At 42.7% G+C, this 259,423-nt stretch overlaps 3 protein-coding genes across 11 annotated transcripts; 1 reads left to right on the top strand and 2 right to left on the bottom strand.

The window, feature by feature from the left end:
- Positions 1 to 42,724: 42,724 nt before the first annotated feature.
- Positions 42,725 to 133,789, top strand: CDC42BPB (CDC42 binding protein kinase beta). Of its 6 annotated transcripts, none has more exons than XM_059473630.1 (37): positions 42,725 to 43,146; positions 71,151 to 71,242; positions 83,576 to 83,659; positions 87,240 to 87,335; positions 91,661 to 91,809; positions 93,740 to 93,833; positions 95,127 to 95,327; positions 96,191 to 96,439; positions 97,399 to 97,478; positions 98,442 to 98,608; positions 98,697 to 98,816; positions 100,646 to 100,779; positions 102,436 to 102,678; positions 104,233 to 104,343; positions 104,797 to 105,041; positions 105,206 to 105,311; positions 105,826 to 105,950; positions 106,711 to 106,816; positions 108,396 to 108,544; positions 109,186 to 109,280; positions 109,368 to 109,447; positions 111,995 to 112,084; positions 112,521 to 112,595; positions 112,997 to 113,102; positions 115,469 to 115,605; positions 116,170 to 116,309; positions 117,858 to 117,939; positions 121,488 to 121,704; positions 122,092 to 122,154; positions 124,410 to 125,006; positions 127,953 to 128,050; positions 128,162 to 128,246; positions 128,395 to 128,512; positions 128,614 to 128,731; positions 129,829 to 129,937; positions 130,027 to 130,097; positions 132,073 to 133,789. In XM_059473630.1, the coding sequence occupies exons 1-37, from the start codon at positions 42,969 to 42,971 to the stop codon at positions 132,202 to 132,204; spliced, it is 5,142 nt and encodes a 1,713-aa protein (XP_059329613.1). In that variant the 5' UTR covers positions 42,725 to 42,968; the 3' UTR covers positions 132,205 to 133,789. The 6 variants fall into 6 exon arrangements, with proteins under 6 accessions (XP_059329613.1, XP_059329612.1, XP_059329611.1 ...); XM_059473629.1 differs by having other exon boundaries at positions 128,392 to 128,512; XM_059473628.1 differs by having other exon boundaries at positions 112,506 to 112,595.
- Positions 133,790 to 139,514: 5,725 nt separating this feature from the next.
- Positions 139,515 to 160,663, bottom strand: AMN (amnion associated transmembrane protein). Its single transcript, XM_059474914.1, has 12 exons — positions 160,351 to 160,663; positions 158,519 to 158,637; positions 158,361 to 158,405; positions 149,121 to 149,208; positions 147,413 to 147,648; positions 145,758 to 145,895; positions 145,570 to 145,678; positions 144,445 to 144,527; positions 143,395 to 143,581; positions 142,401 to 142,575; positions 140,051 to 140,153; positions 139,515 to 139,799 (listed from the first exon to the last, which is right to left on the bottom strand). Exons 1-12 carry the CDS (start codon positions 160,661 to 160,663, stop codon positions 139,704 to 139,706), a joined length of 1,692 nt encoding a protein of 563 aa, XP_059330897.1. The 3' UTR covers positions 139,515 to 139,703.
- A 5,632-nt stretch (positions 160,664 to 166,295) lies between these two features.
- TRAF3 (TNF receptor associated factor 3) lies at positions 166,296 to 236,513 on the bottom strand. 4 transcript variants are annotated; one of them, XM_059473685.1, is made up of 16 exons: positions 236,397 to 236,513; positions 236,029 to 236,163; positions 235,372 to 235,427; positions 221,784 to 221,922; positions 216,290 to 216,527; positions 215,314 to 215,457; positions 200,334 to 200,590; positions 197,120 to 197,171; positions 194,810 to 194,914; positions 193,760 to 193,927; positions 189,432 to 189,512; positions 186,704 to 186,778; positions 184,840 to 184,932; positions 180,300 to 180,440; positions 175,259 to 175,433; positions 166,296 to 174,074 (listed from the first exon to the last, which is right to left on the bottom strand). In XM_059473685.1, the coding sequence occupies exons 7-16, from the start codon at positions 200,573 to 200,575 to the stop codon at positions 173,503 to 173,505; spliced, it is 1,704 nt and encodes a 567-aa protein (XP_059329668.1). In that variant the 5' UTR covers positions 200,576 to 200,590; positions 215,314 to 215,457; positions 216,290 to 216,527; positions 221,784 to 221,922; positions 235,372 to 235,427; positions 236,029 to 236,163; positions 236,397 to 236,513; the 3' UTR covers positions 166,296 to 173,502. The 4 variants fall into 4 exon arrangements, with proteins under 4 accessions (XP_059329668.1, XP_059329669.1, XP_059329671.1 ...); XM_059473686.1 differs by lacking the exons at positions 216,290 to 216,527; positions 221,784 to 221,922; XM_059473688.1 differs by lacking the exons at positions 215,314 to 215,457; positions 216,290 to 216,527; positions 221,784 to 221,922.
- Between the last annotated feature and the right edge of the window lie 22,910 nt (positions 236,514 to 259,423).

Here is a 259,423-nt window from a genome sequence, read left to right as displayed (position 1 = left end):
ATTTTTATGCTAAATGTTGGCTATCATAATGAGCTACTATGTATTACAGCACTGGCTTAATTTCCTTCTCTGAATTTGGTCCCTTCTGGTGTCGGAGCAAGGTTTTATCTGTCTGAATCACTGCATCATCATCATATGGGGTCTACAGGCACCAGACTGTCCTCCAACAGCCCATCTCCTCACCTGGAGGCTGTAGTTAGGGGTATGGTTGCCATGGTGGTGGCAAGACAATTAAAATGGCTTTATAATCAGCTGAAGGTACTGACTGTTTCCAGGATACTATATATCCTAATCAATCTCAGCTCCAACAGACCTTGGAGCAAAGCCAGATCCAATGACAGCAGTTGGTGGCATTAATTTTTTTCTTTCTCCTCCAGCCCCCTAGGGTTAGCCTTCCTGCAGGCATTTGTAGCTGCAGTTCAAGGTGAAAAAAAAACCTCCATCATTTCTGGCTGTGGTATCCTTTGTCCTGCAGCCTTTGACTTGGGCCATGCAGCACACAAAATGTGTGAAGTTACCACCACTCCTCTGATCTCCTGACCTGCCAGAAGCTGAACTGGCTGCCTGGCACGGCCTGATGTGGGTGCTGCCTTTGTGATGAGTGCAGGGAATGAGAGATCTCTTTGTGGAAGGCTCCTCCTAGCAGGCTGTGCTTCCACCCTTGCCAGGCCATTCCCCGTGGGTGGTGGGGGCTGGAAGCAATATGTTGGAAGTCACACTGTATTCCAACAGCTTGGGATTCAGAGCTGTCAAGCAGTGGCTCATTGTTAGTACAACTTCTTTCAGAATGCCAGAAAAAGAAAAGGAGACTTGAAACTTTTTATGACCTGCTGACACATGAGTCTGGTAGGAAACTGACTGTGAATCTGGAGAAGTAGTGGAGGGGTTTGGAAATCTGCTGCTGCTGTTCATTACAGGGTTGTTTTTTCCTACAGGTAGCAATGGGAGCCAGAGGGCTCCTCCAATTTACATCTGGTTGTTCCAGCTGGCTTACATGGATCAATTTTGTGGTGTAGGTGCTGCCCTGTGCTTGGTCAGCACTTCTTGGGAGTGTACAGTATTTTTGTGAGGGCTTTCTGTATTTTTTCCATGATTCAAGAACAGTTGAATTCCCATTTTAGAGAGTTTCTGACCTACATGAGCCCTGAGGAGACTGTATGGTTCCAGGTAGGAGGTTGAGCCAGCTGTGTCCTGAAAGTCTGGATGAGTTTGCAATGTGAGACTACAGGATGGCACAAAATGCCACTCCTGACTGCTGCTACTAAGAAAACTTAGCCCAGGACTGCTCTGTGTGGCACTGGTCACTGCCCCCAGTGCAGGTGCTACAGTGGGTTTCAATTTCAGAGCTATTCTGCACTTTGTGGTGACACTGTCTAGCTCACTGTTCTTAACTTTTTCTTGTATCCTCACATACATACCAAACACTTAAAGCCTTAACAGCTATCAGCATTAAAATAAAATTAACTTGAATCTAACTTAGGTTTATGGCCCTGCTTAAACCTTCTAGAGTTGTGATCCCTCTTTTGGAAGCTGTGATGTCTTTGCAATCAATCAATCAATCAATCAATCAATCCCATGCTATCAATGACTGCAATGCATTTGCTTTAGATAGTCAGACTCTGCACAAATCTCCTGAATTTCTAGCGTGCCCATAGATTTGCTAGCTCTGCACTCTGTTGGGATTTACCTGACCCTTCCAGCTGGAAGAGTCTGCCAACAGCCTGCACTTCACAGAGGGGACCCTCCACCCAGGCCACCGCTCCTGGCATCTGCTGAAACAACACATTTGTAGGCATTGGCCTGCTCCATTGGTCTCCAGGTCAGAGGGTCAGTGAAAGTCTCCAGGATATACCAAAATCCTTGTCTGGAGACTCCCTCTCCCTTAAGGAGCCTGTTACCTTCTACACTTACACATTGACCAAAGACAATAGCTTGGAACACCCCTAATTTCCAAAGATAAGCAATGTAGCTACATAAATGAAAAGTTGCAGGTTTCCTTAAAGGCTCTGAACATATTTTTTCCATGACTCCCCTTCACACCATTAGATCTTTCTGGCAGCTCATTTTGGATGATTTTGTTTCAAAATATGTTTAGAAGCTTAGGTTCTAACAAAGGATAATAATTACCCAAGTAACAATGAACTTAACCAACCACCCAAGGAGCTGGAATGATTTACAGCTTTCAAAGGAGCTGATGCTAGCTTGCCTTTTGTCTTACTACTTAATGCCTCTCTAATATTCTTCTCTGGACACAATGCCTTTATGAACTGTTTTATTCTTCATCTTTTTTTCTTCAATAGATTGCCAAGTCCCTCCACCACCTAATTCTCTGCATACAAAAGAAGATTTAATATCCTCTAAATGACTATAAAGAACAAACCTACCAGATGGCAGACTTCATTGCTCAAGGGGGATGCAGGCTGCTTCTCTTGGAGAAGCATTTCAATGTGGTTTCAAAAGACAGAGCCATTAGATGTATTTGTATTTTCCTTAATGGGATGCTGTGATGTAACTCAGGAAAGGTGTAAGAAGAGGGAAATACATTTTGTGATCCAACAGAGGAAACAAATGGAGCTACATGAGATGCCTTTTTACTAATTTCTTGAATCTCTCTGAGAAACATGTTGACTGTGACCTTGAGCATCTCTGCAAAACTTTTGAGATGTAGTATCTTGATGCTATGTATGATTTTACAAACTCAAAGAAAGGTTTAAGAATGCTACTAGCATTCAAAGACTGCTTCTCCAGATTTAAAACAAGGATGTTGCTGACATATAATCAATGCTCCTCAAGAAGAAACTGTTCTGCTTCATTCTCTTTCCATTTTTCCTATGCCAGAAGCTGACAAGATTAGTTGATTAAAAGGACTTCTTTAAGAACAAATGTTTGCATCTCAGTTATTTTCCAAGTATTTGGCTGAATAATTCATCTGATACATAGCTAAATCATTTATCTTTGTAGATTATCCGAGAAGAGATCACAATATTTATGTATGGACCTATTGCTCAGACTTATTTGCTAAATAATTTATTGGAATAATCTGTGCTTTGTGTCTCATTTGTGTCCAGTTCTTTGGAAGATGTTGGTATTCTGATGATGTGATGTGTTTCTGTTCCCAAGTGGGTGAGTGTAACTTTCTGGAATTATTTTGTGATGTAAGTGGCTGTTATTATGAGTCTGAAATGTGTTTTCATGCTAAATTCACACTTGGTGAGTATTCCTTCCAGAAAATGTGTTCCCTAGGATAACTGTGGAAAGCAAACACAAAAAAAGGAAGGAAAACAGTCAAAGCAAATCCATAAAAAGATTCAGATGCACAGAAATGTGTTTGCAGGACACACTTATCTCTGCTGTGTAGCAATGTGATAAAGGAGACCTCAGATTTACAAGGCAGAGATGGTTATATGCCAACCAGCTACATATCTGTCCTGTGTGGACAGCTTGAATGATGATCTGCAGCCAGGCCTGCCACCAAACAAATGTGACCCACAGTCACTTGTGCTCTCCTTGGGATGTAGGTTCCACAGCAAAGTACCAAGCACAGCAAAGTGTAGCATTACATATCAAATGAAAGAGAAAAGATAAAAAGGGCATATTAATGGGGAGGCAACAATCCTGGTATTAAGGACGAAGAAAATAGGGTGTTTTATGTGTCTCCAAACTGACACAGTAGCCTGTTGTAGCAGCCACTACCTGATACCTTGAAAGCAAGAGAAAAATTTCCATCATGATTTAGTGATCAGCTTTCACACTGAATTTGGAGATCTGATCTCCTTATCTTTGCAAGTGCTACTGGGAGACCTGCTTGGTAACAAGAAAAGAATTCAACCTAACAACAGCCCATTCATCCTAGTGCTGTGTCAGGCAAAACCCAAGCCTTTATCTAGAATATTAATTCTCTACAGACCTTTGCTTCAAGTCGTATTTGCTGTGCACAGGAATGTATTTTAACATGGCTAAAGAGAGGCCTTACTGTCACAGAAACTCAGTTGAACTGGGTTTCCCCCCACCACGAAAAAGTAGATTCAAATAATATTCTTGTCACAATATAGTCACATAGCTCCATGGGGAAAATCAACTCTTCTGGATTTAATCCCAGCTACTAATCGGGAAGACAGCTTGCAGTTTTCTCCCCCTCTGGTACCCACATATATTTCTAGATTTTAATGATGTCTTTGGGCCATCTATAGAAAAGACATTAACTGCTTTAGATCTTTGGCCATGTCTATACAGGGATGGTATTTTTCAGTATATAAATATGTACACTTTATGTCAAACTCCCTGGTGCACCCTGCTTATTTATCACAGTCTAATGTGCTTCTCTTGACAACCCTTGTGCATATGTTGTTTTCTCAGTACTTGGGAGATATCCTGAGGTTCAGTGGTCCCTTCCTCTATTCTGTACTCCACAAATTTACTGGCAGTAATTTGTGGGATGCCTTTCCAAAACTACAGGAGTACTGCTCTGGAGGCGTAAGCGTATTAAACCGCCGAACTCCCGTGATTCACATCCTTTCCTGACACCCATTAATGTTCCTGGCACCATTTTCAAATTACTCTTTGGCAGATGGAGGACATGCTGCTAAGTGCTATGATTATGAGATTCATTAATATGGACAGAATTATGCACATGCATTTGTATTTGGGCAGGCAGAATTTACATCTGAGGTTTCCAAAGACACTGGATACTGAGGTGATACACTGCAGGAAATGATATCAGAGGAAGATGAGATAAAAATTTGTGGAGAAATTACACGAAGCTGTTTTGCTTGATGAAATTTTTGTTTTGGGGCTCACCTAGGCAGCAGCAACTGGTGAGAACAGGCAGTGGTTCAGAACTGGATGGTCACTGCCAGTGGCAAAGCTTTTGGATGACAAGGACCAGTTAGATCTGTGAGCAGAGCCCAGAGCTACAGGAGAGGAGTGGGAATGTGCCCATCCAAGTGGGCAGCCACACCACCATCACCCCTGGCATCTCACTGCTGATCAGGAGCTCACCAGCCAGGCTTGGGAGATCAGCTACACAAATGTCACAGGGATTTGAAATGGAGAGATTTCTGCTCTGTCATGTCAAAAGCCTGGAAATGTGCAAGAGTTTGAGCTGGCTTTAAGGATTGTAAATGACAGACACACATACCTGGTCTTTTCCAGCAGGACCAAGTATTTTCCATGGATTTTCAGAGGCTGACTGATCACTATGAAATATTCTCTGAGAGTAATGGGAAGTGGAAAGGTCTGTGATGCTGTGTTGTTGCAAAAAGAGGTCTGGGTGCTGGAATGGAGAGGGACTATTTGCTTCTAGAGATATGAACCTCATAACTCTTCTTGTTATGGGCATCTGGATTCAGTGTATGCTCTGTTTCCCTGGCCAGGGAGGCTCTTTGTTGGTGGTTTCAGCACGAAGGAAGAATTATTTAGCTTTGTGCAGAGTGGTTGCAGATGATCACTGGCATGTACTTCAGGAAGATGGATAGGAGGGAGGTGGTACTTCATGGGAAGGGTGGGTGTTTCTCATCATGATGTGCTTCATGTGATAAGTGCCTGCAGTTTTTTGCACATCCATAAGAAGATTTCCTGAAGGAAATATTGGAGGAGGAATGTGAGTGGGAGCAGGAGGAAGAAATTTAATGTTTTAGGCAGATGGGGAAAGCAAAATGACCAAAATAATCATGACCACAAGATAGTGGATGTTTGGTGTGCTGAGGACAGAGAGTGATTTTTGGCCTATGAATGCACTGTAACCAGGGAAATGTCTTGCTCTTTGGAGTATTGATAGTGTGTGGGCATGATCTGTCACTTAGGGGTTGAGCTGGATCTACGTGACCTTTTCCAGTCAAATGCACCAAAATTATTTTGAGTGATGAAAGTAATACATGATGTGTTGAATAAAACCTCAAAGAGTGCAGTGAGGCACACAAACAGAACAGCTGTGAGTGAGATGCCTGGCTGGACTAAGGACATACAGGATCACAGAAAGGTGCCAAAGTGGGGCTGGCAGTAATGAGAGCCCAAGGGTGGCACATGCCCTGGAGTTCCATGGGATTCTCCATGCCAAATCCTGTCTTCCCAGGTGTTTGTGTGCTCTGCCCATCCTTCCAGGGTACCTCATTCCCATTCTTTGGCAGCACCTCAGGAAGTGCCATCTCCCTGCTGTCTCTGTAGCCCCTCTGATGGGATGCATTCTGCTGGGATGCCCTGGCACAGATTCTCCAACTTATTTTTCCCATTCAGGTACCTGTCAGCCTCCCTGTACAGGATAATGATTCTTTTCACACAGGTTGCATGCTACAAGTGCTAAGGGACATGATAAAACATCTAAGGGCTTATTGTCCATTCCCAGTTTCCATGGCAACCATGATAAAACATTTCTTTTCCCACGTTTCAGGAATGCCATTCACCTCCTTTCTTCCCACTCCTCAGTTCCCTTCAGGAGGAGGCAATGCTCCCTCTGCTTCCTCAAGGACAGACAGCTGTGGCAAAGGCTCAGTGCTGCCCACACCTCCAGCACAGATGTGACAGGGCATGGGGCAGCACTGGGTGCCTGGAACATCAACTTGTCCCAAACTCCCAAGACTCAAACAGGTCTTGTCTGAAGATGCAATGATCGCTCCAGGGCCACACCAGGAGCCAGCTTAGCCCTCCTTGTGCCTGCAGGTGTGGAAAGTGGAAGCCAGCTCTCTCACAGAGGAGCATCTTTGCCTTGCTGGGGTATGCTGTGCTCTCTGGGCTTTGATTTCCCCTACACAGGACCTAGAGAGCATCACAAGTGCACTGCAAATTAACTGAGTTTCCTAAGCACTCCACAGCACCCTAAAATCTGCCTGCACCTTGGTCAGCCTTGGGAGCTCTGTTGCAGGATCTCAGTGCTGACAGCTCATCTTAATCAGCTGAGTGAAATAATGAGTTGGAGAGCCTTTCCTAGAGAGTTTTTCTGCCTGGGATGTGTTACTGTTACACACATACTGGGTTCACAGTGTGCTTAACTGTTCAATCAATGTGTTGCTGGTCACTGAACCCTGCATTGTGTGAGCTGCTGCAGGTGTGCTGAGCTGAGCAAACTGCTGGCCACGTGGGAATGGGATGTGAGGGCAGCAAGCCTGGATAACAGCTGCAGGGTGGTGGTGGTGGTGGGAGGCAGAAAACCTGCAAGTCTTGGCTGACTTCATTTTGAGTTGTGCAATGCATTTGGCATCTTCTCTCAGTTAACAAGTGAAAGGACAAGAGAAAATGGCCTTAAGTTGCACCAGGAAGAGACTTAGATTGGATATTAGGAAACATTTCTCACTGAAAGGGTGGTCAAGCACTGGAAAGTGGTGGAGTCACCATCCTTGGAAGTGTTCAAAAACCATGGGATCTGGTACTTGGAGACATGGCTTAGTGAACACAGTGGTGATGGGTTAATGGAGGGACTCGATCTTACAGGTCTTTTCCAAACTTAATGTTTTTGGGATTCTATTTGTATGAGGAAAGAGGGTTGAATGTGAAATGAATGAAATAAGAGCCAATACCTGGAGATTATATATATAATATTATATAATATTATTATATTATAACATATAAAGGTGTGTATATATATATACACCTTTATATATTATCCTAGTATTCGAACACATATTATATAGTTTACATGTATTTATACTTATCTGCTACTGGAGGCTGTCTCTGCACCACATTTGATGAAGCTCTTCTCAAGGCATTTGAGTGCATTGCTCAAATCTGGTAGGGATGGTCTCTGCCCATCACTGGCTTCCTCTGCTAATGTCCACCTTGGCAGAGCCTGGGGCACTTCTGAGGTGAAAAAAAAATAAGATGCTGGAGGTAAATTTTGTCTTGTTCCTCACTGGCAACAGGGAAAGAGTCTGTCCCAGCACTGTCCTTGATTTGTTCAGCACCCTGATAATGTCAGGGAAAATACCTGCAGAAATACAGTCCAGCCCCTCATAAACTGAACAAAGAGTGGGACCACTGCCTGCCTGCCTGCCAGAGAGGTCTTGCCTTCCTGCAGCACTGCACTGGCTCCAGCAGTGCCACCCCTTCCCGGCTCTCCTTGTGCTCCTCTCCAGATGGAGACTGAATGCAGCCTCCTCAGGCCCCTGCAGGGTGCTCAGGGTGGCTGTGCAGTGCTGCTAAACCAACATGTTGCTCTCAGGCCCTGGGCAGTGACAGCACCAGAGAGCTGGCACCTAGGCAAGGTGTCACTGGAGCTGTGCTGTGCCCACATGGTACCAAGGAGGTCAGTCTGATAAGGAGCAATCACTTGGCTAACATGCTTGGAAACATGGCATAGATGGCAATGTTGGTACCAGAGCTGGCTGAAGAATTCTGGTTCACCAAAAGGAACATTTTTCTTCCTTCCCCCTCCCTCTGAGTTTCAGGAAACTGGGGCCAGACCCTTAACCTCAAGGCTTCTTAGCCCAGGAAAAGACTCCCAATACATCTTTCTGATTGCCCAGTTTGCAGCACCCCCAGCCCAGGGATGTTAGGGGTCCAGAGGAAAGCACCCCAGAGCCTTGGCTGAACATAACTCATGCTATACAAGACCTTCAAGTCCTGCAGAAAGAGGCTGTTTGCATGGAACTTTGCTGGAAAGTTTCCAGCTAACTGGAATGAGTTGAAATGAGCCTTCAGGAGGCCTAGACACCAAATGGCTTCACTGGGAAGTCAACCAGCACCTGTTCATGGAGGTTTCTTATGGCTTCTTTGGCATGAGCAAACAAAAGGCCCCAGGTGCTGGCCATCATTTATGCTCTTTAGTCATTGCTTTCCTCCCTGTCCTGGTGCCAGCCAGTGCCTGGCATGGCATGGAGGGCTGTATGCACTGGGGACTGTTCCCAAATACGAAGCAGGGGGGAATAGACTGCACCAGTTTCAGCACTATTCACCCCACACAGTGCCATACTTTTTCCATAGCCCTGTTTTCACAGAAATAAAATATCATCTTGCTCAACTGCAATACTATTTCAGACACTTAGAAGTGGGGGAAAAAACTAAATAAAAAGATAATTCTAAGAATACTGTATTAAGGCCATAGGGAAAGCACAGGGGTCAGCTGAGACCCAGAATCAGATGTACTATGGGCTGGATATGGGTAATCTGTGCTACTTGGCTTCAAAGGCATAGAAAGGTCCCTGTTTTGATTTCATATTTATTTCAAACCTAGACCAGTCAGCAAATTTGGTATGGAAGTGAACAGCATGAGAACATCAGGCACTTTTATGCAAACTAATTTAGTCCCTCTGGTGTAACATCTCCCTAATAAAGATTTTGTGGAAGCAACAGGAGGTACAGAGGTGTTGTTTTGCTTACATAACAAGTTCATAAGGGTGCTCAGGATGAAGTATGCTACATTAGAGGTTCTTCAAATTGCCAAGATGACCAAAAGCCTGAGAGCTGCACAGCTCTTCTGTACATATTGGTGGTCATTTCAGTGATGCTGTTATAGACAGTCCATAATTCACCTGCTTCCTCACTGTGAGACATTTACTACATGGATTTATCCCCTAGATGTTCAGTGTACAGAGTGGGGAGTGGGTGTGATCCAAGGTTGGAGGATATTGGCCAAAAGAGGCCAAAACTAAGCTCACAGATGCTGCAGAAGTAGGGGGAAAAGTCAAGGAGGAAGACACAACTTGGAAATGAAATTTCATTTCCTTTCGGGAAGAGAAACAGAATCCTGTGACCCCGAAAAGAAAGGCTTACAAACACTCTGGAATTTTCTCTCCTCTAGTTGACAAGTAATTCATTGGAAATGAGCCTGAGATCCTGAGGTTTTTTGCAGGAAAGGTATTAGAAAAAGGATTTTAAGAAAAAGGGTTTTAAGAAAAAGGGTTTTAAGAAAAAGGCCAAAGAAGGGGTTGGTTACACAACTAATTCCACATCATAGCCATGACCAACTAATCTATCTCCCAGCCATTCCTATTACATCTAAATAGACCTGTTGTAATGAAGCATTGAGAGGTGAAAGGGGGGGTTAATGTACCGCTCTGTCACTGCTGAAGGTGTGACTTACAGTTTGATGAGGTCACACAGGAAAACAAGCATGGTTGTCTCAGTTGATTCTTCAGGGTATGTCCAATGCTGAATTTTCCTGAAATCTGCAGATTTTGTATTTGTTAATAATCTGCATAAATGATGTTGAGAGAGGAGATTATAATGAACCTGTTATGCAGGCAAAACAACACATTTGTACTTCTTGCTTTTATTTAACACTGGACCCTTTTTACCTGGGGTTTACCTTTCTGGTGTGATCTGTTTTCCCCCTCTCAGATAAAGCAAAGTAATAGCTACCCAGGGGCCAGTGAAATGTATGAATGGGGCTGAGTTGGAAAGGGCAGCCCTACAGGTATGCTGGACTGGGCCAATGAGCAAGGTGAGCAGATTAGGCTATATAAATATTTAAAGAACTATAATTAGGACTAACATGGCCTCGCTCCCAAGGTTCATTATTATACATGCACATGGCAGAAAAGCAACTAATCATGATCTTGCTCCACTTGCTTTTTCCTATGTTTTTGACAGAGTGTTTTTCACTCCCTAAGGTGTTCCTGGCTGGCACTGCCTCCCTAGGAGGGGACAGGAGATTTGTCATTTTTCTGTGTGACCAAAATAAATCCCAGAAAACTTCCAAAGCAGGGAGGAAATGTTTTCTCCCACCCAGCATCACCCTGTGCTGCTGGGATCTGGGGCAAGGAAGCAGAGGTTTCCCTGCATGGTGAAAGCCCTCATCCAAAGCCCAGCAGCACTTGAGGAGCCCTTGCTGAGGACACCCTGTGTCCCAAGATCACAGTAACAAAAATACCCTCCTCCTGTTGGGATGACTCCAGCCCATCCTTGGCCTCAAGACTATGTATCTGCAGCTCCAGGGCTCAGCTGTCACACCTGTCCTCGAGGCATGCAGTCTCCCAAGCTGCAAACACTGCAGTTGATACAAAGCACAATATCCTCTTTGCTTAGCAACACACATTTCCATGAACACCTTACACCAGGAGGCTCACTGCTGTCCCAATGCTCTTTAGCTGAGCCTGATGCCAGGTCCCCTCCTGGGATGGAGGCAACAGCGACACAAGGGCCAGTGGGACAGCCCATGGGCTGGGCCACCAGGGCAGCCATCCTGGGCTTTATGGTCCTTGCAGTGCGGCTGGAGCTCACCAGTTTGGTGCCAGCAGCTCTAGGCAGGGAGAGCACAGCAGGCCAGTCACTGAAGGAGAGTGATTCTCCTCCAGGAGAGCACCGAGCTGTCTTCTCCAGAAGAAGAGGATCAATGAGTGTCAGAGGTTTCTTCCACATTGACCATGAACAGACCCTGATGCTGGGTGGGGAACACACCAATAAACTCTGTCTGCAGCATCCATCCATCCCATGTGAGGTTGCTCTTGGTGGGGACCAGGCCTCTGCAGGGTTTGTGGTGTGGGTCAGGGCTCAAGGCATACACACACACACCACATTTTTAGACCTGCAGCTTTTCCAGACATAGCATTTTATTTATCTGTTTGTGCCCCTTCCCACCATGCACACAGCTCAGTTAGGATGACATTTCCATTGAGAAAGACTTACTGGTCATCTGACTCAAGAGAAAAACAGAAAGAAGGAGGTGGAGTGGAAGGGAATGTGTTCCCAGAGAGTTGGGAAGCTGATGAGCACATCTGGGTTGCACTGGCCAGCAGCTTGCACCCAGGTACACTTCTCTGGAATCAGCCACAGAACAACAAAATTCACATACAAGCACAGGAGAGGAAAAAAAAAAACGGGAAAAAAAAAAAGAAAAAAGGAAAACAAGAAAGGAAAAAAGGTTGTTTGCTGCCCTACTCTTCCCTGTGGCTAAATTAATTGGGTCTTACTCCTGCCGTCTGTATGCCGGCAGTACTCCCACAGCACTGACTTTAATAGGAGTGCAGATTGCAGGATCAGGCCCACGGTGTCTTGGAAAAGATGAATAATAATCACTACGTGGAGAAATACTGCAGTTTGCAACTCAAAGAACACTTTAAATCTGCTTAGCAATTTGTAACGCCCACAGTAGCACACTGTGTAAAGCTGCAGTTATGAGACAAATCACTTTTCCATTAAGCACGGCTCCAGGATGTGCCTTATGGCAGCACACAGGGAGAGATGGAGGGGAGGGGAACGCTGTGCATGAGGTGGTGCAAGAAGCCAAGAGGTTTTTGCTTTTTCCAGCAGCAGCTGTGTTATCCCTTTACGGTTATTTTCTGGGCTCGCAGCAATTAATCCCCACACAGCCTGATTCCAATGTCCATCCATCTGCAGACCCTTGTGCTGCCTCTCACATCTAACCATCTCTCAGTACTGATGACTTTCCTCCAACAGCAAGCCTGGAAACAGCAAATTATATGAATTTTTTCAAATTACAGTATTTTTCTCGGTTCCAGATCTCAGTGTTGTTTGATGAAGTCTGACCTGGCCACCCAATGTTCTGCCAGAAGTTATCTGACCTCACCTCTGCCTGAAACATCACTCTGCCAAGCCAAAACAGCTATGAAATGAGCTATGAAAGCTCATTTTAAGGGCCTTCCTCTTTCTTAAGCCTTTGAAATCCTGCTGATCTTCTGGAGGCAGAGAGCATCTCCAGATGCAATGTGTCCTCATTTGACTCCGGGCTGTTTCACACTAGCAGGAGGCACTGAGCTGCTTGGGGTGGGAGTAAGTGGCAGGTCCCAGTCTTGGCCACCACAAACTGGTTTAACTAGTAGATATAACCCACCCTTGCCAGCTCTGACCCTTTTGTCCCCAAACTCCCCCACACTGTCCAGTTATAGTTCAATTAGTACCAGATGATGACAAAAAGCACCAGCAAAGACAGTACCTGAACCACAACCATCAGTGGCAGGAGCCCAGTTGCAACAAATCCTTCACCAAAGGCTTGGTCAGGGCTGGCTCTGAAGTGCCATGAGAGCAGAGCAGCCTGCTGAGCACAGATCTCTACTGAGAAAAAAGACCTTGGACACGCTGGAAATAAAAGAGTGGTTTGAAATACATGGAGAAGGAGGACAATGAGCTATCTTGGAGCATCTACACAAAAGTACAATGACATTTGAGCCTGTCTAGGCCAGTGAGGAGATCCAGGCAGACTGGGGAATTAGACAAAACAGCCAGAGTCTCAGTGCAAGCTTTTATCTCATTCTTAGAGAAGGTGTTTGGAGACCTTGAATGAGAAAAAAGGGTAGCAAGATAAACAGAGCAGGCAGCTGAATCCCTCAAGATTTTAAAACAATGATCAAAGGAAAATGCAAATGAGGAACCTGCCCCCAGAAAGTCAGAGGAAAACGATTCTCAGCTCAGTGGTGGGAATCAGGTGTTAGAAGAGGTATTTCAGCTCCTCCAGGGAATCCAGCCTGTCCCACACCCAGAAAGCATGTTTGTGCTGTAGGGAGAACATGGGCAAGCCTTAACAGATAGGCCAAGTTTCCTTCTGCCTGGATTATGGGAAATCCCAAGTGGTGGATCTAGAATGGCATAGAAGATACATGAAAAGTAAGATATTATATGTAAAGGAAAAATTATTCTTGGCAAGGATGGTTAAATGATGAAACAGAAGACAAACTTCCCCAGTTTTCCCTCAGACTGGGGTCTGTGCTGCCACTGTGAATGTGAGGGATTCCACCAGGCACTGAGCAATGCATCTCCACTTCTAACAGAGCAAAAGAACCTCTCTACTTCTTGTAAGCAGTCAGATATTTTTACTTTATATCCCAGCTGAAGACAAGTTTTACTGCTGGGTTTGGGTAGTGATGGGGAGAAGCAAGAAGGTTTCATACACTCGAGGTCTCTTTGCAGACCTCATCCTGCCAGCCTCAGGAGTGTTTGGCCATAATGTGTTTCAAGAGTAAGCCCTAGGTCATGAACCCTGTAGCCCTGAGCCAGAGCAGAAGCTAGGGAAATAAAAATTAAAATAAACCCAAAAAAATAAAAGTAGGGGGGAAAAAAATCACACAGAGATTCACAGAATGACCAGGTTGGAAGAGACTTTTAAGATCATCAAGTCCAACCCAACTCTAACACCTCAACTAAGCCATGGCACTGAGTGCCACATCCAGGGGTTTTTTTTAACACATCCAGGGGTAGTGATTTCACCACCTCCCTGGGCAGACAATTCCAGCACTAATTCCATCAATCCCATGACACAGGCTAGTCCTCAGTGACACCAGTGGCAACATCTGATTTCAAACTGGTCATGCCTTGGTTACTGAAACATGGCCAGAGTGCCTTACCTTGCAGCTGTCAGTCACCCACCAAACACATCACACCTGATCATTATTTCTTCAGAAGTACCTTGAGGTTTCCCTATAGGACAAAGAGTCTACAGAACTGAATACCATATACACAAAATACATCACCCCCCTCCATCATCATAGTGAAATTTCCCATCTCTTTTCCCCCTTGATCCACATTTTTGTAGCAGAGCGAGTGCTTTTAAATGAAGGAAACAAAATGAGGAGCAGCTGTTTGATGGCTGCTGAACGGCCTGGGATGGCAACAGCAGCCTGAGCTGAGAAGGATTAATGGGCAACACGCGCATGAGGAGGTCAGAGGTGGCAAATAAATGCCATTTATCAGAGAGTTACAGAAATAAAGGAATGAATCACATTGCTCGCATCACTATAGATGAGGTATAAATAGAGTTAATCAGCACTGAAAGCATATTAACTCAAGGAGAATTATTCATGCACTGCAGGTGTTTTCCCAGTCTCTGTCCATGGAAGTAATAAGTGGGAGAAGTAATTGGTGTCCAGCCCATCTCTAGCCAGCAGCTATTGCCCCTTCTGGACTGAATTAATCTTCCAAATTGCTATGCTGCTTTACAACACATATTTCAACATAATGATCTTTTACTTATTATTATTTTTGGTAGCTTGTGTGTTCTAGAGATTGATAGCATCCTTTGCAAAAGAAATAATGAACCCAAAGGGAACTGATAATTCATTGAACTTTTGAACTGCCTCCGAGTCACCTCTCTGGGACTTGGAAATTATGATGTATTATTTATTCAGCCCTGACTGTGCCTCTCTCAGTGTGTTAGGAAGCTTTGGGAGAGTAATAACATCACAGGCCTGTACACTTTCCCTCAACACTTGCTAGACAGAGCCGGCTACTAATTTGCCTTTTAATAGAGGCTGTATTTTACCTTTGTAGCCACTTTTTAAAACGACAATTTCTGTGTGTCGGTTTCAGTGCAGACTCAAGAGTCTCCCTGACTCTGGCCAGCCGAGCTGCTGCTCCCCAGCTGTGGCACAGGAGGTGTTTGAGAGCCCTCACAGGGAGGTTCACAGCACTGCTGACCCCCTGCTCCCACACCACTGCTTCCTGCAGACTTCAGAAATACAAGAATAGATCCCCAAATAAGTGGAGATACCTCCTCTGGGTCCAGATCTCCCCTGAAAGGTGCTCAGCTCTGTAACCAGACTCAGCAAAGGGCTTAAATAAAGGCTTAACACAAGCATGTACTCACCTTCCTTGGGAGCTTAGAGCTCAAAGGATCATCCCTGGGCAATCCCAAGCCCACTTTATTTCCCAGTGAAGTTATGAGGTGAAGACTTCAGCGGGTGCTGAGAAAGCAGCTTTCATCCACACCATCACTGCTGAGTTTTCTTGCCCTCTCCTCCTCATCCTCCCTCCATAGTGTCAGGGAAGATGCCAGCTTTAGGAAGGCTGACGGGACCATCCCCAACCCTTTGGGCCCTGCGCTAAAAATGTGTTCATGTTCCCAGCTCTCGGGGTCTCTAGTTGGTCAGAGTGACCCCGAGGTAAGTTAGAAAGTATCTTTTCCCAGCCCGGTGGTCAAAGAAGGAGTCAGAGCTCTTTATTTCTCGGTCTCAAGGTTGTTTATTGTATCTTATCTATAATTTTTTTTCTCCTGTCCAGTCGAGGTCCACTCAGCACGACAGTCAGAGGTACTAAAAACATGGCCCCACTCTGCCATGGCAAAGGCCCCACTCTGCCATGGCAAAGGCCCGTTTCTCTGAACACTTGGAGCACAGCCGCAGGAGGAAGAGGGGCGAGCACCAGAGGCATCCACCTGTGCCCCTTATGTCAGGTTTAGCCTTTGATGGCAAAGGTTACTCTCCCTGGGGCCTTCACGTGTGAATAAAGGTGTTGTTACCCCTTGGAGGGCCAGCCCAGCGCTGCAGGCCGCGGCGGGCGCGGTGCGGTGGGGCCGCGGGCTGCGAGGGCTCGGATCCCCCGCGGAGCCTCCGCGCACCCTCCCCGGGCGGGCTCGGGGCTCGGCGGCGGAGGAACCGCCTTTACTTTTCTCCTGGCTCCCTCTCGTGGCCTTGCCTAGCAGCGCAGCTCCGCCAGCCTCGCAGCGCCCGCCTCGGGAGCGGCCCGGGCCGCGCTGCCCTCCCGGCCGGCCTGCAGCCCCGGGTGCGGGGGTACACAAGCGGGGCTTGGGCTGCGGCCCCCGGCTGCCAGGGAAAAGGCAGCAGTTTGGGTTTTTGTTCACTTCACAGCTGTGTTCATGTTCCCATGTTCATGTTCCCAGCAAGAGGGGTCTCTAGTTGATCAGAGTGGCCTCGAGATAAGTTAGAAAGTCTCTTTTCCCAGCCCGGTGGTCGAAGAAGGAGTCAGACTCTTCATTTCTAGGTCTCAAGGTTATTTATTGTATTTTATCTATAATTTTTTTTTTCTCCTGTCCAGCTGAGGTCCGCTTAGCACGACAGTCAGAGGCACTCTGGCCACCTCCGGGCAGTGTTATACTTTTTATACTAAAAACTCCGTGTGCAATATTTACAATTACTTTTCAATACCAATCACTTATGTTAGTGATCTTCTAAACCAATCTGTAAGTGCCAACATCACAGCAGAAGATGGAGGCCAAGAAGAAGAAGGAGAAAAGCTGGACATGCCCAGATTCTTCCATCTTGCTCCCTGAACCCCCATTCTAAAAACTTCAAAAATCTATTTTTCACTCCATGATAAATTCACTATCATTCTACTTAAACTTTCGTGGCTTGTAATTCTTCATATAAGGTTGGTAATTGTTTTTTCCAGGGGCTAAATCTGAGCCCCCTGGGCAGGGGCTCAAGTCCTCCAGGGCAGCCAGAGGAATTTCCTGGGTTCTGACACCCAGCAAGAGGGGTTTAATGCTCCTGCCTTCATGACTTAGCACCAGTTTTAGGGATAGATGTGCTTTCTCCCAAGCAAAAAGATCATTCATAGTCATCAATTCTCTGCCCTTTGCTGAACTTCCTCAAGCTGAATTCTGCAGTAGCTGTATTGCTGCATGTGTTGCTGCAATTCCTTTTGCTGCTGCTACCCATGGGCTTGAGCCTGCTTGTCCCTGTGGTATTCTCCTTCTACCATGAACCTGGTTTAAATCTTCATCTAAGTCTTCAGCTTGCAGCACTTTCAGAGAGCTGTCACCTTCCTCCTTGTTTCCAGCCTGTCTGCAAGCTCCTCTGGCCCTTCTTCACTGCAGCTTTCACCTTTCTTTTCACCAAGCCATGACCCTACGCCTGCTTGGCAGCCCTTTCCCCTCTCTTGCTTCTCTCTAGACACCTTCCAAACTGTTCTCTGCCAGGCACTGTCAGCACTGCTGTCTGCTTCTGCCAGCTGACCTCTGCCTTTCATCCCTGTGAAGCCAAAACACCTGAAAATGTGCTCATTGTCATTGCCTCCTCTCTTTTATTCTTTCCCCTCATGTTTTCATGTTTCAGTCCCAGCTGTATCCCTTACTCAATAGCTCATTCTGAGACACAAAGAGTGACAAGCCATGCCACCTAAAGCATGGGTGAGGATCAGGATGTCCCTGCAGCTCCAGGGCTGTGAATTAGGGTCTGATGCTCTGCTGCTTGATCTCAGGCAGGTAACTGAACCTTCCCATGGCTTTCTTTCCCCCTTTCATCTGTTCTCTGTATTTCAAACATAAGCTGCCCAGTGCAGGACAATTTCTTCATCTCTTGGTGGTAAGGTGTCAGATTCAAACAAGTCCTGGTTTTGTAAAATTGAAATCTAAGGCCTGATAAAATTTGAACCTAAGGCCTGATAACAACACGAATAATAATACAGCATATAGCACTTCTGACAGAGTTCTTTGCCAAATGGATATTGTGGAATTGAAGTGATGCTTTCTAGTCTTTTAAACATTAAGCACCCACAAGCCTGCAGCTGCCTCCAGGCCAATTTATTTCAATTCCACCTCATTTTCCTGTGAGATACTCCATGAAATTTAGTGGCAGTATGTGACAAAGGAGCTAGAAAAACGTTTTGGTGCAGAACAGCCACTGGGCCATCCAATATGCTTGATGTGCTTTATTCAGAGATATGTCATTAGGTATTGAAAATTTATGGAGAATTATACCATTTTGTGATGTGTCTGCCTTTCCCTTCTCACTGGTTGGGTTCCTTTGGGCTTACTGGAGCATTTAGCAAGGAGGAGCTTGCCCTGCCAATCGATCCAAGAGCTCCTCTGCCTCATGGTACAAGGAGTGTTAAGTGAGGTGGAAAGCACATGTTCTTTCTCTGTGAGGATCACTGTTTACTTGTCACTTTCTCAGAAAATTTTGCAAGGATTGCATGTGTTAGAAATGTCTGAAGGCTTTGGAAAACAAAGCAAAGCTATTTTGAAATGCTATCATTTAGACTGGAGGGTTTCTCCATAGTGATGGAACTTCACTACTAGATAGCAAGGTAGTTCACAGCTGACAGAGAAAATAAAGTTTAGAGTCCCTTTGGTATGTGGTCGTCCAGGTCTCAGTAACATCAACTGCACATGAGTTGTCCTGGTATCATTCAATATTTTGGGCTGGGACTGTTAAAGGTTATCTAGTCCTAGCCCCTGCAATGAGCAGGGACATCTTCAAGTAGATCAGGCTGCTCAGAGCCCTGTCCAACCTGACCTGGAATGTTTCCAGGGATGGAGCATCTACCACCTCCCTGGGCAACCTGTTCCATTGTTTCACCAACCTCACTGTAAAAAAGGAGACAATACAAGGTGCTGGACAGAGGGCAGCATAAGCATGCCTTTCCAACCACTGAACAGTCAAAGAAGTGCAGGAGGTAAGAGAGGTTAACAGAAGGACTCAGCTTTCTTTCACAGTCCCTTGATGCTAGGCCTTTTTCTCCAGCAGATCCTTCCAAAGCACCACTGGCACCACAGAGGAGAGCTGACCTCAGGCAGCACCAGCCACTGCCATGTGCAAACCCTTTCCACTCGAAGCAGAGCTGGGATGCCTCCCCTCTCTCATGAGATGCCATCATGAGGTGGGACAGAAGACCCTGTTCCTGCTGTCAGTGCCACCTGTGTGAGGCATGTTCTCAGTGCTGATGCCATGGGGTCCAGCACAGAGCTGGCCGTGTCAGGGGGCTCAGGCTACCACCTTAAAGCAACAGCTTGGCTCCCATGGAGTCCAGCTGCCAGATTCCCACTGCAGTCTGCAGACACTGGCTTTGACCCTTCCTGGAGCAAATGCACTGAGGCACAGCCCCTTGCAAGGCCAGCAGCTGCCAAACCCCTTTCCTTGTCCTTGCTCCCAATGCTGACCATTCCCTCTCAGAGCCCTGTGTGGCTCAGACACAACACAAGGTATGTGACATTTGTTTGCCAGCGTTTTCCAGAGACAGCAGCCACTCATGTGGCTGCCACCTCCATCCTGGCAGCCTGCAAGCCCCTTCCTGACACATTCTTTCATCAGAAGGTTAAATGCTGGTCAGTGCAGTTAAAATCTGGGATGTGCTGCTAAAAGAAGCAGCATTTGCTCTCTGTCTGCCACTCCCCATCTCCTTTGTCTTCAGTAGGAATTGTTTAATGCCCAGGAGCAGCAATGAGGGGCTGGGTGTTGGTCTCACAGCTGGAGAAAGGCCGCTGCCTAGGCTGAGCTCTGCCTTTTGATTCCCTTGCTGTTGGATCTATTTTTATTCCAGATGAGCAAATAGTCTCTTGATGTATAATAGAAATGAGTGAAGACATAGTTCTTACCCTAGGATCAGTCTCTGAATTCAGGTTTTTGATCAGCACATGAAGGGGCAGACAGGAGGTGAAGAAGGGGACATCACAGGACCATAAGGGTCCTGAGGAAGCCCACCCATCTTTGTGCTGGTTCCATCAGTACAGGAAGGGCAGGGATTTTGACTCTGCTCATCAAAGGTGAAGGCAAGTAAATTAAATTCATTCATTTATAATTTGGGCAGTAATTTTACTCATTCCCCACCAGGAGCCTGGAGCCCCAGGCAGGGTAAAGTGCTCACTTTTATTCACCATTCTAGCACTGATCCTGGTTCAAAGACAGCTTACTTTTAGGTTTTTTCTCTTCATTTTTCAACTTAATATTACAGAAAATGGCTCGACAAAGTCCTGTCTAGCCAGTACCCTGGAGATGAAACCAGCTGTACTTCAGGGAGACACAAGCTCATGCTTTCCTTGCCCCACAGCTGTGGGACTTTGTGGCTGTGCACTGAGACCCCCTTGGTGGCACCTCTGAACCTCCTGGGTGTGCATGCCCCCTTCACTGCACCTTGGGGGCTCCTTGGGGGGTCATGGGGGGAAGTGCTGTGCAAACACTCCCCAAGGGACAGTCCCCTCCCACCCCAGGTGCTTCGGGACAGCGGACTGCAATATGCAACAAAGCAGAAGGCGGCAGCAAAACCATCTCCTTTGCTGCACAGGGTTAAACTCCTCTCCATTTGTCCTCTTCACCATAAAACCTCTGTTAGAAAATTTTGAAGGTGACTTAAGAGAGACCTCTGCATTCAATAGGCAGATTTGGGCAGAGATTCCTGGTAGCTGCTGAGGGAGGAAAAGAAAAGTGTAACCACAAGCAGCAGGAGACCACAAATCAATATTGCCTACCCAGGGGAAGCAAAGTGGCCGGGGGGACAAGGCAGGGTGAATGACTTCAAGACAGAGCCTGGGGTCTGGTTGGAGGAAGGTTTCTGAACCGAGAGGGAAAGTGGCACAATCTTGGTGTTATGCCAATCTTATGATGCAACACAAAAGTTACCTTTCCTTCCTTTTGAAACTTACTTTTTCTTAATTATTTGCAAGGAGAAAGGTAGGGAAAGTAGACTGTTTTGGCCTACATCTGGCAAGCTGCAAAGCTGAACCATTAAATCTATAAATGCAGATTGCTTAGGGGAGCTGGTGGCTGCAAGCTCGGTGCCCTGCTCATCCCTGCACAAGCCAGGCTTGTGCTCACACGTCAGCTTGCACGAAACCAGGAGTGGCATGGTGACTTGGTCTGCAGCAAACCTGAGTGCTGGAAGCTCTGACACTCCCCAGGGGCTCAGGGCTGCTGACTTAGAGGAGCATTTCTGTTTGTCAGATTGGAGAAGTCCAGTCACAGGCAGCAATGTGGCATCTTATTGCTCAATTAATTCATCTTATTTGTTAACTCTTACAGAAGGAGACAGATCCTGGAAGGACATAGGCTCTGACAGGCAGGGAGCAGCCAGAAGCCCTGCCATCACAGTTCCTGATGCTGCAGTTACAGCACAGGGCTGTGGTTAACATCCCCATCACGGTTAGAGGGCATGGTTATGGTCTTCTGCTGCAGCAAGCAGGATCTTCAGCACTAAATTTGGATTCAAGGGAGGGGAAAATGGCACTGTGGAAAGAGGGCTCTGGCGGGAAATGATGGAGAAATACTAGCACAAGCTCCTGTCCCCTCCCTGGGCTGCTGCTGCTGCTGGGGTGATTTATGAGCTGGTTTATGGACTGAGACATGCAGGAGTGATTGCCTGTTCCTCTGCAGTGCAACACAGGCTGCAGCCAGCAGCAGATAAAGAACTGCTGTGCAGTCCCCATGGCTGGAAAGAGACAGACCCCCACTCCTGACCCCCAAGAGACCCACCCTGGGGTCCTCCTCCAGGATAACATCCAGCAGGCACAGCAGTCATACCCTGGCTTCTCACAGCTAGTCAGGGCTTGAAAAACCATATTCACAAGGCATCTGCAATATTCAAGGGTCAGAACTGCTCCTTTATAAATCAAGTGCAGCGACTAGCTGCATCTGCCCAATCAGAGTTCCCAAGGAAAAAAAAGTCTTTTTGTCTGGAATTAATGTTTGAGAGTTTGCTTTATAGTTCTAAGTCAATATCTTTAAATGCTTTGCAAAAGAGCAATGGAAGAGAAAAGCTCTGCAAACTGGCCATGCATATTAAAAGCCTCATCCTTCAGCAGTCTAAAGCCAAGTAATAATCCACTCAGCTCTCACTTATTTCAAGCTTCCATTGCTTTTAAAACAAAATCATCAGAATATTTGGAAGCATTAGACAGTCCAGTATCTCTGACTGAACAGGTCACAACCTGCAAACTTTCCTAAAGCCCCGTGTGTGGCTGATGTGAACATTCCCCACCTCCTGTCGCTGTTCAGGGCTGTGTGCTGGGATTGGAGTCTGTGTCAGCCAAGGACAGCTTTTGGGATCAGATCAGTGGCATTTTGTTCTGGTCTTGCTTTGCCACAATAAACACAATCATTACAATCAGCATTATCACCCTAGCTATTTATTAATGTTATTTGATTTACAATGATAATTTGCATTATTGCATGAGTGCTTCTTTCCATTCCAAGCAGCCACATTGGATCAGGAAGATCTATTGGCAATCAGGCTGCCCATTTGAACCGACTCCCTCTTGCTAGCAATGGCAGTGCCAGTCCAGCTGCCTGCCTGCTGGAGACACCAGCAATTTCCTCAGCTGTGTGTTTCCTCACTTCACTTATCCAGTAAATGGATTTTCACCAGGAAGCCAAGGAACAGGTGGGCTCCCACCTGAGCCTGCTGCAGTTGCACAAATGTGAATGGACAGACACAGCAAAGCCACGACAAAAAGCAGGGAGTGTCTGGGACAGGTACAGTCCCAGGCAGGGGAGAGCTGGAGGAATGCGGATTTCTTCACCCTGGCTGTGTGCAGGGCTGAAAGGAGGGAGGGACAGGAGAGAAGCCTGGCTCTGGGCAGTGGGATTTGGCTCAGAGGCAAGGGGAGTAGGCTGAGGTAAGATGTCACCATCCCTTTGCTTACCTCATTTCTTTGAAAGGGCAGCTGATGATAGAACTGCAAGGAACATTTGTCTGTAACTCTATCACTGGTTTCCATGGAAAATATTGTGTCACAGGGGAGTTTATGAATTCAAGGCAGGAAAAAGCTGAAGAACCAGAGAACCTGGGTAACAGGACTGGAAAAGGCAGGTCAGGGACTGTGCCTGTGCCTTTACCAGCGGGCTGTGCACATGATCAGTGTGATTGTACACTCCTACCCCAGCTGCACGGTTGCACAGACAAACAGCGTTTCCAGCAGGCTACAACGACAAGGCCACGAATTCTTTTCATAAATCCTCACCCTTGCGAAGGTCTGTGCCCAGATCAGCCCGTGGGCTCCCGGCACCTCCCTGAGGCAGCCCGGCGCCCCAGAAGCCGGCACGGCTCCGGGCCCGCGGCACTAGAGGGCACTCGGGTTATTTTCTCCACCGAGCCTTGACTTAATATTCACAACATGCGCCGCGCTCTAGGGGCGGGTTGGCAATATTCTCTTACGGCAGCAGAGGGTTTTTTTCAGCTGTTTTGCAGGGAGCGGGAGCGATCACAAAGGCAGCTGCTGTTTTCTGAGGGGATGCCACAGGGGCTGCCGGCAGCGCCGGGAGCGGGGCGTGCGCGGCGTGGGCTGCTGCGGCCCCAGGGGTGGGAGCGCGTCCTGCCTCAGCTCCGGGTGGTGCTGGGGAGAGATGGGTCCTGGACCTCATCCTGTTGCACCTCCAGGGTGTGCTGGGGGAGAGATGGGTCCTGATCCCGCATCCCGCCTCACCTCCAGGTGGTGCTGGCCTAGAGATGGGTCCTGGGACCTCATCCTGCCGCACCTCCAGGTGGTGCTGGCCTAGAGATGGGTCCTGGGACCTCATCCTGCCGCACCTCCAGGTGGTGCTGGCCTAGAGATGGGTCCTGGGACCTCATCCTGCCGCAGCTCCAGGTGGTGCTGGGAAGAGATAGGTGCTGGACTTCATCCTGCCGCACCTCCAGGTGGTGCTGGGCAAGAGATGGGTCCTGGGACCTCATCCTGCTGCACTTTCAGGCGGTGCTGGGGAGAGATGGGTCCTGGGACCTCATCCTGCTGCACCTCCAGGGTGTGCTGGGGGAGAGATGGGTCCTGACCCTGCATCCTGCCTCACCTCCAGGTGGTGCTGGGAAGAGATGGCCCCACAGGGTGTTCCGTGAAGTGTGCACTCCCAACCTTCCAGAGATCCAAATAAAATAAGAGCACTGACACATCTGAAGCTAGATGCCCAGTGAAGGATGAACTGGCATCGTGGGGTTTTGTTTTCAGCCTCTGCAGCAGATTGCTAATGCAGCAGGGAATACACTTCTGTAGGGGCCTAGAAAGGATCCTGCAGAAAGAGATGTGAGTGGTGATCTGCATAGACCAAGGGGCTGCACTTGGTGCCTTGTTTGGATGGGCTTTTTTCCTCTATTTTGACCTGACACTAAGGCTCCTGATGTCCTGTCCTGCCACTGCCCACACGCATGGGGCACAGCTCCAGGGATCAAGGCTGCGAGAGAGGGCCATGGAGGGTCACAGCTCCAGCTGATCAGATCCTCCCTGACTCAGGGATACACAACCTGTGGCAAATTCCCTGGTGCCTCCTCCACCCAGGGCTGGAAACAAAGCTTTTGCCTTCCCCCCAGGTGCTGGAGCTGGCACACTGCTGTCACAGGAGGGAGGGTCTCACTGTGACCCTGAGCCTTCCCCAGCAGCAAAGCACATGCCTCGCCTCTGCTGAGGTACATTTCTCTCTCACAAACCACATCTCATTAACAGTAATTCTTTCTAAGCTGTAACTGCCATTCAAATGGAAGTATTTTGCCTTATTTACTGCCACTTTATTTGAGCTAGAGTAGCAGCTAGAGGCTCTGATTGGGACCCCCTCGTGCAAGACATAATGAAAAGATGGTCCCTGCCCCAAAGAGCTTCCGGTTTAATTACAGAATGAGCGACAACAGATGGATGCCCCATACAGACAGGGAGGAGCACAAGGTAACAGGGAGACAATTATGATTAGCTTAACAACCCACGGTCACAGTACAGCAGCTGCCTGCCATTGTCACTAATTGTCACTCCAATTGTTACGAAACAACTCTTGCAGTTTAATCTCAAATTGTTCTCTGTCTCTCAGGGGGACAAAACCCAGATATTTTCCAACAACTTGTGCCTCACCTCTCTACAAAACCATCTCACCAACCCTGAAAATGCAGGACACGTTGCTCCAGCAATGGTGCTTTTAAAGGTCCTTCCCTGCTCCTCTTTGCTTCCCACATGGCCCTGAGACATGACAGCTGTTTCTGTCCCCTCCACTCCTATCCCTGCCTGGTGTTACCATAAAGTGGGTGGAGGAGCTACAGAGAACAGCACCAGCAGGAGTGCAGACAGAGCACCATGCACCCAGCTCACACAGGAGCAAGCAGCAGGAGGAAATCTTGCTGCTGGAGGTCTGGCATGTCCAACCACAGCCTGAGAGTCTAGCCCACCTTTCTTTTTTTCTCTGCTTTTCTCACCACTGTGACTCAGCTACACGTAAGTCCTCACTCCCAGCATCTCTCCTGTGCTCTAACACTGTGACTATTGCAGTGCAAGACCAAATTGTGATTGAAGTAATCATCACAATTTAAGTGGTATTTAATTGAAAACTAGTCCTCTCTGTATCTCTCTTGACTAGGTATTTTCTATGTATTTCTGTATATTTTCTCCTATGTGTTTTTGTGTCTACTTCCAGATTTTGACTGGATTCATGTTCAAAATATTTCCAGGAATCTGGCTTGTCCATGTCAGACACAAATAGACATGCACATATTGCAGGACTTCTCCATGCCCAATGAAAAGAATTAGGGGGTACATCTGGCCACCGAGACTGGATTTCTGCTCTGACTGAGCCCTAGTCAAGCAGAGAGAGTCTCAGGAGACTGAGGCTGCTTCTAAGCCCAGGCCCCACCAGGCACAGCTGCCCTGCCTCCCCCATTTCTACAGCCACCAACCATCATCCCTTCATGCGCACAGGCATGAATCCTTGCAAGGTGAGCTGGCCATGAGGTGACTTGGATCATCCCATCTCCCTTCTCCACACCTGCACATCTTACCTCAGACCAGAAAAAGCAGCCTACAGTGCCTACTGAGTTACACCCTGGCCCTCAAGGATCTCCACTGGAGTGGGGTCATGAGCTCATGTGGCCATGCCAGCTCTCAGTAGTGTCTCCTAGGGAGGAGCAGACCTGTGAGCATTGCCTTTGCTGGGTGCAGTGGTCACTGTGTTACAGGGATCTCAACCCACTCTCTCTCCCTTCCAGGGTTTGCTTTGAGCTTTGGTTTCCTTTGCAGCTCCTCAGGCTGAAGTAGAAGACACCTGTGTAGAAAGCATGGCCCTGGGAGGGAGCATGCACTGGTCTGCACCACAGAAGGCATGGCCCCGAGCTCTCCAGGGCTCAGGGGATTCCTGCAGCACCAAACTGGCTGCTGCAGAGTGGCAAAGTGACAGCCAGCAGTGAGGAACAGAGGCTGGGCTGGCATCTCCTGCTTGTGCTCAAAGACTTCTCCAAAACAGGACCATGAGGCTCTTGCAGCCAACAGAGCCCATGGGGAGCCAGGAGAGGCTCTGGTGGCTGGGCCAGTCTGGGCTTGGCAGTGAGCAGTGGGCTGCAGCCCACCCCCATGTGCCACACACACCAAAACTGCTGGCTGCCAGCACTCTGCTGTGGCTTGCTGTGCCTGGAGATAAGGGGGCTGACAATTTACCAGTATGATGGAGTCTGGGCAGCTGTGAGGGAACTAAATGGGAGCACTTGCACTAAAGCAAAGGTTAAGCTCATGAGTGCTGTGGGCAGCTGCTGGGCAGGCCTGGCTGTGTCCTGCCTGTAAAAGCCATTTCAGGGTACTCCATCCACGCTGCAGTGTTCTAAAAGCAAGAAATAAGTTGCTTGAGCCTTCCAGTGACTCAGATCACTCTGCATCCTTGGATTCTCACATCAGGTCAAGCGTGAATAAATTGTACTTGCTGCTTGCCTAGATATATTGCTCTTGTTGGAACAGCAAACTGCCAGGTTTACTAGCAAGCTGAAGAAAATCTCTGAGATTTTGTTTATATTTTTATCCTGAGCATTAATAACTTGTTATTTATTCCACTATTATTAAAAATTATTAAAGTATGCGAAGATTTTATGGCAGCTCCTGCTGAGTCATTTCAAAGTGGAAAAACTCCTTCACTAAAAATTAGCCCATGACATTTGTTAGCTAGGTTATCTGGGGTTGCATTCCTTTCCTTTTCCTACCTGGTAACTATTGACATGACAAGTACAAGCAAGGTACAAGATAAAGGGTAAATGTAAATTTAAAATAAAGCCTTCTGTGTTGAAAGGTGGGAACTGTGTTCCAATCAATCTGCTGCTACTGTTTTCCTTCTGTTGAAGTGGATATAAGTCAGGGAAAAGGAAGATGCCACAGAATGTGGTGATGTGCTTGCTGCAGCCCAGGCTGCTGAATGAGGTACCTCAGGGCCTTAAAGACCATGAGAGTTGGAAATGATTTGCTGGCTCACATTTTGCACCATATGTCCCCACACTTGAAGCACATACAAAGTGTGCTTGAGCAATTATATGCTTCCAGGATGAAGGCTGGTGTTCCTCAGCCTTTCAGCAACTCTGCTGAGGGAAATGATGACAGAACTTGCAGAATCTGTTGGTTTTTCCTTGTGTTGGGAATGCTGGTTGAACTTGCCAGCCGGCCCAGCAAAAAAGGTAAAAGGCATCAGAGGCAAATAAAGGCAAGTCAGTGTAGAACTTTCAGAGTTCAAAAATACCTGAACAAATCCTGTCAGTGAGACAATATTCCATAAATTGCAGTTAAAAAAAAATGCAGTCAAATAGAGCTGAGGGGGGGAAACCCAACATAAACATGTATTAGGAAGAAAATACTGTTATTTCTGAAGGATGCAGTAATCTGTTTGAGACAGGTCTTGTTAAATCAGTGCTTCAGTGCCTTATTTGCTATGATGAGACAGATGATGTGAAATGATAAGAAGTCTTGCATAACTAATTCACTGCAATATTTCAGAGCTGTTAGTGGGATGATAGCAAGAGAAAATAGAGAAGACATTTTGTGCCAAGATTTTTAAAAGCACTTCATAAAGAGAAAAGTTAAAGATTAATTGACTTCTGGCTGTGGTATAATAATGCAGTAAAGTATTGAGTTAGATAGGCTTAAAAGCAGCTTATGATGGGAGGCTAGGACGTGAGCACCAGCAAGCATTTGATTTTAAGACTTTAATTATCTGTAATGTCTTGTATTTTTAAATGGCTAGGTTGGGATACTGAAATATTAGTTACAAAATTTGCAGGTTAAGACAACAGTCGGATTTAATAAACAGGAAGGGAGCTGGTATGTGTGCAACACAGCTCTGCTCTGAAAGGTGACTGTGAAAATTACAGACTGGAATTTTTTTAACATGGTTCTATTTCATGGAAAAGCAAATGATAGTTTCATAACCACCTGCTCTGCAAACTGAACGGGAGATCCTTGAACGTCAGTGGGAATATTTGCAGAGTTGGGTGCTTCTCAAAGTGAATCAGGGCATCAGGCTCTGACCTGAAGCCAATAAAGGGGAGATGGGTTTTAAAGTTGATGACTAATGTGAAACAATACATCAGGGAGAAGTGCCAAGTTGCAAACAGCACTGTCATGCAATACACTGCCAAGTATTTCTGAGTCCTATTCAGAAAAGTTTTGAGCTCATCAGCGCTGTATGTCACTGCAATAAAGCTGGGAGAAATAATGCTGTTGCTGGGGGTACAGAATGCAGAATCTCTGCCATATGGCCTGTGGTAGGTGCATTCTGCTGAGACTACAGCACAAACCAAATGCAGTAGTTCCACAAATGCTGGTTTAGGACTTGTGTTAAATTGCATGAGCCATGGTAGGTTTCAATTCTGCTTTTCCATTTAAGGAATCTTTAGGATGAAGTAAACATACGTTTCATATAGGGGAGGCTGCTCAAGAATTCAGCTGTTCTGAGTAGTGTGGTTTTTGTCTGGGTGGTGTTTGAGGCTGAGTGACAAGTGTTGAGAGACAGACAAGAAACTCACAGGCCATCCAGATACAGACACAAAAAGTTGCATTAATGGCATAGCCTCAGCAGTCAGGAAGAGAGTACCTGCCTTGTGTGTCCCTGTGTCTGTCCAGCCTGAATCCAGAGAGCTGCTCATTTGGATCAGGGCACTGACTGACATCCCTTCAGGGATGTCAGCAGCAACACTGACTTGGACTATTTTGAGTCCTGTGTTTGGGAAGACCTGGCTAGCTCCCTGGCATGAGGGCTCTGACTCTCTTGAGCATCACAGTTACATTTTACAAGCCTTAAAGAGCAGCTTCTGATGTTCCCACACTCTTGTTTTCCTCCCTTCTCCAAACTGGGCATGCAATTCAGGTCAGTCAACCCTTCTATTATTGTTTCAATCCCCCAAGCCAGTAAAAATAGCTTGTAAAGGCTTTCATGTTATCTCTACCACCCATTTTTTAGTAATTCTGCAGGAACACTGCGCCCTTCTCCCTTGTTGAGCCTGAGCCTTCCAAGTAAGTGTCTTTTGCATCTTTTCTCTCTTTTTTTTTTTTTTAAGCCTGCTGCAAACAGCTCAGCTATCTGGAAAATGTCCACTTACTCTTCACCTTTGCCCACTTCTCTGTTAAGAACCTCATTAAAGTGTTCCTCTGCCTTCCTGCACTTGAATTCTTTAGAACTAAAAGCTTCCATTTTTCTTCTTTATCAGACTCACTCCCACTTCCTATCTTCCCTTCACTGCCACTTTTGTAAAATGCTCACATGCTGTTAGGACTCCTACTCTGCCCCATCATGTCCAGAAAGCCACAAAAGAAATATCTTTTGCTTCATCCTGTCAGCTTTTTGTACCCACTTTCAGCAATATCATATGGCTCTGCAAGAGCTTGAGCTGGATCTTGAATGCAAACAATCAGTCACACAGCACATTAATCCTCAGATGCTTTTGTGTCATCCTCCCCATGTTGGGTGGATCTTGTAGATACCAGGATCTTTCACAACTCTCATACAGCACTCTATCAAGCCCTCAGATTCTTAGCATTTCTGTGATGGCCCTTTCTAGATTTGTGTTTCTCAAAGCCTCTGGGGTATTTCTGTGGCTGCTCTGCATCTACTTCTTCATCATGCAGGTATTTATGCTATCAGCAATGACAGTCAGAGCTCCTCAGGAGCCTGGTGTTCCAGGTTTCTGATTTCCTTAGCAACTGTCTCCTGGTTCTGTGTCTGGTGCTCTCCCTGCACCAGTACCTATGGAATCTGATTTCTACCAAATTTGGCAAAAGCATAAAAATGGCAAAGATATTGTCATCCTGCAAGTTCTGTGTAAATGGGTGATTTAACAGAGGAGAAGCTGCACTTTTACCCTCCCAGAGAGAAAGGCAAGACTGCCTCCAGTCCTTACCTAGTGGGTCTGGCAACCAGCACAGCCAGGACCCTTGTGGCACTCTGTTGAGAACCCACAGGAGGTAGGTGGGAAACAGAAAGGGAGCTGGAAATACTGACATGAATCAGAAGGAATTGGTAAACTTTGGCATACTACAGGGCTGGAGGCTGTGGGAAACACGGGTGGGAAAGGCAGGTACAGGTCTGAGTGCTGGACACAGCAGTTCTGTGGGGTGTCTGGGGGTGCTGCTATGGAAACAACACAGAGAATGAGGAGAAGAATGATGGTTAGTGCACAGGGCACAGATCCACTGGGAAAAGGTTCCTTAGTTCTGCAGCCCATGAACACTCTCCATCCTGGGTCACTACAGGCAAGATAAACAGTGACTTGATCTCTAGAGTTCTGCATCATATCTCTAGGTGTGGCACTCTTAGCAGATCTCATCCCTTGTAACTATTCACAGCCCCAGGACTCTTTCAACATGTGATTGGTTTCTTCCTCTATTTTAGCACTTAGTTCTCTTGCTCATTTCTTATGACAACTTGAGAAAACCACCATGTATCTGGGCAGTTCTTCATGGACTGTTCCTGTTTTTTCATCATTCACTTCTGCAGTGACTACTGACAAAGCAGATACCACACTCCCTTTTTTATCCTGAAACAGCAAATTTATTCACTGAGGGCTTCGAAACTGGTGACTGCTAATAGCCCAGGCTCATCATAATACATGCTCACACTGCATATCCAGCTGGCTTGCTTCTGCTACAAAACAGTGGCTTTGTTCATTTTTAAATGAGAGTGTTCCAGCTTTCTCAACTTTTGCATGGCTGTGATACTCCTCTGGTTGCAATGATGTATTTTTGGGGATGGCCTAACTGCATAGGATCAAAACATTCCACATTCCAAGATCCATTTGAATGTATTGTTGTTAGGTGATTTCCCAATGTGTATTTGAGTTTCACACAAATCAGGGTTTTTATAGGAGAAATGTTCAGCATATGCCCAGCCTGCAGTCTAAAGAACCAGGCTTCTTCACCTGACCACTCTCATTGGTGATGAGGAAAGGAGCCTGCAAACAAAAGCTACTGAAGGATTAGCTGTGTGCCCATGGGAATACTAAAGTCCTTCTGCAGGGTCATACACTAGCTAGAAAGGGCCATTAAAACACCATTAGAGCTCATACTTTGTGCTGAATGATGCCCACAGCCCTGCCTCGGGGTAGTGAAAATGAAGCAAACCTCCACTGGAGCCTCAGGAGTTTTCTCAAGGGGAAAGGCAGCAGGCAGAAGGAGGTGCAGGCAGAACAGGACAAGCTGTAAACTTGCAGTGCATCTGGGTCTAACCTGAGCTGCAGCCTGGTGGCTGCATGCCAACTGCATTAAAATCATAGAAGGATTTAGGCTAGAAAAGATCCTTCAGTTCATCAAGTGCAGATGTAAACCCAAGTCCAAGGTTTGAACTTAGGCTAAACTTGGTGGACCAAGTGCACCAGCAATGCCATGGCCTGTCCCACACAGACAGGACAGCTACTCTCAGCTAGGAGGGACATGGCCACTCTGACCAAGCTGTGTCCCACCAGCCAGGCACCTCAGATACACACCTCAGAGCCTGCCCAAATGCATCAGGGACAAAATCCTGGAATAGCTGTGCAGCCAGGGCTCAGACTGGCTCAGACCTTGGGTTGCCTCATGCTTTGGTAGGGGTCCAGCAGGACCCCACAATAGGAGCTGCACACCACCTTGCTCAGTGGTGGCTGCTCCTGGAGAAGGCTTTTGCAGCAGTAACACGCCAGATGGTTTTGGGGCAAGATGGATGGGTGGACATGACTAGTGAGGACCTGGAAAGGTAAATCCATCAGTTAGCTTAGTGCATTCTTTGTCACATTCAGAGGAGAGACCTGTCAGCCCTGCTGAGCAGTGTCTCTGAAGGTTCCCTAACTGTGAGGCCTGGCTGATATCACCTCCCTTCGGCACAAAGCCCATCCGCCCCAGAAAAAAAGGCAATTACATAAATCAGCAGTGCTTCCCTGTGGCACAGCAGGCTGAAGGTATCCTGGGCTGTGTTGGGAGGAATGTTGCCAGCAGGGAGTGGGAGGTGATCCCCACTGCTCAGCCCTGGTGAGCCCCAGCTGAGCATTGTGTCTAGCTCTGGGCTTCCCAGCACAAGGCAGACATGGACACAGTGGGAAGAGTACAGGGAGGGAACACCAGGATGATTAAGAGACTGGACCATCTCTCTGATGAGGAAAGGCTGAGAGCTGTTCAACCTGGAAAAGAGAATGCTCAAGGGGATCTTACCAATGTGCAATAAAATAAATACCTGAAGTGAGAGTGTAAAGAGAATGGAGCCAGACTGTTTTCAGTGGTGTCCACTGACAGGACAGGAGGCAGTGGGCAGTGGGAAACCTGTGACTTTCCATCTGAATATCCAGAAACACTTTTCTCCCTGCAGGTGACTGAGAACTGGCACAGGTTGCCCATGGGATTAAGGAGTCTCCATCCCTGGAAATACACTCTCACCCCTAGAGATTCTGCCCTGGGGCTCTAGGTAGCCCTGCCTGAGCAGGAAGAGTGGGATCTGATGACCTCCAGAGGTCCCTTCCAACCCCAAGGGTTACTCTGTGATTCTGTAACAGAAACAGTGAAGAGCATGTGTAACACCTGGACTTTTAAAAAAGGCGACTTCAACTTTCTACTATGACAATGAGTGATTACATTTGGAAACTGTCCCTGAGATTCTGCTTGAGCTGAAGCCTGCTGTGAGTACTTTGCATTTACTGGGTAGAAACTACACCCAGGTGGATGGTTCAGAGAACAAATGTATTTAAATTAGGCATGTGGATTTGCATCTTAATCATGTTATCATGATTAAGTAGTACCTCAGCGTTACCTGAGGCAACCATAGACTACACACCTAAAGGAAACCTGAAACAGTCAAAGCCCTTCTGCTTTACATATGTCAGTGCAGATTTTCACATCTGCAGGGCAAATCATAGATTGGCAAGCAGCATTTTAATGATTGAAAGAGACAGCCTTGTCCAGGACAGACCCCAATTAACTTCAGTAACGATGAATGCTTTGAAATAATGTATCCTGTTCCTGGACCATCACAAAATTAAATTTAGGCCTTGCCCTACTCCTAACATAATCAATAACAAAACCTCAGGATCAGATAGATGTCAGTAGATTTCCATGAAGTTATGACCAATTCTATGAGCCCTGGGGAGTTTAGTTATTGACAGAGTGAGTCTGTGCAATTTGCTGTTGACTCCAATGAAGTCATGGCAATTTACTGTAGCTGAGGATCTACCACCCACCACCTCCTGCTTAATAGCAAGAACAAAAGCAGTATCCATTTAGAATGGAATGGAATGGAATGGAATGGAATGGAATAGAATAGAATAGAATAGAATAGAATAGAATAGAATAGAATAGAATAGAATAGAATAGAATAGAATAGTTTCAGTCTGTTAGGAAGGGACCTATAGTGATCATGCAGTCCAAGCCCTTTCCAGCGTTTGACCACACTCTCAGTAAAGAAATGCTTCCTAATGTCCAGTCTAAACCTCCCTGATGTAGCTTTGAACCATGTGTTATGTGACTGGATCTCAAAGGGAAGAGACCAGCATCTTCCTCTCCACTTCCCCTTCTCAGGAAGCTGTGGAAAGCAATGAGATCACCCCACAGCCTCCTTTTCTCCAAAGTTCTTAGCCACTCCTCAAGCACATTTTTTCCAGTCCTTTCACCAGCTTTGTTGCCCTCCTCTGGATGCATTCAAGGTCCTCACACCTTTCTTAAATTGTGGGGACCAGAATGGCACACAATATTCAAGATGATCCTCTCAGAAAGAGAGATCACAACTTAATGCTCTTCTGCATTGCCTAGCCTGAGCCCCTCAGCCTGTGACAATGGCCACTTCAATATTAGAAAAGTCCCCATTTCTCCATCAGAGCTGACTCAGAACAAGTGATAACCACAGCAGCTGCCTCCTCATACACCATACACCACACGTCTGCTCTCATATCTCATGTCAGGGAAGCAGCTCTTGAACCCCAGGCTCCTTGGGGAATCCTTCCTTGCTGCTTCTCCCATGGTGTTTGCTGGTCAGAAGACCTCCTCACATGGGACTATGGACTTCTAGCACCATGCGGTAATCACTGCCTGGTCTTTTACCTCAGAAAACAGGGCTTTGATAAGACATTTGTGATGCCATAAAATAGATTTTTGACACTGTCACACACTCTAGCAGACACAGCCTCTACCCCCACGTTAGTGGGAATTGCACCCATACCTGCAACATGGTGTTTGGTCTTGTCTGAGAAGCTGAAATCCCAACTGAAGCAGCTCATCACAGATTGAGTTTTCAGAACTTCAGGTTGCTCTAAGATGTGGAGAACATTTCAACACTATATGGAGAAAGCTAAAAAGAGAACAAGATTAAAGATCTGGGGCTGCAGATAACTTTATATTGCCAGGAATGGTTGAGGGCTGGCAATTACAGAGCTGGCTGGAGACCTGTGTGGGACCAGCAGATGTCCTCTCCTTCTTCACTGAAGCTGCAGAGCCAGCCTTGCTGCTACTCCTTCTGAAGTCAGGTGAATGCCCTACTGGGGGCATTGCCAGTCAACCCCCATCCCCAAATTAGCTGATGCATGCCCGGCTCTTCAGGATCCTCTGTGGCTTTTTGTATCCCCTTCTCCTTGACTCCTCCACAGATTTCTGAAATGTCTAGGTGTGTGCCACTGGAAGATGAGTAACTCATCACTCTTCTCAAAAAGAAGACGATGGCAGAGAGCCAGCCCTCAGCAGAGAGGTGGGAAGTGGGTAAATCAAATATTTCTGGTGGGTGGTGGACTGTCAGTGTCTGGGAGCAGGGGAGCCAGGCAGGGGTAGCACTCACCTTTGCCTGCAGGTTTCTCCTGAAGTGCTGTCAGTGTTGTTACAAATCTTTGTAATTGCTAACATGTGAGAGGAGACAGGGGCCTTTGGCACAGCTCCGTGCTGTGGAGGGGTAACTCTGCAGATCCACACTGAGTGCCTCTGGATGTGCAATGGTGCAGTCAAGATCAGCCTGAAGCTTGGCTGAAATCTTTATTCAGAGCAAATGAAGAGGAGCAAAATGTCTTCTTTGCACATTGTCAGAAAAATCACTTTGGTTTTGGAAGAGGTTTTATCAAACAGAAAAGTGGGAATTATCAGGAGCAGTCTTTCAGGATATTTGATGCTGATGCTGGTACAGTTATTTTTTCACTGTCCCAGGATACTATGAATTGAAGCCATTTTGGTCCCACCTATGCCCTTCTGAACAGTGCTCAGAAATTTATAATAGAGAACCATCAGCTGGGAATGATTTGCCAGGTCATCATTACTGAAGAAGTAAAAGCATTTTTCTGCACAGTGTCTCCTGCTGCTTTTAGGGCAGTGTACAACTGCATTTCTCCTGCATGCTATTTAGGTTCTGCTTGTATCTTAGAAAGAGATTGGAATATTTTCTGATTTCAGCTTCTCATTACCACAAAATTATTATCTATGGATTGTCCATTGTGGAGAGGGAACCAGGGAAGAGAGTACAATAGAACTTGCTCTTTAGTTTGATTACACATTTTCTGAAAAATCAAAGAGCACTTTGTCAGAGAAGAATGAAGTATGCATTAAAGTAACATTACTTAAAATGCAAAAATATTTCATTCAAAGCAGATTAGTTCTATTCCTTTTAGAGAGATTTAGTTGTGTTTATCTCCATGGGAACACTACTATTAAAGTCACTGACAGATTTTTAAAGGTTCAAGAGAGAAGACGGGAGAAGTTTTCTTTTTCATCTCCTATCATTTCTCTCAAGACATAAAAAAATTAATAAAATGCAGTATTAATTTAAAATGTGGTATGAATAGCACTGCTACTCTCAACAGCCCAGGAGAACTAATCCTACAGATTAGCTAAGAAAAAGGAACATATTTCCTATATATTTATTGCACACATCCCCTCAAACTCCCCTTTTTCTCTACAACGAACAGTGCAACTGTCAGTTTGGTTGAACCATGGTGCCAGAGCATCTAGCAAAAAACAAAAAAGCCCACAAAACAAAATCAGATAATCTTAGTCTAGCGTCAACCCAAGCGCAAAAAATCGCCTGCAGCAATGATGCTTTTCACACTTTGTACAAAGATTGATCTGACCAAGTCTGGCAGATGTGAAGTTGCAGTAACAAACACTATTAAATGACAAAATGGCAGATGTACAGAGAGCAAGACATGGTGCTGTGACTTGCAAAACATCATAATTGTTGAGAAGTATTAGGGGGTTTTAACATCACCTCTGTGCCACTGCTTCCACCTTCTTGGGAGATCCATGAAGAACTGTGAGCCTAAGGAGGGTTGTTTTATTTTGTCACTCTTTCAACACTGCCATGTGCCCAAACAGATTGGATCATTGAGCCAGTGTTTTCCTTAGGATGCTGTGGACTTGAAATCAGAACTGAAATAAAAATGAGCTGTTGTGTTGCCTAAACGTGGTGATGACATTCTGTTCCAGATGTCCACGACAATGACCTCATCTAAACCCACAGTTCTCTACACTTCAGTCTTTTTCAGACAAATACTGGGAGGGGGAAAAAAACAAGAAAGAAAAGAACAAGTGATCTCATAATGATTTTGATGAAAGCAGCTGCCCACTTCAGCTAATGCTGCACTCAAAGCGTGAATGGAATGGGAAGGTTTTTAATTTAATGGGATCCATTTCAGGCTCCTCAAGTTAAACTGCCTGTAAGGAGGAAATGTAGATCAGTCCAATGGCTTCCTGAAACTCCAGCAGACAGGCAAGATCCCTTCTTTTAGGGGAACTTATATGGGCATAAATTATTGAGTAAGACAACTGTATGAGCATGAAAAAATAGATAAAATGATGTGTTTGGGAACCTCCTGCAGCTAGACTGGGGGAAGTGAAGGGTTACCATGGTTCCTTTGCTTATTAAGGCACTCTGCTCCCTAAGTCCTGTAAATCAAACCAGTCAGCAGTGACAGTATCCCTAAAAGTCTCTACTAATACACCTAATAAATTTTCCCTTCTTTGTTTCTTGTTCTCTTTAAGGAAGCATGCAGCAAGTACAAAATCTTTTCACATTCTAGTTTGCTTCACCTTCAGTCAAAATGTTGGGTTATACCATCACTAAAATCTAGATGCTTACAAGAGCAAAACAGAAGCACTGCCAAGAAATGCACCCAATGGCAGAGCACACTTAACAGGAGGTAACTAGCCAAGCAGTTTTGATGGTCTCCTTTTTTTTTTTTTTTTAATTTCTCTCTAATTTATGTTATGGGAAAGCCTTTTAGTGAGAATTGGAAATGACCAGACTCTCAGCCTTTCCCAGCACTTTCCAGTGAACAACTGCCCGTTCCTTCCTCCCACTTCACTCATCATCATGTGCAAAGGGAAGAGCATTAGTGAAACTCAGATATTGCATTACCAGAGAGCTGAAGCAGACAGAGCTCCCTGCAAGCTGAAGCACAGTTCTAGCATTCACCAACAAAGGAGCAGAGGCTTTGTCTTCTTTGAGAAATTTCCTATGTACTTGCCATCATGGCAAACAAACCAGTGGTGACTTTGCTGTTGTTTTTAATATTGACTGCATTAGCTCAATGCTCAGGCTTACATGGTGCAATGTCATCAAAGACAGCTCCCACTGATGGATTATTTTTGGCTCCCAGTATAGATGACAGCTGTATATTTACACTGTGTTTGGCAAGAAGGGATTTTTTAGAATATTGCCAAATACAAACAGAGCTGGAAATGTGACAGTTTCCTAAAAAATAATTCCAGGAAGGAAAGTCCATGATAACAACAAGATACAAAGCAGTTGTGTGACTTTTAGACATGCTTAACTCTTTTTATATTTTACCTTTGGAACTCATTACTGTGAGCTTTCTCTGATTTCAGTTTAATTATGTTTTGCATTCTGGATCCTTAGAAAACTTCTCCCTTACTGCGCATTAGTCATCTTCTCTCTGATTTAAAAATTTTATCTAATTTCCTTAATGAATAGAATATATTTAGGTCTTCTAGCTATGTTTTCTAGCTATTTAGCCTCCCCTTTGTTTATTACTATAAAATCAATTTAGGCAAAAACCAAATAAAACATTGCAACTTGATGCTTTTTTCTCTTTTTCTATAATTATCTGTCTGAATGTAACAAAGGAGATAGTTGCAACTTCTTCACTTTTTATTTTTAGCATGGTGTTTCCCTTGTTAATGAGCTATGCTTGCAATTTCTGTCCATACTCTCTATTTCTTCATTTTCCTTAATTCCAAAATGGTCTGTGGGTGGATTTTCCTGAAGTCATAAAGCAGTGACACAGCTATTTCCTGTTGCCATCAAAATTCTGTAACAGAATTTCTCTCTCTACAAGTTACTTGGAGTACAGCCACCAAAAAAAAAAAAAAAAAAAAAAAAAAGAGAGAGAGAGAGAGAGAGAGAGAGAAATACCTAAGTTAATTGGATTCATAAAAACTTTTCAGTAGCCACATAGACTTTGTGCCTTCAGTTCTGCAGATCTACAATGATTCCAGATAAGTGAGTAAACTGAGAACCTGTTCACTTGCCAAAACAAACAAACAAAAACCTAAACAAACAAACAAACCCCTGAGAAATTTAAAATCAGATCTGTTCCAGAAAAAGGGGCTGTATTTTTCCACTTAAATATGCCATAGGAAAAAGGAACTGGTAAGATGGATCATTTAGTCCATTTTAGCCAGATCACATTTATTTTTAGCCTATGGAATTGGCACAGATGAGTAACAGAAGCAGAATACCTTCAGCTACGTTTCCAAATTTACATACAATTCCTAGTAGGAATACCAAATGTCACCTTTTAGCTCAGCAGAGTTTTTTGTAGCTGAAACCCTTGCTGTGAAAACCCAGAATTATTTACAATGCACACGGCTTTTAACCCTTTGCAAGGGTTTTTTAAAAACAAAATTTCACCTAATTCTGGAATACCTACAGCACCGCTCATAAATAATCCTGCACGTGCTGCTCTGATGTGCTAAAGCCTCCATAGCTGTTAAAGCCGGATTCAGCATCATCTGTCACCCATCTGTGCTGCTCCCAGCGCCGGACCCGGCTCTTCCCTGCTTCTGGGGCAGGTCAGGAGCAGCTCCCGAAACCCCTGGATTCTGCCAATGCAAACCAGACTGAGGGGACTGGAAACAACAGAGCAGAGCCATTGGGAGGTGGAGATGGCTCTTTCTTCACCCAGCCGCAATCTCCTTTATCTCTCTTCCTTGCTGAAGGAGGTGATGGTAATCACCACCTGCAGGAACAGATAAGAAGGACAAGATATTGTAACAGGATCTTTAAAACTCTGTTCTCGCTGGCCATTACTCTGATCAACTGCGCGAAAATTACTCTCCAAAGTGGTAATAAGCTGAAAATGTTAGGCTGTCCTTTTAAATAAAGCAACAGCACCACAAGAACAATTGTGATTGTTAAAATACCAAGGCTCCTCTAAATGAATGTATCTGTGATATGACACAGTATGAGGTCAGATGAAGCAACTGTAACCAAGGAGGAACACCTCGAGAGAACAATGAAAACTTCTAGATCTGCTGCAAAATACTTTTTTTTTTTCAAGTGGATGTTTGCAGAAGGAAGTACAAAGAGATAGAAGTTATTCAGGAAAAACAAAACTATTTTAATCTACTGCGGGTTTTCTTTGTTTTAAAATTATAGGTTCTCTGTGTGATTCATAGGATCTTCTATAAGCTTGCATTTTTTAGAATTAACAGGTCCCAACACGCCTGTATCTTCTTGACCCAGGTACTAGGTCCAAACGCACAGGATGGCATTATTATGAGCTGAGTAGCTTTCAAATGTTACAGATATCTGCTGTCAAAGAGATATCAAACATTCCTGAGGGCCAAGGGATCCTAGAAACAGGTATTTCTGTAATCAGCTGCTGGCCCTCTCTGTCACAGGGTCTGTTCCACAATAAATATCCCATTGCTTTGCCTGGCTGTGCTCCCGACCCTTGGGAAAGGGCAGCTCCCGTGTGAGCTCTGCTTGGGTTTGGCCTCGCCTTTGGCCCTGGAGGTGACAGATGGCACCGCTCAGGTCTTTGGGCAGGGACTGCCCTGTCACGTCTGACCCTGAACAAAGCCCAGACCGGCTCCTGCTGCCCGGGGCAGGGTGTTCCCAGCCCAGACACAGCCAGGGCTCACCGGCCGCCTCCTTTCCGGTGCGCTGGTTGTGAACGCACAACGCTCCAGCTACCTGCCGGGGGAGACAGGCAAGGAAACGGCATCCCTGCCAGCTCGGCTTTGCATCAGGACCTGACCGGCTGCATTCCTGCAGAAGTAAACTCCCATCCCAAGCTACTCAGCATCTTGCCTTGAGGTGCTGCAGCTTCCAGAGAGAACAATTCTCAGAATAAGCTGTGATGAGAAAAAAAGCAGTGCTGAGGAAAGGTTCGAGTGCCCTACACCCAGCTCCCTGCTCCTTCAAGGGACCAAGGGCAGCAGCTGTGAGCACGCAGGGCTCCTTTTGCCCAGGCTAACTGATGCTGAGAAATAAAGTCCTGTCACCAGGGAGGTTCCAAAAGGCATAAAAAGCCACAGCTTCCAGACACCATGTCCTGCTGCAAAGCCATGCCTACCCTGCCAGCCCCATTGAGGCAGGGAATATGACCAGGGCTGGGAAAGAGAAGGTCCCACTCCAGGTGTGGTCAGAGAATTCTCCCAGTGGCCACAGCATCCCATGAAGTCCTGTGGGGATGGTGGCCCTGGGGTCACCACATCCTCCATGGGAACCCCTGGTCTGGCATGGCCAGGTGTGGGGCTGGGGGCTCGGGCAGGACCTGGGGGCTCAGGAAGGAGCTGGGGGCTCAGGCAGGAGCTGGGTGGCTCAGGCAGGAGCTGGGGGCTCAGGCAGGTGCTGGGGGCTCAGGCAGGTGCTGGGGGCTCAGGCAGGGGCTGGGGACTCAGGCAGGAGCTGGGGGCTCAGGCAGGCTGCCCGGTCCCCAGGGCTGACCAGTGGGGACAGGAACTCTGCCCTGCAGCCCTGTCAGGATGGCACAGGCCAGGGCACACACACTGGACCCACATGTTGTCCATGAAATGGGAATCATGATCTGGTGTGCAACACACCAAGAATTGCACACTCAAGAGAGATATTGAAGATTTATTTCAGGGTTGTGCAAGCTTGGGTGCTCTGTGTTATTGAATGAATCAAGCACAAGCCACCAGAGTTTCTGCACCATTATTCATAAACAGAAATTCAGAGTTAGCAACTTCCCAAGCTCAGCTTCTTTACTAGTATTGGTTAGTTATTTCCATACAAGTTACATAACCCCAGCTAACACTGAGATAACATGCTCAGAGGAAGGGTCTTCATCTGGGCAGGGATCTTTCTGACCTGTAGGTATGATCTTTAGTATTACACTTAAGATGGTTCAGCAAAAGGATACTTGGACCTAGAGTATTTTAGGAATGGAGCCTCTGGAGCAGGTCCAGTGGAAAACAGGAAGGATACCTGGGGGACTGGAGCATCTCTCTTATGAGGAAAGGCTGAGGGAGCAGGTCCTGTACAGCCTCGAGAAAACCCAAGTGAGAGGGGACCCCATCAACGTCTACAAGTATCTGAAAGGAGGGTGGCAAGAGGATGGAGGAGGGTCCTTCTTGGTGGTGCTGAGTGATAGAACAAGAGGCAATGGGCAGAAACTGATGCACAGGAACTGATGCACAGGAAGCTCCACCTGAATACGAGGAAGAACTTCACTGTGCAGTGACCACACACTGGAACAGGTTGCCTGGAGAGGCTGTGGAGTCTCCCTCACTGGAGACATCCAAAGCCATCAGGATGCCATCCTGTGCCATGTGCTCCGGGGTGACCCTGCTCGTTGTGGTCCCAGACCCATTCCGAGATCCTGTGATTCTGTGCACACAGACAGACACTAACACCGCCATGTGCTGCATGGTTGAAGCTCCTTAGCACCAGCAGGTCCGTGAGGGAGGGATCAGGGAGGGATGCTGCCTGTCCCACTGACTAGGGCTCCTTTGTCGTGCTTGAAGGCAGATACACCAAAGAACCTCCTGACTGGGGATAACACACACACAGACACAGGCACAGACAGCCACACACACACGAAAGTGCCGACGCGGACGCGCAGCCCACGCCGCCCCTCACGCTCTCCGCGGCGAATCTGCCGCTACGGGGCGCCGCCCGGCCCAACTTTCCTGCGCGCGGCCCTGCCCACGTCGGAGCGCGCGGGCGCCGCGCGGTGGGCGTGGCCGGAGGCGCTCCGAGGGACGCGCCGGGCCCGGGGAGGAGGAGCGGGATCGGCAGCGGGATCGGCCCTTCCCCGCCGCCGGGGCGAGGCCGCAGCGGAGCGGGGCGGGGGGTGGCCGGGTCCGGCCCATGGACCATCCGTGCTCGACGCGGAGCCCGTGGAAGGAGCCGCTCGGCCGCGGGAGGCGGCGCGGGGCGGCTGAGAGCGGCTGAGCCCCGGGGCCTTCGCTTCGCCCCGTCCCGTGCGCGCCCCGCGCCCGCCGCCCGAGCGGCACCATGTCGGCCAAGGTGCGGCTGAAGCGGCTGGAGCAGCTGGTGCTGGACGGGCCGCAGCGGCACGACAGCGTGCTGAGCGTGGAGACCCTGCTCGACCTCCTGGTCGGCGTCTACGCCGAGTGCAGCCGCGACTCGCCGCTCCGCCGCGACCGATACGTGTCCGACTTCCTCGAGTGGGGTGAGCCCGGCGGGGGCCGCGGGGCGGGGGCTGCGCGCGGTGCCCGTGCGGGGCGGCGGGAGGCCGGGGGCGGCCCGGCCCCGCCGTGCGCTCCCACCGCCGCTCCCGGCAGCGGCCGGAGACGCCGCCCCTGGATGCGGCGCCTCCCTGGGGAACACCCCCGCCGCCAGCCGGGCCTTGACCCTCCCGGTCTCCTCCCTCGGTCCCAGGCGAACCGCTTGGCAGCCGGCAGCGGCGGAGTGTCCTTGGCCTGAAACCGTGCTCGGCTTAGCCCCAAACGTCAGGCTAATCCCGTGCTCCTCGGAGGGTTTCCTACCTGGGGGAGGGGAGCAGGGCAGAGCACCGGGCTCAGGCTTTGAAATGTTGCTCTGGTGCCGGCTCCTTGCTTTAGAGAGGGCGTGTGTGTGTGCGTGTGGCTCGAAGAAACAACAGTTCCCGTTCATCATGCTGTCTTTCTTAATTTGGGCATGCCCCCCAAGGACAGAGTACTTCTAGGCAGCCTTTCTAAGAGCTTTGTTTAATGGTTCCCTACTGTTAAGCAGCCTGATAACGAGAGACCTCCAATAGTCCGGAGCATGCTGACAAAAGAAGATGTGGATACTTTTGATGGCGCTTAGGATAAAAGTTTTCCATCCAGTGTTGGTTAGTTAGACTAGAGGTATGTGGAGAGCAGGGTTCCTGCTGCATGTCTAAATGAATTTATGTTAAAAAGGCCATGGTGGCTGACTGGTTTATTCAGCTGAGTAAGTTATGAATAATAATGTGTGACGAAGGTGACTTAACTTCTCCATGGAATAAGAATTGGAGGGGAGGGAGGAGTGATCATTGCTCACGAGAACGTTGCCCCGTTTATCAGCTGTTCCATGCATGTACAGTTAATTAGGCTTTAAAAGAGCACTCTTAAAAAATCAAAAAACAACAAAAAATCCCCCCAACCAACAAAACAAAGGATTTCCTAAGGGAGAGGGAGGGGCAGATTTACTTCAGTAAATGCAAATGTGTGTCTTTAGCACTAGAGACCAGAGCACTAACGTGAAGGGACAGCTGGTTCTCCTTAATTTCTGTGGGGACCACCACTCTTTGTCATACACTAACAAACTAAGAGGATTCACTTCCTGGACTCTCCTATTGACGTCAGTAATGCGATTGCCAACTGAATAATTAACCACTTTATCACATCTGCCCCGCAAGGCTGCAGCCTGGGGAACATTGATTATTTGTTTTGTCATGGGAGCTTTGTATGTCTTCTGCAAAGAGCATTCAGGGCCTTTTGTTTTCAAGCTGATGGCTTGGAGGAGTGAGCACCAGCAAATTGTTAAGTGTGATAGATCAGACTGCAGCATACTTTGAAAACTGAAGTTGGAAGGATTTGGGGCAGGCCAGAGAATGATATGCTTTTTCAATAGCACTGCTGGTGGTTGTGTCTTACTGATTGATCCCAGCGTTGTCATTTTTTGTGTGATGGAGAGGCCCATTATCCAATTGTTTATAAAATCGCTTCTTTTAATTCTATTTATTGTGCTCACTGAATGTGAAAAGGTTACTGACTTGATGAAAAGTATAGCTCGCAATAAAAACAGTGTGTAGGTTTTACTGCAGTGTGGGATTACCCTGCTATAACAAAGTGCCTATTCAATAAATAATTGAAATGTATGTGAGCTACCATCTGGTGCTGCAGAGTAGGGATAAAAGTTTGTAATCCAGGCTCTTGATGGTAAAGGGGTGGACCTAAGTCTGGACTGGATATTTGTGTTCCATCAACAAGGGATACCCTTAAAACCAATTACAGTTGATACTGTGTGTTCCTTCCTTTCCTTCAAGCTGTTAAAAACAAGTAAGTGCCAGCAATGAGACACCTTTTATCTGTGTCCTAATGCCCTCACAGTGTGTTTCCACTGACAAGGAACTTGTTTCTGCCTCCAGCTAATAAGGAAAATATCATGCCAAACATGCTAATCTTCCTTATGTCATGATGTGTCTTAATTACAGCCTGATTTGCTGTTAGAAGATATTCTGGATTAATGTGCACAAGTTTTCTGTGCTGTTATGTGTCTGTAGAAGCATCAGAGTGTAGTTAAATATTTGGGATATACTTTGAAGATCAGTGTTTCTTTATCAACTGGAGACAGAAGGAATTTCCTTTTGACAAAATGGAGACTTACCACTGACAATGGAAATAAGCTGCATAGGTATTAAATTTGAATTAAGAGGAGCTATGTAACAAACATTTTTTTTACAATTGTGATTTTAAAACTGGGTGTGAGGTATCACACCTGTGAAATTCCCTGGAAATGATTCAGCGTGGCTAATGGACTTGCTTGCCTTCCTAATTGGCCAGAGAAAATGGAGTTCAGGCGTGGTAGGGGAGGCAGGGTTATTTGGCTGTGGGGTGCAGAGGAGATTGTGAGCTGTGTGGTGTAGTTGCTGGACATGGATATCTCTGCTTTCTGACAGAGCATGGTGCTGCTCATACTCTGTAGCTGGTGGATGCTGGAGAAATGGGGAGTCCACAAAATTAAGTCCCATGTTCATCTTGTGAGACTTAGGCCACCTCCTCTCTATTCAACATCTGTGGAAGCTTTGCACCTTACCTGTGGAGGCTGATAAACTCCAAATGGTGCATCCCATTGCTTCTGTCCTATTAATTCCTCTGTTGCTTCCTGGTAGTTCTGCCACAGGCTTAAATCCTCTTCCTATTTGCTAACCATAGAAGAGCTCAGGGTGTGGTCCCTTGCCTTGAGGCAGCTTGTGGCTTCCATTGCTTTACAAATCTTGTAAGTATCTGCCATTTTAACCTTGTCAATTATAGCTTTCCCATGGTGAATGGAGCTTTCAAACAGACTGTTCTTTCCCTACACTGGATGTATAATACACATATCTTTATGCCAAGTGTCTTTGGAGAAGAGCTAGCTGAACTGCAAGTGAGGAGTCCAAAGTCCTTTTCTTCTAGTTATTTTTATTTATAACTTCTGTTGAATAAGCTCGCACCCAGTTGGTTATCACTGTTATATTGCTTCTATAAAAGATATTGAAATAATGCTCAGTATTCTTAATGGGAATTGAATCCAAGTCTGTTAGCTAACAGACCCGTGTCTACATGCTCAGAAAGAACTTCCCAAATCTGTGCTTAGTGTCTTTTAAACTGTAAGAGCTGCATCTGCTGCTCCTAGAGTGAGATATAGCAAAGAGTCCTGTTTATTCCAGTTGGCTTTGCTCATTCCTGTCTGAAAGTGGGACTGCCTGGAGCTGTCAGCAGGCACTGAGGAGGCTGCATGGACTTTGGATTTACCTGATGGACCGTGGGTGCTGCAGTGTGTGTTGTCCCTGCACTGCAGAGGGATGTCCCAAGAGACTTTTCCTGCAGAAAATGCTGTCCCTTGTTTACCCTGACAAGGACAGAAGCACAAGAGTGCTAGAGCAGCACAGTCACAGCTCAGGTGTCTGCACCACCTGTCCTCCAGCTTTCAGGTACAGCATGTTCCTCCCCACGGAGCCTCTCGTTCTCTCACACTGAGCCATCTGAGTCTTGCATAACCCTGTGCTGGAGTGGCTGCTTGCAGGGCACCTTGCTGGCTGGCATCACTTCTGTGCTGCTTGACATCACCTTGTTTTTCAGGAGTTATCTTAGCAGGCTGTGGCTGGTGCTCGCTGCCCCTTCCTTCCAGTCACCAGGGACTGGCACAACCGGCTGCTCTGATTTTGGACAGCTGCTTGTCACAATTGCAGCCAGCAGTCAAACACCTTCAGAGGAGTCTCAGGAATGGGCTCTATTTGTATTCAAAATGATCTTGGTGCTGCACAGCCTCTCTTGCTTCAGCCTTTGTTTCCTCTGACTCTGTTTGATACTGCTGGCCTGCTGCAGAGGGCAAGGTGGCACGTGTCCCCAAACACTTAATGCAGTGTTGTCTCACTCCCAGACTCTGTCCTGGCTGGTTCTCTCTGTGGCAGCACCTCAAAACCCATGTCAGAGTAGTTTAGTAGTTTGTTGGTTTTGTTTGATGCAGAGTCACAAAACACTTCTGTGGAATGTTTCTCCTCATTTGTTATGACCTGTCAGTTTGAATGCTGACTTACCTTCTGTGTTCCCAGCTAGAGTGGTGTTCTGCTTTTGGATGGTGGTGGTGGAGTTTTTTGTCTCTGTGTTTCTTTTTATTTTTTCGTGAGAGGAACTCTGAGGATGCTGAAGCTGTGGGGAACATGAAGAAGATGCAGATGATTAGCACAAGTAGGCCAGCTTGGCACTTGCTGCTGAGCTCTTGAAGACAGTCTGGCATAATAGTGGAAGCTGTTGTAGTAACATCAATATATTCCCAGTGTGGACTAGAAGAGAGAAAAAATGTACACACAGAGTGCTCAAAGCAACCTCTAGCCTGGCCCTGAATTGCCACTTTTGGATATATATTTGTTCACTTGAGTCTGGACCATAGATGGAAAAAATCATGCACAGAGCATTGACTGGGAAGGGCTGCTGTGCTGGTGCTGTGATCACAACTCTAGGTCACTGTTGGGACTGGTGCTTCAAGTTTGGATCTTCCACTTGGAGGGGCTCTGTGAGCTCTGCAAGTTGACTCCAAGGCCTAGTCTATATTCCTTTCAGTTCTGCTTAAAGAGACACCTTAACCTTTCAGATAAAAAAATACCTAATTAGGGGAGGGATAACCTTGCAGGGAGGCCTTTCTGTCAGAGCAGTGCAGAGCCTGTTCTGTCAGCCTGAGAGCAGTGGTGTTCAGAACTGTACATGTGAGCCTGAGAAAGGTTCCATCCTGCACTAGAGCATCTTCTAAACCAGCTGCAGGGCTGACCTGCTCCTGTGCCACAAGTACTGCTGTACTGGAAAAAGCACTGGCTAAGGGCAGGGGCACAGTGTGTGACAAGTGTGCTGCTAGCATGGAAGGCAGAACTGTCCTGAAGTGTTTTTGAGATGACCTCAGAGCTCATGGACTTTTAGGGTTGCTTATGAGGATCTGTTGGTCTTTCGGGGTTACACCAGGAAAAACTGTCACTTGATAACATGTCATATCTCTTGACTTGAGGGCTTCAATTCCTTTACTCCTTCCCTTTGGCACTCCTCTCCTTCCCCTGCTTGCAGAAATACACATAAAAATTCAGGAAGGGGCCTCAGGCTCTGCCAGCTCATATAATGTCCTTCTCTGTGCAGGCAGAAGCTGTGCAGTGAGTGATAAGCCTGTTGGGCACGTGTGTGAAGTGACAGTGGTTGGATAATGAAGACAGCTGATGAACAAGAAAACTGAATTTCAGGTTTTGGCTAAGTCCCCTCTACATCATCCTCTATCCACCAAAGCCTGCTATGATCCCTTATACCAGAGCCAGTGGCAGGAGGGTGTGCACTGGGGGCCACTGGGGCAGGGTACAGCTGCAGGTGCCTTGCACATGTCCTGCAGAGGTGAGTGATGGTGGTGACCACGGGGCTTTTTGTGCAGTGTGGATGCAGCTGGAGCTCTTCCCTGGTGGGGCACCATAGCTTGGACCACCTTCTGTAACGAGGTCACAATGGTCATCTGGCAGAATAGTGTGAGCCTGGCTGCTGAATCCCAGTTTCCTGCATTCTCTGCTTTGATGAAACTGGTTTTGTTCTTTCCAAAGATGTATGTTTGGTCTACTTCAACATGAATTAATCCTAACTGCCAGGTTAGCTTTGACAGCATTGTAGTCAGAGCTAGTGACACGAGGGCACGTGGTTAAAATCCTGCTGCTGTGTGATGCTGGACTCTTTACAGGACAACTGTTTTAATCTGTTATTTTTAGAATGAGACAGAATCTTTTAATGACTTTTTCTGTAAAACTTCATGCTGTGAAGCACTGGGACTGGATGTTGCAGTCATGTTTTAGTAGTGGCAAAGTAACAGGGTCTGGGGGATGAGAGGCCCACTGGCATGTGCTGGTAAAGTGACAGATGGCCTGGGTGGGTGAACATTGTCTTTTGTCCCAAAGAAGGAAGTCACTATTGCTTTTCTCCTGTGCATGAGGGTGCTAATAAATAGCACCAGTCTTTAGTTAGGGCTTGAGGAATTATGTGGTGTATTGAAGGAAGGCAGGGATCTATAGTTTGCATTTAAATTTTGTTTATCTATGAAAACTCAGAAGGGGGTAAATAAGCTACTGATAAGTTTCTCTTCATACAGGAAAATATGTGTGCAGCTAGTAGTTTCTAGATGGTGCATGATAAAGTGTAAGATTGTAATGCAGATTTCATAAGCATCCATAAATCTAACTTTTTTTTCTGTCTTGTTTCACTTGCAAATCTAAATTATTTTCATATTGAGTTTTTACAGATAATATTAAGATAAAATATTTTGCAAAAAAATAACTCAGTTTGCATCCTTAAAACTTGCATGGTTGTCAGAGTTAAACACCGTCAGTGGAAATGTCTTGAAAGTCAATTTAATCAACAGATCTAGTACAATGAACTTTTTTATCAAATTAAGTTGAACTAATCTATTTTTGCAAACAATTAATGTGTGGCATGGAGTCAGTTTCTTCCACACCTACTAAAATAAATTACTTTAATTGTGTGAATCAGAACTGAAAATACTTGTTTCATTGGCTGTTTTTAGCAAGTTACTTCTACTTTATGGTTGAATATTAATATTTTAGGTTTTAGGAATGTTGATCTGAGATTAGCTGGGAATGTTAAACTACAGATTCTTTAAATTTATAAAAAGTTACACTTTTTCCCTTGCATGTAATTTGAGGCAATTCATACAAGCTGTTTTAAGATGGGTGTTACAGAAAGGAAGAATTATAAAACTTAGCAATTGCAAATTTGTCTGTGCCATTAACAGAATGCAGTGCCTAGGATTATGAGAAATTTTATGGGTTCATCTTTTTCATTACCAAAGTCTGAAAAAATCAGTAGGACAATGGACCACAAATAAATTGTTTAGAAAACTAGAAGGACTTGTTCAAGCTTTTTAATGTATTTTTGCTTTTGATAATACTTTAAATAGAATTGACATTTGTTTCCTAAGTCTCATAAGGTACACTTGGGAGTTCCAATGTATTCTTGATTTACCAAAGGGCTTGTATCATGCTCACTGTTATGTCCCACTGAAGTGCTAGGGGGTTTGCATTTTATTTTTTATATATATTTTTTATATATTTTTTAAGGGATTTAATTTAAAATATTCTCCAGGTCTGAAAATTTTTATGTACATTTGCTCTGTGGTTCAATGTGATCTGTGCATTTTTTAGCTGTCTCCTAACACTAAAAGCTTCCAGCCCATTTTTCTCATCAGCATATGCAGATTGCCAGAATGCAGGCTTTCATTTCTAAAGATCTTGTTCACTATAATGAATGTAACTTTCTTCAGTAGGAAACTACACACTGTTTTCTTAAGCCCTGATTTTGCATAGACCTCAGTAATCATGTCTGGAGATATACTTAGAGTGCATTCAGATTAAGTGTGTGCATCCATCATTTCCAGCTGAGGCCTTAGGCATCCTCAAGTGCCTGAGATCTTAATTTCTATCATTCATGTCATCAGGGTCTTAACACTGAAACGTGTTATTACTTAACCATGGCCTAAAGCTTCAAATGTGATTAGTTTCTCTGCATAGCTTTAGAAATATCTTTACCAAATATTAAATCATTGAAACTGTGTGGAATTTATTAATCAGATATGCATTAGTGAAGTCTGAGGTATAGTTCTTAATTTAAGTGCAGTGCCATTGAGGGGTAAATATGTTTAGGTGCCTTTCCCCAAAAGGCTGAGAAGAGGTTAGAAGCAGCACCAATTTCGAATATATCCCAAATTCTTTTCATAATTTATAATTGTTCTCCAACAGAAAAAAAACCAAATTATCCATGTTTATAAAAATAAACATGGATAATTTGTGCAGTCCTGCTTGGAATGTTTATGCCAGTTTAGTGAGATGGTCATGCTCAGAGTTTTGGGAAAGTCAATACAAAATTCTGTCTGGAGTTTTATAACATAACAACTGAGTTATGTTGTTCTAATTGTCACCAAAAGATTTGGTGAAAGGTTAAGTAACAGTAAAATGACACCTGTTTTAAACTAGTTTGAGTAGGTATATGGAAGTCAGACTTAAAGAAGTGTTGCAGCAATTCTGGCAATATTGTACTTTATTTGGGACTGTGTAGTTTGTGGGATGTGGATTCATTCTTTTTATAGGAGGTATGACTTTACCCAAAGCACAGCAACCACTATAGAGCTATAGGGGTTGTATATTATGATTTCTCTGCCAGTAATGGTCCCTTAGCCTAAGAACTAAACTGTGTGCCTTTGAAATCTCTGTCCTCATCTGAGGAAGGACAAGGTTTCTTGTAATTGCATGGTAATACTCATGGAACATCTGGAACCTTATCCCCACTCTTGAGGAACTCCTCTGTCCCTGGTTCCCCCCACTACTACTTACAGAGATTTGATGTGTACCTTGGGACTGGATGGGGATTGTCTCCATTGCCTTGCACACCTTAGGATTGCTGATGTTATATAACATGGTTTCTGTGATCTATTTTGCACATCCTTCCTCAAAAGTTGGCTTCTTCATGGAGCTTTTCTGCCAGCCTCACTGCTGCCCATGTGACTTGGATTATCAATACAGGGAGCTGGAGTGTTCGGAGTGCCTTTTATTTTACTGTAATTAAGGCAGAGTAGGAACAGCAGGAGGGTGACTCCAGGCATGAAGATCCTATTATATCATTTTGAAATATGTTCCCAAAGGTTTGCTTTTTAAGATGCATGTTTAGTCTTTAGATTTAGCTCTTTTTCTGATAGGATTAGTTAGGTTGTCATGTGTCACCCCCATTTCTGTGTGTCATGACTGCATGGCTGTGGTCTGTCCCTTATGAGCCCTGAGAGATGGTCACCCAGTGTGCAAGCTCTGCAGGCTTCTAGTTTTTGGACTCTGGATCCAAAGGACAAAAAACAAATTTTTCCTATTGTTAGGAGTTTTTCCTAGAGTCAGGTGTACTTGAGTCAGATGTTTGTACTGAAATTTTTAAATTAAGGATGTAGGTTTTTGTGTCTAGTCTGTGATTGCTTTCACTATGTGAGCATGAAATGGGAATGTAATATCTGACCACATTTTCTTTCTTTTTAGTTTGTATGCTCTTTAAGCTGAGGAGGGAATCTCATTCTGTTCTCCCTATCAGAGCTACTTTTAGGGTTGCATCGTTGCCCTGGAATGCTCTCAAGTTACACATTTTGAAGGAAAATACATTTTTGTGATTCAGCACCATGGGAGGCTGTGAGAAGGAAAGTTTTACATGTACAAGAGGCTAAAAGTGATCTAGACCTCACAGTGGAGTAACTGGTAGATGTTGGGTTGTAAGTGCAGAGTGAAGGCTGGAGCCTGTGGTATTTAATATTTCTGCCTTTAATGGGTAATAGGTATTTTTCCTAAACTCACAGCACTTCATCTGTCAGAGCAGACTGAGAAGTTGCAGGTCAGCTGTGTCACAGGGAGGAAGCACACACATTTTCCTCCCAGAGCAGCTTTAACTAGTTGTAGTAAAATGCCTTAGGCCATGTGGCATCATATCACTGCATAGAGTTAAATTTGACTGTGTTAACTTACTCTGGTGTGTAATTTAAGATTTCCATTACCAGTTAGTTCAGCCTTTGGTTTCCTGGACAGTTGATATTTAAGTTGGGAATAATGTCAGTACACACAGAGCTGTTTTTAAACTGTGGTACTTCTGGCCTGGTACTCCAGATAACCTGGGACAACACAGTGTGGGGATGCCTCACTGGAGGCTGTATCAGAGCCACAGATTGTCTTTATCTTCCCCTAGAAGTATTAACTGGTTATTAAGGCAACTGAACTCTGGTTATCAGGGTGTGTTTACTACTGTGGGCCAGCAGGATTTACTGGATTGGATGTAGGGCTGTACTGGGCAGGCTTGACCCTGGCAGGCATGACCTAGTCAGGTTTACATCTGTGGCTAGAAATAATCAATCCTTGTGCATCTTGAAGTTGACCCTGATGTGAATTGTGAAGATAAAAGCCCTAACATTTTGTGAAGGAGGGAAGTGGGAGATTTTTAATTAAGAAAATTAGAAGCTATTTGGGAAGAAGCTTTTACTGCCCTTAGGAAAGGGCTTTGCAGTAATTTTCATCCGTGTTGAAGGTATGCATGTGTTTGAATGGCTCAGACCAGGAGAAGTTGCCCTGGTTTATCCTGACAGAACCAAAGCTGTATGTAGGTTATCTAGGTATAGACTTCCTGTTCTTGTGGGTAGTGTTAAACTTCATAAAGATTGTGTTTAATGTTTCAGGCATGTTTTGAGGGTGGGGATAGCAGATACTACATTCCATCCTCTACCTTTTGTATATAGCATTATACTTCCCTCACACTGTGAAACATGACAAAATTCAGCACGACAAATGCAAAGTCTTGCTATGTGCAGCTGTAAAAGTTGGGGAATGACCATCTAGACAGCAGCCTTTCAAAAAAGGGTTTGTGGATCCTGGTAAACATTAGTTGAAAAAGTCAGTGGTGCATCATTGTAGAAATGGAAGCTGCCTGTGTACAGGACTGCATCTGGAGAGTGTCGCCAGCAGGCTGAGGGAAGTGGTTGTTATTCTCTTTACACCACTCTTCCAAGGCCACTTCTCTTGTACTGTGTCTAGTTCAGGGCTTCCCAGTACAGAAGAACCACTGGGAAGCTGAAGTGAGTCTAGGAATAAAGCACTGATGTAGCTCAGGGCCTAAAGAACGTGAAATGCAGCAAAAGCCTGGGATGCCTGGAGAAGGGAAATCTCATTGTTACCTTCCACTGCCACACGTGTGGTTAGGGAGAACAGAGAGGCAGGTGCTTCCTGGGTGCACTGCCAAGAAGGACCAACAGTGGACACAGGCTATGGCAAGGAGGATTCTGACTCTTTGTGAGAGAAAAATAAAACTGCTCCTCATGAGGATGGTCTTGCAATGGAAGAGTCACCCAGAAAGATGAAAGGCTCTTTATCCTGGCAACAAACCTCAGCTGGACAAGCCCTTTGTCACCTGATTGAACTTTGATGTTATCTCAGCTTTGAGTAATTTGGGTGGATTCTGATTTCCAGAAGTCCCTTCCAACCTAAGTTTACTCTGAGGTTCAGTATATTTTTTTTTGAGTTAACAAATGTATTTAACATCATGGCTGCTCTAATAGTAAATAGTTGTTCTTCATACTTCCCAGAATGAAAAGCACTAAGTGAAATAGCATCTTCTTCTTGCTGTAGATAAAGTAACTAACACAACTTGTTTTTTTGATAGTCTCAGGTGGTCACCTTGGTTGGCTGGCATTTTACTACAGTCTGAACATAAGTATTGACAAGCTTTTAACTAGGCTTGTTAAATGAAGGGAAACTAAATTTTGTTCATGTTTTTCTTCCATGTATTTAAAGAAAGCACCAGTTTCCTTGTTCCTGGCAGTGAATTTGCCAGAACAGGTTTTAAGAACTTTGAACCTATATTTTATGTTTAGTGCTGTCTCTCAAGTGTGGTTTCCTTATGTCTAGTTAGCCTTGATAGCACTTGGATATTTTAAAGCATTCCTCTGTGGAGCTGTCAGAAGAGCCTGCCCTCCCTGCATGACTGTGAGCCTGAATCATCCTTTATGAAAAGTACAGGTTTAGTTGTTGTACTAGATATGTTCTCATATCACAAAGGATCTCTATCTAGTAGGGCTCCTAATATGCTTATATCTGACACTACAAGGAGTCTGGCTAAGCAGTTGCTAACAACAGGGTGAAACAAATGTTCCTCATAAGAAGATGTAATGGGAGGTACCAGCTGGGTTTTTTTGTTTTCTCTGTAAACTGAGAACTCATATGACTTACATGAAGTTGGACTTGCAACATGGTTTTAGTGCTGATATTCTTGATTGATGATAGTAGACTCAGCTAACCAAAATGCACAACAAATTCAGTGTTTCAAAATCATATTGGTATATGGAAGTGCTATCAGTAATGAGGATAACATTATTATATGTACACATGGGACAAAACCTAAGAAATGAATCCTTTAGTGCTGTTTTGTACTTAAAAGATATCAAAGTGGCACTTGACTTTCCATACAATGAATTTATATCTGTGTCTTTGAGTATTTTGCTTACAGCAAAACCCTTGCAAAATAATAACATTCTTCAAAATTCCTACATTCCTAAATGCCTGGAAGTCTGGTAGATACCCTTCTCAGAGAACATACATTGTCAGCTGTGTCATGAAGGCATTCATTGAGAGCTCTATATAATGTAATGGTCCACTGCCCTTCTGGGGCAAGGGCTGTGTCTGTCTGTGTCTGAGCAGTTTATAATGTGTGTTCATTTTTCAGAAGAAACTTTTCTCACAGTGTTGTGTAGTTGTTTCAGATGCTCTGGTGTTTGCACACTGTGGAGGTACCTTAGAGGAAAAAGAAGACAGTGAAATAATGGCAGTAACTTCTTTTGTGGACTGAGTCTTGCTGCTTAAAACTACTGAGAAAACCATTCTCCACCTCTTATGCCCAAATTTCCTCTTTCATTTAATTGTTCAGACTCATCACTTTTCATTTCTTACTCATTCTATACTCTCTTATTTAGAGAAGGCACTTTGAAGTGATGTCTTCAAAACAGCAGTGCACACTTTGCACACATGGCAGCAGTGATCTTTTGTGTCACTGGCTGTAATATGTCATTGTGCACATTGGTAATGATAGCTCTTTCTTCAAGGATATGCTTGATAACTGCAGAATAAATAATCCAGACCTCACTGGAAGATGTGCTCCAGTAATTCACCTTCAGAGCTCTGTGGGTGACAGCTGGTGAAAGATAATGGATTATCTTTCTGCAGGAGGAAAGCATGGGCAAGACCTACTTCTTACATCAATCTCCTTGCCCTCATCTCTTCCTCCCCCCTCATGTCCCATATAACACTTAAGAATCTGTCCTCTCCATTTTCTGAGGGACTTGGGTGGAGATTGCTTGTTATCACTTTTGTGTTCAAAAATTTTGAAAAAAAAATATTGGCAAGGAAATAAATTTAGCTGTGCATAACAATTCCTGGAAGAGGAAATCAACATTGTCTGTTTGTAATCTTTTAACACATATCCAGAAATAGATTTTTGGAGAGTCACAGTATTTGTTTTAAAATTTATAATATTGGAATAAAAAATAAGCAGATCTGTGAATTAGAAAGGAGTGGAAAAAACATTATTTAAAGTCCAGAATATTGGTCAATATACTACAAACATTAGTCAAGCCAGATGTCTTTACCTGTTGCTTCTGGAAGTTCATGTACTTTAAAGTAAACTTTAGGTTGAGATTTTTTTTTACTAAAATGTCTGTTAAGAAAAACTTTGAAGGAGAGATGGAATTGATGATACTCAATGAAAAACTTCTCACGTGAGATAACAAAGATTCTTATTAGACTTGGGGTTTTGAGTTGTTCAAGTATGTTCACATAAGAAAGGTGAGATTCCAAAGTGACTTCTGAAAAATGCATTCCTTAAAGAATGGCTCTTCAGAAGAGTAATTCCTTAAATTTTGATTTAATGTAATATAGTTGTAAGTGCTCTTGTTTTCTTTCCTTCCTTTAAAGTACAGCTGAATAGTCAGTCAGGAGTGAGTTTTTGCCAACAACTGCATAAGCTGCTCTGCTATTGTAAAATTTTTTTAAACAATTAGGAACATTTCTGTTCCTGTGTAAGAGTAATGACTGGTGCAGTCTGAGCATAGTAACAGACATGGTGACAAAGTGACCCTTGCTGCTCATGCAGATAATGCAGTGCAGTAGTTTAACACATGACTGTTCCTTCTTTTTTATCATGACTGAAACTTGTTTTGAAAGATTTTATGGACCTAGGTTTTTGTTGGTTTGTCTTTGTTTTTTTAATGATGATTTTGTGGTCTTGTTTTAAAATTCAAATTATAAAGGAAACAAGAGTTAAACATCAAGAAATAATTTAAAAAGTGAAATTTTGGGGCTGTTGAAGTATAAACAGTAGGACAGTTGCTACAAGTATAGTCTTCAAGGTTTTTAACTCCTGTCCAGACAATTTGATGAAAAAAAATGCAACTTTTATAAGCAGTCATCTTTCCCCCAGTGCTGTAGGGTATTTGTGTCCTGCAGTCCATTGCCATAGACCTGCACTGTGTGTGTACCTGCTCTTCAGAACCAGAGTGCAGCTGTATGTTAAAGCCATGAAACTACCAAGAGATTTCTGATAAATGTCATGTCCTTGCTTGATTCACAGTGGCAGTCCAAAGATGGAATAATGTATTACTGAGAACATTTTTCATGAGACTGAAAAAAAAAAGCCCTAAGTGACGTATATATTGAGTATCTTATGTAAAGAAAAAAAAATAAATAGCTCTCCCAGACTTTTACATGAGAGAATTGCAAAGAAGCTTGTGGAAGAAAAGGATTACATAGCCTCAGCTCCACAATACTCATATCAAAAATGAACCTACCTTGTCTGAACTACAGTGTCAATGATGAAGAGTTTGACAGTCTTTATAAGATTGTGGTTTGGGACTGAATGTGCTTTTAAAGTGAGTTGATGCAAGTGGAAAATATTACTGAAGAGCTAAAACAATAATGAAATGGGTAAGGTACCCAAGGTTTACTTAGATGACACTGGAGACAAATTAGTAAAGGAAAATATTAAATTCTATAAGGAAAAAGAAAAAGGAATGGGGTATAACTAAAATGATGTGTAAGAAAGTAGAAGGGCAACGATTTGGCTCTTATCTGTGTAAATATTGGCACAATGTCTGTAGTAGTTTGCAGTTGCATTGAAGTAGATTAAACCATTTTGTAGATTGACTAAAATTCCTTGGTTTTCTGTTTGTGGTCACTTCTTCTGCTTGTGGTCTCCTCAGAGGCTGAGTGCTACGTTGGAAGATTTCTGGAAAGAAGTTAATGCATCTTTACTGGTTCCTGCTCTGGAAATGGGAACTTGTAAAAGCACATCTACACCAGTAGGGTTTTCAGCTGCATCTCTACTGGCATGCAGGTGCTCACCCTGGTGTTGCATAGGAGCTTCCAAATGTTTGGTTGTTATTTCTAAGTATGAGGAAAGAAAAAGGTTGGAAGCCAACAGAATGGAGCCTGAGGTATAGATGAAGATTTGAGATTGCCAGCCTACTACCAGCTTGTTCTGAATGTCTTAGTACTTGATTTTCTGTTTTGAAATCAACACACCTGCCTAGGTGGACTATAAATGAGGAAGAAAAAAAAGGAATTCTCTGCTCAAATGTGTGGAAATAAATCTTAAAGCCAAAGGATCATGGATGTAGTGTTTATTAAACATAAATGGCATGTGGATAATGTTACACCTTAAGGAGGCATGTACAAAACTGAAAACATATGTTTAAAACAACAAGCTTAAAAGCAGAATGTTTTAAGATACTGCACCTGATATAAAAACTTTCTGGGATGTTCCTCACTTGATATGCCTATCTTGAAAAGCTGAGGAACAAGACATAGAGGTGAGATGTGGTCTTTGCAATTGTGAGTGCAGTGATTAAACAGGTTTTTGTTCCCTACCAGCTTTAGGAATATATAAGAAACAGGGAAGCAGCTAGAGCCCAGGGATCTTGGCCTGCTGCTGATCATGTGTGCAGTAACAGGAGGTATGATCTGGAGTGGAATTGAGGATATAAGATTCCAGGAGCCTACAAGAGGTTTGGGAATGCCTAGAAGCATGTCCATTAAACAGCAAGTCATGTGAACTGGCAGTCTGTTGAGAGCTTTCCTAGAATCATGATCCAGAAGGCTGGATTTAAGAATTTCTGAAAGATACCATGGTGAAGATGTTAAGAAAAGATGGGCTATAAATACTAAACAAAACCAAAACTGTTCTTTGATACACAAAATACTGTGCTAAGGGGAAAGAGCTTATTCAGTTTACTGTACATAAATTACCAAAAATTTGGATAGGAAAGCATGATAAAAATACAGAATGAGGGGGAGAGAAGAAGGAAGAACTTCATCCTGCCTGTACTAGAGAAAGCTGAATTTATAATGCTTGGAGAGTTGGAAATGTCTCTAGGAAGAGGCTTGGGGTTCTATTTTTAGTTTCTTGTTCCTTATGCTTTGCATACACATGTGATGTTAAAGCTCTTTAGTCATGTTCTAATTCAGTTAAATTTTAAAAATTCACTCTTAACTGTTCCAAGATTTGCTTCCCCTAACAATGACTTTTTGATTTGAAGAAGAGTTTAAAAATTTGAACCTGTATCAACTGTCCTATGTCTAAAATTCTAGATTATCATTTATCCAGAATGTTTTGTTTCATGGATATTCACTGTGTGTTAAAAAATCAAACCCTGTTTTAAATGCATTTTTTAAAAATTTATTTAATAGCAGATGTAATGGTCCTGGGCAATTTGAAACTTCAGAATAATTAGCTGATGCTAGCAAGCTAATAACTGATAGCTGGAAAATGGGCAGTATTCTAAAACAGAATTCTGCAGGCTTCTTGGTTTATTTAATTGGTAATTAAATTTATTTTTTTTTAAGCCATAAGCTGTTAAAATCTGTATTGCTAATGATCTGTTATCATACAGTTTGACTCCATTTTTTGAAAGCTCCTTCTAAAGCCAGGGGTAGGATTTTTTCAACTTTCCAGATCCTCCCCACGCTTAGTTAAAATTTAGACTTTTCTTATCCATTTAAAATTTTAACTGTGTTATGTGGAAAGCCTGGGAATATATATAGACAAATTTTAAAATATGCTGAGGCGGTGTCAGACATTAAGGAAAAGTTGCACAGTGAAATTAGAAGCATGTTACCTTATCTGGGTGATGTTTTTATCACGCATTGGAAGGCTGAGAGATGTGTTTCTCTTTCCTTTCGACTTTTTTTCCGTCCTGAGCAAGTAATTTGTCAAGAAACATCCTGATGTGCCCTCTAGAGATGTGCTTACCTTCTGAGTACCCCAAACCCCAGTGATTTTTCACAGCTGCAGGCACCTGGCCATGCTCCTGATGCCCTGCTTGCCCTGAGTTTTGTGGGTAGTGACCTTTGGCACTTGAAGTCAGTGAAAATATAACAGTGCTGCTGTGAAAATAGTGCTGCTGTGAGTGGCCTTCTTGCTTGTTGCTAGCTGGTGGTATGGGAATAAGTAGTGCAGGACAGAATAGCTTTGGCTATACATTCCTGGTCTAGAGGGGGAAGTGAACAAGAGTTATAAATCCTGAGAGTATTTATAATAATAAAGAAGCCACTCTGAGCTGTCCAGTATAATATGTAGCAAATCCTAGCATGGGACTTGTTAGTGTTCTCTGCAGATTTAAAGACAGTTCTTCTCCTCTGTGCTTCTGAGTAGCTTGAGCTACTCCAGAGATTCTTGTACCTGGTTACAGTAATTGCTTGTCGCATGTCTTTGTGGCCTTTTCCTACGGCTAAGATCTGACTTTCAGTGACCTTTTAATTAGATCTCAAGCTCCAGGCGAGTTTTGAAACAGGGTGAGTAATGTCTGAGAAAATGTCCTCCTGCCCGCTGCCATTTAGAAGGAAGTGAAGAGAAAGATGTGCCACACCTGTTCTTAAAGTAGCTGTTGCTACCTGAACTCTTAAAATTGAAAACAGCTCAGGGTAAAACAAAGTCAGGTGCAGTTCTGTAGCACTGTAAGCTCACCTAATTGTCCCATCTCCTTAGCCTTGCATTTCCTAGTTGATGGTGTTGATCTGGTTGGGAACTGAAGTGTCAGGCAAGAGGTAATTGTCATTTGGCTGTGCTTCCTTACCCAGCTTTCCGTGGGGCTCTCTGTGAGCAGCAGGGCAGTGCAGCTCTGCCACAGCTGGACATGCTGTGGGCAGCTCATCACAGCCCGGGCCCTGAGGACAGCAGCTTCAGAAGAAACGCTCCACTCCGTCACCCTCCGTGCTTCTGCTGGCACAGCAGCCTCTCCCGACCCTTGATGATTCAATTTCCTTAACCACAGGGTGATAGATGTGTTATGTGTCCTGGTAGCTTGGGTTCCTGCTGGTTTAGTGAGCAGAATCAGGTCAGTGAGGTGAGGCCAGCTGGGTTTGTTGGAGCTGATGGGAGAGAGCAGATCCATGGAACTGCTGCTCTGGTCACAGCGATCCACTAAGTTGAACTGCTTGTGTCATTGAACTGCTTTATGCTTTACTCTAAATTTATAAGCAGAGAAAAGGGATGCATCATAAGGTGAATTTCACTCCTGTTACTGTAAGTGCATTTGTGTAGGGTGCTTTGGCAAGAAGAATTTACTGGAAACCTCTAAGCTCTATAAATAAAGGAGGTGGCATGTGGTAAATACAACACCAGTGTAAAGTGTAAATTGTTCTATTACATAATGCACATATTGTGTTTATAGTAACTTGAGAGGAAAAGTTTGTGTATATCTGGAGAAAAAAATCCCATGCATTTACACTAAGTGATTGATAAAACAGCTATACTGCTTTCCTGTTAAGTTTTACTTCTCAATAAAGCATGCAGTCAGAACTCTCCTCATACATTGATGATGTAAGTGGTGGCTTAATTAATGTAAGTGTATGTATGCTTATATCAGCACAATGTGGTCATCAGATTGGAATTGTTTTATTTCTTAGGATGTGCAAGAGGTGCTGGGTCTGATGCAATGTAGTTTCATCCTATGTTATTGAAATTTGGGTGAGCTCAAATTTGAGATTTTCTTAATCTCTTCTTTGAAACCATCTGAAAAATACATTTTTTTTTCTGAGCAGTTGTAATTCTCAGGCAATTCTACAAAAATTTTCTAACTATGCTGTTGAGATTGTTCATCATGCAGTAAAATAAGTGGATTTTAGCAATATTTACAGTGTTGTTATGGAATAAAAAGAAATGGAATCATTGAAATTTTACTGTTTGGAACTAGTGATTCATGTAAACCCCCTGAAACAACTTTTCCATTACTGATGTGCTTCACTATCTGATTGCCCTTTGCTGTGGCTTAAATGGCCTCTCCAACACCTGCAAAATCTGGCCCTGAACTACAGAAAAACTGAGGCACAAATAAAGCTAAATTAAACAGATACTGCATTCTGTGGTGTTTCTTACAAAGTTTACCATGTGTTTTGAGAAGCCTGTCCTAATGTGGTGCAGGCTGTGGTACAGCCACTTCCATGGTTGCTGTGCTCCACACCACATTCACCTCAGTTCTGAAAGCCATTGTGCCCTTCTGCAGCCTCACCCTGCTCCCTGCCCTGGGCTGGGGCTCCAGGTCACAGCTCTGTGGGAGTCCCATTGGGTGAACGGTGTGCTGGGAGGGGGTGGAATGGGATAAACAAACTAGCTTTTGCCTGGAAAAGTTCCTTGTCTGACAGCACGTGAAGGCTGATGGATCCAAACAATGGGCTGGAGCATGGTGAGAAGGAGCAAGGAGGAGCTCCTTCAGGAGTAGAATGAATTTCCTGGATTGAAGTTGTCATGTAACTCCTTATTCAGTTGTCTCAAATGTCTGTGATGTCAGACAGTCCCAAGGAAAATCTGTATGTGGCTTGATGTACGTATGTCTTCCATGCTGGGTACTATCATCTCAAGGAAGATAAAAGGACTGAAGATGAAGCTTATGAAGGCATTGGATATCGACACTTATATAAAAGCAGAAAAGTTGCTTTATTGTGGAAAAGTAATCTTTTCTTTGCAGATTTTTAGCAAGACTTAAGAGGAAGGAAAGTACCATCTTTGAAAACCTTGCAAAATTTGAGTAGAAGCAAGATCCATTTGTTTTGGTTTCTGCAGAAAATGCCAGCTTGCAGATATTGTTGGACTTCTGCTCAGTATTTTAGTCTAAGTGATGGTTCTAAGGCTGAAGAGGCTGATGGACCATCAGAGAACCCATGGCTGGTATGTAGTCTGATGAAAGAGCTGGGAATCTTAGGGAAAACCTTAGGAAAAGGTTAGAGAAGCATGGCTTTTCCTGTCCCAAACAAATGTGACAAGTTGGAAAGAATATGAAAAACTGGACTACCAAGTGCAGTCAGGAGCACTGTTTCTCTAAAGGCTTTCTTCATTCTCCCATGAGAGTCAGGCTAGAATTTATTCTCAAATTGCTGGGTGTTTGCTGAAATGCCTTTATGAGTACTTATAAAGGTGCCGTTCTTCTTGTCTAGTCTCTCTTCCTGCTTAAAAAAGTGTATGTCCTGACAGTGGTATCCTGAAATATTACATTTTGTGAAGCTTCACCGGGTTTGTGTGCACAGTAATTCACTTTGGGCTTTCACAAAGTCATTGCTGCTTACAATCATATTCTTCTTCAACCTTAGTACCAACAGTTTCATCTTTCAAGATCAACTTCATAAAAAAATAAGACAAGCCCTGCTTGAATTTGTTCTAGAGATCAAGGAGTAACTCCCTAAATTCAGATCATTCTGTGACAGTACCATGCACAAAATGAGAAATTGAGCAGTGAGCTTCACCTCTGATATTGATGCAAGCATCCTCTCCTTGTACTTGCATCCCTTGTAGTACTAGCACACGCCATGGTCTGATTGGCATGTGGTTTTTATTTTACCTATTATTTTTCCTTTGGCAAAGAAAGGTCTTGCATATGTGTGAGTACAGCAGATAGTCATTTGGTGTGTTTCTTTGGATGTGTGAGCCAACCCTTACTTCCTCTCACCTGCTAGAACTCTGTTTCTGTTTAGTTCTCAAAGACACACAGTGGCCTTGGCAGGAGTTAAATTGTTTTGTCACTTGGACTACTGGAAACCATCTGTGTGTTCCTCAGTGCCTGTCTGTACAAACCTTGAGTATCATCCTTTCATTGTAAGCACAGAAAGCAGTGAATGGGCTGGGCAGGCAGATAGCCAGCTATGAAGTGTTTGTGGTAACATTCATCACTGAGCTGGCATATTGCTGCTGATTGAGTCCTTGTGTGGCACTTGCTTTTGGGGCTTGCCACACAAAAAGAATAACAGTGAACACAGATGATGTTTCGAGGTAAATGCCATGCTCTTCTGCTGGCAAATTTAGCAACACTAATAGGATCAACATCAGAACTACTACTTGATATTTTTCTTGAAAGCATTTCCCAATGCCATTAGCCTTTAGCTTGGTGATAAATGTTTCATGCAGTTATCACAGAGTAGTGTACAAATGCCAAATGCCAGAATCAGTTCTTCTGTAACTGATAAAGCTGGTTATGGAGCAAGATGCAGAAGCTACAAACACTCGGTTTATGCCTAAAATTAATGTTTTTATCCTTTTAAACTTTTGAGGGGTTTTGCATGTAATTATTGAATCCAAATATTACCAAATTCAGAGTTCTGTTAGTGTCAGCAGTACCTGATTGAAGGTGCTCAGATGCTCTTTTATGTTTGTCAAAAAACTTTCATAAAATGAATCAAAATCCATAACTGGCTGCAAATGGATACCTCTGTGCAACAGTTCTTCAGAAAGCTTGAAGGCTTTTTAAGCATTTATATACCAAATAAAGACTAACAGTTTGACATTTAACTTTATAATTGGTTTCCATCTTCTGTCTTGAAAAACCAAGAATACTCAGACATTCTTGCTATTGTGTTCATGTATGTGTTTCTACTGGCATTTTAGTAAATTTTAGTAAATGCCAGTGATACTGTTATAAGAGAACAGTGCCAGCCACTGTAAGACTGGCTGACTTTGTTCAGGGAATGAAGAGGATTTTGACAGTGTGTGGAGCAGTGTTGTAGCAACAGGCTGTTCTGCAAGGTCTGCAGGCCCTGTAAGAGGTATCCAGGTTGTCTTCTCTGGTTTTAAAGCCAGTGGAGTTTGTGTCATTGTGATAACCAAGAGTCTTGAACTGCATTGGTCCAGTGGATGTTGATGGGCAATGAAGGATTGGAACATTGGGCAAGAGGCAGAGTAACTGAAATGTGTGTATGTACTTTGTAAAAACAGGAGGGGAGGGCATGGCAGAAGCCAAAGGCCCAGCAGCAAATGTGTCAGAGAACACAGAATGTGTCACCTTGACATGTAAACAGCAGAACTTTGGTGAAATTTGTCTTCCTGTAGATTTGTATTTATCAACTTCACTGGGCTCAGTGGAATAACCACCTGCCCTTCCCACAGTATGAGCTTCTCTTTTCTGCTGCACACTTCCTTTATTCCCTCTTCTGTGCAGCATTGTCCCACTGTCCCTGCATGGCTGTGGCCAGTGAGGAATGTCTGCCTTGCACCTGGGTGTGTGCTGGCTGCCAGCTGAGCAGGTGCCTGCTTTATTCCTGCTGCTGCCTTTCCCTTGGCAGAAGTGATACCATGGGTGTCTCCTATTCGCTGCCATTTTAAAAATAAAACTTGTAGCAACTTTGTGTCTTTGGACAACTTCAGAGAAATTTGGTAAAGGGGGTATGAAGGGACTTTATTGGGATCAAAAGGTACTGGGAGAGAGGAATGGCTTCAGAATGCCCAACAGTGTGATCACTCATACCTTATTTCCTTAGGAAACCAGACTGAAAAAAAGCATTCACAGAGGTAGACAGTAAGAGGAAACAGGTCAGCACAGGAAAAGAGAAGCAAGGATCTATATTTGGAAAAATTAAAACTGGAGTCAGCATAGAATGGAAGAATAAAAAAAATTTGCATTTCTAAAATGCAGGGGAAATTTCACAATCTGATACAAGAGGATTGTACTTCTTTAAAACTCAAGTGTGGGTTGTAACAGGTATTTATCACCTTAGTAAGCAGGTTGAGGCTATCTGGGTGTGGGTATCTCCCAAGACATGTATACAAGCACTGACTTGTTAAACCTGCCAGCCTGCTGTTTTAGTAGCAATATCATAGGAGTGCTGTTTCTTTGAAAAGGGTGCACAAAGGGCACACAAGTTACTTGATTTCTAGAATATAAGTTGAGGGATGGCTGAGGGAAATGGTAAAATTTGCTGCTCATTTATGTTCTTCCTCCAAAGAAAACATCTTAAAATACTGGATCTGCCTGGTAGGAGTGTGGCTCCACTGACAGTTATCTGCGTCATTTTGTTTTTCCCTGACATTAATATTTTGCAATTCACATAGTTTCCTACCACAATGTTTTGTAGAGGGAATGAGGAGATAAAGGGAGCATGGTGGCAGATGAACTTGTGTCTGACCAGACAGTTTGGACATACCTTCAGGGTAGATCCACCTGAATGTTGTTATCATGTTATATAACGACTTAAACCCCAAATCACTTACAACATCAACTGTGAAACTGTCTGGTGTAGGCAGTCTGTTATATAAATAGGTTGTCCACAGAGCCCATGGAGTCTCCATCCTTGGAAGTTTTTGAAACCTGACCAGACAGAACCATGAGTAACCTGGTCTGAAATCAGTCTTGACTGTGATTTGGGCAGGAGATTGGATTAGAGACCAGCTAGTCCCTTTCAACATGAATTGTGAGTCCCTATTATTTTCTTTCCATGGTCACATTTGTTTAAAACTTGGAGCTGCCAGTGATACAAAACATCAGGTGTTCTTGAATATTTGGCAGCTTCAGCTAAGCGATTTTTGTGAATTTCTGGAAATTTGTACTGGCCAACAAAATTTGGATGAGTCCTCAAATAAGAATCCTGGGGTAACTCCACCACCGAAGCAGCAGGGATCATAATCCATTGGGTTGTCTTTTGCCCATTGCAGTGTAAGGGTGTTAGTTTTTGTGATTCCAGATGGTAAATTATTGACATAAATCCAGTGATCCAGAGTATGAACAGAAAGCTGAAATTCAAAACATACCTTGACACTTCTCATTTTTAACCACATTGCAGGTGGGAAGAGTTGACCTGTTACTTTTTGAGGGTGATGTTGACAACACTGGCATCCTTCCCTGACCTGCTTTCAGAAATGAGAGGAAATGTGACATATGAGGCCAGCATGCACCCATTCCTGGGTTAGCAGTGCAGAGAGCCCAGTCTGCTGTGTCAGATCATCTCTGCTGGCATTTCCTGCAGCTTTCAGTCATTCTGAAACTGCCTCCAAGTATTTTCTATTAGGTGGCATAATACACTCTGACTGCAGTGTAGATGCACCAGCTCTCAAACCTATATCACAAACCTATTTACCTGTGAGTAAAACATTTAAATTATATTTTCAACTTATTAAAATTTATATTTTCTTTTTGTGTAAACAAAACATCCATCTATCAGTTGAAGAGGAGAATATGATCAGAATAGAATTGGTGTGTGGAGAATTATGTCTTTCACATGTACCCTGGTTTTCAATGAGGAAATAAATGCTGGCATTTCACTTCTCATTATGAATCAAAACATCAACTGTTACTGTTTTGTATTATTTTCTTCAGAGCATACATTACTTGGCTTCTGAAAATTGGTTGTTTGGGTTTGGTTTTTTTCCTTGCCTGGCGTTACAGAAAACACCCTTCTTCCAAACAACATCAAGTACAATAATGCAAAATCAGCTTGAGAGAAAAGGCAATGGTGCATACAAAGATACTGCTCATGGAATTTCTATCCCAAATTCTTCTTACATCCTCACAGTCATGAATAAACAAACTCTTACAATTACTTGCAGCTAATGTTACCCTGACAACAGTGTGTATATATAACAAAATTCAGTAATCACTGCCAACAAAACCCCCAGTACAGCTAATGCTTGTATTTGCCAGGATGAAATATTTTCATTAAGGATTAAATCAGCTCCAGATCATAAGTTCTGCCTTCAGTATTAGGATCAAAAGTAATTATTCATTCCAGTATATGGAGATAAGTTTGGTTTGAGTTCCCTGTTTATCAAATAGTGGTATGTAAAGGGAGAAGCTGTATCTCTCTTTACCAGTTAGGTAGTGATAAATCACTTGGCATTGTTCTGGCAAGCACAGTCTGCCTCTGGTGCTTTTTGGTGCAAGTTTCTCCTCACTCAGTTTTGCCAGTTCTGTGCATGCTACTGATCAGCATATTTACAGTTGAGGAACAGCAGCCTCCTTTAACAACTGCAGGAATGCAAACTGGAAATATTTCTTTTATTTAACTTACTAAGAGATAGAAATTGTGGAATCCAGTACTTAAATGCAGCAGTTCACATCCTGGTGTAAACAGGATTCTACTTCAAATGCCAATAAAGGATATATCAGTTTAAATAAATTACTGGTCTCTTGCCTCCTGAGCTCTGATCTGTTCTGTAACTGCTCTTGTAGTCTCTGTGATCATTTGATTCTCTTGACACCCAGTTTTAGTTTCAAGTTAAATTTACTTTTAAGGAATCTTAGATTCTTGACAAAGACTCAGAATTTTTCCAGTTCAGGGGAAGTCCTGCCAAGTTTAAAATTTTTCTGTACATTCAAATGTTCGTGTTTAGTGCTTTCTAAGACAGAGACCACTGAAGCTGCAGTATTTCTGAACACCAGCACCTACTAAATACTAAAAGCAAACATTAGTTAAGTGCACTAATGGTTTGTAAAAGCAGTAGCTTCCTTCTTGGAGTGAATATTTATTTTAATTTACATATGTTAAACCAGTGATTTTATTAACCAGTGCTTCAGTTGACGAGTTGAGTTGAAAAAAGGAGGACCAACCTAGGACTCTTGTAGGACTCATTTTATCAAAAATGTTGGTCAAGAAAATATGGGCTGCTCATCCTTCCTTCTTCAAGAATACAATTTCTAGAAAGATGGCAATAATGCCCTTCCCTATTTCTTCTGTTTACTGAAACTTAAGTATATGCTCTGCTCAATACGTATTTATTAATACTAAAATACAAAACGAATCAAACTAACTTGCTCTTAAACAACTTTACACATTTCTAAACTGAATTCCAGTTTTAGTGGTGTGAAGTTTGATGCACTTCCAAGTGAGTGCACTTCCAAATTTCCAAGAAATTTGTACATGAAATAATAAAATATTTTGTCACCAGTCAGCAGAAATGTAAGATATAAGGGTTGGGGGAGTTTTTTGAGTGTAAGGACAGCTTGAACTTACTAGGTTTGTGTCTCCTGGCTTTGAAAGTTGCTTGTGATCAATTTACAGCAGCAGAGCTTTTAATACTTAAAGCAATTATTTTATTGCCCAGAGAAGTTGTGGATGCTCCATCCCTGGAAGCGTTCAAGGCCAGGTTGGATGGGACTCTGAACAACCTGGTCTTGTGGAAGGTGCTTGCCCATGGCAGAGGGATTTGGAACTAGATGATCTTAAAGGTCCCTTTCAACCCAAACCATTCTGTGATTCTCTAGTTTTGATATTCGGTTTACTTAGTAGAACTATTGCTAAAATTTGCTATTTATTTACAGCAAAAATTATTATTGGGCTAGTGTCCTCTAGAAATAAATACTAGATTTCATTTCCCCTTGAATTTTAGTAACAGAAGCTGTTCTGCAAAGTTAGTTCAATGACCAGCATTCTGTAAGCAAACCCTTAATAGGGGAACTTGCATGTTTGTTTCTTGTCTGCAGTTGTGTTTCCTCCATCTGTGCTCATTTGATGGGAAGGAGGTGGGAGAACCTTGCAAAACAGTTGATAATACCAGTGCTGACAGCTGTGTGCTGTGCTTGTACAGGTGTCTGACTGACTGGTACAGATCTCTAACTGGTTTGAGGTGGTGGTGCTGGGGAGCTTCAGTGGAAATTATTTTGGGTTTCAGGTCATAGCCTCAGTGACCTTGTGGTGAGGAAAGTGTGATTGGCATTTCTGCCCGGCTGAAATAGGGAGTCTAGCAGAAAATCTAGCAGTGTCTCATTCTTTAAATTTCATACTTTGGATAGACAAGAAACCCTCAGAGAAAGGGGTATTACTTCTGGAGGAAGCCTTTTCAGTAACACCCTCCTAAATAGAAAGCAGCAGCATGTCTGTTCTTCAGCACAGCTGTTTCTTCATTATTTTAGCAGTTAATGGTTTTTTGCTGAGAGGTTTTCAGGCATTTTTGGTTAGACTTCATAATGAAATTTTCAGTTTCCAGTTCAGACTCCTGTACCTCTGTGTGGTTGTAAGGTTTGATTTCTTTGTGTTAGCATTTGAAATACACCGTTAAGGTAGTGACCCCTCTTGCAGGAATTCTGTTTGGCTTATAACTTATTAGCTTAATCATAATGTAAGGTGAGGAAAAACAGGAGTCTGGGCTGAATTACAAGTAGTAGTTCTGTGATGTTTTATTCAGAAAAAATACACGTATTGGAAAACTTTGGTCTTTTTAGTCTAACAGTGTTTGTGATGAGGTGGAGAGCAGCAATCTTTGTGTGCTTAGTTTGAAGAGTGAACTGCTGCTGTGCTTGTGCAAACTCATCCTTGTGCAGTTTGCTTGCACTTACACCACTGGTTTTCATTATTGATCTGGTCTTCAGAGTAGTGACTTGTTACAAACATTCTACCTAAACAGTGATCCACAGCATGTCACTACTCTGAAGACCAGATCAATAATGAAATAAATGAAGTATTCTGAATGGGATCTGGAGAGGAGAAAACTGATGGATCTACAGGTATAGTGGAATTTATCCACCAAATATTTTGAGAAATGTGGGACCACCAGAACAAAATAAGTGTAAGTTAGTTAATCACTGGACATCTTTTTAGACTGCAGCCCTTCACTACTTGTCTGAGATCTGGTGAATGTTGCTTAGCAGAAAAGACAGTTCAAAGTAAAAACCTTAAATTAGCCAAAGATCTTGTGGGAAATGGTTTTGCTGCTGTTGAGTGGAGACAGCTATCTCTTGAGATTGGGTTGTTAAAGCCTTAGATGGTACTAGCTGAAATAAAAAGTAAAGCTGCACTCCACTTAGAAGAGAATTAATCTAGTGCCTGCAGGGTAGGACAGATTGTCCATAGGGTTTAGCAGTAATGAATGAGCTCTCCCTTTCACGTGGTCCTTCACTGATTCACAAAACCCTAAAGAAAGGGAGGGAAATCCTTCTGAAAGACCACTTTGCTCTATATTCTTACTAGCAGCAAGGCAGAAGCATTCATGCAATTGAACTTCTAAAAAAATTTAAATTGTTAATTAAATAGTGTAATTAGCTTTTTTTCCCCCTCTGTAGTTTTAATAAAAACTGAAAAACTGCTATTGCTCTGGGTGTGCAATGAATACTTTTGACCTCCAGTTTATGAGTTGGCTTGCGATGTTTCTCTTTGTAATTGACTTTTCTTTTTTCTTTTTTGTTAAACAGCAAAACCATTTACAAAGTTGGTAAAAGAAATGCAACTCCATCGAGATGACTTTGAAATTATAAAAGTGATCGGAAGAGGTGCATTTGGAGAGGTAAGAGATTTTAACTTTCAGTTGTAATATAAAGCTTTCCAGTTGTAATATAAAGCTTTCATCGTTTGTGCATCTGATTTCTTGTTACAGTTGACCTTAGGACAAAAGATTCACACAGATGTGCTAAAATACTCCCAAATGTGGGATATAGCTGGGTACCTAATGCAAGGTCCCTTTGAAGCAGGTTATTCAGTGTCCAGGTGTGCCATTTCTGTGACTGGCTTTCTGACTTCAGTGTAGCCAAGCAAGTGTCTCTTGGATGACTGAATGAGCAGGATGGTCCCACCTAGCAGCTGCACAGCTGAATTTGGGATCCTTTCTCCACTTGCCATATGTAGTGCTCACTGCTGCTCTAATTTAACACAGAGCTGGGCTGCTGCTATGGTAGGAGCGTGGAGGCTGCTCCACCCATCTGCCTGTCTCTGTAGCAATCTGGTAATGCAGAAAGACGCATTTGGCTGCCTCAAAGGCTGTTCCCTGTCATCTTTGAAGATCAAAGGCTGCTGGATCTGTTTTTTGGACAGCAAGTTGAATCATGCTGGGATGATAGGAACGCCTTGTGTTTTGAGGACTCGCCAGTCCCAGGACCCTGGACTGAAGCTTAACTTCTTAATATATTTGATGAAAGTCTCATCAATCACAGAAGCCTGGTAGGGCTTGCCACTGGCAAAAGCCTTCACAGACAGCAGGCATAGGATACCCAAGGCTTTGGGAGGACCTCAAAGACAACCTTTTCAGCATTTAAGAACGGGTAACTAAAGTCATAGCTGTCAGCAAAAAAGGTGATTAACTAGAGAATTTCTAGAAGTAAAAATCCCTTCTATTTCTTTCAGGAAACCTTTTTGAAGTAGTGCCACACAAAAGTGAAATGCAGAGACTGCCATTAGTGGCTGATTTCAGCCCATGAGCACTCAGCTGCACCTTCTGCTGCCAGTGGCTAAGGACAAGCTTCCTGATCCCCATGTCCTGTTGTCTCCACAGAGAGCAGGATTCTGCCATGCCAGGCATTCCTTCCAAGCCTGGTGTGCTCTGGACACCTCAAACTCTTTCATATAGGGTTTGAATGTGGGACAGGGTAGCAGAGGGCAACCAGAAACTTGGCTAGAGAAACACCAGGATCCTGCTTGACCTGAGTTCAGAAAACAACAAGGTTTCTGTGTGCATATGCACTTGGTAGTGGGTGTAGTAATGACTTTATATCCACATAATTTTAAGCTACTTCAGAAACTGCTTTTGAGAAAAGTGGACACCTAAGACAGAAATTAACGTTTCAAGAATATCTCTTCATGTGTACCATCATTTAATGATGCAGTAACATGTGGTTTACATGTAATCATCATGAACACAGCTGCTGAAGAAGTGGAGCATTTTAATAAAATGTCCAGATTAGCAATAATGTCTTGCCCTGTAAGACAAAAGTTCACTTTCTAGTGGATGTTGAACTTGATGAGTGCAATATTTGTTACAAAAAAGGAAGTGTTATCTGAAAGTAATGGAACTACTGCATGAAAATCACTTATTTCATTTGAGTGATTCACTTTAGTATTATTTGAACACAAATTTTAGAGGGAAAAAAAGTTACAGTAAAAAGTTTGTCAGGAAAAAGCAATAATAGGAAAAATATTGGTTAGTCTAAGGGAGGACTGAGAGCTACAAACTTAGTCCAGAAAAGAAGTCTAGGGAGGGAGGTTTATAAGTAGATAAAAGGCCTAAAGAATCAGGACAGTAGTGGGTACCTGTCTGTCTCTCTGTTGGGGTTTTGGTTCAAAGCAGTGGCACAGTTTTGAATGCCCCCACCTACTGCATGAGAATTTTACTCTCCATGAGCTGGGTTTCTTCTGGAGGAAACTAACCAGAACCTCCATTCCAGGTGTGCACCAAATGGCCTTTTGGATCCAAGGAGTGCATAAGAATCAATCACTGGGTTTGACTTTCCTAAGAGCTTCAAAGCATGTTTGGTCCAGGAAATCAGTGTAGATACAGTCAGAAACAAAATTCCTGAGCTGCATACAGTATAGATGGGAAGGCTCAGCACTGGATGCTTTGATGTTGTTCTGCTCTTGCTGTGCCAAATGACTTGCTGTAGTGGCTGTGACCACTGATATCTAAAGAATTTTAGATTAGCATTTTGGCAGTTTGTCTTTTGGCAGGATTAGAAAAGGTTTCTGGATCTTTTCAGAACTAGACTTGTGATTGCTTTGGCTATCAAGAATGGGAACCCTTTATAGTGACTTGCAGATGGAGTCAGTGTTGGGAATGCCTTCCCACAGTACAATATTCAAGGAGGGCTTGTTCTCCGTAGTGCTTGTTCTGTTCTTTTTCAAAAGATGCTCTTCTCTACTTGAAGAATTGACCAGCTGGAAATCTCAGTACAACAGCAGATGAAGTATTTATATGCATTTCAAGAGACTTGAGTTTATATTTGCTGAGATGACCTTTCTTAGCTTTGGATCAAAGTCTTAAGGTGCATGAAAGATACAAATGCTGAGTGGAAACTTGTGTTAATAGTGTTTGGAGTGCCAGAATCAACAATGTGTTTCATACTCTTACATTTGGAAAAGTATGGAACTTTACAAAAGCAATCCACACATCCCATCCCCCCCAGTGGAAATGAAATTTCACAGAAGTGAAATGAGAAGGTATCTTAATTTCATCCTTCTGTTGGAGCTGAGTGCTCACAGAGTCAGTGCTATCAGTTACCTGGCAATATCAAATCTTGTTCATCTCTTATCTAGAAAAGTTTTAATTTATAGTTGCAGCAGCTTGAAACTTTTGATCAGTTTAAATTATACAGGAATCATTGATTTTAAGTTCATTATACTTTAATCCCTCTTGTCACAGAATATTTTGTGCTTTTTGCTTATGAAAGAATCCTTTGACCCTTGCATATACCACACTGCTATAACTGCCAGATTTTATAGGCATTATAAAATAGTAATTATGTAAAAGTTGACATTCCATAATAAGAAAATGAAATGTAGGAAAGGAACTGATGGCATCTGACTTGTGTAAAACAACACTTGAGAAAGATGAATGGAGGAGTTGTGAGTAATTTTTCCATAATACTTTCATACATACATGAGAACTATGTTGGAAATTACTTGATGGGCTTTATGTGCTAAAAATACATTTTAAGAATACCTATAAAATATTTGTTTAAATATATAAAGAAATTATTCAGAATTAAACTAAACAGATTCCTGTCAGAATGAAGTAGTTTAATTTAAATACTGAACAGCTAAACAAGGTAGACATCAAAAAGGATGAAAATTAAATTCCATTCTTCTCAGTTTAGCTTCTTTGGATTTTTTTGGAGAGTGCCAGGGGCTTTATTCTTCCTAAAAAACTTTTGCATAAATCAGTAGCTTTGAAGAAATACAGTTCCAACAAAATAAAAGCATGATATTAGTTATTAGTCAGGATCAGTGGTCAGTTTTTGCCAGAAAAGATGCAAGCCAAGGAAGGAAACGTGGTATTTGACCAAAAAGAGGATTGAGAGCACATGGGAGCTTTTATCCCTGTGAACACAACTGCAAAATCAGTATCTAAGGCAGGTTGATATAATCACCAGAACACATCTGTACTAGCATGTCAGTACCTTTTTCTTTCTTTCTCCTTGCAGAACTCAGCTTGGTTTTTCACACTTTCTCCAGCAGTATGAGAACAAAACTCAATGCAAAACCACCTTAATGAAAGTTCTTGTAGCATGGCATGTCTGAGAAAGCAAGAGAAAAATGTTTCTTAAATTGTTATTATTGTGCTACGGGAGAAACAGCCTAGCTTAGAGCCTAGAAATTTCCTCTGTAGCCACCTGGACTTCTCCTTTCACATAAAGGAAGCCAGCCACTTTGCAATCAGGGAAAACTGAATGTCTGAATATTCCTTACAGCAGCATGTAGGGCTCTGACTCAGGAAGTCACTGGCTTGAAAATGTCGCTTATTTTTTCAGAAGTCTCATAGTTAGGAAGAAATAGTTAATTAGTTAGTTAAACTTATAACCGACTTCTAACTAAGTTTTTTGTAACATGTTTTATGTGTTTTTTGAGTGTATGACAGAATAGTTTATAATTTGAAATGCTAGAAGGAGGATAAAGTGCTCATGGTTCTTCCTCATCTCTAGGCTGTATTTGCCTGGGTATATACCCATACCCAGCTGGGTGGAGCATTTTCATGAGTGCCCCAGTGTTACTTTTAGTTTTTCATTTTCTGGGTCATACAGGCAGGTACCTCTTGTACATAGGGACAACCTTCACATGGAGCAAAACTAATAATAAGTGAAAAGCCCCCTGAAATAAATTCAGTAGTAAAATGGTTTTCTGTTATCTAAATTCTGGTTTCTATTAATTAAATGACTGCAGAAGGCTGTGTTTGTAGACAAGAAAGAGTATTTTGTGTAGCATGAAGTATTTTGCAAACTACACAGAAAATACACAAACTACACAAGAGTGAAAATCACTTTTGCAAACTACACAGAAGTGAAAATACAGTCTTTAGGAGATTTAAGGAATATCAGCATAGAATGCAAAACTCTTTCAGATTTTCAACCTTTAGAAAACCACACCAAAACAACAAAGAAACCAAAAAGCAGTCGAGCTGTGGTTTGAAGTTTGCCTGTGCCTGACTGTTCCTTTCATCTAGAAACACCATGGACCGTTATGTGAAATGAAAGGATGTCCTGAGGACCTGGCCTTGGTGGGATTGTGCTTCCTGGGAACCTCAGGCCAGCCTGAGAAGTGCTCTCTGTGTGCTTGGTGTTTGGCTGCACATGCCAAATGAACTGGGAGCAATTGTGCTTACAGCAAGCTGAGAGGGATAGGAAGAGGATGCTGTACATGGGGACTGTGGCTCTAAACACTTGCATGTGCTTCTTTGCAAGGTTCATCTGCCCTCAGAAATGTTCTTGTATGTCTTTAATGTCACATGTCCTCATTTTGTGTAAATGACCATTTAGGCACACTGCTGTAGATAACACACTCCAGTCAAAGAGCAGTTGTTGAAGGAAGAATGAGTCAAAATGCACCTTGTTTGAGAACTTGGATTGTATAATGTGGCTGACACCTCCTGGAAATTTGGCAGTGTGGGACTGAAACAATTGTCTTCCTTCCCTTGTTTGTTAGCAAGGATTTCTTGAATGAGCAATACTTACTGTGTTTCCAGCAGAAGGGTGGAACTGCTTGGTCTTGCTTAGCACAAAAATAACTAAAACTCTTAATGTGCCCCACCTAAGTATTACTGTTCTGGATGGATTAGAAATACCTTCTCATGTAAGTGCTGTTGTGCACAGACTTGATCTGTGTAGTGTTTGGTAATAATACGTCACCTCCACTCGGGATGCTTAGTCACAGTCTCAGCTGGGATCAACAGACAGAAAAATGTGTTTCCAGAAGAAAATAATGGCTGAGAGAGAATAGGGCTGATCCCCTGTGTACCACAGTTCTGATCACTGATATGGTTTCTAATGAGAGAGATTCTGGCTGAGGTTGCAATGAGAGTCAGAAGGGAATATGTAAAACAGACATTGCCGTGGCCAGTCTGCTCTGCAGTGAGAGGCAGAGCTCTTTGTGCCCTCTCCACCTTGTAATCACAGCTGTAGGGTGCTGAGTTCAGTGTTTTGATGTACTTCTAGAAATTAACCTGGGGCACAGGGAGCCTGTGGACTGCAATTAAGGCTGTGTCACCTATTCAGAGCTTTGGTAGTTGCTGTTAGATGCCCAGCAGGGACCATACCTTCCTACACTGTAGATTAACAGAATTCCAAATTATTGCACACCACATATGACACTTTTCATTCAACTATTCAAAGAGTCAAAGCCTTCAGAATACGATGCAAAAGAAGTATTTAATTAGCTCTGCTTTTCTTTAATATGCTCTTTTTGAAAAAAGAAAATTAAATCAAAGCAAGCTATTTTCTGCTATGGAAATGGATGAAGAAAGAAGCTGCTTTGTTTTGAAAATGCTTCAAAAGAGCTGGTTGCTATCTCAGTCCTCCCCAGCTCGGTGTGTGTTTGTGTGGCAGCCCCAAGTAACTATGGAGACAGGCAGGTTGCAAGGAGCCAGAGACACACACAGTTCATTGTGGTGCTGCTGTGGGAGCAGACATTTGTCTCTGCAAACCCCCTGGCCCTGAGGAACAGCTTAGGTGCTATTTGGGGCCTTTATTCTTCTTCTGCAGTCTTTTTGTCTGGGACTTGTAAGGGATTTCTTATTTGCACAACATGAAGATATACACTGCATGCTCAAAAAAAATCTGATTTTGCTTTGGAAATCTGCACCATGGCATATGAACTCTATCAAAAGACACTCTGGTTTTTAAATTTATATGTAAAATAGACATTAAAAAAACCTGATGGAGCAGCCCAGACCAGTTTTTCCTCAAAGATGCAGTATTAAAACTGTCAACTAATGAGCTATATATCAAAGACTTTTTCCTATCTGAAAGTGTCAGGAGGATAAAGTAGTTGCTGCATTGTTTTTGCAGTAGCTGGTGTGCAGGGTATCAATAGCATGAGACAGAAATAGTAGAGTAAATGTGGCATGAACAAGCTTTAGCCAAAGGAAATGAATGTAATATTCAATTATAAATCTGGTAATAAGACATTATGGGTAAATTGTTTACATCTGAAATGACATTTTGTCTCTTCTCCCAGTTGAAAGGCTTGACTAAAATCTCTCATCAAATGTCTAAAGCCTTTCCAAGTTCCCATCAAAGGTTAATTCATGGCATTTTACACTGTTTTATCCATGTAATTTTATTGTCTCTTAGACTAAGGAGATTTTTTATCATCCACTTTTATTGATGCCATTCCTTCCAATTTTATTTTTAGATAGAATCATAGAATGGTTTTGGTTGGAAGGGGCTTTAAAGATCATCTTGTTCCAGCCCCTCTGCCATGGGCCAGGGGCACCTTTCACTAGACCAGGTTGATCTGAACCCCATCCACCCTGGCCTTGAATAATAACAATAATGTACACTTTATTTTTTCTTTTTTTCAGCAAGTAAGGCTTTTTCTATTCCCACACTAGCATGAGAGGCTCTTTAGTTTCTTGATCACCTCAACTGTCCTCTTAAACACCTGCTCCAGATGAAGTTTATTTTTCTGAGGTGTGGCTGTGTGTGGAGTTTCCAGTGAGTTTGTATTGCAAGGCAGTAATGTTTACCCATCCCCAGTGGTGTGTGTCTGCCTGTGAATTCCAGATTCAGTTTGCCTTTTTTCTTAACTACCTGCCATTATGAGCTGTTTGCACAAGTATTATCACCTATAAGTCTGTGTTCCTCTTCAGGTGAGAACATTTTGCAGTCCAGTTTCGCCTTATTCCTGTAAGTCCAGTCCTTAAAGAGAAATTTTACCTGAAAGTTTAAGGTGCCATGAGCATGACTAGTGTCCTAGTGAGTTTTTTTTGTCTTTGCTTTGAAATGAATGCCAGCATGATTTTCAAGAAGGATTTGTTAGTTGTCTTAATTGTTTTCTGGAAGCCAGTCTTATGTTTAAATGATTTCTGCACTTTATTGCACCATACTTACCATTTACATAAAATAAAATTTGTAACTTGATGCTGCTTACTAATGATGATCGTGTCACTCAGAGGGCACAGTACAGTGCTGGGAAGTTCTGTCTTGTCTGTAGAGGATGATTTGGCTCAGATTTGCACCCTGCAGATTTCATTGGAACCCTGGGAAAGGTGGAACTTGGCCTGGGATGGCTTTGCACAGTGCAGCCCTAAATGTCAGTATTGAGTGGGTTTTAAGGATCAAAACATAGCAAAATACCCCTATAAAACAATTCAAGAAGCAAAATACTAACTCTTGCTGAAGTCTAGAAAGCTACTTTAGCTATATTGGTTCTTTATTTTATTTTATTGCACAGCAAGTGAAACAGAGCTTTGAGACAGAAAATATGGCAAAGAAATGGATGGCAGAAGCAAAACAAATCTGATGGGGTGTTGTGAGTTGTAGTTACCATAGATGGATCTCAGTTATGCTTTACTTGTCTTACTTTTTTTTTTACATAAATATGTCAAAACTTGGGTTGAAGTGAAGGCACTATGATTCATTAGGCTTTCTGAAATCCTTGAGGAAACATACCTGAGCTTTATTGCAGTTTTCCTGTTGCCTCAGTCTTGAGCATGACAAGTCATGGTGATGCTAATCAAATCAGATGGTGATCAATCCATACACACTGAAGGGGGCTTGCAGTGCTGGGGGGACCCTTGCACCTGCAATTTTTTCTTGTCACATTTTAAAGACTTAGTAAAAGAGAATCACTTAAATATCTACCAGACTACTTTGTGATTGTTGAGCATTTGGCCCCCCCGATTCTGTACTGTAGTCTGGCATTATGACATGCAAATTGGGAATAAGTTTTAATTTCCTTAGTTTGACACAGGCATTAAAGGTGGTTGGTTAGCCCATGTCCCACCCCTTTGGCCAGGTAGAGAGGTGTAGAAAAAAATCCAAGAACAGAGCAAAGCTGAATCCTCAGAGTTTCCAGTGGCTGAGGGTTCAGGGAGTCCCCAGCCCACCCCTCTAACTCGGGGGTCAGTAGTCCCTGAGGCCCACACTGCAGTGTGTGTTACTCAGGTATTAAGTATGTCTGTGTTTAAATACTTTCTGAATACTTAGATGGCCACAGCAGCTTGTGGCTGAGTTCCAGAACTTTTTTTGTGAAAATAATACTTCCTTAATCTTCTTATCTTTTTTTTTTTTTTTTTTTTAATTTGGTGCTTTATATGTTTGTGTTATGAGAAGTGGTAAATTACTGTTCTCTGTTCATGTTCTCCATGACATTCATGGTTTCCTGTGTCTGTCATAGCTGTTACCTCTTCCAGGCCTGGAATATTTTAGGTTATTAAATCTTCTTCTTGAGAAGCTGTTTTATCATACCTCTGCTTGTACATTTTTTCTTTTCATTATTCTTAGCATACTTCTTTTTTTTAACTACTAATACAGTGTAAATTCTATTAGGCTTAGAAATGGAGAGTGAAAACCAACATTAAATCCTCATCTGTGCATAACATGAGCACTTGTTCAGCCACTAAACTTTTAAACTCTGAAGACAGAAACAATGCTTTTGTTCTTAAAGGAGGCATTTGTAGCAGTGTACAAATCTATGTCCTTTGGAATACCTCTGAACACCATATGAATGGTTTTTCCTTACATTAGTAGATGTGGATCGGAATGTAGGATAAAAACCATCATATTTAAAACCAGACATCTTGCATGCTTTGCACAACTACAGTATAAGAGGCCTCTGTTTGATCTCACAAAGTGGTCAGTGTGGTTATTGTAACTGAATTTGAGGTATGCCAGAGAAGGAAGGATTAATATAGAAGTAAGAAAAAAAACCTCCACTGCAACATCTCAGAAGGAGACAAAGCATTATATGACAAAAGTAAACTTAGAAATGCTGCCACCTGATGAGGAAAGTAAAAGAAAGGTAACTCAAGGAAACACTGAGGTATTTTATGGAAGAAGGGATCTTTTTCAATATTGTAACAGTATTCTTCCTTATAATAGCACCGAGTTTATCAGGGCATTATTTTATTTGTGCTTCTCTGTTTCAGTTCGAATATCAATGAAGTTTGGGTTATGCTTTTCTGTTTGTTTTCTTTTTAAAAAATCCTAATTATTTGAATTGGTTGAGGAGTCAGGTCTAATCAGGCAAAAATTCTGTCAGTTCTTTGAGATATCTTCAGCAGTCCTAAGATTTCTTTCCAGAGATAAAATTCATGGGGAATTACCTAATTTGCTGTGTGGTTCAATGAATTTTTCTGCTGACATGAGAAGCTGTCCCACTGTCACCCTTACAATTAAAACAGCAGTGTGTTTACTGGTGCCATAACTTTATAACCGCTTAATGTGAAAATATGAGTCAGCTTTCTTTTTATGAACTATACTTTCTCTTCCACAGAAGACAATTATCTTCCTCCAGAAAGTTTAAATTGGTCTTTTTAAAGCAGTCTTTTCAGTTGAAAATAAATAGCACTAATATAGTTAGTGACTGGGGAATTGCTAAATAAGTCCTACAGATTTGGCATCCTTTCTTCTTTTCCTTTCTTCTTTTTCCAGGCCTGTTTCATTTGCCACTTTGTTCTAACATTTGCACAGCTCCTCAGCTGTGCCTGCCCTCTGTGATGCCAGGCTTCCATCGCTCCTCAGCACTTGAGCATGTTCCAAACTTGTGATATCCTGCAATGCCTTTGGACAGTGATGGCCTCAGATGAAGTGCAGTGGATGCCTATCTGGGTTCTGATTTGTGCACTGTGTTTGTACTCAAATGGCTGAGCGCTTCTGGTGCTGCGGTGTTACAAAACTTGAGTGTTGCTACGCCGGGGCTCACAGAGCTGCGCTTGCAAATTGCATCTGCTGCGGGCGTTGGTTCATTCCTCTGCAGCAGGTAACCTCTCCTCTGCAGCAGGTCACCTTGGTGCTGCTCTGTCCCTGGCCCTGCACTGGAGGTGTGGCCGTTTCCTGAGTCACCGTGTTCTCTCTGGAACAGTTTAAAAAGTGTAGTGGGTAATGTCAGCATCTTGCAGCTTCTCAAAGCTTTTAATGCGCTGTTTAACTTACAGTGTGCCTTCAGCTGGATCGGGGTAATGACCCAATTAAGTGTATGGAGAGAGGTTTTTACAATGACTTTTAAGTGTGATGAAAAGTGGAGAAAGGCTGTTTACATTTAAGGCCATTATAGAAGGTCAGTTGAGCAGTTTCATACTTGCCAAGGAACCTTGTATGTTTGGTTTGAGACTTTCTCGTCTTGCTCATCCTTCCCCCACAGCAGGAGCAGTGGGAGGTGTAGGCCAGGAGACACTGGGATTGTAATGTAGCTCTGGATATTCTGTTCACTTAGAGAAGCTGCTTCTTAGTGCTGTGCCTTTTCCAGCTGTGTCCAGGGCCAGATTCCCCTGTCTTTCCTGCAGTGGGTACCTTTTTTCAGAGCTGTGTGTCTGTTACATGGCTGTGCAGGTGTGTACAAGGTGCTGTCACCCACTATTGTGACCTGCTGAGTGGAGCTTCACTTTCTGAGGGGTGAAGGGCTGAGCTATGTACCTGCAGGCTGAGGTGTCTGTGTGAATGTGAATTTCCTGTTCTTGTGTTACTGGAGAAGCAGTAGTTTCCCTGCCCCTCATTTGGAACTGCTTTACTGGTAAGGTGCAGGGTGATACTACATTTCCCTCTTCCCTCCTCAAGACTTAAGACTTTTTATGACGTTGCTCTTGCTTGATGCACTATTCCAACCTTTTTTTATAGTCAGCAGCTTCTTAAAGCTGCTGTAGCTGAATCCTTTCTAGATAAGAGTTTTTAAACAACAGAAGAGGCGAGGTGATGTCATTCCTTTTCACACAGCTATTCAGAGCTCTGTTGAAAGCAATGAAAGCTGGTTGTTTTTCTGCTTCTGAAACAGAGATGAGCTGAGGAGCAGTAGAAATAGCAGTAGAAATATTCAAGCAGTCCATGTATAGTCCTGTGAAAATGTTGCTGTGTTAGTCATGATGCCTGTTTTTCTATTTGCCAACTGGAAGAACTTTGTAGAAATTATGGCGTTACCACAAGAAGAATTAGTTTTGGTTTTTGAGAATACATTGACTTTGGTCAGTGACAGTACATTTTCTTGGTCAAAATAAAGTCTTTGCATTCCTAAGCCTTGAAGTTTTTGTATTCTTGTTTGTTTCTTCCATTTACAGCTGTGTGCAGAGCTACTGTTCATAATAGATCAGAGTAAGCAAGTCTAATACACAGCATGCATAGTAAAATGCTGTAAGCAAAATGGTGAATAAATAAATGAATATTTTTTTCTTTTAAAATATCTGCATAAGGTACACAAAAGCATGCTAATTTGCAAATATCTTTCAAGTTTCTGAGACCTGAAATGTGAAAACAAATTAGTCAAACGTAGTGTATTTCTATTGACAGCAGCCTTTCTTGTTTTCTCAGGCTGCCCTTTTAAATGTTGCCCCACTGGCTGCAGGCATGACTACAAGCCCCACTTGTTCTTGGGAAACAATGCAGCTTTACTGCACATCTTCATATGAAAAGCTTCATGCTCCTCCTGTATCATCCCCCATGTACTTCATCATGAGCTCTTGACCACACAGGGTGCATCAAGCACATAGTAGTAATGTTGGGGGAATACAGAAGGAGCCAAGACTCAGACTGCAGTTCATCAATGTGGCAGTTGATCACTGAATACTCCTTAGTAACTTATTTTATGGATTTGTGAAATTAAACTGTTTGAAAACTGTATTTCTCTGACCATGCTTTTGTGTGAGTATTGATCTCTTTAAATATTGTGTTTTTCTGACCATGTTCCTGTTAAAGATATCTTAATTTTTCAGGTTGCAGTTGTTAAAATGAAGTGTACAGAGCGCATTTATGCAATGAAAATCCTAAATAAATGGGAAATGCTTAAAAGGGCAGAGGTAAGTAATACTGTTTTTTAACACAGAGAATTTGTAAAATTACATTAGGAAGATTACATTGAAACTCTTCCAGATTAGGAAGAATTATTTCATGAGCATAGGAGCTTCGTTCTTTTCTCTTTTTTTTCCCTTAAGCTGTTTTAATGCAATCAAGTCTGACAGTCCCTTCCAGGCATCTGTTGTTCTCAGCATTACTGTGTATTCATTTACCAGACAGTCTGCCCTAGTTCTTACCCTGAATTTATTGGCCAGATTTTTGTTTACAGTAAAGGCAAGTTAAAGACTACATGAAAGCTGAGATTGGTGCTACTATGACATTCACAGCTGTATACAAAAATGTTATGAAAAAGGTCTTTCTTCTCCTCATTCAGAAACATCCATTAAGGAGCTTTGCATCCTACAGTATGTAACAGGATTTATATAGCTAGTAAAACTATAACTAAATATTTTGGGATCAGATTCAGATTGTAAAACAAAATGTGTTAAGAAGGTAAATCTGTTTAAGAAGGGGTGTTTTGGCGAAAAGAGGTGTACACTGTCACAACAAATTCTGTAAATGTAAATGCAAATGGGTACTTCACACATCAGGAAAAGAATACTAAGAATACACAGTGGGAAGCAGATTTCTAGGATAGGTATTTCTAGGATACATACTCCTCCATGGTAGAGGAAAACCTTATGGCACATACATAATATTATGTAAGTTAGCAGATAAATGAGCAATAGATTTGAAGATAAAACGTGTATTGCATCAGGACTGGCTGCAGTTCTGTTAAAGGGCAAGGAATAGTGGCTTTGCTGAGGTCTGAGCTTGCTGACCCTTCCCTGTCCCATTCTTCTGTCCCCTTCCTGACACCTCCTCCCCCCACCCTGCCCTTCCTAGTTCCTCCCTTCCTTTCAGTGAGTCAGTGCCAGGCCTTTTCCTGTGACAAAATCTCCTCCCTCTTGTTAAGCCCCTCTTCACCACTGCCTTTGCCTGATTTAGTCACAGTCTGTCCATCCATCCGTCCATGCCCTTCTTTAGAGGCGGCAGCAGCCGCTGCCACCCGGCTCTCCTTTGAGCTGTCAGGAGATTTCTCACCCTGGGCTGTGCTGCATCAGCAGTTCTGCATTAAGCCTTTCCCTGGAGGAGGGAAATTTGGTGCCCTTTCTATGCAGATTTCAGCTGTGTTAATTCATTGTTCAGTATAGAATTGTTTTAAACACAAATATTTGCAGGGGTCTCCCAGACTCCAATGGAAATACAGCTATGCTGCCTTACTTCAGTCATTTTTAAAGTGATTTCACTAAGTGGCCTAAGTAGATGCAGCTTTTGCATGTAGAGAAGACAGCTGTTTACAAATTGTGTTCTAATCATGCAACTAACTCGTCTTATCCTCTCAGGCAGGCATGAAGGATGTATAATGAGCAATAGTTTTCCCAAGACAAACTTAAGAAAAGTAACAATCAAAAAAAAAGTTTCTGTCTGCTGATTTTCCCCATCTACAAACGACATTAAAGGAGCTGTCTTCTCTACAGGACCACTTTGTTTTTTCCTGATCAGTTTGCTTGCTTGATTTGGCTTTTCTGGATAAGCAGGATGTTATAACCTGCATATCAAGTTCATGCAACATCTGGGTGTTAAAAATTTCCCAAATGTGGTAAAACCTGTTAGTTTTTAAAATGAAGCCTGCAAGAATACAGTAGTGTCTTAAATGGAGAGTTCCACTGAAAAAGCAGATGTTTAAGTATTTTATTAACCCACCTCACCTATTATTATATAAAAATATTATCATTATTATTATGAGTGGGTTAAGAAGCATGTTGTTTCACTGGTTTATATTTGTTGTGATGACATAAAACATAGCAAGAAGTTAGCAAAATACTGCTTATTCATGTACTAGCTGCAAGAAAAAGCCCTATATGGTTGGAAGCCACTAAAATAAAAGAAAGGTTAGAGAATATCACCTGACATCCATCAATGGGATAGAAGCAAAAATAGGCATGCCATTTATGTTGATAAGGACCATTTGTATTCGTTGTTCTCACAGCAAAATACAAAGTCATTAGTGTATTACTGTTGACAGTTCCAAATAAGTCCTGACTGGCTGATTAGGTAGCCTGTCATGCTTTTTCAAGTCACGTCTCAAGGCCTTTTAAGCTGGTGTAAGCAGAGGAGGAGAATTTTATGCTCTGAATTCAAGATGCAGTGTTCAGCAGCATTACTGGGTTTTCAGTGTTCATAACATTCCCTCGCTGTTTGAGGTTGCACAGTGAACTGGATCAAGGGACTGATGTCTTCAAAAATAAACAAACTAGTTCTGTGTGTTGGCAGCCTCCTCACGTTGTGGTGCCAGGAGAGCTGAGAAGTGCAATGCTCTGCTGCTGTAGGAAGGGGATAGGATTACTTGGAGCTGCTGGAGCTGCCAGCCTTTTTTGCAGAGCGCTGCTTTGGCCTTCAATTCATAAACCGTTAAACCACTCAGGTGGCATTTAATTACAATTTACTTCTCTTTGCACCAGTGATTACTAATTTACAATGCGACCACAGCATGGTCTTCTTCAGTAAAATTCTAGATTGAATTTGGCTTCCTTTGAGGGGAAAATAGTTGAAGATCCATTTGTAAGGTGCAGTCAGTATATGGTAAGGCTTGGGCTTCCCAGGCACATTTCCATAATACATGTTCTAAGACATCTGAAGAAGTGGCAATGACAAAAAAAATAAATTAGTTCTTTTCTAGAACACAAACACCTCAATCTGTAGCTGTCAAATATCCTGATAATGCCTCTCTGGATTGAGAGTAGTAGAAGAGTCCCAAGGTCTGTTTCATGATAGTTCTGATCCAATAAAAACATTAATATATTTTTATTGGGGAGAACTCTCTTGAAGTTTATGAAAGTTGGTTTTATGTAAAGATGCTGAGAAAACCTGTTACACAGAGCTTGCTTCTATGAAGTGTTGCAGTGTGCTGTTTGAAGTTGGGGAAGGATTATTGAAAATAAAAATATATTATACTGGACAAAGATAAGACAGTAATAGTAAAATCTGCTTATTTCCCATAGTGTATTAGCAGTGTCTGGAACTGGGACTGTACTGTAAAAAAAGTATACATTACACTGTTTTCGTAAGAGTCTTTATCAGAAGAATCAGACTTAATTTCCTAGAGCCATTATCCTTCTGCTACAGATGGTAGTGACAGGTTATTTTCTGACTTTTAAAAATGTTTTGTAAAACAAAGATTTAGCTTTTACTTGCATTGGCTTGTGGGCGTTTTGGTGTTGGGGAGTGTTGTGTGTTGGTGTGGAGTTTTTTGGGATTTGTTGGGGGGAGGGGAGGTGGGGGGGAGGTTAATTTGATTTGGGGTTTTTTGGTTTGGTTTGGTTTTGTTTTTTAAAGTTGCAGCCGGGATTAGAGTGACTGAATGCCTGACTAAAACCTGCAGAGATTCCCTGGCATGTCACTTGTGTAGACTGAATCCCCATGAATAGAGACCTCTGTTCAGTAATTTGAAATAATCCCATAAAACATCCATATATATTCATCCTGTGAAAACTACTTGTTGATGTTGACAATGGCTTTTCTCCCCCTCTCTTCCTTTAGACAGCTTGCTTCCGAGAGGAGAGAAATGTCTTGGTGAATGGAGATTGTCAGTGGATTACTACATTGCACTATGCCTTTCAAGATGAGAACTATTTGGTATGTTTGATTCATCAGTAAATAAAAGCTCTGGGTTGTGAAAGAATTTTATTTTTGGTATATTTAAAAAATATTAGTGTATTAAATCCATCCGCCTCATGCCTCACAGCAGTGTTTCAACATTCTTGTTTTCTCCTTGAAGCAAAACTTCAAAAGGACTGACTTTAACTCCAGGAGAGTGAGAAAGTTGTGAAGGACTGTAGTATATAGAGATTTAGTTAAGCATCTTAAATTAACTAATCTCTCTTTGCATAAAAAAATACCATGTTCAAATTTAGTATTTTTGATAAGGTTGTAGTTAAGTAATCTGAGATGTGTTAACTCTGTGAAAGTAAGAAATACTTTATTTTAAACTTTAATGATATCTTTTAAAGCAAGATTTTGTTTTAAACTGGCAAAAGTAATTTACAAGTTTGGTATTTTAAAATCCTTAGGGGAAAACATAGCCTATTTCTTGAAAGTATTTCTATAAAATATGTCTTTAAATCAGCAGATTGGTCATCTCAATAATTTGAGAGACTTTAGCAAACACTTGAAAAGAAAATCTCTACTCCCATGACATTTGTTTATGATTGGTTACTACAACTGTGACATACAAACCTGTTTGCTTCAGTCACAGAATACAGCAGAGTCCTGGTTAGGAGCAAAGTCTGTAAAGCCCCAATATTCTGCAATAGACTGAACCATACAGCTTCCCTGTGGCTGCTTCAGGCTGGGTTTGCAAACCTACTGTTTCTGTAACATCTGACATAGCTGTAGTGGGAAAGTTTTCACCTTCTAAACACTTTAGTAGCATGGTAGCAAGTCATGAATATAAATTAGAAAAAATGTATTTATAAAAGGCTGCCAAAGAGTTCAAGAACTAAGCAAGAGTTAGTAAATGCTCAAACATTTCCACAGATGCTGAGACAAAACACATTATTTTGTCATGTTTGGAGTATTTTTAGAATAACTAGCACATAGGAGGAAAATAAGCAGCCGCATCTTAGGCCCTCCTTTACAGGCTATTTCCATTGAATGGTTTGTGATAGGTGCAGATTCTCAATCTCTGGCAGTTTAGTTGTCTCTAGCACTGCCTCATGATTTCACATCAGCTTGTAGCTTCAAATTCCCACAGAAGCAACCTTCAGACTTGCATAAAAACATTCTGTTCTGTATTTCCAAGTAGCTTGTAGGAATGAGCTACCTAAGGAAAAATTGTTAGCTGTGTGAGATAACAAGCAAGAGCAAAGACAGCACAGAGGGGGAATCTTTTCCCAAAGTTCCCAGAGGTGTTTAGATATTGAAGTTCACTTGACAGCAGAATGTAGACATCTAATTTAAGATCCAGTATCTAAGAAGGCAACAGTTCTGCCTGGCAGCCAAAGTCAGCAGATTCCCAGCCTGCCTGAGGTCTGCTCCTGCATGTGCTGAGGTGCTGCCTTCCAATTTGGTCTGTTACTCAGAAACCATCTCCTGGAAGTGTCTGTGCTCACAGATGGAGTGGATCTGCATCTCAGTCACCGTTGTAAATGATGCATGAAGAAAAGGTGAAACACATCAGGAAATCAATTAATCCAAAAAGCTGGACAGAAGGTTCTCTTCTGTACCATGTAGTGCTTGTCCAGGGGCTAAGAGATCTCTGTTCAATTCTCTTTGGAGCTTGAAGAAGTTTATAGCTACATTTTTCTTCATCATGGAGAGTGCTGCCTTGTTACAGAGCCTGCGCAGATTTAGTTTACTTTTTAGCTGTGCTCTTCATCCATGGTCCTTGCAGAATGGAATACAAAGCTGAGAACAAAACAAGAACAGACAACAGAGCTTGGTTTTCCAACCTGGTCCTCTAGAGAAATCTAGAGAAATCTCTAGGTTCCAGTATTTTCTCCCAGTGGTGTCTGTGCATTATATCTAATGATTCTTAAATGCAAAACCACATAAGCTAACCCTGAGCAGAGGGAGAGCCTTGTGTCTTCTCCCAGCTAGTGCTCTGCCTCCTCTGGCTGCATGATAAAGGGTTCAGAATGAGACAAAGAAAAAGTAAGATACTGACATAGAAAAGTAGTACCTGCCTTTGGAGAGTCTAAAAGTACTTAGTTTTGTTCTCTGCTTTTAGTATTAACTGAGCATTTGATAATGCAAATATTCTATTTAAGCAAGAAATACAAAGTTCTATGAAATACATATGTTCTGGAGTTCATTTTCTGGTTCTGCTCTTGTGGTTTTAAAACCTTTCAAGTTAATGCATCATGCATTAGTGTTTTCTAAACAGCCAATTCTTAAGTGACATTACATAGAAATGCTGCATAACTTTTTTCTGCTTCCTAAAAAGCTTTCATAAGAAACACAGACTATGTGAAGATGGGTTAAATCAGCCTTTGGTGATTTGGCTGAAACAGATATGATGTAAGTGAAACATAGTCCATGAATATTGAGAAGTTGCATGGAACTTGAAGTTCTCCATCTCTTCCAGATTCAGATCTCTTAATTTTCTTTCCCAGTCCCATTCATGAAAAAGGACATATGTGTATTTCCCTGCTGTCAGCCTCTCAAAGGTACTGGGTACTCATGAGAGTATTTTGACATCCTTTTTTCCTTTGATTCCTAACTACTCTCACAGTTCAATGTAGTCACTTCCCTGGAAGAAATTCACTACTGTGAGATTTCAGCATCAGAACAGCTTTTATTTTAACCCCATAAAGAAGGGAGAAGCACCTCCTGGCAAGCAGATAATTTTGAATTGAAAGATTAATAAAGTTCTGCTTCCTCAAAGACGAGATGTCACCATCTTTCTGTGATCCAAGTGCCTTCCTTCATGGGTCACCTGAGTTCTTGCTGAGTTATAAATGCTTTGGGAGCTGACAGAAGTGCATTACCCTGTCTCTGACAGAGAAGATATTTCACTTTCCACAGAAGGTTCTATAAAGCCTCTTTGCCTTGAATTTGAGAGAAAATACTTCAAGATAATACCCCTTGTAGAAGACTGATGGTTTCTGTCTGTAGCAATTTGTTTTCAAACATAAGTGTTGAGTGTGTACTGTGCTCAGTACATGTTTAAAGTTCCTTGGAGCAATACCCACAGATTGATTTCAACATAAATGATGCAATTTGCTTATCAGATTAAGCAGTAATTTGAGTAAAATAGAGAAAAATATCAAAACTTGTGGCATTTGGAATCGCTCTTTTAATCCAGAAGATAGTGAGGAAATGACTAGTGTTGCACTTCATGTTCTTTGCATTTCTATCTTCTTTAATTTGTTTCCCTCATGGAAGATGAATCTGTGGCAAGAACAGTGGATTCTAGGTCACTTTACTTTGAGGAGAAAGATGATGACTTTGAAAACTTAATTCCAGAATAAGCCAAGTTAGTCTTAAAACCACATATCAAATCATCTTGGGAAGCATGGAACAAAATGGCTCAAGACTGGTAGTACTGGATGAAGTCATTATACTTGAAGTGATGGTCTGGACTTAGGTGGATGTTGCTAAGAAATACCTCAAACATAATCCTTGTTTTGTGGTATGAGAAGCAAATAGCATGCCTGAGTCCTTTTCTTTCATGTCACCCTGTCAGTATTGGTCCTTTCCATGGATGGGATGGTGCCTGATTGGCCTAGGAGGCTGTTTGCTTTTTCTCTGAAATACATTCAAAAGAACACCAATGTTTGACTGTTAAATTTCCCACTTTTAATGCCTCTGGCTTGACAGTGCTTTTGGCTGGTTATGGGCATCCATGTGTAGTATAGTAATGTACAGTGTCATCAGACTCCTGCCAGCTGTGTTATGCATCCATGGTGTGGAATGTGCCAAGATGAGTATTTGAAGATGTTGATGTGATAAGTGCCACTTCAGGAGCAATGAGTAGTATTGAAATGGTACCATAGCTAAAAAAGTAATAAAATGTATATTTTAGACTAAGCTGCATCAAATATTGATTTTAACTATATTTGTTTTTTCTTTCATCATCCTCTGGCAATTTTCCATTTAAGAGTCAATAACATACCTCAGTTTTGGTGATATTAGATCATTTTCTTTGTGATACTAGTTAATACAGAAATAAACTCATCCTGATTTACTTCTTTGTTGTTGTCATATTTTGTTTGCGTTTTTTTTATCATAAGAACTAAATGCTGGTGTGCCTTTCTTACTGTGATTAATAAAGGAATATGATACATTTTTATACTAAGTAAATAAAAGTAAAACAGAAGACCACCAATTTTGACTGCTTTCCACAGGCACAGAAAAAAGTAGTGAAAGGGTTTTTTTCAGGGGTTAACTGATTAACTTTAATTTTTTTTTTCTTGCCAGCTGTCTCTCAGTACTTGATGGCTTTATTTCTCTATTTTCAGTATCTAGTGATGGACTACTATGTTGGTGGTGACTTGCTGACACTTCTCAGTAAATTTGAAGACAAGCTCCCTGAAGATATGGCTAGGTTCTACATTGGTGAAATGGTGCTTGCTATACATTCCATACATGAGCTGCATTATGTGCACAGGTAAAATACCTTCTCATTTGGCAAAATATAGAGGTACAGTTATTTGAAGTTAATCCCAAATTTACTGCTATGTATACAAATGCGCACAGTAGCCAAAGGCAAACTACTATAGATACATGTTTACTTTATGCTGTGTAATAGCTGTATAAGTTACTTTATTTTAAATATCAAGTTTTGATGGATTGGTATCAGAAGCAGTGACATTTATCTGACTAACCTTTTAAAGTCTGTTCTATTTTTAATCAAGGCTCTTGACTTATTCTCAATTCACTTAATAAATATTTATCTGCCTTTGTCCAAGAAACCTAGAAGTTTGAAGCAGTTTGAAATGGTTTGAACTTTCTACAGAGGTTCAGACATCCTGCAAAATTTATGCACAGTAAGCCCATGATAACTATCAGTGCATCTACTTACCTGAGATCATCCTCAAACAGGTTTTCTAATCAGGGGGCATGTGCTGGTCTAATTGTTTTTGCACACAAGATGTGTATTCTGAATCAGTGGCTACCATCAAGTAAGCTTAGATTGTGGTTGGTAGTAGCTGTACAGTTAAAGTTCAAAAAGCATCAGGGATTCTCAGTTATAATGCTTTGAACTCTTCTGTTTGCATTTTGATTGCTGTTTTAAAAATTGAAAAGATGTTTAAACTCTCTAAAACTCTTACGAGTGAATCTGTACAATATTTGGGGATTTAAAAATGTTACAGCCTCAGAGAAGTTCACCAGAGGCACCATTGCACCAATTTCCAAGGAAATTACTGAGCAGCTACATCTTTCACAGGGCTGAATGCAGGTCTGTTGTGGCATAGCAGTGTGTGGCTCTGTGGCCAAAACACGTGCCTTGAACAGGACGTGTGCCAGTGCCCAAGAAATTACTGCTTGGCAACTGGAATGGATGAGGAGGAGGCATGATTGCTCTGGAGAGGGTTTCAAGGACCCTTTAAGGGCTTTTATGACCTGTTAGCTGCAGATAGGAGACAGTGGAGCTCAGAGAGGAGGCATTAAGCCTTTCTGAGCAGCACTGCTGGTCCCTGAGGCAAGTGAGAGCTGCATGCCAAGCAGAGATTGGCTCCTGCTGCAAGTGCCACCGTGAGCACTGTTCTTTAAAAAACAAACAAATCAGTCTATAGTTGTATATTAGTTTTTATAGTCCCCTGCAACTGCTGAGCTTGACTTGTGGTTGTGGAATGTTGACAATATCTGGAACTGAAATGTATGGAATAAGTTTAACAATGCAGAATAACTAATTGTTTTTTGGGGAAGCACAGTGACATAGTCCAATTTTCTCAGCACATATTTTTATGTATTATGACAAGTAAATACAGATTTAACATTTAAATTCATGTAGACAGGCATAGATTAGCATTTATTATTTTGTATTAATACTGCTAATGAGCAGTGGTATTAGTGACATTTCAGTAATTAATTTCAGAGCATTAGCCTTTGGTTAAAAAAGGTTAATTCAAGTTTATGTTGGAAAAATGTATCAAGTTGGCAGGCTTTTTACACATATGGGGGCCCTTTGTTAAATCTGTCACGATTTTTCTCATAAATGTCAAGTGTGAAACTGGAATTCAGCACCTTAAAACTGCTTCCACATCTGTGTAGCAAGGTGTATTAGAGCACCTTGTTTTTGTTTACTCCTGGTAATTCTAGTCTCCTTAAAGATGAAACTGAAGGTGTTGTGGAGTTTTTAAGTTTTTCAACACATGTAGTAGCATTTGGTACTTCACATTTGAAAAGAAATGCAGATTTTATGGTGCAACCAAACTGGTGGCTTTAAGGTTGGACAGGGGAGGGAGTCATAAACAGTACCAAAAAGAGTTTACATCATTGGGTAAGATTCTATATTATTTTGATGCAAGATTAATCTCTACAAGCAGAGCTAATACTGTATGTTTAAATCCTTTCACTTCTGTCTGTTATAACAGGGACATAAAGCCTGATAATGTTCTTTTGGACATGAACGGCCACATACGACTGGCAGACTTTGGGTCCTGTCTGAAAATGAGTGAAGATGGCACAGTATGTATGAAGCTACATTTATTTGGGTTGCTGATAGTGGGACCTTCTGAGTGAGTTGTGGGTTTTAAAGAGATTAGACATGATCAGGGATGTGATAGATTGTGAACTTTCTGACACACTAAAAATAGAGGGTGCAGTATAACTCAACATACTTAAACGAGTTTTTGAAATCTTTAATTTCCTTATTTTACAGGCTGCTAACTTTTCAAATTACCCTTTGCTATATTTTTCTGGTTTTCACTCTTTCTTCTAATGGCCATTTGAGTCCAAAGGGGTAGAGTGAGTCACCATCCCTGTAGATATCAAAAAGATGTGGATGTGGTACTTGGGCCACACAATTTAGGTGGACTTGGCAGTGCTCACTTAACAGCTGGGCATAATGATCTTGAAGATCTTTTCCAACCTAAATGATTGTCTTGATTCTACAATTAATAAGCAGTTTGTTTTGTACGCCTTTGACAAATGGAACAGCAACATGATGGTAATTGGCCATCTTGTGCAGCAGATTGGATTTACCTCAAAAAGCTGAATTGCTTGTGACAGGTTTTGTTTGTTTTGCCTCATTTAGGGCACTTCCAGGGGTGCCAGTCATGCCGAAGTATGGCATCATTCACTGGTTTTGGCACAAACTCACATCTTGTTGAGGTTCTTTAGTCATAAAATGTCTGTCAAAGCTTTACCATAAAAAATGTAAGTGAAAGCCATTAGAATTGAGAACATATTCCTGGAGATTAGTCTGCCCTGATGGTCAGGGCTTCCCTACTACTTGTGCACTGAGTAATTTCTCCACCTTATTCCTCTAGCACATCCAGTGGCACATTAGGCAATAAACATTTGACTGATTTCTGACATAATAAAACTTACCCAGAAAATTTGTTCTATGATCTTCAAATGAAACTGTAAAATTCAGGGGTAGGACCTGATCTCCCTACTTACTCATTTTTCATTTCAAGTTCTGGGCAGCCAATTGCAGTTTGAAAATATAAACCAAGACAAAGGAAAAATATATTTTGTCTTTCTGCTTTCTCAGTATTATTTCACTGTGATTATTTTGGGTTTCTGCTCTGTTCAGAATAAAACATATCAACTAATTTTATGTAGCAGTGGAACTTAATCTTTGCAGTCTTTGTTACTTTCTTATTATCTCCTTTGTTATGTTGCTGTGAATTTATGAATCTTTTCCTTTTCCAGAACCATGTTGTGGTGTCTCTGTCAGAAATATTAGTGTTTGAGTAAAACAGTTGCTGAGAGAAACTGGAAACTTATGAGAATTATGTTTGCCTTATTTTTAAGGTACAGTCATCAGTAGCAGTGGGTACTCCTGACTACATCTCTCCTGAGATACTGCAAGCAATGGAAGATGGAATGGGGAAATATGGGCCTGAGTGTGACTGGTGGTCACTGGGTGTCTGCATGTATGAAATGCTCTATGGTGAAACACCCTTCTATGCAGAGTCACTGGTGGAAACCTATGGGAAGATTATGAATCATGAAGTAAGAACTGCATTAAATCTCTTGTGTTCTGAGTTTAGGTTTACTGAGAAACTTATTACTTAAGGATATTGAAATTATGGTAGTTGTTTGCTTTTTCACAGTGTTTTAGATTGATGTTGTGTAGGTTTGCTGGTTCAGGTTTTAGGAATCTTGCTTCTCTGAACTGCAGAAATTTAATTTTGACAAATTGAAATTTTTCTCTAAATGCTGATTTTTTTGTTGGAAAATCTAAGCAGTCATCACAAATCAAAATTAAAATCTACTCCAATTTCTTCAGTCTAGAGTAATTTCAGTTGTTAGTGGTAATTACAATCTTTAGATCTTATGCTTGTTTATGAATATAAATATTTTCTAAATGCAAATTATATATTGGTAAGAAATACAGGTAGTTAACCTATATATTTAAAAAATATATTCTTAAATATGACAACATAAAGAACTGACTAACATCATGGGGTTTTAAAAGTTGAAATTAATTTAATCTCCAGGAGATCAGTGGACCTCTGACTGAGAATACCAGTCTCCTTTTATTGTATGATCTTTAATATATTGCAGTGTGTAAAAATCCTGGTGTGTGTTAAAAAAATTTGCTTTTCCTAACAGAGTTATTGTAATCACAGATCAAACAGATAATTTTTTAAAGAAATTGAAAAGTTATTTATTATACTTGAAATCCAATCTAAGACAAAAAGTCTGTCATTGAATGTATTGAATTGTACTCTGTCATTGCTCGCTGTAACTAGAACAATATTTGACTATTAATTTCGTTTTATTGGTGTAGTTCAATAGTTTTTTTGAAATTACAATTTTAAGTTTTGGAATTAGTTCCTTCTCTAAAACTTTGTGTTTGTTTTGTTTTCTAGGAACGATTTCAGTTTCCATCCCATGTTACAGATGTATCTGAAGAAGCAAAAGATCTTATTCAGAGACTTATCTGCAGCAGAGAGCGTAGGCTGGGACAAAATGGAATAGAGGATTTTAAATCTCATGCATTTTTTGAAGGACTTAATTGGGACAACATCCGAAACCTAGAAGCACCTTACATTCCAGAAGTCAGCAGTCCTTCTGACACCTCAAACTTTGATGTAGATGATGATGTACTAAGAAATCCAGTGAGTCTTTGCTTTTAGATATTACTAATGGAAGTATGCATCCTTGCTGCACTGTAAGGTAGTAGTGAGAACTTACTTCAAAATAAAGAGAGAGATGAAAAATAAGTCACTCCAAATGTGAAAAATTCAAGTTTTTCATCTCTTGGCATTTTGTGTTATCAGAAATCATAAGCTGCTTTTTTAAGTGGTAGCATTTGCCAGACTGTATTACTGTTACATGGTCAAAGTTAAAACATGTTTAGGTAGTGAAAAAAGCCTCTTAGTTGCCCTTTCAGTTTACCTTAGCAGGGAGCTAGTATTTGGATTTATGCTTTTGCAAAGGTGAAAAAAAAAAATCTGTCTTTACAAATACACATATATTCTCTGTGTAGCTTGCAAGCACAGCTGCCCAAGTGAGAGGACTTATCCTGCTACTTCTCCACTGATTTAAGAAGCAGGAAGCTGGTTCTTGGAGTAGGGAACATTGGTGTTGCACTCCTCCATTTCTGTTTCTTGTAGTTTACAAATGGTTCAGGAGGAGTAGAGAGCTTTTGTGGTAATTTTTTCACCGGTTTGTATTTCAAGAAATCGGGAGCTTTTGGCACGTTTTTTGATTGCATGTCTGACAGTAACTAAAACACTAAGACTAACAGCATGCATTTTGGTGCCAGGTCACTTTTAATTAGGAACTTGAAATTTTGGATTTCCTTCTACTGGCTGCATTGTGCTTTGAACTTGTTGAAATGCTGCCCTTTCAAGTGCCAGTTCAAGAGGCTCCGAAATTCAAGTTGTTCTATTAGGTGACCTAATCTGAAATAAAGCTTGTCCAGAGGCAGTGGAGCATGACTGCCAATTGTCAGTTGGTGTATTAAGAAAAATCTTTCCATTAGCTGTCTCTTTTAGCTGTTGAGGCTCAATGAAATGCCTTTCACTCTGTAGGTGTTCTCTCTTGGGTTTTCATGCACATTGTTTTCATGCAGGAAGTGGTGCCACCAAGTTCTCATACAGGCTTTTCTGGGCTGCATTTGCCATTCGTTGGGTTTACATACACAACGGACAGGTAAGCAGAGGATATGTTTTATAAATAAACTTGTTTCCCAAAGGCAGCTGATTCCTGGGAATTCTCATTTTTATAAATATATAGAAAGGGTGATGTACATAGGTATACATGTGGCCCAACATTTATTCCTTGTTTGTTTTTTTTTCAAATGTCTGAACATATTTTGATCCTGTTTGCCAAGATTAGGTGCTTTTGTATTTAATATTTTATATATTTGAAATGAAAGAAAGTTAAGGGATTAGATGAGTCAACTGCAGTTCCTTCATTGAGAGGCTGAGAGCAAGTCTTGTCCACACTGGACAGGAACTGTTCAGGATTATCTCATTGCTCTACTGTCCTGCTGGTAGACCAAGTTAACACAGAGGGTTCTGAGCGTGGACAAAGTGGCTCACTTTGCATATCTTTGAAATGGCCTCTATCTGAGTTCAGAGATCTCTCAAACATATGCTTGTCTCTGATCTTAGGGTATTCTGACCTGTTTGTTATTCCCTTATTTCTCTTTGCTGGGATTTGTTACCCCATGAATCCAAAACATGTATGTCATTCTTTTCACAGTGAGATCATGTGAAACATTAACTTAAATCTTTGCCATGCTTTAAACTAAACGTTTGGGGTTGTTCCTCAGCTGTCTCAGTGCAGGTACACTTACCTGCTTCCATTTCTGCAAGGAACCTGTAACCTTTGACATGGGAGAGTTAACATTTTCAGTCATTTAGGCAGTTTGTGAAGTCAAGGTATACCTGCATCATTGAAGTTCTGCATGCAGGTATCTTAATTCTACAGCAGCATGCACAGTAGCTTGGGAGTAATGACTTTACCCTGAGAATTGTCTCTACAGTAACAATTACTGCACTAATTGTACTTGTAAATTAAGGTGCATATTTGGTGGAATCCCAGTATGTCCCAGCTATAGACCGCTGTGAGTATTTATTAAAATGTCCTAACTTATGTATTTCTTTTCAGCTCTTTATCTGATAGAGGCACTTTAAAGAGTGTGCTGCAGTCTGACACTGTAACCAAAGACATGGATGTACAGCGAGACTTAAAGAACACTTCACAAATAGAAGGCTATGAAAAGAAAATACGGAAATTAGAGCAAGAAAAGCAGGATTTGAACAGAAAACTGCAAGGTTAGTGTTCATTTTTGTTTGGACTCTTAGTTCTGCTCATTGGAATATATTCTATTGAAAATTTTTTCCTTTCTTTTTGGATTTTAAGAATCTGCAGAGACAGTGCAGAACCTCCAAGGTCCAGTGTGTGTTACAGCCAATACAAGCCGTGATAAGGAGATTAAAAAATTAAATGAAGAAATTGAACGGTTGAAGAACAAATTAACAGGTAAGCCTCTGGCATGGTAATTATAGTAATGCAATTTATTTTGCAATAAGTAGAATTAATGCTCTTCAGCTGTTTAAAAAACAAAGGGTGTTTTAAAGCCTTGTTCAATAATAAGAGGCATTTCAGTTTTTTCCAGATGAGTGCTTAACTAGTTCTTCCACTTGCTTGGCTTGATAACACATACTAGCATGGGAAGTTCGGAGTGTGATGAATTGTGTGGATGGATTTAATTAAATATTTTGTGTGATATCCATTTCCCTAAAAATTTCAGGAGATCCTCTTCTCTTACTCCTCCATTTGGGGAGAGTATTGTGTTGGAGGGTTTTTACTTGGAGGCAGGTGCAAGAGACAGGAGACAGAAGTCTGGTTGCTCTTTAGTAACATAAAGGAGTAGATGGGGGATGTGTAATAGTAGTTCACATTTAAATATTTCTGAGCTTCTGCTCCCTTTGTGTTTCTGTGTTTGGTGATGCATTAATTAGGAAGCACTGAGCATTGCAGAAAAACAAATACTGGCATCTGTCCTGAGGGAAGACTGACTCACCCATATCACTGAAAATCTGTTGCTTGACAATGCTATTAGTTTATCCATGCAGACCTCCTGTTAGCACCTAATTTTTGAGTAGGAATCAGTGATAAACAAAATGGTAGTTTTGAATCCTAATGACTTGCCTGAGTTTTATAGAGGCCTGTATATTGTGTGTTCAGATGCTAAGTTGCTGATGCTGATTTTTTTTAGAATATCCTTTCCTGATTTCATTTGACAATATACCCTTTTTGTAGGTGTATGCACTGCAAAAATCAGCTCTGTTCTTCTACACAGATTATCTTCCCAAAAAAAGCTATTTTTGTGTGTTCTGAAATTAGGTTTGAGTCACAATAGTTAGATTAATGCTCTGCTTTTGCAAAAGGTTCAGGTTTATCTAGTTCTTCTACCAGTGATGTCCTGTTAAATATAAATACTAACAATATGTTCTTATTTAAAAAGAATAATGACATTGGTCCATATAGTGTGGGAAGAAGTTTGTTCTGAAGTGAGGAAAGGAATAATACTTCAAGCATTATAGCAGTGTTTGGGATCCTGAATACTTAGGTCCATTTTCCTGTTCTGCCATAGATACCAGTGGAACTTGAGTGACACAGTTATTCCCTGTGAAATTTCTTACATATTTCTTTAGTAGAAGTGATAATTAAAATCAAATAGAGAATGGCAGCTCATTTTCTTAGAATTGGTAAGACTGAGCAGGAGTATATAAAGGTGGCTGTGTTGGATGTTTTGCACTTAAAACAAATAATTTCAAATGAAATTTGTTTCTTTGTCATTGAAATAAAAGTGAGAACAAGCTGCCAGGAGTATGATCAGTCAGGTCTCCAGGTTACCTTGTGCAGAATGGTATTTCTTTCTCAAACTATTCATTAGTTCTTATCTAGAAAATAAATAGTCTTTGCTTGTCTTGCTGGATGCAGTAATGACTGTTGCCTTTTTGTTGCATAAGGAAAACTATTTAGGAAACACATTATTAGAACTGGAATTGAAACATTTCAAGTTTATTTTACGGTTTTCTAGGGCTAGAAGTTGCATTCCTCAAAAACAAAACAAAGCCTTGTGCTAAGGCTTTTTCCTTTAGAGATCACAATCTTTGTGGCTGAGAAAAATAAAATTATTTTGAGGTATCAATATCCCAAAGTTATTTTAAATGGTCTAAAATGGTGGGGATAGGAAAGAAGTTGATTTTCCAAGCAAAGTGATGCCAATTTGCGTGAGTAATTGGCTTGTGTTATTGATGTTAATTTGGGACCAGTTGCCTCTAATATGTATTTATCTACAGATATAAGTAAACTGGAAGCACAGCTTGCAGATGCAGTGGCTTTTCGACAAGAGCATGAAGACTCCATACACAAGTTGAAAGGACTAGAAAAGCAGTGCAGAGTACTGAGACAAGAAAAGGAGGACCTTCATAAGGTACTTTTTAAAATGGTTATGTAAAGTAGTTCTAAAACAGTTACTTTGTGATTGCAATTTTAGTGTTTTAAATGCTGCTTTTTAAAACGATGCAGAGATGTTAGGGAACCTGTTCAGCAGTACAGTAGCTTTCCAAAGTATCACACTCTTATTTTTTGGAAGTTGATGGGCTTACTGTTTCAAATGTGTTCTGCTAGATTAAACAAACACCTAAAGAATGGTTTTAATTAAGCTGTTTAATTATTCTTAACTGTTTCAGTAGAAGTCTGAGGCAATCAAGAGAGACTTCAGAGCCTTGGGATGACTTGTTAAGGGATCAGGAGCTCAAGTATTATTCTCCTCTATTCCCTCATCTTTCAGGGGATGATGAGGGAGGAAACAGCCCCAGCAGACACCTGGCTGGTGTCCCTGGCAGAATTAAGGGTTTTTGACCATAGGTCAGTTCACATGACACCAGGGCCTGCTGGTGACATTTGGGGTACACCTGTCTATTTAGGGGAAAAGAATCTTTGCACGGAAGTTAGCAGAGCTCATTGAAAGAGCCCATTTACTCTTTCTTTATACCAAAAGGTTAATTATTGCTCAAGGTTAATGATGACTTTAATGTAATCATTGAGTTTATTTCCTGCTGTGTAAATTATCCCTTTGTTCGCTTCCTTAAATTTAGCAGTATTTCAGATTTAAGTCAGCAACATATTTTGTAGTAAAGTAAATAGGGATTTGTATATACTACCTACCACTCTCAATAGTAGTAAAAGAAGCTACCTATATTGGAATAACTAGTTTTGCAAAAGTCTACCAGCCATATTGTTCCTGAGCATTCATATGGATCCAAAAGTAATGCATGGGCCAGAATTACTGGGCTGTTTCTACACTAGAATTTAACAGTCTCTCTTCTGTGTGTTAATCACCAGTAGGGATTATTTGCCAGTGTATAAGTAGCAGAGAAGGTGGATCTTTTAGTCTGAGCTCATGCTTTTTGGGAATTTAATCTTCCTGCAATCCTCCTACTAATGGCAGAAATTTTTAGAATTCCCTTGTACAGTATACATTTATTTTGTTGTGTCATTCTGCTCTTATTTTTTCCTTCGACTCTCGAATGATTTTATGTCAAACATTCCATTTGTATTTTAATCCTGTTAATTTTTGTGAACTACTTTCCGTAAAGAAAATAGTTTTTATACTTTCAATTAAGGTATTAAGGGTTTCACAATTTGTGTTAAGGAATCTTGCTCAGTTTTCTGAAAAATCTCACATTTGCTGCAGCCCCTCAGTGCTGGTACAATGTATTTGATGTTGCTCCTGAATCTCCTGTCTTCTGAAGCATTCCTTTAAACAAGGTTACAAATGTGCAGGTACATGGTGGTAATGTACAATCAAATTATTTGGAAGTGAGGTGACTTTGTGTAGTCACATTTATAAAAAAGACTTGTGGGATACCAAAGGTAGCTTTGGAGTTCCCACACTAGAAGCAGAGTAATGGCTGTATGTCACTGCAGTTGCCTAGCTAAGCAATTGTGTAAATTAAGAATTAGAAATCTTCAGTAGTTTTATGAGGTGGTCAAAACAAGCTTATGTAGGTCCAGTTTCTTTTCTTCTTGGAAAGAATTATATGGAGTTCAAATTTCTTTTTTTTTTTTTTTTTTTTGAAACCAGCAACTTGTAGAAGCCTCAGAGAGATTAAAGATGCAGTCCAAAGAGCTGAGGGATGCCCACCAGCAAAGGAAGCTGGCTGTGCAGGAGTTCTCTGAGCTCAGTGAGAGGATGGGGGACCTGCGCTCCCAGAAGCAGAAGCTGTCCCGGCAGCTCCGCGACAAAGAGGAGGAGCTGGAAGTGAGCATGCAGAGAATCGACGCTCTACGCCAGGACGTCCGAAAGTCTGAGAAGATGAGAAAAGAGGTAGCTTGATAAAATAGTAATAAAATAGCTAGCACTCATGTGTTTCAGCTGCTGCTTACCCTGTACCTCCTGTGTGATTGTGTGGATAAATTGGGAGTGTCTTCTGGGGGTTTCGTGGGGTTTTTATTTGCACTCAGACTGATTTGAATCTTGAGGAAAGTATTCTTGCTGTATGCCCAGTTTATTAGTTCTGGTGTTTGGATTCTTGTAGAGTCTTGACTCATAGTCAGCTTGAAACCTGTAAAGCTCAGTGAATGTCTTCATATGCTCTGAGGTTGGCGTATTCTGACTTCACTTAACACAATGTTTCTCTTCAGCTGAAATGAGGAATAGTGATACAAAACTAAATACATTATTTTCCTTCCTCTGTAGTTGTGTCATTGTAAGAGTAATATCTTTAAGCAAGCTACTTTCTAATTAGTATTCTAGGCAGTTTATAGTTTTCCATGAGATGAAGTGAATAGCCAGAAGAGAACATAAGAAAAAATTTCTGTGGTTAATCTGGAGTGTTTTAATCCCTGAAAAATCATGATGTTTTCTGCATGCTCTGGGTGAAAGAGAAGAGAAATTCAATAGCTCTATAAGCTAGAAAACTTGTGGCAAATTGAAGGGTAGTCTATGAAAATGTAGTGGATAATGAAGTTTCTAAGGCTTTTCTCCACGAACAAGATATGATAGTCAACTAGGAATTGATGAATTGGTGTGGCATCTCATCTCTAGAGCAGAGTGCAGCAGGCATTCAAGTGTTGTTGCTAATGCAGTTAAATACTTTCATGCAGAGCTTTAAAAATCTCCTGTCTTTGTTCTTAAAAATTCCTCTGTTCTCGCTTTCATAACAGTTGTATCAATCTTCTGTTCAGAGCACAGTCTAGAAGTTAATTATCTTGTCCCACATTTCTAAGTACAATCCTTTTAAAAACAGCTTTGCTAGTTCAATTTGAACATAGAAAAACAAATCTTACTTTTCCTGTCAGGGTATGAAACTGTACTGTTATTGCTTGAATTCCAGCAGTTGCCTTAGTTGCCACTAAATCTAAATTATCTTTCTGGTAAGCTTTCTGAAGTCAATAAATGAATGATCACGCTTATTTTGTTCCATAATTGCAAAGTAAAAATATTCAGTGTTCATATTTAAAGTGTTTTGCAGTAACTTGGTTTAAAGGTTGATATTTTTAAGCTGCCTTACTTACATACTGAGCCATGGAGCTGACCTGTAAATGTGGGAGACTTTTCTCTTTCTCAGCTGCAGTGTCTTCCTAGTGCCATTTCCTTCTCTTTTCTGTAATAGAAGCTGTGCAGTTATCCCTGAATGGGCTCGATGTAGTTCACATCAGTACAAAGAGTCATAAAATAATAGTTCTCTGCATGAGACAGATGGATGCCTGAATCACTGAAGGCAAAACAATTATCATGACATTCTGAGATGGTTGTTATAGTGGTATAACTTAAAATAGAAATAAGTAAAACTTGCTGCTAGGCCGTATGGAGGAAAGGAAGTGAATGATCCATATAGTGTTATCTTGTGCTGAAACGACCTAAAATGACTCTTCACAGCTGGAAGCCCAACTTGAAGAAGTTGTAGCAGAAGCATCAAAAGAACGCAAGCTCCGTGAGCACAGCGAGGTTTTCTCCAAACAGCTGGAAAATGAACTGGAAGCTCTAAAGGTTACATGGTTTTTGACAAATATTTATTCATGGCCTAGAAGCTGCAATAGTTTGGCTTACTGAACTGTTGATACCAGTGGGAGACTTAAAAACTGCAGCACTACTGGAAATCTGACCTAACCCATCCAGATTTATTTGCCTTTTTTGCTTGAAAACCTTTACTTGCTGGGTACTAATGTCTTGAAAATGCTCAGTTTATATAATTTCTAAGCAGCTAGTAAACAAATGTGATCCAAATTTGTTACCTCTGCAAGCCATTTCAACCCCTTATTTGGGTCATGTAAGCAGAGCAGTCATCTACGATGCTTGGGGACAGGCACCTTTTAAATCACTCCGTGCCAAAATAAAAATTTTTCCAAAGGGCCACCAACTGGCCAATTCTGACTTCTAAGAATATACTCAAAATAAAAAGATCATAGCTTCTCCCTGATGGCTTCTCCTCTTGTTTTGCAGTTGAAGCAGGGAGGCCGGGCAGCTGGTGCCACACTGGAACATCAGCAGGAGCTTTCCAAAGTTAAGTCTGAGCTGGAAAAGAAAATCTTGTTTTATGAAGAGGAGTTGGTCCGACGAGAAGCATCACATGTTTTGGAAGTGAAAAATGTGAAAAAGGAAGTACATGATTCAGAGAGCCATCAGCTTGCGCTCCAGAAAGAGATCATGATATTAAAGGATAAATTAGAGAAAACAAAGCGAGAGAGGTAAGCTTTTGGGCATGCTCCCCTCACTGTGAATTTATTTTTGTTGCATGGGTGCCTGTGCAGGCTGGTATTTCACCCTAACTCTGTTTATTCCTTTTTGAAAATCCTAGTCTGTAGGTTCAGCAATGTGACAATGTGTTTCTATTTCTTGCCCTTCTCTTAAGGCACAGTGAAATGGAGGAAGCAGTGGGAACAATGAAGGAGAAATATGAACGTGAAAGATCTATGCTCTTGGAAGATAACAAAAAATTAACAACAGAAAATGAGAGGGTAATTATTTCAGGAAACGTATAATTCTTACTTCATTAGTCTCTGATGTTGAAATAGTCTATTCACTGATCAGAACAGGATCTGTGAGTATTCAGGCACTCTCTCAATTTTAAAAACTTCATTTTTGCCATATAAATATTAGAGATTTGGCGGCATAGATACTTTATTATCTTGCTACTCTGCTCTTTGGGGGATTGATTCCCATAATTAAGAGGACACCACCCTTGTTGATTCTTCATGAAGACTACAAAGAGAGGAAATCATTGACACACACTGCCTGCCTTCCTGGTAGTTTACAGTTAAACCTTATTTCTCTCCAACCTCTACACTTGATTTTTTGGTTTCCCTTATTTTAAATTATTTTATGTGAACTAATAGTTTCACAAAAAGGAAGCCCATCCAGATAGCCTAGGATGGTCTTGTTTGTTCAGGTTCTAAAGGTGTGTAAGCATACACATATATAAAAAGTCTGAAACTGACCTAAGTCACAAGTGAAACTAACTTCTTGTTTCAGCTCTGCTCCTTCGTGGACAAGCTAACAGCACAGAACAGACAGCTGGAAGATGAGCTCCAAGATCTAGCAGCAAAGAAGGAGTCTGTTGCTCACTGGGAAGCTCAGATTGCAGAAATCATTCAATGGTATGTGCTGGTTAGAGATCCAGATATGGCCACTTTCAACTTCTGAAATACTGCTTGGTTTTGTTTTTTTTTTTTTGTTTTTTTTTTTGTTTTTTTAACATATAGCTAGGCCTTGTTTGTGTCTGAGACCAGCAAAAGCATGGTACTTTTGAGTGCTGATTTTGTTAAAATTGCCAGATGCCACTGAAACAAGTAGAAAGAGTCAGGGTGTCAACTTTCTTCAGTCTCTAAAGTGATTGTTAAATTGTCCAATTTGGAATATTTTGATAAATTCATTCAGGAAGGTGGTCAGGATTTTAAAGGTCAGCATTAACATATAGAACCTCACTAGCTGTACTAGAGCACTTAGTACTTCCACTCTTCTCATCTATATAATTCACTGTTCTAGCAAGCTGTGTGCAAGAATTTCAGCTTGCAAAACAAAAAGGACTGGAAGGTAGCCCTTACAAAAACTGAGAAAGTAATATGCAGATAATTTTCAAATAACAGCAAATCTCTGCAGAACTCTTCCTAATGGATAAAGGGAGGTTTCAGTTTCCGTAGCAACTGCCACAATCAAGAAAATCAGATAAAAGAAAAATTTAAGGCAGGCAATCTGGAATGCATTCAGTTTTCTGTTGCTGAGAGAGTTTTCCCTGCTCTGTTTGTTCCTGTTATGTCCCTAAACCCAGCGCAGACACTCTGATAATTTGGTGGTACAGTATTTGGTGCTGTGAGCCATGAAACTGCTAAGTTATGGGTTTTTGTAATTGCACAACAGGGTAAGTGATGAGAAGGATGCTCGTGGCTATCTCCAAGCATTAGCTTCCAAGATGACAGAAGAACTGGAATCACTGAGAAGTTCCAGTCTGGGGTCACGAACACTGGTAAGGAAATAAGAAACATTCAGGATGTTCTGGGCATGTCTGAGAAGCTGCATTTTTGTGCCTAAAGATAATGAATCCTCTGCTCTGCTTTATAGTTTTTAGGTACTGCTTGCAAAGCCAACTAGGTAATCTGATCAGAATTTGATCATTACAGGGGGCAGTTGTTTCATACTAGTTACTGCCATCACAGATATTATACACTACAGAGAAGAAAAGAAATAATAACTTAAACCATTAAAGGGAATACAGAAATATACCATGTTATGCACAATTGAATAATTGCTGTTACAGCAAGACAACAAAGTAAGTTTTCTTCTGTGAAAAAATATTATCTGGCTTATGCCAGTAGAAACTAGGGACACACAGAGAATATGGCTTTATTTACATACAGAACAATGAGACATTTGTGCCATAATTTTCCCATACAGTAGTGACATGAATTCCCCAAAATTTAATAGAAGAGCTCTCATAAAGGAGTATGGTTTCAAAGAGAAAAATCACTTGCATAAGGAAAGGAAGAGCCATTTGCAGCTTGGCATGGGAGCCCACATCCCCACTAATGCCAATCACCAGTCTGCCATCCAGAATCCATCTGCTGCTGGTTTATGCTCATGAAAAATTACTTACCCCTTCCAAACCTATGAATATGAGAGAATAAGAGAAAGTTTTATTTCTGTGAGCTGACATTTGTTTGCATCATCAGGACACTATATTATAATATAGAGAGGTTTAACAGGAAGAAAGATTGGATCAAATGCAGTTTGCATTTTTATCTTAGCTTCTGCCTGAATAAAGAACATTGTCTGTTCTTTATATTATAACTAAGGCAGTTACTTCTCAACATAAAAAGTGCTTCTCAATTTTCATGGCTATTATTTACAGGTTCATCTATGACTAGAGAGGTATTCATTAGGGAATTTCAGAAACGTAGTCCACACTGAAAAATGTCTAGAAAAGCTCAGAATATTGGCTTTTGGGGTAACAGGGAAGAATTGCATGGTGTGTGCTGGAGTATAGCATATGTTGTATGTATGTAGCATATGTTAGATGTATAGTAGCATATATAGTATATGCTACTTAGCAAGCATAAGACTTGCTTAGGGAAATGTTCCAGGTATCTTGGGCATCTCAAGAGCCAAGATTCTTTCTTCCATTTTTTCTTCTCATAGTTTTGCTACTCTTAGTATGTTTTATGTTAGTATGTTTTACATTAAATGTTGACATTTATCTCATCTTTGAAAATCATTGTTATATCACTGTGCAAGTTTTACACTCAGTTCTAGATTGGACAGTGAAAACTAATCATTTCCAGTGGATTCTGTTTGACTTCCATGCTCAGCCATCCAGCATTTTGGTTTCCACCATATTGTGTTAATGGTGTAACCAATAATAAAATCGCTTATTACTTCATTTTTGTGTCATGAACACTGACTACTGACTAATTTTCATGCAGCAGGTGTGCTGTCCATAGTGATTAAAAAGCATTCTCTGAACCAGTGTGAAAGCTAACTTATGTCTTTGGGAAGAACAGAAATACCCTTAGCCAGTTGTAGTAATACTCAGTGACTTACTGCAACAGGATCCCCTGTGGAAAGTGCGCCGCAGTCAGAAGTTGGACATGTCGGCAAGGCTGGAACTGCAGTCAGCCCTTGATGCAGAAATTCGTGCCAAACAACTGGTTCAAGAAGAGCTACGGAAAGTGAAAGATGCAAACATATCTTTTGAAAGGTAATGAGAGTTTTGGTTGTGTTTGAGGATTAATGTGCTGATCTAAACCGCTGATTAGAATAGCAGCAACTTCCTTAAAATGACTCCTTGTGCCTGGATATTGGACTCTGTCGGAAGGATCCCATTCTATAGAATATGTATTTATTACATAGTCAAATGAGAACTGTAAAAATTCCTTCAAGTAAACACTTGACTGCTCTATTAAGTTAAAATCTTGGGCATCTGAGAAAAAAAAAGATGTAAGAGCAAATTCAAAACAAATTCACTACCATTTCTTTGACTAACTGGAGAGTCAGACATGTTCTTGGGAATTATAAGTCAAAGTACTCTTAGAATAATTTTGTTTGGCAGATACTTGCAGGGATAGCTGAAGTCTTAAGTACAGTTTTAACTATCTAGTCAAGTAATGAGGTGTCTGTTCAGGGGAAAAGTAAAATTAATCATCCTTAAAAAAAATCACTTAAAAAAAACCCCAATGCCCCTCAAAAAACCCCAACATAACCCCCCAAAAATAACAAACAAACTAAAAGGCTTTTTCTGAAAGTCTGAGATGTAGGACCAGAAATTAGCAACCTTGTGTACTGGCATTCCTGCCTTTGAGACATTTCAGATTACATTTTGATCATATTTTTTTACTTTAGTAAATTAAAGGAATCAGAAGCAAAAAATAGAGAACTGTTGGAAGAGATGGAAGGTTTGAAGAAAAAAATGGAAGAAAAGTACAGAACAGATTCAGGTAATTAAATTTCCTGTGTTCTAACAGAGTTCTAACACAACCTGTGATGTTGCCTTTTAGCTAAGCCTGTTCTGCTTTTGGTTTTAGGTCTCAAACTTCCAGACTTTCAAGATTCCATTTTTGACTATTTCAACACCTCTCCTCTTGCACGTGATTTGACTTTCAGAGTGAGTTATTACATAAAATAACTACAAAATGAGATAACAGAATGATATTTTTAATATGTAAAAATATCTCTTAGGCACTGTGTGGCAGATTGGTATCTTGCATATTAGCCAAATCAGTGTGGCACAGAATTGGATGCCCAGCAGTTGTCAGTTTGCTTGGCATTTTGCAGAGAAGCTGGCACCTCTGGGAAATATTCTCAGAAGTTCACTTTAATTATTTCCCATTCTAGCTTCTTTGTTTAGGGTAATCTCAAACATTTGCTAAATGAAATATATTCAGAGTTTTTTTGGAGGTGCTGGCACACCCTGTTACAAATAAGGAATTAAATGCTTTGCAGTTGGAAGATGCTGATTATTACAAGGGAAAGTTTTCACACAGTTCAAGGAGTGCTTAAACAGATTTGTAAAATTGTTGGCTCCAGATCTTAATGGAGTGGTTAGAGGAGAAGGAACTGGGAAGAGAATCAGAGGACCCACAGATGTTGGTATAATAATTTTATCATGACACACCCTGTGATCCTTAGAATTTAAATCATTCAAATCACAGCTCCAAGTAGGCGTTTCACTTTAAATGATTTGTGCATTCCCTGAGGAAGCAGCTGTTAAATGCAACATTGAATCACATTTCCTTACTTCATGAACTCTTGATCCTTGAAGATTTTTCTGGTTTTTTTTTAAATTTTGTTTTGCAAAGCATAGACATTTTAGGATAAAACCAAGGGCTTGAACTGAAAACAATCTGTTGGTGAAGTGGAGTTAAAGGGGCTCAGGTTAAAACCTCATCAGCCTGGTTAGATTTTCTATCTGAGATGTCTACTTTCTCTTTCTGATTTTTCTTTTTCTTTTTTATTGTCACTGTTGCTAAAAACAAAAAAGCTTATGGACATGCTGTGATATTTTCATACAGTTTGTGTATTTGCTGTTCCCAGTCACAAAATGTCTATGCTGCCTTTCTGTTGGAGCAGGAAGATGTGCTCTATGGGTGGCAGGGAGGGGAGAGAAGCATGATGCATGCTACTTTCTCAATACTAGCTTTACCTACTGACCTTGATATTTTAAAACATTGTTTTTAAAAGTACCAGATAGATGTAAAACAATAGCATGTAAAATATCAAGCCCATAACTAAATAAGGTTCCATTCTGTGGATCCTGAAATAAGTACATATTCTCTGTGGAAATGCAGGTGGCATTTTCTGATGAATTACATTAAAATTGCTGATACCATGCTTAACAACTTACATTAACCTTTTTTTTTTTCACATGTACTTATAAATATATTTTGTATCCACTGCTTTGGGGTTAACTTAGTTTGAATGAGTTTCATTTGGCCATATAAAATTTTATTTAGCTAGTCAACTAATATTCTATCTGAAGTTTTCCTGTGGGTGATAAGCGATCGTTTTTATCCCTCATATCTGTTACAACAAAGGATTCTGTTTCTTCTTCGTCTACATCTTCTCTGCTAGCCTTTTGGGAAGAAGTAAGTTTTTGCTAGTAGTTTTGTGTCCTTATTTTGTTGTGACCTGTCTTAGTAAGAATGGCCCTCTAAAACTAGATATTTTGCTTCCTTAATTTCTCTGTAACTTAATCCACTAAACCTCTTTGAGGCTTACTGTTTTATAGTTTGACTATATAGCTAAAGCTGAATTACACAATATTTTGAAATTATTACATAATCATGCAATTTGATCTTAAATGGCCCAGCCCTTCCAATCAGTTTGGAACAAAACAAAAATAACAAGTATCTGAACAAATTGAGTGAGCTAACTGGAGATGTCTTCCTGTCTAAACTGGCTGGGAAGTGAGTGATTCATTACTTGTTGCCTTTAGTGCTAATTACATCATTGATGTGAAGTCTAATCTCATGTTTGTTAATCACAGTTTTCATGATGTCCTGAGAGTACAGTAATACAGAATCCTACTTCCACACCCAGCTGCTTTAGCTCTGCAATTGTAGCATACTTCCCCCTTGTGCTGGCAATTAGTAGTTGCTAATTTAAGTGTGAAATTAATAGATGGCTTGTAATGGGTGCTAGCTTTAAATGTTAGTGAAATATAAGGCACTGTGATTAATTAGACATGATTCTTTTAATGATGGAGGCCAATCATTCTTAAACAACTTTTAAAAAGATTGAGTATTACTACTTTAAGACTTTTTTCTTGTGGCAGGTTTGCTGGCTTCTGTATGCTAGAAAAATCCTAGTGTAATAAGCTACCATGAGAAATCAGCTATTTTAGGGATGATTGCCAAGCTACTCAAGCATCATTCCATACCTGCAAGCAAGAGATTAGACACAGCCTTGCTGGGAGAATGCAGCCATTAGAGCATTTATGCTGTCTACTGTGAGATTTTGCATTTCAGTACTTCCAGCTTTTCCATCAGGTGTGAGGGTTTGTTTTGAGGAAAGATCTTTTTCAGAGTGGATGTTAAATGTATGTGTACTTCATATAGAAATCAGCACCGGGTCTTGTTTCCATTTTGTTGACACAAGGACACTTCATCAGATATGTGGTGTCTAATCTAACATGTTTGCTGTCCTTTTGCAGACCAGCTCTATTAGTGAGCAGGAAATGCAGGGTTCCAAGTCAGAGGTTTCACCATCTACTTCAGTTGTAACTGCAGAGCAGCAACAAGAAGTAAGAGACCTGTTATTTTACCCTGAAGAGTATTTCACCAGAAAGTCTCTCTGTCTTGTTCATGATAAATACATACTGCAGCATTCATTATGAAGAAGCAGGATTGAATGCTGCATATTTGCAATGTCTCAGTGTTAATTGCATCTGCTTTGAGGACAGTTGCAAATGAAACCTTTTCACTGGCTTTGTGTATGTTGATGTACCTCATTTTCATGTTTTCTGTATTGCTGCTTGTTTGTTAGTGTGCAGGCTTTCCTGTGAGTGCTTTAAAACACAATCTGTTTCTCTTAAATCAGAATGGCAATGTTTACAATTATTAAATTATTGATAATTTTCAAAAAAGGAAAAAAAATCAGAACAATAAGCTTTGCCACCCCAATTTTGAAACAAATTCTTGCAGCCTTATTTTGCTCAATTACAGTTTCTTGTGATTCAGGAACCAATTCGGCTTCAGAGGATGCCTGCTGCTCCTTCCCCCACCATTCAGTCCATTTCTCTAGCTGTACCAAAGGTAGGGGGACTGTGCTAACCTTATTCTAAAGAACAAAGGAAAAAAATATCATTTATAAATGAGCCCTCTGTGTTTTCTTGTCCTGTTTGGGTTTGTCATGTTTGTGTTTTTGTTAGGTCTGTGTTTTTAATCAAATGCTTCCACATGCACATCATCAGTGGGTTTTGTTTTGTTGGAGGGGATGACAAAACATGGTTGTAGTTTTGGGTCTGACTGTCTTTTGGAGTTGGAAATAAAACTGTTACTGTTGTCTTGCAGCACCTGCTACAAGATGCACTTACATAAAAGAAGCCCAGCTTCATAATGTACACACTGATCTACTGGAGGGTGGTGGAGGGAGGTGCTTGCATTACTCAAGCCCAGAAAATAATGAGTTTTATAATCCTGAATGTATCTTTCAGCCTAAAGCTCACCAGCTCAATATCAAGTCATTCACCAGCCCCACTCAGTGTAGTCATTGCACCTCTCTCATGGTGGGATTAGTTCGACAAGGTTATGCCTGTGACGGTGAGTTGGTGAATTTTTTTGTAAATTTTCAGCAAACCCCTCAAAAAAGCCAATGTATTTTAAGACAACCATTTCTTTGGGGAGGGAATGAAAGAGAGGGGTGGCTGCCACTGGATGATTTTCCTTTCTGTTGCATCACAGCATATTCCTGAAGTCTATTTAGTAGAATGATGAAGTATGGTTTCCTTGCATATTGTATAATATTAATTAATTCTATTACCATTAGTGCAGGGCAGGGGGTAGGGAAGACAGGACTGGTTTTTTTGTTGTACTAGAGAAAACTCCAGGAATGATCTGGTGACATGAATCTGATTATGTCTATTTTATGCTGTTCTGGTCATAAACCCCATATGTTGGGAGGACTGTTTGCTCTGTTATTTGGCTTGTAGCCTGTCTTGCTGTCCATTAGTTTTATTTAAAATGCTTTCTCTGATGCATGTATCACTTCTGAATTCCATGTTCAAGTATATGGAGGTATTTTCATTTGAAAATACTTTCTGTATATTGATTAGACACATGAGCTCAGTTAAATAGGCCATAAATTCATATAGTATACTACAGTATAAATAACTTTATTTCTGTGCCCAGCTTAGTTCTTGCTAGTGGCAGCCTCTCCACTGACACCCTCAGTATCACATGTAGATTGCCTCATCTGCCCTTCAGGGCTTTTTTCCTGGCAGATCTTCTGGTGGCAGTTCTTCCCCAGGAGAACCTATCACTCTGCCAGCACTTGCCCTGGGGCTGCCTTTTGTCTCCTGTTGCTGACAGTTCTGAGCTCTTGTTTTGCATCTCTTCTTGCAAGCTTGAAACTGTCTTTTTCCTTTAGTGCAGCTAGGGGCTTCACTCTTCTTTTGTCTTGTGTATTTTGATAAGCTCTGCATCATTAGTTCTCCATTTTGCCTAATCTACAGCAGCTCTTGATTGCTACAGAAAAAAACTAAAATCACATTGATATAAAAATAGAGATGATTCCAGTAGAACAAAATTTTGCCAAACGTTCCCCTCTCAATCACTTGCATTTCCCAATTCCTTCTCTTTCTAATCCTGGAGACTGTGGTAAAATACAGCTACACTTACAGAGGACTGGAACTGACTCTATCCTGTGGATTTTCCCTATTCTGTAACTGGTGTACCTCAATATCCACAGTCCCAAATAATCATGATGCCTCCTCCAAGAGCTGAATTTATTACCTGATTTTGAGGAGCACCTACAGTTCTTTGTGGGTGTGACTTTGGTAACCCCTGCCCTCCTGGGATTAGACAGTAGCTCAAAAAACAAACCAGGCAACCTGATCTGAGCTGCCCCCTCTGCTGTCTCCTCCCTCAGGCATCATGAGGAGCTTTGTTGCCCTGTCTGTGGCTGTAGCAGAAGCAGACCGTTTCCAGTTTTTTGGAATCCTTTGAAACTTCAGAATTACAGAACAAGATGTACCTAGGATATCTGCCAGATTCTCACTTCTGAGAATATGGTTAGGAGGAAACACACAGGACAGCTCAGAGTGTTGTGCCCCTCTCTTCCTGCCTTCCCAAGCTTCCTGGTAGAAACAGGGTAGCTGGGACAAACAAAGTAAAATCTCAGTGGAAGGATCTCACCCCTAAGCTGTGGGTCAGATGATATAACACATGAACTCATTCCACAGTTCTTGTAGTCTGTCTCATGTGAAATGGCATGTATTAGGAGGTTTTTCTGTGTACTGCTTCTGTGTGAAGTGCTCTGTAGACGAGACCTAGAGACATCTGTCCCTTGCTGGTGCAGCACAAGTGGTGCAAATGGTAAGAAAGCATTCAATGCTAGTTTGCTCCTTATTTGAATTTACTGGAACTCTGGCAATAGGTATATATGACTCTTTCATCATGCAGTATTTCAGTCCTTGTCCCTGGTTTCTACTTTATTTATGCTTTATTTATGTCTGTCTTGTGTTTAATAGTTTAACTCTTTCTATTTTTTGATCAGTTTATTTTTACTTTGTTTTTGCAGTGTTCTTGCATATGTGGATCAAATTAAACACCTATTAGCACTACCCTAATTTTTATTCCTTCTTTATTAACACTGTTTCTCTTTTGTGACTGGATCAGTTGGTGCTTAACACCAGCAAGGCTGCCCAACTCCTTAAATTTTCCTTTAAATGTGGACTCAGTTCCTGCCCTTTATGAACATAATAGGCTAAAAAGAGGAAATAAAAGCACTTAGGAGAGTCTCATACAATATCTAGGTGTGTTCACTTCTTCAGCCTAGTGAGCTATTTCACTATTTGACTGCCAATTTCAGTGTGATTAATTAATTTGCTGAGTGTAGACTATGTTAATCACCTGTAATGATTGACTCATACACACATTTCACTGTGAATTTTCTCTTTTGTACTTAGTGTGTTCATTTGCATGCCATGTTTCCTGCAAGGACAGTGCACCTCAGGTCTGCCCTATACCCCCTGAACAAGCCAAAAGGCCTCTTGGAGTAGATGTGCAAAGAGGAATAGGAACAGCCTACAAAGGTTATGTCAAGGTAACAGTCTTTTCTTCTTGGACAAGAGAAGAATCCTTAACTTCACTTACAGCTCTACAGCTTGAAACCTCTAAGTATGTTTAAACACATCTCCTAAATAGTGCCTTAAGGCTTTGTGTGCCATCTATGTAACTTATTTAACCTTCATTGCTTTAGATGTGGGAGAAACACTTGGTTTTACTACAAGAGCTGAAGGTCAGTAGATTAGTAGCTACAATGTTCGTAAGCAGCAGGGGAAAAAAAAGAATGGTTTAAGAAAGAGTTTTTGTCATTTTTGATGTAAGCATAATACAAAAGTTAAACTGTCCTACCATTTTGGCATTGGTGGAATATCCAAAACTAATATCTTTATACAAGTCTTCATATTTTTTTTGAGCTGTAACAAGGAATGGTTGAACTTAAAAGAGGAAAAATGATTGCTTGATTTTTATTTTTCATCCTGTTTTGAAGGACAAGTAGAAAAGTGCTCTAATTCCATTGTTCTAAGTATGGGCTTTTCTAAATGTCCTGCTTTCTGTGTCTTCTGCATGTGCCTGTAATAAGCAATCAGTTATTTCCCTGCAGGTCCCAAAGCCTACAGGAGTTAAGAAAGGGTGGCAGAGGGCTTATGCAGTTGTCTGTGACTGTAAACTGTTCTTATATGATGTGCCTGAAGGAAAATCCACCCAGCCTGGAGTTGTGGCAAGTCAAGTCTTGGATCTCAGGTTTGTATTGTTAGAGCAGAGTAGAAATACTCTCTACTTTTTCATTAACAGGAGTGTTTATTTCTAGTACACAAGAAATTAGAAGATTTTGAGAGCTGTGTCCTAAGAAGATTCATGTATTGTGTACCTAAACTGCAGCTGAGTTTAGGCTGATCAAGGTGGTTCAATAAGAAATTGCTTAAGTTACTTTACAGTCACTCACACTGCAATCACCAGCATTCACAGCATTGGCATGCTTCTTCCTAGAATTCCATTTGCACCTATAAAAAGCAAGTGTATATTGGTAGATTGCTTTTCCCATGCACTCTGACCTCAACATTGAGTCACACATCATCCCATAGGCAATAAGTATTCAGGCATGTTAGAAAAATTGAAGTAGTCTGCAGAAAAGCATCAACTAATTTCCACTGCAAATGGCTCTGACCCTGCCTTTTAACAGGAGTTATTACTTCAAGGGGAACCATCTGAACCAGTGAGCACTGCCTACCAAATATCTGAGACTTCAGTTGATCAGAGTAACCAAGGAAATTCTTTTATTTCAATTTTTGGAAATATCAAGAAAGTGTAATACCTTTTAATGTTACAGCACCTTTGTACCTGTGTTGAATATAAAGTTTGCATTCACAAGCACCTTGGTTTATATTTTTTCCAGACAGCAGTATGGTGGGGTTACAGCAGTAGTGCTGTGCTGGGAGCTGTCAGTGTCAGCTCTCTGACATGCTGGCAGTGGGAGCAGGAACGTGGAAGTATTGCAAATAGCAGCATTCCCATCACTACATTGCTTGAAGCAACTCAGCCAGATACCATATACCAACTGTGCCATGTTTTATCTGCTTGTTGTAGCTGCCCCTTTGAGGCTGCCATCTGAGGGTTCTCAGATGTTTTTAATAGATGTTAACCATCACAGCTATGAATTCTAGCACAGGCAAGTTTCAGACATTAGTGTCATTTTTGCACTAAAATTGGCAATTATGGTGATCAACTTGGTCAAATTCAGTTTGAAAAGGCTAGTGCAGACAAGCCCTCTGGGGTGGAGCACTCTAAAATGCAAAAGTTGTTCTGATGTCTGTTTATTTTACTGTAATAGAGAATAAAATCTAGCTGTTTTGAAAACCCTTATTTGAAAACCCACAAACTATAATTATGTTGCCAAGAGCTTTTTATGTGATTTTTCTTTTTTTCCAAAGGCCCCTCTCTTGCTACACATTGAGGTATGAATTATTCATTTCTAATGTGTCTGCTGGGCTGGAAGAGCAATATTCTTGCTTCTAATTGTAGAGTAGGTGTGGTTGGGACACCAAAACTACACAAAGCCACCCTGCTTAGCTTCAGGTGGACTGAGGTACACGTGCCAGATGCTGTAGAGACATAACTGAGGCTTGGCAGCTGTTTGGGCCAAGGATGGTTAGAGCATAACAAAGCAGTTGTGACCTCTGTGCGGTGTTAGGAGATTGCAGCCTATTGAAACAGTGGTGATACCAGTTAGATTCTGCTCAGTAATCTGTGTGTGTGCTTGTGTGTGATGCTCTTGTTCTCTTTTCTCCCTAGAGATGAAGATTTTTGTGTGAGCTCTGTCCTGGCCTCAGATGTGATACACGCAACGCGGAAAGACATCCCGTGTATATTCAGGGTATGGCTGTGCACTGACTCCTACAGAAAATGCCTGTTAAATGCCACTGGTTTGTTTTGATAGTGGCATATACTGTCCAAATCTAACCTTGATTAGGTTATGTAGAAGTGTAAGAATTTACAAGGGCTGCTGACATATGTAGAAGAGCAATATGTGTTTTATTTGCAGGAAGCCCCATGGCAGGAAGGAATGATGAATCTGACTCCATGTTCTCAGAAGGCTAATTTATTATTTTAAGATGCTATATTGTATTAAAGAATACTATATAAAGAATACTAAAGAATAGAGAAAGGATACTTACAGAATGCTAAAAAGATAATAATGAAAACTCGTGACTCTCTCCAGAGTCCCAACACTGCTTGGCCCTGATTTGCCAATGAGTGAAAGCTCTCACACCAGAAACCAATGAAACAATCTCCAAACACATTCCCCATGAGCTAAACAGAGGACAAGCAAATGAGATAATTATTGTTTTCCTTTTCTCTGAGGCTTCTCAGCTTCCCAGGAGAAAAATTCTGGGCAAAGGGATTTTTCAGAAAATATGAATGTGACAACAAAGTTCTCATTCTTTAGCTGCTTCCTTGTATATAAAGTTTGTCACTTTTTTTATTTTCCTGAGTATAATTCAGTATATTTTCTCTCTTTTTCCATTGGTATTACCAGATTCTGTTTTTACTTGTTACAGTGCTGTAACAGAATATTCTGAAACTGATCTAGTTTCCTTAATTTCATATTTAAGTATAGGAGAAAAAATAAAATAAGAGAAAATAATGAACTGAGCTTTAATATCCCCTTTATTGTATGTTCTATCTGAATGCTGTATTTAGTTTTTAACAACAGAAACTTAATTTCTCTGTTTTGTGTGAATCATATTAAATCTGGAGTTCCAAAATTTAGTAAAGAATACATTTGTAGCCAGTATCCATAGTCCCTTACATTTGAATACAGAAACTCATTGTTTTCAGCATCTCTGATCTTCACCCATTTAGAATCAAGTCAGGAAAACATGGAAAGCAAAGAGCTTTCAGTCAATTGCAGTGCCTATCATTTGGTCCTTCAGGATTTTACTTGGGAATTGTCTTTGCTACTTGTCTGCCTCTGTCTCTGCTTTTCTGCTTTTTTTGTAAAAATATTTTCTGTAGTGAATTTTCATACTTTGGTTTACCACTGCCTGTACCTTAAGTTTCCTCATGATTGTATTTTGGTTTTTGGTTTTTTAGTTCCCATCTGCCTGCTCTCTTCTTAAATTAGCAAACATAGAATACTGTAAGGAAGGAGAGAAAATTTGGTGAGGAGAGAAAATTTCTGAGGAGAGAAAATTTGGTGTGCAGAATGATGGTTCATTCATTTAAGAACAAGGCATCCATTCAGTTCAGCCTGCCTGACTTGCTGCTCTAATTTCTGCCTGCAGTTTTTAACTGAAAGGGTATCTAAATAATAAAAGTCATTTTTGTCAAATATCCCTCTGTAAAAATATTTGTGTGGATATACATGACCAGATATCTCCATGGTTTGATCAAATTATCCCCTGCTAAAGAGATGTGATTAATTAACTGGAAGCTTGATGTGTGAATATATCCATTTAGGTAGGGGACCAGAGAAGCTGCTGAATTTCAACTTTTCTCAGTTCTATGTCCTCCTTCAAAAGCAGGAATTTCTAAAACTGGAAACCACTAAACCTGATTGGGAGAATCTCATCTCAGTTTAGTTCTGGATCTGCATCTTGCTGACAGAATCACATAGAGTAGCTTGCACAGAACAGTTTAAACTTTTAATTCACATCATTGTGTAAAAATGTGGTCCTTCTTTTGTATGTGTCATTGCACATAGCACATGGTGATATTGGTAGCCTATGAAAGACAGATTTTCATTTCTTCTGGATATTCTATCAGCAGAAAACAATACCCAGCAAATTCTGTTCTACAAATAGAATGCTGCCAAACACATGTTCCCACCTCTGACTCCCCATGAATTCAAGAAGAGTAAGAATTTGTCTCAGATTCAAACATTTCTCCTTGGTAACCAGTTTTTAAAGCTGGGTGTTAGGCCATGCTGACATTCAGACACCACAGTCTTAAATTCTGCCATCAGTTCACATTTCTAATAATAGTGTGGGAGTTGGCTGTAATGGAGTGCTCCCACAGCTTAGCAGTCCAAGTTAAGAAGCCTTGAATTTCATAGCAAATAATGGATTTTTATATGATAAATAATGCAATATATATTATGACCGACTGCTCACTTTTTTTCTTGCATTTGACTATGTATGTTGCCAGCTTCAAAAGAGTGGGGAGTAATACATGGTGGTACTTCAAATGGAAAGCCATTGCGGGAATCTGGTTTTGCGTTGTTTTCTAAACATTATCCATTATGCCTTTATCTGTCTTTAAAATATTAATGCTTAGTAACAGTTTAGACAGGAACAAACCTTAATGCAGAATAGTAAGAGCTATGAGCAGTTGCAGCTACTCAGTTCTTTCCCTACCTCCCCTCACCTCTACCTTCATCTTACTTCTGAACTTCTGTCTTTGACATCCTGTTGTCCCAAGTTTACTTTCAGATTTATTTTATCTTCAAGATGAGTGTTACTGTTTATTCACTCTTCCAGGAAGTGTGTGTGTTGCATTACCACAACATCCATCCTTACAATGATTTCCTTACAACAGCATGTAGGCTGAAGGTCTCACATTCCATGTTACAGCCTTCAGATTTGCACTTTTACACCTTTTGTTGGTCTTTCTCTGTTCAAATGTTGTTACTCAGAGTCTGTGCTGAGGGCTGATGTTGGCTGATGGCCTGTTTGTTTGTGGCTGAAAGTATAGTTCTCATGATACCATAAACCCTTCAGTCTCTTCATGCAGTACAAAACCCCAAAATATTAAGAATTACTGCATGCTTTCTTCAGGCAACAGAAGTTCCTGGATAGTTTTTCTATGTTGAACACATTCTGCTTTGAGATCTATGGGATGATTTATGATTTAACTGAAAATTAAGTGAAGCCATAGTGATTTTCTTTTAGCACAGGGACGTGGGAGAATGCAGTTCTTCAGTCTCAAATACTGCTTTCCTGCATAGCTTTGAATGCAGACATGATGTGCTCTTCCCCTCGACAGATATTTGGAAAATTAGATAACAAATTCAGAACTGATGATAGCAATGCCTTTGGGTTTCAATGCATCTGGTTCCCAAAGCATGTGTGTCACTCTCAGTGAATTATGGGTGGGTGGGATCAGGACAGACAATGGTTCAGAGCAGGAAGGAGCCTTTTACTGCCATGTATTGATTATTGTGGCATTCCCTGCCCATATGTTAGGATTCAGAATATTTAAGCAAGGCTGAGTACTTTTGAACAAAGCCACTGTGGCTTGTGAAGTAGTTGTGTTTTGTAAGTTTTTCTGAAGCACTGTGGCTGTATTAGCTGTATGTGTTGTGTATGTTTCTTGGGTACATCATTCCATTGTCATGAGAAAGTGTAGTTTTTTTTACAGTTCTGTGTGTTAAAAAAGGTTTTTATTACTCCAACTAATTTCACTGTCTCTATCTGTTTAAAGGTGACAGCTTCTCTCTTAGGTTTGCCTTCAAAGTCTTGTTCTCTACTGATCCTGACAGAAAATGAGAATGAAAAGAGAAAGTGGGTTGGAATCCTAGAAGGGTTGCAGTCTATCCTGCACAAAAACAGGCTGAGGAACCAGGTTGTGCATATTCCCCAAGAAGCCTATGACAGTACACTGCCTCTTATTAAAGCAAGTTTAGCTGCTGCTATTGTAGGTATGTTTGATTTCACTTTTATCAGTGTGTGAAGGTGGTTGGAACTTTTAGATGGGCTTTTATAATGAGAGCACTGACATCTTGAAATAAATTCCTCAGCTGAATTCCTTGATAGGAATTTAATAATGGGCGAAAAATGCTAATCTTGCATTGATATTCAGGTTTCTTCATCCATTTGGAGTAAATAATACTGTTGAGTTGTTCAGCAGGTTGTTTTAGCAATGTGGTACTTAGCATGCTTTTGACAGACTGTGTGAACTCAAGCAAAATTGATTTGCTGGTGAAAATCTGTTTGTGCAGAAATTTTTTCAGCTGTTCAAAACAAACAGCCTGTTTTAAAGATAAGACCAAGCTTAGCTGAATTAATGGCCTTTTTTCCCCCCTTAGATCGAGACAGAATTGCAATTGGCTCAGAAGAAGGACTGTATGTGATAGAGGTGACCCGTGATGGTAAGTCAGGCCATAATGCATGCAGTAATTACATACAAAATAATGAGCTCCATAACTTTGAGTGCTGCTGTAATATAGGTTGCACAACAGCCTTTCATGTATAGTAAGTATTAAACACTCAGTTAATTGATGAGAAGGAAAAGTGAATGTGAGGTGTAAGCACTAATTTGGTCATTATCGTTACATTCAGGTGAGTGGCTGAAATTAAAGGGATGAGTTACTGGGCATATCCTGGCACATTCTCACCTTAGCTGTGTTCCCACAGCTGGTATCAAAATGCATCAGCACACAGAGCATGCACAGCACACACAAAGTTTGTAGACTTCCCTTTAAAACCTCCATGTCTTACCTGTTTCTTCCAGAAACTTGACAGCCACTCACATTCTCTTCAAGACCAATGGTGTCCAAAGCAAATGTGTCTTGGGGTGCTGGTCTTGTCAGTGATGTTCTCAATTCCTTTTTCTGTGTAATTTAGTTTGTGGCTATTTGAAAGTTGGATTTTACTCATGCTAAAGCTTGCATTTCAATGTAAAATAAAGCAGTGAATATAGGTTTTAAAGATTTACTTGACTTCCAAAATTAAATTATATCAGAGATGTGGTTTTGGGTCACAAGAAAATTCTTGTTTAGAATAAAACATTGCCCAGTTCCAGGAGAAACTGCTTTATACATGGAGACAGCAGATATTTGGAATTCTTTTTAGCAGTAATGAATGCCATTCCATTGAGTAAACTTCCAGTGGTCATCATTCTTTAAGTAGTTAGATATAAACATAACTTGAGATGAAAATAATTCCAGGAATTCCAGCACAGCTTCTTGCATAAAAGAAAGTTGTAAATTTAATTTAAAAGGTCATTTCCTAAAGGAACAATTATCTGCATCACCATGTTATATGTAAATGTGAAAATTAATTATCAGGTTTGGTTTTAAGCTAAGAAATGTTTAGCAGGAGTTTTCTCTGGCCAGTTCTGTGTGTTAATAGCATTTTTGGTAAATCGTAATCTGTTTTTAATTTTATAGCAGTTGTAATTTTTTAGTGTTAATTAACTGCCAGCTGTTTATGGCAAAGGTCTTTGGTTAGAATATTGCTTAATTCTTGACAAATAGGCTGGAGTTAGAGCTAGGAAGGAAACCATTTCTCTGTGGCAAAGCCAGTTATTTCCTAGAGCATTTCTTCAGACATTTCATCTATTTATTCAGGTGAGGGTACAGCACAACAGCACTTTGTGATTTAAACAGCTAAAGTCTTATTGCCAAGTTTAAAGAATTGGGTAACTTTGGCTACATTACTCAACTGTTACTGAAAAAAGGCAAAGAATTTCCAATGAAGAGTTCTCTTTTTTTTTTTTTAACTACAATTCACAAATATTTTAAAGCATTCAGCTAGCAGAAAAATGAAAGTTACAATTTAATTTTATTGGTTTATGCTTATTAAGTTTCCTAGTTTAGAATTGCTCTCTTGTTTGTACCCCATTAAACACTCACTTCATTCTTGAAAGTTCTTGTATAGCCAAGATCCCCAAAGAGCACACATTGTACCTAACCCCCTTAGCTGCCTCTAACCCTGCTTTAAAAAAATGCATCAAACAGCAAAACTCCCCATGGGTAGCCTGGCTAGTCCTTGTTCTGAAAGGGCTTTCCTGGTGCCTGTCCTGAGCCTCTGTTCCTGCAGCCTAAGCCCATTCCTCTTATCCTTTCCCTATCACAAAGAGCATTTTTTCTCTTTCCATATGTGTGTTTTACACCCCCTTACTGTACTGCTTTTGTACCTGGCTGAGAGATCTGCCAACAGTACAGCATTTTGTCTCCTCACTTATCAGGATTAAATAAATACTTTATATTTCTTGTCTTTGTTTTCTGCTAATTTGGTCTTCCTCCAAAATTTACTGAAGATGCTGATGTTTCCCTGGAGGTGGGACCCACTTCTGAAGATGCAACATCTTTCACTGTACAGATGGTACAGATACAATTATATAAAGAAATGTCTTCATTTATCCTACATGTTAAGCAGCATTTTCCCACAAAGTGTTGTTGAGATTTTTGTTATGAATAGAGAGGGTTGCAGGAATGCTTTGTTTCATTGTTTGCTCTGAGAATTAATAACAGAGAATCAAGCATGTGTAATAAGTGCTCTTCCTCACCTGGTACATGTCTGTGTTTGGATTAATTTTCAGGCCTCACTGTGTAGCACTGCAGTGTTTCTGGGCCTGGTGATTTTCCTGTTTAACTGATGGCAGCTCTTGTTTCCTTTGCAGTGATAGTCCGAGCTGCTGACTGCAAGAAGGTGTACCAGATAGAGCTTGCTCCCAAAGAAAAAATCATCATCCTCATCTGTGGTCGGAACCATCACGTCCACCTTTACCCCTGGGCCTCTCTGGATGGGTCAGAAGGGAACTTTGACATTAAGCTTGCAGAAACTAAAGGCTGCCAATTGATTACAACTGGAACACTAAAGAAGAGTTCTTCTACTTGTTTGTTTGTGGCTGTCAAACGACAGGTTTTTTGCTATGAAATTCACAGAACTAAACCTTTCCACAAAAAATTCAGTGAAATTCAGGCTCCAGGAATTGTACAGTGGATGACAGTGTTCAAGGACAAGCTCTGTGTTGGCTACCAGTCTGGGTTCTCTCTGTTGACCATCCAGGGAGATGGACAATCTATAAACCTGGTAAATCCTAATGACCCCTCGCTTATCTTCCTCTCCCAGCAGTCTTTTGATGCCCTTTGTGCTGTGGAGCTCAGTAATGAGGAATTCCTGCTTTGCTTCAGCCATATGGGAGTTTACGTCGATTCGCAAGGTCGAAGGTCACGCATGCAGGAACTAATGTGGCCTGCAACTCCTGTTGCCTGTAGTATGTATATGTTTTTCTGTTGCCATATCCCTGTTGCTGCTTTACTTGTCAAAAAATACTCAGCATTGTATTCAATTTTGCTTCAGTTTGTCTTTGAATATCGAGTTTAAGTTTTGGTGAGTTAACAGACACGTGGTTCTTCCTGGGGGTAGTTTTGGACTTGGAGATCCTGGATGCTGCAAGAAATGCTCTGCCTTATTACAGGACACAGAAGAATAAATAGTGGAATGCAAAATAATTTTTAGAGAAAGTAGTCCTGGATGCAGGACAGTGCAAGACTACCTGTCTGTGAAATTCTATAAAGATTTTTGTTCACCTAGAGAGCATAAATGTCCAGTTGCCTGTAGGGTGTCTTCTGTGTACTGTTCTCAAATTACAGTAGAAAGTTGAAGAAGAAATGTAACTGCAAGTCTGAAGGTTCATAAAGATAATAAGAGATTAAAATTTTCTCCTTTTGGTTTAAATTTTAGGGGGACAGTATCCAAAAGTAGTATAGGTGAGAGTAATATTTAAACCACTCTGCTTGTTTCAGGAGCATTGGTTATCAGCTTGGTAGAACAGAGGCACATGCAGAGCATTTTTCAATATTCAGTAGTCAAAGGCAGGTGATGATAAATCTGGTATTTCTATTTGAAGCTCAAATAGCAATTAAAATTTTTGAATGATTGAAGGCAATAAATAGCTTTTTGTTTAAGTAGTACAGCAAGGAGTTAGGTGGATCAGGCCAGGTCCTAATAGGAATGTGTTTAATTGTATTTGATTTGAAGTGAAATTGTTTGCTTACTTTACTCTGACCTAGTTCTGAACAGAAGTCTGAAGCAAAGTCCCTAGAAAACAATGTAGTGGGAAATTTACTTTAAAACACTATTAGCTAAAACTAATGTTTCCTTTCCCTTAATCAGCTTTACAGTTTTTTGCATTTCAGCAAACTAGACTTGCTAGTTAATGGTTTTGTATGTTATTATTAGAAGTGTTCTTACTGTAAACTATTTTATAACATTCTTGTATGTGCAGTCCTGAGTGGTGCTGGCCTCAGGCTGTTTTTGTAGAAAGAGAAACATTTTCTGCTGCCAAAGGAAACTGAATTACTTCCCTTTTCATTAGACTTGTCCTCACTCCTCAGTCCTAGTGTCTGTCACTAGTGATGGTGGGTTTTTTTAACTGTCCCATCAGGAGGCTGTAAAATTACAGAATGGTTTGGGTTGGAAGGGATCTTAAAGATCACCCACTTCCAACTCCCCTGCCATGGGCAGGGGCAACTTCTATTAAACCAATTTTCTCAAAGCTCCGTCCAACCTGACCTTGAACACTAGCATGGATGGAGCAGCTTCTTCCACACTGTCCTTGAGCAACTTGTTCAGTACCTCACCACCCTCACCATAAAGAATTCCTTCCTAATATCTAGTCTAAACCCATTCTCAGTTTAAAGCCATTTCTCCTGTTGTATCACTCCATTGCCTTGTAAAAAGTCCCTCTCCAGCTCCCTTGTAGCCTCTTCAGGTACTGGGAGGTGCTGTGAGGTCTCCCCAGAGTCTTCTCTCCTGCAGGCTGAGAACAGCCCCAGTTCTCCCAGCAGGTCTTTGTAGGAGAGACCAACAAAGTGGAAGTGATCCTGCTGTGGTAAACACCGTGTTGTAGAGAGGTTTTGGGCTAAAGCAGAGAATTTGTGTCTGGGGCAGTCAGTGCCCTCACCCCAGGAGAGGGCAGGGTGACACTGGCCCAGCTCTGTCCCCCCAGCTGGCCCAGCAGGGCTGTCCCTGCTCCAGCCTGTGCTGGTGTCCTGTGTGAGCCAGCATTGGTGTCCTTGGCTGCCCTGCAGCCTGGGGCAGAGCCCTGGAGCCAGCTGGGCTGGGGGCTGGGGGCTGGGGGCTGGAGCCCAGTGCAGGCACTGACAGAGCTTCTTGGGAGCCACTTCAGACGTGGGCAAGCTCATCAGCTGTGCCTGGCACGTGCCAGCCTTGGCTGCAGATGGTTTCTGCCTGATGCTCCCTTCTCCCTCTTGGTTTGAACATCCACACCAGCCAAGACCACATGCAATAGATGCTTGACCATAAATCACTTTTGTGTTGCATTTTTATGATAGCTGTCCAAGGCATTCTTTTAATGAATTTAAAAAATAGCACCACAACTGTACTTCAGTTCTTCTAAGAAGATTCTGTGATGTGTTTAGTGTCCTACGGGGTAATTTTCATTTTGTTTATTGAAACATCTTCTCTCTATTAAATCCCTTAAGTTACTAGTAACTGCTTTTTACATCAGGAGAAAGTCTTTACATGAGCAGAACCATGTTGATACAAAGCTCTAGAGATCTCTGCTTTTTGTTTGACCTAAAATAAACTTGTCTGCTGATGCCTTTTAAGCTTTAAAAAAAAAAGTTGAAAAGAGAAAATGAGTTACGGGCTTTAAGCATTGTGACATTTTTCTGTCGACTTGATGAAAGTAACCCATACATGAATATCTAAAGCTAGAAAATTGTAAGCAAAAGAGGAAGGAAATTGAGAGCAGATCTGCATCAGGAGTTCATGACCCAGCTCACAGATGGTGGCTTTCTCATCTCCTCTGCACTCAAAAGATGTGTAGTTAGTTTGGTGCTTCTGAAGTGAAGTAATCCATAGCAAAGCTGGCTGCTCAGTTCCTACCACCTAGCAAATTTGTATGCATATCAAAACTTCAGATGCCATTTTGCAATTTCATGAAATGGCAAGGTGAAGTTTTAAAAAATACTGAAAGGGTCAAATTTAAATATTTCCATAATGCTGATAGTTGTCCTTAGCAAATCTATTCTCACAAAAAAATCTGTTTGAAACTGGGGCTTTGAAAATGTGTTTTAAAATGTATCTTGCACATAGTGGAAAACTTGTAACTGTTGAAATCTGCTCAAATGTTTGTCAGTTCTGCACTACTGAAATGACATTGGGGTTTTCTGTTTGTTTTCAATCAATGCAGGTTGCAATTCTTCATATGTAACAGTATATAGCGAGTATGGTGTTGATGTGTTTGATGTTAACACTATGGAGTGGGTCCAGACTATTGGCCTGAGAAGGGTAAGTAATTTTCTTTGGGTATTGAACTTAATTGGGTTATTTTCAAATGAGGTGTTTCTTCAGAGTGTATGCTAGACTTGAGGTAATTCTCTGTCTCCTTCCTCAAAACAGATCAGACCATTAAACATGGATGGCACACTGAACCTCCTTAACTGTGAGCCACCAAGGTTAATATATTTCAAGAACAAGTTTTCAGGTGAGTCCTGAACAAGGGGAGAAATGGGGAACTCATTCTAACCAGTTAATTTTCACCATGTTACCTTTGCACTAGATGAAATTTGTGTTGAATGTGTCTAGGTCAGGCTGTACCCTGTAAGTGAAATTGCTTTGTGCTGTTGCAGCAGGAGCTGGCCTCAGTGTACCAGAAACCTCTGACAACAGCAAGAAGCAAATGCTCAGGACCAGGAGCAAAAGAAGATTCGTATTCAAGGTTCCCGAGGAAGAGCGGTTACAGCAAAGGAGGTAAGAATTTATTTGTAAATTTGTAAAAAATAACTGAATATACATGATGACATGCAGAGACTGGGAATGCTAATGGAAAAAAATCACTCCTGTTTTTTTAGGGAAATGCTTAGAGACCCTGAGCTAAGGTCAAAGATGATTTCTAACCCAACGAATTTCAACCACGTGGCTCACATGGGACCAGGAGATGGAATGCAGGTCCTCATGGACCTCCCACTGGTAAAATACATTTATAAGGGAGGGATACATATGTGCATTTGTTCTTGCTCACAAAAGCTGTGAAGATGAGCTGGATGGGCTCAAGTATTATCCCTGTACCGAATTCTTCTTTAAATCCTTTTGAGAAAGGTGAACCTTCCTGCTGTGCAATGCTTCTATATCCTGTGCAAGGAAATACTGTTAGCTGACTTATGAATGAGACATTGAAAGACAGATATCACTGCCAGGAGCTTGTTAGTAGTTTTGTATATAATCAATCTCTCCTCCTTCCTTTTTCTTGTTTGTCTTAAAACAACAGAATGAGTTTCCTTTCCCCTCATCCTCTCAACATTCTGCTCTTGGTATCACCCCCAACAGGCTTTGAGCACGTCTATCACATGAGCCCTATCTCTGCTGAAATCTCTCTCCAGAGTGACCATTCCTCACTGCAAGGCTCCCTTCTGCTTTCCTCCTCTTCCTGTCCCTCCTCTGCTTCCCTAGCAAGGGTAGGAGTAGCTACAAACTGTTAGGAACTGGAGTATGGTATGCTTGTGGCACTTCACCAATTCTAGAGCTATAACAAGGGGAAAAAAACTAATGCTGTGGAGGTAACTAAAATGCATGTGACTTGCAGTGCTTTATAGAATTAATTTTATTTTGTATTTAACTAATACAGCATTTTATGAGCTATTTTAGTTTTAAAACTACAAGAGGAAGATGTGAAGGTACACTTTTATGTTCTGTATGTACCCTTCATTCTAGAGCTGTTAGTCAGGCTTTCTCTTGTCTTTCTCAGATAGCCCAGATGTGGGTCAGGCAATTGTCATTTCAGCAGGAGGAGGAAGGAAAGCAGAGCTGTTAGTACAGTCCCTGCCCCTTCATGGAGGGTTTGCTGGCTGACAGGTTCCAGTGGCTGCTATGGGGCTTAGTTCTTTCTCTGTCTTTCTCAGGGTTTGTGTCTGTTACTGAAAATATGTGGATGTGGTCAAGTAAGTTCAGTTTTTCTACCAACACTGGGTTGTAATAGCTTCAAAAGCACAGTAAAGTTTTCACGAGTAACAACTTCTTCTTGGGTAGCTTTTGTTGCTGGCTAACAAAGTGTTTCATTTACACTGTAGAGTGTCCTACCTCCTGCCCAGGATGAAAAATCCTGTCAGTCTTCAGCCAACCTGTCCCGGCAGCAGCAGCAGCAGAGAAACAAAACCTACATCTCATGGCCCTCCTCAAGTAAGGCTGGAACAAGCTGCTCACTCTGAGCTGTAATCTGTGATGTCAACAGGAGCTGTAAATTGCTTTTTGTCCTTCCCTCTGTGCAGGTGGCAGCGATGTGGGAGCAGCCATGCCTTCCCGAAGCATGTCCGACCCTGACCAGGAGTTTGACAAAGAGGTAAAACAGCTTCTGTGCATGGACACCAGCAATGTCCTGTTGGCATAGATTGCTCTCTTTTTCCAATAAATTACATTCCCAAGGAAATACTTCATGGAGATGTTTTCTTTCCACAAGTGTTTTTCCCAGCAAAAGTTAGATAAGCTAGCACAAAGGCAAAGCTGTGAAAAGGTCTTCTGATGGTGATATTTTAAGAAATGTAATGTCTTCAATTAAGCTTTATAGGCAACGGAAATTTGACTAATTGATGAAATGTCCTCAAAGGTCCTAAAAATGTTCTCTGGGATATTAGCATAGAATAGCAAAGTAATATGACTAGTTAAGTAATTTTCTGTGCTGCCTTAAGGAAGACTTTTTGTCATGTAACTTGAGAAAGAATCAAATTTATAATAAATAAAACTGCTTTTAGCAAGAATAAGGGTATGTGCAAGTAGTCACCAAACTTAAAATGTCTTGGCTCTACAAAACTGATCCATGTAAACTATCTTCTTGTAAATAGACAAGATACATGATTTTTGGATCTGTGATTTATTATGTGTTTTCTTCTAATCTTTGCTAAAGCACTGTCTGTGCAAGGAAAGTGTCAGGAATTATTCCTGGGAAGCTAAGTCCCTGATTAAGATATTTTTTAGTGCGTTTTGGTACCCAACTGCAGGCCCATATAATGCTCTGAAGTTTGAAGCATGTCCAGACTTTTGCTGGCTGCCTTAGCACACACCAAGTCCAGAGTTCTGATCACAGCTGTGGTCTGACTTCCTTTGTAACCTTCAGTTAGCCATTAAAAGCACATGAAAGTGGGGATCTCTAAACACAGGAATTTTTGAAACAGTCTTGGTTTTCAGAGGTGGTTATGATGGACTGTGTTAGTTATTCTGCTCACCCTTCCCAAACTCCATTATATTCCATGCTCTGTTGGTAATTGTTGTTTGTAGGCATGACTAATGATAGATTCAGAAGGGAATTTTCTCTTACAATTTCTTATGACTTCTTAAATTTAAAAAAATAGTAGTTTGAAACTGGAAAGAGGCTCTAATAACACCTTTTGGCTTTATACTATTTCCCCCATGGCTTTTGACTTTATGAACCGCATCATGTTAGGATAATCTTGTTATAGATTATCTTATTTTTGTTCAAGCCATGCAAAATCTTCTGAACAGCATTCTTGAAGGATGTTACCTTTCAATCTATTTGCTAAGTATATATTTCTCTTTCTTGAAAATAACTTGCTGCAGTGGTAACAGATTTTTTTTGTGCAGTATTTCATTAGCTGTGAATCTGTGCAGTGCTCAGAATTGTAACACACCAAAATAGTGGGAAACTTGCCAGCCATCCTGTTGAAGTGAGACCAGCCTGTGAAGGCAAATATCCAAGGACTAATCTCATACTGGGGAAATAACTGTGGATGGTCTTTATTAGATATTGACGTAGGACGTACCCACTAAGTGTATTCTCTTTCCAGATCTCCAGCCAGATTCTTGGCAGCCTTCACTCGTTTGTCAGGCACTTCACAGCCTTGTTGCTGTTTTGTAAACAGCTCATAATGCTTGTTTCCTTCCTCCTCACCAAACTGAAGATGATTTGACCATAGTTTTTATGTGTTTACATGGGCAGATAAAGCTACTCCTGGGCTATAAAAATTGCCTAAAAATTGCAGGCTGGTAAATTCTGAACAACAGTGTGCAGAGAGAGATGTATTCCATCAGGAAAGCTTTGCAATGGCTAAAGGAGAGGAGCCAGAGATGTAGCAGTTTCCACATACTTTACCATAATTCCTGTTGCAACAGAGGTCACCTTTGGGACTGCACTAGAGCCTGTTGATGGTAATGGAAGTAATTGCTTGAATGTTTAACCATGGAGTTAATCTAATGCACACTGCTTTGTAGGTGTTGCTCACCCTCATTTTTGAGTGCCTTTGAAAGCTTTTGAGTGTAAAAAATTCAAGTAAACATAATTCTTTAATGTTTCTCATTAACAGCCTGATTCAGACTCCACCAAACACTCTACTCCATCGAACAGCTCAAATCCAAGTGGTCCCCCAAGTCCCAACTCTCCTCATAGGAATCAGCTTACGCTGGATGGACTGGACCAGTCGACCTGTGACGCGTAACGCCGCCGCTCCCGTCACCCGCTGCTCCACGGCGTTCACCTGCAGGGCAGAGCCTCTCAGATGCTAGTGCCAAGACTGACACAGACTCTCTAGTGTTGTACAAGAATTAATTATATATCCAGATTGTAGATACAAACTATGGAAATGAAGAAAATTCTTTACTAATAGCGATTGAGCTTTTTATGCAGAATTGTTCACTGCTCGGTTACGGTTGATTCCTCTCTGCACAGCTGTGACAGTTTTATTGCATAGGAGCATTTAAGGCCACCGGTAAATAGTCTTATTCTTATGGTGAAAGAGAAATAGAGTTACTGATAATGTTGTTACAATATCAGGAATATTATTTTTCTATAGAATGATGTAATGTCTGATTAGCAGGAAATCCTTTTAGACAGAATTTGGACTTCGGAATAGGAAATGTGAGCAGGGCTAGTTACATCCTCAGATGAATACACTTTTCCCTTTTTCCTGTAACTGTTTTTTTCCTAAATCTTAAGGAGAATGGTAGGAAGCTGTAGGTTGTTTCCAACATCAGTAGAGTCACCAGGAAGTCAAAGAAAAGCTGGTTATAGTTTTGTGGCCTTTTAATTCATTTAGCCATTACATATACAGCTGCATAACTGTCTTTCTATCTTTCTACCAACTTTTTAGTCTTGTACATAGGACTACTGACAGTTATCTCTTTACCCATTCCCTGCTTTTAGTCCTCATCAGTCATTAGTCAGGGCTTTAAAATACTGCTGTGAAAAAGACTTTACTCCTAGTTCCTGCCTTTCTCCTCCTGAGAAGTTGTTTCTCCTGGGTTTTTGGTGTAAGGACACACTATGCTGTTTAGCTAGCAAGCCTTCTTGTGGACGCATTGCCCTCGGAGTCTGCTTGGCCCGGGGACTGTATCGCACTAAAACATCAGTCTGTTCATTGGCTACCAAAGTGGAACGTGAAGGATGTGTAACTGGGGGTGCTGCTTTTCTCATTAATTGTATCCTCACCTGCATGAAGACCCCATGATTATTAATCAAGTATTGATCATGTAGAAAAATGCACAACACACTCCTGTATATTTTGCGATGGCCCACGTGCGGTGATGTTTGCGTGTATATTTAATCTCATGCTTCCATGTATTATACATTTAGTACTCAAAGATTTGTGACCATGTTTCATTAAAAGCTTGTAATTAATTCAGTGGCTGGCATATCCAGTTTGTCATTGTCACAAAAGTGTGCCTTCTGTGCCAATTTTATGACAGTTGGATGTCACTTATTTAAAATTCAGTTTAAATGGGCTAATGATATACCAATGGCTAATGTTCTTTTCTGAAACACTGTATAGGACGTGCACTTATCTTTAGTTTAAACTGAGTGTTCTAGTCAACATTTAATCCTGTTACGTTAAGTGTTCGACAGTACTTGCTCTTTTTCTCAGATTCTTGATAAAGGGGCTCAGTTAGAGCTGGACACTACTGCTTTGGGGGTTTTCTGGTTTTTACTTTTTTAATGTAAGTCTAAGTCTTTGTAATTATTGAATTGTGAGAACATTTTTGAACAATTTACATGTCAATAAAGCAGAAGAGGGAGGTTTTAAAGTTTATAGTTGTCTGTCTTGACATCTGAAAACAATCTACCGCTGACACTTGCTTCAGTCTCATGGTAAATTCACTTTGTTCACATGGACATTTGACATAAACTGAAGGTATTTTGGATCTCCCGAAGCACTACAAGAAAGGTGCACACTGCTGAAGGTGAATGAGTGTTCAGGAGCCATGAAAGTCCTTTTGGTGGAATACAGCACTGAAATTTTGTGCCCTTGGTTTTGTTTTAGTGTTATCATGTCGTTGATTTGCTGGCCCTATTAATTCCTTTTAAAATTATTTATATGACTTGTTAGTTACAGCTGAAGCATGGTAAGGAGGCTGCAGGGTCTAATTATGCATCTTAAGTATCATAAAACAATAAATATATTTCACTTGTCCAAGCAGTACTCCCAAGGAAAGGCTTAGGAACATTTCAAGGATTGGTGTGTGAATGGTGCAGCCCCTCACACCGGGCTTTTTAAAGCTCTCATGCTCTGGTATTTGAGCACTATAGAGCCCACTGTATCTAGACAGTGCCAACATCTCCTCTAGGCTGTCCTAGGTAAGCATCTCTCATCCCATATGGAGTGCCAAGTGTTCCTGAATTGCTTCTTGGTTTGTCTCACCCTTCACAGGAAAGGCCAAGCTGGGTGCTTTGCACCCTGCTGTTCTTGCCTGACCAAACCTCCCTGGGCTGGTGTGGGTTGTTTTGGGAAGGTGCACCCACACTGCCCTGGGGATGGGGTGACAGCTGACAGGAGATCTGAGGGCTCTGTGCTAGAAGCCTTCTCACAAGTATTCATATTAATCAGCCTTTGACTTTTAAAAAACATTTCTCCTGCTCTTGAGCTGATTTTTCTCTGCACAGTGAGGGCTTGGGATGACAACAAAATCTTTAATTATGGGGGTATTAAATCATAGCACTCAGCAGTGCCAGGGCTTGGTTATAATTTAAGCAGGAGAACGTTTCTAGAAAAATTAATTAATTGCTCATATGAATACATTATTCTTTTTTTTTTCCCTGTTTAAGTCTGGCCAAGCAGAATTCCTTCCCAAGTCCTCCATCACAGCCCTTTCCAGATACCTTTTCCCTTACAGATTTTGATTCTGGTTACCTAAAGAGTCCTCTTGAGCCCTTAGGAAAATTTTCATAAATGCAAGCATTCAGGTGAAATGATTCTCTGACAATACACTTTCTTATCCCTGCAGGCACCAGTCTAGGACTGAAAGTGAGGAATTGAGCTATGCAAGGAATGAGGGTAATTTGGTGTGTGCCTGTTTCTCTGCTCATTCCATTTTCACAGAGGTATGACATCAGGTCCTGAAGCTGGAGGGGTGGGTGGAACTCACTGGAACAATTGGTCACTCCTAGCACAGAGCTTTTCCCCAGAAAGCTGAGTATTTTGGAATACATCCTGCTATCACTTGCCACCCAAGAACTAAATTCCTGTGCCACCCATCTCTGTCTACAGAACAGGTGTGCTAAGAAACATCTTCCTAAACAGGTGCAATCTTCTGGAGAGGGTAAGTGCTTAGCACAGCTAAGTCACAGGGAGGGGACTTCAGAGTGGAAATGCTGGAGGTGCTGCAGGCACCCTTGTTCTGCACAGCATCAGACTGGCATCCCTGGGAGAAAGCAGATGTGTAAAAACCTTGAGAGCTGGCACTGGTAGCCTGAAGCACTGAGAAGCAGCAAAGTGTCTGAGGGAGGAGATGACTGGGGGAACTGAACTGCACATTGAGGTGCAGTTAAGCAACGTGTTAATGCATGGAAGGTGTTGTATCATGACCAGAACCCTTGTCTTGCTGAGTTTAGCTTATTTTGAACCAAAAAGAACACATGGCATTCTTGCATGCCAGGCTACTGGAGCATCTTGTGTTCCAGTTTGCACCATCTGCTCTGGATGAAGCGGCTCTGACAGGCAGAAGGGAGGAGGACAGTCCAAAAATCAGTGTTCAGCTGCCCAGCCCTTGCCTTCCCCTGCTGTGGCAGCAGCTCTGCCCGACCCCTGTAAATGTGGCTCCCCTGTCAGCTGCCCCTCACCATTCCTCCCTGGCAGCCCTGGGGCCCTGGGCAGCTGCCACCCCTGCCCGGAGCAGGGCAGCCCCTGCCTGCGGGGTGAGAGCTGCTCTGGTGCCGGGGCTCGGCTCTGGCACCAGCACACGGGGCTGGAGGGGCTCTGCTTGAGGGGAGGGGGTTCCATGGGCACAGGACCACGTCGGGAAGACAGGAGGGAAGGCAGGGTGCCAGCACGATCTCAGTGATTCCGAGATGCCCTAAACATGTTCTTGGGAACGGGGGGTGATGTTGAGACCCGGTATCAGCTGCAGGCCTGGTGTGGGATGCCCAGGGAAGCCAAACGCTGGCAGGAGCCGGTCCCAGCGGTGCCTGATGCTCAGGCCAGCGCTGCCGGCAGGGTTAGCTGAGGACAGGAGCAGAAGACAGCAGGACGTGCTCAGCCAGCGGGAGCTGCAGTGCTGTGCTCCAGCCAGAGGAGGAACATGGACTAAGGAATCAGTCCATGTTCCTCCTCTGTCCTTGCAGCAAATATTTTCCCTGCTCCCCAATAAGCTGCAGCACTTTTTTGTCATCTGACTGCGCAGGTTCATGCAGGTTTATTGATGCTCTCTCACAGATAAAACCCTCAGATTTTTCCAGCCTCGCCTCCTTTGCTGTTCCTTACGCAGCCCCCGCTCTGCAGTCCCGCGGGGACGGGCGGTGCAGAGCCCTGCACGCTGATGGACGCGGCGGAGCTGCCGCCCCGCAGGGCCTTGGCCGGCCCCGGCACTCCGGTGAGACCCGTCCCTGCCAAATGCCCCCCCGCCACTGCTCCCTCCTGCTGAAAGAGATACAAAAATATACATTCATCGAGCCAAGTCTGTCTTCAGGCTCAGCGATATTTTGAGGACTCTGCCACAATCCGAGTTTGTGCAGAACTTGTGTGAGCGGCTGTATCGTGCAAAGCAAAGGCACCGTGCTATGTGCTGGTGTCCATTAATAGCGTGCAGGTTGCTTTTTCTTTTGACACCCTAGCAAGCAATGACTCCTGACATCTTGCCATTAACACTAATGCATTTTGAATTAGTCTGTCACAGTGGGGAACCCCTGACACTCAGGACCAGAAGCAAAATAAAGCCATCAGGTGCCCAGACCCGCCGTGCACAGCCTCAGTGACATAAACCATCCATGCAATGTGCTGCTTACCAAGGATGTCTGTGAATTAAATTCCTTGTTTAGGCAGGATCCCAGGAGACATTTGTGTACCAACCCCTTTGCTCTGCCCTGCCTGCAGCACGGGCTGTGTGTGTGTGTGTCGGTGTGCAGCAGTCATGGATACAAACATGGATACAATCACGGATACAGCTGTTCTTCCAGCAGCTCTCGATCCCAGCATCACGAACTGACTCTGGTGCTTCATTTTGTTTCTGCAGAGCTCCCCCCTCCCTGCGGCGCGTTCTGTACGAGCGAGCGAGTGGCTCCTGAAGGAAAAGTACAGACTGTGCTCTGCTCGTGCACTGACAAAAATTGATCTCTGCATTAATTAAAGCCTCTATTGTAAGTGACCTCGAGCTGCTAATGCATTTTAAAAATGAAGCTTCGCCAACAGCAAATTCAAACACGTAGGGGTGACCAGGTGGAGGCTCCTGCCACAGGCCGCTCTGCCTCCCTCCGTGTCAGTGATGTGTCCCAGGAGGGTGTCTGACTCCACAAACACACCCCAGCCTGTGGCTCACCCTCAAATCCCTGTGTGAGCAGGCAGGACACAGAGCTGATGTCCTCAGCCACTTGCAGGGCAAGAACACCATCTTGACACCCTCTTGTGCAATGGTCCCCTTGCCAATGGGTTGTCTCTTCTCTCTCTCAGCCCATGACCATGGGATGTTCTTGCCTTTCCCCCTCTGCACAGGATGTGAGGATGCAGCCATCATCAAGACCCCTCCCAATACTCAGATCACAATTCAATCTCACAATGAGTGAGGCCCAAAAACAGCCAGGGAAGGAAGAAATTCCCTCTGAGGTGGGGGCTCCCTGGGGGTCACCCCCGAGCCCCTTCCTTGTGTTGGCAGTGCTGGTGTGATGATGGGCTGCCTGGGGCAGTGAGGGGCCGCATGGTGCAGTGAGGGGCTGCCTGGTGCATTGGCCCCAGAAAGAAAATTCCTGTGGGTTTGTATTTGAAGGCCTGTGGGCTGGAGTCACCTGCAATGAACTGATGTGAAAGAGGAGAAGAACACAAAAAGGCCCTCACAGCAGAAAGGAGGGATGTAGCTGGTGGAGGATGTGGCCTCTCCCACAGGCACCATGGTAACACCACGGCTCCGAGCTGCACTGAGCCCTGGCCATGTCTGGCCCTGTGGGTCAGCAGCAGGGCTTGGGCTGGGGATCCACCTTGGGCTCACACCACAGGAGTGACTCTGTGTGCTGTGTGGTGAGTTCCTGGGTGCTGTCCCTGGGTCACTGCTCCCCAGTGATGCACTGGTTGTAGGACCATGGGATGGTGGTATTGGGTATTCCCCATGTCAGCTGGTGGAGGCTGATGGCTTCCTCTGCTTTCTGACCTGCCTGCTGACCATTTCACCCAGCAACAAGTGCCTGAGAGAGGCAACAGAGACTCCTGCCCAGGCAAGCTGCTTTTCAGCCCAGTACTGGGGGAGGAGCCCCCTCAGGAGAGGTGAAACCCCAAGGGGGTGTGTGCCCTGAGCACAGGACTGCCCTGGCTCTGCCCCACTTGCAAATGCACCACAGCACCCAGAGAAGCCTTGCTCCCTGCTGGCTTTGTGCTTTTGTCCTGCCTGTTCCCAGAGGGCAGGGCTGCTCCCACCACAGGCTGCCTTTTACCCTTCTTCAGGGCTCTGATGCACCTAATGATGAATTCCCAGCCCTTTGAGAAGGGATTATGTCTTCCAGAGACTAGAACAAAATATTATAAACTTAAAATAGCTGCTTCCTTATGGAATATGCCAACAAGCCCTACTGAATACTCAGTAGAGTGTAAATTTGCATCCATTTGCATACATATCCATAATTTCCACCTCACCCATCAGCCCTGCTCCATAAAGATGCACAGCCTGACATTGTGAGCAGATGATGGTGTTTGACACAGGCCAGAGCTAACGAGGCCCCTCAGTGCCACTGCCCCAGCCCTCAGCAGAGATGGGCCGGTGTGACTGTCCCCAGCCCTCAGCTCCTGCCTGCATCCTTCCCAGGGACCCTGGCATCAAATTTCCTTCCCCTTCTACCATGAGAAGACCTTCTCACCTTGAGGAATAACAGAATAAATCCCCAAAGGTCCAAGAGGGTTTCTTACCTATCAGTCCAGGCACAGAGGAAATGAGCAAGCTCCAGAAGCCTTCCTGGGGAGGGAATTGTTTAATCAGGACTGCACCTCACCAGCACCCAGTGGACAGGAATGAGAGGATGAATGGGGACCCTGAGCAGAGATCCCCAGCACTGAGCACACTCCTGGAAAGCAAAACAACCTTCCAGACCCTGAAGGCTCTGGGTCATATTCCAAAATTCATATTCTGAATTTCTGTCATGCATCCAGGGATGCTTCCTTCAACCTGCTGTGTGCCCTGGGGCAAACCCAGCAGAGTGCTGGCTAAAGCAAGGGGTGCTGAGCTAGACCCCAACTTCTCTGGATACCATTCGAGACCCAAATCTCAATGCTGAACTATCTACAAAGAACTGACACCTGCAAAATACAGTTTAAAACCCAGAAGTAGCACCAGGGAGACCATGTCCATGTGACTGAGTCCCAACAGTGAAGGCTTGTTTTGGTTTCCTTCACTGAAAAAAAAGACACTTTTATTCAGGTGGGATCTGCTTCTGGCCTGAATCCCACCAGGAGTGATGTGAGGGGCTGTGAGGGCTGGAGAGGTGGTGATATCCCCAGGGGAGTGGGGTCTGCCCCAGCATGAGTCCACACCATCAGGTCTCTGTCTCACTCGCATTGTACAGAGGGTTGAGGTAGAACACCTGGAGATCTTTGGACGCCACTTCTGCAAGGTCAACATCTGGAGGCTCCTGCAACAGCAAGGGAGGAAAACCAACCAATGGGGAAGAGGAACAAAACCCTTGGGCAAAACCCACCCAGGGCTGAGTCCCTGCAGCAGCCAGAGGCCGGTGACCTCAGGGAGAACAGGAATGTCCCACAAACCCCTCCTGGCCTGGGGACAGCAGGATCCCTCTCAGGTAACCCCAGGAGGATTTCAGGAGTGTCACAGCAGTCAGCAGCTCCTGCCCATGCCCCAGGCACCCCGGCAGGGGGGACTCACCACGCTGAACACGGGGTTGTCAAAGCCTTTGTCACTGGCTGGTGCAGGGGGCGCCGGCTCCTCCATCCTCTCCCAGGGGTGCTGCGGGCGCAGGGTGGGCAACCTGGGCAGAGCTGGGCATCAGCACCCACAGCCCTGCAGCTGGGCATCAGCACCCACAGCCCTGCAGCCCTGCATCTGGGCATCAGCACCCACAGCCCTGCAGCTCCCCCAGCTGAAACCCAGCCGCCCCAAGAGGTGGATGGCAAATTATACAGGGGGAAAACATCAGGCTGTTATTGGAATGGGGTATTTGTAACCCTGCCCAGGGAAAAGCAGCTGTACCCAGCAGAAATCATTCAGCCTGGATTTCTGGGACCTGCATTCTGGAGGGAGGAGTTTGCAGAGGCAGGCAACTCTAGCACAGGCTTCATTTTGGAGCAATCATTCCTTCCCTGTGGCCTAAATGAATTGCCACAGAGCTGGAACCTGTTCCCACTGTAATCTCAACAAGTATTAATTACTTTTACCATTACTTTTATCATTGCTTTTATCACATTATCATTTTTTTTCATCTTAATCACCATCACTACTTGTGTTATTTTCTTCATTACTTTTCTCCTAAGGGTCCCATTCACTGAGTACTCCCCTGCACTGGGCAGCTGCTGCAGGTGGGCTCAGCAGCAGGTCCATGCACATCACCTCAGGAGCTCTGAGGGAAGCTGTGCCAGGCCCCTTTTGGTGGAAACAAGGGGACCTGCAGCTCCAGTGGCTGGGCTTGTGTTCAGTTCTGTCTCCTATAGCTACACAAAATTCCCTCCTGCTGCTGACAGAGCTGGTTTCAAAGGCCTGTCCAGCATCCAAAGAAGCATCAGTGAAAGATAAATCATCAAGTAGCAATTATGGGCCTGGGAGTTTTATTTAGAAATTAAATGAAGGCATGGGTTTACTGCTAGGAAATATCATGTCAGCACGTGTCAAGCAGCAGGGCAAGTGTTCCTGGCCAGGGCCACTGCTGCACAGTGACAAAATCCCAGTGGAGAAGGCAGGAGGGAACAAACAACCTGACTTGTGAGCCTGTGACACAGCAGCCCCAGCACAAGGGAGCTCAGCACCCCCCAGCAGACACAGGTTCATTTTGCACATGCAAATTTAAACAATTCCTGAGCCCTGGTTATCAAGTGTACAAAGTCAACCCCACTTGCTCAAGCTGGGTACCCTGCAAAACCCTCCATGAGAAGGTGGGTGCATGTGGGAGAACAGAGGTGGGTGCCCAAAGCACCCACCATGGGCACTGCTGGGATGCCCTAATCACAGCCAGGCCCCATATCCAAGCTGTGAGGGAAAATGGTGACGGAGAAGGGTATTTGTGATGAGCTCCCAGCTGTGGTGCAGCCAGGTGCACCCTCCAGCCCTGCCCTGGGACCTGCACTCTGTACTCCATGCTGTGTAAACAAGCAATGCACCAGAAGCTGCACTTGCTTTTGGAATGGCTATGAAGCTGTGGGACAAGTGTTCTGCATTATTTTGATGCATTTCTATCAAGCTGCTGGCAGGTTCAGTCCTCCCCTCCCCAGCAGGGCTGCAAACTAATGGTGCCAAGGAACAGGAGGTGTCACCAGGCACCATGACAAGGCTGGGCAGAGGTCAGGAGGTGTCACCAGGCACCATGACAAGGCTGTGCAGAGCTCAGATGTCACCAGGCACCATGACAAGGCTGGGCAGAGCTCAGGAGGTGTCACCAGGCACCATGACTAGGCTGTGCAGAGCTCAGGAGGTGTCACCAGGCACCATGACTAGGCTGTGCAGAGCTCCAGCAGCCCTGCTCCCACCCAAGCACTCTGCACCCTGCCAAGAGGCAGCTCCTCATGGTCATGGAGGAGAATGAAGCAACAGCCCAAGAGTACAGAAGTGCCTTTCAGCCACCTCACCTCCAGAAAACCATGAGAAGCAAGGACAGGTTTTAAACTGACACAGGGCAGGTTTAGATTAGATATTGGGAACAAACTCTTCACTGTGAGGGCAGTGAGGTTCTGGCACAGGTTGCCCAGAGAAGCTGTGGATGCTCCATCCCTGGAAGTGTTCAAGGTCAGGGTTGGGGCTCTCAGAAACCTGGTCTGGTGGAAGGGGTCACTGGCTATGGCAGGGGGCTGGAACTGGATGATCTTTGAGTCCTTCCAACCCAAACCATGTTGTGGTTCTGTGAACAGTAATGGGAGGTGGCAGGGTGCCAGTCCATGCCCCTTCCCATGGGAGCTCTGGGCAGCACCGTGTGCCCTGTGTGCCAGGCTGGAAGGACAGCCTGGGCTGGCAGCTGCTCCCAGGCAGACGCAGCCTGAATATCTGCTGCTGGCAGAAGCCCCATCCTTACCTCAGCTTTCCCCTTCTGTAGAGAAAGAGGATCCCTCCAAGGAACAGGAGACTGAAGAGCAGCCCCATGACCGTCCCTGCTGCGATCCTGCTCACTGGGGGGCTCCCCACCTGCCCAGTGGCAGTGCTGCCAGTGGCCACTTCCATTCTGCCACTTGAAATGCCGAGAGCTTCACCTGGGAAGAAACAGGGATGAGGATTGTACAGGGCAACACATCCCCACACCCACGGCAGAGGGAGCCTTCAGCTGGGTCAGGTCCTGCCTGCCTGGCTGATCGTCCTTTCCTGGGAACAGGAATGGGATTCACAGGTGGATGGACTCAACGGGGACAAGCCCCTCTGGGTCTGCCACCCACACAATGACCACCAGGTCCCCTGGCTGTGACCTGTGTGCCCATTAGCATCTGCCAGTCTTCACGCCATCTGCAGAAGTGGCGTCCAAAGATCTCCAGGTCTTCTACCTCAACCTGTCTCCTGTCTACCTCTGTCTCCACAAGCAGCATTCTGGCTGCAGAGCAGCTCTCCAGACAGGGAATCTGGGGGCCCTGGCAGGCACCCAGCTGGTCATGGTCAGACGTGGCATGGAAGCACACTGGTATCCCAGGCTGCAGGAGGAGAATTGCCAGCAGGGCAAGGGAGGTGACCCTTCCACTCTGCTCTGCCCTGCCCTGGTGAGCACAGCTGGAGCTGTGGTGAGCCAGGCTCTTCTCAGCAGGTCCCAGTGGCAGGGCAAGAGGCAATGGACAGATACTGAATATGGTAAATTCCACTTAAATACCTATATTCATCTAAGTATTTATATATAAAAAACTGTTTTACTGCAGAGAGAGTCAGTTGTGGAGACAGGCTGTGGAGAGATGCTGTCGAATCTCCCTCCTTAGAGACATTCAAACCCAACTGGCCATGAGGGCTGCTGGCAAGGGAATGCAAAGCTCTGGCCAGCAGTGGGTCTGGGTGCCCCTGCAGGGGACCTGCTGAGGAGAACAGGGGGTTACCGTGCTGTGCTACGTCCTGCATGATGTCTGCTGCCAGCTGCTCGGCAGCGGTGCCCGCCTGCGCTCCCGCTCTGTCATCAATCAGCACGATCTGGATGAGAGGAGCGGCGCCGCGGGACACGAGGCCCAGGAAGGTCTGTGCTCTGTGCACCTTGGACATGGCCAGCTGCACACCGGCGTATCTGGGCTGCCCAAAACACAAGGAGACAGTAAAGCCAGGGAGAGGACAGGCACACATCAGGCACATCTCCAGACAGCCACGATGGGTGCAGATGCAAGGCCCACCTGAACCCTCCTGTGAGCCCCACCACGGAGCTGCCATCCCTGTCACGGCAGTGCCATTCCATTTCCCAAAGGAGAGGCCTGTACATCCCCTCTCTCCCAGGCTGTGACCAGCACCCAGCACACAATGAGCCCCCATGGAGGAGAGCATGCTGAGAAAGCAATTTCATGTATCACACCCATTAAAAGCTGTATGAAGACGTGCGGCTGTAAGGAGGGCAGGCAGACAGCTTTCAGCTCAGGATCAATAGTGCAATACCCTGGTATCGAACCTCCCAGTGCAGCACAGAGCACACCTCCTCCCCCAGCAGCCCCTGGCAAAGAGGAGGGATGTCATGTTGTGTCTGACAAGCAGCAGCATGAAGTGATGCTTTGTAGAGCATCTGAGAGCTGGCCAGTGCCAGGGAATGCCCGGCTGCAGGTTTGCCCATCCCAGCTGTGTGTGCTGAGCTCCCTGCTCTGCTCTGTTTTCCAGAGCAGCAAGCCCCCCTGCATCCTTCCCCACTGCAAGCCAGCAGCTCTTCCTGCCCTGAGCTCAGCAGCTGGTGGGGCTGTGGTGGGGAGCAAGGAGTCAGCTCCCACAGTAAGCAGGCACATCCAAGAGGTCACACAGGGAGTGTGGGCCCTGCAGGGTGGTGGGGAGTGAGCTGCACCCCTGGCACAATGGGACCACATGCCCCAGACAGTCCCACAGTCATCATGTCACCAGCAGACGTGGCAGGTGGCTCGTGGTTTCATTAGCCCCTCCCAATCTGGCAGGCTCAGTACCTGGCTCAGCAACTCTTGGACCAATTTGTCCTGGTACTTCTGCAGGTCAAAATCAGGAGTGAACTCCAGGTTAATGGTGGCCCCTGCAGCCAGAAAACAGACAGACAGACATCAAACTCACCACGGGTGGGCACAGAGCAGCCACAGCAGCACAGCTCTGACTGCTACGATAGGCACTGGAGACCCTCTGGTACCCTGTGCAACTGATCTGGCTGGGCTCAGGGACAATCCTCCCCTGCTGGTCTTTTTGTCAGCTGGGCTTGATGAAAGGCCTTTGACTTTCCAGTATAATCTGGAGAGAAGCTTTCCCTGGAAAGTTTTCTCATACTTATCCCTCTGGGAAGCTCTTCATTTCCCTGGTTCTGGGGCATGAGGCAGCACTACCCTGGCTTGGGGGGGAAGGCTGAGGAGGGAACACCTGTGCTCCCCACACCACTGCACTGCAGTCATGGGGACAAATATTTTCCTGGGAAAAAATACAATTAAGCATTTGATGAAATTTTAAATTGTCCTAAAGAATGTAAGGGCCTATGCTTTTAGGAGCACACTGGAGAAACATATGGTGGCATTTTAATGAATTTGGTATGACATACCAAATATTGGATGCCAAGTATCCAGGTACAGTTGTGCATGAAAAATTGCCCCTAGCAACATTTCATGCAGATTAATGGAGGAGCACCCATTGCAGAGACAATGCTGTCAATCTGCATGCTTTTATTTTAAATAAAATTAAACAAGCTGGCTGTTGGGGAGCTGACATTACAGTGGAAAAGGCTGCATGTCCTCTGTGTGTTTTCAGCTGCATAAACTCAGCAGAGCCCTATTAGCTTGACGAGCTGTGACATCCTGACAGGATAAACCAGAAGCAGGGACAAAGGGCTGCGACTGAGAACAAGCTCCCAAAAGCCAGGATCTCTTCAGAAAGATGTGCTGGAAGGTGGCACAATGGGATCTGCACATGGGACCCACAGATGGGACCCTTGCCAGCAGGGATACAGCAAAACTCCAGCTTACAACCAGCAGCAAGGACCCCCTGCACCCAACTTTCCCCCATGGAGCCAGGGGAAGCAGGCTGGGGCAGCTGGCATGGCAGGGAGGAGGAATAGGGCCGTGTTCCCCACTCACCACAGATCCCACAGCAGTGGCCAAGGGGCTGCAGAGGGCTCTGGCACGCTGGCTCTGGGCACTGCCTCCCTGGTGCCCTGAGCAGGGCTGCGCAGATGCGGGGGCCATCCTAAAGGAGAGCAGGGCAGTGTCAGTCCTGGCCCCACAAACTGTATGGGAACCCCCAAAACGGGAAAGGGAAGACTCACCAGGGCGTTCCCACAGGCACAGCCAGACTTATCAGGACAGCCAGTGCCTGTCACCTGGAGAGTGCCATTGCCATGAAACTGCAGCGGGGCAGAGGGGCCCCCCAGGTACCCAGCCCAGGATGATGGGGTGTTCAGCTCCTGTGCAGGGAAGAGCAGCAAAGCAGGTGAGTATGCCAGGACAGGTCCCAGTGCTGGCCCCAGGCACCCAGCCATGCTGCTGGGACACCTGGTGTCACATCTGATGGCCACCACTGGGAAGCCCCAGTGCAGGCAGTGATGCAGCAGGAAAACCCTGCCAAAGCACTCATTCCATCTTTTCCCCTGGATCAACATAAAAACTCTCTCAAGCCAAACACAATGACGCTGAGATGGCTGGGCCTTTTCTTCTTTTGCTTTCCATCTTTCTGCTGGCTCAGAGAATTCAAGTTACCAGCTTTTCACTACTGGGAGGAAGGGGGCTGGGTTTGAACTGTTTTCCCTCTATCTGGGAAAGAATTTCTATGTGCCTGGAATTAGCAAAGGCTGAGCTAGACTAACCAGCCTCATCCTGCCAAGTCACCAGTGATTCTCTCACCCACTCTCTTCCACAGAAAGTGTCTCCATGCTCTGGCACAACAGGTAGATTTCTCAGGCCCTTGGGTGAAAATAGTCATCACAGAGCACAGAGTAGGCTGGCTACAAAGGGATAGAGAAGCTCATAAGGTCAGTTCTCAGGAAATATGTTATGATCATAAAAAGCACCTTCTCCTTCCATCTCATCGCTCAGCAGCAGCCCCAGCCCTGAGCGACAGCCAGCAATGGTCCCTGGATGGGATGACGTGCTGTGGGGTAATCTGAAGCATCAGCAGGACCAGCATCACTCTGAGCACCCAAGAGCATCCACCTCTGCATCCCCAGGGCTCTGTGGGGCTGGGGTGAGTTCTGCTGGGGCACTGCCTTGTTCAGACTCGCCCGCACTCGCCTGGGCACCAACTGAGTCTATTACTCAAAAAGCAGCTACCTAATGCCTGGCCCTGAAATGGCAGATCCCAGCCAGCACAGCAGCAGAAATAATAAATAACTTATGAAACGCCTGCCGCATCTCCCACTCCTGGAAGGAGCCTGTGTTTACCGCTGCAGTGCCTGTGATCTTCTGCTCCTCCGACCAGGAGGGACAGGGCTCGTGGGGAGCCTGATTCCCGGGCTGAGGCACAGCAGCCTGCCAGCGCTTCTATAATTATCCCTCCAATCAATTAAAGAGCAGTGCTGAAGCAAAGCTGGGACACGATCACTGGGCCACAGGCCATGTTAAGGTCGGGGGCAGGAGGGAGGTGTCCCCAGAGGGTTCCTGAGCAGCACGGCTGCAGACACGTGCCTGGGAAGGGAGTGACCCCTGGGAGCCGCAGAAGCTGCCATTTGCTGATGGTTTGACCCGTGCATATTGGCCCTTTTTTAAACATTCATAGTGAGACAGCCTGCACTCCCACACTTCAGTGAAGGAGCTGATAACAAACTGGTTGATGCAAAAAGCCATAGAGGCCATCCACAGCAGCAGCAGCAGCAGCTCATGGAGCTGCAGCCCCGCGGGTGTGCCCATCTCCCCGTGCAGCGCTGCTCCCCCTCTCGGGGCTGTGCTGAGAAGGAGCCGAGCCAGTTTCTCTTCCTCCCCGCCTCACCTGGCCCATGACAGAGATGCTGCGGAGCTGAATCACGGGCTGCGCTGAGTCGGTGTTTACCCGGAAGGAGGTTTCGGGCTGGAAGATAACATCGTCGTGGCGGCACGGGACGCGCTCCTCATGCACCGAGAAGATGGGCCCGCCGGGCCTGAGCTCCCCGCTGGGGAGGACATCCCGCCACAGCGTGGGGTCGAACCACGAGCGGTGCTCAGCATCAGCAAACCTCACTGTTCCACCTGGAAAAGGGACAGAAAAGGCTGAGCATGACCCCAGCCCAAATCCAAAGCCCCAGCAGATGCATCTGGGTTGGTAAAACCTTCACCTGAAGTGAAGGATCTCACCCTGCGGGCAGGGAGCCGAGGGCTGGCCCTGGCAGCCCCCTCACGGGCACCCACTGCAGGCATTTCCCAGAGCTTGGCAAAGCTTCCCAGAACTCAGGGCTGGAGTCTCAGCCCAAATCCCACATCTGCCTGCAGGCTTCCAGGCCCAGATCCCACAGGATATTTTTTCCCCATTTTTTAAAGCTCATCCTTAAGGAGGATGTTAAGGAAGAAAACATCTGCCTGAATGCTGAGTAACAGCTAAATCTGATAAAAATGGGTATGATAATTCATGTCCCAGTTTCCCAGCAGCCTGGCAGTCTGCAGAAATATGACAGGCACTATTCCCTGCAGCAGGTAACCCCAAAGCCAGTGCTCAATTTAACTATCAATTATTTAACCATTAACCATCTCCGTGCTGGTTAGTCTTATCATGCAGGGCCCTGATTCCTTCTCTCCCTTCCCGGCAGCTGAACCTTTATCAATTCAGCCAGCATGCAGGTATTTAGTGACTGAATTATTTGAATTCAATTTGAAATCATGCTTTAGGGAAGTCCATTTGTGAAAGCTGTCCCAGAAACAGCAGCTGATTTCAGGGGAGCAGTGCATGGCCAGCAGGAAAAGCCCAGTGCCAAGCACAGATGCTAGAGCATCCCTGCTGGGGGGCAAAGAGCCCCAAAACAAATAAAATTATAGGGATGAAGGATTTCAGAGTGGTTCCAGACAGTCTTAAGATACAATCCTTCTTCTGGGCAGACTGATTTAGACTTTTTCTCTCTTTTTTCTCTTTTTTTTTTTTTTCCATTCAGAGTGCAGGCACAGATGCTCTGCTTGAATACTTCCTTCCCTGTAGAGGAACTAAAAAGTTACTTGCCACTGAAAGCATGGGGCAGTTCTTAAGCACCCCAAATACACCTCCCTAGAAAACAGCTTTCAGATAAAAGCAGGCAGCAATGACACAAAGCTCCTGCCTCAGCCATGGGCTGGGGGAGGGGAGGATGTGTGTGTGGGGCCAAAGGCCAGCGTGTTGTGGTGACCATGGTTTGGATCACCAGTGTGTAACTCCTAACTGGTTTTCTTTAGAAACACCATGGCAGAGAAAATAAGGGCTTTGATGTGGCTACATGCTTAATAGGCAGGGGAAAATACAAACAATATTTGCCTCTCTGCTACAACTTCAAAGGCTTCCCTACTGTAATTACCTTTTAAGAAGACAGGTGATCTAGGAGGAAAAAAAGATCTGATGTGAGGGAGGTCATCAAAGAAAACGTAAGTATTGAAGAGGAGTGATTCACTTTGCCCTGAGGTAGGACCTTTGTAGAAGTATTTGGGCTGAATTTACATGACTCATCACAGCCTGATGGGTGCCTGGTTTGGGCACAGAATACCTGAGTCACAGCCTGGATCCCAGCTGCCATCGAAAGCTGTGAAGGCTGCACCAGCTGCCAGCAGGAACTCTCCGTTCAGGGGCAGGTACTAGATAAAGGATGCAGAGTGTTACTGTCCTGCTGCCAGCCACCCAGGCTTGTTACCAAATAACACTGCTTATTGTTAGGCTGCCTATTACAGTCTCCAAGGCACTTCACAGTTATCAGGAGCTACCCTTACCGTGCCCCATGTACCTGGGAAAGTATCAGCTCCTGGTTTTATGGATGAGCATCCTGTAATGGGGAGAGGCAGTGTGACATTATCCTCCATAACACAGAAAAGCATTCAGAGGAGCAAGAACAGGAAAAAGCAAAATAAGCTCTTTGACAGTTTCTTCCTCCTCTTGTACACACTCACAGCAGCTCAAGAAAAACCCAACCCTACTCTGCAAGTGCCAGAGGCCCCCTCACTTAACAGGTTCTCCCCTCCATGGGCTGTGCTTGCCCCACAACATGTAAATCAGGGGCCCAGGCTATGCTTGGTACAGTGTCAGGTAGTGAATTTGCACTGAGCACAAGCTAAGGGAAATGCACAGTGGCATTGGGAGCAGCTTGCCACAGCCAGACTCTCTTCTTGCTGGGCAGGACATCACCAGCTGTAGTCAGGGTCACAGCACTGACCTGGCTTCAGCCTGCAGGGCCCACCCATTGACAAACATCAACAGGCACAGCTCTGCCATGGGAGCCTTTCCAGCAAGAAACTGTGGCCACCTGGGTCACCAGCCAGCACTGCTAACTCTGGGACAGGCCCTGACATATGGTTGACTCAGGCAACTCATCCACAGCAAACAGGTTATTCAGCCCAGCCCATCTTATTTTACATTTACAAATTGAAGAGGGAAAGTCGTTATTTCTTCCAATATTTTAGAGTCAGTGATGCTCAAGGCATCCTTCTCTAATTTGGTCTATCCAGTGTTTTAGCATCACTCCCAACAGCAGCTGAAAGCTCTCCAGGACTGAGTTATGCCAACGTACAGGGTCCTGTGCTCAGGCAGAAAAAGTTAAATGGGATTTTAAGGTTTCATCTACTTAACTGGTCTTTAAATATGTATGTAGGTTAGAGAAAGCAAGAGTTATGACTGACTGCTGCATGGTGGCCATGACAGCTCTCCGTCCCTGGGCAGTCCTGCCTGAGGATGCTCAGTCCCACTCAGAGGCCACCATGGGGAAGGGATGGGGGAGGTGGACAAGGCAGAAAGCTCATCACCCCCAAACTCTAGGTGGGCACCTGTTAAGAAGTTGAGTGCCTTGTTGGTGCAGTGCTTTGAAAGCCTTAGCCCTGGTGCCTCTCTCCTGGCTCAGGAACCTTGAGAAGCCAGGACAGTGAGCAGAGGGTGGCTGTCACCAAGACAAGTCCCCCAGTGCTCCTCTGCACCATCTGCTGTGGACCCAGCAATGCCATACATTGGGCTGGACAACAGGGGATGACACTGGGAGTAACTGAGGTTGGGGCAACATGTGCCCCAAGAGCATGCATTCCTCCCCCCAGCCAGGAAGAAGCCTTTGCTTAGGGACATTGCTCCATCAGAGCACAGCTTGTGTCCTGCCATCAGGTTCTCTGAATTTCTATTACTTTTGAGTAAGGAAATTTGTCCAATACTAAAGCACTGAAAAAGGCTGAAAGGTCTGCCAGGATACAAAAGGCATAATGTTCTTTAGCTGCAGATGAAAAAGCCATCAAAACATGTCTGTTTTGAAGCTCAGGACTTGGTTGGCATTCAGCTGGGTGAGGGCAATGCTACCAGCTTCAACCACAAAATGCTGCACTTCAGTTCAAGTGCCCTGGCTTGTTTTCCTGTGAGCTCAGGCAGGAGTGGGTGATGGGACATTAGGAGCAGTCAGCTGCCACCCATGCTCAGGCCAGTGCCACCAGCACTGCCAGCCCAGTCCCTTCTTCCAGGCTGGCTGGGCCATTGCAGCCCCTGGCCCCTGCAGCCAGCTGTGCACAGCAGGGCCAGGCAGGAAGGGGGCCAGCTGGCTGCTGGGGCCAACTGAGCTGCCCAGCCTGGGCCTTTGGATGGGATGCAGCAGATCATTTCACCAGCACAGGGTACCAGCTCTTCATGGCAGTCAGCTCTGGGCACCCTGCACGTGCTTGGGAGGGCAAGCAGGTCTGGATGGGCCAGCAGGACACAGCACCAGTTCTACTCAAGAGGAGAGCTGGGAGAAATGTCTCATGCCAAATCTGCCTCATGCCTGCAACACCTGTGCTCTGGAGACATTGGCCTCTGACCTCTCAGGACAAGCTGCAGCTTCTCCAGCCACCACAGGAGATCCCCCTCCACTGCTGAGGCCAAACTCCCAGGCTGGCTGGTATTCCAGAGGAAGCTGCTCATGTGGGTGTCAGTGAGGCAGTGAAATGAGAGTGAGCACACACCATGTCCCTTCACACCCTGGGATTACCCAAACACTGCAAGCACCGGCCCTGGAATTAAAATGCAACACAACACGATGCAAGACAGGGCACAGAGTCACCTCATCTCCACAGACATCAAGCTCAGGAAGAGCTCTGCACTTCTGCTTCATCACGGGAATGTCTGGGGCTGGGCCCTGCAGCTGTGGCTCCCTGCCCACTGTGCTGCACATCCACCACCAGCCCTGCCTGAGATTCTCACCACAGGGCAGCATTTCAGGAGAGTCTCCATCACCCAGTGGATCTTTGTAAATAATTTGCCCTTTCTTTTTTCCTAACATAAGTTAAGCATCTCAGCTCGCTGCAGAGGACAAATAGAGACTCTGGTTGGGCAGTGGTTTTCTACCTTTGGGAATTTAGTATGGAAATTGCATGGAGGTTGGGCCACTTTCCAAGTACATTTTGAACTGAGCAATGACAGGTACCAGTGGACCTAAGCCAAAAAGCTGGAAGTTTCATCTGCTTTCCCTTCCTCCTGCCAACATGTACTCCAGGGCCATTAATATAGTGAGTGTTTAGAGTCCCATTAGTCATTTTCCATCCCTGATACAGGTAAATCACTTATCTCCTCAGTTATCATTATCAAGTGTAATGACAACCAAAACACAGTCATTTTTCTTATCAAAGTCGGGGGGGGGGGGGGGGGGGGGAAAAGAGGAAAGACCCTATGTGGCTCTTGGACCAGCCCCAGCATTGCACTACCAGAAGGAATGTGCTCCCTCAATGCATAAGTGAAAAAGAAACTAGCCTCCAAAATGTGAAATAAAAAATAGCAAAGTCCTGAGAGATGGCTTTCCAATCAGGTGGCCTCTGACTGGAACCAGCCTCTGGCAGATTCTTGAGTCCCAAGCATCAGGCTGAGATGACTGACAGGAGCACTGTGACTGGCATGTCACCATCATCAGACCAGGTATAATGCACACTTGTGCTTTAACCTGGGTGAACAACACTGGTGACTGCAGCGAGGTCTTCCCCCAGCCTTGCTTTTATTTGCAACATCAATGCATTTGAATTCCTTGCTTGGATGGGATGGTGCCACCATCCCCATCACTCAACAGTGTGCCTGGGCACACTGAGCTCCACAGTGCTGCCTCCACAGCTGCACCAGCAGGCAGGTCAGCAGCCACAGCCCCCAGCTACATCCCCTTGCCTGGCACCCAGCCCAGGAGCAGCTTTGGCCCTGGTGCTGCTGGCTCTCCACTGGAAAACATCACTGGGATAGGATGCAGGTGGGCTATGGCTCCAACACAGACTGCTGTAACCCACCACAAGCAATAATGCACAAGGGAAATTTCCATTTCATCTTTCCCAGTACAGCCCTGCTGGGGCAGTGGCAGCAGCAGGCAGCCAGGGCAGCAGATGGGTGGGCCCTGCCTATTCTGTCCCAGGTGGGAACAGCAGGGGGATTTTCCCAGGGTCTGCTGGGGCTGGGGGTCTCAGCACAGCTGGTGCCTGGGTGATATCCAGCTGCTGGCTGACACCCCAGAAAGGCACAGGGCCAGGATCATCCACAGGTGAATCCCTCAGACAGCGCTGGAGCATTGCCAGGGGCTTGCTCACAGCCCAGCATTCCTTGGGTTCATTACTGAGGCTTCATTCATCTACCCTCTGGTCCAGGTGAAGCTTTCACCTGCTCCCTCAGGACAGTGTCCTTCCCCTCAGCCACCCACACCACCCCACACCCCCAGTTTGCTGCCAGAGCCAGCCTGCTCCTGCCACAGCCCTCAATCCCACATCAGCTAGTCCAGGTCCCCAGTAAGGCAGAATGACCTCCTGCCACCCCAAGACCTCAGTGTGAGGGTTCCTGCTGCTGGAGTAGCACCTTGCTGCCCAAAGACCTCCCTGCTCAGGCACATGGTGCCATGAGGAATGGAGCTTTACCTTCCCAAGGAAACCAGGCCAGAACTGCAGCCTGTATCCCCATGCTCGTGCAGGCTGGTGCAGCACGCCCGGGGCACAGAGGCTGGTGCTGATGTCCATAGGTCCCACCAGCAGTGGTGGGGGATGCCCACAGCCCGGCTCTGACCCCAGCAATAGCTCACCCCTCTGCTTCTGACCCAGAGCAAGCAGGAGCACAGGCACAGGCACGGCGTGCCAGGGGATATCATCATTTCAGTGTCATCCCCTGCAAGCTAACGAGGTGCTTGGCTGCTCTCCCTGCCCAGCAGCAGCAGCACAGCCGCGCTGTCATTAACGCCGGAGCCGGCTCCCCTGCTGGGGGTGCTCATCACGTTTCACGGTGTGTTTCAGCACACGAGCTCCCCACAGCACCTGCCCAACCTGGCCTTGCCACCACATCCCCTGGCACAGGGTGGCCTGACACATCAGGTTCCCAACACATCACGGTCCTGCCCGTCCCTACAGAGAAGCCACAGCTCCTTGGCCATGCCACGTATGTACTGTCTGATACAACCCCTGCCAAACCTCCCCAGTGAAAGCCATGGGAAGACAAAAAACAAACAATAGACCCAAAAAGCGCATTAACTTGATTGCCGATGGCCAGTACAGACTTCTAGCTGAACAGGTCCTGACATCATACAAAAATCAGGTGTCACAGGGACATGGGAAGCCCCGAGCTGTGGATGCAGAGACACAAGAGAGGCTTAAAGCCACTTGCCAAATCTATTTCAGATTAGTTAAGCTCCTTTTCCTGAACTTTCCTCTACGGGCAAGGGCAGAGAAAGCCAGGAAGAGGTTGAGGTGTGTGCAGAGGGGCCATGCCCAGCAGAGAAGGGATGGCAGACAGTCCATGGAACAGCTTCCCAGCCAGCCAGGCTCTAGCATCCGCTGCAGCCCAGGATGCTGGCAAGCTGCTCTGCTCATCAGACTTTAATAACTCGTCCTGCTGGAAACCAGCCTGAAATGAGCAAATAGACTCAGGGAGATGAGTGTAAATGGCTGCTTTACCAAACTCCTTTCCTGCATGCACCTTCATTGTAAACACTGACACAGAAAAGACTGCAGGATTCCATCTTGGAATTATGTGCTGGCACACACTCCCCAGAAATTTTTTATCTTCATCTTAGGGGAAGGAAAAATAATCCCTTTTCTGGTTGTCTCATTACCCTGGTGTCTGGGAAGAGGTGGGGGAGGGAGCACCGGTGCCTGGGACTAGCGCGAACTGTGGCAATTCATTAGAGCCGGTGCCCCTGGAGAGCAATTGGCATTTCGAGATCAATCTCTGCCAGGAACCGAGCGGGAGCATCCTGCAGCAAAGCCGAGTACATTCTGCTCTCACAATTAGGCAGCTAAAAATATAAGGCTTGGGGGAGGTGTCCCTGGTCAGACCCCAGTGCCACTCAGAACCCTTGCCCAGCCCTGCAGCCCCTCGTGGGGCAGGCAGGGAGGGGGTTTGGACAGATGCTGCCCCACAGCAGAGCTCGGGGATGGGGCAGAGCTGGAAAGGTGATGTCAGGGCTGCCGAGGAACCCCAGCCAGGGTCCTCATCCTGGGGTCGAGCAAGGCTGCTCGGCCCATGTGAATAAACCCGACTCCTGCCACCCCAAAAACAGAAGCAGCAGCATCCATCCCTGGCCCACATATCAGTGCTGGCCAGCTCAGGCACAAACTGCACCAGGGCTGAGGTTCCTGGGGCAAACACCAGGCTCACGGCTGCAGCCATGCCCTGCCCTGGCTCCCTTTGGAAGCACAGACATAGCCAGAGGGTCCACTCACTCTCAAGAGTCTTTCTCCCCAATCAGGAAACAAACAAAGCCAAATTCTGCCTTGCCCTGGAGCACCCATGCCAGGCATCATCACCTCCATTTCCATCTTTTCTGCACGTTTAGTCTCAGGCACCTCCAAAAGCTGGCTAAATACTGATCTGCATCTTTAGGCAGCTAAACACCATAGAAAATCCAGCCTAATCACAACGGTTGTGCATCAAAGCCACTTACGCTTTAAGCTGGATTTGGATTTAATGTGTGACTGAATTAGGGATCCATCTGAAACTTCAAATAACTGCTGAGCTGGGTGCTCAGTGGGTGAGCTCTGAGCAGGGAGGCAGGCTCTGTGCCCCAACAGCCTCCTCCCAAGAAAGCATCTCCCAGCACTTGGCTGGTGCCCACATGGGATGGATGGGGAGGGGAGCTGGAGAGCTCACCATACAGAAGTGAGCTTTCACATAAACGTCCAGGAGAGGAGCAATGGTGACACATGAGGACTGCCTGGCACTACACTCAGCTGGGGAGTTGGGATGGGAGATCTCATGCTGTACCTCCACCAGCAGCACCAAGCATGCCCCCCTACAGCAGGCACTTATCTTCATGAAAGTCACTGACAGCCTAATCCTTCCTCAGCCATGAATTTCCTTCTATGGTACTATAGCAAACAACATTCTGCTTTTATTTTTTTTTTTTTTTTGGCCAAAGGCTGTATAGCATCTCCATGGTGACTCTAAAGCTTAATGTATTCTTGCTGATTTAAGTGATTAATGCTCCAGCGCGTGTGGCTGGCAGCCGAACAGGTGCAGCCCAGCCTCCCTGCAAAAATCCTCATGACCAATTCATTTTCTAACCAGCTGGTTGCCAAATTTCATGCCATTTGCATGAGTGGCAGCCTGGCTCAGGTGGTGGGTTTCATTCCTTTTTCATCCCTAACCTTGGCAGTCCCTGTGTCACCTGGTGACAGCAGAGCACGGCAGTGAGCAGGAGGGAAGTGCCTGAGCTGAAATTACAAAGAAATATTAACCACCTCACTAAGAGACATGCTGGGACAGTTCACAGGGAATGGCTGGGGCAGTGATGCTCACAAGGAAGGTGTGAGCTGCAGTACAGGTTACAGGCAGGGCTGGCTGCTCACCTGCAGTGCAATTCAGCGCAGGAGGAAGATGGTGCCCTCACAGCTGCATTCCCTCATGGATCCCTCCCCATCTGCACAAAATTCACTGTAACCCTGGAGCCTGTGCAGCTGCCTGCCAGCAGCAGGGGCCCAGAGAAACCCCAAGGCACAGAGGGTCCCCAGGGGCTGCTGCCAGCACTCTGGATCCTTTGACAGGGACGAGCCAGGGGTCACTGGGGCACCCTGAGCCATCCCTCAGTGGCAACAGGAGCCATCCTCCCGAGCAGGGGGCAGGGCCATGGGTGTTGCTTTGTGCTGTGCAAAGGTTGTGTGGATCTCCCTCTCCCCAGGCTGCTCAGCTCTGCTCTCCAGCTTGGCTGCAGGAGGCTCAGCCGTAATGACTGGCGCTGCTCTGCAATTATGCACTTTGCAGGCCTCTGATGAAAGTACTTTAGAAATATTATACATTCATCTGTAAGTAAAATCAAATCTACTGGAGTGGTATTTTGCTCTTTTCTTCTCTGGGTAAATTCCACATCATTTATTACATTATATTTGTACGTATTTCCCCAGTACATTCTTTCCTTCAAAAATTCATATTTAAAATGCCATATAAATAAAGTATCTTTTACAAATATTTGTAGAGGGATTAAACATGGCACATGGCGTTATCAAAGCATCAAAACTATTAGTGGCGTAGACAGCCTGAACAAATTACATCACATAAATTTCAAGGGCTTCTTCAAATTCAATGGCTAATAAAAGAGCAAAGCTGCCCTAAAACCAAGAGAGGAATCTCATCCACAAGCTCATCAGATCTGGAGGAGGAGGTTTTCCAAACAGGATCCAGCCCATCTCTTCCTGTCCCAGCACTGGGAGAGGGCTCACTGGGAGAGGGCTCACTGGGAGAGGACCCATCCCCCACTGGCAGGCTGGGACAATGAGTTTGCTTTCCCCTTTAATTCCTCCCTGTTAAATTTTACCCTCCAAGCCACAGAGATTGAGGGCCCATGTTACCATGGGTGCCTGTCAGCCTGCTCTGGGACAGAGTTCCTCATGTGGGACAAAACCAGGTTGCTCAGAAACCCCCTCTGAGTTGAGCCCCTTTCAATCTTGTATCACTCAACACACACATTTCAGCAGGGTGTTGTGCCCATGCTGCCACAGCTAGACTGATCACACCACAGAAAAATACAAAACCCAATGGCACTTGAAAGAAAATTTCTCAAGCAACATTCTGGGATTTCCCAGAACACTTTGTTTTCATTTTAAGATATTTTGATGTCAGCTTCACTTAGCTTCTGCCCAAGGCTAGTGCCTGCTCTGTCAACAATGCTGTGGGTTGGTGCTCCTCAGCCAAATACTGCTAAGCTCTCCATCACATGGAGGGGGTTTATCCCTCCTTTGAGAAGAAAAAATCAATTTCTTTAAAATGAAATTGGATTTTGCTGAACTTTCTCTCATTTCCCCCAAATAAAAACAAACAAACAACAAGCAAACAAATAAACAACAAAACAAAACCAACCAACCAAAACAAACAGAAATGGGCTTTTTGGTTCCATGGTACAGAGAAACCCAGGCTGCTGTAGGACTCCTGTTCCTTTCCCCAGCTGAGGCATCCTTAGTCTGGCTGGACCATGGACAAAAGTGTCAAAGACCATGGAATGAGTTTAAACTGACAGAGGACAGTATGACATTAGATATTAGGAAGAAATTCTTTACTGTGAGGGTGATGAGACACTGGCACAGGTTGTCCAGAGAAGCTGTGGGTGCCCCATCCCTGGAAGTGTTCAGGGCTGGGTTGGACAGGACTTTGAGCAACCTGGTCTGCTGGAAGGTGTCCCTGTCCATGGCAGGAGGTTGGAACTGATCACCTTTAAGGCCCCTTCCAAGCCAAACCATTTTATGATTCTGTGGAGAGGGGGACAGGGGAATGTGCCACCAAGCAGAGCTCCAGGGCTGGCCCTGCCCTCACCCACCCTAATTCACCTCTGCCCACCATGCCTTACCATGTCTGTCAGCGCATGGGGAGACCCGACGAAGACTGAGACAACCTGCAAGAAAAGCAAGAATGAAGTGTGCTTTGCCCTGGCAGGTAAAGGGGCTTTTCCAATGCCTGACGGTGTTGTGTGACAGCAAAAATAAAATAAATTTAAAATGTCTATACCTTGTCCTTGTCAAAGTGAACCACATCCCTGGCACAGGGGACTCTGCCTTTATCCCAGTTGGAGGCGGTTTCGAAATTGGTGTTGGGGATCCACTGCTTGTACACGGCAGCGGTGGCAGCTGGGAGGGAACAGAAAAACCAGTTTAACCCAGTCCATGAGAGGCACTGGGAGCCTGCTCTGGGATGTGCTTTAGAATGGCTTGGCATTTATAGGTCAGATTTGGGGATTTTCTACCCAAAAGCAGCTCCTGCATTGTCCCAGCTGAGCAGTCACAGCCCTTCTCTACAGAGGGGATTTTTTTTGGCTGGGTGATGGTTTTAGCCACTCAGACAGGAAGAGAAGCAAGGGACAAACGCTCAGCAAGCAGACAGAAGGCAGGGAAGTATCCTGCAGGCAAAAGGTAAGAATAGCATAGACCTGGTAGTTAAGCAATCCTTGCAGGGGGCTTAGTTGTCACTCAGACTAATTAAACAAGCAAAGATTCCTCAGCCTTTGTTTTCCAGAAGGTACAGAGTGGGCATGCAGAGCTGTGATACCACTATGACAGGGCAAGACAAGAAAGGGCATTGGCTGTGGGACGTGTAGCACAAGTACAGGCTGCTTTCATGTGTTTGGAGCTGGAGAGGGAGGATTCAGTGGTGTACTTCAGTCTGAGACATAAATGTGTCGGGAAATAGGGTTCTTCCCCCTGGGGTTTCCTGGGACAGTGGCAGTCCTGCCCTTGGGGCCCCACAGGGATGAGCCTGCTGGGCAGGGACAGGACATGGCAGAGGGGGTTTCACTCTGACCTCTGTTTGCACAAGCACAGCAGAGCAGCCTCCCGACCTGACACTGCCCAGGCTTGGCTGGGGGATGCATGTTCAGCTGAAGATGAATGAACCTCCACCAGCCTGAATTAAATGGCTTCAGGCAAGTGAGTATGAGACACAGAAAATTACCTAAAACCCCCCTTACTTTTGTAATTTTAATGGATCATCTTTTCTGTAGGAGAAAGACCCATAAAATTACAAAGTATGTAGAAAGCCCGTGGTGGAAGGGCTGGGGCCCTGCAGAGGGAACGCAGGCCCAGCCCGGGGCGGGAGGGGCTCTCAGTGACTGCAGCGCTGTACAAAGCCCGGGCCCGGCTCCTCCGAGCGATGGGTGCGATGTGCCTGCAGAGGCTCTATCAGCACACAGAGATCACCGTGAGGTGCAATTTGCGCTGTTTACTCTGCCAGGGGCTCTGCCGAGACCGCTGGCTGTAATAGCCGTCTCCAGATGAACAGGAAACGATGTATTTTTAACCAGAATGAAAGTCCTGGAGCCCAGGTGCAACCGCGGAGGGGCTCCTGCCTCACGCCGGGCTGCGGTGCCTGAGGGAGCCCTCAGGCTGGGCGAACACACCCGTGCACTCTGTAAAACCCTCCGAGAGGGAAAAAAACATTACCGGCGGTAAGAACCGCAACCAAGCTGCTGCTCGCAGTGTTGTGGGCATAAACACCTTCCTAGCTCAGAGCAGAAAAGAGCTAAAGAAGGAAAAAAAGCCCCCAGACAGCAATGGCAAATTGTTCCGTCCTTGCTGCTGTTCCCTCGTGTCCCTGCCGCCGGGAAGCTGGGGAATGGAGAGGCCGGAGCTCCAGCCGCAAGGTTCGGCCGGCCCCACGGCACGAAGCCTCAGGGCCCGTAGGCCGAGCGGGCTCACAGCGGGCCCACCCTGGGCACGGCTCCCCCGGCCGCAGGTTAATCCCTTTGCCCCCTGCATTCCTGCACCCTCCCCAGCCCTGGAAGTATCAGTGTGCTGTTTAATCGGCCCTGTCTCCCGGGAAGCGCAGTCCTTGAACACCAAAGCTACATGCATATTCAACAGGGAGCGTGTCCTGCAGCGCAGCGCTGCTGACTTCAAATGAGAGGCTCAGCAGGCTCTGCACGGCTGTCCCAGCCTCGGTGCCTGCCTGCCTTCCCCATGTCCGGCTGGAAATGCCTTCTCCCGTCTGCCAGTCCGGTACACTGGGAGTGACAGAGCCCGCAGCTCTGCTGCAGGGCTGCTGGAGTACACGAAACGCGGAGCTCGCCCAGCGGTCACCCCTGCTCGCCAGGGCGGCCGGGCCCTGGCCGTACTCACCCAGGAGCTGCAGGATGCCCAGCAGGGAGAGCAGGCGCTTCATTCCGCAGGCGGCTGCCAGCCCTCGGCCCCGCGATCCCTGCCCCGCTGGACCTTGCACCTTCCCGGGCACGTGATGGGCTCAGCCGGGGAGGCTGCAGGGAGCAGGGAGTTCATCACAATGGGAGGCAGGCTTCCCCCAGCACGAACCCCACCCTCGCTCTGTCCCTGAAGCTCAGCTCCGTTCCCAGTCCCCCTGTTTCCTTGGAACCCGTTGGGAATCTAAGAGAGCCACTGAGGAAGCAATTGGGGAGGCAGGAGTGGGGCTCCCCCAGTTGGCTCACCAGACCTCGCGCCACGCTCCCCCACCCATCCAGGGCCAGCTGGAGGGTGTCGGGGTGAGCACATCCCTACCGAACAACAGCTACCTCCCAATTACTAATAATGGCCTCCGTGTATTTTCAATTAGCTCGCTTGGAAGGGAGCAGCTCCCAGCCACGACTCGTACTTTGGCCACCAGCTGATTTGATCATTAGCCGGCAGCGCCAGCACAGCCCCACGCTGCTCCTGTGGCGGCTGCTGGCAGCGGCACCGGTGCATGGGGATGCAGCAGGAGGGGGAACTGCACCATCCTTATCCTCTGCCACAGCATGGAGCAGTGCTGCATGCCGGCCCAGGATGTGTTAGGGGCGGAAAAGAGTGGGGAGAGAGCATGGATGGTGGCAGAGGCTGATGCCAAGGAGAGAGCTGTGGGGCTCAGCTGCCGTTCAGCTGACACTGGCACCAGCAGGGCAAGGGCAGAAGGTTGGTGAATGCAGGGCTTCACTCGAGGCCAGGAGGAGACTGGAGAAGTTCTTGGAAGGGTCATCCAGTGGAAGGGACACAGACCACAAGAAGCTCTCACCTGACATCAGCAAGGATTTAGGAGTGCAAACCATCCCCTGACATCTGCAAGGATTTAGGAGTGCAGGAGTGGGAAGCAAACCATCCCCATCCCACCATTCATACTCCCCCTGCTTCCTAGCTTCCAAATTGGCAGACAGACTGAGGTGCCGGGAGAGAAAGCTCCTTAGAGCTGCAGCTCTAAGCTTGGGCATCAGCCAAAACACAGTCAGCACTTTCTACCCAGGGAGCTCAATGCTGAGAGATGTCCTCGAGGTTAAAGGCTCCTGCACTCTAATTACCACTCACAAATCTCTCCTAGGGGACTCTCAGGGTGAAAGCTGGCTGCAGTGAGATGTCCTGTATTTTAATAGAGGGAGGAAAAATTATAAATCATGGATACTTGGCAATTAGAGCTTGGAGAAAGGACTGCAGTGAGCAGAGGGCAAGTGCATGCTTGTCTGTGCTCTCAGCATCCTGCAGCACAGCCAGGATGGGAGAAACTGCTCATGGGACCCTAAAACCCACTGTGCTGGGATGTGCTCCACACCCTTCATTTTACTTTCTGTACTCTGTGGCTGCTGCTTCTCAGTGCTGCTCGTGCCACCAAAGCTGATACTTGATTTTAAATGAGCTGGAACTCATCTGGCAAGCAGGCAGAGGTCAGAAATCCCCAATCTGCCTGTAAAACTCTGCTCAAGGATGGACAGTCCCTTCTTCAGCATTAGAGTAGGACAGGGCAGGGTAGAGGAATGACAGAAATTCCAGCAAAACTGGGGCCAGAGGCTCACTGCAGCATTGCTGAATAACCCAGTCAGAATAACTCAGCCCTTACTGTGGGTCTCTCCCCAGGGCTGCAGCTTGCTCCTCTCCATCCCAGCTTTTGTTGTTGCTGCTGTCCCAAGATGCTGCTGAGCTCAGGACCAGACAGCACAACAGAAGGCTGCACAGGAGCAACGTTTGGGTCAGGTGGTTACAGGGGGAGTGAAACAAATTGAAAGGAAGGAGAAATCAGTCCCCCAAAATTAAAGCAGCTGCCCTAATGCAGAGATCAGCACATTTCACCCCTTGCTGCCTGCCCATCCTTCTGCTCTCCCGTGCTGACTGCCCACAGTTCCCCAGGGGTGGGGCAAGATCATCACCAGCACAGAGGGGAAACAGCACTCAGTGGATGCTTTCCCAGCATTGAGTTATAAATGGGCATCAAAGCCAAAAACACTGTTCTGCTTAGAGAGCCAGCAGAGCCACCTCCTAAAGCCCTTCTGGACATCCAGCTCCTCCCAGAATTTCCCTGTTGTACAACTGCATCTCCCCTCACCGCTTAAATTTGTATCTTGCAACACAAGGGACTTTGCCCAGCATGAGCACTCAGAGCCAGCACTTTGCATCTGGAAAGGGAGCTCGGGGCTGAGCACAAAGCAGGGATGCTGGGGGCACCAGGCCCCAAGGTGGATGACTGCCCCCCACAGCACACACTTCCTGCAGCCCTCCAAGCAGCAATGGCACCGTCCCCAGAAAGTCATTAAGTGCATGGAAAAATTACTCTGTGGTAACTGTGTTACACGCCATGGCCTCAAACAGAGAGGGAGGAGAAGGCAGAGGTGTGCCAAAAACTGGCTCCAAACCCCCAGTGCTGAAGCCACCCCCTGTGGGAGTTGGGCTGTACCCAGACACAATGTTTGCCAGTCTCTTTGGCACAGGGCAGCACTGCTGAAGGTTTGAACACGAAGCTAAGCTTAGATAAATGAGGAGAAACGGCCTGGCAGGTGATAGCCCCTCTAGCTATTTTCTATCTCATGGCTGCCCTTAAAGCCGGCAACCAGAGAAAATCTCCACGTGATATTTCCTTCCATTTAAGAAAAAAGATAGTCTTGAGTGCAACAGCACCATCTATACTGCCAGAATCAATCTCTGGTGGCAGAGGAGCTGTGTGTGCTGCTGGGAGAGGCATGGCCTCGTTTCAGGGCTGGTCAGGACCTGAAGCTGAATATACAGTCAGTCTGTGCAGTTAAATCCCTCTTTGGAGCTCCACACCAATTCAGCAAGAGGAACTCACCCAGCTTACAGGCCTCCAGCAGCCACACAGTCCCCTTACCCTCAGGGCAGCAAGGCAGGAGGAGTCACTGGAGGGGATCACATTTGGGCTCAGAGCTACCTGGAAGCTACACCCCAACTCACTCCTTATCTGGTAGTGTAGAGCAGGGGAACAAGAGCTTCCCATTAGGGGTGTCCACAGGAGCAGCTACAGAGCGAGACCTGTGGGGATGTAGGGTGTGAGCAACCAGGTTTGCTCCTCAGCCGTGAGCCCAGGCCAAGCTGCACACTGGAACCAGCCCACTCCATCCCAACCTGTGCATGGCTGGGATTTCTTTTTATCCTCGGAAAACTGAGTGTCTTTCACCAGCCATCACTACCTACCCCAGGGACACCTGCTAAAGGGGCCACAGCTGGGAAAATTCCAAGTAATCTCTGCAAAGCTTCTGCGTTGGCACAAAGCAGCCATTGAGTGTCCACAGCAGTGTCTGCAGACAGCTCCCACCTCCACTCACAGCCATGCTGCCAAAACACAGCTGCAACCAAACCAGCTGTGCCCAAATATTGCTTAACCCAAGGTGCAGCCTGCAGGGTGGAATTCAGTTCCTGAGGTCTCTTCTGTGTTTGCCAGCCCAGCCTGTGGGAATTCAGTTCCCGGCTTGGGCCATTCCCCATTCTAGTGAGCCTACAGAACACACCAGAGCACGTGCTGAGGTCCAGTGTTCACTGCCAAAAATCTTCTTGAAGGAGCGAGAGATCTGAGTGGGCCCAGCTTCCCCAGGTGCCACGTTTGTCAAGGCGGGTAGGGAAGATATTTTGGTTTTCACCTGTTTTGGCCAAACAACAAGCCAGACACAATACTTGACAGGAACAGCCTCCAGGGCTCAATCCAGGCGTGCAGGAAGGAACCACACAACTGACTCACGGAATAACTGGGGCTTTGGGGAAGGTTGGGGGAAATCACCTATTTCACCACTTGTTTTGATCACTGGATATTTCCCCATTCCTTAGACAATTCCAGGACTTGGTCACATCAAAGCAAACAAGGAGCAGGATACGCAGGACTGAACATTTTGAAAACCTCTGACTTTTTACCAGACACCAAGCAAACCCAAGGTTTGAAACTCTGGAAAACTTCCCAAAAACTTAAAAAAAAACAAACCCTGAAGTTCTTCCAAAAGATGGCCCTAGCAGCAGGTCCAGGCTCTGGCAGTGTTCCTGTCAGCCAGCACCCTCTGCAGCCCAGGAGCTCCTCACCCTGCTGTCCCTGCTGCTTGGTGCTCCCACAGCTGGCACTCTGCTTCTGTCACCCTAAGTACTGAATGGCCCACTGGGGGAAAGCAGCCCACAAAGCTGACAGTCACCTTCTGGGACCTGGCATAAAGGAGAAACCTTTTATAAAGCCTCACTGGAGCCGGGAAGGGCACCACGTGTCATTGCAATTACGAGTCTATGCTGGGGGAGGAGGAGCAGGGAGGTGAGGAGAGAATTAGCATTTGCTTTCACGTTTAAAGCAATTTGTTTCCTCTCTGCTTATCCTGCTGCTCTGTAATGATGGAAGTGTCACGTCTGAGCAGCAAGCTCCCCAATTTGGGAGGAGGAGACTCCTCTCCAGAGGACTCTGCTGGAAGGTAACCCTCTTCATTAAGGCAAGGAAGCTCACCACCCCTTCACGCTCCACAGCAGAGATATGAAGAGCTTCAGGCAGTGCAGCCTCAAGTGCCAGCTCTGGAGTGCGACTGGAAAGGCTGATGAGCAGGACAGCAGAGGCCAGAGCATCCAGAGTGACACAGTGATTGCTCTCAGCAGCCAAGGGAACATCCACCTCAGCACATCCTGCACGAGGTGACAATGGCACTTCTTAGCCACCCTCCCCTTTCACCGTGCCCACCTGCCTGCATCTGCCATTTCTCTGGTGTCCCCACTTTATCAGGAGAAGGCACTCAGCTGCCCAGCACTTTGAGAAAGCCCGTTCCAAACACCGGTATGGGCTGGCCAGGTCGTTCTCACATTCCAGGCCAGCAAGGAGATGGGGCTTTTGCCAAGACACTGCGGTCTTGTGTCTGAGCAGGGGCAGGACATTCCTGCATTGCTAAACACAGTACTGCCCCTGCAGAGATGGGAAGGAAGAGAAACTGCAATTTCAGTTAGAGAGGGGCGGGAGGGAGGATAGGGAAGAAACAACAGTGTGGTGGTCAGTAGAAGTTGCATGCTTCATACAAAACCCCAGGGGATCAGGGTTTTCATCCCTAGGCTGAATCTGAAACGTCGTGGAAATATTCCTCCATACATTCCAGAACAGCCTGGTGTTTTTACAGACTGCATCATGTTCTGTGACTTTGAGCACACACCTGGCATGTGGTTCTGAGCTGAGAAGAGTCACTAATGACACAACAGAAGAAAAAAAATAAGAAATCTACATCTTTAGACATGTAAGCTATGCTTCAACTCTCCCACACCTCTTTGGGAAAGCAGTGTACCACAAGTGCATGAAAAGCCATTCAATTTATTTCTACTGTTTGCACGAGGGCTCTCAACTCTGATGTTAGGATGAACACCATCTCCTGGTTTATTCCAGCAGAGTTAGCACATGGAAAATAGGATTCTGACAGAAGTTATGGGGAGTTACCTGTGCAGAGGATGGGAAATACCACAGTAAAGCTCTCTTGGGTGTGTGAGCATAAAGCACAGAACAGCCATGCAGTGGGCTCACACGGGAGGAAGGATGCACTCTGGGCATCTGCAAGTCAACAGCAGTCATTCAAATTCAACACACCAGGTTTTTTAAAAAATATTATTTCCTACTTATTTATTTTTCCTTTAATAACACAGTTTAGCATTTCAGAGTTCAGCATTCTACACTCTTACACACTGTCCTTGTTTATTAGCATTTAAACACAAAAAGACATAGCAAGACCTCCAAACACAAATAAATACAAAAACACAATATACAGTAAACTGAAATACAACATATAATAATGCTATTGGGAAATTAAGACATGTTGCTAATTTCTTTTGTTTTATTATTATTTTAACAACATGGTTATTGCTGAGCAATAAATTATACATTTTAAAATTGTTTTTCCCCCTATAAGAAAAGGACGAGAACCACTGGTTACCAGATCACTTGCACTGTATCCTTACAGCTATTGATAATTAAGACAGGCAGAATATACACAATCAAATGAGGCTGGCCTTCTTTGGTCTTTGTTTTTGATCATAAAACTGAACACAAGTGTACCGTTCACTGAAGAGTATGAGATTAAAGAAATGGATACACAAGTTTCAAACACATTAATTTGTACATTATTCTCAATCACTGATGTCTTTTCCATAGATAGTTCTCACAGAATTTCTTGGAAACAAATGTCAGCTTTAGTTTTCCCGATTTTTATGTTGTTCCATGCATCTTAAAAGGTTATCCTACTTGTCTAAGAGAAATGGACCTACATTTAGCCCATCATCTCCTAATGGGGTATTTTTCACAGCTCTCTAGTCACCACTAATTCATTGGAGTTTTATACCTTGTAGAAAAAATCCTGAACTTCCCCTTTTTTTTTTCTAAAAAACTGAAAAAAAAAGAAGTATTAACCGAACAACAGCGATAAGAAAAACAAAACAGGTGGATTACACGATGCATCAGCAACGATGGAAGCTTGTACCTTCCCATTCCACAAGTACAGATTATACAACTCTCTGCCAGTGATGCAGGTCATAGTTGGAAGATGTGTCCTTTCAGGTGCGAGCTAGATTCAAATACAAAGCTCGGAACACTATGCAAGAAAATGACCTTTACGAATGGTAATGCTGGTTTATCTCAGTAACCCTTAGACAGAGTCAAATTTTATCACTACGCATCGCACTGCCAGCAATGGAGCGTGTGAACACCGGCATTGCTAAGAAGTTAAAAAGTCCTTGCAGAACTGGCAACCAAATTAAAAGCTTAGTTCCAAAGGACCAAAAACACAAACACCACATAGAGACAACAAACCCTTCCCTGAATGGGTAGGTTAGTAAGCCACAGAGTTGGGATCCAGATTTGAATTCCACATCAAGTCTGGGATGTTTGAATCCAAGGTTTTGGTTCAGGTGCTTCTCTGTGAAATTCAGAACTTATTTGAACCCTAAGGAACTAATCCTAACTTGGAGGGGAAATAATGAAAAAACACAGCCTAATATCTACGCTGAGATCATGAAATGGAAGACAGAAGCTGCAGTCTTGACCATATATTAGAAGAGAAACGGGAATAGTCAGATCCCTTATGCATTGTAGAATTCTACTCTTCTAAATCTTAAGAGGATGTCCCTGAATCAGCAGTCCAAAGTTTTCCACAACCTTCCTATCTGGTGCTTCTCTGCAAAGGCCTGGATTAAGAGGCAAGAAAGAACAATTAAGCCCTCCAGATTTTGGTTTACAGAAAAAGGAAGAAAGCCCCATAAGGAAGAAATGGTCAGTCACACTGACTGGTAGAACAAAGATGAACCCACTTCACTGTACAATGGTATTCTCCCTCTTTAGGTAAGAGGAGCATCAAACGAGACTGGTTTTGTTGGACAATTCTGAACAGACAGAGCAGGACACAGTTTGCTGCTGTTACTGACACGGACATGCTGTGCTGGCCTTCCCTCCGCACGTCTGGGCCACCACACGTGTACAACCCCAAATCACGACAGCTTGTATGTTTAATTCTAGCCCTTACTGTCCTGACGTGGGTCTTCAGGGTATGTCAACTTATTTTCCAGTTCCTTTAAGGGATAAATGTATTAAAAGAGTAAAACCTCATGATTCACAGATAACCACTAGGGAACTGGAACCTCTAATTCAGTTCCGGCTCCAGGAGATTCCTTTTGTGACTCTGGGCAAATCATATCTCATCCTTGATTTCCTTGTTCCAAAAAGGAGAAACAGCACTTGCGATACACTGTACACAATATTAAAAACTCAGATTAAACTGCCAAACCAATCAGTTTTATTGCAGTAGCTTTGACTTCTAGGTCAACCAGAGTATCAAGGTATTGACTGAACAGGACAGAAGTTCCAGGGAAGAGGTCCAGATACTTTTTATCATTTTCTGTTCCAAATTAGAGGAAATTATTTGCAGTCAAAAAGTTGCCCATCACTATAGTTATTTAAAATACAGGAATCTCCAAATTATCAGAGCATGAGGAAGAACATGTATCCTAAATTACAATTCAGAGTCTTCAGAAAAGCTAAACAAAGTGTTTGCTACATACAGGTCTTCAAACCTGAAAGACATGAATCAAAGTTTGCCCTTAGCCAAGGTCCTCCTTTAGCAGCAACAAGTTATATTTGCACCAAGTGATCAAGTATAACTTGGAGGAAAGGGTTTTGTTTCATCACTTCTACATAAAGAAAAGACTTTGCATATTTATGTGCATGCATGTCTGTGTGTATATGTATGTACCTACACACATACAAGTAATTTACAGAGCAAAATCTAAAAGATTAGGTATGCAACCCAAGAATTTTCCCCCTCACCTATCTGTATATTTGCATAGTTAAATCATATCAAAGGCATCAATACTGCAGTCATGTTTTCACTCTTCTGCAGTGCAGGCAGCTTTCCTTGTCACTCCCTACACGCTTCTCTGTCTTGGACCAAAAAGCACCAGTGCTTTAAAAACTGAACAAAATATCAACAGATACCTTGCACTGTTGGTGAAATGCCGATCCCAGGTGATGGAATACAAATACAAACAGGTGGTAGCTTTTAAACTCCAGTTCAGCAAGCCGTAATTGTGGCAAGCTGAGGAAACAGAAGCCATGCAACCGCAGCCTAACATTCATGGGTTCAACACTTAAATCCCAGCTAACACAAATCTCTATTACCTTTGCATTTGAGAAATTCACCAGGCACAGAAACAGGCACATATCTTCATCTTTCCTTTTCCAAGTAGAAAACACCACAAGAAAAGGAAATCAACTGCATTTCATTTTTTTTCATGTTTTAAAAAATCTAGCGTGTTTTTTCCATCAAAAATATGCCACCCACCATTCCCTTTTCCTATTGCACATTCTCTTTGTGAAGAACAACATTTACAGTACAAGGCTGAAATCAACATTGCATATTGTAAGTCAGCAGTTGAAGGTGTACCGTGTAGACAGTAACTGAAACAAGACCCCAATTAATTCGCTCAGAGAAGCAATGCAGACATGGTCATGCATCATAATTGCAGGTTGGTCTTTAAACACCCAAATAGTTTCATCCTGCTTAGGATTCAAGACTTTCTAGCTAACAGGTGCACTCATTCTGTGCTGAAGAGTGTACACAAAGGGCAACATCCAGATTGCCACACACTGGAATCTCCCTAGAGGAAGCTGGAAACGGAAGAGGTTTTTACATAACTTGGAGCATCACCGTGAAGAAAGAACACCAGCAAGAGACTTCAGCTGTGTGCTGCTAAGAATTACTACTTAGTAGAGGACAATATGGTTCCACTGAACAAACTCTGTTCAAAGTAATGCAAATACTCTGGGACCCCCTTGCAATAGTGGCAGCTCCCAGGAGTTTGCCAGGATTCAAGAGTACACATGGGGGCAGGGTGCTGTCCCACGAATCACTTTAAACAGACAGTCCCTAGAAAACTTCGGATATCTCAGTCAGGAACAAAGAGAAAAAGGATAAAGGGCATTTCAGCGATGAGAGAAACAGTTAAATAACTTAAAAGTGTTGAGTAAAGCACCAGGTATCTTTTCCTTTCAACTTAGAGAATATACAGTGGCCTTGTTTTCACAAAATGCTACATACTCCTTGCTGGAAAGCAGAGGAAACCGATTTCTATGTACACAGTAAGAACTCTGCAGAGATGGCCTGTGAGTTCTGTGGAGAAAGGGGTGTTACAGTCAAGGCTTCAGGTATTCCACAGCAGGCGGTGTCTACATTTGTGTAGCAAGATCCTGGATTTCACAGTACGCAGGGTTGGCAAACTGGAAATTCTCTGGCAGCTTCATGTAGTTTTAAAAAATAAGTGCAGTAGGCCTCCGTTTTATTAACTGTGATAAAAAGCACATATGCAAAAATATTTTTATATCGATAGCACATTACTGCATTATAAAAGCTGCCCAAGTGAAGCTGAAGATTCTGGCAGCTGGTGCTTTTGGCACTTGGGAGATGTGGAAAGCAGCATAGAGATCTGTGAAATACAACAGTGACTGATGTTTCTGCTACAGTGATCGGCATTTAGATAGTTAGCAGTGTTCATATTTAAACTTCTCTCTGAAGTTTCTGAGTCAATATCCCACCAAGACGAGATATTCAGATCTCTTAAAGCTACTAGTTTAGGCTGTGTGCAGACTCAGGAAGACTTCCCTATTGGTTTACACATTCACATGTTTCAAAGTCCTCTTTCAATCACCAAGGCTGGAAATGCTTTTTTTCCTCCTCTTTTAAAGAGCTTGGATTTAGAAGCACAATTCTGTCACAGAAGTTGGAAATTGTAGTCACAAATCTGCAGAATATGCCGGGCCCTGCTTATACTCAAAATCTCCTCCAAGTCCCAGATTGAAACAGGATATAAATTGTTTTGTGATCGCCAAACGGTTTCATTTAATTTTACAAGACATGCATTAGCAATGGGAGGAGAGTCCTTTGGACATTTCCACTTGGGAATCCTGTTTTCAGTAAAATTCTGTGATGCACAAACACAAAAGCTCAGCTGCCTACATTCACAATTATTAAAATGACACAAGTCGAGCGAACCTTCGCCCTAAAGCGTAAGTGATGGGTTTACTTATGCAGCCTGCATAAAACTGCAAGTGCCATACAATGATATCTAGAGATATAGATGCAGGTATATCTATAGATATTTATCTCTTGTGCAGAACATCCTCCTTCCGTGCTAGAAATTAACTGCTAGCACGTGCCTCCATATTTGAGCTTGCACCTGTTGACAGCCATGTACCATAGAGGGAGTACAGTACCCGGACAATGGAAGGCAAGAAAAGGAAGACAAGTTGCTGCTGACAGTCAGGACAGTCAGCAGCAGGCAGTATTCTAGCAGGTGCCTGGAAAACCCATGAAGACCACTTAGCATGCATTGTATATCCATAAATACTTCTTGCAGGCACTGTGTGTGAAGGCACAGCCAAAAAAGACAACGGCAAAGACAAGCTGAAATACAAAGGCATGAATTCAACTGCACCTTAGACAAAAATTGTGACTATGCCTCAAAAAAGCAGATACAGCCTGACATTAAAGGCTGAGATGCAACAGTTTTTTTCAAGCCCATGAAGGCTGAAAACACAGTGGTGCAAGCGTGCTCTGCTTAAGCAGGATTTTCAAGAGCACCACAGTCAGGCTGTGTCTCTGGAGTTGCTTGTCACAGGCTATTAAATAGAAGCAGATGAACACAGCAGGTTGCAATCAGCATGTTTCAGGGCTAGCAAATGCTTTTCACTACAGTTGAGGCTGTTACAAGAAAGAAGCCCATGCATTCCCCATTAGGATGCTTGTCTGCTACGAGAAGCTGCCACGAGCATCCATATTCACAGCCCCAGAGTTCTCAGATGGATTAGTTTCAAGTGATGCCACCTTACAGCCACAGGCATTAGAGGAGAAATGTCGCCTGCCCTCACAGTGGCCATGGAGACTGTCCAGTCCAAGCTCCATAGGAGCACTGAGCATAACGTTTTGGCACCTCAGTGGGATGGATTCCACCATGGCCAAGTCATAGAAGCTGCAGGAGCCAAAGGAGTGGGCTTTGGCTTCTGTTTCGTACATTGCAAGGTACCTAAGGGCTCTGAAGACAAGGCTAAACATTATGCCTGAAGTCCAATCAAACTACCATTTCAGATATCAGAATTAATCTGAATAAAAAGCTATGGTTTATAAGCAGCACAGCACATCTAAGGCACATGTATGCATGCAAGCCACCATCACTGTATTAAGACATTGCTGGTTTGTCTTGAAGCAATGGCTGCTAGTACAGAACAAACATAGAGGCTTTTTCAGCACTAATCCTCCTCCCCAATACTGAAAATACTATATACTGCTGACAGCATAATGTGCAACATATATAGCTTGATTGGAAAGCATGGGGCAGAACTTTAAAAAATGTACAGGATTCCGTTTAGAACTCCAAAGTTCAACAAATGCCCTATTTTAGGGTGAAAACAATTATAAATCTGATAATGATGCACAGCATCCATGAGTGATTTTTCCTTAATTTTGAAATAGTGTCATTAACTACGACATATATTGTAGGTTTACATTTCTAAAGAGAAATAACAGAATTGAATAGTTTTTTTTCCTATCACAAGTGATAACCAGTGTTTGATATCTTCTATTTTTTCTTCCAAGAAATATCAGTCTATCAACAGTTTTAAAATAAAATGTTTTCTGTAACAATAGAACTTTAAATAAAAATATGATTTTGATTCAGATACTTTTGAGAAGACATGGATACTTTTCCAAGATCTTCTGACAAAGTAATTATTAAAACAGAGACCAGATGAGGCCTTAAAAAGACAAGATACTATATTTCAGACAAGATTGCACCTCAGTTTTTCAAAGAATATCATAATTTCAACATTACTTCATCTTCTTTTAACATGCTGACAATTTCCAGCTAGCCCACACGTGAAGGGTTTTTCTTGTATTCTAGCTTAAAAGAAATGAAAGTCAGTAATTGATTCAGCACATACTGTATATGTCTTTTCACCTCCAATTGACTAGATAATTAATAAGTTAAAAAAAATCCTCTCTGACCATAATCACTATCCTGACGAGGGATAAGTGATTCGTCAGAGCTCAAGTGTTGCTAGTTCTATTAAAAAATATACCATGGTATGATTTCTTAATGTGTTGCTACTTTCGCAATTGGACCCTATGCAGTTATGCCTTCAAACTCTTCCATCTGTTCCACAAGGTGGTTCTGTGAGCTTTAGGACCTCTGATTGAAGACAAACTGATATAAAACCCCCAAACGGAGTTGCCTTCTGTTTTAATCCGCCTCCCCCAGCGTATGTCAGGGGTCTGGTAGATCCGATGTATCCACTATGACTTTAATAAAAATAGTATCATCTTTAATATACGTTCCATTCTCTAGAACAGTTTGAGCAACAAACACTGGGCAGCCAGATGCAATGTTCATTTCTCCAGTTGGCTTCTTGAAGCTGCTGCTGTTCGGATCTGGCTTGAAAGCATCTCCCAAGTGGCGCCGAGACGGTCCCTGATCCATGAGCATGAGAGTCACTTTCTGTTTGAAGGGCCAAGGAAGCAAAGCATCGTATTCTCCACGCATGATGACAAAAAACAGAGACAAGTGCGTCCCCTTTCCCATGCCATCCCCGTTCAGATAAACCCTGGCACACATCTTGTAGCCAAAGTATCCAGTGTAAAAGGGTTGGCTGTACAGGGACAGAGTCTTCCCCATGACTGCTTCTTGCTTCCGACGTTTATAGTCTCGGATTTTCCAAATCAACACGCCGTTGTAACTCGCGGTTTCCAGGACCTGGAAGCGCAGGTCCATGTCAGCCAGCCGGATGTCGTGAACGCTCAGCATCTGATCGTGCCTGCTCAGCTGGGTCTCCAGCAGGCCTGGCAGAAACACAAAGGATGGGGTGAGAAACCTGCTGCTTACTAAAGACTCTAAAAACCAACCACCAGTGCTGCTACTGTGTATGAAAATGCTTTCCTCCCTGAGAACCAAAGTGCATTTGGCCACTGATAAAGCAATTTCTACAGGCTCTAATTTGCTGGCTGGCATCTAGGTTAGTTGGGATTTTTACAAATGTGGGTGTTAACTGTACATGCAGTAAAAGTCAAATATTCAAATCACCTAACAGATTTTTCCTGGTCACTAAACAGTATAACTAGAGGCTTCCATTTTTTGAAAGGAGACTTGGTAGCATTAACTGCAAATTTCTATTTAGCAGGTAAGACCTTGGAAGCAGTTACACATCCTATGTAATCCCTCTGAAATTCAGAAGCATTCCTGATCACTCAAAACATTATTTTTAGACACTATTTGTCTCAGAAGCACAGTGCTGTTACAATGTAAAGTTCTTCATTAAAAAACCAAAAAATTCAAGCTTAGATCTGTATTATGTGGTCGTTTATTTAGTTTGGAGGGAGAGCTATGTTTTCTGTGTCCCCTTTCCCTTTCATGTTACTCTTTTGTTTCGTTACTGGTAAAATTGGCCAACACACAATACTGAGAAGCAGACGAATTCATAAGGCAGGTTTATCTTATATAGGTCTACTTAAATGTTCTTTGTCACAAACATTTAAACACTTGCATATCATCTACATTGTCCTGCTGAATTCCAGTCTTTATTCAGAAGTATAATAACCTCATTCTTAAGCAGATCTCAGTTTTCTTAGGATCAAATACACCTGTCTAACAGAATCAGGATGGGTGGTTTCAGGTGGATAACCATACTGATCCATTCACAAGGGAGAAGAGTAGTAAAAAATGTCAATACTATAGACTATATTTAAAGAAGACTATATTTAAAGAAGTTGCTGAAAGCTAGTAGCTATCAAAGATCAATTGAGAAACTGTTTATAATGAGCTAACAATGCAGTCAAGACAAGAGTCAATAAAACAAGCCTAAGAAAAGCAATGCCACACCAATAACAAATGAAATACACAATCTCCTACTCAAAAATCAGGAGAATCATCATTATTGATGTTTCCATATAAAGTCACAATGGCAGTGCCACTCAAGGGACACCGTTTTCCTCTCAACAGCACCGCAGCCCATTGTGTTCACACTCACTTGTATTCCGAGCTCCTTGCCCTGCAGTTTTATCAACACTTTCCAGCTCAGTCACTCTGTTCTGGAGGGATTCCACGCTGCTCTTCATGCTGTCAGCCTCCTCCCAGTTCTGTCGGAAGGGACGGATTTCTTTGTCCAGTTCTTTGAGTTTCTCTGCTTGACTGTCTATCACTCGCTTTACAAAATAATAGCATATGAGTTAAAATAACACAAAGACATTCATTTATGCAAATTAAACAAAGATTATATGTTGGTAGTAAGACTGAATTCCAATATAAACACTTTTTGCTTTTGTCTAGTATTTTAATAACACAAACCTTGAAAATTTAAAGGAATAGCCCAGGTATTTATGAAACACTTAAAAAATATTTAGTGCTCCATAGGTAGAGCACTATCAGAATTAGCAATAGCCTTATTTTAAAAAAGGGACTTGTCAGCATGTACCTCTTGTCTAAGGTGGTTTGATTTTTTGAGTTTTTTTTAAACCTTTCAATATAAGAGCAATTTTCTGAATTTCTCTACATTGGTATTATGGGCTAATACCTGTTGGGTTTCATGTGACAGTACTTAAGCAACAAAATATGGGCACAGCTTCCCGTGGTGTGGATCAAATGGCTGCCCATGTGCACAGGTTTATATTGGTTTACAGCAAAATAACTTATGCCTCCAGGAAAACATCATTGTTCTTGCACCCATGGAACATGAGTACACACATGTGCAAGCTCCCAGCTCACATAAATCAGTAATCAAAGCCTAAGTTATTATGTGCCCACAACCATATCAGAAGCCCTCAAGAATGTAAGCAAAATGATCACTTCTGTCCCCTTAAGTACCTTTAAAATTCCCACTCTTACTTCCTAAACTCAGTAACTCATGCATTTTGAAGGTATTTTCTGTTGAGTCTTTTTAAGAAAACAAACAAAAAAATAGCTCAGCTGGTTTTGGAAAGGCATGAAATATAACACTCAAGAAAGAAATAGACTGAAAGGCCAGTATTCTCTTAAAGAGGGACATTGCAATCACCTCAGTATAATAAAATATAAAGAACACATTTCCCAGTCTACCTCAAATCTGATGCAAGAAATACACAGCACTTGACATTATCACAGCTAATTTGGACTAGCAGGAATTTTAGCCAGAACCCTATAATCAGTTGTGAAGTTCAAATGATAACAAAGTATCTGAGAGAAGAAACTACTTTTGCTACCACCTACAGTTAAATTCCAAATCTAACTTTATAGCTTTAGAGTTTATCATCATATAGAGCCAACAAAGGTAAAAATGATTTTTCATTTCTTCACAACAGTAAAGTGGCAGTTGAGTACAAAACAAGAAAATAAATTTCTTTTGCATTTGCCTTCTGGCTGGCCATGTGTTCAGTGTTCCCCACTGATGGGGAAAACCCTTCTGCCCTTTGAGCCATTTGCTTTTAATCACGTGGTTTCAGTTATACTGAAAATCTGTAACCATTAATTGAAGGTAGTCAGTTTGATGAGCCAGCTAGCAACATCAGGTTCTAGGAGTCTTATTTTTTTGTCTCAAAACAACTGAGCAATGTAACATATTTCAGGATTAACTATTTATTTCTATGCTCCTGTTTTAAAACGAGTTATGTATCTCTCACATCCAGAATTAGGTCTCTGTGAAGGAAAGCTGTGCACTAGATCACAAATGCCAGGGGTACGGGCCCAGTAAATATATGAAGCAGCTTGCCTGGACTTATGAAACACCACCTACCAGCCCAGTCACACCCTCAAACCTGGGCTGATGGTAATCAGACAGTAGAGCAGGGAAGGGCTGTTAGCCATATAAATAAGGAAACATACCACAGCATGGCCTGACTGCATGTTGTGAGAGCAGAACCAAAGGACTTGGCCACTAGTTCACAGTTAACATGCAAAAGTAACTCAAAATATGCCCAAGTCTGATATTTTTCCTTTACTCATACCAAACATGAACTTTCCAAGGCAAGAACAGTAACGTGGCTGGAGTTTGCACAGTGCCTCACAGTTTGCACCTCTTTGGACTAACACAGCATCAAACAAAAGAAATAATCACATTTTTATATGAAAGGGAAAGTGCTAAACATGCAGAACAATTGTAAGCTATTCTTCTGGGAGAAGTTTACCCAAAACTGTTATTAGGGACCCACTTCTCTCCATCAACCTGTGCAACATTCCACCTTTGTACATACATAACTAATTCTGGTTTAGCTGCTTCTGTTTCACATTGGCAAATGTGTAGCATTTTTATCTACTGCACCTTGACATGGGAATTGAAGAGATATAATCAGAAAAAAGACTTCTATTTAATTTTTTAAAAGCAGTGGGATCTCTATCTTTTTACCCCACAGGGAGTCAACCTCCCTCCTGCTGGGAGATACTGATGTACTAAATCTGAATTTAATGCAGCAGTGGAGATTTTCACTCTAATTATTCCATTAGAAAGCACACAGATGTCTCACACTGTACTCATAAATTTTCAAGTAGATATCAATTTTCTGCATGCACTTTTCATTCTAGCAACTGACCTCTCTGGATCATTAATCCCAAGTTATGTGCTTGGCAAATCTTTGTGAGCTCCTTTTGATGTTGATTTTCATATAGGGTTTTGTTTAGTATTTCTACCAACTTCCAGAATTTTAGCACTATACTTACTAAAAGAATTTCAGAAAATGTCACAAAGAACTGACGAGCTGTAATGACCTTTCCATTGCAACTGATAGGGCGAAACTGAAAAGCTAAAGAACAGACTAGAAAAGGTACTGCTTGACTTGGAAAAGAAATCACGTGTCCTTCTCCTCTGAAGGAAGGTACTACTCATCAAATCATTTTATGTTCATGAGGCCAGTTTCTTTTGTCCCTCAGTACCTCACTTCTCCACCCTGCTTACAAAGGGATTACTCACAGGCTTCCATTTCCATATGAAGACTGGACACTGCATGTGAAAGTTCCTCTCCACATGACAGCAGCCAAAAAAAGTATCACACACCCTTGGTAAAAACACTTTCCCTTGAGACCAATATAGAGAAAACTCATCTGAAAACAAAAAATCTCTAGGCTGAGGCTCCTGCCAGTGCTCAGACTCCCTTGATGCATTTACACTGGCTGTGTCAGATGCCTCACAGTGCAGATGATGCTCAGTGATACTGCTGTCACTCCCCAGCCAAAAAGGTCACCTGACAGCCAATACTGGAGCTGTACTAGACATCAGGAGCATTTGTAGGTTTTGGGGGACTAAACAAATACCCCTTGCTCAGAGCTGAACTGGCTAGTGCAGTATCTGTGGCTCCCAGGTAACCACAGCTGCTCAACACAACCCAGGGAAAGAACGGCTCACAAAAGGTAACTAATTCCTTCCACTCCTGGTGGGCAACTGAAGGAGGCTGATCATGTTGTCCAGGAAAAAACAAATTGAGGCATGTTTCCAGGATATCCTTAACGATCAGACTGAACCAGGAAATTCTGCTAAGTGGAAGGAAACAGGTTGAAATAGCATTGAAATACAGTTTGGCTTAAAATAACTAAATTGAAATAGCTGGCAAGAGGAAGTAAAGAACAGGAGGGGGAAAAAAAAGAGAAAAAATATCAAAACATTTTTTCCAGTACTTATTACCACCATAAAGCCACTTGTTGGAATTTGCTGCTTTGTAGTGGTTTGGGGTTTTCTTTTTCCCTAAACCAATCATTCGAAAATTGATTTTGCTAACACTTACAGCTCAAGGAAAAAGATATTGCAATCTGTCATTTAAGACAATAATGAAAAACTCAGATCTATCTTTTTCCCATTTCCACTCTCACTGCTGGCCATTGAGACAGCATGTGTAAGAACTTCAGGCTTACAAATTAACTTACCTCCTGGTAGATTCAATCAGCAATATCAGTACATACAAGGATTAGCTCCCCAGTGTCAGAATGCAATATTGCAGGCAGGCAGCCATATCCCAGACTATCATCAGACAAGGAACAATGACTAAGGCAGGCTGGGCTGGTTACTAAGTGGGCAGGTCATGGAAAGAAATTACTGCTATAAGGAAAAATGTTGCAGTTGCTAAATTTGAAGGTTTCCTTATAAACCATCATCAAGGGTCTCCAGGCCCTGAGCTCCTGAATGTGCCACCCTCTGAACCCTTTTAGCCACACACTGGTTTGGATGCCTTTATCTTTCTTGAGTTATCAACGTTTGCAGTTTGTATGTGAAGTGGATAGTAAGTGAAAAAGATAATTTTATTTCCATTCCTTTAAGGTGAATGCTACAACAAGTATCTGATATTCTAGCAGCAGATACTACATTAATGTGTAAATGATACCTCCACAATTGCTTGCTAAATACCTCCTGAGGTTTCCCTTATTGTGGTTAGTGTCATGCAAGCTAATACAAATTCCCAGCACCCAATTGCAAGTCAGCTTTGAATACAGAGCAAGGAATTTCAGCTTGGGCTAACCACTATGCTAGGGCATCCTTAGGATTCCTAGTTTCATGCTGGCTTGTGGCCAGGTCATTCAAAACACAGAACATGAAACTCAGACCTATCAGCAAAGGAATAACTAGATAAATTTTCCTCAGAAGGGTAACAGTAATCTGGATTTTTAAAAAGTGTATTCAAATGCATTATGCTATGTTTGAATTAAATCCATACCAAACTGTTCTCACTCATGATTTGTATTTATTTTTAATACCAGCAAGTAGAAAAGGAATGTATGTAATATTCAACAATTTTAAGGTGCTAATCTTGTCCTTCAGTGGGACTTCCTTAAGCAGTTTTTTAAAGTAAAAAAAAGATTATTCTTCATATAAGATTTCTATTTTGTTTTCAATATTTTCCCTTTTTAAACTTTTTTGTTTTGTTTTGTTTTAACATAGGCTAGGCAATTGCAGTGGTTTACACAACAAACCAGAAAAAAATAACAGAATGGCTCTCTAATAATGTTAAATATCTCCCCCCACTTTTTAATTATACCACCTCACTTCACAAGTGTAAAGGCACAAAACAGAAGCTACTGCCATTTCTGCTTTAATGGGGAGAGTCTGTATTTCTTACCTGTAAATGAAGTATTTTAGATTCATTATTCCGCAGCATTTCCTTCTGTCTTTCAATTTCTATTTCAAAGCTACAAATCTGATTATGTAAAGTTTGTATACTCTTGTTCTTTTCCAAACTTTCATTCTGGAGCAAGGCCACCTGGAAAAAATTCTACAATTACTCCTGCCAAAGTTTATCAAAATACTAAAATAGCTATGTTATTTTAAAACTATCTTAAACACATGAAAGGGATAAGATCCTAATAAAATCTCTCTCCATGTACTGCAAATAAATAAATAAAACCCAACCTTCTGATAGCTAATTTTGCACTTCCAATGTATGACATTGGTACAGCTTTGGCTTAAGAAAGTGCAGATGGGACACAAAACCAGCAAAGAATTTGTGTCTAAATGTAACATTTTCTTTATTCAGTTGTTGTTTAGCTTGGTTTCCTGGTTCCCACCAACTGACTTGGGAGTTGCTTGGAGTTTGGAAGAAACAACTTAATTCACTCTGAATTGGTGTTAAGAACTCGAGCCCTGCACAGAAGGGACACCAGAGACAAGCTGAGCTGGCTGGATCAGGGAACACTAATCTTCTTCACCTACTCCAATCTGTCCTAACCTATAGCAAATTTAAGGAAAAACATCTACATGGGACTGACTTGGCTTAAAAGAATGTGATGGCGATGAAAACTCTTGAAATGAATGACTGTAGAAGGGATCCATGTATTTGAAGGACAATCCAATGGTGCCTACTAGTAGAAAAGACCAAAGAACTACAGGCTGTGGATTACATTCTCTGTACTGACATTTTATGAATTTATTCATTAGTGACTCATTCTGTTTTTAAAACATGAGCCTTGTTAAAAGAATATCATTATTATATATCTCCTTGGGGATGAAAGTAATACAGTAAATATTTTCTGTCATACTGCTTAGTGCTTGTTCATTAATGTGGTTTGGAGAAAGGGGCTGCTTGGTGGTGGTGCATTGCTTTTTGGAGAAATGCAGTTTTCCCCCAGGCAAGATCATTCAGCAGCAAAAATGCAGAAAACAAACACTTGGCACAAGATGATGTTTGGACATGCCCTGACTATTCCACAGATAGATCTTCAAATGGATATGACAGAGCATCGTTTCAGACCCAAAAAAGTCTTGATGAATGTTTCACATCAAGACCAATTACTTGGATGTTTCATGGTCTAAAAAAATCTGCTCCTGGCCTCTATTACAGCTGCTAGTTTGAGGTTAAGCTACCTCCACCTCTGATGTGGGTGCCACTGTAGAATTCCATCCCCCTAACTGCCCTCTAATCTGACACCATCACCAAATCCCTTATGTGTCACTGCATTCCTAGCAGAACTCAGCCTGTTTGAAAAGGTAATTCATCTCAAATCTCTGAACCTAAACTAGACAAAGGACTGTCAAAGTCCACAGGCATTCAACAAGTTCTTCAGGTGGGGCCCAAAAATACAGAGATACCATAATACATGTGTGGGTATCTACTTTTCAATATAGTACAATGCAGTACCTGTGCACACACACACAAGTTGGTTCTGCACTTTATCCATGGAAAAACTGGCAAAAGAAACTCAACAGAAATGAGACAAAGCTAAGTTTGTCAGTGCATAGAGAGAAGCAATACTGAGACTGAAGGAATGCCTAGGTACCAGAAAAAATTTAAATTTAAACCAGTACCTCTGTCTCCCAGATATATAAGATCTGCTGGGTGGACACTTCATTTTTTTGCATCCTCCATTTCCGTAATGAATCAGAGAATCAGAGTTCTTTAGTTAATTGTGATCTTTACATTTCCCTTTTCTCACTGTTTCCTCCCCAGGCCTCCCAATCACAAGGCACCTATGGGCTGGGTCACTAAGCATTGCATTTCCATTTTTGTACAAGTTATAAAACGTGGGGCTGTTTTGTACTGAGATTTTTCCATGCAGCTTTACGGAATACAAGAAAAGCAGAATTATGTCCTGCAGTCCTTAATCAGACAGAACTGTCATTGCTAAGTCAGCAATTGTAGTTTGGCTGTGATTTGTGAATAATAAAAAAAAAATTTAACACTAAATAGTTTCCTAACTATTGTTTCAACATCTTTGGAACTTCAGTTTAAAAAAGGGTGAAGGAAACACAGCATCTAATTACACATTGCATCAGCTTCCTTTACTTAGCTGGCATATGTGAAATATTCCTAGGAAAAAGCATGCTCTTATTCAGCAATTTTGCAAATTAAGCTGTTGCTTACTGCTGCTTACTAAAGAAGAATGGAAAAAACCATATGCCACAAGAAACTGTATTCAAACAGGTTCCATACTTAAGTCTCATATAAAAAAAAACAAAACAGTTTATACCAGTTTTCTGTAAGAATGTGATGAAGCCACAAAATTACTTTCAACTAATTATTTCCAACATTACAAAACTGTGGGAGTTCAGTCTGCAATTCTACATCATCACAGAGGGGAAAAAAGCACTGAATTTTAATTCCCCCCACAAAGTTTTGATTCAAGATTTTACATCTGACCTTCTCTCACTACTCTTTGCCAGCAGCACCATTCAATACCAAACTCCTAACTTAGCACAAGCTTTGCAGCTCTGAAGACTTCTAGTTTGCCTACTCCACCTGCACTGTTAAAGAATGTGGTGACTGGGAGGAGAGAAGCCCTCCACAGAGACAACCCCAAATGAAATCTTGACCCTATACAAACTAAGAAAACTTCCACTGGCTTCAGCAGGGCTAAGATTTCTGAGATAACCATCAGCCAGTGTGACTTGGCACTGTCGTTCTTCAGTGCATTGATTATTTTTTTCCTCAAAGAAGAGCACAGCAATGAAGTTACAAATCATTTTGTTACCCTTCCCTAGAATAAAGTCACTGACATATGACATGTGGTTAGCTATTCTGGTAACTTGGCACTGGCTTGGGATTTCCAGTGATTCAACTCTTTATTATGAATAGGAAGAAGTCTATAAAGCAGGAAGTAAAAAGAAAAAAAATGGACATATGATGATAAGCAGTTTTGTCCTAAATGAAAGTTGAAACAAAAGTCGAGCATAAAACAGTAGCGAAGTGTATCATCTCTAATGTCTGTAAGAGACAAACACAGAACCACTGGGCATTTTTTAAATGACAAAGCACCCCTCAGGACACTGAGAAAAGGCAAAACATGATCTATTCTGCAAGTCACAGGGAAAGTGGGTTTTTTCCTATGATGTGAAATAAATTGTATAATTTTCAGACTAATGAAAAACGAACTAAGGATATGAATCTGTATCTCCCAAAACTGAAAAATGTAAATTCCTACATTGACAAAGTTTCAATGCAAAAGCAAACTTAAGTAATGTTATGGATCCTCAAACTAAGACCTGCTTATACACATAGAAAAATTGTATCTAAAAAATCTGTATTAGAACTCTGCCAGGTTCAATGGCTTCTTTAAGAGGCTTCAAGTTCAAAACCAAGCAGTTCAGGAACAACCATGCAGAGGGCAAAAAACATATTACACTGTTTCAGTTAATTGTCTGCTTTAAAACTACAATTCCTGCAACTGCATGACCTTGCTGGAGACCCAGGCAGAAGAGATCTCTGTAGGCCAAGAAGGGCATGTGCTTTTTAGACTGTTTGCTTATGATCTGTTCTGAGATGACAGAAATCATATCCCAAGTGCCACTGAGCTTACACTGGAATTGCTACCTGTGAACTCATTTGAGAAAAGTCTGAAGGGGGCTTCTCACTCTTGTGCCTGCATTTGTAGAATACTTTGGTAATTCTGGGATCTTCTTTCCCTTCAAAATACAGAAACATCAGTTTGATGCCTACGTAAGACTTTGTCTAAAGGATTTAAGAAAACAGCAATTTGTTCTGAAATTTTGCATTTTTTAAATCAAAGGCTTGAATTTTATTTGCAGAACATGTGGTTAAGTCATTCAAGCTTATTCACAAGATCATAGCTGATACAACTCCCAGCATCTCCCAAATCCCAAACAATTTAAAACCTGGAGTCCCAAGGAAACATTGCAACATGAACTTCATGCTGGTCTAGCACTAAAGCAGACATCATCATGCCCATGAGTTACAATGTATTTAATTTAATTAACCTGTGCAGGTCTTTAAGTTTGGAGAGCAAGAACAAAAATAAATAAAATAAATAACCAGTTTATTACACACTTCTGAAGTTATGTCAGGAAAAATGATGAGGTAGCAAAGATACAGCTCATAGTGCTGCCATGGCTTTCTGAACTCTCTGTTCTGTAAGAAGGCAGCTCAGAGAGGAAATATAACACTGGACTGTTTATTTTTCTGAAGGAAGTGTTTTAATGAAGTTATCAATGAGGAAAATTGTCCATGGAGTTGCAAAGCCAAGTTTCTCACAGCATTTTATTATATAACAAAGGCACAAAGATATGCTAAATGGCTTGATAGCTTTTGAAGCCTACCAGTGCTTTAGCTGTAATGTTGAACAGCTGTAAAACAGAAAAAAGCTTTTCTTCCAGTACTTCTGTATGATTTAAAGAAGTCAATGAAAATTAGAAGTGAGTAGAAGATATACCTTATTTTCTAGAGCATTGCTCCACTCTTTCAATAAGTTAACATGCTGCACTGCTGAGCTGGCTTCATGTGCTTTAATTTGTTGGTTTGTTCCCTGTGACAACAAAGAATTTATACATTTTAGCCAATTCCACTTCTTTTAAACCTACAAAGAAAAAGTATATAAAGACATCGAACCAACACTACATATTTTGGTTCACAGGTGCTTGTTGCAGAACTGTAGAGAGGAGGGAAATCTACGTGGGAATTTACAAAAATCAGGAATACATTTAATATAGCAAGTGTTTTATACAACTGCTATGTATGTCCATCCAGTGTCCTTGATAACTCAGAAACAATAAAGATGAACAAGTTTTACAAAATGAGTTGTATTTTAGAGCCTTTTGTGTAGCTTAGAACCAAACAAAGCACAGTAAAACCCTTGAGCCATATAAAATCTTCCAATTCCACTGACTGTAATTTAAAACTTCCGTTCCATTTCATGAACAGCTTCATAAGCATTACATTTTCCTTCAGCTGAATATTAAAGACAAATATTTAAGATAAATTTATCACTGGAAACTGCCAGCTTTGAGAGTTATTACAATGCCTATTTTGTCACGTTAAGATGTTACCATGATTGTTCTGTGATACTCAGATATGCTGCCTCTGCACAACCTATAAGTGCTGTTACAAATAATCACTATATAGTTTACAGAACACACATAGATTATATACAGAGTACATAAGATGCAGACCACATTACTTACTTCATTTGTATTGTGCTGCTTACACCTACTTCAGTAAGTGCTTTGCAATGCAGAGAATATTAGCTTTGATGGTAGATAGTGCTGCAAAGCAACTGAAAGGGTTTCAATGATCCTCAAGGTATGTACTCTATATAAAGTACTAAAAATATATATGTGGATATATGTACATATATGCACACATATACATACATAAAATGAATGGCAATACGTACAACATAACAGTGGGCAGGCTTACAGCATTGATCAGTTCTACCTCTAAGAGCATTACTGTTAACACTTAAAAAGATGAATGCTCATTATTTAAGAACCTGGAAATACCTGCAGGATATCATCTATAGAGATGTGTTGCTCCTCAGTGAGTCCTTGTCCTTTAAAATAGCCATGGGCTAACAAAGGAATCATTCTATCAGATAAATGCCATTTCTTCCTGTCAGCAGTTTCTGAAATGTCCTGACCAATATTTTCATTACATAAGCATCCCAATTCCCCAGGATTTATGGTAAGGGAAGCAGAATATTGGAAGAAACTGGAATACTGCTACTGAAACTAAATTCTCAGGTTTTACTTTATTTTTTTAATATTGCAGGGATTGCCAGGATTAAAACCTAAAACTTTTCTTTAAAAATGAATTTCATGCTTTGATTATACACCTGTGTGCACACAGACATATTAATGCACATAAAAATACATGTTTTAAGTGTGCTAACCTACATGTAACCTCAATTAAAAATATTAAGACACACAAATGAGAGAAAATATAAACATACTTAGTTGAAGAAAATGCTTTCATAGAAACAACTGAAGTTACCAGTCTATTATCTGAAGAACTAAAGAGACTTTCCTCTTATCCTCAGTTAACAAGTTCTTCAAATGGTTCATATTCCTATTTCAACAAGATACACCTAACAACTGAACTCACAAACCACTGCAGGAATGTGTGGGCTTTTCATGTTGATTATTTTAAAATGCAAAATCAAACATCTCCTGTATAATCACTTGGTGCAACTGGATGATTTTCTTAACTGAAACTAGAGAAGTCCAGAACTTTAATGTCAAAGAATTAGGTTCTATTTGCAGACTTTCATCAATTGGGAAGTATAATTGTTATATACTGACCTGAAAAGTGCAGCCATAACGCTTAAAACTACAGGTACTTGGGGCATTAATACATTCTGACAAATGTGCATTCAACTGCAATAGGAAAAAAATGTGAGTTTTGGCAAAAAGACTTTTGCATGATAACATAAAGGGCAGAGGTTATCAGGTTTGTATTGTGTGCCATTTGCAGAACATACAACACACATGTGTATATTTTCTCCAGTCTGATCTCAAGTGCTAATTCTGTATATACACATATGTAAACCACACACACATGCCATACAGTATACAGTGTGATACATTTAATATACAGTGAAACTTCTACCAAAGACTATTCCAATGGGCAACCCAATTTAAGAACATACTCTATAATTATTTGATTTCATTTGACTTTAGTGAATGGCTCATCTTTTCTCAAAAAATGAAATTTTTTTTTTACTGGTGCTCTGAGCAAGTCTTAAGATCAGTTTCACTGTAGTAAAGTACATTTTTTTTCTGATCCTAATTTCACGAGGAACCAACTTTTCAAAACATAACATGCAATTCTCTGTGCCTAAATTTAACAGTTAAATTACACAAAAAAGACTAAACAAGTACTGCATGAAACAGACAAAGAGTTTTAGAATAGGTACTGTTAAGTAACTTCTATAAAAATGCAGTACACGGGATTAAAACTGATTAGTAAAATGCCTGCATTTTTCACAGATTGAGATTTAGTCCAATATCTTGGATTATTACAAGCACAGACCACTTTTGATTTAAAAGTAAACCAATTCACAGAAGCATGTACATATACATGGACAGCAGCAGCACAGACGGCAGCAGCTGGATGCAAACTGCCTAAGAGTTGGAGCAGAGAGACATTTTTGGAAAGGACAGCCTAACAAACACTCTCCTTTCAAAAACAGAGTCTGCAGTTTGTATTTCCCACAAAGCAGACAGGAGCCAGAGCTTGGCTCCTCAGCTGGCATCACTCTTTTGAGCTGCAGAATCTCATCTGAAATTCCCACACCTTAAGCCCCACATGACTCAGCTCATCCACCTCCCTGGAAAGAAGTGGTGAATCAACACTGCTCTCAATGTGTAGCTCTGGAACAGACAAGAGAGTCTGTAAAATCTCTTACTGAGATGCCATCAGTCACTCATCTCTGATTCACAACTATTGTGTTCTAAACACTACCTGTAGAAATTCACAGTATCATTTCAAAAGACATGTAGTGGAGGAAAAAAAATGAAGTAAGAAAGGGACATGTGGTCTAACAGGTTTTACAAGAATGCCACGTTTTTCAACTTCTGAAAACCAGAAGTCTGCCAAGGAGTTATGAATTAAACATGAAAATTGCCTTTTATTCTACAGTAAGATATCCACTTGTACACTACAGAATTTTCTCAAACTGTTAGGCAGGCATTTTCCCATTTTCTGCATTAGACTTCTTGTCCCTAATCATGCAACCAAGAAATACATACATTTTCACAGTATTAGGAAAAAAAAATAGGCAACATACAGCAACAGATGATGCAGGGCAAAGGGCTGTTTAAAGTTCTGTTCCTACCCATGGTTTCAAACCCCATTCTAACTCTGTGTGTAACAACCCAGCCTTTAATGGTGCAGCCCTCACAAGCACTCAGACACACCTCTTCTGAAAGTAACTGCTGAAATCAGGCTTTAAGAATAAGCCAAAGTGCTCCAGAACCAGGATCTAATCTTGGCAGTAAGCACTGGTAGGGTTGGCCAGTATAAGTATCTTCTCTTTTCTTAACAGCTCAATTTCTCTTAATAAATACAATATCTATCATATATTTTGTATTTCATTATCTTGGAGGAAAAGACTGCAATAAACTTTGGCAGGAGTCTTATGTGCCTTCTGCACTCTGCCACAATTAATAATTTACAAGTGCAACTAAAAATGGTATGAATCCAGCTTGGGAAGTAAGTAGCAGAGGAAAGAGAAAAGCTCATCCTCAGATCAGAAACTTCAGTTTCCCTAAAAGAGGCTTACTGAGTGATGAAGACTCCAGTAAGTTCTTCTCTATCCTTGGCCAAGTAAGTTCTACTTTAAGGGAAAAATTAAGTACCTCAATTTTGACAGATGCTACTTTTATCTTTTCATGTACCAGAACATGGATCTCTTCAAAGTCAGGCTTAAGTTTTTTTTCATCTACATACTAATTACTGGAAGCTTCTACACATCAGGAGAACTTTTATGCATTGTTGCATCAGCTGTTAGTGTGTTGTACTCAACCTTAATCTTACACTATTTCTCTAAGTATCTGTTACTATTTTCCCCCTAAAATTTAATAGATTTAATAGCAATTTAAGTTTTTCCATGAAATCACACATCTGTATGATTTTTGTCGTCTTTACTAACTCTTGTCAATGTGGACTGAATTTTAATTGTGTATTTTTATTTTAATATAAGCTAACTACCCCAAGATGCTGCTCTGTGGTGCTGAAACGAGGGAAGGGCAGAGGGAGAGCTAGTAAAAACAAAAGCAAGGAGGACATGCGCTAATCTTGGACAAGCCAAGTGTAATAATGACTCAAAATAAAGAAATTGTTTCTTTTAAAATAGTTTTTCAAGAAATCATTTAAAATATTTGAGTGTTATCACACTTAACTGTGTGGTAGAAAAAGCTTTTCCTTAGATCTCACATTTTAACAAGGAAATGGCTTCTGGCAAAATTCTTGCGAGATCTTACTAAAGACATTTAATTTTTCAGCACAACACTGGGCATGACTTCTTACCTCGCTCCTCATGAGTGTTTTAACACTACATTTATGAGGACATGAAACCATGACACATGGGCAGTCTGTATCTTCATGTTTCTACAGAGGAAAAAAGCAAACAAACCACAAATCAGACCTTACTCTTTAATTAAGAGAGGACTTACCTGCAAAGAAAAGCATCCTACAATAATTAAAAATCCCACAAAATTTTTTCAATGTTATTCCCAGTTGCACAGTTACAGAACTGCAATTGCTAAAACATCATTTTATACTTCTGATGGAGGTGTTGATATCTTGAAGCAAAACCAAGGGTTTCCTTTTGTTTTCCTATGCAAAGCAAATCTATTTTCTTACCATTTTATTGGTTTTACTTCATACAATGAAATAGCAGTCAAAGTAAAGTTTTAATCCCCAACAATTATTCACAAAATTGGGCATCTTTAAGAGAAAGCAGAACCAGTCGAGATGTCCTTTCTAGTGAGGGTATATACTGCATGGAAAAGTTCATTAGAAATGTACACTGCCCACTCTTAGGGATTCTCTTTCCTATGTATGGATATTCCCTTCTAATTTTTTTCCAATTTTGATTCCTAAATACCTGATATTAAGATTCACTGTTACACATCATAATGCTGGGCAGGGATTTTAACCTGAATCCAGATGACAAGTTATCTCAGCACAGCTATCAAACCCTACCACCCCAGTGAGGAAGAAAGTCAGGCCTAAGATAACTGAATTTACATTTCCTCTCTGTCTTCTCAACAAAATGAAAAATCTGTTTCTTGTCAAGTGACATGTCCCATTCAACTTGAAACACACTGCTTCATTTCTGGTACTTGAGAAAAGCAAAGGAAACAAAGCTCTAGATTTATAAGGCTGTTAGAAAGGGAAGAACAAATAGCATGCCCTTTTTGCCCAGTAACCAGGTCTATTTTTTGAAACAAGACCGAGAAGTAAAGGAGAACTGATCTCCAAGATGTGAAAGGCCTTGGTCAGAATTCTGGGACTGTCTGAAGTTGTGTATCTCCTCCTTTTAGAGCAGGCCACCAGATGCTGTCCTGAGCCATCTACCCTGCCATGCTCCCCACTCACACTCACTCACTCAGGCTGTGGCACAGTCCCAGTGACAGGGACCAGGGAACCTCAGCTCAGCCAGAGAGCTGGGACAGCTCCTGAGCCACCTTCAGTCCATCCCCACCAGGGTACCCAGGCAGGAGCAGTGCCAGCCCCTCTCCTCAGAGCAGCCTGCCAGGGTGACAGCCATGCTCTTCTGACAAGAGGAGCCACAAAGCACCCCTCCTGCTCAGAGTCTAGAGCTGGACCTGGGCCTCTCATTCTGAACACACCTGGAATTGTGCTGAAGGGAGACATCTCACACAACCACGTGGCTTTAGGAGCCTGATGCCCTACACAAGTCCTTATCTATTTATCAACTACAAACCCAGACAAGTAATACTCCCTTCTAATGTTCATTCCCTAATTTTAATTCCCTAACCCTCTTCCCTAACCTACCCAAACCATCTGACAAAGGCTGTGACACCGAGTCTTGGTTCATGATAAGAAATGGCAACATGCCATTTCTCAGCATTCTCTCCTGGTTTCCTCCTTGCTCCACATCCCAGTGTCCACTCACTGAAACCACAGCAAACCTTTCCAGAGACTTCAGGAGATACCAGAGTAACCCCAGTCCAGTGGCAGAACTCTCTCCCTCCCAGTCTCAATTCACCCAGTTGAGCACATAAAGCCAAACACCAAATCCAGCACAAACCACAGGTGACAGCACATGCAGGGCTCCCAGCACAGGTGAGGGCAGGGTTTTAACACAGCTCTCAGAAGAGCCAGGGCCACATGAGGAACATGTCTGGCTCCAGAGCAGTGACAGGGAGCAAGGGACAATTTCTGGAGTCATCCCCAGCATTATCCCAGTCAGCTCAGCTGTGTTTCAGACCATGGGGCAGAGCCCAGATTGTCCTGGCAGGGTCTGGTTTATGGCCAGGGTTTCAGGGAGGAGCCCAGGCACAAAACAGTGCTGTCCTTCCAGATCCCTGTCACACTACTGCTGTCTAAGTATCAGTGTTACAGGACAAGCACTTCCAAGCAGTTTTGTGGATTACACACAGAAAAATACAGTAATCCAGGAGCATTTCATACTACTGATTTCCATTTTAACAATCTTTATCTGTCAGGAGGAGGTAGAGGATGGAAAAGGTAGGTTTGTGACAAAAAGAAACCCTACATTTTTAGATGGTTTGAACAAAGGACATTAGGAGGCAAAGTCACCAAGTGAGCATGCAGGCAAGACAAATGCAATTTAAAAAAGCTTTCTACTAACATTGTTAACTTGTTGGAGTCTGCCTCCAACCACGGGGATTTCCTACCCCACCAGTCACGGGATTCTATGAAGACATGAACCACATGCTCTCCAGTAAAAATTTTTGTTTCCATTTGCATACCTTTTTTCTCAGTCTGCTCCCCCTACCTCCGTTTTCAGTTCAAGTCACTGAGGCCAGCTTCAGTCATTATTACATTAGAGAAAATTCTAGGCTACAAAACCCAGAGACGAACTCAAGCTCATCTCTAAAAATCCAGTTTTGTCAATGGGGTGACAAAACTCAAATGAGAAGTAAAAAGAAACCTTACAGTACCTAAAGGAGCCTACAGAAAGAAAGTGAGGGACTTTTTTTATGGAGGCATGTAGAGATAGGACAAGGGAGAAGGGCTTTAAGCTGATAGAGGGCAGATTTAAATTAGATACTACGAAGTTCTAGACTGTGAGTGTGGTGAGGCACTGGAACAGATTTTTCAGAGAAATAGTGAATGCTTAGTCCCTGGAAGCATTCAAGGCCATGTTGGATGTGGTTTTGAGCAACCTGGTCAAGTGGAAGCTCTCCCTGCCCACAGCAGAAGAGCTGGAACAAGAATGATCTTTAAAGTCCCTTCTAAGCCAAACCATTCTGTGATTGTAAGATTCAAACATACAGTGTCATTAAGCTTTTCATTCTCATTACTAAAGTATAGTGAGATAACATTTTATCAGGCCACAACAAAGAAGCCCATCTGCATTTCTATAACCACTGAACTTTTAAAAATCTAGGAAAAAGCCCCAAAAATATCAGCCAATCCAGTTTGCAAAACATAGTTAAAACTCACTGATTTTGTCTGTTAAGACATCACACATTTTTTAGCATCACTTTTTGCCTCGTGCCAATCCCCAGCTAATCATAATTCTGGGAGAATAGCATCCCTAATATACCTAAATACACTTCACCTCTGTATCAGAATGTACAAGAATAAATGCAGGGTAGACCTAATTTCTTCTGTGTATTTTCAAGACTCAACCACCTTATTCTAGGTAAGGCACAGTTATTGAACTACCAGCCCCTGTGAGTGTGCACTCAAATAACTGAGAGACAAATCTAAACCAGAACTTGGGAAGTTTCTACCTATGCCTTTTTGTAACAACATCTCCAAGCAAAAAACATTTCTCATCATTGTCAGACTTCACCTAATAAAAAACACACAAGAACACAAATGACAATAAAATTTCATCACTCTTACTGTAGTAAGAAGGTGTGAGATCCAAAACCATCAAAATACAGAAAGTAGACAGAATTTTAAAAATTATATTAAACTCATACCAAGATAGATTCGGCATAATATCTTTCCATGTGAAATAACACAAACACAGTCAAGTTAAAATTCTATGTGTAATGTAAGCATGACTTTCTCAATCTCTGCTCTGTAATTCTAACCCTCAATATGCTGCCTATCAGACAAGCTACTCTGATGCCAAGAACAGCAGTAACTCATCCTAGGCCTGTCATGTACCACTGCTGGTTATGCCAAGGTACAATTTGTTTTTACATTCTTTCCTTCCTCTCATAAGACAGAACTGGTTTTACATTCTTCCCTTCCTCCCATAACAGATCACACAGTACCCAAGAAGGATTACACAGAAGATGCTATTTTTCCAGTCAACTGCAATGCTTCTGCTTTTCTTGCACAATATTTGATTGTTATTATAGTAGTTGCATTTATTATCTAAATTGTAACAAAATCTAAAAGGCATAGCAAAATTTACCTCAGTATCAATACCAGGCAGTGGATCTGAACTTTTTAAAATGCAGTATCTGAACATCAGAATAAAGAAAATATTTCCTATTCAATGCGCATTTTTTCTCAGGAAAAAGACATGTTTTGAAAGTCAGTCTATTTTCTTTTTTGAATTATTAATTCTGGCTGAGGGGCCAAAGTTCTTTTGCCAGCTACAGAGAAGGACAAGAAGAGTTGTTATTATTCTACATTAATGTAGGGAATCTTGATGCATATACAAGAAAATACTGCACCTGCAACATAATCATTGGGACTTGGCTTTTACAGTATTTACAGGTTGTCTCCCGGTATTTACAGGTCTTCTCTACATGGTCTGGCAAATCTTTTCTCAGTATTTTTTCTTTGCAATCAGCACGAGGACATGGGAGTTCTTCAAACTGACAGTCAGTCCTCAAATGCATCTGAAAGATTTAAAAAAAAGTCAATCCAATTAAGTTTTGTGCACATCTTCCATTCTTTGAAGACATCCAACATTCAATAACTTCAGAACCAAAGTAAGGAGAGTTATTTTGTGAACTGCATCACACAAGAGCAAACACTGACAAATCTACTCAGGAATACATTTCTGACTGTACAGTCCCTTTACCTGGACAGCTGATTTCACTGCCTTACAGATGTGCAGAGCTACTCCTACACCAAAAGCATTCTAACACAGCACAAAAGTCTATACAGGCTATTTAAAGAAAAAGTAAGCACTCTTTTTAAAGGTATATTATTCCACATAAACACAGATGCTGCTTTAAGTTGTTTAGGTACCTGAGCTTGCTCACCCAAAGCAAGAATCTACACATTTCACTGCAAACTGCTGTGCAACCACACCACACAACTGCTGAACTGCTGAATTACTGCTATCTCATGCCTTCACCAAAACAGCTACAGCTTATTTTACACAGCTCTGGAGAAGCCAAATGTTTAATTTCGCACATAACCACCACATGAGAGGATCAAGATAAATAAAACACACCAAAATAGAAATCAAATTTCTCACATTTGTCAAATACACATTAAGATTCTTTACTATTCTATTTCTCCTTCCAGTTCTCATTTGGTTCATACATTAGTATTTCCAGGCTTAAGTGCCAGACAATCACATGATTTTTATAATTCCTTACAGTTCATAAAAAAGCTGAGTTTTAAAACAATTTAAATCTATTATAACATTTCTAAATCATATTTACTACCAGTGAAAATAAGTTAAAAAACGGGCTGCGATTTTAATTTGTAAGAATTTTTTCATCAGTCTTTAACTCAAAAGAAAGCTTATAACTGTTAGATTAACCTACCAGTAATTGACCCAAAGATAGCTGTTCCTTACAGCCCTTGTTTTCATTTCTGCAGTATATCTGAAGGGCAAGTAGTTCTCTCCTGCAACAATTATCTTTAAATACCTGAAAAATCAAAAATAACTTTATTTTAGAAACTGAAAACCACTCAAGGATATGCAAGTTCAAATAAAGTAGAAGCCATGCAATTCAGCTACAGCAGTGTCATTCAGTTCTAGCTTTATGTGCCAGAAATAAAATACTGCTATTCAATTCTTCTAGAATGTGCACAACACTGAGGTTCCTCCAATGTGAAGCAGCACAATGAAAAAGAGTATTTGGACAGATACTCTACTACCCTTTCAGCTGTACTGTAAATACAATAAAGGGAAAGGTAAAGAAAGGACCAAATTTGCTTTTTCTTGCCAATATTAGCCCTGCACAAGCCAGAACTCTCTCCATTGTTTGGGGAGCTGCTGTATTAGGCACAACACCACAGAACAAAAGAGACTCAAAGCACAGTAGTTTGGAGAGGAAGCATTTAATGGATGGTGGTCCCAAAATTACCAGACTGGATGGCTGGAATACCTACCTGCATTTCAGTGGTAAAATTACAGATATTTTCTAAGGTTTTGGAGGGAAGGAGGTTTTTTATTTCACAGATAAGCAGGCTCTAACTATCTGTCCATTTTAATGCTTATAAGCACTTTCAGTGGTTTTGTCCACAATGAAACTGGAAGAAGTTACAAATAGAGAGCTGGGGCTTGAGTTTTACTCTACAAGAGACAACACAACTGAACTCTCAAGGAGCCAAACTGCAACAGGCAGGAACTAGAGAGAGAGAAGAAAATCCAAAACCAGAGATAACCTTCTAATTGTTTTTCAACTGCTATAATAGCCATTAAGAAATACCTCAAGAGCCAAGCCCAACCTATGACTGCTTTTCTGATAAACAGACTCCTGCGATAATGTCCACACTGCAGCACTCCTGTAATTATGGAATGGTTCTGCATGCTAACACTTAACCAAGAATTATAATCCACCTGCTCACAGTGACTGTGAACCTATCCCCAGTATCAGTGAAGAAGGGAACACTGCAATCACTCTCATCTGATCCCATCTGACACAGGTCACTGATTTCTATTTACTTTTCAGAAGCGTGTGGGAAGTTTAATGAATCAACAAGTCTCATTTAAATAATCAATTGGCTATGCTGCAGTATCTCTTGCAAAGTAATTCACAGGGTCAGTATGCAGAGTTTTGCTGACTGAAGATAAGGTAAGAAGACAACCTTTGAAGTTTTTCAAAGACTATCTAAAAGCATTTCTGTGATTTAGGACTTGAGCATTCTGTGGGAAGAGAGGTGTACAGTTTCATGGAAAACACTGATTTTCAGAGTCTAACAAGTATTTAGTATATATTGGCCTTCTTGTCCTGTTTTAAAGATACTTGAAGTTACATAACAACTGTACATATATATGTATATTGAGAGCCAGAAAGTCAGAGTTAAAAGAACAAATAAATTAGGCATCACGAGTCTGAGCTCCTGGAGAGTCCATCCATGTTAAAACTAAATTACACTGAGCACTGTTCAGTGAACTGTTTTAGATTAAAACAAAGAGATATTAATATACCCATCAACCTTTTCTTCAAAATGGTTACAGACAAGCATTCATTTAGGCAAGAAAGAGTACTAGCACAAATCATTTACTGAACATTTTAGCAATACTGTTCAACCACATAAACCATGTACTAAGCCAAGAAATTTTTCTACCTTCAACGTTTCAAAGGCAGCAAAAAGTTTTGATGTGAAAAATCATGTAGAGGGTATCACTGAAATAACTTACACCTATAAAAAAGAATCTGATCCATTACCATTACTGTAACTCCCCACTGTCCTAATTCCAGTGGGATTCACTGAACACCACACTATAAAAAGAGAGGAGTGAAACAGCAGCCACTGGTCTAGAGCCAAATCAGTGTTCACCTAGACCTGTCTCATCCCTGCATCTACAGGAGAAGGAATATTTCTTATCATCCTCTTGATTGATGGGAGGACAAGTGCAATGTGTTGCTGCAGCTCCCAGCTATGAATACAAGATATGACACCTGTCTGGACTTTTTGGGATGAAGCTGATGTGTTTTCTACCATGAGGTTGACAGGAAAAATGAGACACCTACCTCCATAAAATGCATGGCTTAGGTTTTATGACAAACCTACCTTTCTAGGCAGCTTATTAGGTTTATGAAATAATTACCACATAACAGTAACACAAATTGTGGATGCCACACAGTTCAATACTCTTGAATAAAAAATTATTTTAACAATACCTTATCTTTTACTATGCTTTCTTGACACGCTGTACATTTTGGACTAGAAGATCTGAAGAGAAAAGAAAAACACTATTTTAGCTCATCTGAATTTTTCTAGTACAAAAATTTCCATTTATGAGGCACTTCATTTTGATTATTCAACATATTCTAAAACCATTAAAAGTGGATATAGTTCATTATAAGGAGAAAATACAACATTATTTCAATAAACTCGAACATTTGAGTTTTCAGTGGAAAGTATCTGGCATTCCCAAAGAAGTAAAATCACCACAATGTCTCCAGACAACTGCAAAGTGGTTTTCAAGCTGGCAAAATTAATTTCTTTTTTCAGTCTGCACCTGATCCAAAATTGTTGTCATTTCTCAATCTGTGAAAAAAGGCATATTGTCTCTTTAATTATTGTTTTTCAAACAATACCTAATGAAAATTTACTTTTTCTGACAGTCAGTTATGCATCCTTTTAGGGTAAAAAAGTATTTATGTCCATGTCCTTCAAGTCTGTTCTGGTTTTCGCAACTGTTACAGATGCTTGCTGCCTCCCCTATCTGAAATACTGCCTTGTAGCTGTCTTAGTAAACTAATTATTAAACTTGTGACCTTTTGGACAACAGGCAGAATCAGGAGCAGGGCAGGCTGTGACGAGAAACTGGAGTGCAGAAAACCTGAGTTTCTACAGCTGTTTCTGGCTCTGACCTGCCAAGTGTTGTAGTGTAAACCCCTTAGGATCACAGAATGGATTGGGGTGGAAGAGAGCAAAGCTCATCTGGCTCCACTGCCCTGCCATGGAGAGGAACACCTTCCACCAGAGCTGGCTGATTCCTTCGAGGTGGAGTCACCATCCTTGGATGTGTTTAAGAAAAGACTGGATGTGTCACTCAGTGCCATGTTTTAGCTGAAGTGTTAGGGCTGGGCTGGACTCAATGATCTTGAAGGCCTCTTCCAACCTAGTGATTCTGTTCCTTTTTAGCTCCTTTTCCCCACATTAAATGGGAACAGCCAAAATTATCTCCCTTGTAAAGCACCGAGATGAAAAGCACCAGGTAAAAGCTGCGTGAATTCTTCCATGAAGCAACTCACTGACAGGCTGTGGCTGCTAGCAGCAGTGCAAATCAATGTAAAAGGCTGAAAAAGTTCAATTATGTTATATATTCTGTATGGTTATTTCAAATCATCTCGCTGGCTTCTGCTCTTCAAAGCAACCATTTTGTGTCTCATCACATTTCTGGGCATCTGAAGTACCTCGAAGCTTCAATACCTGTAATGCCTTTCATAAGTCAGGGGAAAAAAAGTAATCTAAACTACATCAGGGCATATAGTGTTTAATACAATGTCATGCATGCTTTCCTTGCTCTTACTGAATTCACTCAAGCATCCTACTTGCTTTTTCAAACTACTCTTGCATACTGAGCAGACATCTTTACTGCTTTATTTCCACTAACTCTCAATTCCTTGTCCTCAAACAACCCTGGAACAGAAGTTGCTAGCATACAATTACTGTGTTTGTGTATGCAGCAGTGTATCAACACTGAATGAAAAAATGTTGTGCCAAATACAGGACCAACATAAACCCATTTTACTCTCAATTTTATGGCATACTTTTTATTAAAAAAAAAAGGGGGGGATGTAAATTTTATTTTAATGAAGGATTTGTTTATAACAAGCACTTAAAGTGAAATAACTCAATGGCCTTAAAAGCATGTGTCCTTTTCAGTAACAGACTGGCTGGAAAGTCAGCAAGATAAAATTACACATATTCTAGCTACACTGTAATAAGCACATGTGCATGTGTCACAGCAGGGAAGGAAAATTGCCCAGACTCTAGCAATGCCAGAATTGTTACTGCTTAGATTGTCAAGGATCTGCTCTGCCAACCTGCTCACATCCCAGCATGGCAGGTATTTGGTTTTTTGCACTGTTATTAACCTTGTAAGAGTATTCCAAAAACACATACTGAATAAGAAATAACTGCATTTCTTAAATACCACACCTCACTTCACACTGTGTATCAAAGAAAAGTTGGTGGGGTTTTTTGTTGTTGTTTTACATTTGAAATGCTGTAGGCACAAAACCTGCAGGAGTGCATTAGTGAGCTATGGACCCTCGTGTTTGCCCAGTACAGAGATTACTCTTTATCAGGAGATTGAGTATTGTAATAACTTCCATACTCTTTTGTCATGCTGCATGTAGCCTTGACTTAGATATCTAAATATTAGATATCAGATTATAGTATTTCCAAGTGACATATAAACCAGCATCTAGAGTCAGAATGGTCACAAAAAGGGAACAGATCACCAAGGCTTCCAAAGCTCTCTCTGATAGTATGCCAGTAGGCAACATTCATCAAGCCAGGTATCTTCTGTATTTCTGCTTTTCCAGTAGTAAATGAACACATTTGGTGCTTATGTACCCCAGGAGACTGAAGTGTGCTGAATGGTCCACAAACATTACACAAAGTTTTGAAATCACATTACTGAATACAACCAGCAGTAATGCACCAAAGTTGAGAGGCAAAGAAATCTACTGTTGTACAGGCACTGAAAACCTAGATACTCCCTGAATGATTGTACTTTTATCTACACTGGGAAAGATTGCATCTCTCAGCATTCAGATAACATCTCTATCATTCACTCACCTCTTTGCAGTCTGGCCCAAACACCTCACTAATAAATGCCAGCCTTTCTGACCCTCCTGCAATCCACAGGACATGCAAGTCCCATAACAAACAGCTGCAAGGGCTACAGGGAAACTGCTCCACAAGCAGGTACATTTACTCAAGGGTCCCATCACCCATTCTGAGGCTGGGTCCAAACCAAGGTTAGGTAGCACCACCCCAAGGAATGTGTGCAAGCTCACTTCCTCACACAGACAATTTACTGTGTGTATTTGACAGCAGATTACCTAAGTTAGAAGTCTTGTGAAAAAGCTACTCCACTTGGGCTCCACAGGGAACGAAATTCTTACCTAACACATTTCTACACAGGATTACACCACCTTAACAACTACTCCACCAATACCAATGGAAAACCCAGTTGTCTTATCCTGACCCAGAGTAGAGCAAAAATGTTTGCACCAGCACACAGATAACAAATACTCAAGCAAGAAACAGTGGAAGGCTCAACATATTCCTAAAGCTGCAATGGTGTTCACAGTAATGTCAGAAGTTCACAACATCTAAAGGTATCAACATGCTCTACCAGAACCAAGAACGTACCTCAGCAAGGCATTTATGCAGGTTTCACAGAACCTGTGTCCACATTCAGTCTGTTTAGGATTGCATAAGATGAGGTGACATTTTTCACATTTGTACTTATCTTCCACGGCATTCACAAATTTCTCCTTGTAGCCACCTTGCTCTGGAACATAGATGGATGCTGATGGACTGCGGTCAGGATTGGCCCTCTGCTGCACCATTTCTACAGATAAAGGAGGTTCTGACTTCTTACTGGGGTCCATGCTTTAAGATAGTTTCTGTGAATCAAAAGTGACAAAAACTGAGAAAAGAGGACCTCTTTCACCATTTAAATAAAACAAACAGAGCATCTGAGAGATTGCATGAAATCAGAAAGCATCCAGAACAGATCTGTGTCCACACATCATGTGAACATACATTACTGCCTGAGTATATTTACCATAGCAAATCTGTAAAACAGTCTATGTAGTCAAAGGCTCTAGAAAGCAAAGAATTAAAACCTGCTCCTGAAAATGAAGTGTTAATTATGGCCATCACTCTGGGAATACATAAGGGATTCTTTCATATCTTCCACTCTCTCACTCTGAAAAGTATTGCTTAATGTTGAAGTCCAACCATTAGGGGCAGCAAGAGGTGTGTTGAGGAAGGTGTTCTGGTACAGTACTTACTGCACGTGATCCTGCTCAAATGCTACTGCAAAGGCACACAACCACCAGTGTCCTACACAGGGTACCAGAGCCTGCCCAGCTCCCCTGCCCACTTTTCCTGTCCATCCCTTTGCAATAGGATAGTGTAAGACATGCTGCTTTAAGTCTGTTTCACAACACCACAAAACAGCTTTACACATTAGATACTGTCCAATCTTTTCCTAGCACATCTTCACCTGAAGAGAGCAGCTGAGCAAAGTCTAACTGACAGCAGAGAAGGGCCTATGTAACATGGCCATTTGATTAATTTACCAGGGCTAAGCACAACTGACAGGTAGCTGAGAAAATAATGAATCCAGCTGAGGAGTAAATTACAGTACCTATTATCTTGGACAATCATGTTCTAGGTCAGCATGCAAAGCATCAGCAGAGCAACACAGGAATGATATCCCTTAATATTTTAAGTTTTAAAATGTGTTTTCAGTAATTTCCTAGCTAATCTCGCAGTCAAGCAAGTGTAAGTGCTCTTAGAAAGGCTCAGCATATCCAGGAGAAAGTACAGTTTAAGGAAGCAGAATGAAGAAATGAGGCTCAGTTCACTTCTCAAAGTATGTCCACAAATGCCACAAAGGGAGTCAAATGCCTCATATTCCAAATACACAAACCCTCTTGTACACAGTTTTTGTGGTATCTTACCTTCCCTCGCTAAGCCCAAAACCACACATTTGTAATGAAACGTATTTACTTGTAGGTAATTTCTGCATCTGGAATTTTGGTACAGAATTCTCCATGCAAACTAAATGGGTACAGAATTTTGTTTGATTTCTGATGCCATTATTTACAGAAACAAAAGACAAAATCATTGTGACTCAATGCTGAGACCACTTCATGTTTTTACAACACCAGCTGAGCAAGGACAGAGGTGTTGAGTGAAGAATTCTCTCAGCACCTCTACCCTTGCTCAGCTGGTGTTGTAAAAATGTGAAATGCCCCCTTCACTGCCCCCTTGGCCAGAGGAAATCCTCTCTGATCTCCATCAAACTCAGAGAGAGCCCAAGGAACCCATTCTCATAACTTGGCACATAGACCCAGTCATTGTGTCTTATTCTAAACGAACAAAACAACACAAACACACAACAAATAAAAAAAAGAAGAAAAAAGAAAGAAAGAAAAAACCCAACAGGTTCTATGAACTGAAAAGCTACTATAAATTCTGATCCATAATTTGAATTAATGCTAGTCTATTCCTTGTCTGCTCTTCAAAGACTGCAGAGACCTGTGTCTTGACAGAACAATATGTGAAAGAACCAAAAAGTCTGTGCTGAACTGAAAGTGAGTCACACTTCTCATTGATGAGGACATTCAGATTATTTCAGACCTTAGCTAGAGTTTCACCAGCAAGCATAAAAACCCAGCAGGTAATAATGACACTGAAGAGGCAACTCAAGATTGTAACCAGCACAAAAGAAATGAGATTGATGTTGAGAACATGATTCAGATAAGGAGGTTCACAGAAGTGCCATGAATGAGGAAGGACAGCAGCTTACAAAAGTTGTCAAGATTCAAAGACTGCCCAAGGCAAATGTGCTGCTGCTGTACATCAGTGGCTGGACATGGGGAAATGCAGAGCTTAGGACCTGACACTTTTCTGTGGTTTTAAGAGAAAAGATTAGCAAGAAATGGAAAAAAAGTGCAATTCCTTAAGTATTCAGACTGCTGAAACTTAGCTACCTAGGGACTTGCTTCCTATGTGTGATTGGAAAAGCTTCATTTGGCACTTGCAGTGTAGGAATCTGTAAATGTTTCAGTTCCTTGATTTATAGGTATTAATACCTCTTTCCCCTCTGCAGCTGTGTATTTTTTTTTAAATCATATTCAAGACTTCCACTATTCTGGCAATTCTTGAAGTCAAAGACCAATTTCAAGCATGTTGATTTGTAGAACAACACAGGGAACATTACTTTCCTTAAAATGACAGAAGAAACAAGGCATGACCTGCTTCTAACCCACAAAAGAAATACAGAAAAAGAGGCACTAAAAGAGATGCTGAAAGGAGAATTGTCAAGTCAAGCGAGCACAAAGTTCCCAAACTTCCAAATCACAGTCCACAACTACTGTATGTCTGCTTCCCCATTAAGTTTCTTCTGAACAAAAAGAAGCTAAAGATGATTGGACATATGAAGTCTTCCAAAAGCAAGATTTCTTCAAGGAAATGGAAAATTAGTCACAAAGAGGCAGGCAGGGATGACAGGAGAATATTCAAGACTTAACACAGACAGCACTGAATGCCAAATTAGCAGCAGATGAGAGTTTCACTGAGATCCAATACTGCTCCAGGCTGGACTGTCAGCTGTCAAGAGAGATTTCACACCAGGATAAAGTGCACAGGTTGCCACAGGACTCCACTTTTGGAACTGACATCTTGGATATCTTGTCACAGAAAAGAAGCAGAAAGCACACTGACAAATAAAACATACTATGGGACATGCTTAACAGATTTGTCTGCCTTGGGTTTTGTATTTATTTTATGAAGAAGTATGTCACACCAGAAAAGCTAAACAAGCTCAGCAATAGAGCAGCCAGACTGGTGAGGAATTCTCTTCCACAATAATCTGAATGCCAGCATTTTCTTGTGCAGCAAAACTGGGAAGCCATTCATGAAGTACTATCACAAAATAAAACAGAGCATTGAGCCTGCTAGACCACCACAACCTTATTACAATGAACAAGCTGTATTTAACAAGGGGATGGGGAGAAGTGAGGTCTGTCTGTCTATCTGCACAGAGTTTTGCCTTCATGCATATTAGTTACATGCTCCTACACCTGCATGAGGGAACAGTGAACACAAGCACAGAAAATACAAACATTTCAGCTACCACCCTTTTGGAAACAGCATTCTGTTATGACTTCCATTGCCACTACAGGGTGTCAGCTGCAATGGCTTCTCTTCCTTTGCAGGAACCTTTAACAGCAGCACTTGGATTATTCCCCCACAATCATGTTTCAAGCTGCCAACAAGAAGCAATTTGAAGTCACACCTCAGTAGGTACTCTGCTTCTACTCTTCACTTATGGCAATGAAGTTAACATCCTTCCAGAGAGCAAGGAGAGGAGCCTAGCCAGGGCATCCAAGATGGGCCAGGTGTGCTGGGGGCCTCTGATTCTTAAAGGCATGGCAAGGTGCCATCCAGCTGAAGACTCTGGTTCTTGTTCAGTAAGCTAAATCTTAATGCCCTGTCGCAGACATCTTTTCATTAAAATCCTTTCTTTAGGATTTTCCCTTCTGGGAAGCTGAGGCCCCAGAAAAAGAATGTAAACAATGTTTATCTGCTGCTGTGGAATGCAACAGGTGCCCCTGTGATTGGCCCATGTTGGATGTGTATAATTAATGGCCAATCAAGAACTGAGCTCTCTCTGGGACGGAGTCGGAGAGAGCTCCTTTGTTGTTCTTTTCTATTCTTAGCTTAGCTAGCTTCTCTCTATTCCTTTTAGTATAGTTATAATGTAGTATATATATCATAAAATAATAAATCAAGCCTTCTGATCATGGAATCAACATTCTCATCTCTCTCTTCACCTGAAAACCCTTGTGACCACGGTCACCATGCCCAATTAATCATCAGCTAGTTCTTACACTCCAGTTTCTTATCTGTGGCTAAAGATCATCACAATAAAACTATATGAGTTTTAGATGTCTTTTAAAGCTGTTAAACCTTGGACAAACACTTTTCAGAACAGATAAGCACATAAAAAAAGCACAGTCACCAAGGTTGGTTCTGTCCACTGCTGCTTTCAGCCATCTCCCCTGCAGCCAGCATATGCCAATATTCACACTTGAATGGACATGGTTGTGGCCATCAGATGGGTGACACTGTGACACTGCTTGCTCCAGTCTGGTCACTACTCTTGTTCAATACAAGAGGAATTCAAGCAACTGAGGCTGAGCCCCAGCTGATACTTCAAGCTGTAAATACTGCAGTGAAGGTCAGAACAATTTGTTGGTGCTTAACTAACACTAGTATCAGTACAGAAACCTAGAAACTGGAAGCAAAAGTGAGTTTACCCACGAAGTTGTTCCAAGAATCAGGAAGCACGGGAATTCCCAAACAAAAGGCATTTTGCTCTTTCCTTATTCAAGCATGAGTGTTGTTCTCACTGCACGAAGAGCAAACATCCTAAAAATCTGCACTTGTGTTCTGTATTAGCACATATCTTTATGATCTGTTCTTAGGGAATAAATCCAGTTTGTGACACTGAAATACAATAAAGCTTCTATAAAAATTCAAAATAAATTTGCATCCTAACGAAAACAGAAAAAAGATTACTTCTTATAAAAATCTAAAACACTCCTAAAAATTTGATTGTACTAGGTACCATGGGATTTGGAATCTAGAAGACTCTGCATGAAGACAGTTTCAGTATATTGACAATATGAAGCAAATAAGCTTTTGCCACAGCTTGAAAATTCAAAAAGAGCAAAAAGCTATTAGAAATAAATGTTTTCATTACAGCACCTTGGAAGAGAATAATGCATGACACTGTTTAATTTGGTTATTACTACAGGACAGCAAAGCTTTTTGATCAAATTACAAATTGCACTGAGAACAGGAGTTCCTCAAACAGAACAGCACTGCATGCACAATATCTAAATTAAGCTCAGAAAGAGAAACCTAAAGTGGGACAAGGAGCTTAAGATCAGAGAAGAAAAGTAACCTTTCCTCTTCAAAAAATTTTTGTATCTAAAACGTGTAAAAGGACACAAACTTCAGCATCTCATCATCTCATCCTAACTAGGTCATTTTTTTGGGTAGCCTGGGGTATAATTTTTCAGTCTAGCTTTTAATGAGATAAGGGATTGTGATTGTGCTGTCTCTCCTCTGAGCCTCCTAAAACCACACTGGAACCAACTGGACAGTGTTGCCATGAAAATGAACAGCTATGAGGGGAACAGAAAGAGAAACTTAATGCAGTGTCCCAGTGAGCAAGAGGCCATAGAAGTGCACCCCCATGGTCTATCAGTCAGTCAGTGCACAGACACACAAACCAGCCAGGAACACCTGCTCCCTCCCTTCCCACCAAGCTTCATGGTCTCAGTCTCCTCCTGTACCATAAAAGCAGGGCTGGGCTGAAGATTTAGGGTTTTTTGTTGGTTTATTGTCTTTTTTTGGGGTTGGGGTTTGTTTGGAGTTTTTTTGAGGAGGGGGGAGTAGGGGTAAAAAAAAGGATGTAGAGCATAGATTAGTAGGAAAACAAACTTCATCAGTTTCACTGCTCTTCACAGAATTTTCTTCCACACTCCACAGGATATCCTCAGAGAGACACACAACCAGGTAACAGGACAGGGAATTCCAGATCTTCAGTCTTTCCAGCTCACTTGCTTTATATCATCAAGAATTATTGCTTCAAGTTAGCACACAGAAACCTTTATCTTAAAATTAAATTATTAAAACAATCTGAACTTTTTCTCTGTCTTATATTTCAGCATTTTATAGCTTCTAATAAATTCCTAGAACATACTGAAAAGAATGTCCATCTTTCTTTCACCATTTTTAGACAAGTCTTCTGAGTTGGTTCTGTTTCCAAGTGCTATTAAAATATGCAACATATATTGGCATACTCTGATGTCTTGTTAGAACAGTAATGCAAGCTGAAAGCAGTATATTGGTGACAACATATAATCAGTTTACTCAGGGCACACCTGTCAAAAATATTAAAATAAGGCTGCCATGGAAATCTTTACCCTGGAGCTCTCAAGCATGAAAGGGTCCAACTGCAGAGTATCATTCTCACAACATCCACCACACCTCACCTGGCCTTCTGGCAAAACCCACTGCTGAGTCTGGGCAGGGGCACTGAACAACAGACAAATAAAATGCAAATGGCTTGAATCACTCCAAAGAAAGACTCAGGCCATGACTGGGCAGCACTGGAGTGGCAGGTTTGAAATCAGACAATCATCCATCAAATTTGTTTTGTGTGAGGGCAGAGGTCCTGGCATGTCCACTCCTGCTGTTTGCACAGGGGAACTACTGATTTATTTATTTTTACTTCCATGCATTTTTCATGCTGGAAGTGCTATTTACTATTTCTCCAGAGCATATCTATATAGGACCAACTAACCAGAGGTTCAGGTATTTCCAGGACATGCTCTGAGAGAATATTCTAAGGAGGGTAAGAAAGGGTTGCTAAGTGACCCACACTGATACAACTTTATACAGTGAGAAACACGAGACCACCCCTCACCTTCTTTTATATTTACACTCAAATGCTAAGTCTAATTCCTGTACAGAAATGAAAGCACCATTGATATTTAAAACTTTTTTTTCTCTGTGCTAAAACAAATAGGCTATTTTAATTACTTTAAACTTTGCCCTATGATTTCATATTTGCATGCACCTTCCTTGCTGTGAAGAAGACCTGGATATCATACATATAATAGAACAGAAGAAGACCAACAGGAAAAATCAGATATAAGCAAGTAGGCCAAACATCTGAAAACACAGAGAAGATGTGCATTGAGCATTCTCCACACAGGAAGCTTCTGCCACTTGCAAGCTCTCCAGAGCAGTTTCCCAGTGCTGAGCTTGGAAGGCACCTCTGGAGGTCATCCAGCCCAGCCTCCTGCTCAGGGAGACCATCTTCAAAGTCAGGTCAGGTCCACTGCTGAGTTTTCAGAACTCCCTGGGTGAAGAAACTGCAACCTCTCCCAGCAACCTCTCCCAGCACTTAACACCCCCCTGTCAGGAGTTTTTATGGCAGCAATTATGATGTGATATTCTCAGGCAGCAAAAAGGCCTGTTCTGATACTTGAACTGCTATGATCTCAAGCAATTAAACCATATTTCACCACAATCTCCACAGGCTCTAGCCTGTAGAAATTGTTGAACAAATAAGAAAAGTATTCTTGGTTTGGAAGGTACAAGCTATTCCTTCTTTTCCTATCTGACCTAGAAAATCAGAAGCATAATCAAAAGATGCTATCATGATATTCTTGCAAAAGAACAACCATGTGTCACTTGAATCAAAAACATTGTGTATTTCCCATGTTCTAGTTTGCAAGATGACTGAAGAGCTGAAAATAAAAGGTAAGTTATGTTTTACATTGTTTTATTCTTTCAACTTACTTATTTCCTTGGCTGTATTTCTTTCAAGAAACAAGTCTACACAGCCTTGTGAAGTGTCTTAGGGGATTAAACAAAACAGCATCCCCATCCAAGGGATCTCAATTTAGCAAGTCTGCTAGACTATGCAGTCATGAAAAGAGCTCTAACATACACTCCCTCCTGCTCAGTGTAAAAAACTTCTGATTCTAAATAAAGGACAGATTTGGAAAGTAATTACATCAGCACTAAGAGGTTAGATTAGTAATATTTATAAGTAATAACATAGTATTAACATAGTTCAGAATGCCCAATAGACTTTTAGTAACTATCCAATAATATGCTGAATACAATTAACATTTAGTCAAATACATATTTCACTGGATGAGAGAAAAGAAAAAAAGAAGGGGCTTAAAGGGCTTAAATTTTATCTATTAAAAAGACAGCAGAAAAGGGGAGTCAGTGCAATTAAGGAAAGCTGATTTTTATGTGACACTACGTGCAGCTCTTGCTTTTTTGGAAGTTTACAGCATTCCTTTGAAGGATGACACATGGGTTGGCAAAACAGCTTTAAGATTCAGCCTGAGGCAGCAGTAAAAATAAAGTGTTTGTATTTTGACTTACACTTGCTATCTGCAGCTCTCAGTAATTACTTCCTAATCTCACTGGGCTACCAAAATACAGTATAAAGTCATCTGAAGTACAAGAAATCAAAAGCATCTTTTAGAAATCAAAAGACCTCTTAAGCTTTGAAAGCCTGGGTCACAAGACAACAGATAAGAGAAATGCTGTCCAAGCTCAGGATGAGTATTCTTCTGCACTTCCAATTCTGGTTCCTGTACATTTCCTCTTTTCTCTCATGCACCCCTAGACAAAGCTGTTACATTTCATCTGTGAAGTTAACCCCCAGCTGTGATCTGTATTTCTATACCAGACTTTTAGTAGAAGCAGATAAAGAACAGGAAAGAGCAAAAGATAATCAGATGATCACAGAACAAAGTACACTTTAATCTCTTCCTCTGCTGTTTAGGGGAAGTCCATGATTGAGATACATATGACAGTCCTATGTGAGGGAAGTGGCTGAACACTATGAATTTTTGATTTTTTTTTTTTAACTTGTGGCTCTGTTTACAAAGGAAACATTTTATCTTCTGCAAAAGAAATATACTCAGATAAAATATTCCCAGAAACACCACGAAAATCATATTTGGAATTGAAGTTAGTTTCATTTTTCAAAATGGTTTTACATGTGCTTTGAAGAGAGAACTAGGAAAAAAACAGCTTATATTTGCATTTGAAGTACTCTGTTTTTATGGAAAGCTATTTCCATCAATCCAGATTTCCTCCAATTCCTGTTTTACAGCAGGTCTAATGCTTTACTTTTGCTGCACAGCACACCACAAGTCTTTGGTTCACATGACAAGTGTCAAATCACAGACACCCAAAAGCCCAACTGCTCAGTATGATTCCACTTCTGCCTGCTTGACTGGGCAACAACAAACCCCAGCAAGGACCAACAAGGGTAAAGGCAAAGAGCATGTCCCAATTATTCTGACCTGGCATGCAGTCTTAGAAAATGATGGCTCATCCTCTAGTGACCTAGTCTAGCCCCCTTTTCCTCCCAAAGTGTGCCTTCGAGAAAAATCTGCTGCATGAATAATCAGCAACAACTTGCTTATAGCAACTTAAGACAACAAAGTCTCTTCATCTCTGAAATAGTAGGAATCAAAAAATTACTGCAGTATTTTTGCCAACCTTTTCATTGTTCTTGAACCAAGACCTATTGATCAGATCAGCGCTATTCTTTTACTTTCTGTTAATCAAAGAGATCCTCCACTTCAAATCTAACAAAATTTCAAGTCTATCAGAACAGCAGAAGATATTCTTCAAATCAGAGTCTACCTATCTACACTGCTGTCTGCCAACTGCATGAAGAATATTTCTGCATTGCCAATTCCTGACAGAGTGCATCTGTGCTGTCTCCTAATGAATCCAGCCTTCAAATCTCAGCAGAGGAAAAAAAATAAGAGAGGTAGTATCTCATTTTCTACAATTAGAAGAAAGTATGTGAAGGCAAAGGTGTCAGAGACCAGCAAATAAAAAGAAAAAAACCCAAAGCACTTCAAGAAGCTTATTATAAATAATTACTGCAAAACTGCCTTCTCAAGAATACCTACAAAATACAACTTAATTAATTCTAAAATGCAGCTCATCTTTAAAAAAATAGTCCTCCCAGGAAATTCCGAACACAGCAGAGTTTAGAGGAACCTGGTAAATGAAAGAGAATGCAACTTCAAGTATGGCTTGGCACTTTTTGAACTCAACACTGAAATGAAGTGCTGTGCAAATAGACATGACCATACCAGAAAACTCAAAACCACAGTCTCTCACTTCCATATGAAGTTTGTTCCACTCTAACTAAATTTTCTAAGCCTACATCCAAAATGCAAAAAAACCTATCTAACCTGTCTTTCATGGAAATTAACTCACTCTCATAAAACATCTCCTGCTCTTCCATTTTATCCCAGCGAACACATCATACTATGAACGCAGTTAAGAAAGAAATATTGCCCCAAATACTAATCAAACTCTAGAAATTAACACAGCATGTGACATCATCAGAATATTTTACTGAACACTGAACTGCATGGAAGACATTTATTCATGCACAGAATTCAACCTCTCACTAATCCTGAGTGAAATTTCCCACCATTCTAGATGATGTCTTCAGCTGTGTCCAAATCCATTGCTTCTTAATCAGGAAGGAAAAGGAAAAAAGAGAATAACAGTAACTCTCTTTTCATTTGCCTATATTTTATTATTTATCAGAATGTGAGGGGAAAAAAACATCGCCTACTTATTTAATGAAGTGATAGCAGGTTTAACTTCAGTGATTTCAATGCCTACACTGTACACTACACTGTGAGATTGTATTATCTAAGACCAACACCTTAGTGTTTGGGAAAAAACTGGGACTTTTGTTAAGATTTTTATATTAGATGGAAAAAAAAAAGCAACCACCAAACCACATTTGCACACAGAATCTGAAAGAAGGAAAAAAACACATTAAAAAAAATTTAAAACCCTCTAAACCACTTGTGCTAGAATTTCTAGTTATACTAGAAATTTCTAGTTATACTAGAAATTTCAGTTTCTACAGCTCTAGTAAAAAAGTATTACTGAAGTTGAGTTTTCAGGAGAAAGTCACAGACCCTTTACCCAGACTTGTCATAGTATTCATAATCCCAACTTCACATTCACTGCTATCTAAAGCATTTCTTACCTTTATTGACGTGTTCATGGAGAAAGCAGTGCTTTCCCTAACTGAAAATTTAGATTCACAAAACATGTTTCCCAGCAATGTAAGAAAGGAAGGAGCATGTTGCTTCCTCCTGTAGAACACAGACTTTGGGAATGTGCTACTGGAGGCCAAGTGCATGTAAGACACAAATGCCTGCTGGTGTATGAGTGTTCATTATTCCAACTGTAAAGTGTCATTAAAAGACTCTTTTACCTGGAACCTGCATGCAATTTCCTCATTTCTCTCACAGTTTCTCCTAGTTTCTACCTCTTCTTTGTGATTACTTTGCCAGGTAACAAACTATGGTATTATTTTGTCTTGCCAACCTTAAATGTTTTATTTGCTGCCTGCATGTTTACACCAACTGCAGTTCTGGAGGTTTCAGATCAACAGATATCACTGACATCTTGAGAACAAGGCACCTCTACAGCCCTGGGTCAGACAGGACACTACTAAGGACCAAAAAACCACAGCTCCCTTTGAAGGTTTCCCTTGTACTGGATTATGAGAACTAACAAAAATCAATGAGGATGTTATCCTCCTACAACATTCCTAGTGTGGAGGTTGTAAAAAGTAACTTATAAATTTTTCTGACTGAACTTCACATTATTACCCAGAACCAAGTGTTTATCACTGTTACACAGCCAAAAAAGTGTAACACAAGCAAGAGCAACCTTTCAAAGAAACTTCTGATAAAATTGTACAGTACTGCTGCTGCTTCAGAAACACATTAAAAGTGGTGCATTCCACACCATCCACAAGGCCTTAAAGAGATGTGCCTTCAGATTTGGAATACAAAGTTGACAGTTTTAGCTGAAAATTCTTTTTGCATGCTTATCACCTGAGGGCTTCTTTAGTTAATATTAATGAAATCATGTTCACTTCTACCAAATAAATACTTAATAAAGCAATTCCGTGTAATGTATTAATGGCAATCTAACCTTTAAACATGCACTTTTATTTTTCAAAATTCAAACCTGAAAGCCTCCAGGTGTTGTGTTACTCTAGAAACTAAATGAAAATACTCAGATTCCTTGGAAAATTTATGCTCATAAAAAATTATCTGCTTGTTATAAAGATTCACACAGGCACAGTTTAGATATGCAGAATGGAAAGAATAATTTACAAATGGAGCAAATGCCAGATTTAAAAGTATGCAGAGGACACTCACTGATAGAGTAAGGGGTTTACATCCCAAGATTAGAGCTTACAGGATCTTGCACTGCTAATGACACTTCAGAGGAAAGAGTGCTGATTCCCACTTCCTGCAGATAACTTGTATCTAGGCAATGAAGCTTCCAATATTTCAGCAATGTGGATTTTTTCCCCCACCAATTCTACAGAATTCCTACATGATTTTAAGACTTCATCACTTTGTTTCTCTCCCTAAACTGTATACTAAGCAAAACATTGCTTACCTTTTATAGCATCTCTGGCCTGAAGTGTTCTACATCAGGAGGAAGTATTATTTTTGGACTCTTCTTGCAAGATTTGTCACCACTCTAAACCCTTCTAGAAGTCTGGATAAAAATAAGTAACTTGCCCACGCTTCTTAAGAGTAATAAGAGATTCTTTTTCTTAACATGATACTTTCCAACTAAACTGTACACCAATGCTTTGTTATCTTAGGAAGCAATTGCAGGACCTGAAAACACTAGGTGTAATATTAAAGACAAATCTACATCTCTCTATATAAGGAGAACTACCATCTTAACATTATAAATGCTTCTGAGAAGAATCCTTTCTTTCTTCAACACTGTTTTGGAAGTTTTTATGGCTGCCTTTAGAAGATCCCAAAAGAGTGCCCAACTTAATCCAATTCAGAATACATATAAATGCACTTCCTGCAATATGGCATAAAGTCACAAAATACATTAAAAATATTGTAATGTTGATTCATCAAGCCAGGCTCAAACCAATTCCTGGAACTGTTTTCCATCATTATATAATATCTACAATGCACTAGTGGATAGGCAAGAGGGAAAAAAAAAAGGGGGGGGGGAGGTAACTCCTAAGATTCTGTTAAGCATGATTCCCATTTCCTCTACACATCTGCTAAATTGACAAGCAATTATTTTGAGGACAAGAGTAGCAAATTCTTAGTGTTATATCAGAACAGTGAGTTCTACAGGTTAGACAAGCATCATAGTGTCAAAAAGTGGGTTTTCTTTGTCTTGGGGCTTTTAAAAACAATTTTCCATTTTCCAAGACAGTTATTTAGGGGGAACAAAAGAAAATCATTAAACTAGGTATATGTAAACTCACACTGCATTTTTATCTTTATATGGTCTTACTACTTTGCTAATTTATTCTCCAGGGTATGGACTGCACCAGAATTATACTTATTCACTGACAGCTGTGCTGCTGATAGCTGAGATTAGTTACAGTGAAGGCTGCTCCACTTTGGAACAAGGATGGGTTTTGTTATCAATCCAAACAGCCTCTGTGTCTCAGTGAAAAAGGGGGCTTCATCAGTGCACTAACACAACACAGAGGGCTGGCAACAGCTGTAATTAAAGCAAATTCATAGCGTCTTAAGTTCAGCTGAGAGAGGACAATCCTAAGTTATCCTCTCACTTCCCACAAGAAAATTTTACATCTTTAATGATATGTCATCACCCAGTTTTTTAAAACCATCTCCAGAGGACTTTATTTTAAAAGTGGCCTAAGATGAACATAACAGTCACATAAGAGATCATCTCTCTTAGTACAAACTTTTTGTATTTATACACTTCCCTTTATATAGCCCCTTTTTTCTCCCATCTGCTCAGTTTTGACCAGGAATTTCAATCAAGCTCTCCACCACCACATTCAAGGTTTACTTTAATGGACTACAAAAAAATCAACAACACAGATGCCAGGAGAATATATTGTAAAAACCTATTTTTCATCCTATCAGCAGTGCAATGATGAATTGCTGAAAGGATTGCACATGAAAATTCAGACCAAGGTCATCAAAATAAATGCTCATTCTCACAAAGACTATTACATTTTTGAAGTAGAGGAGGAAATATTATGTGCATGACTAGAATTAAAACCAAAGGGAAGCAGATTTCCAAGCACCTACTTCATGGCAATAGAAAGACTGCTTAGGTAAAATGTTCTCTTCTACCCAAATATTCATGCTTTAGGAGAAAAAAAATAAAAATCATTATATCCTTAATAAATGTAGCAGCAATTTGTCTCCTAACCAGTACTTAGCAAGCTTATGAAGTTTGGATTGAGTACAGCCCAGTTCAGCCATGCACTCAAACACAAGGCAAAAGAAGCCTTTGAGAGAAAGTATATCAAATTGTAATTCCAAACAAATCTCCTTCAGAGTTTATCTAATGCTGTCAATTTTTCATGTTTGACAAATGTGAGAATTTTCCCAGTGGCCAAAGAAACAAAAGGAAAGGTTTTACCATATCAGAGCCACAGAAAGCAGTGGCAGTGCCACCAAAGAACAAGCCATACATGTGAATACAATTTCAGGTAACACACAAGCCAAGTTACAAGCATTAGAAGTTTAAAGGTGAGTGTCCAAACTCACAGTAACACAATTCCAATAAATGTATGTATTTTCTTTAGAAAAGGTTCACCTTAAGAACAGGTTACAGAACCCTTTCCCATTTAAATACCTCTTTGGTACCACAGATGCTGCCAGAATGGCATAAAGGTTGAAAACCTTTAGAGTTCTTGTCCAGCCTCTGTTCTTACTGCTTTTTCTAACCTCTTCCCTAATTACCTGCTAACAGGTAAACTCTGTACCAGTCTGGAAATTATATGTTCCTTCTCATGTAACAATTCTCTTTCACAGACAACTGAAGAAACTATAATATTAAAAACTGAGTTGTTAGCTTAAATAAAAGCTCTTGATTTCCAAAGTCCATGCAGCAGCCTTCTGGATCAGATCTGTGTACTTCTCCTCTTCCCACACCTCCCCCAAATTTGGAAGACTCTTTGATTGCTTACATTTCCTTCGTTTTATCTGAATCTCATTTGATCCGCGGCTTGAGAAGAAAGGAGAATAGGCTTTCTCAATGCTCTGATAGGGCTCTCTTTACTCCTGCCAATAAAGGGAGCTTTGCTACAGTCTGCCTGGTTTCTTTCTTTGCCCTGAAGAAAGAAAGAGTTTGAGTTACATTACCTTCATTCAAAAACACTGTAACAGGCTTCTCAGAATCCATCAAGTTACTTCTTTAGTTTCATTAGACCATCAAACTAATACTTAATGATGAACTTTAAAAATAGTCTAAATGTAACAAAGATAAATAACAAAGAACAATACACAAAGCATATCAACATGATTTTTAAACTATTGTTTTCTTCTCCTCCAGTATTGCTCACAAATGACTCAACAAAATAGCATTAAAGGAGGGCATGCACAGTTAAAATCACAGCTATAATTTCTTGCTTTCACGCACACACAAAAACTTCTCCACCCAGATACACTATGGGTCATTACAGACTGTAGAAAACCTTCAAAGCAGTGCCATTTTCTTGGAAAGTCTGATAAATTCCATTTGAAAACACCAACTCAATTCTGGGAAAGTTAAGTGTTCTGCAGAGTGGAACACGCCACAACAATATTCCAAGAGGTCATTACAAGTAAGCAACTTAGTTTGGGGAAGTTTGTTTGATCCTGGGATTTTTACAAGCATAGAGAAAAAGAAGAAAATGGTCCAAGAGCATAATTAATAGAAATCTTCATCAATATCTATACTCCCATGTTTAGGAATGCACAAAGTTCAACAAATGCTACCACAATGCCCAGGCCACCACCACACAAGTCTGAAGCGCCACATCCTCTCTCACCCTTACGCGTCAAGGCCAAATTTTGTGAGCGCACAGCAGCAACCTCACCTGGCCATGTACAATACAGAGCCAAGGCACAAAATTTCACAGGAATTTCAGCAGTTTGACTGTTGTCAGTGCACTTTGCACCCACCTAGCCCTGAGTCCAGGAGGGCGCCGAGGCCAAGCCGGGCGGTCACTCCGCGGTGCCGGGGCAGCGACGTTGGCGGGCGGGCCGGGGCAGGGGCAGGCCGGCAGCGAGGGCCCGGCCGGGCAGAGCGCTCCCCGCTGCCATCCTGCACACAGCTGGGGACACGATGGGCCTCAGCAGCCACAGTCACACCGACGGGCCTCACAGTCACACAGCTCGGCCTCAGCAGTCACACAGCTGGCTATGGAAGGTCACAGTGTCACAGAAATGCTTACCTGACCCCACACATGCCGGGATTCCGCTCCCCTTGCCACAGCTGAAATGCGGGACTTTGTACCACGAGACCAAGATAGCCACAAAGGAGGAATGCCACAAAGTTCCACGGCTATAAAACTGGGGTTTTGTGGCTTTCTGAGTTTTTTTTCATCTTGGTCATGTGCTACAATTCACCTTTGGTCCTCAGGAAGTGGAAAGGAAAGGCTACTGCTGCTAACAAAGTAGCAGCAATGCTACTCTGGACCACAATCATAGTAAGAAACGTGCTAATGAGTGGTTACAGATTCTGGCAAAACACACACAGGCCAATGAAAGCTCAATCTGGCTCATTCTAGAAACACAGTAACTGGAAAAAGAGCCCAGCACTGAGATTTACAGAAAACTCCAAGAATAAATGCTTACTCAAAGAAAAAGGAGATCTGCAACTGTAAGCTTTCCCCACCAAAACAGTATATAAATTACAAGTCAGCCCATTATACCTACAGGTGCATTGAAAGTAGCACAAATTTCTGTACTAAACATTTACATATTAACTCAGCAAAAAACTGAAGTTCTAAAACTCTTAGCTCCGATATTGACTTCAGACACCCATCATATCAATGGCCCTGGGCCACTGCTCCTTTGTATTCTTAGGTATAAACCCAAATTTCGTGCAGGGAGTTTTGCACTTTCAGCTTCTCCGTTCCCTCCCAAGACACCAACCAACCCCTTCCAAACCCCAGAGAATTAAGGCGCCTCCAAAGTTTCATTCTTACTAAACAAGTGCACTCCACAGCTGAACAGCAGCATTATGACAGTGCTACACCCTTAAAAATCTGGCATAAAAAAAAATCCAAAGATATTGGTAAGACTGGGGATTTAGCTCCTAAGATTAACATTAAAAAGGAACATTCTCAGAACAATCGAAAATAATTGATCTTGAAAATAATTCCATATTATATTGGAAAACCAAAGTGAAAACTGACTAAAAAAGAATCTTTTAATACTAATGAAGTACACATAACTGTTTCTCGACTTGAATACACTAGATAATTCAGGGAAATTATTACAAAGAATTTCAATGAATTACAAGCAATAAAAAAGGGAATCAAAAGGGAATCAAAACTTATACTTTCCAACAAGCACAGTTATTGTTGCATGCTACAACATATAGAAATTACTTCCATTATCCTTTATATGTTAGTCAACAAAAAGTATCTTACCTTATTCTCCACTGTCTGAGCACAGAGGATTAAAAACAAAGTATTAGGCAGAAACTGCAGGTGTTTTGTATCAAGAAGAAAACCCAAACCACTGCATCAATAAGCTTAGTGACTGTCCAGCATGCCATGCACGCTCTAGGGATGTTTAATGGAAACTTATCCACATCCTCCTTTTTGCAAGCTTCCAGACTTCTGAATTGGAAACCCAAAGGCAGCCATTCATTACCTCCTCCCAAATGCAGATCTCAGCAACACCACACTGCAAGAGGAGCCACCACAGCTTGATTTTCCCTCCTAGTAATTCCCTCCTTGCCAACTACTGCACTGCAGTCTTTCTGAGGGCTGTGCAAAATGCAATCGGGGGAGGGCTGAAGGAGTCCAGCAAAGAAACACAGCTACAGCAAAGTTCTTTCAGATCATCTCATGACTTCCCAGTCGTGGGCTGGAAGGCAAAAACTGCAGAATTTGGTGGGATCACTTAGCATTTTCTCTGCTGCTCCTCCTCATGTTGCTGCCTGCTTTTTATTTCATTTTTCACAGGATAATTTGACGATAGCACTTTGTGGAAAAAACTGGAGTGAATGAGGGGAAAATAAACAATTTTGTTATAATAAAGCTACCTTTAATTCTCATAACCGTAATATTTTAAAGGATTCAAACCAAAATGTCTTGTAAGGTTTAGGATGCTTCGGTGTTTTCTCAGTTCAGGGAAGGGGGAGACACTGGTGGATTTTTTTTGCTTTGGTTGTTAAATTGGGGAGTTTAGTCAATTAACTACTTAGCACTTGGATGCTTTCCCCATACAATTAAAACTGCCGTGATTACACAACAGCAGTTTTTGTGAGACAAGTGCCCAGCAGGGGCATTTGTAATTATTCCCCAAGTGTTCCACAACAGCAGCAAAAGAATGAATCCAAATATTAAAGAAGCTCTCACAGAAGCAGTGGGGTTGGAAGGGACATCTGGAGACCATCCAGGCCAGCCCCCTCTGCCCAGGCAGGGTCAGGCAGAGCTGCCCAGCACAGGCACCCACTGGGTTTTGAGGATTTGCAGAGAGTGACTCTACCACCACACTGGGCAGCCCGTTGCAGTGCTTGAGCACACCCCCAGCCAAAAGCTTTTCTTGCATTCAGATGGAATTTTATCTTTTTTTATTCTTAATTTATGCCCACTGCCTCTCTGGACACTGGAAATCTCATCTCTAATTTGAGTTACCTCCATCCCCCTCCACTCTCCACAGCTGTGTTTAAGAGAAAAGGGAGCAACAAGGAGCCTTGTGTCAATCAGCCAGTTGTTGGCTCACTTGAAACAATAGGCTCATCACTGCTTTCCACCCCTCCTTCCTTCTGCATCCTGCAGAGCCAGGCTCAAGGCCAGATCTTTTAGCTCATCCCAGCTGCCTACCATCAGCAACCTATTATTCCTGGAGATCCAGGTCCTCCTTGGGGGAGCATCCTGCCCAGACTCCTCTGGTTCAGCCTCACTGGAACATTAGGCAGGGCTGAGCACCTGCTGGCAATGACATGGAAAGCTCAGAAACCTCCACAGCCCTCTGGCACCTCCCCACCTCCTGTGCAGCCCCCAGGAGATGGGCAGTAGCAGCAATCAGAGCGTGTTATATGGGCATGAGCACAAAGGAAATGGGAGAGTTTGGAGGGAGATGCATCCTTTGGGGGTTTGGCTCCAAGCAGTGCTAAGGCTGGCTGGTTTTAGGGGCAGGTTTGAAGGTTTTCCTTTCCCTTAAAGGCCAATAAAATGAGCAACATAGGTATAGACTAAGATAGAATGAAAACAACTACTACCCACTCCCCCACCAACAGATGGGAGATTAACTTCTCAAAGCTGTGCACAAGGTCCTTGGCTTACTCTTCGCAGGGGCTCCTGAGTTCCCATGCACTGAAACAGTGATGTTACAATTCTTCTTCTAATATGGCTTAGTTTACATTGACATTCCTGTAGTGGATAATATATACCCAGTTTAGGCTCCCAAACAAACTTTTAGTTGGTTTTATATCCAATTTTTACCTACTGAAAAGAATTTACCACTAAAGGTCATCTTCAGCTTCAAATCCTTTCCTTGGTTTGCAGACCACACAACATTTTAAAATCATAATCACAAATGTGAAAAGGTGAAAGAGAGGCCTGTTAGCTTTGAAACAGAAGAACAAAATCAGAAAAGCTATTAGAGACTTTCTGTGTGACTTAATGCACTTTTGTATATTTCTATTCTCCTTTGTTGAGGAACAGATCCCCCTTCTCTGATCTTACCTGGGCACCTACCAAGTTCCCATCTCTTCATATGTATTACCTTGTATAATAGGGCTCCAGTCTTAAGCTGGGAACTGTCAAAAGTGAAAAAATAACTAGAAATAAGGAACACAAAAACAATTTTATCTTGATAAAGTTGGGAAGAAGAAGGACTAAAAACATCCCTTCCCGTAAAAACCAAACATAAACACAAAATAAGATCTTTAATAATTTTTTTGTTTTCTGCAGTTAGTCTAAGACTAGCACCTTAACACTTCCTAACCTGTTCTTCTTCAGGACAGTGAAAATTACTTCAAGACAACCATGTGTAGCCTAGTTGCTTTCTGGCAGGCATTCACATACCAGCACAGAGGCAGACAAGACTTCCTAGGAAAACACCACCAAACACCTAGCACCAACTTAGAAGATGTGGCCAAGGGGAAAAAAAATTTTACAGAAAGATAGCAAGTCTGCTTCATAAACTGTTCATGGTCCTGTGTGGGAGAGTAAAAGAGAAAGAGAAAAGGCCAAAAGAGTGTTCAACTATTCCAGCAGACTACTTCCTTTTCCTGCATCCTTCAGATGCTACTTCTAGATCACAACCTAAAAAGGACTTGTTATACTGTTATGTGAACCTACAAAAAGAACTTATTGTGACAAGAACATGAACTTCTGTATTTAAACACCATCATTAATTCACATAATTTATTACCAACAAGAAGTTCTTAGTCACAGTGCTTAACATAAGATCTAGCAATAGTGTAGCAAAAAGCTTTATTTTTATCCCTTTCTACAGAGAACTTTGAAAGAGCCTCTCTACCTTCCAGCCTTATAAAGCCATACCTGTTCTGAGGATAAAGCCCCAGAGTAGTCCCAGAGCATCACCTGCTGCTCCTCTGCAAAGCCACAACCCCCAGCACTCACCTGAAGGACTGAAGAATTTCCTATGTTCACTTCAAGAGGTTGAAAGGAGCACGTTTCACTTCTTTTATCCATTCCTAATTTAAAGCTTTTAAACTGAAGGCAAACAGGACTAACTTTTTTTTTTTAGAAGCATAATTTGTTTTTAAACTCCAGAAAAAGTAGAGTGGAACAAGGAAGGAAAGCACAACCCCAGACATATTTAAGGTACTGTTCTAAAGGATTCAGGACATTTTCTCTTCTTGCAAGTAAGGTTAAATGCAGTTTTCCAAATTAGGCTGTGGCTGACTGAGGAAGCTGGTTCCTATGAGTTCTAATCATATTTTTAATCTATTTGAAATCAAACATCTGAGGGGAAGATTTTTTTGTGAAATGGAGATAATAATTTGCTTACCTTCCTTGCAAGTACAACTGATGAAACAAAAAAACCCAGTGTCCATAAACTATCATGCAACTTAATTCCATCAGGCAGAATGCAGAACTTGCCAAAAAGTCCATTCTGATTGTGTGCAGGGCACACAACAAGACAGAACAATGCTACAAGAGGGTTTATTTACAGAAATGAGAATGAAACTTATTCTGACTTTTGAGGTATCACCTTCATTCATAACCAAACCAAACCGAGGCATTGAAGATGGTTTGTTAAATAAATATCATCAACTTAAAGATGTGAAAACGCAAAGGAGAATGAGGTACTTTACGGTGTCATGCAATGATGCTAACACTAAAAAAAAACCCAAAAAAGCAGCCCAAAAATCCCACCAAAAAAAACCCCAACTCACACAACTGTCATGAGGTTTCTCAACACACATATTAAAAACATACACAGCAGAAGAATCGTTCCTACCTACCTGTTTACATGAAAAAAACTCCCACCACAAACCCCAGTGACACACAAGCCTGCAGTCTGTGCTCCGATAGATTAATATATTGTTTCCCACTGCTGAGAGCTGGTCTTGATTCAGTTAAAGCCTAAGCACTTAGGCTTTCCTGCTGGGAAACAAACAAGTCAAGTCGGTTTCAAGCATCTCCTATTAATAGACAGAAACAATTCTCACAAGCCTGAAGGCAAAAAAAGAAAAATAGTAGGTAAAGGCTGCACTAAACCATAACAAACTACAGCAAATCAAAAAGCTGCACCAAAACCTACTACTTCACTAGAAAATTCATTGCAAAAGTCTGTTTACTTCATGGAGGAAGGCATCAGTGAGTCAATATCTACAAGAATGTTTTACATAATGGGAAAATTTTTATTGGCCAGAGGTTCACAATGTTCTTAAATTTCCAGAAACTGCAGATGTAAAGATACTTCTGTTAACCTAAACCAAAACCAAGAAAAGAAACTATCTGAGATGACACTCCATTTCTCAACACAGCTCTACTGCTCTTCAACCTTCTCAGCACAGGAAAGACTTAACACTCTGATATTAAAGGATGGAAATGTGAACACTGGAAACAGAGGTAGCTTTTAGACTACCACCAAATGGCATTAAAACAGGTTAGCCAGTGTAAAATCTTGGTTAGCACGTTGTTGCCATTTCTGAGCTGTGACACTAAGAACTGAAGTAGTTTAAGGAACCAGTTCTATCCACTCTTGTAGAAAATTAGTGAGCCAGTCAGAGGTATTTACAAGAAAGCATGATACCATCTTAGTTCTTCCATTTTCACTTTACTTGTAAAAGCTAATAAGAGAGCCAAGAATCATCAGTCAATAAAGAACTGAAAGGAGTTCCTTCCTTCTTTTAACAAGGAAAACATGCTGCAACACCACTACAAAATAAAATCCAGTTTACTCAAACTAAAGTGTCTTAAATGAAGGAATCCTTCCTCAGTCTTCAGAGGGCTGATAACAGTTCAAGGATTATCTTTAAAAACTGAAAAGTAAATTCAAAACATTGCACAGGTTACATTATTCCTCTTAATCTGCTAAAAATCACCAATTTAAAAAATGCTAATTATATTTTAGTTGCTGCTTTTCAAATATTTTGAATGATACTTAATAGTAAGCATTTTCATCACACAACTTTTTGGAAGCTGGAAATTGACTAAATATTTTTTAATTAATGTCATGGATCATACATGCACAAGTATCAGGATTAGAGTGCTAAAAGAGACTAAATTACAAAGCTACTCAAAAACTAAAGCCTATGTGTTAAATTTCAAAAGCACAGAGATCACATTTGTTTTAGTACTGTAGTAGTACGATTCTATTATCATGACAGTGCAAAACAACTTTCCTAGCAGGCCACAAAGCATTCAGGGGGACACATGATCAGAAGCTCAAATTCAGAAAATCAAGTTCATATTCAGCCAATCCTCAGTGCTGGCACTCCACAACGCAATATATGAACAACTGTTTCTATGTTTCTTATTTTTTTATCTGCTTTTGGTGATGCAAATCCTTTCTAATGTATTGTGTTCTACTGAAACATTCTCATCTCAGTACATCAAGACATCCCATCTCATTTTTCTTCTCATAAACAATTTACCTATGGATTTGCCAGCAAAAGCCAGTTGATGGTAACAGAAGAATGAATGAGAAAGGTCTTCTGACTCAAGTAACTATATGCTTCTTTTTAAATTGAAACCTAGTGATGGGGGCTGCCTCCACTGCCCAACAGACCCAACCTGTAATTATGGAGAAAGACAAAAAAGCACATTCAGAACAGAAAACAGAAAGCATGCTCCTTTCTGTCATCTGCTGATGCACCCATTTATCTGAAGGCCTAAATTCTATGCCTGCAACATACAGACCAAGACCAGCAATGCTGCTGCACTGCTTACGTAAAAAGCAATATGTGATAATTACCAAAGCATTCTCTTGGGTCCTCAGCACAGTTCCCCATGTGTCCATCAGCTCACACACAGAGCAAACAGCAGCCCAGCTGTTTCCTGGGGCAGTGAACACTGCTCCTCACCTGCAACCAGGCTCTTCTGGCCAGTCTTGACAGTGCTATGGACTTCACCATCTTTATCCACACGTGGATGTAAGCCCTCATCCCCCATGAACTGGCAGGCTGCACTCCTGATTGGCCTTACTAAAAAACTACAGCCAGAAAAATACTGGCTTTGTGGGTCTGCCTCAGGTCTTCCACTCAAATCTCAAGGCAAGCACAGCTCTTCCTACAATGCTAAACATCTGGAAATCATGCTGGAGCAAGCTTAATCTGCTACTCTGCAAGATGGCCCTGTTGAGTTCAGAACCCTTGGAGCTACTCTTATAAGCTAAGGTAGCACCATAAAACCCATTGCCTCGATTCAGAGAGGAACATAATGGCAGAGAAGCTTCAGTAATTCTTTGCTAATGCTGTATCTCCACATGGTACAGGGAAGAATCTCAGAACAGTAATCTGAAACAAAAAACTCCCAGTGCAAATTAGGAAAAAAACTCCAAACAAAATAAAATACTATATAAAAAACCTAGAGCAGAGAAAAAGGATGAATTAGAAAAACAAATTCTTGCAGCAGCTGTGTTCCAGCTTACAGAACAGCCCCTGCTCTAGGCCTCTGGCAAATGAGAAAAAGGAGATGATGAAAGCAGGCAGAACACCAATCCACACCTGAAAGACTCTTAATTCTGTAATGGAGATTTGTGTCTTTCTACAGTGCTCTGCCTGCAGACTAAGTGCCCTGTATGGCACATTGGCCCCTCACACATCACACCTCCAGTCCAACTACCTCCAAGTCTGAGTACACACTGGAGACATCCCTGACGCCTTCTGTGTTTAGGCAGCCACCAGAAACAATTACATCTGGGCAGACTGCAGGCAGTGGTCACTGGTTTAACATGTCAACACTCCAACATCTATTTCCCCCAGGCATTTCTCCCTCATTTGGTATCGGCAGCAGATCAGTTCTATCAGTTAACATAATGCTGAAAATTCACCAACCTCATTTCAATTCTCACACTGCCTGCTCTTCCAAAGTCAGTTTGGATTGTCTGACTAGTTCTGCCACAGTCACAGCAAAGCTGTGGTACTGTCAAAGAGGGCTGATTGACCACAGTGGGTATCTGCAGGAAGAATGACCCCAAGTCACCGCTTACCTTAGTTAGTGAAAACAGATTAATAGCCTACATCATCTTTGAACAATGGAAGCTGAACTCTTCTGTATTAATTTACAGCCATTGTACACTAGCTTCTTTACTCCTGCAGTGAACATCTGGATAAGTAAGGTAGCTGTAGGGAAACACCACCTCAAAAGTCACTTGTATCCATACATTAGAGCTTTCTTAAAAATATTTCTATTTACAGGAAAATTAGTAGAGACCAGAAGAACAGAGACATCAGTTAAAGGAATGCATCATATGGGCTCAGGGAGCTCCAACAGGGAATAAGGCCATACAGAAATGTTATTAAAACACTCACTAAATGCTCTTGTTTCTATCTTACTTAATGTATGTAACACTTGGCAATAGGCTCTGCTGCTTGAGCCCTGGTAACTGACTACAACATTAAGATATTGGTACATCTTTATTTGGCCTTCCCACCTCTTCCTTGAAATTTACTATGCTTGCAGTACTGAAAAAAAACCCAAAAAACAAAAGAAGACAAAACCAAACCCAAACCTAAAGTCATGACAAAATCATGGTTTTACAGTTCATTTCACAATACCATATAACATAGAACTCATGTTCAGCAGTGATTTAAACTAGGTTTAAAGGCAGGAAGTGTGTTCCAGTACTCTGCAGTTCTGGGCCGAATCTAAGTGATGAAGATACATGATTTCATTTTGGTGTCAGTAACAGCATCAAACCTGACACATTTCATCTAGTCTTAACATCAGGCTCTAGCATTTCATTTAATAACTCGGGACAGCCATCCATATTTATTATCAAGAGCTTTCCTGCACATCAATAAATTCTTGCCCAGGTGCATGGGACATGTAGTCATTTCTCAAAAGATAGCTGTGCAAATAAAATCCTTCATTTATGCAAAATCTCGTGTTTGATAATTTATTTACTTTTTTTTTAAAGCAGAAATATACCATCCCACTCATTTTTGGTGGGTGTATCACAACCCTGCTCTTATCACTCCCCCTAGGTCTCCCCTCACTATCTTCTTCACCTAAAAATAAACAAGACACAACCTCAATACATTACAATATGTTGTCACTTCTTCTCTGTCCTGACCACATCCTTTCTGATCAACATGACATAAGATATGCTGCTGGATGCCATTTTGGCTGTAGGAGCAACAATTATTCCTCAATCTGGAGTCTAAGCACAGCAAAATGCAGTGACAAATCCTGTTAAATTCCAAATCTTAGCCTGTAAACAGAGTCAGTCTCCTAACCACTTCAAACTCAAGGCAGGATGGAGGAAGCAAGGCTGGGTTTTGTTAATTTTTATGTATCTGCTAAGACAGTGCAGAATACTATTAGCCTTCTCTCCATACACCATCCTGGACAATGTCAGAATCAAGGCATTCTATTCAAGGTGACCAAGCACAAATTTCTTCCTTCCTGATTGGTTTCCACCTCCAGCTTTGGCCTCACTCCCCAAGCCAATCACATAACCAGGGAATGACAAGTTCACATTTGATACGACGTCGTATGGCTGGATATCACAGCTGCTATCTTCTAATTGCCCCTTTAAGGGTCATCATTAGCCAGCTCTAAGTTATTATTAGCAAACTGATAAAACACTAATGGCCAAGTTCTCTCACACAACAATTTGTCCATTTTCCACTTATCATACCAAGTTATTCCAAAATAAATTATTAAGAAGAATCATCCCCCTGCCTATTACTTGAACCTGTTATATTAGTTAGTTATTGTTATATTTTGAGGAACTAACAGCATCTGACAATCACACATTTTAATCCTGGGCAAGGTTAGAAAGCCAACCAAGATTTTTGCAAACTTCTCTATTTCCCTTTGAAAACAGAAAGAGAGCATGTAACACCCACTGGCTCTCTCACACCACTTCAACAGCTGTTAAACTCAGGTCAAGACTGTTAAGCTAGGCTTCCAGCTGCTAGATCTGAAATTATTTAAACTTTCTAATTCTAAGAAGTGGATTTCTGCTATGCTACATCTTCTTCAAAAGAAAGAAATTAGGATTAGTCTCAGTTTCTCATGAAAAAATGCGTCTCTTGCATTTCTTGCTCAGTGCTTTTTAATGCTACTGAACTTTTTTTGCTAGCTGGTTATAGTTACCTTGATTCTGTAAATCACACTAAAAATACTTCTACCTGTAATGAAAAGAGAACCCAATGTGACTAACTTGATTGCTCTTGGCCATCACCATTTCTAAAAACTAAGTTTGGAGGTTTTTTCTACTTACAGCCCTGTGGTGTGGGAGAATTCAGAGACCTCAGCAACCTCATTCTGCTATCTTTGAAGCAATCCTACCAGCAAGGAGTACTGAACAAATTCACTTTTAATTTAGTTTGTATCTCAGCTCTAACTACTGCAGAGAGAGTCAAGGGTCTAATCACAGAGGCTCAGTACAATTCCAGATGCCAAGTCCTGTGTAGAACTGGCAGATAAAGAGTTTAGCCATATCTCAATTTTTGAGCATCAACTTCACACCACAGGGGACAACCTACAGCATTTAAGATGGTACTCAGTGCCTCTGTGTGCAGGCAGCATCTTTGTTCCCTTAGGTTCTTCTAAAGCCAGTAGTCAGTCAGGGCTTAAGCAAAGAAACACCATCATGATGTGTTTAAGTTACAACACAGCTCTTTAAAATGAAATGCTAGTAGACAGAGTAAAGGAGATCATAGGAACTCAAAAGATTCACAAGAGCGTTTTTGCTGTAATAGTCTAATTAATTTTGGGATTTTAAAATCAAATATTTCTTGAGACTGCAGTTCTTTAATGTTACAGTACCCTCATCTACATGGCAGCAGGGTATGAACATAATGGAGTCAACACTTGCACAGATGAGAGCTACAACAGAGGCAGCTGCTAAAATCTAAATCACCCACACAAAAAGCATATGATTGATTCCTTCCATACTTCCTTCCCATGATGACAGCCTGTCTTTTTAGTATTTTATCTAATCACTTCAAACTGAAAAAAACCCACACCTTAGCAAGTATTCCTGCCTTTGAAAAGTGTATTTTAACAAAGAGAAGACCTTAAAAAGAAAAATACAGACATGGAAATAGTTCTAGGCAGAAGCCAGCTTCTATTGAGTATATAAATATTTCAATCCCAGCAGCACCACCTAATGGAGAGCTCACCAGTTTTCCCCCTTCTTTAACATGACAAATATTTGAGTTTGGAGGTGTTAACAACTGGTACTTTAGCATATGGCCTAATTATTACCCTATAAAATCTGATTAGCTACAAGAGAAGCCAAACCATTTCTCCATAGACAAACATGGTCCTTTTTTCTGCACACATCCACATTACACTCATAAAGAAATTTTTTAAGTACACAAGACCTTAGTTTAACCAGGAAATAAGATTTTAGGAAGATTTTAGTTAGAAACTTACAAAAAACCCCCAAACAACAATAACTGTGCAGCAGTTCCAGCTACCTTAGGCATGTTCCAACTTGCCCTCAGAAAGGAAAACAGAAATGTCACTACCTCTGAAGTGTACAGAACACTGACCTAAGATAATGTTATGAAGTTATGCGTTCCCAGACATCTTCAGGCTGCAATCCTGCTACAAAACACCCTATGGGAGATGTGCAGCAATTTACTGTAAGCATCAATAAAGTGTGCAGCATGATGCCTGCTGTAAACATCCATCATTTATCTCTTGCCAACAGACATGACAGAACTTATGCATAACTGGACACATAAGAAGTCGGTTTTTCTTCACTGCATTTTGTCCTCCATGTTCATTATATAAATCACAACACTGTAAGTAAGGGTTCAACTGCATTGAACTTTTCCAATTAACTCAGCACATGGACACTTGTTCTGGAATAAATGCCTTTTTATGTATGGCACAGAGGACTTTCAAAGTCTGTCTGCCCAAGCTCATCTCAAAAGAGTCAACTAATATACTGAGAGTTCATATTAAAAAAAAACCCAAAAAAACAAACAAAAACACCACCAAAATCTTAGTCATTAATTCTGCAAAATTACAGCATCATACTTTGGCTACATGTACTAAAAGCTTTATTTACACAAACAGGATAATTCCAAGCTTCTTCCTCATTTATTTTGAGAGTGCCTCCTCTGCAAAATACACAGAATGCAGTGGGTAGATATTTATTTGCTTGTCCTAAATCTGTCTTTAGAAAGCAAACAAAAGCACACAAAACCAATCAAACAAAAAAACCCCCGACACAACAACAACAAAAGAATACCAAACATCAACCAAACCACACAAACTACCAAAAGAGTAAATCCCCCAAAACTCCCTCAAGATGTTACTGGCTAAAATACTGAAAGTTGCATGTCTAAATAAACCTTTTCAAAATGAAAGTGCAGTTCTCAGGAATTTGCAAGAAGGAAAGAGGAATAGGGGAAATTTATGGTGCCAACTAGTGAAAAATATCTGATGAAATTCAATACTCAAATAATAATAAACTTGTTTTATCTTCCTAGACATTACAAGAGAATTCTTCTGTCCATGTTCAAAACCAAACTGCTACAGAAACCACCTGCCAAACAGTATGAGCAACACAACAGCAATATCTACTAGCTGAACTACAGCAGAGGATTCATTGGCATTTCCATCACATATTGACACCATGGGTGAGTAGTGAGATGTATTTGCTAATCTGAACTATAGCATGCTCAGGTTCTGTAGATAGAAACATGATTCAGCTCCTGACAGAGAACAGGATACTACTGACTTCAAGGGACACTGCATGCCATTAATTTCAAATGAAGTTAGCACAAATCCTTTATTCCCTGCTCCCCACCAAAATACTAAATTGGAGAATGCAATGAAAATACTACTGCATCAAAGGAGTCCAAAACTGCTACAGAGGCACACATGCAACTCAGCAGTCTTCATTTATTTAGGTATCCAACCTCCTCCTACTCAAACTACCAAATAGTAACATTTTGAGAACATGGCATTTTACAACCACAAGGACTTTTACCTTTATCTACTGAACAAAGAACTGGTATCCTAACCAAGTTCAACCACAACAGCTGGAATGATAGAAACATTCCCAAGCACAACATCCTTGAGATGAACAGAAGGCAGTGCAAAGGATGGAATAAGAGCAAGTGCAGAACCACAGGCACAGGTACTCCAGACAACAGCGGGGTACACTGCAGTGTATCTTTGGTGACCTGGAAGAGTATGTTAATTCATCTGGAGTGGGAGGTGGGGCAGAGAGGGAATCACAGAATCAGGTGGCTACAGAGAGGTCAAAGAAAAGTGGATTCTGCAGACAGAAATTACTTGCCAGAGTGTGAAAATAGGAACAATCCTGGAAACAGGTATTTAAAAAAAAAAATTTACATAAATGGAAGTAAAGGGGAGACTGCAGTTACTTTACTCAAGTGCAAGGACGAAACCACCTTGGAATAAAAGTCATCCACTAGCAACTCCAAAATTGCGAGAAATCTGATTGAAAGCAGGTCAAAATAAGTCACTTCCAAGAATCAGAAGGACCAGCTGGAGAAATTAGGAGCATTTATACAGTTTGGAAAAACATGATGGAAGAGAAGCACAGCATGGACAAGAGCAATCCATTGGAAACTGAAGAGCTTAAATGCAGGAAGAGGAGTCACTTGGGATGGTTTGAAGGAGACTGAAACAAGAACAAGTTAAATGAAAATTATGAAGTTATACTTCCTGTGCAAAAATCAAGACTTACATCTGCGAGTCATTAATTTACAAGCCTCAACACACCAAACAACCCACTCTCACAAGGTTCCTCTCTGTGTAAAGACACAGAGTGGGCACAGTCAATCTGGTGCAGCACACAAGATCTTCATTATAAAAACCTCTAATAATTGCTCTAATTATCTCTCTCTCGCACATACAGAGATGAGGTTACAAAACAAAATCCATTCACATTGTTAAAATTTGGTTTATGAGCTGAGCTTTGCTGTTACAAAGTGGCACAAGTACCATGCAAGCCGGCTCCATAAAGTAAGTTAAAAAATGCTATTTTTCTAGAACATTCAAAGGAGAAAGCCAGAAACAAGTACAAACATGGGAACAACTACCACTGAATAAATTCTGTCCTGTACACTCAGGCTCAGAGAGCACTGCATGTTTGCTGTGGGCATCAATGGAAGAGCACAGCAAGAGCTGTTTCCTGTGCCACGATGCTGACGGTGCAGGATGGCACAGCTCTGCAGAGAGCCAGGGCTGGATGCCTCCACTCAGCACTTGCAATTCACTCACTTTATCAACAGATGACGCTTGCACTGCCCTGCTGGGTCTCAGCACCTCATCATTTTTATGTCCTCAGATCATAGGAAAGTACCGCTATTCCCATGTTATTACAGACTGGGAAAATGGTCTGTGTATGGAGCAAGAAGCTAAACACAAAACAAGCCACTAGCTGCAGCAAAGTTATTTTGAGAACCCCAGCTCTGAAAATAACTACCACCTAAACCTGCACAACACCCAGGTTTCTCTTTTCTTTCCCAGCACATATTCCACACTTAAGAAAACATCCTGACAAGGTTGATAACCTCAGGAAGAGCAGCAAGTTCAAATGCATGAGAAAACAATAAACAAAATAGTGGATGAAGCATCAGCAGACTCTAAGTCTTTACTCATCCTGCTAATCCTAACAAAAGTCCTAGCCACTTGACTGAGACATCATGCTTCCCCTCACTCTGTTTCTTAGGCACACTGAGTTTTGATTTTTCCTGGCAGGGCAAAAAGCTTCAAGAGAAGGAAGTGACACCACTCTCAACTGGCCTGTGGTTTGATGATGAGAATGCTCCCCAGGGAAGTAGGAAACTTGGACTGGAATCCCCCTTCTGCCCCTGGGACTAGGACATGATGTCACATCACTCAGCACTTCAACATCAAAGCCCCTTGCTGGTTTGGCCCTGACTGGAAGGCTCAGGACAGACATCTGCAGGAATGCCAGAAAGCCCAAGCCCAGCCTCCAGGTCTCCTGGTTTGACACTGGCACCTGCAGGGATCATCTTCTCTTTCCTGACAGATGTCAAAGCTTGCAGGAACAAAGTGGCAGCCAGGAAGGCACTTATCTTACACTAGCATCTACAACACACTTTTCAAGACAGATGAAATCCAAATTACTTGTTTTCCTAGACACTTAAGAAAGCTGTAAAGACTCATGGCATTTTGAGCTTGTCTTCCATGTACATACCTTATCTACAAAAATATGTTTACTACATTAATGCAGAAACCAAAACATGAGACAAAAGTCCAGTATTACTCCAAATGTTAAATTTTTCTAATTATGAGCTACCATACAGTCATCACTAAAACAGGTAAAATGGAAGATTCATTACTTCTTTCACAAATATTTTTTGAAAAGCGTTAACTATTTGTGCATGAAAAGATTCACTTCAGAGCATTTAAATTACTACAGAATTAGTAGCAATCGTGGCAAATAATCTACAGAATGTTTCCTCTACACATCAAAGAAAACTATTTTTCAAATCAACATTTTATGAAACTATACAAAATAATACCAGAACTATGAAATATTCCAACTTAAGGCATTCCTGCTATGCCCACTGAGGTTCTAATGCCTGCAACCAGCAAAAATTCAAATGTTGATGTCCAAGGACACAACACCCCAAATTTCAGTAGAAGGAGTGAGCAGGGGATGGAATCCATCACACACACACAATACTGAACTCCTGCACACACAAACATGTTGAGACTTTGCTTCCCAGGCTGCCTTGACTGGATGAACAGCAGAACTTGAAATTCTACTGAAAGCACATTTTATACATGCAGAGCAAACCAGCAGGGAAGAACAACAGCATGGAAATCAAAGGCTTAACATTTTTTGGGGGGTGGAGAGGATTAGTGACCTACAGTTGCTGTATATAATTTTAGAGCCACTCGCCCTGTTAACCCAGTTACAAAGCCAACAGTCAGGAGCAATTTGAAGTCACAGTGGCAACGATATTTTTCCGTGAGGGCTCTAGAAGAGAAGATCTACATGAAGAAAACAATCACCCCCCCAAAGACTATGTAAATACCTCTCCCTCTCTCACACACATATGGAATTCTCAATACCAAATCACCTTTTGCTTCATTTTCTCCTTAAGTTCTAAGATGTTTCCAGTGGATACTTTCCTTACTTCCTTTAGATATTCTGAGAGCTGTTTTGCATTTATTTCATTTTCTCTTCTTCCCCATTACAAAAAGAGAGAGAGAACGCATGTTCCTACATTGTGGGCACCTATAAGGTGACTCCCTTTTTCTCCCAGTTCTCTAGTCCCTCCTCCCACCATAAGAAAAAAGACCGAAAAAAATTGAAACGTTTGTGATTTGTCAAAACTAAATATACTCACCTTAAATTATCCATTTATGGGGACATGGCATTCCAGCAGGCAGTGCTGGGAAACCAGTTATATTCTCTCTGCCAGTCCTTTACTACTGTAGTTTCTACAGCAGCATTTCACCAACACAGGTTAAAAAGTTTAAGATAAAACCTGGTGCAAGTACAGCACTCCCTCTTGTGCTGTAATCACACCTTTATTCTGCTGCACAAAACCACACAACTCTCCTTCCCTTGGCTTCTTTTCCCCACATTTCATTTTTAAATCTCCAGTTTCTCACACCACTTCAGGCATTCGTGAGCCAAACACCAAAAATTCAAGGAGGTTTCAAATATAAGCATTCTATTCAGAAAGTCTCCACAGCTTAAAACAAACAAACAAACAAACACACACAAACTCAAGCCTTGGTAGTTCTTTAAAGGAACTGTGCACCAGTATACAGATACCAGAAACCAACGTCTAATGAGCAATCTTCGCACATCATAAGATGCAGCACCTTCAACTAAGAAACACTATCATTATAAAGAAATTCTAATAAAATCCAGTAACTACATCATCGAAGAGATAAGAGATCAGAATGTTGTATTTTTACAATATCTATTCACACAAGGCCAGTTTAGGGTATTAGAGTAGATTTAAGTCATTCTTATTTTTAAAGTGCCTTTTCATCTGAAGAAGAACTATGACCAGCTGCTTACCAATCAAAAATCAAGGCTTTTGGCTTTTTGTATTTTCAGCATTGCCATATCTACTATAGAAAAGCTGGACTCCAGTACCAAGAAGCCATTTCTCTTCTCTCCTGAAGCATTCACTATGGACAAGAACAATATAAAGACCTAAAATACAACACGATCCCAAGATCATTTAAAAGACAAACCGTGTTAACATGGACTAGTAAGACTTCATAAACAATCTTTGGTCACTGATGCTGATGCATCAACAGTAAATATGCTTACACGATACTCAAATTCTCTGAACCCATGCAAGAATGGTTTCTCAAAACTGGTATCATCAAACTTAATTACAGGAGGAGTTCAGGAAAGCCTAAAGACTGAGTCATTTAGCACCCCCTTTGGATTAGAATTAATTTGCACTGATACTGAATGCACTTTATAATTCTATACTCTAGCTCCAGCTATTATTAGAAGCAACTCACCAAGTCATATTTCAGTAAAACACCTACCATTCTCGTGCTGGAACAACCCAACTTTTAAAACCCCCAAGTGCTGCCTGCCTGCAATGCCCAAGCTCATGATACATCAGTGTTTCCGTTACCAAGCTCTATGACAAGGGGTTTCCCAGTGCAGCCATAAAAAACGGATTCGGTCCAAATACCCAAGTATTTCTCACCTTAAATGAATAGCCCTCTCCCTAATCACCACAGATAGTATTTAAATCTCAATCCATATGTAGTATGAGCCAATGGCTCTTTTAAAAGGACAACATGCAGTATATGGTATGGTCTCTCCAGGTCTGAATAACCATCAGTGCAGCCTTTTAATCCAGGCTTCTAGGCAAGTCAATAACCATTTTAAACACAGATTTTTACTATTACCTACTTCAAATTACACTATTTCATTTGTCTAAGATAGAGACTGCTAGTACACCTTCGCATCATGCATTAAACTCCTTTCCAGTCTATGAATGCAAGTCCAGATTAGTGCTCAATAATGCTACGTGCATCCTATGGGACAAATCTGCAAGGAAAAACACACCATTCTACTCAAGAAATAGAAAACATGTAAATTACAATATAAAGTATATAAGGCTCAGATCTCGCAAGCTAGAGCAGTCACAGACCCAGAGACAGCATATTTCAAATTGTATCACTGGAACTTCCCACATTTTACTACTACAGAAACAGCAAAAGATGAAAGATGCCCTTAATGCGTGGTAAAGATCCACGCGGAAGAGCACATACAGTCTGTCACGTCACATACAAGCTCTGATCGGCAGAACATGAGATTATGCCTCTTAACATTAATACAACTGCTCCTGTTTTTCTACCGGTAATTCAGATCTCAGGCACTCAAAAAGACACAAATAAATCAATACATAAATGCCTTACCTTCCTATCTTACAAGCCACTGCAGTTCTCAGATTATGAGTCAGTCATAGGTTAATCTGCAGAGGAATGACTCAGTATAAACTTTTAAACATTCATGATTTTTTTCGGACCTACAACACGGAGATTCATTCAACGCGCTAAAACGCGGCGTCGCGAATCAGCGCACGAAATGAATGGCGTGAAAACAAAACACTTTTCTTTCCGCTCACGGCAGGCAGCCGGGGATAGCGCAGCGCCGGTGCAGGCAGGCGGACTTTGCGAAAATGCAACTCCCCGTGTGCCGACGAGGGGCAGCTCCGGCGGCTCCGGGCGCAGCCCCATGGCCGGGGAGCGGCGGGGGCTCCGCCGCAGCGGCAGCCGGGGGGACGCGCAGCCGGGACCGCGCTCCGCGCCAGGCGCGGCGCTGCCGGCAATGCCCCTTTAAAGGCCGTCGGCCCGCCCCCAGCACTGCATATGGAGGGAGCCAGGAGCGAGCGAGCCTTCTGCATTCAAACGACACATCAAACGCCGCAAGCGCCGCCGCGGCTCCCAGCTCCGCTCCGGCCTCGCCTCCCTCCGCTCCCCGCACAGGCACACACACCGCGGGGAGCGGGGCAGAGAGCGACAGGAGCAGGGGAGGGAAGGGGGACGCAGGAATAAGTAAGAGAAAAGGGGTACCTGCAAAGCCCTGGAGTGCGAGTGCGTCCGGGCAGGAGAGTCCGCGCCGCTCCGCCGCAGGCTGATCTATCCCCGGGCACCGGCCGCCGCCGAGGTCCCGGCACGGGCTGCGGGTGCAGCGCGCTCGGCCCCTGCCTGGCAGCAGATGCCCCGGTCAGCGCTCAGTGCCCCCGCCGGAGCGCCCCCGGCTCCCGCCGCCCGCCCGGCCCCGTCCCCCGGCCCGGAGTGCCCGAGCGCGGGCAGGCGAGCGCGGCCGGTGCCGGAGCCCCGCGCGGGAGCCGCCGCCACGGCGGCAGCGAAGCTCCCGCCCTCCCTCCTCCTTCTCCTTCTCCGCCGCCCAGCCGAGCCGAGCCCCGCGGCCGCCCTACCTGCGAGCGTGTGCGGGGAGCGGGGCGGCGGGCGGCAGCTGGAGCCGGGCGAAGGCGACCGCCAGCCCGGCGGAAAGTCCCGACCGCTGTGCGCCGTCTCCCCCCGCCCCGCACTTCCTCTCCCGCCCGCTCGGGCTGGAAATCCCCGGCGAAGCCCGCTGCTCTCCCGGCTCCTCCCAATTACCGAGGGCGGGCCCGGCACAGCCGCTCAGCGCGCAGGCGGCAGCCGGGGGCCGGGCTTGCCCTGGCCGCTGGCCCCGGCTGCACCTGATGCTGCTGTCACCCCCTCCCGCGGGCACGACTCGGGCACAGGGGCCCCGCGCCCGGGGGAGGAGGCGCGGGCTGGGCTGCGGGGGACGGCGCGTCCCGCTCCGGGCCGGCGCGGAGCCGTGGGGGCTCGGCCGGAGGGCGGGCACTGCTGCTGGGCACTGGGGGAAGGAAGGGCGCGGGGGATGGAGCCGGGACGCGGGGCTCCGGTAGAGCCGCTCGCTTCCCCTGCCTGTCCCGGGGGAGGTGCAGCAGCCCCGCTCAAAGAGGCGCCTCGAACACAACAGCGTTTATCAAAGAAAATGCCACTGGGAGGAATGGGAGGGAGCGAAAACAGCAGTTGGGAGCGGGAGAAGGGTCTGGAAGAGATCAGGAGAGAGCAGCGAGCCAGAGCCGCTGGCCCCCGGGACGGGCCGGTCGGGGCGCCCCGGCAGCGCCGCCCGTGGGTGCCAGCCCCGCGTCCCGGCGGCGGGCAGGGGGTGCGGGCTGTTCCCTGCCCGGCGCCCCGGGGCTGCGAGAAGGAACCGCGTCCCCTCCGCAGGCGGCCGGGGAAAGGGGCGGCGCTGGCAGCCCATAGAACCTGTCGCTCCCGGCAGCCAGGTGAAATAAATGCCTGCGTCGTGCTCCGCTAGCTCCGCAGCGTGTCCCGACCGGGGCATGTGTTCTGCCAGTACCGGCGGTCACGCTTTCACGCGGGGCATCGTTGGCTGTCGTGGCTCGTCGTGTTCCCGCCGCCTCACCGGGCTGCGGGCAGGGAGGGAGGGAGGGAGGGGGAGAGGCGGCTCTGGCGCAGAAGCGGCGCGGGGGCTCGGCCGGAGCCGGGAATGCCCGGCCGGAGCTGGGGATGGGGGCTCAGCCGGACCCTTGGTCCGTGGTAGGCTGGAGGAGTTGCCCCACAGGGGCCTTCGGAGCCCTGGGTGCAGCGATGGGGCTGGCAGGCGGGAGAGCCGCAGCTCCAAGGAATGTGCAGAGCTGAACACGGAGAAATGTGTGGTGTTTGGCTAATTTCAGTGGGATGAGGTCACCGTCCTTTTTGGACGTTGTTTATCGAGGGATCACTAGGGAGGAACAGTTGGATGCGTGATCCTGAACGGACAAGCTTTGCGTCATAGTTGCCGCTTGCAGCATCTCCGCGCGTCCCGAAATCCATCCTGACCTGCCTCGCTCTTCATCTTCCCCGGCTCTCCGCGCCGCCCACGCTACGCTGCCCCGCAAACCTCAACATCTCCGGCACTGTACTCACCAGCCGCTAAATCACGAAGCCTGGGAGCACTGCTAATTCCCTCCTGTGCGCTGTTTTTCTCCTCATCCCACTTCTCTGCTTTCTCTCTTTCCCCCTCTCTCCCGCCTTTGCTGCTGTCCCCAGTCAAAGGCTGGCTTAGCTGTCAAGACAACTGCGGCTTTTGAAACGATGCCGTGAACCTGCCATCAGAAAGACAGTCTCAGACGGATGTCTTACATGTTCCCATCACTTGTTCAAGACTGCTGGGCTCAGGACCAGCAGAAAGGATTGTGCACCAAGCCAGGATTACTCCAGAAGCAGGGCTGCAAATAAGTTTCTATCAGAGACAAACCTGCAATTTCCTCCTTTGCCACTCTTTTTGCTGTTGTATATATGTCCTCTCGTTTTGCCCTAAAAAAAAGAAAAAATGGAGAAAACATAATAGGATTCCAGTGCCTGTAGCTCTAGCAGCTATGCTGATGTATTCTTCTCCAAAGAGAGAAAACAAAATCTTATACCATTTAAAGATGTCAGAAGTCTTTCCCCATTAAAAGAAATGCCTGTTGACGAAGGGATAAAGTGATGATTTGATGAAATACCTAGCATTTCAATTGCTTTGGTGTTTTTTTTTCTTTTTCCATATTGTGGCTCCAAAATTTTAGAGATTTCTAATACAATTATTACAGCAAGATATGTCACCAGTGTTTAGTCTTTAATTGGTTTGGAATTCTGTGTTATAACCAATGTTTTCTCTGGGGCTTAAAGTGCTGTCTCAAGGCTGCTGTGATATGCTGAACACTTCTGCTTGGCAGTATTATTTAGAATATAATTGTTGGAGGGGTAGCTACTTAAAACAGCAGAAATTATAGTAAAGACCATGGAGTAGCTCTGTATTTTAGTAAATTCTTTGAAGTAAAATAATAGTGCATTACATTGGAAAATCACCTGAGAGGAAAGAATTTAAAAAATCCACTGAGAGAAGAGTGATAATCCCTCACAAACTTGGACAGGGATACTTATCTCCACAAACTATTTGGAAGGCATAGAAGAGCAAATGGCATGTGATTATGGGAAACTAATTTCTCAGCTACAGACTGGGAGGTACCACTGGGAACTGGTAGGGCTTAAATGTTCTGGAGTGTTGTAGAAACTCGATTTCTCAGGCAAACAGTCCATGAGAGAAAATGCTATTTTAGGACTGGTATTAATAAGCAGCAAGGACCTTGTAGAAGGCCAGAGTGTTGAAACTGATCATGAACTGAGTGATCACAAACTAATCCAGCTGAAGTTAAACTGCAAGAGGGACAAATGCAGATATTTGGCTAAGACTTGGGATTGCAGAACAGCAAACTTAAAGGAATGGGGAAAATTCCTGAGGCTGACATGCTGGATGAACCCAATGATGATTTTTACTTAGAGATATTGGGAGAAGCAGCAAATAACAATTGCCAAAGCAAGGATTCATTCAAGGTTAAAAAGGCTAGAAGCAATACCCTGTGCCTAAAACAGAATAGTGAAAGAAGGAGGGTGGTGATGCTGGTAGCCTTGGGTCTGCTGCTCTGACCTTACTATGAGAGTGAGTTCCTCCATGAGAAAATGACTGTGAGCTGCCAGCAGAATGGCTATGGAAAAGACTCACTTGAGTCCATGATGCACAAAGCATGGTATTGTTAGTAGAGAGAGGGAAGTGTTAATAAGGCTTTACACAGTAGAGCTGAGGAACCTTGCTTGGTAAATTGCATCCAATTCTGGTGACTTAGGGTCAGAAAAGATTGACTCAGGTTGCCACAGGTGCAGAAGAGGAATACTGGGGTGACAAGGAGCAGAGTATCTGTTCTTGAATGGGAGCTGCAAGCAAGCAGACTTAGCTTCCTCAGCTAGCCAAATTAAGCCAAAATAGTGTGATTCAGGCAGTGAATATCAAGGAAAGAGTGTCATTTAAATGAATGTTAAAATGGTGATGCATGGTCATAAATTGGTCATGAGTATACTTAGATTGAAAAGCTTTCTAACCATTCCAAGAGCAAACAAGCAGTACTCCAGGAGCAAACACCTACATGGTTTAAATCAGGGCATGATGCTTTGTTGTGTCCAAAGGGGATCTGAAGGCAGCTGAACTGCTGACCTTTGACATTGTGCTGTAATCATTCCTGAGTTCCAGGCCTACTTCTGGTCCTCTGCCCCCTCTACATTTGGCTTGTGAGGTTTTTTTCAACTGCCTCTGAGGCACTGGAAATTAGTCAGAGACAGAATGTAGAAAGGGCTGGTGACATTAAGTCATCAGGTGGTTTGTGGTGGATTTTGCTCGCAGGCATTCTGTGATTGCCAGATTTGTGTCACCACAAAACCTTTTCCCTCAGGTGAGCCTGGCAAAGAAGTGCCCTGTGTTCCCCTTGCCACCTTCTCAGAATCTTCTGGGAGATCCATTTGGTAAATACCTTGTTGCATGGCTACTGGTTATAGTCATCTCTGATATTGTGCTTGAGAGGTTTAGCCTTTTTTTTACTGCAGCTCTTAATTTTATTACCTCTTACCATAAAGGGTTTGGTGACTCTTGATGAGTGGGGATGCAGAAAGTTATTGCTGTGAGATCTCCTAAACAAAATGGCCATTATGTGTTGGTAGAGGGGGGATCAGTCCCAGTCCTTCTTCCCAGAGGGGGCATCAACAGGTTATTTTTAATTCTGGAAGCAAACCTGAGAGAAGGAGAGAGAAAGAGGGCAGCAAACCATTGTTTCTTGTGTGAATTTGCTTATTGCAATTAACAGTCATTCAGCTGAACATTTGCAATTTGGAATGGTACAGTACATCCTTATTAACCCTGCTGTTTCAGGTGCAATTTGGCACTGCTTCTGTGTGGAATGCTAACTCTTAAATGTCGTGGTTTGTGTGCTTCACATGGCTTCTCCACAGTTTCTGCAGAAGGTGGTTATGATTTTCTTTCTAATCAATATCTATTGTGGATCTGAGCAACACTTAGCAGGAGCAGGAGTTTCTACATTTCTGGCACTGAGGCAGTTTCTTGGCTTGCAGCTTCCTCATTCTTTGCTCTGGATTGAAGATGCTCATTAACAGAATAATAAAATCATTAAATTTATATTCTTTTTTATTGCTGTAGCAATGCCCAAGAGGACCTGTATTGTGGGAATACACATTCATTTGTTGCATCCCATACATGAGGTAGGGGTTCCTCAGGGTTTATTTTAACTGCTCCAAGTCAATAATGTCTAATGTGGTAGCCCATTTGTTTAGGGGAAAAAAATTCCCCCAGCCCAAGTTATGATTTTTACTTTAATTTCCTAAAAAGTGATGGTTTTCCAAATGACAAGCATTCAAGGTGAAACATTTCCCAGCTCTCCCAGAAGTAAGTTATATGTGCCTTTCTCCATTTGCTATGTAATATTTTTCTTTTCTTTTATTTCAAGTTAATTTTAATTCCCAAGTCAACTTTTAGAGCTACTTGACAAGGAATATTAGTATGGCATAACACAACTGTATCTCAGTAATCTTAGGGCCTTCTTACTCTGTTTTTGATACTATCAAAAATATATTGAGGTCCCCAGGCTCCCCTATTATCAAGATTACCATTGTACCCATGCCAAATTGACTTTGGAGTCAAATGAACTTTTGGAGGGCATGTCAGTGGGTTCCCAAAGAGGCCAGAGTGGTTCACGTGAATCCAAAGCTGTGCCTGGAAAAAGAGACAAGACACAGCTCCCCAGCAGGGAGTTACTGGGGCACAGCAATGCCTCAGCCATGCCTCTGCCTCTCAGTGTGGCTGCAAAATCAGAGCCGTGGTGGGAAGAGTGCAAACTCAGCAAGATCAGCTCCCCACCATGTGGAGATTTCCCTGTGACAGCTGAATCTGAATACAACTGATAAAAGCATCTTAAAGGCTGCTTTGTGCCTTCAGAGCAGCACAAAGAAGCTTTATCAGGAAGAAGGAACTGGTCCAAAAGATTTCTCCAGACATGAAGTGTCAGTTATTATGCTAGTTTGTAACTAGCAACTGCAAGGATTCTGTTGCAACCTGGCAAAGTAAAAGGCTGACATGAATATAACAGCTGTATTGATTTATTCAGATGCCCTCATTTTCTGGATGAAACATCTTTAGGTTATCCTGATATTCCTAGGATCTTTTGTCCATCAAGAGTCTCAGAATCTAATCATACCAGAGAAAAAGCCTTACCTAACATTGTCAGAAAGAGCAGGTGAGGATATTTTCTGAGAGTCTTTCATTACTGTAGAAATTGTTGCAGGCTCTTCTTCAGTAATCAATAGTAACTCTTTCTTCAGAGTGATGTAACTATTTTGCTTTCATCTTTTCTGCATGTAGTCATGGGAACACCAAACAACCTGTGAGAATCAGGCTTAGGAATTATTTGAGCATTTGAGATGATTGGGATGTGGTCACTGTATCATAATTTTCCTGGCTGCCAGCTTAGCTGTGTGCCTTACCCCCAGTGCTGTCAGAGCATCAGAACAGGTCTGAGAGGATTTTTCACCCTCCCTTTTATTGACAATGCTTTAGGTAGTTCTAAAGGGATATTTCAGAGTATTCTGAAAGGTTGTTTGAGCCTCTGGATGTTCTTTTGTTGAAGTAAACGGCTATAAAAGGTGTATTTCCAAAGCCTGAAGTATTCTGTCCTGAATTCACATGAAGCCTGACCCAGGCAGACCAGCCAGACTTCAGTACTGAAGAGATTACACAGGATGGAACCTCTGTGTGTGCTGCCCTGGCAGATTCCTGAAGAGAATCCAGTCAGGATAATCACCATATAAAGAGCAGTTGTTCTAGAAGCATAGATGAAAACACTTCTCTGGTCACAGTGGTTTCCTTTGTCTTAGCATCCATCCAGCCCTCTGGTGGATCCACGTGTGGGATTCAAGGTGTGCCCACCTGTAGGACAGCAGAAAGTCCTTCTCTCTGGCTTTTACCTCAAAGCCTGTAGTCCCTTGTTGATCTGCCTCTTGTGACTCCACAGTTTTCCTCACTGTTCTTAGCAATTTTCTCACCTTGAATAGAAAAATGGTAATTCAGATTTACAGTTTCCCAGGTACCATTCATTCTGTCTCATGACAGCATGCATAAAATGAGGTAACTAGAGAAGCAATAATTATCCAGCTGTTGGTCTGAAGACACCTCTGAGCTGGATTCTATTTATCCACCTGGGTCTTGAGAGTTAGGAGACATCAGCATATTCACTGGGTGATATTTAGAATGATTTCACTTTCTTCTATAATTTTTTATCTCAGGGGTTGGGGAGGTTTCCAACCTGTGCATATGAACAAAATGACTAAAAGTGCTCCAGGTGGTATTGGGAAGAGAGTGGCTGTCTTGGGATGAAAACAACTGGCTGTCTTAGCAACCCCCACATACTGCATTGTTAAAACCCAAGGGCAGGTATCTAGTTTTAAATGGATCTTCAGGGAAGCATGATTATATTCAAATATTTTCCTTGCTGAGTTCCAGCATTCTCTATATCAAATATGCTCAGTTTTCAAGTAAAAAAAGTAAAATCCAAATGCTCTCAGGACAATTTCAGCCTAGCCCCTATGAATCAAGCTTGCCTTCTTCTTCCTTCTTACTGGTTATGATGAATGCTCTGCAAGGCACATTACACCCTAATCAGCATTTGCATAATCTTTACTATCTCTGTGATTGCAATATGAGGGGGTTATATATAAGCTAGACAGTAATTAACAAGAGCTAGAGAGAACCTAGTTCCAATGATTAGCATGAGGCAGCAATGATTCAAGAGCTGGGAGTCTTTCATGTGCAGCATTGGGAAGAGAGCTGCCTTGCTAAGGGAACTACTTTGAGTTTCCTCATCAGGAGGGACTATTCAGATTTTTGGGTGCACCTGTTGGATATTGTGTCAAATAACCTTCTACAATCCCACTGCAGAGGCTGCTCTTTTGGTACTGGGAGATAACAGCCAAGTTCTGTTGGCACCAGCCCACACAAGAGCCATGTCCCCCAGAGAAGGAGCCCTTCCTGCTCTTCCAATGCTGAAAAACCTGTGGTGGAAGTGGTGAAATACCAGCTAAGATTCTGCAAAGGTCTGAGCTAGGAGGATTAGAAAACTTCCCTTGGAGCCTTCAGATGACTGGAAAGGAGTGAACCCACAAAAGTGGCTGGAAGATTTTCCTCAGTAAATAAATGAGCTCCTTCTCCCAGCAGGGGCCATGGGATGTGTCTCAGTCACAGGCATCTCCCTGCTGACAAATGGCCAGAGGGGGTGGCACTTTGCTCTAGCTGCCCTTGAAACTCAGAGAGGTTCCTTAGGCTGCAGCTCCAGAAAGAACCCTTGGAGCAGCAGAAGATTTAAGGAGAGCTCAGCTTACAGGACAAACTTAGTAATCTGCTGCCAGTGTAGAAAACAAGGGTTCTTTTCAAACCAAAATGAATTTTGCACTTATTTGTTTGTAAGAACAGATAATAATAGAACAGAACCTGTTGTCAAACTGCAGGCAAGCCCAGGCACTCTTGTAATTTTAGCAGATGGAGCTGAAGGAGCCCCAGAATATTCTAAGGACAACCCTCTCATTTTAATAATAGCAGGCAAATGTTGTCAGTGGGTTTGAGGACAAGGAGCTTCTGTGTTCAGCCTCAAACGGAATAGCTGAACTCTCAGGAGCCTTGGGGGAGCTGGGACAATGGGACCTCACCATTCCCTAGGTCACACCACAGCAGTTCCCAGGTCCTTCTGTTTTCATCCTTCCTAGTTTGTATCCCAGAGAGATAAGAGCGTTTTTCTGGTCCTGTACTACTTTCCTGAGTTCAGTCCTCAGTGTCTGCTCCAGCTGCTAACAAAAATGCTTCCACATCCTGAATTAAATGCTCCTCTGTTGCAGACAGATGCAAATTAAAATGCACAAAGTCTTGTGTCATCTTTGCACTGAATCAAAAGCCACAAAAAGCAAATTCTTCTTTGGCCTCGTTCTTACCTGGGGAATGCTAATTTGTCTTTGTGCCATTGCTGCAGTCTGACACCAACATAATCCAGAGCAGAAAGAGGCTCCAAACCTCTCCTGGGCTATTTAAGATGCTACACAACCATAAAGCCAAAACCCAGTATCCCTCCCTCCTCCAGCTTCCCCAGGGTATCAGGAAACCCTGATCTTATTCTGGTCTGAGGTCCAAAGTGGAAAGCTCTCACTGGTGGTATTTGCACTCACTTTCTTGGAGTTACTTCCAATCCATACTGTGGTAACTCTGTCAACTCAGCTGAGAACAGAACTATTTTTCATTAGCTGGGCCTCCCATTTCAGTGGCTGGGGAGAGAGAAGGTGGCAATCTGCATCTTTCCCTGCAGAAAGAGAAGTTATTTCCAATGGCATTGCTGCTAAAATATAGCTTTGCATCTTTTATAGACCTCAGGAAGTTCTTTATTTTTAACAAGGGCATTTCTAAACCTCAAACACATCTGAGGAACTACAAATTGCCGATTCTTACAATCTTTATTGTAAGTTTATTGTAAGTTTTGTGATATTTGGGGCTTTTTCCTCAAAGTACCATCCCTTGGAATGATGTGATTATGTAAAAACTCCCATTTTTCTTTCATTTAAAAAGGCAGTAATTTTCCTGCTCTCATGGTTATAGACAGAAGCATAAAAATATAAACTGAGCATACTGCAAAGGCTGAGGAATCAGAAGGCAAAGCAAAATTAATAGAACACATATTCTCTCCTAAACATTATAACTAGAAGTCCCTTTCCTACTTTTTTTAAAAGATCTGACTCATTATTTTTTTATTATTCAGCTTGGCAATACCATATAGATTCATTATGCTCTTGGATAAAATTCATTGTCATGCTAAAGGCTACATTGAGCCAAGAGTAACTTCACTATAAACAATTACATGTATTGTCTATTCTCAGCTTTTCAAAAACATCATCTACCCTTTACAAAAACTCTGTAACACAATGAAGACTAAAAATTTCATGTAGGCAAGCTCTAGTATATGACAAATATAAAAATTGGAAGGCACAATGGAAATAGAAGCTAATAAAACTTGAAATAGGTGAGATTTATTTCTTTAAAGTCTCACTTCTCTCATACTCACCAGACCACAGTCTGCTCTGGGTTACACTAGGGTAAACTCAGAGTAAATCCTGCAAAAATAATCTGACTTTATTGTTCACAACTTATATATTTTGCAGTGAATTGATATCAGTTCTGCTAAGTGTATTTGTCATCCCATTTCTACTTCCACCACTTATATCTAAATCTAGTAACAGCAATGTGACTGGGGGACTGAGGAAGCACTAATATTAAGCCTGTGTGTGCAACTTCAGCTTGTCTGATATCCCTTCTGCCCTGCTTCTGAATGTGTATTCTGAAGCCCTTAATGATGCAATCATGTTTTTTCCACAGGATCTGCTGCTTCTCTGAGTAAGAGATTTGAATATGAAGCATGCAGCAAGAGGGACTCCTGCCTTCCAGATCTGTATTTCACTTTATCCTTAAAGAGGAACTTGGTGCTACAGAAACCAAGCCCTGTAGAAAATAGATGAAAAGTGGGGATTCGCACACTCAGCTAGAAGGGAATCCAGGACTGCAGAGTTTAACATGCTGTGCTTCAAACACCTTCAATGAGAAGGGGAAAGCATGCAGCCTGCAGAAGAAACACTATCCAGGAGTCCTACTTGCAGTCCTCTAATTCATAACCAGAAGGTGTTATCCATTTTGCTACCAGAACGCTGTTGGCAAAGTCTTTGCTTGGATAGATGCACCCTATAATAAAAGTTGAAAGATGGATAATGAAATTTATTTCTAAAACCCCACCTAACTTCTCCCAAAAATAACAGAGCAAAGTGAAACCCTTGCCAGGTTGACATGAAGATCAATTGAGTGTTTGTGAAGCCCTCAAGAGCAGCAGTGATGAGTACCAGAGAGAAAATTTTAGGACTTGAGCTAGCACATCACTGACAAAAAGTGAGAGGAATAGAGGGCTTATATGGTTACTCTCAAATCCTCCAAAGCCAAGAGCACCTATCCCTCAAACCCTCTTTTAAAATCCTGTTTACTGCCTAAGAGAACCATCCAGCTGGGATTCAAAGGGCAGGAAAAAATATGTACCAGAGAAAAACAAATATATAGCACCCTTACTTAGGAGGAAACAGATGGCTTTTCAAACAAGCCTGGTTAACACAAAATAAATATGCAGGGCACCACACATTAAATGCTGCAGATAAAACAAAATTACTGAGAGGTCCTCTGTCCATCTTGTAGATCAAAGAAATTCAAGTTCTTCAGAAAGAATAGTATCCCACTAAGAACTGCATCATAACACTGTCTTTATTCTGACATGTTTCTGAGTCATCTGAATTTCTGAATCACCTGAACTTCAACCTCATTGTCAACTTGTTCATGTGGATTTCTATTTTGGGTTGAGGGCAAGGAGAGTGACGACTGTTTTTTTCTTTTTCTTTCTTTTTTTTTATTTTTAATTGTGTCATCCAGAGTAATTCATGTTCTCGTGCTCAGATAGAGGAGACTCTTTACATCCACTCCACAGACTCCTTGACCTAAGAGAGAGCTGCTCACAGAGCTGCAATGCTGGTGCTCTGGAGAAAGAGCTCCTCTCCTGCCACCCCAGCATCTCTGCTGTTTAACCACAGCAGAACAGTGAGGCTCAGCAGCCTGGATGCTTTTCCATGCCCTGATGGGGGCACATCTTGATGGGCATCCCCTAAAAGACACCTTACTTCACTCTCCATTTCTCAGGGATCCCATCCTCATCCAAGTCTCTCTCTCATTATAACCTCCAACTCCTGATTTTCCATCTAATCTGGCCTCTTTCTACACTGTCAATGCCTTTGCACCAAAGACCAGCCATCTTTTAATCATGTTCATTCCTGTTTTTTCTCCCTTGCACTTGTACAATTTCCCTTTATATCTCTGTCACCTCTAAGCCTGTGCCCCACACCAGCTCTCCTTGTGACACCTTTGCCAAAATAAACACCCAGGGGTGGATTATTGGAGACAACCATGCTGCAATCCAAACCATCCATGCAAACCAAATCAATCCAACCATGCAAACCAAACCTTTGTTGGTGCATGAAAACTACAAATAAAGTGTTGAAACATGATAAAAAAACATGCAGGAGCAAGGGACAGTATGTCTGTCTGTTGATTCAAGTTCACAGTTTCATTGTCCATCATGCAGTGCACCTCACCTGCACATCTTAAGATATTTATAGGAGGGTCCAAGAAGCCTGAAATCTGGGTAGAACTGCAGGGTTCAAGAATCAAGAATTTTAAAAGGCTGTGATCTGATGAAGAGAGCAAAGGAATGGGGATAATTTGGCTTGACAATTTTTTCTGCAACAGTAGGCTTGGTTTTACAGCCCAAATGAAATGGGAATGTTCTGGTGAGTGTATTTATTGAACAGGAAGTAAATCCAGACTCAGTCCATTCTGTACCCTTGAAAATTAGGTAAAAAATACAAAAATCCCAGACTTATCATGGCATAGTCAAAAGCCTTTTCTCATTGAAGAAGGTCAAGGAAAACAGGTTTGAAGATCTAAAATTCACTTAATTTCTAAAGAAAGAGAGAAAAAAGGACAACACCCAATGATTTTACCATGAAGCATTAAAAGATGCAGGTGCAAGTTAAAGGGTCCCAGTAAATACAGCATAACCTGAAGCCTTCAAAGGGATAGCAATAACACACCTCATAACCAGTGTCAAATTCTTGTGCCCTTGGAGTATTCCAGTAATAACTGGAATAAGACTGATTTTTGTCTCTAATCTTATCTTATGTGTGTCTCGTTCCCCACAGTTCAGAGAAACCCTGCTGTCTGGAATAAAGCTCTGAGAAGACAAAGACTGAACAAGTCTTGGCATGACTAGCTAAATTAGTAGGGATGGCCTGGGATGCTGAGACTCAGAGATAGGTACTGTAATATCTGGAACAATTATTCTCCCCTTTGTTGTCCCTCAAGAATCTCTAATTAGTTCATGCAAGAGATAAAAGCTCTGAAAGGCCTTCAGGATCTTCCCTTGCAGCGCAGCTCCAGCTCTGCCCCAACGCTCTGCTGATTGACAGGAGGTGAATGGATCTCTTTGTCAAGTGCTCCAGCCCCTGCCTCTTGTGTCATCTCCAGCAGCTGACACACAAACAGCACAAACAACAGCCTAACAACACAACAAAGCAGAGTTTCAGGCACCAGGCTGCAGTTTGAATTCTGAAAGGAGACAGGCACTGCCTGGTGGTGTGCAGTGAGATGGCTCTCCCATGAGAAGGGATGGATTTAGAGCTTTGGTCAGGTGGCCCCTTGCAAATGTAACTGTGGCAGTGTGAGGAATGGCCTTGTTCTCCAGCTACAACTGCTGGCCTGAAAGCTGCTGCTCTCCCTCAGCAGGGCTGGCAGAGTTGCCATGACTGGCCTGCTCAGAGGTGGGCTGGTCTGACATTGCCTGGGGCAGGTGAGGAGGGCTCAGGTGAGCTGCTGGGGTGTGACAATGGCAACCCCGGGCAGGGACCTGACCAGCTCAAACAGCTGAAGGGGTGATCATGTCTTAAACTGATGCAGTTTCTTCTAAAGTGGTAATGTATATCCAAGGATGTCTCCTCTGTTCAGTGCCTCCTAGTTTTGGTAAGTGGCATCTCGGTATAGTGGTTTTGGGATCTTCTTCTGATGTTACCTTTTCATCTCCATGCACTGAGGGGGCAAGGGTCTTCCACAGACCTGCAGATCCTCCTGGGGCTGGTGTGCAGCCATGTTCTAATTACCCCATCAGTAGAGCAATCCACCCTTCAGTGTTCTAATTACCCCATCAGTAGGGCAATCCATCCTTCACAGCAAGAAAATGCATTAGCAACTCAAAGGCACCACTAAAAGACAGGAAGGAGGCCACAAGGAATTTTTTCCCTGTACCAATCTCACTACAAAACTGGTGAAGTTTAGCCAAGAGTCACTTGTATCAAAAGAGAATATTCTTTAACTGAAGTTAATTGTAACTCTTAAATGATGATCCAAATGATAACTTGAAATGAATCTTTACCGAATTAAACCAATAGCAGCAGAAAGGCTTGGAGATGCCAGGTGGAGCCTGCCCAGTCTTTAGGGTTCCCAGACATGCACAAAGGCAGCAGGCTGCCTTTTAAACCTTGAATGTCTTCACTGTCAGCTGACTTTGCCCTCTCTTCTGCCTCCCTCCCTCATCATCACTATGGTGACTACTGTATCACAGCCTTTGAAACTCTCCCTTTCTCTCCCTTATTCATTCTTCTTCCTTTAGCATCCCTTTTCCTTTTGACCCAATCCTGCCCTTTAAATGATAGGATAAGCTCTGGACTGAGGCTGAAGTCATCCCAGCTGTCCAGCCTGTCCCTGCTGCGTGCTTGTCTCATTGCTCATCAATCATCTCCTGAACTACCTCGCTTTGCCAAGCAACATTTTAAGGCAAACTGAAATAAGCAACAGTTCACCTTGAAACACACACTCCCAACCGTGACAGCCAGAGGACTGACAGACAAGCAGCTGTACAACAAAGGGGAGGGGAGCGAATGTCCTAAGGTAAACTTTCCCTTCTCTTAAAGCAGTCTCCTCTGTAATACAGGTAATGAATGCTCATCCATCTTCCCCTTATTGATTTAATCTTATGTCAAACCTACCTTTTCACACATTCTGGAAGAGGCCCTGTTTCCCTGCACGTGTCACCCCCCATCACGTAGAGCAGCGAGTGACATGAGCAGGGCTGGGGACCAGAACGAGCTGTGCTGCTTCTGATGCAGGGCACAGCCCCAGAGGCTCCAATGTGCTAACTCAACTTCAGCAAATCAAGTCTGAGGCTTCAGGCACAGCATCTCAGCCCTGTGTGCCCCCCCTCGATGTATTGGAAGGGAGAGAAAGTATTAAAAGCATCAGATATGTGAAGGATCAAGTACAACTGTTATTTTAACGTGACTTGCTCCCTTTCGCATTTTATACCGATTTCCTATAGAAATAAAGCTTATGAGATCAGCTGGGAAATGCACATCTCTCACCCTTCAATCTTCTTTCCCCCATTAGCCAAGTTCAAGAGCACTTAATAGAAAGTACAGTCCTTCAAGCCTAAATTAATTTTTACAGGATTTATAAAAAATAGTGGCCGGGAAGCAGAGACCATGGTTTGGACTTTCCCAAGCTGACCTCTAATGATTTTGCTCCTGTCACCCTATTTCTAGAATATCACTTTGCTTTAAAATCCTTTAAGGGGGGGTGGGGGGGGAGGGAGTGGGATGTCAGGGGTGAATTATGTGTGGAATGTTGTAAGGGCAAAGCAAAGGGGAAGCACAGTGCCATGGTGAGTACAGCAGTGCATCAACCAACACCATCCACAGCAGCCACTGTGGTGCTGCTCAGGGAAAGGCCAGACAGGATCCTCACGGCCCCCTTGGGCAGCATGCCATGGGCAGGCACAGGAATAGGAGGGGAATAGGGCAGGATATTGCAATGCCAAAAACAGTGTGAAAAAGGCAGGAAGCCTCATGTAGCTGTGTAACTGTGTCACACTGCTGGGACCAACAAGCTTCTCCTGAGCAGCTCACCCTGTGGTCCAGTCAGGGACTAACCAAGCCTGGCCTAAAGGTCTGAAGTCTGACTTAATACAAGCCATAAAAGGATACTGTAGATTAGGGATATGTCATCCAGGAAATGTCTAAATATAGCTTTACATGAAATGAACACAGGGTGCTGACAATGACTGCCACGAACACGCGACCTTAGGATAAGGATGAAAAATTAATCAATTAAAAATGTATAATAAGAGATAGCAGCCACTGAGGAAGTGCACAGCACAGTACAAAGGGCTGATTGAATACCAGGGAGCAGCTGTGGCTCAGTTCTTCCACCTTTAGCTGCTGAGCCATGCAAGTCCTGGTTCCAGCGTTAGGAACTGTCCCTGCTGTGGTGCCCTGGGGTGAGCCCTGTGCTGCCTAGAGCTGTGGGAAAGAGCTGCACAATGCCAGCAGCAGGAGAAGGACATTCCCTGGCTGGATTGTGGGCACTGGAAGGATGGTCAACAGTGGAGATGGGCTGTTGTTGGGCCCCATCTCTGGAGCACAGCAAGTTCTGGAGAGTGTTGTGGTTAATGAGATGTGAGAGACCTTGAGAGCTCATTGATTGTGGAGGAGTGGGGTGAGGCATTGCCCTGTTTCCCTGGAGCTCCCCAAGTGCTGGGAGTTGTCACTGCTCAGCCACAGCCCTGCTGTTATTTATGCTGACAGCAGCAGCTCACACAGCCCCTCAAAGAGAAGGTTCAAGTCAGAGGAAGGGATGGGTTAAAAAGCAGGAGGAAATGACAAGACAATCTCAAGAGAAACCTGGAGCAGCAGAAAAACACAGAGGCTGTAAAGTGCAGAGAAGATGGAAAGGAGGATGAAAGGCTGAAGGCAGCAGAGCAGCCGTGGGGAGGTTAGGAAGGCAGAGTGGCTGAAGAACATGGAAGTTTCAGGGCAAGACATGCTGTATGCTTTATGCAGAGATAACAGTAGATTTGAGTATAATTAACTTAAAAGTCAATACTGCCCTTTCCATGATAGGAACATAGATCTGCAGAGAAACAGGCTTCATTATTTTTCCTGCTTACAGGATGACGTACTCGCAGGGAAAGTCACTCTCTGCTGGCTCTTGTAAGGTACCAGAGGTGACAACAACTGTCCATTTTGGCAAAAAGGGAAAAGGTTATTTTAAATGGGCCACAGGAGATGTTGTTCTCCTTTGTTTCTCCAGAGCTAAAATAAAAGATGAGCACAGAAATGGAGGGCAAGAGGAAAGAGGTGCAGAAACAGAAAAGACAGCAGCTGTTGTGGTGCTGACTCTTCCCCTCTATCTCATTGTGAAAGGAAGGGCACAGCTCACACTCTCACCATTTCCTCTGAGATGATTGGTACCAGCATTGGTATCTGAGCAGTGCCCTGATGATTGGTACAGATCAGGGCACTGCTCAGCCTTCCTTTGCACCCCTGCAGCACTCTAACAAAAATGCAATCTTGGCTGCCTAATCCACTCTCTGAAATAGGGGCACAAGCAGACAGAGAAGAGGAAACAGGGAGAGGGAAGAAAGAAAATAAGAAACTGAAACCCAACAATGAAGACATTGGCTAGATCCTTTCCTTCAATTCCCTTAACTATATAACTTTTCTAAAATGAAGTAGATTACACACATTTTAATGACTTAGTTGTTTCTGGAGTTTGAGAAGTGCTTGGGCAGGGCAGACCTGAGAGTTAACAACTCCCCCAGAAAGCCCAACATGGGCAGAAATTTCACTCATTATTTAGCCTTTATTAATGACCTCTTAGTTTGCCATGTGAATCTACAGAACCCTGAGTCCGTGACAACAGGCCTTTTGTGCTAATCAATTCTGTGGTTTTTTAATAATTTCATTAGATTTGTTTTTTAAAAAAATCTTGTGGAGGAACTGAGTTCAGCCTTGGGTAACCCCAAATACCTTATATCTCTTGATTTTTATATTTTCATCTCTCTGTATTCAACCACAGTTAGTTCTGCTATAATTAAATGTTGCAAAACTGCTGCATTTAGAAGCACCCAAGAAAGTCCTCATTGCCCATGGCTGGAGCCTGTGTTTGGGGCATTTTGTTCATGGTGGTTTTGTATGATAGGCTGAGGGTCACAGCTGCCAACTCCTCTCTCGCTGCATTTCAGTGGTGTCAGTCCCACCTCAGCCATCCCAGCACAAACACTTACTCTGAGAGTACAAATGCAAGGAAAAATAAGTTGTTAAAATATTGACCCTGCAGTATGGAGTGAAGCAGAGAGTCTCCTGAGAAATCTTCCTCTGCTGCATTTTATTAAACAAAAATAACCTGCAGAGGCCAGCGAGTCGAATATTTGCCCAGGCCCCAGTGAAGAGATTTGATTTTTATTGTACTCTTGCCTCTTTCCTGTGAAGGAAGGAGGATTAAAACACCTCCCCAGGTGGACAGGGGAGTCTGAGCAGGGCCCAGTGTCCAGGTGAGGCAGCTGACAGTGGGGGACGGTGCTGGGGCTGTGGGGCAGAAGGGTGAGGAGCAAAGAAAAGCAGGCAGGCTTTCTGCAGCACTCAGTGACACACCTGCATGGAGCCACCCAAAGGACTGATCCTCCAGGATATTGTATACATCCTAACTTTATGCTAACAGAGCTGAAACAGAGCTCAACAGACATTTGCCCCCACTAAATTTTCATGAGTCAGCCAGTTCTTTGTTTTGCTTTGGATCCATCATTTTTGTAATAACCTGGCCATTGCTCCAAGAGGTGCCCAGAGCTGAAGGACTGTTCAAGCTGAGGAGCAGGGGTGGGCAAGGACCACACCAGCCCAAGAACTGAACCAGTAGTCCTTGACAAAACTAAATCATCACCTAATACTTTTTAATGTATTTTTTTCAAATTGTAGAGTCCAAGAATTAAATAAAAGTTCTTGCGTTTTCTTAGGTCCCCCGACGAAGAGAGGAATGATGAATATGACTCCATGTTCTTAGAAGGCTAATTTATTATTTTATGATACTATATTATATCAAAGAATACTATACTGGACTATACTAAAGAATACAGAAAGGATACAGACAGAAAGCTAAAAGATACTAAAGAAAAATTTGTGACTTTCTCCTCAGAGTCCAACACAGCTTGGTCCCTGATTGGCCAATAAGTAAAAACAATTCACATGGAACCAATGAAACAACTGCCTTGTTGGATAAACAATCTCCAACCACATTCCAAAGCAGCAAAACACAGGAGAAGCAAATGAGATAATGTTGTTTTCCTTTTTCTCTGAGGCTTCTCAGCTTCCCAGGAGAGAAATCCTGGCAAAGGAATTTTTCCAGAAAATATGACAGTGACAAAAGTTATCTAGAGACTAAAGTGTATGTATTGGTCTCTCTAGATTCTCCCCAAGCCCCCAGAGGTGATCCCTGTGATACTGGGAGTTCAATGCCTCACAGAAAGACACCAGCCCCTTTCAGTTCATTTCTTGCTCTTCCATGGAAATATCCACTTTAATTCTCTTCATTTCTCACCCCTCAGGCAGACTTATCTGCATCTTAACTTCAGAAGGCTACTTTGGGGAAATTATTTCACACTGTGATGTATTTGGGATGTTCAGGATTTTGCAGTGAGGGCTGGCCCATTCCTTTATTAAATAAGGAGTCATCAGCATGTTTTCAAACTGCTCAAGCATCAGCACAACCTGAAGTCCTTCCTCACACATCAGTGGCCAAACCCAGCCCAGAGCTGCAGCTCCCAAGGTGGAAAGCATGAAGCTACCCTACTTCTTGGTCATCAGCTAAAAAACAGATCACAAGGCAAGGCCCAGGCATGATGTGTGCCACTAACATTCAAAATGAACAGCTGCTTGTGGGTCACTAAAAGCCCTTCTTTTTCTCTATCTAAATTAAGCATTTCTTGGGTTATTGCCAAATCTTTTTCACCTTCACATGCAAGAATTGCAAGAGGAATTTTTATTTAGGTGACAGAATATCCCTGGGAGAGCTGGGAAGCCCGTGCTTCTTCAAACACAAATTGGCACATGGGTTTCCACAGGCCAGCACTGCTTGAGACTGTGTGAGCAGTGTCTGGGGAAGCTGAGACACGGCAAAGGAGCAGCTTTCCTCCTGGACATGTAGTGTTTCCAATAAAAGGATGTTCTGTTCCCTGCCACCTCTAAAAACAACACTGTTTCTGTCACCCCCAGGTTTGTTTTGCTACGTCTGATATTTTTAAATTGTTTATTAAAGCACTGCTGATTTAATTGGCTGTTTGTAATAGCATGAGATGTGTGCTGCTGGCTCAAGCCAGGAGCCAGAAGGCTTCTCCCACCCCACTGACATTGCCAGGCCCCCGTGGCTCACAGAAAACCCCTTTCCAGCACTAAACCTCCTTCACGTGGTTCCATGCCACCACCAGCTGGGGTGAAACCGCTGTGAGAAGGTCCCTCAGAGTCTGAAATCATGCGCTATATCACCTCGCTTTAATTTCACCGTAATTATCAAAATTTTCCTTCTAATCCTCTTGCAACCACAATATAGAAAGAGTTTATGTAAAAGTCTCCTCTCCTCTCCTCATTGCACTTACCAGAATAATGATGCTGCAGGACCATTGCACTGGAAACTGTTATAAGGAAAACTCATTAAATTTCATTGCAGAAGTGATCAAATATGAAATGTATAGAGCAAAATAATTTCAAGGAAAGATCCTCAAAGAACCCTTTTCAGGAAAATGAAAATGCAGCTGTTTCCAGAAGAAGAGAACACTGTGCTTATGTAGTTACAATGCTAAAACAAATACTAATAAAATATGGAAATCATCTTTGTAATACTTAAATGAAGTCATTGCTAATGAAGTGACTACTTACACAAAATACACTAAACAAAAACAATGTTAAAAATACAGTATTAAGATATAAATACACAAAAGGGCAATTCTAAATTAAGTCAACTCTTTGCTTAATGCAATTCTTATAAAAATTACACTTTTCCAGAAGGATACCTAATTCCCAGCATGTAATTTTTCACCAGGCTATAGAATAAGAATGAATAAATGGTTGTTTACACAGTTTAATTAACGCTCCATATCTCACATCCACAGATAAATGTTTGGGACTCATGGTCTCTAGCAATGTGAGCAAGCTGCCAGGTCTCCATTTCACTCTCTCTGTCCTTCTTCCTGCCTTTCTTCCTGTCATCCTGCTCGGTCCAAAGTCACTTTGCAGAGGAATGGGTGACGTTGATGTCCCCCCTATGCCATGCTTTCCCCAGAACCAAAAGCCAATAACATTCCATGAATCCTGTGTCACCTTTATGGAGGAGGCAAAAGTTGAGGAAAGGAAAGTGAAACTAAGAAAAGTACTCACTCCTTTTGAGGGGGAGGCACCAGCCCCTGGAAAAGTCCTTATTAGACAAAGCCTTCCTTCTGTTTCCAAATTCCTCATGCAGAAATGCAGACGAGAAAAATTTTCCTCCTCTCCTTGACAAAAGAAATGGGGATGTGCCCTATAAGAAAAGCTGCTGAAGGAAAGTCAGCATTGGCACAAGAACAAATGGGTCTGAGCTGGCCACAAATCTGTTTAAGGTGGCAGCGAGAAGCTGGTGGCCCTGGGGTGGGACAGGACAGGAGCCTAATTTAGTGTGGAAAGGAGTTTGATGGATTCATTAATGGAGTGTGATCACCTCCAAAGGCAGGCAACTTGTCTCAATGGTACCTGAGACCCCACCTCTGCTCCCAAATCCCACTGTACTTTCTTTGCCTCGATTTTGCCAACGTCTCATACTTTCATGGACCCACACTTTCAGCACCACGTTTCAAGAATAAAGGTCCAAAGCACCAAAATTTGGATGCTATTAATGCAGTGCCACACAGTTTTATACAATTACACAGGTAAGATCAACTCTTTCACTTAGAAATACAGGGCCTACCAAGGACTGCAAGAGTACATACAGATCCATCCCAAAATAATGCTTTCTGTATATTTCAGGAATGAGCCTTAACTATACTTAGGATAAGGAATTTGTCTTCATGTGATGAGCGTGACCTCATCTTCCACAAAGGGAGAGGTTGTGAGAAAGCAGACACTCCTCTCATCTGCAAGGTCCAAATCACCAGTATATTTCATATATTTAAAGTACTGATCTGGAACCCATTGCCATAGTGTCTGGGTGCCTCATAGTCTGCCTAAAAATAAACAAATATCAGTTACCCAACTGGGTGACTCATAATCATACACGAGCCCCTTCCAGTGTGAGCAGATTGGCTGGTTAATTAACTTGAAATCTGACTAACAGATGATCCTAATGCTATCCTCAAACTACCATCAAACCACTTAGTGTGTGTAAAAGGGTCAAAGTGCACAAAGCTGGTAAACTAATTGCCTCTTGCCTCGTACATCATGTACTAGGAAAAATTCCCTTTTCACATCCCAGAATTCATCCTTATTGACAAGAAACGCTCAGAGCTCTTTCTGTTCCACATTCAAAATATGGGCAGAAGGGCAGGTTTTCATCATGGTACCAGTGAAAACAGTTCAGCAAGGCATGAACCCAGCAAAAAATTCAATCCACTCTTGAAATACTCAGTGCAATGCTCATATATTGTGTTGTTGATGCTTCTGATAACTTAACCTCACCTTCCATGCCCTCCACACTCCTAAAAAATACACAATCTATTGAGAGAATCCTTCTGAATCTGGATCTCATAGGAAATATTTGTTCTAAATAACACAAGTATTTTTAAATGAAAATGTTTCTGAATGAGCAGAGCCCATTGCGACTCAGTAAGTGGCTAATTTCCTTGAGTTTAGCTTTTTGTTTTTAAAAACTCCTGTCTTCCTATAGGTATACACACACACACACAAGACTACATTAATAGATATAGAGAGATAGATATAGATATGTACAGGTATACATAAAAATATATAGGGCCCCATGGAGCCCTCTTTGCCAAGCCAGACTCAGCCCAGAGGAGCTTTGCTGGCAAGCACAGGAACTTTGCTGTCCTTTGACTCAGCAGCAGCCCTCACAGTGCCAGCAACATTAGTTTAGCTACCATTCAAAAGTGCAGAAAAAATATCTGGGCTTAATTTCCTTAGAAAGCTACCAAAGTCAATTGTTCCAAGAAAAATAAAATTCACCCTTGGGGGAAAAATATAAAACAAAACAAAACCAAAACCAAAAGAACCCCACAACCAACCAAACACAGCTACAGATGTTGTGGCATCTCTATGAAGTGTTACAATTGGCCACCTTTAAAAGAAAATTGAAGTTTAAAGCCATGTCTTACTCCACATGCTGCTTGCTTTCCAGTCTAAACAACTCCTCTGGGCTGGAGCAGAAAGCAAGGGGGGTCCTGAGAGACACTCCTTATCTATAATCATCACCTGCAACTGCATTTTCCTCTAGCTGGCTCCAGCATTTTCCTGGCTAAACCCCACCATTCCCATGCAGGGAAGACTCTCTGGAAGTCAATACAGAACTGCAGCTCTAAAGTCATCCTGAATTGACTTTTTCAGCCTCCCTGCAGGTGCCAGCCATGGTTGCTTTTTGACATCCCTGCATTACATCGGCTTTGTTAGTACAAATGAGTGAAGTTCTTCCCCGGTGACTGATTTGAAGAGACTTATTACTACCAACAGCCGCAGGAACACTCTTTTTGCTCAAGACATAAAAAATGTGGAGTTTGGAGCCAAACAACCAGACAGGCAAAGTAAAGCACACTGAAGTTAATGAGCAGACTCTTACCAGATTCAGAGGGACCAGAAATTCACCCTTTCTCCTGGGGGCTGGCAGGTGTGTGCAGTTGTGCCTTGATTTGGGGTTTATCTCCAGCTCACACCCCCCATGTCCAACTGGGCAGCCCTTGCACACAGCAGGATCAGGTGTAAAACCAGAGCTCACATCACAAAGAGGTCTTGTATCTCCAGCAATCCCAGCATTTTTCTGCTCAGAATTGCATGCTGGCCAGCATGTTTAATGAATGAGAAAAACATCTGGTCTCATAACTGCTCCTGTGGGCTCCACAGAGCTGAGCTGAGGCAACTCTTCACAGCTAAATGT

Source organism: Ammospiza nelsoni, chromosome 6 (assembly GCF_027579445.1).
Source record: "Ammospiza nelsoni isolate bAmmNel1 chromosome 6, bAmmNel1.pri, whole genome shotgun sequence".
Taxonomy (NCBI): Eukaryota; Metazoa; Chordata; class Aves; order Passeriformes; family Passerellidae; genus Ammospiza; species Ammospiza nelsoni.
This window is presented reverse-complemented; position numbering and strand designations above follow the sequence as displayed.

Excerpts from the sequence above, each read along its gene's own strand:
- CDC42BPB (XM_059473627.1), top strand. The coding sequence starts at position 42,969 with ATGTCGGCCAAGGTGCGGCTGAAGCGGCTGGAGCAGCTGGTGCTGGAC. Across the intron at positions 128,051-128,161 it reads AGACTATTGGCCTGAGAAGG|ATCAGACCATTAAACATGGA; the intron begins GTAAGTAATTTT and ends TCCTCAAAACAG. Across the intron at positions 128,732-129,828 it reads TCCTCATGGACCTCCCACTG|AGTGTCCTACCTCCTGCCCA; the intron begins GTAAAATACATT and ends TTTACACTGTAG.
- AMN (XM_059474914.1), bottom strand. The coding sequence starts at position 160,663 with ATGAAGCGCCTGCTCTCCCTGCTGGGCATCCTGCAGCTCCTGGGTGAG. Across the intron at positions 158,406-158,518 it reads TTCACTTTGACAAGGACAAG|GTTGTCTCAGTCTTCGTCGG; the intron begins GTATAGACATTT and ends CTTTTCTTGCAG. Across the intron at positions 140,154-142,400 it reads TACAGAAGGGGAAAGCTGAG|GTTGCCCACCCTGCGCCCGC; the intron begins GTAAGGATGGGG and ends AGCTCTGCCCAG.
- TRAF3 (XM_059473685.1), bottom strand. The coding sequence starts at position 200,575 with ATGGACCCCAGTAAGAAGTCAGAACCTCCTTTATCTGTAGAAATGGTG. Across the intron at positions 197,172-200,333 it reads TGCATAAATGCCTTGCTGAG|ATCTTCTAGTCCAAAATGTA; the intron begins GTACGTTCTTGG and ends TTTTCTCTTCAG. Across the intron at positions 186,779-189,431 it reads AAACACTCATGAGGAGCGAG|TTGAATGCACATTTGTCAGA; the intron begins GTAAGAAGTCAT and ends TTCCTATTGCAG.